Source organism: Salvelinus fontinalis, chromosome 23 (genome assembly GCF_029448725.1).
Source record: "Salvelinus fontinalis isolate EN_2023a chromosome 23, ASM2944872v1, whole genome shotgun sequence".
Classification (NCBI taxonomy): Eukaryota; Metazoa; Chordata; class Actinopteri; order Salmoniformes; family Salmonidae; genus Salvelinus; species Salvelinus fontinalis.
The window spans coordinates 15,959,316-16,191,142 of NC_074687.1; the positions used below are offsets into that span (position 1 = coordinate 15,959,316).

The 231,827-nt window shown below is 43.0% G+C and overlaps 6 protein-coding genes, 1 long non-coding RNA gene and 2 other non-coding genes across 19 annotated transcripts; 4 read left to right on the top strand and 5 right to left on the bottom strand.

Annotated features, from left to right (window-relative positions):
- The first annotated feature begins 9,694 nt into the window (after positions 1–9,694).
- LOC129820914 (5-hydroxytryptamine receptor 2A-like) lies at positions 9,695–44,875 on the top strand. Of its 2 annotated transcripts, none has more exons than XM_055878028.1 (3): positions 9,695–10,494; positions 28,511–28,711; positions 41,555–44,875. In XM_055878028.1, exons 1-3 carry the CDS (start codon positions 10,464–10,466, stop codon positions 42,394–42,396), a joined length of 1,074 nt encoding a protein of 357 aa, XP_055734003.1. In that variant the 5' UTR covers positions 9,695–10,463; the 3' UTR covers positions 42,397–44,875. The 2 variants fall into 2 exon arrangements, with proteins under 2 accessions (XP_055734003.1, XP_055734002.1); XM_055878027.1 differs by having other exon boundaries at positions 9,698–11,807; positions 41,555–44,873.
- An 18,147-nt stretch (positions 44,876–63,022) lies between these two features.
- On the top strand, positions 63,023–67,979 carry LOC129820915 (S-formylglutathione hydrolase-like). The gene is made up of 7 exons (XM_055878030.1): positions 63,023–65,838; positions 65,996–66,086; positions 66,364–66,485; positions 66,607–66,675; positions 66,754–66,838; positions 66,972–67,136; positions 67,272–67,979. The coding sequence occupies exons 2-7, from the start codon at positions 66,015–66,017 to the stop codon at positions 67,338–67,340; spliced, it is 582 nt and encodes a 193-aa protein (XP_055734005.1). The 5' UTR covers positions 63,023–65,838; positions 65,996–66,014; the 3' UTR covers positions 67,341–67,979.
- On the bottom strand, positions 67,716–170,355 carry LOC129820913 (leucine-rich repeat and calponin homology domain-containing protein 1-like). 7 transcript variants are annotated; one of them, XM_055878021.1, is made up of 21 exons: positions 170,020–170,355; positions 127,861–128,005; positions 113,221–113,347; positions 112,621–112,726; positions 103,313–103,449; positions 102,795–102,925; positions 101,789–101,876; positions 101,026–101,131; positions 98,403–98,521; positions 96,372–96,439; positions 95,085–95,165; positions 90,330–90,407; positions 90,149–90,191; positions 84,132–84,248; positions 82,583–82,652; positions 81,262–81,378; positions 75,196–75,305; positions 74,944–75,081; positions 74,752–74,829; positions 72,713–72,977; positions 70,788–70,875 (listed from the first exon to the last, which is right to left on the bottom strand). In XM_055878021.1, exons 1-21 carry the CDS (start codon positions 170,228–170,230, stop codon positions 70,871–70,873), a joined length of 2,340 nt encoding a protein of 779 aa, XP_055733996.1. In that variant the 5' UTR covers positions 170,231–170,355; the 3' UTR covers positions 70,788–70,870. The 7 variants fall into 7 exon arrangements, with proteins under 7 accessions (XP_055733999.1, XP_055734001.1, XP_055733996.1 ...); XM_055878024.1 differs by lacking the exon at positions 72,713–72,977 and having other exon boundaries at positions 67,716–70,875; positions 170,020–170,354; XM_055878020.1 differs by lacking the exon at positions 70,788–70,875 and having other exon boundaries at positions 71,225–72,977; positions 170,020–170,354.
- A 1,557-nt stretch (positions 170,356–171,912) lies between these two features.
- On the top strand, positions 171,913–180,278 carry rubcnl (rubicon like autophagy enhancer). 2 transcript variants are annotated; one of them, XM_055878031.1, is made up of 14 exons: positions 171,913–172,107; positions 172,341–172,448; positions 173,686–174,346; positions 174,489–174,568; positions 176,228–176,420; positions 176,747–176,801; positions 176,942–177,077; positions 177,340–177,479; positions 177,672–177,736; positions 178,331–178,569; positions 178,979–179,040; positions 179,391–179,544; positions 179,676–179,766; positions 179,869–180,278. In XM_055878031.1, exons 2-14 carry the CDS (start codon positions 172,425–172,427, stop codon positions 179,967–179,969), a joined length of 2,001 nt encoding a protein of 666 aa, XP_055734006.1. In that variant the 5' UTR covers positions 171,913–172,107; positions 172,341–172,424; the 3' UTR covers positions 179,970–180,278. The 2 variants fall into 2 exon arrangements, with proteins under 2 accessions (XP_055734006.1, XP_055734007.1); XM_055878032.1 differs by having other exon boundaries at positions 172,344–172,448.
- A 323-nt stretch (positions 180,279–180,601) lies between these two features.
- On the bottom strand, positions 180,602–180,712 carry trnal-caa (transfer RNA leucine (anticodon CAA)). Its single transcript has 2 exons — positions 180,675–180,712; positions 180,602–180,647 (listed from the first exon to the last, which is right to left on the bottom strand). It is a non-coding gene; the product is annotated as a tRNA-Leu (tRNA).
- Positions 180,713–181,225: 513 nt separating this feature from the next.
- Positions 181,226–181,334, bottom strand: trnal-caa (transfer RNA leucine (anticodon CAA)). Its single transcript has 2 exons — positions 181,297–181,334; positions 181,226–181,271 (listed from the first exon to the last, which is right to left on the bottom strand). It is a non-coding gene; the product is annotated as a tRNA-Leu (tRNA).
- Positions 181,335–181,603: 269 nt separating this feature from the next.
- On the top strand, positions 181,604–186,848 carry LOC129820918 (dehydrogenase/reductase SDR family member 12-like). Its single transcript, XM_055878035.1, has 10 exons — positions 181,604–181,764; positions 182,041–182,174; positions 182,547–182,629; positions 183,206–183,298; positions 183,509–183,590; positions 183,713–183,774; positions 183,973–184,077; positions 184,215–184,305; positions 184,454–184,591; positions 184,743–186,848. Exons 1-10 carry the CDS (start codon positions 181,709–181,711, stop codon positions 184,853–184,855), a joined length of 957 nt encoding a protein of 318 aa, XP_055734010.1. The 5' UTR covers positions 181,604–181,708; the 3' UTR covers positions 184,856–186,848.
- LOC129820919 (uncharacterized) lies at positions 186,718–188,738 on the bottom strand. 2 transcript variants are annotated; one of them, XR_008754254.1, is made up of 4 exons: positions 188,463–188,738; positions 187,991–188,088; positions 187,420–187,611; positions 186,718–187,252 (listed from the first exon to the last, which is right to left on the bottom strand). It is a non-coding gene; the product is annotated as an uncharacterized LOC129820919 (long non-coding RNA). The 2 variants fall into 2 exon arrangements; XR_008754255.1 differs by having other exon boundaries at positions 187,470–187,611; positions 188,463–188,737.
- Positions 188,739–193,004: 4,266 nt separating this feature from the next.
- LOC129820917 (WD repeat and FYVE domain-containing protein 2-like) lies at positions 193,005–225,084 on the bottom strand. 2 transcript variants are annotated; one of them, XM_055878033.1, is made up of 12 exons: positions 224,375–225,082; positions 215,946–216,013; positions 215,612–215,685; positions 214,874–214,928; positions 214,448–214,598; positions 208,756–208,868; positions 200,184–200,310; positions 199,750–199,855; positions 199,218–199,319; positions 198,862–198,992; positions 196,045–196,153; positions 193,005–195,910 (listed from the first exon to the last, which is right to left on the bottom strand). In XM_055878033.1, exons 1-12 carry the CDS (start codon positions 224,509–224,511, stop codon positions 195,881–195,883), a joined length of 1,203 nt encoding a protein of 400 aa, XP_055734008.1. In that variant the 5' UTR covers positions 224,512–225,082; the 3' UTR covers positions 193,005–195,880. The 2 variants fall into 2 exon arrangements, with proteins under 2 accessions (XP_055734008.1, XP_055734009.1); XM_055878034.1 differs by lacking the exons at positions 193,005–195,910; positions 196,045–196,153 and adding an exon at positions 196,160–196,931 and having other exon boundaries at positions 224,375–225,084.
- Between the last annotated feature and the right edge of the window lie 6,743 nt (positions 225,085–231,827).

Genomic DNA, 231,827 nt, shown 5'->3' on the forward strand with positions numbered 1-231,827 from the left:
AATTTTTATTTATTTTTTATTTCACCTTTATTTAACCAGGTAGGCTAGTTGAGAACAAGTTCTCATTTGCAACTGCGACCTGGCCAAGATAAAGCATAGCAGTGTGAACAGACAACAACACAGAGTTACACATGGAGTAAACAATAAACAAGTCAATAACATGGTAGAAAAAAGAGAATCGATATACAATGTGTGCAAAAGTTATGAGGAGGTAGGCAATAAATCGAATAATTACAATTTAGCAGATTAACACTGGAGTGATAAATCATCAGATGATCATGTGCAAGTAGAGATACTGGTGAGCAGAAAAGTAACTAAATAAAAGCAGTATGGGGGTGAGGTAGGTAAATTGGGTGGGCTATATACCAATGGACTATGTACAGCTGCAGCGATTGGTTAGCTGCTCAGATAGCAGATGTTTAAAGTCTTTGAGGGAGACAAAAGTCTCCAACTTCAGAGATTTTTGCAATTCGTTCCAGTCGCAGGCAGCAGAGAACTGGAAGGAAAGGAGGCCAAATGAGGTTTTGGCTTTAGGGATGATCAGTGAGATACACCTGCTGGAACGCGTGCTACGGGTGGGTGTAGCCATCGTGACCAGTGAACTGAGATAAGGCGGCACTTTACCTAGCATAGCCTTGTAGATGACCTGGAGCCAGTGGGTCTGACGACGAACATCTAGCGAGGGCCAGCCGACTAGGGCATACAGGTCGCAGTGGTGGGTCGTATAAGGTGCTTTAGTAACAAAACGGATGGCACTGTGATAAACTGCATCCAGTTTGCTGAGTAGAGTATTGGAAGCTATTTTGTAGATGACATCGCCGAAGTCGAGGATCGGTAGGATAGTCAGTTTTACTAGGGTAATTTTCGCGGCGTGAGTGAAGGAGGCTTTGTTGCGAAATAGAAAGCCGACTCTAGATTTGATTTTGGATTGGAGATGTTTGATATCTGGAAGGAGAGTTTGCAGTCTAGCCAGACACCTAGGTACTTATAGATGTCCACATATTCTAGGTCGGAACCGTCCAGGGTGGTGATGCTAGTCGGGCGTGCGGGTGCAGGCAGCGAACGGTTGAAAAGCATGCATTTGGTTTTACTAGCGTTTAAGAGCAGTTGGAGGCCACGGAAGGAGTGTTGTATGGCATTGAAGCTCGTTTGGAGGTTAGATAGCACAGTGTCCAAGGAAGGGCCAGAAGTATACAGAATGGTGTCGTCTGCGTAGAGGTGGATCAGGGAATCAACCCGCAGCAAGAGCAACATCATTGATATATACAGAGAAAAGAGTCGGCCCGAGAATTGAACCCTGTGGTACCCCCATAGAGACTGCCAGAGGACCGGACAACATGCCCTCCGATTTGACACACTGAACTCTGTCTGCAAAGTAGTTGGTGAACCAGGCAAGGCAGTCATTAGAAAAACCGAGGCTACTGAGTCTGCCGATAAGAATATGGTGATTGACAGAGTCAAAAGCCTTGGCCAGGTCGATGAAGACGGCTGCAGAGTACTGTCTTTTATCGATGGCGGTTATGATATTGTTTAGTACCTTGAGCGTGGCTGAGGTGCACCCGTGACCGGCTCGGAAACCGGATTGCACAGCGGAGAAGGTACGGTGGGATTCGAGATGGTCAGTGATCTGTTTGTTGACTTGGCTTTCGAAGACCTTAGATAGGCAGGGCAGGATGGATATAGGTCTGTAACAGTTTGGGTCCAGGGTGTCTCCCCCTTTGAAGAGGGGGATGACCGCGGCAGCTTTCCAATCCTTGGGGATCCCAGATGATACGAACGAGAGGTTGAACAGGCTGGTAATAGGGGGCGCGACAATGGCGGCGGACAGTTTCAGAAATAGGGGGTCCAGATTGTCAAGCCCAGCTGATTTGTATGGTTCCAGGTTTTGCAGTTCTTTCAGAACATCTGCTATCTGGATTTGGGTAAAGGAGAAGCTGGGGAGGCTTGGGCGAGTAGCAGCGGTGGGGGCGGAGCTGTTGGCCAAGGTTGGAGTCGCCAGGAGGAAGGCATGGCCAGCCGTTGAGAAATGCTTGTTGAAGTTTTCGATTATCACGGATTTATCGGTGGTGACCGTGTTACCTAGCGTCAGTGCAGTGGGCAGCTGGGAGGAGGTGCTCTTGTTCTCCATGGACTTTACAGTATCCCAGAACTTTTTGGAGTTAGAGCTACAGGATGCAAATTTCTGCTTGAAAAAGCTGGCCTTTGCTTTCCTGACTGACTGCGTATATTGGTTCCTGACTTCCCTGAACAGTTGCATATCGCGGGGATTCTTCGATGCTATTGCAGTTCGCCACAGGATGTTTTTGTGCTGGTCGAGGGCAGTCAGGTCTGGAGTGAACCAAGGGCTATATCTGTTCTTAGTTCTGCATTTTTTGAACGGAGCATGCTTGTATAATATGGTGAGGAAGTAACTTTTAAAGAATGACCAGGCATCCTCAACTGACGGGATGAGGTCAATATCCTTCCAGGGTACCCGGGCCAGGTCGATTAGAAAGGCCTGCTCGCAGAAGTGTTTTAGGGAGCGTTTGACAGTGATGAGGGGTGGTCGTTTGACCGCGGACCGTAGCGGATACAGGCAATGAGGCAGTGATCGCTGAGATCTTGATTGAAGACAGCAGAGGTGTATTTGGAGGGCAAGTTGGTCAGGATAATGTCTATTAGGGTGCCCATGTTTACGGATTTAGGGTTGTACCTGGTGGGTTCCTTGATGATTTGTGTGAGATTGAGGGCATCTAGCTTAGATTGTAGGACTTCCGGGGTGTTAAGCATATCCCAGTTTAGGTCACCTAACAGAACAAACTCTGAAGCTAGATGGGGGGCGATCAATTCACAGATGGTGTCCAGGGCACAGCTGGGAGCTGAGGGGGGTCGGTAGCAGGCGGCAACAGTGAGAGACTTATTTCTGGAGAGATTAATTTTTAAAATTAGAAGTTCGAACTGTTTGGGCATAGACCTGGAAAGTATGACAGAACTTTGCAGGCTATCTCTGCAGTAGATTGCAACTCCTCCCCCTTTGGCAGTTCTATCTTGACGGAAAGTGTTATAGTTGGGTATGGAAATCTCAGAATTTTTGGTGGCCTTCCTAAGCCAGGATTCAGACACGGCAAGGACATCAGGGTTGGCAGAGTTTGCTAAAGCGGTGAGTAAGACAAACTTAGGGAGGAGGCTTCTGATGTTGACATGCATGAGACCAAGGCTTTTTCGATCACAGAAGTCAACAAATGAGGGTGCCTGGGGACATGCAGGGCCTGGGTTAACCTTCACATCACCAGAGGAACAGAGGAGTAGTAGGATGAGGGTGCGGCTAAAGGCTATCAAAACTGGTCGCCTAGAGCGTTGGGGACAAGGAATAAAAGGAGCAGATTTATGGGCGTGGTAGAATAGATTCTGGGCATAATGTGCAGACAGGGGTATGGTGGGGCACGGGTACAGCGGAGGCAAGCCCAGGCACTGGGTGATGATAAGAGAGGTTGTATCTTTGGACATGCTGGTCTCAATGGGTGAGGTCACCGCATATGTGGGAGGTGGGACAAAGGAGGTATCAGAGGTACGGGGAGTGGAACTGCGGGCTCCATTGCAAACCAAAACAATGATAACTAGTCTGAACAACAGTATACAAGGCATATTGATATTTGAGAGAGACATACAGTAAGGCATAAAGTAATTGCAGGTCTTGATTGGGAGAGCTAGCTAAAACAACAGGTGAGATAACAGCAGCTAGTCAGCTAACACAGCAACAGCAGGTAAAATGGCGATGACTAGGCAGAGAGGGTCGGATTTTTTTTTTTTTTTTTTTTTTTTTTTTTTACCTTCATTTAACTAGGCAAGTCAGTTAAGAACAAATTCTTATTTTCAATGACGGCCTAGGAACAGTGGGTTAACTGCCAGTTCAGGGGCAGAACGACAGATTTGTACCTTGTCAGCTCGGGGATTTGAACTTGCAACCTTCCGGTTACTAGTCCAACGCTCTAACCACTAGGCTACCCTGCCAATTAACTACACACAGAGCCTGAGTTAAAACACAGAGCCGACAGATAAAACACAAATAAACAGAATGGAGTACCGTGAATTAATGGACAGTCCAGCAGGCATCAGCTATGTAGCCAAGTGATCATAGTGTCCGGGGGGCAGCCGTAGATGGAGCAGGGAGGCCGCCACTACGCTAGCACGCAGCGTTTAAAGTTAGTAGCCCGGGGGTGGTCTGCTCAGACGGAGGCCGGTTGAGGGCACAGCGGATGGGGTATTCGTCGGCAGACCAGACGTGGTGGTGCGGCGGGGCGTCGTGTCGACAGAGAATCCAAGCCAGATGGCGAAAGAGGTATTGTAGAATTTTGTTTGCTAACTGGTGCTAGCTTCGTGGCAGTGGCACTAGCTGCAAGCTAGCTGTGAGGATCAGAAGTAGTGGCTCAGGGATTACGGCAGGAATCCGGCGTTGTTGTGGAGAGACAATCCGATGCTGGTAAATTGGTGAGTAATATCCAGGCTAATAACAGGGCTGGTGTCTGTGCCGAAGGTAAAAGCTGCTAGCAGTGGCTAAAAATGACTAAATAGCTTGTAGCTGATTAGCTGGTTAGCTACTGGGGGTTCTTAAATGTGTTCCAAAGTTAAGAAAGGTAAAAAAATAATAGCAATTCCGTATCACATTGGGCGAGGTAGGTTACCGGAAGGTATAATCGAATTAAAAATCGAAAAGAGATAGGATTTTTTTTTTTTTTTATATATACAAAAAATACGAAAAATACAAAAGTACACGAGAGGACGAAACAAAACACGCCTACACTGCTACGCCATCTTGTTTTATAGTGGTTTATAGTATGATCTCTGTAATTGCAAACAAAGGTTTCTGTACCAAATATTAAGTTCTGCTTTTCTGATGTATCAAATACTTATGTCATGCAATAAAATGCAAATTAATTACTTACAAATCATACAATGTGATTTTCTGTATTTTTGTTTTAGATTCTGTCTCTCACAGTTGAAGTGTATCTATGATACAAATTACAGACCTCTACATGCTTTGTAAGTAGGAAAACCTGCAAAATCGGCAGTGTATCAAATACTTGTTCTCCCCACTGTACATATATACAGGGTCAGTGCCAAATGTAAAATGTGCAGGGATACTGGAGTAGTTGAGGTAGCTACTGTATATACATGTAGGCAGGGTTAGGAGAAAGTGACTGTTAACCGGATGAATAATAATAATAATAATAGTAAACAATATGGCAGCAGCATAAGTGGTGGGTAGGTGGGTGTGTGTATGGGAGTGTGAGGGTGTGAGTGTGTGTGTGAGCAAGAGTGTCAGTGTAGGCATGACAGGCAGATATACAGTACATGTAACCAGGGATGAAAAGTGACTGGTAGCAGGAATATATAAATACTTATTTAAAATACCATTAGTATATTACCATATGTAAATAGGATAAATAAATATATCTACTAATGGTAATGTCTATCAATAGTCAATGAACAGCAGCGTAATAGTGGTAATGAATCGAAACAATAATGATTTTAGCAACAGCGTAGGTCTGAGGGTGTGTGTGGGTGTAAGTGTGTAGGTCAATAATGATTGTCTTAGTGTGTGTAAGAGTGACAGTGAAGGTGTATGTGTCTGAATGAGTAGAGACCTGTGGATAAAAACGGGACAGGGAGGAAAAGTAATATAATAATACATTCCAATAAGAATCCTTCTTTTGTACATCATGACAAAGGATTCAATTATTCCACTTGATTACAGTAAATCTCCACAGATGCTTGGTTTTTTTGGCACTTTTATTAAGCGCTCCGGTCATAAATTAATGGACCTCCCTTGCCTGGGATGAATTATTTTGGCAGGAGGAGTGGAGGAATGAGAGAGGAGTGAGAGAAGAGCTAGGGGAGTGGAGGAATGAGAGAGGAGTGAGAGAAGAGCGAGAGGAGTGGAGGAATGAGAGAGGAGTGAGAGAAGAGCGAGAGAAGTGGGAGGAGTGAGAGAGCAGTGAGAGATGGGGGAGAGAGATCAGTGAGAGAGCAGTGCGAGAGATGAAAGATCAGTGAGATAGGAGTGAGAGATGAGGGAGAGAGATCAGTGAGAGAGGAGTGAGAGAGAAGTGAGAGAGCAGTGAGAGATCAATGAGAGGACAGGGAGAGAGGAGGGAGAGAGATGAAAGATCAGTGAGAGAGGAGTAAGAGGAGTGAGAGAGCAGTGAGAGAGCAGTGAAAGAAGAGTGAGAGAGCATTGAGAGAAGAGTGAGAGGGTAGTGAGAGAGGAGGGAGAGGAGTGAGAGAGGAGTGGACTGGGACGATATGAATTAGAGGGTTTGACTCAGCACAGCGGTAGCAGGGCCAAGCTATAGGAAATATGGGTTTGGGACCTGCAGGAAACTCTCAGCTATCAGCTCTATCAATAGGATTTGTGGAGTTTCAATAGTCCTTCTAGTTGATTCTGTAATGCACTGTACTGTAGCTGACATCTGCAATGTTTAAACTTTGGTTCTGTTGGAAAAGAACAGCAGCTGTGTATGATTTGTATGATTTATGCTCTCCCTGCAGAAGCATTCAATAGTCTTGTTATGTTAACAGTCTTTTGAGTGTGTCTGACTGTCAGAGTGGTAATATAATGTGTCTGTAACTGCCTCGTTTTATCACTACAGTGTGTTTTGCGTGTGTGGGGCTGTGTATGTTTGTGTCTGTGTGTGCCTGTGTGTGTGTTGTGTTGCGTGTGTGTATAAATGTAGGCAGCTATCTTTGCCAGGCAGCAGCCTCTGCTTATATCAGGGTTTTTTTCAGCTCTAATTAATGTTGACTTATTCAGTCAACACCACCACAGTGTAGCGCTTTGCTACACAAATTAGCATATAGCTAATTGAAAGGGCAAACAAACTAGCCGAGTCCTCTCTGTTATGTGGTTAGGGGGACCACATGCCCCAGATTGTGCGGGACAGTCCTGCACTTTTCCCTTTGTCCCGCAACCAAACAATACTGTCCAGCATTTTATCAACATATCCAAACAAATCAAATCAAATCAATATTTATTGGCCGCATACAGAGATTTTCAGATGTTATCGCAAGTGCAATGGAATGTTTGTGTTTCTAGCTCCAACAGTGCAGTAATACCTACAGTAGCAATACAAAACAATACACACATAATCCAAAAAACACCACTAATTTGTAAAAAAAGGCTGATTTGTCACATATTTCAGTCAGACATTCCAACATGTCTCTTGCAGTCATGTTGTGCTTAGATATATCATAAGGATGTGGTACTGATGATGTTAAACACGTCTCCAATCACTGTTGAGATCTAATATTCTGCACAGCGCAAGACGAGACCTAGGCCAATGTCATAGGCCAATTGTCACATTTCTCAAATCCTTTCGGGCTAAATTCCAGCTAAAAACTTGGAGAGGACCTTTAGGCCTAACTACTTACAAAAAGCGTGCTTCTGACAAAGAGCTACAAAAGTAAGTAAATAGCCATATTAGATTGAAAGATAAGGTTCTTTCGTCGAACTTGTGAGGCTCTCCGATGCTCATTAGTTGCTCATTCAACATATTTGCTGCTATGTGATCACCCTATATGTGGTGCCGGCTGTCACTATGTGGTGCCGGCTGTCACCATGAATATGGGCTCCTGAGTGGCACAGCGGTCTAAGGCACTGCATCTCAGTGCTTGAAGTGTCACTACAGACACCCTTGTTTGAATCCAGGCTGTATCACAACCGGCCGTGATTGGGAGTCCCATAGGGTGGTGCACAATGGTTTGGCCGGTGTAGGCCGTCATTGTAGATAAGAATTTGTCCTTAACTGGCTTGCCTGGTTAAACAAACTTTTTTTTAAATCTCTTTCATATAACTATACATAATTTATATTAATCCAATTTTATCCTTGTATTTCCGTTATCGCTCTCATGACTCAAGGTCATGCTGTTGGCTTCAGAGAAAGGTCTGAGTGGGGCTGTTATGTTCCTTGTACCTGTCTGCCTGCATGCAAACAGTACATCTATCCATGCTTGAGTATGTATCTAAATATAAACTAAGCAAAAAAAGAAATGTCACTGTTTCACTGTCAACTGCGTTTATTTTCAGCAAAATTAACATCTGTAAATATTTGTATGAACATAACAAGATTCACCAACTGAAACATAAACGGAACAAGTTCCACAGACATGTGACTAACATAAATGGAATAATGTGTCCCTGAACAAAGGGGTGGTCAAAATCAAAAGTAACAGTATCAGTATCTGGTGTGGCCACCAGCTGCATTAAGTACTGCAGTGCATCTCCTCCTCATGGACTGCACCAGATTTGCCAGTTCTTCATGTGAGATGTTACACCACTCTGTTACCCCATTCCCGGACATTTCTGGGGGGAACGGCCCTAGCCCTCACCCTCCGATCCAACAGGTCCCAGACCCTCAATGGGATTGAGATCCGGGCTCTTCGCTGGCCATGGCAGAACAATGACATTCCTGTCTTGCAGGAAATCACGCACAGAACGAGCAGTATGGCTGGTGGCATTGTCATGCTGGAGGGTCATGTCAGGATGAGCCTGCAGGAAGGGTATCACATGAGGGAAGATGATGTCTTCCCTGTAACGCACAGCGCTGAGATTGTCTGCAATGACAACAAGCTCGGTCTGATGATGCTGTGACACACCGCCCCAGACCATGACGGACCCCCCACCTCCAAATCGATCCCGCTCCAGAGTACAGGCCTCGGTGTAACGCTCATTCCTTCGACGATAAACACGAATCTGACCATCACCCCTGGTGAGACAAAATTGCGACTCATCAGTGATGAGCACTTTTTGCCAGTCCTGTCTGGTCCAGCGACAGTGGGTTTGTGCCCATAGGCGACGTTGTTTCCGGTGATGTCTTGTAGGCCTGCCTTACAACAGGCCTACAACCCCTCAGTCCAGCCTCTCTCAGCTAATTGCGGACAGTCTGAGCACTGATGGAGGGATTGTGCGTTCCTGTGGTAACTCGGGCAGTTGTTGTTGCCATCCTGTACCTGTCCCACAGGTGTGATGTTTGGATGTACCGAACATGTGCAGGTGTTGTTACACGTGGTCTGCCACTGCGAGGACGATCAGCTGTTCGTCTTGTCTCCCTGTAGTGCTGTCTTAGGCGACTCATAGTACAGACATTGCAATTCATTGCCCTGGCCACATCTGCAGTCCTCATGTCTCTTTGCAGCATGCCTAAGGCATGTTCACGCAGATGAGCAGTGACCCTGGGCATCTTTTGATGTTTTTCAGAGTGAGTAGAAAGGCCTCTTTAGTGTCCTAAGTTTTTATAACTGTGACCTTATTTGCCTACCGTCTGTAAGCTGTTAGTGTCTTAACGAGCGTTCCACAGGTGAATGTTCATTTATTGTTTATGGTTCATGGAACAAGCATGGAAAACAGTGTTTAAACCCTTTACAATGAAGATCTGCGAAGACATTTGGATTTTTACAAATTATCTTTGAAAGACAAGGTCCTGAAATGGGGACATTTCTTTTTTAGCTGAGTTTATGTGTGCTTGAGTATGTATCTAAATATGTAATGTGTGTGTGTGCTTGTACTTTATGTCTTCCTACATGTTTCTGTTTGAGCGAGTATGTGAGAGACCCCAGAGTGGGAGGAATGAGGTGGTCCTTCGGTGGGCACAACAGGGGGGTTCGTGCACAACAGGGTGTTCTCTTGCTCTGTGGTACTCGGCACAGACACTGCTCAGAAAGAACCCTGTATGCACACTACGCTGCCTGGATTCAACTGATTTCTCACTGCGAAGCAATACCTTTACGAGCTCTCACAGAACAACTCCTAAAGCTACTGTGTGTAAACTGAAGACCTACCCTGGAATGTGCCAGGAGGGAGAGCTGCCTGAAATACAGTACAGAAAGCCTGCCCTGTGTGAGAGTGACAGAGAGAAAGAGAGAAAGAGAGAAAGAGAGGGAGACAGAGAGAGAGTGAGTGAAACAGGAAGAGAGAGAGGTACGTGGAGAGGGGAGCAGAACAGAGAGGGAGTGAGGCAGGGAGAGCGAGAGGCAGGAAGAGAGAGAGAGTGAGGCAGGGAGAGCGCGAGGCAGGAAGAGACAGAGAGTGAGGCAGGGAGAGCGAGAGGCAGGAAGAGAGAGAGAGTGAGGCAGGGAGAGCGAACGAGAGAGAGAAAGAGGCAGGGAGAGCGAACGAGAGGCAGGGAGAGAGAGAGAGAGAGTGAGGGAGAGAAAGAGAGAGAGTGAGGCAGGGAGAGCGAACGAGAGAGAGAAAGAGGGAGAGAAAGAGAGAGAGTGAGGCAGGCAGAGAGAGCGCATGTGAGTGTGTGTGTGTGAGAGAGAAGAAACGGTACACAGTGGAGTAGTGCTCAGTGACTGGTGGCTGAGGTGAGATGTAGAGCTGTAGGGGACTTCCTAATAATCAGGGGACCTGAAGACCCTGTCTTTTGTCAAAGAGGAAACAAAACGATCTGGGCTCTGTAGAGGCTGGACTAAAGGGCTGAAGGAATATGGAAGAAAAAAAGGAGAAACGGAATAAAGGTAGAGGAATGTTTTCAGTGTGACTGTTTTTCCCAAACCACCATTTTCCATCCATCACATCCTTCGAAACTCACCATCTTCCCAGCACAGAGGGCGGACCTGGCTGGAAGTGTGTGTGTGTGACAGTAAGGAAGGGAGGAAGATTGTCTGTGACACCTGTCGTCACTCATTATGCTGTTGATCCATCTCCATAGCACTCACACACACAGGTGCAGTTCCTAGCGAGCGCAGCAGAGACACCTGAGGATTTCCTGACACACACACATACCTCCTGTCTCATCTTCTCCATTGAAATGACGACGTCAGGTTTAAACCGAGCGAACGCTGCCTTCTGACAGTGTGGATACCTTCTGTCCAAACTGGCACACTAGAGTTGAGCACATTCTTATCATTATACTTTCCTGATTTCAAATGGATTCAACCTCTTTGATCAACAGGTAATAATGTGGACCTGAGAAAAGGATTGAATGTGAGAAATCGTGCTTAGGGTAATTGTCCTCCGGTTTGGAATACTTGGAACAGAGCGAAAGTCATAGAGCTCTCTATTGTTCGGGGGAGTTTTGCCAAGTTATTGTTGCTCTCCGTTTCCGTCCGTCATTAGCTACGACTACTTCAAGAATTAACAGAGGTGAAGTCTGTACCCATGGATAGCCTCCTCTGACTTAATCCCACATGTAGTTTAACACTGACAGACATTATGAGGGTTGACTTTGAGCTCTGAGCATGTGGAGACTCTTAAGGACCAGACCTATCCCTCTCTGCTCCTCTCTCACCACGTAACAGACTTGTAAGAGTGAGTGTGTCATTGTAAGGCACGTGCTGGAGGTGTATGGCGGCTGACATAATGAACCTGCATGGGAACGTATCGGAGTTGATCTCTTCTGCCGTCAGAGCCATAACGCTTCCGTCCTTTGACCCCGACCCTGACCCTTGGCCTAATGGTCCAGAGGGACTTCTGGGAAATAAAAGCAGGATTTTTTCAAATGGGTGTAACGGGAATGATGGCGGCAATGTGCATGATTTTCCGCCAGGCAACTGGACGCATAGCGGCAGGGTTTACAGTGATGAAGCAAGGATTCTGGAATCATCGCAGTGTGTGAAGGGGATGACAGCAGTGGACAAGAACTGGGCTGCTTTGCTGATCCTGGCGGTCATCGCCGTTACAGTGACGGGTAACATCCTGGTCATCATCGCAGTGTCTCTGGAGAAGAAGCTCCAGAACGCCACCAACTACTTCTTGATGTCGCTGGCTGTCGCCGACATGCTGCTGGGCATCCTGGTCATGCCCATCTCCATGGTGACAATTCTCTATGGTGAGTTCCAGCTCAAGTTCAAAACTTTATTGTCTCATTGTTTGGTTAAACATTTACATTTGTCTTTGGCTTGCACACTTTGGTTTTTATTTGTAGAGGTAGTTTAACATGAAGATTGGTACAGTTTTATTTTTTGCTTATTGGATTTAAATGAAATGATACCAGATTACTTTAGAAAAACATTTGGGCGTTGACTGCTCAGATAAAAACGATGACATAAAGAGTCGTTGTGTTGAAACACCGTGCGATGTTTAAAACGATGAGAATCGCAGAATGGTGAACTTACTAAATGACTGAAGAGTTTGACTGTGTGATATTAGGTGGCTTCTTGTGTAAATATTTTCTGTCTGGATTTGAATGATTTCAGACACAGCACAGTAAAGATGTACAAAAAAACAGAAAACAGAGAATTACATGATAATACTTACAAAGTCTATAAACAAGAGTGTGTTTTGTATATTTGACATTTACATTACTGTTCTCAGATGTTGTATTCATAGATTTTAGATTTTTATGAAAATGTTTTTTTTGCAAAATGCTATATATCCATTGCTTAGCTGGAATGGAATGGTCGTATCCTGTATATTTGAGTGTACAGGATTTGGTTGTCTAACCTAGCTATCTGAAGAAGAATGCAGGTACTGTAAGTCACTCTGGATAAGAGCATCTGCTAGATGACTAAAATGTCAAATGTAAATGTTTTACATACATATCTCCTATTACTGTATTGAGTTATTATATATATTTTTAATTCAATATTGTAGTCACAAATGTATCATGTGTACAGTTCTTTATTAAAAATGTAATTATTTGTTACATTTGACTGTGTAAAACCTAGCAGTACTACTTATTTCTCTGAGTGAGGCATCTGAAATAAAACCATCAAGTGATAGATTTGAAATAAATAGGTCTGTCATTGAACAACCCCATACAATGATTAGATAGTGAAAAAAACACACCAATCTCTTTCATAATTTATTTAAACAATAAAAGCTCATTTACCTACATTTCTGAAAATGGATATATAGCGTTTTGGAATGAAACTCTTAATTTATTTTTTGTAGTATTTAGTATGTATTTCATAATTATTAGTAGCCCAAATTAGCTGCTGCCAAGGCAGACGCTTCTCTTTCTGGGGTCCAAACATGAAACAATGTCTGTGTGTCTCTTCACAGTCCCTGTTGTGCCATGAGGTGCTCTTTTATCTGGTTCTTGAATCTGGTTTTATTACTAGCTTGAGTTACCTGGGGTGGCAGAGAGTTCCATTTAGTCATGGCTCTATTTAATACTGTTTGCTTCCCAGCCTCTGTTCTGGACCTGGGGACTGTGAAGAGACTTCTGGTTGCACGTGTTGTTTGATACCGATGAGTGTCCGAACTGTGTGCCAACTGCTTGAACAGACACCTTCAACACATCAACACCTCGCACAAAGACCAACAGTGATGCAATCAATCTCTCCTCAACTTTGAAACAGGAGATTGAAATGCATGTCATTGACATTCACCTTCCGTGTACATCTAAATGCAATGCATGCTGCTCTCTTCTGGACAAACTGCAATTTGCTTATGTTTTTCTTGCCTAAAAAAAATGTTTGGTTGACTGAGATGTCAAGAAAGCAGACCTCTTTCCTATTTTAGTAACCATTGAGTCTATATGTTTTGACCATGATATCTTGCTATCTAGGGTAACAGCCAGCAATTTAGTCTCCTCAACTTGCTCAATCGCCACATTATTCAATAATAGATCCAGATGAGGTTTAGGTTTGAGTGAGTGATTTGTCACAAAAATAATGTTTTAGTTTTTGAGATATTTAGCAACAGCCTATTTCTAGTTACTCAATCTAAAACTGACTGGAGCTCTACGTTAAAGGTGTCAGTTATTTATTTTACTGTTGCAGCCGACGTGTATACTGTTCAGCATACATGGAAACACAGGCTTTATTCAAGGTCAGTGGAAGGTCATTAGTAAAAACAGAAAACAATAATGGGTCAAGCCAGCTGCCCTGTGGTACACCATACTCAAACGAATTTTCATTAGAGAGGCTTCCATGAAATAAAACCCTCTGTGTTCTATTGAATAGGTAACACTCAATCCATGATAAGGCAGAGGATGTTAACCCATAACACGTTTTTTCAGCAATATGTTATGATCAATGATATCGAAAGCTGCACTGAAGTCTAACAATCTCCCAAAATCGTATCATTATCAAAGTATGCTGGGGCTGACATTCTTCATTGTTGTGTTGTACAGAAATAGTTGGTTGTTTAACATTATTATTAAAATTGTTAGAATGATTAAGTCATGCGTGGAAACTCCAGCTATGTGGTTTTGCAATGTGTTGATATTTTGGTTATATTTATATGTTATATACACCGGTTAGTTTATTACCTACACCAACCTGTTCACAAAAATGTATCGCTCCTACAGGCAGTGAGTCACATCACTGTAAAGTAGACAGACAGGCATCTTGTTACTGTTCTATTGAACGTTAGCATGGCCATAACAAGTGACCTAAGCAACTTTGAGAGTGGTACAGTATGATCGCCGGTGCCAGGAGCACCGGATCCAGTATCTCAGAAACATCCGTCCTCCTGGGCTTTTCACGCACAACAGTCTCTAGTGTTTACCGAGAATGGTGCGACAAACAAAAAACATCCAGTTTTTTGGCAGTCCTGTGTGCGAAAATAGCTACTTGATGAGAAAGGTTGAAGAAGAATGGCAAGAATCTTCTAAGTTAACAGGCGGTCCATAAACAGAACAACAATGGTGTGCAGAAAGGCATCTCGGAACACCCAACTTGTTGATCCTTTTCACAGATTGGCTATATTGCACCCAACACAGGGTTCCACTCCTATCAGTTCAAAACAAGAAGAAGCGGCTCCAGTGGGCACGCGATCACCAACACTGGACAATTGAGGAGTGGAAAAACATTACCTGGAACATGACAGCGAGTTCAGTTTACTTGATTGGCCTGGACAGTCCCCAGACCTCAACCCAATAGAACATATTTGACATGAGATGGAACGGGCTGTTCACAGCATGAATGTTGAATTATTTTGTTCCCCTTTATTTAACTTGGCAAGTCAGTTAAGAACAAATTCTTATTTACAATGACCCTAACCCGGATGACGCTGGGACAATTGTGCACAGCCTTATGGGACTCCCAATCACAGCTGGTTGTGATACAGCCTGGAATTGATGCCTCTAGCACTGAGATACAGTGTCTTAGACCACCGCGCCACTCGGGAGCACCTATGTACCACTGTCCAATCTGCAGCAACTATGGAACGTTTCCGACATTGTGTAGAATGCTCCGAAGAATTCAGGCTACTTTGGAGGCTAGGCGGGGTCTGACCCTGTTCTAGACAGGTGTACCTAATAAACTGGTAGCATTGAACGTACCAATTACTGGGATTGTTACTGAATATGGGCTATATTGCGAGCATCCCTTAGAGAGAACTTTACTCTGGAAGCTGGATAGACATGTACAGTCATACTATGGAAGCTGTCAGATATTTGCCTATATGGCTTTGTATTTTGATTTATGGCCCCCTTAATAGAAGCCTCCACCCCCATCTGGTCTGGTGAACATACCACATACCCACAATGCTTTGTGCAAGTAATGAATGTCACCATCATTTTTTTCACCTGAAACATGGAGTGGAGAGGACTGAATAGAGTGCTGACTCTCTCTGAATAGATCTCTCTCTCTCTCTTTCCCAGCTTCTCCGGGGATTGGAGTTAGACAGTCTGTTGTTTCCTAAGTCCCTCTCCGTGCCTTTCTAAATGTGTAAATGTCACAAGTCTGATTCTATAAGGAGCTTTAAGCCCTAAGTAGGGGCCTCATTTGCATGAAAATTAGGAGTGTAGTAAATTAGTCTGAAGGAAGTGTGCTTCTGTGAAAAGTACGACCTCTGCTGCTTATTAGATGTTCCCCTTTAATAAGCAGACAAAGGAACCCATTAAATGTTGGGATGCCAACAGAAACTCGTCAGATACTTTGTCATTATTTTCTTGTGTTGCTACTTTGTCGCTAAATTGCCCACAGTGGATTGGATTCATCTGGCACATGAAAAGACTGAGCAAACAGAGAATCTTTTCATTACAGAGAGAACAACAACTGTATTACAGGCCTGTCTGTCCATTACATGCTGTTGGCGATTAGACGTCTTGATTTGTATGAATGCATATAAATTAGGTTTTACACTTTGAACAGTGTTCAGAGGCAACCAATACTTTATTAGCTTGCCATTGCCATAGATTATGTGAGGGTTTATTAATTGTCTGCCTTTTGGTGATGTGACACCAGATTACAGCACCACAGGGCTCCGATTCAAGGTAGGGTAGAAGATGAACATGAATAGTCTCACCTGACAGCCATTCTTAGAAGGCTTGCGAGATTAAAGCCTTCATGGTCCACTGAGTTATAATCAATCACTCTGTTTTATAGACACTTTTAACTGGGCTGAGTGGTCACCAAAGGCGACGTCTGGATGTTCATGAGAACAGAGTACTCTGTTATGGTCTAAATGGAGGTTAGCCAGACCCTCCAGTCCTGTCCTGTGGGACTTTTAGACAGGAAGACAGCACCTTTCTTCAGCCTCGCCACTCATTCAGCTCTACTGCCCTCTGGAAATAAGGAAATGATTTAATCTCTTTATTGATTTGTCTCTCTCTGTCAGGATCCTGATACCTGGTTTGTGTCTCCCACCTCCACCACTTTCATGGCTTTAATCGCTCTCCTTTCCTTTGCTTTGTTTTGCTTCCGCTCATGTACTGTTTCGCTCTTAGAGGGGTGCATGACAGAGAAAAACAGAGACCTCTTTTCAGAGTTTGTGTTTTTGAAGACAGAAGTTTTTGACGGGCAGGTATGCCATGTTCTGTTGCCGATGGAGTAAGTGTGCTCTAGTTTCTTGGCTAGATCATGACATAGAGAATTAATCATTGTCTTCCTACTGGGCACAGATATCAGTTCAATGTCTAGTTTTGATTGACTTTTAGTTGATTTTCATGTGAAATCAAAACGTTTCATTTAGGTAAAAGTTGTTTGAAAAAAGATGAAATACCCTTATGTTGATTATTTTTTGCAAATCCAATTAGTTTTCCATGTTGATTCAACGTCATCGCATAGATTTTCTGGGGAGGAAATTACGTGGAAACAATGTTGATTCAACCATTTTTTGCCCAGTGGGTTATGACTAATGCTTAACTAAGGGGAAATGTTTCATATAACCCCGTAAAATTCTTTGACCCTCGCTCTTTAGACTGTCTTTATAGAAGAAGATTACCCCCTTGGTAAAAATAGACCTAATCCCCTGGGTGATGGACTAGAGAGAGAGAGAAAGATGGAGAGAGAGAGAGAGAACAAGAGAGAGAGAGAGATGAGTGGTTCTGTGGTTAGGGAGAAAACTTGGTTTGTGCTCAGACGTTTAACCAGACATGGGGGAAATTTCAGGTCAAGCCTGCAGCAGCAAAACAAGATTCAAAAGAGCAGCCAGTATGAGAATTAGGCTGGCAGGTAGCCTAGCGGTTAAGATCGTTGGGCCAGTAACCGAAAGGTCACTGGTTTGAATCCCAAAGCTGACTAGGTGAAAAATCTGTTGAAGTGCCCTTTAGCAAGGCACTTAATTGCTCCTTTAAGTCGCTCTGGATAAGAGCGTCTGCTAAAGGACAAAAAAATGAAGGAACGACTGAGTCTCAGCAGCTTCTTCTCAGACACGACCAAACACAAAACAAAGCCTTGTCATTATCTGCTCTCAGAGAACCAGATGTGTTAGCAGGGCAAAAGAGGGGTATACACCAATGCAGGATCAAGGAGTTAGCCTGCTAACTTGCCTAAATATTCTGAAATTATTTATTTAAGATATAAACTTAAAATGGGCATGGTCTACTTAACAACCAAAAACACATACAATATGTACGTTTCTGGTTGTTTATCAAAGTTAGCTGGCTAACTCATCGATGCTGCTCCTGTAGTATACCCCTCAGGTAATTCACAGACGGAGAGATACAAGAGGAGGAAAATAAACAAATTGGTTTCTAGAGCGAAAGACAAGAGATGGGAATGATAGAGTTCCTGATGCTTCAATCAAGGGAGGGACTGGGAGAGAAACATCTGAACGAGAGAGAGAGACAGAGGGAAGAGAAGGACGAGACAGAAGCCCTGTTTATACCTGGTTTTAACTTGCATCCTTTGTCCTGATCTTGTCCACATTCTGATTGTGCCCACATTTTTAGAAAGGTGTAGACAATCAAAAGACATATTGTGATCTGATTGTGATCAGATCATCCTGCCCACCTCTGGAGATAGTCAGACACACATTGTGTCTGGATATCTTACAAGTGTCGACAGATTGGGATAGAGTAACTATTTAAATCATGATTATTTTGCCCTCAAAAATCATTGGCAGATGGTACCATTGACTGAGAACATCAATATGTGTCTTACAATATTTAAATAAATATTATTTTGAAAGAATAGCTGTGAAATAATTTGCATAAGGGACCAGGAAATCTGTTCACAGTGCAGACACAGTGGATGGATAACAGACACATTTTAATACCATGCGTAAACACATTTTGGGAAATGTGGGCAAAATTAGAATGTAGACAAGATCAGGACAAAGGACACATGTTAGCACCAGGTATAAACGGGACTAAAGAGGGACCAGAGAGAGAGAGCGAGAGAGAGAGAAAGGGAGAGAAAGAGAGAGACAGAGAGAAGAGGAGGCTGACTGAATGTATAGGTGTTTGATACGGGGGCAGTTTGAGAAAGAATTTAGAAAACAGACCGAGAAAGAGAAATGGAGAGATCAAGAGAGGTGAACATCTTTTCTTGCTTATCCTCCCACCGTTATTTGAGCTACATAACTACCCTCATTTGGGGTTCTTTGGTACATGATGTCATGGTCATGGATAATTGATAGTTTGTTTCTGATCCACTGTTTATGCGTCTGTATTATTGGTACAGGCCCCGTGTTTCAAATTCTACCTACTGGAGCCCACCAGCGCTTTACTGTGTAAATGCTGCAGTTAGAGGCAGAGGTAGTGGATTGGGGGATGTATTTATTTATATGGCTGTGTGTTTATTTTTGGAGTCTCTGACTGCTTCCAGTCCTCCTCTAACTAGTTATAAAACCCGATTACACCAACGTCAAGACCAGGAATGGGGGCATCAACCATGACAGATTGTACACATGCATGCACCGCACACACACACACACACACACACACACACACACACACACACACACACACACACACACACACACACACACACACACACACACACACACACACACACAGTCAGTATTGGCTTTTAAGAACCTGGTATCAAACAAAAAAATACTGCTATTGAACCCCAGAATAATACAGGATATCAGTAATGAACACTGTATCCACGGTGATAGACAATTTGGGAACACGTCAGACATAAATGCTGTTACCAGGGTGATGATGAACCCCAGTTTAAATCCAAATGACTGGTTGCCATGACTCTCATCCATTGACTCAAGCGTTGTAACTATTGGCCTCACTGTGTGAGGTGTGCAAGTGTGACACATACTGCATTGTACTCTCAGAGTCGTTGTTAAGAAATCTCAGTTATCCAAACTATGAACCTGTGGACCAGACAGCAATTACTGATGACTGAGAAATTGTCTTTGGTTGGGTGAAAATGAATGCAGAACACTTTATGACATAAATAGTATGGCACACAGTAGATGGACTGTACGTGTCAGCTTCATTCTCTGAATATTATGTGGAATTGTAGAATGTGTAAACAATGTAGAAAGACTGGTGTCTTCCCTTCTATTTTGACATTTCTCTGACGTGTGAGGGTATAGATTGTAACTACAGGTGTTGTGGGGAAGCTAATCTGATGTTTCCAAATGAACTGGGATTTAAGCTCAGTCAGAATACCCAAGATGACTACTGATGTCACCTGACACACCAAACTGCAGCAAAAGTCATAGGTCTCAGAGGAAATGAGTGAATTAGAGACAGAACGAGAGACAGAGCAATAGACACATTGAGAGACAGAGCGAGAGACAGACATGGACAGACGGAAAGAGACGACTACCTCCTTAAATGTCTGCTCCTATCCACTGTATTCTTTCCTAGATTTTCTCATTGGTTATCGTGTTTTGTTGCTTTGTGTTCGTGTCAAGGTCAGTGGCCACAGGGCTATGAAATTATGTATGTGACTCTCAGTCACTCTAGTACATTCTACAACATTCATATCACCCTATAACCAAGTTAGTTTTGTTTAAATCCAACAACAAAATTGTATCTTGCACTCATGCCAATAAAGCATTTGAAATTAAACAATTAAATCGAGAAAGACAACAAGAGAGACATAAACAGAATATACAGAAACAACTTACAAGAGCCTTAGTAGGATAATTGGTTTTCCAAACTTTTTCCTGAAGCGATTACCCAGCTCGCATATAACGTTCTGAGAACCATATGTTTCTTAGAGTTTGTTGAGAGCGTAGTTGTTCTATGGTTATTTTGCATACAACCTTCCCACAACTTTCTGGGAATGGTGCTTCACATTGGGTAAAAACGGTTTGTATCAATGTTGGTTACATGTCATTTCAACCCCCCAAAATCTTGAATGAATGTACAAAAGTGATTGGATTTGCAAAAAGTAATCAACTTAATGGTATTTTGGTTGAATTCACATTAGTTGAAAACTCAACGAAATATAAATTAAAATTAAACGTTGAACTTACGTGTGTGCCCAGCGTGTGCCCACATGCACACTGATTTAAAGCAACGGTATTCTAAGAATATGCTTGTTTAAAAATTCTGCAGCTGCAATTAAAAAAATAATAATCTTAACAATTAAAAAATAAATAGGTGACCCCGAAAGCCGATGGCACTAGCCATAATACTGAATCTGCAGAAGGGACGAGTGAAGACAGATGGACATGTGTAAATTAGACGTTCATTCATACTGCATATATTAGACCTATTATTACTGAACCCTATAGGCTATAATGCAGCAACTTTTTCACAAGAAAAAAGTTAACAGCTGATGATGAGATGATACAGTGCACTTGGAAGGTATTCAGACCCCTTGACTTCTTCCACATTTTCTTACGTTACAGCCTTATTCTAAAATTGTCCTTTTACCCTCATCAATCTACACACAATACCCCACAATGACAGAGCAAAAACAGGCTTTTTGAATTTTTTGCAAATGTATTACATATAAAAAACAGAAATATCACATTTCCATAAGTATTCAGACGTTTTACTCAGTACTTTTTTGAAGCACCTTTGGCAGCAATTACAGCCTCGAGTCTTCTTGGGCATGATGCTACAAGCTTGGCACACCTGTATTTAGGGAGTTTCTCTCATTCTTCTCTGCAGATCCGCTGCACAGCTATTTTCAAGGCTCTCCAGAGATGTTTGATCGGGTTCAAGTCCTGGCTTTGGCTGGGCCACTCAAGAACATTAAGAGACTTGTCCTGAAGCCACTCCTGCGTTGTCTTGGCTGTGTGCTTAGGGTCGATGTCGTGTTGGAATGTGAACATTAGCCCCAGAGTGCTCTGGAGCAGGTTTTCATCAAGGATCTCTCTGTATTTTTCTCCCTTCATCCTTCCCTCGATCCTGACTCGTCTCCCAGTCCCTGCCGCTGAAAAAGATCCCCCACAGCATGATTCTGCCATAACCATGCTTCACCGTAGGGATAGGTGCCAGGTTTCCGCCAGACGTGACGCTTGGCATTCAGGCCAAAAATGTCAGTCTTTGTTTCATCAGACCAGAGAATCTTGTTTCTCATGGTATTAGAGTCCTTTAGGTGCCTTTTGTCAAACCCCAAGAGGGCTGTCATGTGCCTTTTACTGAGGAGTGGCTTCCGTCTGGCCACTCTACCATAAAGGCCTGATTGGTGGAGTGTTTCAGAGATGGTTGTCCTTCTGGAAGGATTTTCCTATCTCCACAGAGGAACTCTGGAGCTCTGTCAGAGTGACCATCAAGTTCTTGGTCACCTCCCTGACCAAGGCCCTTCTCTTCTGATTGCTCAGTTTGGCCGAATGGCAAGCTCTAGGAAAAGTCTTGGTGGTTCCAAACTTCTTCCATTTAAGAATGATGGAGGCTACTGTGTTCTTGGGGACCTTCAATGCTGCATAAATGTTTTGGTACCCTTCCCCAGATCTGTGCCTCGACACAATCCTGTCTCTGAGCTCTACTGACAATTCTTTCGACCTCATTGCTTGGATTTTGCTCTGACATGCACTGTCAACTGCGTGACCTCAATTTAATTTACCACATGTGGACTCATGAAACTTCTCAAGGATGACCAATAGAAACAAGATGCACCTGAGCTCAATTTTGAGTCTCATAGCAAAGGATCTGAATACTTATGTAAATAAGATATTTCTGTTTTTTTTTTTTTATTTAAAAAAAAAAAAAAAAAAAAATTGTTTTTGCTTTGTCATTATTGGGTATTGTATGTACAGATTGATGAGGAGTTTTCTTTATATATATACATTTTAGAATAAGGCTGTAACGTAACAAAATGTTGAAAAGGTCAATGGTCTTAATACTTTCCGAATGTACTGCACATATACAATTACATAGATACAGACACATTACCGCAAGGCAATGTGGTATCGGGGGCGTCAAGTCTAGGTCTAAGAGGCTTTGAAACAGCTTCTACCCCCAAGCCGTACGACTCCTGAACATCTAATCAAATGGCTACCCAGACTATTTGCATTGCCACCCCTTTTACGCTGCTGCTACTCTCTGTTATTATCAAGGCAATGACACTTTCATAACTCTACCTACATGTACATATTACCTCAATTACCTCAACTAACCGGTGCCCCCGCACATCGACTCTGTGCCGGTAACCCCTCTATATAGCCACGCTATTGTTATTTTACTGCTGCTCTTTGTTACTTTTATTTCTTTTTCTGGGAGGGTGGTATTTTTCTGAAAACTGTGTTGTTGGTTAAGGGCTTGTAAGTAAGCATTTCACTTTAAGGTCTACTATACCTGTTGTATTTGGAGCATGTAACAAATACAATTTGATTTGATTACAGAGATAGAGACGAAAAATGCTCAACCTCCAGATGAGTATAAGGGGGAAGTTTAAGTACAATTCTTTCAAGCTTGTTTGGTTTGTTGCTTATTCTTTAGATGTGTGGGGCTGCTGGTGAACCATGATGTGCAGGCATAATCAAAATGACACTTGACTAGCTAGGTTTCCATCCTATTGGCGACAGATTTTCAAGCGAATATTCTTCATAAAAACAATATGCCATTTCAGAGTTTCCTTCAGGAAAATTTGGCACCAGACAACATGACAGGGAAGATTTTAATGCACCAGACATTTGATACATTTACCGGACACCCATATGCATTCAGATCCAGTCTGGTGCAGCCAGCACCATCAATAAACAAGGGATATTGGCCAAGTGAGCCACATTTACGTTACCTTAAAAACAGCCTATAACAAATTACAAAAGCAGTATTCCTTGTGTTTCGATGTGTAGCACTTGTATTGGTTTTTAGGCTACTTTCCTAAAACAATAATTGTCCACCTCATGGTTCAGTTGTCAGAGATTTGAGCACTAAATGTATCAAGGCATTGCATGCAAAGGCCTATAGGCTTATGTGTCTACTGTATGATATTAACATTTTAATAAATATACACTGCCGTTCAAAAGTTTGAGGCCACTTAGAAATGCCCTTGTGTTTGAAAGAAAAGCTCATTTTTTGTCCATTAAAATAACATCAAATTGATCAGAAATACAGTCTATACACTGTTAATGTTGTCAATGACTATTGTAGCTGGAAACGGCAGATTTTTTATGGAATATCTACATTGGCGTCCAGAGGCCCATTATCAGCAACCATCATTGATGTTCCAATGTCACATTGTGTTAGCTAATCCAAATGTATCATTTTAAAAGGCTAATTGATCATTAGAAAAACCTTTTGAAATTATGTTAGCAGAGTTGAAAATGGTTGTTCTGATTAAAGAAGCAATAAAACTGGCCTTCTTTAGACTAGTTGAGTATCTGGAGCATAAGCATTTGTGGGATCGATTACAGGCTCAAACTCGTCAGTCTATTCTTGTTCTGAGAAATGAAGGCTATTCCATGTGAGAAATTGCCAAGAAACTGAAGATCTCGTACAACGCTGTGTACTACTCCCTTCACAGAACAGCGCAAATTGTCTCTAACCAGAATAGAAAAAGGAGTGGGAGGCACCGGTGCACAACTGAGCAAGAGGACAAGTACATTAGATGGTCTAGTTTGAGAAACAGACGCCTCACAAGTCCTCAACTGGCAGCTTCATTAAATAGTACCGGCAAAACACCAGTCTCAACATCAACAGCGAAGAGGTGACTCCGGGATGTTGGCCTTCAATAAGAAAAAAAGCACAACCATCCCCAAAGCAAAAATATATATATAAAAATAAGTTTGACAACACTCCCCTGTTTTAGACCACCCCTGCCCCCAGTAAATTTTGACCCGTCCCTCAACTGGCCTGAATTGGTGAAGATCATAAGACATGTCTGTTACAGAGTGCAAGCGGGAAGAGATGGTTAGATTTTTCGCCCCATCAGATCTCATTTTCATCAAATCTGCAAGGTTACAGTGATTTGAATTGAATTTGAGTTTCCATGCATCATTTACAAAGGGTTTAAGTTACGCCCATGCATCTCAAGTTTGGATTCAGCCCACAGAAAATATAAGGTCGCATAGGATCTCATAAAAATGCAGCCAGACATCTGCGGGTTACCCTGCTGGTCAGTCACTCCCCCTGCTCTGCTCTTCACCTCTCTCCCCCATGTGACTTGTTTGTTTAGGCTGTACTGTTCAGCAAATTGATGATCAGCAAATTGCCTTCTACTCTCTTCCATCTCAGAGCTTTCCGTTTTCACCCTCTCATCTCCAATTATCTCCATCTCTTTTTCTAAATACACACCTGAAGATGAATAGAAGTGTTGCATTATTATTACAAACACATTTCCTGGCTGTTTCAACATCATACACACACTCACATGGTCTGATGGTGTGTTTCTAGGTTCTGAACAGAATGTAATAACTGTGAACGTAATCTTCTCAAAAGGAGCAGGCCTCCTGCTGTTCTGAATAAGAATCACAATCTTCCAGCTAATATACAGGATTGGTTTTGTCAGAACACAGACATTATGTTGGAATAACCTGTCATTGTGTCAAGATTTTTACCCCATTGTACTGGCCCTGGTGGAATAGAGTTCTGTGAGCTTTCATGTCAATTAGTTTATTTCACATGTTCGTGGAGAGATTTAGGGTTTATAAAGTCAGACTCATTCTGTATGGTAATGACTGTGACGAGCACCTTTTAGAATTTCTTTGATGTAGAGCGGTAGAGAGAGAGAGAAGAGGAGGAGGATAGAAAGGGAGAGAGAGAAAGAGAGATTATAGAGAAACACATTAGAAATACACTATTTACAATTCACCACTGACATACAGTATGGCAGCCTTGAGGAAGTAAATAAGACAGGGGTAGAGAGAAAAACCTTGTTCAGATTTCTCTATGCCGGTTGGGTCCACATAATTGAACAAATCCTTTAGCGGTCTCTGGAGCGACTCTTTATGTCTGAGTCGTTGATGAAAGACTTGGTGTATATACAGTTTGTGGTCATGCAGGTCTCTAGCTCTCCATCTCTTTGTTTTCTCTCCATCTATGCCCCTCTCCTCTCACTTTATCTTTTACTCGTCCTCTTTCCCCTTCTCTACCACTCTTCTCCCCCTCTCTCCCTCCACCCTGCTCTCTGTTTTGTAGGAAACACAAATCCAGCTTTGGTCAGGGGGAAGGAAAGCAAGCCTGAAGCTGTCAGCGAGTTTGAGGAGAAAAGCTCTTTCATTTATCTCCAGTGCCCAGATTGATGCCCCTGCCAATATCTGTATGAAAATATACAGCCTCCCTCTGTGGATAAAGGCTGCTTCCCTGGATTCCGTGCCTCTGGGCTCTCTTCTGCTTCCGTCAGTCAATATTGTTTTGTTTCCCGTTTTTACCCCACTGGGTACAGCAGGCGGACAAGCGAGAAAAAAATTATAACTTAACCCGACTTGTCCTCTTTCTTAGGGTGTACAGACGAGCGTGTGCACTTCTCTGCCGGAGCTGTGAAATGCTTCAGTGTCAAGTGCTTTTGAGTTTTTGAAAGGAGTGAAAATAGGTCCCTTTTCAGCAGACTTCTTTTCAAAAAGCGTTGAGGGGTAATTGACTGTGGCTGCTCTGCCTGGCCTTAGACCAGCATTATGGTTGCAGGTCAGAAAGACTCATTTAGGCTAAATCCTACAGGGTGGGATGGAGCCAAATCAGGCAGGATCTGCTGGTCATACACTACACGACTTCTAAAATCTTAACTTGCTCACATTTTCCCAAATCTTTCATTCTGTCCATCATCAAACCCCAGGATGCGTGTGCTCGCATCACACGATGATTCCCCAGTTGATCCTGCCTTGCGTTTCTCAGTTGGCGTAGGAAAAAACAGTAAGCTGCTGTATTAGTGTGCACATTGTTATGTGTAGAAACATCAAAAAAGAGACAGAGGTGCAGAATATAGACTTGTATAAAATAATAATGGGGCCATTTGCATGACCCTGTGCCTCTTGTGGGTCGAAATTTCACTTAAGGACCAACCAAATGGTCTAAATGAGCAAAATCCGGAGCACCGGATTTCTCTCCACAGCTGAACCAATCTGTCTTCCATCAACTCGGTCCACACAGTGCTTGTTGTTGTTGCTTTCCTCTTCGCTATCAGTGTTTTGGTCTCACATGCTGAGTGCTCATCGGCTATTGGCAGCAGTCCTTGCCAAATCACATTTTAGCACAAGATGTACAACCAACATATCAGGATATCCGACAGGGGTCTGGAGAACAGAACAGCCATCATCGGGTCGTCCTTGACCCGCTCAAACTACGCGAGTCCCAACGTACTGGTCCTAGCCAAAGTTCATAGGATTTCACCCCGATCATGAAAGTTCATGGCAAAATCGTGTAGGGAAGGTACTAGACTATACAGGCCACAGGAGGCACATCATCATCATTATAAGATCCTAATCTGCAAACATAGACTGGGTCCATTTTCCTCCCCCTTCCCTATATCTTCACTCTTACCTCTCTTTCTCTTCCCTCCATCCATTATGGCACTCAGATGGGCAGACCAAAATATCTTATACGATAGAGAAGTGCATGCTGGGACGGCTTGAGGTCTAATGACTTCCCACTTCAGAGAGGTGAGAGAGAGGTAAGAGATGGAGAGAGAGGTGAGAGAGAGAGTTGCTGATAAAAAGATGTAGAAAGAGGCATTAGCATTGCTGGAGGTCTAATCCTTTTCCACCTCCATCGGAGAGGAAAGAGAGAAGTGAGAAAGAGTGATGAAGTGTGATGACAGAGAGATAGAGAGGAAGGAAGAGAAAGAGAGAGACATAGGGCTGTCAGTCCGTGACAATCAGTCCAAATAAACAGGCTTTATGTAAGGCTCTCCTTCAGGAGAGAGGAGAGGAGCGGGGGAGTCTGTGACCTCCCAACAGAGAGAAATAGAAATAGAGGAGGATAAATGGGAGAATGGAGAAACAGTGTAACTACCACATCTGACTGTGCATGCCAACAGTGAGATTCCCTATCTCCAGCTTATTATCACATTCTACTGCCTGGTCTTTATTCTGCACTTTTACTGTGTACTCTTTTCATTTGGAGGTTGTATTTAGTTGTGTCTGTATGGGGGATGTAGCTACAGTTTCTCAAAAGATAGGGCACAGGGGCCTCTCTAAACTGCCTTGTACATTCTGAGAAAGGCTGCTTTGCGCTGTGTGTGTCATAGCTGTCGCTTTCCTCATCCTCGGATGAGGTGAGGAGAGAAGGATCTTCGGACCAAAATGCGGAGTCAGGGAAATATGCCATCTTTATTATAAATACGATGGTCACGTAACAAAACAAAACACTTTCAAAACTACAAAATAACAAAACGACGTACAACGGAACCTGAACATAAACTTACATAGACAAACGTAAACTCACGAACAGGAACGGACATCGAAACATACGAACAGCCAAACAGTCCCGTTTGTGAAAATATATCGAACAACACGAAACATCACAGGAGACAATCACCCACAAACAAACAGTGAGAATGCCCTACCTAAATATGACTCTTGATTAGAGGAAAATGCAAACCACCTGCCTCTAATCAAGAGCCATACCAGGCAAACCGAAACCAACATAGAAACAGATAACATAGACTGCCCACCCAAAACACATGCCCTGACCATAAACACATAAAAACTAACATAAATAGGTCAGGACTGTTACAGTGTGTGTGAACATCAGACTTACTTTATAACACACACACACAAACTATGTTTTAGAGGGTTTGGAGGTGTTCGAGGCATCTGAGTCATTCTATTTTATGTGTTTTGGTCACCTCATAAGAAGCTTTTTAGTTGCTATTACAACCCAACAACTCTTATAAAAACTTCACTGTCTCTGCAAATGCATTTAACAACCAACACTAATTCCATAAAAATAAATGTGGTAGGTGCTGAAAGTCTCACATATATCGTGTAACTGGTATTCCCAATACAAGACAGGCTTGCTGTAATTGGTATTTAATTTCCTCTGTAAAAAAAGTACATCCGCAAAAAAACTATTTCCCAGAGTTCATTGAGTTTTCACTGTGTCCCCCCCTACAGACCACTGGTGGCCCCTGCCCTCAGACCTGTGCCCTATCTGGATCTACCTGGATGTGCTGTTCTCCACAGCCTCCATCATGCACCTGTGTGCCATCTCTCTGGACCGCTACATCGCCATCAGAAACCCTCTCCACCACAGCCGCTTCAACTCCCGAACCAAAGCTCGCCTCAAGATCATGGCTGTCTGGACCATCTCTGTGGGTAAGAGACTGTAAGACAAGTCTGCACAAGTATATGATGCCCTCTTACTTTAGAGAGAGGGAAAGAGATAGAGAGAGTGAGGAAGAGAGAGAGGAAGAGAGAGCATGTGGGTCTTTCTATAAATAATGGGATCAACATTTCAAAATGGTTTGAAGCAAAAATAAAAAGGATTTTCGTGCAGTTCCACATGTGCACTTAGAGGAATAAGTGTGAATATATGCAAATTGAACCATAACTCCAGCTATACAACAACATAGGACTAGGATTATAATCCTTTAAGCAGGGTTCATTAAGACATTAGCAAGTAAAATTCAAGGACTTTCAGGGACTTTTCCAAGCACTTAATTGTTATTTTCACTGACCTCAATGTTATACAATTGTATAATTTACATAATTGTACATATAGCGCCTAATATATAACAACCCCATTACCACTTTAAGAATAATGCATTTAGGGCAAAAAGGCCAACAAGTAGGGAGGGCATTAGCACTAAGAATAATAAAAAATGTTGGTCTTGCCAATGCATTGATTTTCTAATTATTATTACATTCTAAAATATGTGAGAATAAATGGGACATTGCCTGACTAAATAAATTGGATGCATGCATGACGATTTTTCTGTAGCCTACATGGCCGACGCAGGCACCATGAATAGAGCCATGAATAGTGGTAGCATGAATCTCACCATCGCTGTTATAAAATGAGAAAGCGACCAAAAAACTGGTTCCTTTTGTAATGGAAGGATTTGTATGGAAAGCCAAGTTGAAGCCAACGTTGGATGTTGTCGTCATAATAACCTGGTTTTAACGCCACAGAGTTGCGCAACACCCTTCAATTGAAGCTGCGGAAACAAACAAAAGAGGCCAAATCTCTCATGAAAACGGATCAAAAATGTAATAACTTATAAATTGGCTACAATTTAGCATTTGAGTCAATTGGAGATGTACCTGTGGATGCATTTCAAGGCCTACCTTCAAACTCAGTGCCTCTTTGATTGACATTATGGGAAAATCAAAAGAAATCAGCCAAGACCTCAGAAAAAAATTGTAGACCTCCGCTGATTCATTCTTGGGAGCAATTTCCAAACGCCTGAAGGTACCACTTTCATCTGTACAAACAATAGTACGCAAGTATAAACACCATGGGACCACACAGCCTTCATACCGCTCAGGAAGGAGACGCGTTCTGTCTCCTAGAGATTAAAGTACTTTAGTGCGAAAAGTGAAAATCAATCCCAGAACAACAGCAAAGGACCTTGTGAAGATCCTGGAGGAAAAGGGTACAAAAGTATTTATATCCACAGTAAAACGAGTCCTATATTGACATAACCTGAAAGGCCTCCCAGCAAGGAAGAAGCCATTGCTCCAAAACCGCCATAAAAAAAGCCAGACTACGGTTTGCAACTGCACATGGGAACAATGTCCTCTGGTCTGATGTAACAAAAATTGAACTGTTTGGCCATAATGACCATCATTATGTTTGGAGAAAAAAGGGGAGGCTTGCAAGCCGAAGAACACCATCCCAACCGTGAAGCACGGGGGTGACAGCATCTTGTTGTGGTGGTGCTTTGCTGCAGGGGGGACTGGTGCTCTTCACAAAATAGATTGCATCATGAGAATCAAAATGATGTGGATATATTTAAGCAACATCTCATCAGTCAGGAAGTTAATGCTTGGTCGCAAATGGGTCTTCCAAATGGACAATGACCCCAAGTATACTACCAAAGTTGTGGCAAAATGGCTTAAGGACAACAAAGTCAAGGTATTGGAGTGGCCATCACAAAGCCCTGACCTCAATCTTATAGAACATTTGAGGGCAGAACTGTAAAAGCGTGTGCGAGCAAGGAGGCCTACAAACCTGACTCAGTTACACCAGCTCTGTCAGGAGGAATGGGCCAAAATTCACACAACTTATTGGGGAAAGCTTGTGGAAGGCTACCCGAAACGTTTGACCCAAGTTAAACAATTTAAAGGCAATGCTACAAAATACTAATTGAGTGTATGTTAACTTCTGACCCACTGGGAATGTGATGAAAGAATTCAAAGCTGAAATAAATCATTCTCTCTACTATTATTCTGACATTTCACATTCTTAAAATAAAGTGGTGATCCTAACTGACCTAAGACAGGGAATTTTTATTAGGATTAAATGTCAGGAATTGTGAAAAACTGAGTTTAAATGTATTTGGCTAAGGTGTATGTAAACTTCCAACTTCAACTGTACTTGCTCAACAATGCTGTAGGTCATGTAACTGTCTGTTAAATGCAATATGTGTCGTGGACTTAAACGGACAGAGGTTGCTATCTGGTTTTGTCTTAAAACAAAGGTGTGGTTGAATTTATTCTGCTACTGTCTTCTAATGTTTCGGCCTTTAGGCCTATCACGGTCACAAGGCATATGAATTAACAGCAAACAACGAAATTATCACAACACATAGAGTGTAGGTTGTAATGTTTTTGGGGGGGTTACCCAATCACCGCTACTGAAATCAAGACTACAACAGAAGATCAACTTCAATTTGCTTGGGATATTAGATCCATGTGGATCCAGGCTTCATTGGTGTAACGAATGATACAAAATATTCTGGACATTCCTCGCAAAACATGTTTTTTCCAGTGTGGTTGCATCGCATGCACTATCACAACAGCTGTTGTCATTTGACTATCAAATCCCGAAAATTCCTTCCTGGATCAGATTATGATGTGTGGTGAAGCACCACGGTGTAATTTAACAGCTCAACAACAAATGCACATCCAACAAGTATTATTCATAATTATTGAAGGACCATGTTAATGTCAGTATTGATTTAGGTTTTAAGTATCAAGGTATGGTGACTTTTTCGGGTAGAAGCATTCATATTTGTAATCGCATACATTATTTTAGATGTGTGTGCCCATGAAAACGTTTTTCTCTCCTTGCATAAGGAGACACAAAATGTTAAGTAGTTCAAATGAATTTCTGAGATCTCTATACAAAAAACTGTCAGACAGATAGATCCAGTATTCTTATAGGTTTCAAGTTTGTCTAATTTAAATGGTGGGGGGGTGCTAATTTAGAAACTGGTCTTTGTCAAACACCACCACATTGTACTGCTGGAGGAGGGAGGGAGGCAGTGAACGGGGGAAGGAAAGAAGGAGAATGACTGTAATTTAAGTTTCAAGGTCCAAATATTTTAATGTAAGTGTCAAGGCGACTGAACGATCAAGAATTTATAATGGCCTAGTTGATATCCAGCTGATCAAGTCAATGGCCTAGCATGAAAAGGAAATTATGAGCCACTAATGCAGCCTGATCCATCAAGGCGTTAGACTTAGCACAGAACAGGTATTTCCAAGTATTTCTGTCTCGAAGCTGAAGCTGCAGCTAAAATGAGACATGCCCTGCTGTAGTTTCATCAACCAACTTTTAGGGTCCAAATAACCAGATATAAATTTGTTTGACCAAAAATTATTGACATGAGAATAGTTGAGGGTCAATCAGATCTCATCATGACAACTGCCTGTCAAATAAAATTGTATTCACCACATGCTTCGTAAAACAAAAGGTGTGGACTAAATGTGAAATGCTTACTTACTGGCCTTTCCCAACAATGCAGAGAGAAAGAAATAGAGAAATAATAGAAAAGTAAAACACGTAACAATAAAAGTCTCTAAGAGCTTTCTACACCTGGATTGTGCAACGTTTGCCCATTATTCTTTCCACAATTCTTCAAGCTCTGTCAAATTGGTTGTTGATCATTGCTAGACAACCATTTTTAGGACTTGTCATAGACTTTAAAGCAGATTTAAGTCAAAACTGTAACTCGGCACCCAGAATCATTCGCTGTCTTGGTGGCAAGCAACTCCAGTGTAGATTTTGCCTTGTGTTTTAGGTTATTGTCCTGCTGAAATGTGAATTCATCTCCCAGTGTCTGGTGGGAAGCAGACTGAACTAGGTTTTCCTCTGGGATTTTGCCTGTGCTTAGCTCCATTCCATAAATGCTTTATCCTAAAAAACTCCCCAGTCTTTCATGATTACAAGCATACCCATAACATGATGCAGCCACCACTATGCTTGAAAATATGAAGAGTGGTACTTAGTAATATGTTGTATTGGATTTGCCCCAATTTGCAATGAGGACAAAAAGTTAATTGCTTTGACACATTTTTTCCAGAATTACTTTAGTGCCTTGTTTCAAACAGAATGCATGTTTTGGAATAATTTATTCTGTACAGGCTTCCTTCTTTTCACTAGTATTAGCATTAGTATTGTAGAGTAACTACAATGTTGATGATCCATCCTAAGTTTTCTCCTATCACAGCCATTAAACTCTGTAATGGTTTTAAAGTCATCGTTGGCCTCATGGTGAAATCCCTGAGCGGCAACTGAGTTATAAAAGTTGTTCTTCCTCTTTGTAGTGACTTGGTGTATTACTACACTTTGCAAAAATGTAATTAATAACTTCACCATGCTCAAAAGGGATATTCAATGTTTTTTTTTTACCTATCTACCAATAGGTGCCCTTCATTGCGGGGCATTGGAAAGTCTCCCTGGTCTTTGTGGTTGAATCTATGTTTGAAATTCCCTGCTCGACTGAGGGACCTTACAGATAATTGTATGTGTGGGGTACAGAGATAAGGTAGTCATTCAAAAATCATGTTAAACACTATTATTGCACACAGAGTGAGTCCATGCAACTTTTATGTGACTAGATTAGCAAATGTTGATTTATTTAGGCTTGCCATAACAAAGGGGTTGAGTACTTATTGACTTGAAAGATTTCAGCTTTTCATTTTTTATTTATTTGGAAAAAATGTATCATTATGCACGTAACGCTGGTGACAGGTGTGCGCCCTAACAAGCAGCCTGGTGACCTAGAGGCCGGAGAGGGAGCACACGTGACAGTACCCCCTCCTCGGCGCATTCGGCTCCAGCAGCAGGACGACAACCACAGGGACAATCCCGGGGATCTGGAGCGGACTGGTCGCCTCCGCTGAGGAGCAGAAACCAGACAAACCAGCTGAGGAATGAGAGCCTGATGAGCCGGCTGAGACCTCCCCAGTTGCCTCGGTTGAGGCACGGGAACCTGTTCACCCAGCTTAGGCATGGGAGCCTACAAACTGGCTGAGGCCTCCCAGGTAGATCTGGCTCCAACACCCGGACCCGACTTCACCCCAACACAAAAAAAAACACTCCCCAATGATTCCCTTTGTTGAGTCGTCATTCTGTAATGATGTACGCTGAGAGTCGGGAAGCAAGTTCAGGGAGTGAATACGTTTAATTAATAAATGAACAAAACAAGAAATAAAAACAGCGCACCGACATGAAACAGAAACAATGACGACTGGTGAAGAAACCAAAGGGAGTGACATATAAAGGGCAGGTAATCAAGGAGGTGATGGAGTCCAGGTGAGTGTCATTATGCACGTAACGCTGGTGACAGGTGTGTGCCCTAACGTGCAGCCTGGTGACCTTGAGGCCGGAGAGGGAGCACACGTTACAGGCTGTATAACAACAAAATGTGGAAAAAGTCATGGGGTGGGAATACTTTCTGAATGCACTGTATTTGATTAACTATTTAACTAACTATTTAGCAGTCTTAGGGCTTGGAGGTAGAAAATGTTCAGCGTCCTGTTGGTTACAGACTTGGTGCATCGGTATCACTTGCCGTGCAGTAGCAGAGAGAGCAGTCTATGACTTGGGTGGCTAGAGTCTGACCATTTTTAGGGCCTTCCTCTGACACCACCTGGTATAGAGGTCCTGGATGGCAGGTAGCTCCATCCCAGTGATGTTCTGGGCCATAGTCACTAGCCTCTGTAGTACCTTGCGGTTAGATGCCAAGCATTTGCCATACCAAGTGGTGATGCAGCCAGGCAATATGCTCGCAAAGGTGCAGGTGTAGAGCTTTTGAGGATCTAAGGGCCCATACCAAATATTTTCAGCCTGCTGAGGGGTAAGAGGCCTTGTCATGCCCTCTTCATGACTATTGGTGTGTTTGGAACATGATAGGTCCTTAGTGATGTAGAACACCCACTCCACTTCATCCCCGTCGATATGAGTGCTCGGCACTCTGTTTCCTGTTGTCCACGATCAGCTGCTTTTCTGAGGGAGAGGTTGTTGTCCTGGCACCACACTGCCAGATCTCTGACTTCCTCCCTGTGGATGAACAGGGAGTACAGGAGGGGACTAAGCACACACCCTTGAGGTGCCCCTGTTTTGAGGGTCAGCATGGGGGATGTGTTGTTGCCTAACCTCACCACATGTGGGTGTCTAGTCAGGAAGTCCAGGATCCAGTTGCAGAGGGAGGTGGTCAGTCCCAGGGTCCTTAGCTTAGTGATGCGCTTGGAGGGCACTATGGTGTTGAACGCTGAGTTGTAGTCAATGACTTGTGTGGCTCCTTTCCAATGGCTCAATACCACCACTAATGATCCAGTCTTGCTGTGTAGAGACCCAGGGAGGCAGGGAGGGACAATGTCACATAGAACCAGGGAAGCAGAGAGAGACAACACACAATGTAGGGAGAAATGAACTCCTGATATGACTCACCATTCCACAGGTTCCAGGTCCCAAGCGGAGCGCTAGAATATGATACGATGCCACCTGCAAATTAAATAAGATTATGTATGTCACTGCTGCTTATCTACATGTTAGGTCTCTTTTATCTGCACACGGCAGAGAGAGAGAGAGAGGCTGAGGTGTAGCTGATGTTACACAGAACTGAGATGATGTATGCTGTTTAACAAACCCTGGAACAGTGCTGCTACTGCCCAGCCTATTGCACAAGAATGCTACCATAGAGAGACATCCCTGAAGACCTTACAAAATCCCACACATACACAGAACACACATGTCTACACGTACACACACCTCATCCTGTACACACGCACACCCACCTCATCCTGCCGTGACCAAGGAATGTTCCTTGGCCATGACCAGGACGTTATTATTTGATTTGGTTTGATTAACAAGATAACTTTTGTAAGACTGCCAAGCTCAATTAAAGAATAATACTATTTGGTCTTTGAAACCGGCAGTTATTTTCTTTCCTGTTGAATCATTAAGGAGGTTCCTGTAGCTTCCTGTATCTCTGTCATGTATTGTGCCTCAATGTTGGTCTGACAGACAGAGACTGAAAGCATCCCTCTGGGCTATTTTTCTCCCTTCAGACACACTAAGCTATAGTTTCCTCGAACAAAAAAAACACGCAATAACCAAAGTCGTAACAATGTACGTGTTGGCATCAGCAGCTCCATGATAATGTAACTGCCACTGAAAGATTTTTTGCAAATATGGAGAAATAATTAGCTGAGCTGTGTTTATTGGAGTAGTAGTAAATTGCTCCTACAGAGCAGAGATACTGACCTAAGGTCAGTTTAACATTTTTTCTTCCTGGGGTCAAGCTCATGTTTTGTGTCAGTGTGGTCTCCAACCCGGAGCTCTTTGTGTCTGTGGTTCTGGTGTGGAGGTGTTAGTGGGGAACCATGGCAGAGATGGTTGAGATGTCTGGATCAGGTATGTGTTCTTTGGTCTGTCTCCAACTGCTGGGCCGGGTGTGCTGCTGCTCTGCTCTACAGAAACCACTGAAGACCCAGGGCAACGTGAAGCTAGTCCAAACAACCTGTAATACTAGGGTGGAATGGAGTAAAGACACATGATGGGGGTGGATAGTAACAGAGAATGAATATAAACAAAGGATTACATGATGAAATGTTGGACTTGAGTCATATGATTGATTCAGGGTTCCATGGCCATCTGGATAGCAGAAGATTGTCTTGACTATATGTCAACTGCTTCCACATCCCAACCCACACAAGAAGACATCTCTTGATGCGATTGCGTTTCTGCATTTCAAGTTTGTCTTGGTTCATCCTTTAAACATGCCCTGGATTTCAACAAAGCCAGCCAAAAATAATTGATTACAATCCCTCCCTGGTTAAGAAAAGATCAACTCGAAGGAAAAACTCCACCTTTCTTTCTCCTTTTAGTCTCAACCCCTTCCAAATAGTGCATTCGGAAAGTATTCAGACCCCTTCCCTTTTTCCACATTTTGTTACGTTACAGCCTTATTCTAAAATCGATTAAATATGTTTTTTTCCTCATCAATCTACACACAATAGCCCATAATGACAAAGCAAAAATAGGTTTTTAGAATCTTTCGCAAATGTATCATCCTGGAGATATTTCTACAACTTCCTTGGAGTCCACCTGTGGTAAATTCAATAGATTAGACATGATTTGGAAAGGCACACACCTGTTTATATAAGGTCCCACAGTTGACAATGCATGTCAGAGCAAAAACCAAGCCATTACTCAAAGGAATTGTCAGTAGAGCTCCAAGACAGGATTGTGTCGAGGCACAGATCTGGGAAAGGGTAGCAAAACATTTCTGCAGCATTCAAGGTCCCCAAGAACACAGTGGCCTCCATCATTCTTAGATGGAAGAAGTTTGGAACCTCCAAGACACTTCCTAGAGCTGGCCATCTGGCCAAACTGAGCAATCGGGGGAGAAGGGCCTTGGTCATGGAGGTGACCAAGAACCCGATGGTCACTCTGACAGAGCTCTCCAGAGTTCCTCTGTGGCGATGGGAGAGCCTTTCAGAAGGACAACCATCTCTGCAGCACTCCACCAATCAGACCTTTATGGTAGAGTGGCCAGACGTAAGCCACTCCTCAGTAAAAGGCACGACAGCCCACTTGGAGTTTGAGTGGCCTGCCAGAGCCTGAACTTGAACCCAATCGAACATCTCTGGAGAGACCTGAAAATAACTGTGCAGCGACGCTCCCCAACCAACCTGTCAGAACTTGAGGGGATCTGCAGGGAAGAATGGGAGAAACTCCCCAAGTGTGCCAAGCTTGTTGCGTCATACCTAAGAAGACTCTCGGCTGTAATTGTCAGAATGGTGGGTGTAGCTGGTGTATGCAGTCAGGTGCAGGAGAGCAGAGAATTGGGAGCAATGTAACTTTACTCAGAATAATGAATGGTGCAAGGTAAAACAATACACTTGCCCAAACACAAAACACACGAGCATCAACTTTTACGCACGGGCAAGAAACAGCACCCGTCGAAATAATCAGTCACCAACATACCGAACATGACATAAAACAATCCCGCACAACGCCATGGGGAAAACAGAGGGTTAAATACATGAACAATAATTAGGGGAATGAAAAACAGGTGTGTAGAAACAAAGACAAAACAAATGGAAAATGAAAAGTAGATCGGCGATGGCTAGTAGACCGGCGATGCCGACCGCCGAGCGCCGCCTGAACAAGGAGAAGAACCAATTTCGGCTGAAGTCGTGACAGTAATCACTGCCAAAGGTGCTTCAACAAAGTACTGAGTAAAGGGTCTGAATAGTTCTGAATCGTTATTTCTAACACATTTGCAAAAAACTGTTTCTGATTTGTCAATATGGGGTATTGTGTGTAGATTGATGAGGGCGAAAAACGATTGAATCCAGTTTAGAATAAGGCTTTAACCCTGTTTGGGATAGGGGGCAGCATTTTCACGTTCGGATGAAAAGCGTGCCCAGAGTAAACTTCCTGCTACTCAGGCCCAGAAGCTAATATATGCATATTATTAGTAGATTTGGATGAAAAACACTCTGACGTTTCTAAAACTGTTTGAATGATGTCTGTGAGTATAACAAAACTCATATGGCAGGCAAAAACCTGAGAAAAATCCAACTAGGAAGTGGGAAATCTGAGGTTTGTAGTTTTTCAACTCATTGCCTTTCTAATATACAGTGTAAATGGTGTCATATTGCACTTCCTAACGCTTCCACCAGATGTCAACAGTCTTTAGAACTTTGTTTGAGGCTTCTACTGTGAAGGGGGAGAGAATGAGAGCTGTTTCAACCAGGTGTCTGGCAGAATGCCATGAGCTGGTCACGCGCGTGGCCGTGAGAGCGACCTGCGTTCCTTTGCATTTCTAAAGACAAAGGAATTGTCTGGTTGAAACATTATTGAAGATTTATGTTAAAAAACATCCTAAATATTGATTCTATACATTGTTTGACATGTTTCTACAAACCGTAATATAACTTTTTGGACTTTTCGTCTGAACTTTCGCCTGGACTTGCCCGCGCCTCGTGAGTTTGGATTTGTGAACTAAACGGATTTGTGAACTAACAAAAAGGAGGTATTTGTACATAAATGGACTTTATTGAACAAAACAAACATTTATTGTGGAACTGGGATTCCTGGGAGTGCATTCTGATGAAGATCATCAAAGGTAAGTGAATATTTATAATGCTATTTCTGACTTCTGTTGACTCCACAACATGGCGGGTATCTGTATGGCTTGTTTTTGTGTTTGAGCGCCGTACTCAGATTATTGCATGGGGTGATTTTTCCGTAAAGCTTTTTTGAAATCTGACACAGCGGTTGCATTAAGGAGAAGTATATATTTAATTCTGTGCATAACACTTGTATCTTTTATCAAAGTTCATGATGAGTATTTCTGTAAATTGATGTGGTTCTCTGCAAATTCGCTGGATGTTTTCGAGGCACAACATTACTGAACATAACGCGCCAATGTAAACTGTAATGTAAAGATTTTTGGATATAAATATGAACTTTATCAAACAAAACACACATGTATTGTGTAACATAAAGTCCTATGAGTGCCATCTCATGAAGATCATCAAAGGTTAGTAATTCATTTTATCTCTATTTCTTCTTTTTGTGACTCCTCTCTTTGGCTGGAAAATGGCTGTATGTTTTCTTGTGACTAGGCTCTGACCTAACATAATCATATGGTGTGCTTTCCTGTAAAGCCTTTTTGAAATCGGACATGATGGGTAGATTAACAAGAAGTTAAGCTTTAATTTGGTGTATTGCACTTGTGAATGTATGAAAGTTAAATATTTCTCAAAAATAATTTTGAATTTCACTCTCTGCCTTTTCAGCGGATGTTGTCGAGGCAGAACCCCTAGCCTTAATTAACATAGCAGAATGTCGGCCTGAATACATTTCCAAATGCACTGTATATCTTTAGAGGGGGCCCACTGGGCACAGACGTCAATTCAACATCTATTCTTGTTGGTTCCAAGTAATTTCATTGAAATGACGTGGAAACAACATTGATTTAACCAGTGTGTGCCAAGTGGGAGGAGATCATCAGGGTGAAGAGAAACGCAGACAAAACGTACATTTGTATTTCCGAATTCTGGGTATACAAGCATGTTGATGGATTTTTGGCCTCCTAAATATGACAATAAAATGCTGACTGTAGCCTTGTCAGAAAATAAAATAAAATTGTATTTGTCACGTGCCGAATACAACGGTGGTAGACTTTACTCTGAAATGCTTGCTTACGAGCCCTTCCTAACGATGCAGAGTTTAAAAAGTATATAAATATTAAAAACAGTAACACAAGAGGAATAGAATACACAATAATAAAGCTAGAAACAAGGGAGTACCAGATCAATGTTCAAGTGTATGAGGTTTTTGAGGTAGATATGTACATAAAGGCAGGCTAAAGTGACTAGGCATCAGGATAGATAATAATAAGGTATTGGAGGTAGATATGTACATGAAGGCAGGGTAAAATGACTAGGCATCAGGATAGATAATAATAAGGTATTTGAGGTAGATATGTACATAAAGGCAGGGTAAAATGACTAGGCATCAGGATAGATAATAATAAGGTATTTGAGGTAGATATGTACATAAAGGCAGGGTAAAGTGACTAGGCATCAGGATAGATAATAATAAGGTATTTGAGGTAGATATGTACATAAAGGCAGGGTAAAATGAGTAGGCATCAGGATAGATAATAATAATAGTAAAATAAAGAACAAAGTAGCAGCAGCATATGATAGTGTGAGTGTGAAAGTGTTTGTGCGTATGTAGTGTATGTGAATGTGTGGGGTTTTTGTATGAGAGTATCAGTGTAGTGTGTGTGTGTATATAGTGTACAATAATAACCCAACACTTCCCCAACCTACCAGGAGAAGAGAGCTTTCATTGACCCAGAGAGGAAGAGCAAGGAAATAGTCATTTCAGAGCAGTCGTTTCGGATGTATAACCCACCCCAACCCCAAAAATGAGTTTAAGTCTCATCCTTCTTCCAAACAAAGTCATGAACGTGTAATAAAACGAGGGAGGATTTAATTTCTTTCGGATCAGGATGCGAAGGAATTAACTGGGCCAAACAAGTTTCACAATGACATGTCCAGGAGTGGAATGTTAACTTTCAATTGACTGATTTCCTCATATGAACTGTAACTCAGTCAAATCTTTGAAATGGTGGCATGTTGCGTTTATATTTCTGTTCAGTATACTTGCAAATGGGAGGTTATAAATCATTGAATATGTTACCCATGCTTAAAGTGATGGGATCTTAATTCCCTGTCTATTTTCCTGCTCTGAACCCCAAAATGTCAGTCAGTGTCAGGCCAGTTGCACCTCTTCCCTGAGGGTATTAGGGTCTCTGCATCTAACTGTGTTGCTGTGGGGATGAAAGCCATAGTGAATGGCTCCAGATGCATCTGTCCCTCTCTCTCCCAAATGCAGTTATTGGACGCTAATGATAATAGTGCTGACTGAATCTGTGAGGGGAAATTGCAGGGTTTATATGTCCTGGTGGGCAGACAGTGGCGATATGAGGGCTATTGCATTAATAATGCAAGAGGATCCTGCCCTGGTGGCTTGATTTACGGTTGGAATGAGCAACAGGTTGACTATGATTGTTGACTTTTTTTACTTTTTGATAATACTGGTACAATCTTGAAGCGCCACGTTGCTCTGGTTTAGGCAGAGACAAGCTGTAGAAAATTACTTTGAAATCTCAAGAAATGGAACACACACAAACACACAAACCACACACCAAAATAACTTCTCTCTGTGTCTCTCTGTAGGTATCTCCATGCCCATCCCTGTCCTAGGCCTGCAGGACCACAGAAAGGTATTTAAAGATGGCAGCTGCCTGCTGACAGATGACAGTTTCGTCCTGGTAGGCTCCTTCGTGGCCTTCTTCGTCCCCCTCACCATCATGGTGGTCACCTACTTCCTCACCATCAGCGCCCTGCAGAATGAGGCTACCCTCTGCCTGGACCAGCTGGTGCCCAGGCCCAAGTGGAGTGCCACCCTGACCCTGGGATTCTTCCCACAGTCCTCGCTCTCCTCAGAGAAGCTCTTCTTCAGGCGTTCGCTCAGCCGCGACACGAGAGGGGTGGGAGGAGGGGTTGGCGGGGCTGCGGTGGACCCGCAGTACGGGCGTCGTACCATGCAGTCAATTAGCAATGAGCAGAAGGCCACCAAGGTCCTGGGTGTGGTCTTCTTCTTGTTCGTGGTCATGTGGTGTCCCTTCTTCATCACCAATGTGCTGGCAGTGGTGTGCAACCCCATGAACTGTGACCCCTGGGTGATGGGGGGGCTGCTGAACGTGTTTGTGTGGGTGGGATACCTCTCCTCAGCCGTCAACCCTCTGGTATACACTCTGTTCAACAAAACGTACCGTGCAGCCTTCTCCCGCTACGTACGCTGCCAGTACAGCCCGGAGAGGAAGCCTCTACAGCTCATGTTGGTTAACACCATCCCTCCACTGGCCTACAACTCCACCCACCTGCCCATGGAGGAAATGGGATCCCTCAGGAATGGGGCCCACAGTGGTGGAGGACCAAATCAAACTCATAGAACGACAAGGCACCCAGAGACCAAGATGAGAGCATCAGCTGTGTGTGAGGCTGTGAGCCTGTGAGCACTGAATTGCCCATAATGCTAGTGAGATGTGCTGTGTTTTGATCACGATCTCACCTTGTTTTCGGAAGGAAACCTTGGGGACGGAGGGTCCTGTGCTGGAATGTGTTCAGTAGCTCTGTGGTGAGACTCATGCCAGAGAGGAATATGTGAAGCGAGAGGGTCCACTCCTGTCAAAATCTGTCCACGCGCGAATACAGTGATAAGCTGCAGGAAGTACAGAGAGAGGAAAAGACACAAACTGCCTCACAAACACTTAAACTAGTAACACCAGAAGAGAACAACTGAGCTAAAGCAAAATTATCAGCAATAGCCAGGGGCCACGAGGGGATACATTTCCCCAAAATGTTCATACACATAGCCAGGATACCAGACGGTTTAGCTAACATTCCACTCCTTGTGTGCCAAAGATGTGTCACAATGACACATCAAGGAGTGGATTATTAACTAAACAGACTAGTACCTAAGCTACAGTGGCTTGCGAAAGTATTCACCCCCTTGGTATTTTTCCTATTTTGTTACCTTACAACCTGGAATTTAAATAGATGTTTTGGGGGTTTGTATCATTTGATTTACACAACATGCCTACCACTTTGAAGATGCAAAATATTTTTTATTGTGAAACAAACAAGAAATAAGACAAAAAAAATGAAAACTTGAGCGTGCATAACTATTTTTCCCCCCAAAGTCAATACTTTGTAGAGCCACCTTTTGCAGCAATTACAGCTGCAAGTCTCTTGGGGTATGTCTCTATAAGCTTGGCACATCTAGCCACTGGGATTTTTGCCCATTGTTCAAGGAAAAACTGCTCCAGCTCCTTCAAGTTGGATGGGTTCCACTGGTGTACAGCAATCTTTAAGTCATACCACAGATTTTCAATTGGAATGAGGTCTGGGCTTTGACTAGGCCATTCCAAGACATTTAAATGTTTCCCTTAAATCAATCAAGTGTTGCTTTAGCAGTATGCTTAGGGTCATTATCCTGCTGGAAGGTGAACCTCCGTCCCAGTCTCAAATCTCTTGAAGATTGAAACAGGTTTCCCTCAAGAATTTCCCTGTATTTAGCGACATCCTTCAATTCTGACCAGTTTCCCAGTCCCTGCCGATGAAAAACATACCCACAGCATGATGCTGCCACCACCATGCTTCACTGTGGGGATGGTATCCTCGGGGTGATGAGAGGTGTTGGGTTTGTGCCAGACATAGCGTTTTCCTTGATGGCCAAAAAGCTCAATTTTAGTCTCATCTAAGCTGAGTACCTTCTTCCATATGTTTGGGGAGTCTCCCACATGGCGAACACCAAATGTGTTTGCTTATTTTTTTAAGCAAGGGCTTTTTTCTGGCCACACTTCCATAAAGCCCAGCTCTGTGGAGTGTACGGCTTAAAGTGGTCCTATGGACAGATACTCCAATCTCCGCTGTGGAGCTTTGCAGCTCCTTCAGGGACATCTTTGGTCTGTTTGTTGCCTCTCTGATTAATGCCCTCCTTGCCTGGTCCACGAGTGTTGGTGGGCGGCCCTCTCTTGGCAGGTTTGTTGTGGTGCCATATTCTTTCCATTTTTTAAATAATGGATTTAATGGTGCTCTGTGAGATGTTCAAAGTTTCGTATATTTTTTTATAACCTAACCCTGATCTGTAATTCTCCACAACTTTGTCCCTGACATGTTTAGAGAGCTCCTTGGTCTTCATGGTGCCGCTTGTGTAACGGCTCTCTTTCGGTGAGTGAGTTGACCAAGGCGCAGCGGGTTGTGAATACATAATGAACTTTATTTAACAAGACGAAAACTAAACACACGAAGAACACTTGAATAATTTTACAAAACAACAAAACGAACTAGACAGACCTAAACTATCAACTTACATGAAACGAGGAACACATAAACAGGAACGACCGAACGAACGAGATGAGACGAGACAGTACCGTGTGGTGCAACAAACACAGACACAGTGACAATCACCCACAAACAAACAGTGAGAACACCCTACCTTAATATGACTCTCAATTAGAGGAAAACGCAAAACACCTGCCTCTAATCAAGAGCCATACCAGGCAACCCAAAACCAACATAGAAACGGAAAACATAGACTGCCCACCCAAAACTCACGCCCTGACCATCACACACATAAAAAACACCAGAAAACAGGTCAGGAACGTGACAGAACCCCCCCCCCCCTCAAGGTGCGAACGCCGGGCGCACCAGCACAAAGTCCAGGGGAGGGTCTGGGTGGGCATCTGACCACGGTGGTGGCTCAGGCTCCGGACGCTGTCCCCACACCACCCTAGTCACTCCCCGCTTCTGTATCCCCCTCCCAATGACCACCCTCCAACTAAAACCACCTAAATGAAGGAGCAGCACCGGGATAAGGGGCAGCACCGGGATAAGGGGCAGCACCGGGATAAGGGGCAGGTCCTGGCTGAGGGACTCTGGCAGGTCCGGGCTGAGGGACTCTGGCAGGTCCGGGCTGAGGGACTCTGGCAGGTCCGGGCTGAGGGACTCTGGCAGGTCCGGGCTGAGGGACTCTGGCAGGTCCGGGCTGAGTGGCAGCTCCTGACTGAGTGGCAGCTCATGACTGTAGGGCAGCTCATGACTGTAGGGCAGCTCATGACTGTAGGGCAGCTCATGACTGTAGGGCAGCTCATGACTGTAGGGCAGCTCATGACCGGAGGGCAGCTCATGACTGTAGGGCAGCTCATGACTGTAGGGCAGCTCATGACTGTAGGGCAGCTCATGACCGGAGGGCAGCTCATGACCGGAGGGCAGCTCATGACCGGAGGGCAGCTCATGACCGGAGGGCAGCTCTGGCAGCTCCTGACTGGCTGGCGTCTCTGGCAGCTCCTGACTGGCTGGCGTCTCTGGCAGCTCCTGACTGGCTGGCGTCTCTGGCAGCTCCTGACTGGCTGGCGTCTCTGGCAGCTCCTGACTGGCTGGCGTCTCTGGCAGCTCCTGACTGGCTGGCGTCTCTGGCAGCTCCTGACTGGCTGGCGTCTCTGGCAGCTCCTGACTGGCTGGCGTCTCTGGCAGCTCCTGACTGGCTGGCGTCTCTGGCAGCTCCTGACTGGCTGGCGGCTCCTGACTGGCTGGCGGCTCTGGCAGCTCCTGACTGGCTGGCGGCTCTGGCAGCTCCTGACTGACGGACGGCTCTGGCGGCTCCTGACTGACGGACGGCTCTGGCGGCTCCTGACTGACGGACGGCTCTGGCGGCTCCTGACTGACGGACGGCTCTAGCGGCTCCTGACAGACGGGCGGCTCTAATGGCTCGGGACAGACGGGCGGCTCTAATGGCTCGTGGCAGACGGATGGCTCAGAAGGCGCTGGGCAGACAGATGGCTCAGAAGGCGCTGGGCAGACAGATGGCTCAGACGGCGCTGGGCAGACAGATGGCTCAGACGGCGCTGGGCAGACAGATGGCTCAGACGGCGCTGGGCAGACAGATGGCTCAGACGGCGCTGGGCAGACAGATGGCTCAGACGGCGCTGGGCAGACAGATGGCTCAGACGGCGCTGGGCAGACAGATGGCTCAGACGGCGCTGGGCAGACAGATGGCTCAGACGGCGCTGGGCAGACAGATGGCTCAGACGGCGCTGGGCAGACAGATGGCTCAGACGGCGCTGGGCAGACAGATGGCTCAGACGGCGCTGGGCAGACAGATGGCTCAGACGGCGCTGGGCAGACAGATGGCTCAGACGGAGCTGGGCAGACAGATGGCTCAGACGGAGCTGGGCAGACAGGCAGTGCAGAAGGCGTTGGGCAGACGGCCGACTCTGCCCTGCTGAGGCGCACAGTAGGCCTGGTGCGTGGTGCCGGAACTGGAGGTACTGGGATGACGGCACGCACTTCAAGGCTAGTGCGGGGAGCAGGGACAGGGCACACTGACCTCTCGAAGCGCACTATAGGCCTGGTGCGTGGTACCGGAACTGGAGGTACCGGGCTGAGGGCACGCACCTCAGGGCGAGTGCGGGGAGAAGGAACAGTGCGTACAGGGCTCTGGAGACGCACAGATGGCTTAGTGCGTGGTGCCGGAACTGGAGGCACTGGGCTGGAGACACGCACCATAGGGAGAGTGCGTGGAGGAGGAACAGGGCTCTTAAAACGCACTGGAAGCCTGTAGGCACTGGTGGTACTGGGCTGGGGCGAGGAGGTAGCGCCGGAAATACCGGACCTTGTAGGCGTACTGGCTCCCTTGAGCACTGAGCCTGCCCAACCTTACCTGGTTGCATGCTCCCCGTAGCCCGTCCAGTGCGGGGAGGTGGAATAACCCGCACTGGGCTGTGTTGGCGAACCGGGGACACCATGCGTATGGCTGGTGCCATGTAAGCCGGCCCAAGGAGACGTACTGGTGGCCAGATATGTAGGGCCGGCCTCATGACATTTGGCTCAATGCCCAATCTAGCCCTACCAGTGCGGGGAGGTGGAATAACCCGCACTGGGCTATGCACCCGTACAGGAGACACCGTGCGCTCTACTGCGTAACATGGTGTCTGCCCGTACTCCCGCTCTCCACGGTTAGCCTGGGAAGTGGGCGCAGGTCTCCTACCTGCCCTCGGCCCACTACCTCTTAGCCCCCCCCCCAAGAAATTTTTGGGTGGTACTCACGGGCTTTTCGGGCTGCCGTGCTAGACGTGTCCCCTCATAACTCCGGTTCCCTTCTCCGGTTGCCTCTGCTCTCCTCAGTGCCTCCAGCTGTTCCCATGGGAGGCGATCCCTTCCAGCCAGGATCTCCTCCCATGTGTAGCAACCTTTCCCGTCCAAAACATCCTCCCAAGTCCATTCCTCCTCCTTGCGCTGCTGCTGTCGTTGCTGTCCGTTAACCCGCTGCTTAATCTGGGTTTGGTGGGTGATTCTGTAATGGCTCTCTTTCGGTGAGTGAGTTGACCAAGGCGCAGCGGGTTGTGAATACATAATGAACTTTATTTAACAAGACGAAAACTAAACACACGAAGAACACTTGAATAATTTTACAAAACAACAAAACGAACTAGACAGACCTAAACTATCAACTTACATGAAACAGGAACACATAAACAGGAACGACCGAACGAACGAGACAAGACAGTACCGTGTGGTGCAACAAACACAGACACAGTGACAATCACCCACAAACAAACAGTGAGAACACCCTACCTTAATATGACTCTCAATTAGAGGAAAACGCAAAACACCTGCCTCTAATCAAGAGCCATACCAGGCAACCCAAAACCAACATAGAAACGGAAAACATAGACTGCCCACCCAAAACTCACGCCCTGACCATCACACACATAAAAAACACCAGAAAACAGGTCAGGAACGTGACAGCTTGCTTGGTGGTGCCCTTTGCCTAGTGGTGTTGCAGACTCTGGGGCCTTTCAGAACAGGTGTATGTATACTGAGATCATGTGACAGATCATGTGCCACTTAGATTGCACACAGGTGGACTTTATTTAACTAATTATGTGACTTCTGAAGGTAATTGGTTGCACCAGATCTTATTTACGGGTTTCAAAGCAAAGGGGGTGAATACTTATACACGCACCACTTTTCCGTTATTATTTTTTTATACAAGTAATTTTTTAAATTTCACTTCACCAATTTGGACTATTTTGTGAATGTCCATTACATGAAATCCAAATAGAAATCAATTTAAATTACAGGTTGTAATGCAACAAAATAGGAAAAATGTCAAGGGGGGTGAATACATTTGTAAGGCACTGTATCATACACCATATACAAATATATATTTGTGTAAATACATTGTGCCCATCCGTAAATAAATGTGTGTATTTTTGTTGTCGTTACCTGAAGATACAGAGCTAATTTTTGTGTTTTCTTGTGTTTTCTTCATGCAGTATAAAGATACAGAAATGTGTATTGGTGGGATGTAGGCTAATGAAGATGTACACTACCATTCAAAAGTTTGGGGTCACTTAGAAATGTCCTTGTTCTTGAAAAGAAAAGTTAACATTTTGTCCATTAAAATAACATCAAATTGATCAGAAATACAGTGTAGACATTGTTAATGTTGTAAATGACTATTGTAGCTGGAAACGGCTGATTCTTTATGGAATATCTACATAGGATCAGCAACCATCACGCCTGTGTTCCAATGACACGTTGTGTTAGCTAATCCAAGTCTATCATTTTAAAAGGCTATTATGTTAGCTCGGTTGAAAACTGTTGTTCTGTTTAAAGAAGCAATAAACCTGGCCTTCTTTAGACTAGTTGAGTATGTGTAGCATCAGCATTTGTGGGTTCGATTACAAGCTCAAAATGGGCAGAAACAAAGATCTTTCTTCTGAAACTCAGTCTATTCTTGTTCTGAGAAATGAAGGCTATTCCATGCGAGAAATTGCCAAGAAACTGAAGATCTCGTACAATGCTGTGTACTACTCCCTTCACAGAACAGCGCAAACTGACTCTAACCAGGATAGAAAGAGGAGTGGGAGGCCCTGGTGCACAACTAAGCAAGAGGACAAGTACATTAGAATGTGTAGTTTGAGAAACAGACGCCTCACATGTCCACAACTGGCAGCTTCATCAAATACTACCCGCAAAACACCAGTCTCAACGTCAACAGTGAAGAGGCGACTCCCGGATACTGGCCTTCTTGGCAGAGTTCCTCTGTCCAGTATCTGTGTTCTTATTGGCCAGTCTGAGATATGGCTTTTTCTTTGTAACTCTGCCTAGAAGGCCAGCATCCCGGAGTCGCCTATTCACTTTGTTTCTGGTCATTTTGAGCCTGTAATCGAACCCACAAATGCTGATGCTCCAGGTACCAAACTCGACTAAAGAAGGCCCGTTTTATTGCTTCTTTAATCAGAACAACCGTTTTCACCTGTGCTAACACAATTGCAAAAGGGTTTTCTAATGATCAATTAGCCTTTTAAAATGATAACTGGATTAGCAAACACAAAGTGTTGTTGGAACACAGGAGTGATGGTTGCTGATAATGGGCCTCTGTACGCCTATGTAGATATTCCATAAAAAATCTGCCGTTTCCAGCTACAATAGTCATTTACAACATTAACAATGTCTGCACTGTATTTCTGATCAATTATCAGTTATTTTAATGGACAAAAAATGTCATTTTTCTTTCAAAAACAAGGAAATTTCTAGGTGACACCAATCTTTTGAATGGTAGTGTATATGTGGACAGATTCCTACGCATAGCTCAGGGGGCTAAAGGACCTTCCTTTTAAAGGCGTGGGACTCATTTGCACTAAGTGTTGTTGTACCTATGGTTGATGTGATCTGTTATAACCCCTCCCTCTTTTTCATAGGGAACCCACCATCGCCACTCTACCACCAGTTCCTCTGATCTCAACCCTACTCAAGCATTGAACTGATGCTTCTTTTTGAAACATAGACAATGTTGATGTTGCCTGGGTAACCCCTTTAACTCCGACGGAGAAAGTTCTGTGTATTTGATGGAGTCTATTTTTCTTCTTGACACAAATGAGAATTTCTTTTTTCCGATCAAAGTAAAATAGAAATTGATTCCTTTATGAGTGTGTGGGGGTCCTTTTAGTGTGTATGTCTGACTGGTCAAAGCAGACCTGTTTTTTTAAACTGCAGACCAAGGAGAAGCAAAGTGTCTACGTGTGTGGGCAATGTTAATTTTCGTCACGTAAAAATGAACATCTCTTTTAGGAGTTTTATCCCCCAACTCTCAGGGGATAAAACTTGTTATTCGATAACACTTATGCACGCACACTCAAGCAGATGTGTACATACACACACACACACACACACACACACACACACACACACACACACACACACACACACACACACACACACACACACACACACACACACACACACACACACACACACACACACACACACACACACACACACACACACATCCCCACCCACCCCAATTGCTTGTCATGTTTGAGTGCTTGTTTGGGTGCATGTCTCATCAAGTATATGAGATAATGATGATGATAATCATTCATGTATGAGAATCATATCCATGAAGGTAGTGTGTGGGGATGTGAAATGCCAGTCCCCGATGGCTGCTATGTGTTAGAATTAGTAAAGCGCCACACACACATACACCATTCACTGTCATCATTACCCATCTCTAAACCCACCTGTCATGCTCCCCGATCCCTCTTTATTGAAATGACCCAACTTCCACTAAATGATTCACGAAGGCCATCAGCCCTGATCATTATAACTTCTTCACCATTTAAAACCATACTTGGGTGATCCATCAAAACACATAGAAATGGGTAATTAGCCAGGAAGAAAAAAGCACATGTCATGGGATCATGAGGATATTCTCACAGGGAAACAATAAAAAAGCCCAATTAAAACAAGTTGAAGCCTAACATAACTACATAACATATACATGAAAAACAACAAACGCAATTCCCAGCCTGGAGACTGGGGCCAGATGGTCCTCCCTGTCTTACATCACAACACGGCCACCTAAGGTAATGTTAAGAGGAGTAAAATAAGGGGGTACAGGGCTTTAATTTAGGTCTCATTAATTAAATGATTATTTGGGAATTCCTTCAGTAGCTGGGTGGGGAGAAGGATGGATTAATTAGAAATGTGATGAGAGAGTAGAAAGGGTATGGTAGGCTCCTATTCCAGTCTCCATGGTTTCCTTTTGGGACTGATTAAGAATGGGGAGAAAGGAGCATGAGAGACCTAGAGCAACTGAAAACGGGAAAACAAGACAGTCAGTGGGATGGAGGGAAGAATGAGAGAGAGAGAGTGAGAGATGCTGTCAGAGTGCTGGCTACTGTGACCCTAGTGTCAATCATAATGGTGGACAGGTGATGGGTTTTTAACAAGGCTGAGGTGTTTATTCTTTACTTCAATAAGCTTTGAAAATTTTCTCACAGATGAGAAATAATTACTGTTTCTATCAAGGGCTTTAATCTCTAATTCATCTCATTCAAGCTGTTCCTAAAAAAAAAAGTGTGTATTTGGCTTGGATTTTCACAGCAGCAGAGCAGTTTAATCGATTCCTTTTAATCTTTCGCCATAAACAAATGAAAAAGAAAAGCATATGAAGTGCTTGGAGTAGGTATTAATATCAGTATGGATTTTATGATGAAGAAATATCAATATGCATTTTAATACACCTCAATGAGCAATGTTCGATCTCAGCAATGAGATAAAACTGAAAAACAGAGTGGAATTTCAAACAGCTTAGAAAACCAAAACAATTCAGACCAAATTCGTAGTTGTGACATTTACAGTATTGGTAGGAATTTCAGTCACTTGTTACTCTCCATATCCACTTCGCGCACTCTACGCACGGCACATATCTTGAGTTCCACGGCTGTCATAATAAGAACAATTCCGACTTCACTCTCTGGCCTATGGCAGTCATCGACCGGCAGTCCTACATCATGAGGTGGAATGTGGTGGTATTTGATTATGAGGCACACGGTACATCTCAATGTGGCAACAACCAATGAAGTCATTGTTAGCAGTGGGCAGTTTGATTGTTTGGTTACATCTTCAAGGGAGTGCGTGCGAGTTAGCAGACACATATAACTCGGGACACACACACACGCACACATAAACCACAATCCATTTATTAGGTCATTTGTGTCTTTGTCAGGTAGGTAATTTAACACAAACCTTTAATCAGGCAAGTGTGTTTCACTCTGTCTTCAGTGCTCAACAGTTAGAAGAGGAGCATCACTTTGTCCACACATGGTTCAAAGAGAAGGAAAACAGTAAAGATTTACTCTCGGCCCATATTGGTCCATCAAAGGCTACACCAACTGAACCAAACAGACACCACAACCACTGAGTGGCGAGTCCTAATGTCATCTGCATACGAGGTTTGGTTTTCTCCTAGCAGAACTCAGCTAGGCAAAGTGAACATCTGTGCCTCGTATACTCCCTTAAAGACCTTTGCATGAAAAACTACAATAAAGAGGCAATAGTACTGTTTGTCCCTCTTGAGACGCCGAAGTCAGTATACACTTCCTCAAATTTGTCTGAAATCGAAGATAACTCAAGAAATTTGTAATTAATTTGGATGTTTTTTCAGAGCTCTTAAATCGCGCAAATTTACATTAACTATACTGAATAAAAATATAAACGCAACATGCAACAATTTCACAGATTTTACTGAGTTACAGTTCATATAAGGAAATCAGTCAATTTAAATAATACATTTAGGCCCTAATCTATGGATTTCACATGACTGGGAAAACAGAAATGCATCTGTTGGTCACAAAAAAAGGTAGGGCGTGGATCAGAAAAGCAGTCAGTATCACCATTTGACTCATGCAGTGTGACATCTCCTTCACATAGAATTTATCAGGCTGTTAATTGTGCCCTGTGGATTGTTGTCCCACTCCTCTTCAATGACTGTGCGAAGTTGCTGGATATTGGCGGGAACTGGAACATGCTGTCGTACATGTCATCCAGAGCATCTCAAACATTCTCAATGGGTGACATGGCTGGTGAGTATGCAGGCCATGGAAGAACTGGGACATTTCAGCTTCCAGGACTTGTGTACAGATCCTTGCGACATGGGGCCGTGCATTATCATGCTGAAACATGAGGTGATGGCGGCGGATGAATGGCACAACAATGGGCCTCAGGATCTCGTCATGAACTGTATCTCTGTGCATTCAAATTGTCATCAATAAAATGCAATTGGATTCGTTGTCCGTAGCTTATGTCTGCCCATAGCACAACCCCACCGCCACCATGGGGCACTCTGTTCACAACATTAACATCAGCTCACCACTTGCCCACACGACGCCATACACATTGTCTGCCATCTGCCTGGTACAGTTGAAACAGGTGTTCATCCGTTAGAACACACTTCTCCAGCATGCCAGTGGCCATCGAATGTGAGCATTTGCCAACTGAAGTTGGTTACGGCCCTGGTGAGGATGACGAGCACACAGATAATCTTCCCTGAGACGGTTTCTGACAGTTTGTGCAGCAATTCTTCGGTTGTGCAAACCCACAATTTCATCAGCTGTCCAGGCTCGGCTCAGACCACCAAACCGCCAAATTCTCAAAAACGACGTTGGATGCAGCTTATGGTAGAGAAATGAACATTCAAATCTAAGGCAACAACTCTGGTGGACATTCCTGCAGTCAGCATGCCAATTGCACACTCCCTCAAAGCATGAGACATCTGTGGCATTGTGTTGTGTGACTAAACTGCACATTTTAGAGTGGCCTTTTATTATCCCCAGCACAAGGTGTACCTGTGTAATGATCATGCTGTTTAATCAGCTTGTTGATATGCCACACCTGTCAGGTGGATGGATTGTCTTGGCAAATTAGAAATTCTCACTAAGAGGGATGTAAACAAATTTGTGAAAAAAAATGTTTAAAAAAAGTGTGTGCAAAGCTGTCATCGAAGCAAAGGGTGGCTACTTTGAAGAATCTCAAATATAAAATATATTTTGATTTGTTTAACACTTTTTTTGGTTACTACATGATTCCATATGTGTTATTTCATAGTTTTGATGTCTTCACTATTATTCTACAATGTAGAAAATAGTAAAAAGTAAAGAAAAACCCTTGAATGAGTAGGTGTGTCCAAACTTTTGACTGGTACTGCATTCGGAAAATGTCAGACCCCTTGACTTTTTCAACATTTTGTTATGTTACAGCCTTTTTCTAAAATGTATTAAATTGTTTTTTCCCCCTCATCAATCTACACACGATCCATAACGACAAAAAAAAACAGGTTTCTAGAAATGTTTGCAAAAGTATAAAAAACAACAGAAATTTCACATTTACGTAAGTATTCAGACCCTTTACTCAGTACTTTCAGACCCTTTACTCAGAACTTCTGTGAGTGTAATGCTTGCTGTTCATTTTATTGTTTATTTAACTTTTGCATATTATCTACTTCACTTGCTTTGGCAATATTAACATATGTTTCCCATGCCAATAAAGCCTCTTGAATTGAACTTTATTGAAGCACCTTTAGCAGCTATTACAGCCTCGAGTCTTCTTGGATATGACGCTACAAGCTTGGCACACCTGTATTTGGGGAGCTTCTCCCATTCTTCTCTGCAGATCCTCTCAAGCTCTTTCAGGTTGGATAGGGAGCATAGCTGCGCAGCTATTTTCAGGTCTCTCCAGAGATGTTCGATCGGGTTCAAGTCCAGCATTTGGCTGGGCCACTCAAGGACATTCAGAAACTTGTCCTGAAGCCACCCCTGCATTGTCTTGGCTGTGTGCTTAGTGTCGTTGTCCTGTTGGAAAGTAAACCTTCACCACAGTCTGAGGTCCTGAGTGCTCTAGAGCAGGTTTTCATGAAGGATCTCTCTGTACTTTGCTCCGTTCATCGTTCCCTTGATCCTGACTAGTCTCCCGGTCCCTGCTGCTGAAAAACATCCCCACAGCATGATGCTGCCACCACCATGCTTCACCGTAGGGTTGGTGTCAGGTTTCCCCCAGATGTGACGCTTGGCATTCAGGCCAAAGAGTTCAATCTTGGTTTCATCAGACCAGAGAATCTTGTTTCTCATGGTCTGACAGTCCTTTAGGTGCCTTTTGGCAAACTCCAAGTGGGCTGTCATGTTTCTTTTACTGAGGAGTGGCTTCTGTCTGGCAACTCTACCATGAAGGCCTGATTGGTGGAGTGCTCCAGCGATGGTTGTCTTTTTGGAAGGTTCTCCCACCTACAGAGGAACTCTGGAGCTCTGTCAGAGTGACCATCGGGTTCTTGGTCACCTCCCTGGTCAAGGTCCTTCTCCTCTTATTTCTCGGTTTGGCTGTGCGGCCAGCTCTAGGAAGAGTGTCGGTGGTTCCAAACTTCTTCCATTTAAGAATTATGGGGGCAACTGTGTTCTTGGCCACCTTCAATGCTGCTGACATTTTTTGGTACCCTTCCACAGATCTGTGCCTCGACACAATCCTGTCTTGGAGTTCTACAAACAATTCCTTTGACCTCATGGCTTGGCTTTCGCTCTGAATTGCACTGTCAGTTGTGGGACCTTATATAGAAAGGTGTGCGACTTTACAAATCATGTCTAAGCAATTGAATTTACCACAGGTGGACTCCAAGTTGTAGAAACATCTCAAGGATGATCAATGGAAACAGGATGGACCTGAGCTCAATTTCGAGTTTCATTGCAAAGGGTCTGAAAGGGTCTAAAAACCTGTTTTCACTTTGTCATTTATGGGGTATTGTTTGTAGATTGATGAGGGAAACAAATAATTTAGAATAAGACTTTAAATAACGTAACAAAATGTGGAAAAAGTCCAGGGGTCTGAATACTTTAACCGAATGCACTGTATAATTATCATATTTTTTTATTATATGGGGGATTGGAAATAACGCAGACAATTACATTGATGGAAACTACAATCTCTCTGCAATATTAAATCTGATCTACCCCCTAAAAAAGAGATCTGTTTCCCATATTTCGTTATAGGTTCTGAGATATCCGGTAGAGGTTAAATCAACCCTTGATGGAACTTGGCAATCAACTTCATTGGCGTTGCAGCTTCTTTCAGTATTTTTTCAACGCATTTGTGCGGCTCAGTAATACATTTTCAAATGAGGTAGTCCAAGACCTCCAGCTTTATAGGGTAAGTGTAAAACGTTCAATTTGATTCTTGAGGTCTTTCCATTCCAAATAAAGTTGGAGAGTAGGCCATTTATTTTCTTAAAGAAGTTGGATGGGATTGATAATGGTAAGGCTTAGAATCACACTTAGTAATATATTAATAAAAATATGTGTATTATCTTGACCCTACCTAACATAGAAATAGGGAGAGTTCTCCATCTCTGAACATCAGATTCAATCTTATCCATTAAAGGAAAGTCATTGATTTTATAGGCCTCCTCCAAATTGCATTGTATCAATACACCCAGGTACTTAACATGTCTTTGTCCATTTCCACTTAAATCTACTTTCGAAGCTTGAAAGGTCAATTAGAAATGGGCATTATTTCACATTGAATCCTGATACAGCACCATATGTGTCCAACAGTTGCAAAATAAATGACAGGCAATGTTCTGGTTCAGATAAATACAGTAAAATGTCATGATATTACATGTTGTTCTCCACCAATCTCTATTCCCCGGATTGAGCCTTATGTTTTGATTATTGATGCTAGGGGTTCTGTGGCTAAACCAAATCAATAACTGGACACAGGGAATCCCTGTCTTGTCCTTTTTGATAACTTAAATGGATCAGAGATTTGTCCAATTGTTCTTTCTTTCTTTTTAAGTAGGGCGATTGTAGCCAAACACAGTGATTGGGGAAGTTCATTTTTCACTAGAGCTGCTGTGAGCATAAGTAACATAGGCTTAGTCATTTGGGATGAAAGTGCCAGTAAAATTCCACTGGGAATCCATCATTACCAGGAAATTTCCCATTTTGTAGAATATTAAAGAAATTGTCTATATCTTTCTTTGAACTTTTGTTTCCGGATTGATACAGTTTTTGATCAAATGTTTTAAAGACTGAGCTAATTTCAGAAGAATCCATTGTTATGGTACTATCTGGGGGTTTTAATGCTATGGATAGTACTTTCCTCCTTTCTAAATTTGCCAAGCAAGCATTTTCCATCACTTTCACCTTGCTCAACATATTGTTGTTTGGATTTCAGAGCAGCAGTCTCTGCAGAGCAGGTGTTTATTATGCTATATTCAAGCTTCAAAGTGTTCAACTGTTGATGGATGTCAACATGTCTATCTAAGTCGTGGATCTTCTGTTCTATTATTTAAAACTCTTTTTGGTCTTCTTTTTCTTATGTGAAGAGTAAGAGATGATACAACCTCTCATATATGCTTTAAGAGCTTCCCACACAACAGTAGGGCATACTTCATTATCTACAATTATACTCACCAGCAAGTTTATTAGGTACACCACCCTGTTCACGAAAAGGTATCGATCCTACAGACAGTGAGTCATGTGGCCGTGGCTGCTATATAAAACAGGCAGACGGGCATCGAGGCATTCAGTAGAATGGGCAAAACGAGTGACCTAAGCGACTTTGAGCGTGGTATGATTGTCGGTGCCAGGTCTAAGAAGAATGTCAAGAATCGTGCAAGCTAACAGGCGGGCCACAAACAGAGAAAGAATGGCACAGTACAATAGTGGTGTGCACAACGGCATCTCGGAGCAGTCAACGCCTCGATCCTGTCACGGATGGGCTATTGCAGCAGATGACCAAACTGGGTTCCACTCCTATCAGCTAAAAATATTAACAAACGGCTCCAGTGGACACGCGATCACCAACACTGAACAATTGAGGAGTGGAAAAACATTGTCTGGAACATGACAGCAAGTTCAGTTTACTTGAGTGTCCTGCAGTCCCCAGACCTCAACCCAATAGAGAATCTTTGGGATGAGATGGAACGGGCTGTTCAAAGCATAAATGTACCGCCGTCCAATCTGCAGCAACTGTGTGATGCCATCGCGTCAGCATGGACCAAGATCCCTATGGAAAGTTTCCGACACCTTGTAAAATTCCCTGAATAATTCAGACTGTTCTGGAGGCAAAGGGGGGTCCGACCCAGTACCTAATAAACTGGCCGTTGAGCATATTTCCAAAAACATGTCTGTGTGTTGAGATATGAGGTAAACGCTTTATCTCCAAGTAACATCGTGTTGAATTGTGAAGTCTTTGATATTGGCATAGGAGGTTTAAGCATAAACGTGAAATACAATGGGCTATGGTCTGTAATTATTCTAAGGTATTACATTTAAAAAGACAGTCAATTTAAAAAAAGTTTACATTAAAAAAGTTCATTCTTTAATATGAGTTGTGGGCATGAGAGTAATAGGAGCATTGTTTTTCAGTTAGATGTTTATATCTCCACAGTTCACATAGACCCATCTCTTTGATGTTGTGGTTTAATACCCTAGACCACATGTGTCAAACTCATTCCACGGAGGGCAGAGTGTCTGCGGATTTTCGCTCCACCATTGTACTTGTTGGATTAATTAAGGTAATTAAGTATTAAGGAACTACCCTCACCTGGTTGCTTAGGTCTTAAATAAAAGGAAAAACCATAAACCCGCAGACACTCTGCCCTCTGAGTTTGACACTCCTGCCTTAGACATTTACATTTTTGTAATTTAGCAGACACCGTTATCCAGAGAAACTTACAGTGCATCCATTTGTCATACTGGTCCCATGTGGTAATAGAACACTGTTACGTACGCCTCTTGGAGGGAACGCGACAACCCGCTACATCTCAACTCCCCGTGGAGTGAAAAAGTATTTGAACATAGGTGCGGGGAAGGACGACACAGGCAGAGAAAAATACCATTTACAGGGAATTGATTTATTCCTTAACACGGGAAAGTGGGGAAAGGGGGCTGGATGGAACCAAAGCAAAGAAAGTAAAAGTTAAAGAGCTCCCTCTCCTACCTTACCTGCCTTCCCACTACTTACCTAACCTTTAGCACAACCTGGCGCGCTAACCAAAATACAGGGGGTGGTCCGCCCAGGTTTTACCTAGTGTGCATAGACAGATTAACTACTACGGGTTATGTATGCCCGCAGGACTCTTGCTTAAACACTACCAAGGTGCGTCCCCTTTCCTCCCCTGGGAACAAATGAAACAGAATAATTACTAATACTTTAAGTGAAACATTTCAATTACCAAAAAACACTAAGTCCTATTGGCATACACATACCTCAGAAGGAGCGGCTACAAAATAATATCCATAAAACCTTTACTGACCACCACAACAATCAACGCAGGACATAAAAAGAAGCTTTCTTCCCTGGGGAAGGAACACTGGCTCTTATCAAGCTGGAGAAGGAGTTGGTAATTGCAGAGACAGCTGTATCCCCTGCGATGGGGCCGACCAATCAGCTGCTTAGAATCCAGGAAGCCATTTCCTGAAATACACACACATACAAACCCACAACAACACAGAAACTGTGAAACACCCATCCCTGGTGTTCTAAGCGCCACCAGCTGAGCAACACAGGTCATGTTAGGAAAAGAGTATAGTTAAGTTGATGACTTGGCTAAAGTTGCATCCGACACACAGTTAAAATCCCCCGCCATATAATATTCCTGTAACATTGAGATCATTTTAGTATAAAGTCGTTAATTCATTTTGGGTCGTCTTCATTTGGGCAATAGCAAGTCAATAAAGTTACTTTTTCTTGTGACGGGTTTCCTTTATCATTTTAAAACGTCCATTTGGGTCAGTTGTAATTTATGTAGACTTAAATGGGACTCTTTTTATTAATGAGAATTGATACTCCTCTGAATCTTGAGGAGTCAGTGAAAGAGAACGCCAATCCATCTCAAGCTCACCCAAACCTTTCACTTTCTAATGCTGATAGATGAGTTTCTTGTAAAAAACGGATGTTTTCTCTTTAAAATAAGAACATACCTTAATTATTTTCTCTGGCTGCACAATTCCATTGACATTCCATGTCACACATGTTAATGTATTCATATCTTAAGTATTACCCATAATGCGTGATATTGAGATGGATATTTACATATTTTTTGTCTCATATTGACTCCATACATTATGTAAGATGTTGATACACTACATAAATGTGCCAATTGCACGCTCCCTCAAAACATGAGACATCTGTGGCATTGAGTTGTGTGACAAAACTGCACATTTTAGAGTGGTGTTTTATTGTCCCTAGCATAAGGTGCACCTGTGTAATGATCATGCTGTTTAATCAGCTTCTTGATATGCCACACCTGTCAGGTGGATGGATTATCTTGGCAAAGGAGAAATGTTCACTAATAGAGATGTAAACAAATTTCTGCACCAAATTTGAGAGAAATAAGCTTTTTGTGCATATGGAAAAATTCTGGGATCTTTTATTCAGCTCATGAAACATGGGACCAACACTTGCCCAACTATATATATATACTATATATATACATGTTTTATAATTATATGAATAATTTCTCATTAACATAAGTATTCATACCCCAGAGTCAATACTTTTTAGAAACACCTTTTGCAGCGATTACAGCTGTGAGTCTTTCTGGGTAAGTCTCTAAGAGCTTTCCACACCTGGATTGTGTAACATTTGCCCATTATTATTTTCAAAATTCTTCAAGCTCTGTCAAATAGGTTGTTGATCATTACTAAACAACCATTTTCAGGTTTTGCTATAGATTTTCAAGTAGATTTAAGTCAAAACTGTAACTCGGCCACTCAGGAACATTCACTGCCTTCTTGGTAAGAAACTCCAGTGTAGATTTGGCCTTGTGTTTTATAGTAGGTTATTGTCCTGTTGAAAGGTGAATTCTTCTCCAGTGTCTGGTGGGAAGCAAACTGAACCATGTTTTCCTCTGGGATTTTGCCTGTGCTTAGCTCCATTCTGTTTCCTTTTTTTATCCTGAAAAAAACTCTCCAGTCATTAACAATTACAAGTATACCAATAACATGATGCAGCCACCACTATTGCTTGAAAATATGGAGAGTGGTACTCAGTAATGTGTTGTATTAGATTTGAACACTTTGTATTCAGGACAAAAAATGTATTGCTTTACCACATTTTTGACAGTATTACATTAGTGCATTGTTAAAAACAGGATATATGTTTCTTTTCACTCAGTCAGTTAGGTTTGTATTGTGGAGTAAATAAAATGTTGTTGATCCATCCTCACTTTTCTCCTATCAAAGCCATTAAAATCTGTAATTGTTTTAAAGTCACCATTGGCCTCGTGGTGAAATCCCTGAGTGGTTTCTTTCCTCTCCGGCAACTGAGTTAGGACTGGGTGTATTGATACACCATCCATAGTGTAATTAATAACTTCACTATGCTCAAAGGGTTATTCAATGTCTGTTTATTTTTTGGCCCATCTACCAATAGGTGCCCTTCTGTGCGAGGCACTGCAAAACCTCCTTGGACATTGTCTTTGAATCTGTGTTTGAAATTCACTGTTAAACATTATTATTGCAGCTTATTATGTGACGTGTTAAGCAAACTCATGAACTTATTTATGCTTGCCATAACAAATGGCTTGAATACTTATTGACTAAAGACATTTCCGCTTTTCATTTTTAATTGATTTGTAAAATTTTCGAAAATATAATAATTTCACTTTGACCAAAAAATCTTCAATTTTATCAAATTTAAATTCAGGCTGTAACACAACAAAATGTGGAAAAAGTCAAGGGGTGTGAATACTTTCTGAAGTCACTGTAAAGTATTCATATACAAGCACATGCCCAGCAGCATAATCATAAAGAACCTTATTTGACAAGAGAAGGGCCCTCAATCCAAATGGCTACTTGACACTTTTACGCAGAATGCATGTCACCAACAAAAGTGCTGGCGAATGAGGATCATTCAACCATCCACAACAGCGAGATGGCTGATGGCTTCTTCAAACTAGACTGTAGCCGAGCAAGGTTTATTTTGAGCTGATGAGCATTTCCACTTTGATTATGCTGCAGCAACTTAAATGACCTCAGGTCTGTAAGACACATTATATTGGAGAGAGCTAATTATTCTGCTGATTAACGTCATCTCGCTCCAGCGAGCTTCTTGTTATTCCAAGGTTCCAATTTGTTTTTGGATGAGGCGTGTTAATATAGGTACTAATATAGCATATTACCGCCAGCCCTGATTGCATTCGGGGAGATGACCCACTGGGCACAGATGTCAGTTCCACATCTAGTTTTGATTTATATTTGATTGAGTTGTCAACTAATGTGAATTTAACTTGAAATCAACACAAAATGTCAACATGTCATTGGATTTAGGTTCAAAGTTGGGTGAAAAAGACTAAATTCCCTTACGTTGATGACTTTTGAAAATGTAATCAGTTTTCCACATTGATTCAATGGAATCACATGGAATATTTTTAGTTGAAATTAAGTAGAAACAATGTTGATTCAACCAGTTTTTGCCCAGTGGGGAGGCACTCATGTGGGCCTAGTCATAGCAGAAATGTAAGCATTGTTAATTCCAGGAAGCAATTGCTATCTGGTAGTACATGATTTTAGTTTAATGGTTTAATTACAGGAAGTGAATCAGACAAGTAAAACACATTTTACATCATATTTAAAAGAATAATACATAATAATTAGTAAGGCAGGCAGACAGACTCTGATGAACAGAGAATAGATCATGCTACTATTTGCTTCCTTTTTAAGTCATACATTTTTAAATAGTTATGTTTTTCAACAGGGAGACATAGCAATAGTGTTACAGTTTACTCAGGGCCCTCGCAACTTTTCTTAGACAACCACGCCACCCTTCGGTGGCTTGTCGTCATATACTTGTGGAATGGAGATGGAAGGGGATGCGTCCTCATGACGTCTTAGGTTAACCACACGCTGAACTCTGGAACCCAAACAGTGGGGAAGTAGCCAAAGTGAAGTTATTCCCTTCAGTCGTAATTTAAACAAGGTATGTCAGTGTACATCATATATCATTATTTTCAGTGTATCTAGCTATAATCACAAAGTACAAGTTACGGGAACATGCAAAATTGCAGCTTGCTTGTAGGATAGAAATGGCTAGAATAAGCCAGACAGCTATACATAAACCTATACAATGTTGCACGTTCTGTCTGTAATTTACAGTAGCTGCATGCTCATCCTCTTAAGACTTTTAGCCCCGTGAGTTTACCTAGTGCTTTTCAGATGCTGCATACGTTCAAGTTGGTGCTTTTTGCAGATGTTATTGTTCAAGTTGGCTACGTAGAGCGTTGACTGTATTGATCAGCGTATCGTCAGCAACGCTAAAAGAAAAGTACTTCCGGGTCAGGGAATTTCGGAAACATTCAAAATAAAAGTCGCCCACGTAACAGTAGAAACGTGTCAAAACTTGCATTTATAATTGTCTACACATTAACGTTGAATCAATTTGGGTTTTAAAACATGTTCCAAGGTCAAATAAATGGCCACAATGCAAATCACTGAATATGGAATCATATTGGCATATAGAGCAAAAACTATTAGTGCCATAGTAAAAGTATTGTAGGGAATACTCAGTAGGGTTTGTAGAATGTATATATTATGTCATGTCATGGGTTTCTGGACTTTTACTGTGGTCAAACAGCTTAAAGTGGGTTGCCTGGACACTATATATTACAAATATAGCACTGTACAGGGAAAACAATAGATTATGTGTCCATAAAACCAGGGTCCAGTCTACTCACTAGAATCCCTACAATACAAAACAGGTCATAGGAAGTTTTATGTTGACATTTGCACCATGGAAAGCTACACTTTGAGTTGTCACTGTCAGCCTATCTCCAAATACATGGCAAATATGTGACCCAAAAGCATATTCATGTGATGTAATATTTTAATAATTGCAAATAAACTGGGGTGGAAAATACTCAGTTGGGGTTTTACTAACCAAAATGTTCAGTCTCTTGTAATGTCTACATTTAATCATGCATGTTATATTAATTTCAAAACAATAAATACATTTACTGTTTTTCTGTTGAATATCAGTTGGAAACACAAAACACCTTAACAGTAAAAAAATGTTTTTAGCTACTGTGAAATAAAATGCCATTCCATACACGACTTTCATGCACTTGCCTTGCGCTAATGGAGGTGTCAAATACCGATTATTAACAGGTGATTAGTTAAGAAGCCAACTTCTTCAAAGACTGCAACAAAGATAGACTGTCATATCTACACGACTGTGACACATTTATACATTAGTGACATTAGTGCTAGTGACAACAAGGTGAAATTAAACAAAATGGTACAAACAGATCATGTAAATGAGGCTCAGGTTCTAAACCTATTGCCTGTGGAGAGTTTAAATGAGGAAATGTCAACTGCTCAGAGAAGACCCTCAGACTGCAAAACTTAATATGCAAAATGTATACACTTTTGAGGATAAAGAACCTGCTACATTCATCCTGATGTGGCCAAGAGTTCGTATGAGGAAGTGTCAGTGGTGCCGATGTAAAAGTGGTTGTTTTAATTCCCAAGACATTGGGAATGAAACTAGCACTTTGAGACAAAGTTGTGTTAGAGGTTCATCAGATGAGGAAATCGTAAACTCTGACAACTGAGCCAGATGAGCAGCATACACTGAAATAATCGAGGATACTTTGAAATAAGTGAGTGTGCACAAATGTGCTTTGTCAGATGAGGCAAACTTTGAAGTGGTAGGTATTTCAAAAAGTTTTCATGGGTAAGCCTATTTGCAGGAAAGATTAAAGAGTCCCATCCTTACTGGGTAGTACATTTTCGATATCAATTTTCAGTGGCTCAGAAAAGGATATAAAAAGACGTATCTTAAAATAAATGGATACTGTAGCCATTCTTCATGCAAGATAAAATGAGTTATTCTGGACACTGCGAATGCACTAGATTTCCATGTCTCATATTCAGGCGATATCATACATTCAGATGAAGATGATATAAAGACCATTTCGAGCTCCAGAGACTGACCAACTTGCATTGCTATTACATAATACTGCCGCATATAAGGTGCACAGGGAATTAATAGCCAATGCCGACCTCCGATGTTTGGCCGCTCAGAACAGAAGTGGCATTGGACTAGATACATCAGTGTTGAGAAACATAACATCTGAACGACGCACAAATAAATAACTTTTTGGATTCTGATTAAATCAATTCACTGCAATTACTGAAAGAAAATGAGAATGAAACATCGGCACAAATAATAGTTTCTCCTGTACATTTGTACATAGTGTCCAGTCACCCAATTTTAAGCTGTTTGACCACAGTAAAAGTCCTGCAACACTTCCTATTACTTAGCTTTTTGTTCAAACACATCTGATTTGTATTCTAGGGACCCTAGTGAGTAGGCTGGACCCTGGTTTTATAGACACAATCTTATATATCTTTCCTGTACAGTGCAATTTGTTTGTGCAATACAACAAAAATACAACAATACTTTTCTTAAACATTACATTGCAAAATTGCATCCTTGAACAATAGCACCAATAAATAAACAAGACTCATACAATCAATATAATGAATTGTATATTATGTTCTTGACATTCATTTACTTAAGCTCCAACCATTTCTCAATGTGATCCACCATAAAGGCTTTATTTATCTTACATAAAGTAGTTTATATTTAGTAGTTTAGTTTAGATTTTATCCATTGTATCTATAATTGTTCATTTAAAAAAATGTTTACAGAATTTTAACATGCATTGATTGCAAAGCTCAAAAAAATATTTATTTCGTATCATACGCATAGCGTTTTATCCCCAACCTTTATTTTGAAAGCAAAATCCGAAAACCGGAAGTCTTCATGTGGCTGATATATAGCTAGTGTTGTTTTGGGACCCTCTTCTTGGTTGGTCCCTTCTTGGTTGAGTCCTCTGCCCTGGCTGTCCAATGACATTAGAACAATTTTCTATTCTAATTTTGCATGCAGTTGTGGAATATGAGGCGCGACTTTCATTTTTAGCATGCATAACATTCTAGTAGTAGTTTAAAAAAAATGCAATGTTATATTTTAATCAAAACTTCTGCAGCAAGATTTTTGAAAGAATTCCAATAATGATAACTGAACTATGGCCCTCAAGTGGCTACCAGAAGGTAAATCTCGCGTGACTATAGCCACATTTGTAATACATCAATGCAGCACACTACATCGTTTTTGAATTAATGTAATTTTATATATTATATACCATTGATTTCGAATCCACCTTAGGTGGAAAACTATAAATGTAACATAATGCATCTCTTTGTCCAGCACTGAGCTCAAGTGTAAAATGAATTTTGCCATCTACCTGCCTCCCAAGGCTGAGAATGGGAAGTGTCTTCTGTCTTGTACTGGCTCTCAGGTGAGTTCTACAAACTAACATAATGTATGATGAACTTCCATCTCCAGATAAACACACAGTATCTCTATGGATTTGACTCTGAGAATGTTACTGTGTCTGTACTAACCAGGATTGACTTGCAAGGAACAGAACTTCATCACCAATGCTGTCAGTCAGCAGGCAGCTTCTGAGCATGGAATCATCGTCGTTGCACCAGACACCAGCCCACTTACGACCAACCGCGCACACACTTATCACTCCCACCCTCACTTGTTCCCTCTCTTTCTGTGGTGTTCAGGTGGTTGTAACATCGAGGGTAAAGATGAGAGCTGGGACTTTGGCACAGGGGCTGGTTTCTATGTCAACGCCACCCAGGAGCCCTGGAAGAGCAACTACCGCATGTACGCCTGCGTCACAGAGGTGTGTGGGTCACATGATAATAGCATTTACTATTGTGAATCCCCTGATACAACTCTCCCCCGGGCTCTTTGTTCTTTTTTTTTCTTCTCTCAATGCTAACTTCCCCACTGACCCAGAGAAGATGTCTATTTCTGGCCACTCCATGGGGGGGACACAGAGCCCTGAAAAACCCTGGAAAATACAAGACATGGCAAGTCAGTCTTACAACTCATGATATAGTCATTATGTAATATACACATGTGAATGAAGCCCCCACCCCTCTCTACAGTCTGTGTCTGTTGTTTGCCACCATCTGCAACCCCAGCCAGAAGGCCTTCAATGGGTACCTGGAAAAAGACAAGAAAGCCTGGGAGGTATAGTATGGGCCTGGGGGGGTGGGGTGGGTTGAACAAATCAAAGGGATCAATTCACACTAAACACCAACTAGAGATCCCTGCTGGCGGAATAGAATTCCAGACCAATAAATGGAATCATCCCGCTCTCCAGGTGTATGATGTCACGGTGCTGGCAGCATCCTACTCCGGACCTCAGCTGGACATCCTGATCGACCAGGGCAGTGATGACCAGTTCCTGTTGGCCAGTCATTTGCTTCCTGACAACATGATCGTCTCCTGCTCAGAGAAGATCCCTGTGGTGTTCAGGCTGCAGCCGGTCAGTGCTCCCACCCAGTGGCCAACTACAGCAACTGTTTGATATTTAACAATTTAATGTACTGTACTTTAGTTTGGAATTATTGTGTATTGTACCAGATGAACAGTGTTATTGTAATGTCCGTGTTGCCATCAGGGCTACGACCATAGCTACTTCTTCATCAACGACCACATTAAGCACCACGCCAAGTTCCTCAACGCTTAAGACCATGACTGCTGGACCAGAACCCAACCAGGCTTTCTCCTCTATGCCTTCTCCCAACTGTGCACCTGCTACTATTCACCTGTCCCATACAGAGAGACGTAGGTGCCTGGTGAACTGACATTAACCTGATACACCTGGTGAGCTGAAATGAACACACCTGCTGTGTTGAGTCAAGCTGAGAAAAAGACAATAGTGAGAGCAGGATGTTTGTTAAGAGGAGCTTGCTTGCCACCCACGTGGTCACGCCAACTGGATTTAAAAAAAAGTGTTACTCCTTTTGATTACATTTGTTTCCATCTTATGACCTTAGGCTCACACACTGACATCTGAGACCAATACAAAACACATGTAGACTAAAGACCAAACATAAGACTGTTTTCTTCAGATAGTCTTTACTCAAAGTGATGAAATATATACAGTATTCACAGCAGTTAGGGTGACGTTAAAGGGGTGTTTCATGCAATCAAATCCAAATTGCTGTACAACAAATACACCAATTTGACAAAAGGTACAAAATTGTATATGGTACATCAAAATGCAAAAAAAACATACAAAAAAACCATCACTTTAAAATCAATGTCCTCCCAATCATAAGTACAAAACTGAGTACAAGCTTTCAGGACTATGTACAGAGAAAGGTAGAAAACAACTGCTCAACACTCAGCAGTCAACAGTTACACTGTGGTAAAAACATTTCTCACAATGATATAGTTCAAATTAATTTCATATTATGCCGTACACACATTTCTAAATCAAAATGGAGCTCAAATTTGTTAGTTGCCAAAACAAAACTATAAATACTTATTTTTAAAGTGCAGATCATTTCAGGCCACGCAGCCACTCCCAAAGGCAGGTTGGCATTTATTGTCATGAATCTTGCTCTGCAGGCAGCTCTGCAGTGGTCACTAGCTGGCACAGCCACAAAGTCATAACATCAGATTTGAACCATAACCACACTGCTAATCCTAATGCCCATCCATACATTTAAAAAAACTATTTATTTTTTAATTACTTTTTTCAATAGACAACTTTGACTTTGCAGCTGGCACATCTAGCAGAAATCCTTAATTCTGTCTCCAGGGCAAGATTCATGACAATAAACATCAACCTCCCAAAAGGTCAAAGGGATTGACTGACTAATCAATGAATAGTAAAGTAATGATCTCTTTTCATGTAAAGTTCCCTCGTTAAGTTTCTAAAAAGGTTTGCAGCGCATGGCTCAAACTTCCATAATGACTAAGTGAAACAATAAACTACACAGCAACTTTCTCTTAACAAATATCCCTGTCACATTTCCCTTCAGTCTCCACATCTCTCTGGTCGATCATCAAAATATTGAAGGAAACGTTAGAACTGGGAGAAGGGGATACTGGTATTTTTACCCGTTAGTAGTTCTATTTAGCTAAGTGGAAAGGGAATTACTTTGAGTATTAAAGTAAGATTAATGTGCATATTTTATTTATTTTATTTATGCATTGTGAATTATATGAAATATAAGCTACATTATATACAGGTAATTGACAAAATAAAGGAAACACGTGAGTAAATGAGGGATACAAAGTATATTGAAAGCAGGTGCTGCTACACAGGTGTGATTCCTGAGTTAATTAAGCAATTAAAACATCTCATCCTGCTTAGGGTCATATAGAAAAATTCCCAGTTGCCCATCATTTTAAGTGTGCATGTGTGTCAGTCACCAGATCTCAACACAATTGAACACTAATGGGAGATCCTGGAGGCGACTGAGACAGCGTTTTCCACCACCATCAACAAAACACCAAATTGTGGAAGAATGGCGTTGCATCCCTCCAAGAGATCCAGCCAAGGTGCATTAAAGTGCATTGAAGCGGTTTTGGCAGTTAGCTGTACATAAATTGTAGTACTGTTGTAAATATTAGTACTTTGCATTATAGCTATGTTAACGAGATCACTCCAGATCCTGATTCTAAGAGATTGTTCACTTTGCCTGAGGAGTGTGGCTGATTTATGTATGGCAGCGACTGTTAGTTTAACTAAAATATCAAAAAAATACTATTAATAAAGTTAGAAATACTTTCTAAATTCAAAACCCACTTGCACAAACCTTCATCACATTACAGCTTCACATCACCACTTCTCATAAAAAAAGATATTACCATACTAAAGACATTAGATCATAAGTGGCTCTGAAAAAAAACTGTTTAGTTGTTTTGGCAACTGTCAAATCTATCCAGTGAAACATTGTTTGATTTTACTGCTAAGCTTAAGCTTTGGATACCAAGCTGTAGAAAATGCATTATATCTGTACAATAAAAAAAGACACCACCGCTCACTCACTCACACACACCTAGTATGCTTATATTGGAGTGTTCTGCTGTTTGTGTAGTAGTAGGATATTGGGCACTCAAGCACTACTCTTCAGATGCTGCCAACAGTGTCTCTAAATCAGTGAATGCATTTCAGTTACTTTGCTGGTCCTACATGACCACCTGACATGGTCAGCATCGCCAGACACTTCGAGGCTATTTAGCAGTATAGAATGTACTAGGACATACAAACCCGTTCCTTCGCTCTTTTTCATTCCATCTAACTCTTTTCTTCTGTCTCTCACGCATGCAGTCACACACACCACACGCAAGTAATACCATTGACAAATAAGCAGTCTACGGAATGGATCATAACAGTGTAGTAAGCCCACACCCTCCCCTGAGTTACATACCCACAGATTCCAACTCAAAAACACCAGGTTCCCACAATCATAGGACAACATTTCAACCTCTACAGACGAGGTGAGAGACAAATTCAAAGTAAAACATACAGTATACAGAACTATACCTAAAATATATTAGCTATTAGAGAAAAATATTTAGGGGATTCTTTTCAATGGATACAACTCTCAACCACTTGGCCATATTTATTATAAATATCTTTAAATAGGGAAGCTTTAGCAGAGAGACCGCTATGTTGGAGTGTTAGGTGTCTAGTCTGAAATTAGTGAGGGTGATAATACCTGGCTTTAGGAATAGAGGGGTGGAAACTGACAGCCCATGAAATGCATAGTCAATAATACACAGTGTAGCATGCTAGAAGTTGTTGTAGGCAGGGTTCAAGCTACAGGAGTGTCCAAGGGTACTGGAGGCTCCCATAACAAACCAGGGCACTCCTGTAAGAATTAATAACCATCAATGTGGACACCTCTGTCAGCTTTGAATATCCACATTAGTACAGCTCACTACTGTGTTTTAGGGCACCCCATGCATCACATTATAACTTCAAACCATGGTTGTAAGAATCACGAAAGGAAGACTGAGATATAGGCTACAGTCCCTTGGAAAAGGCTATTTCAGGAGGTACAATGGCAACTGTGTTCGTCACTTTGACAAAATGAACCACAGACTAAATGCTGTGTGTCTATATGTTGGTGTGTTGGTCTCCTTCCCTCTCACGTGAAGAGAGCCTGCTTGGTTGAGGTCTCATCCACCAGCGCCTGGACCGTCATGCTCACCTTGATCATACCCTTCTCCTCTAGTATGTGATGAGGCAGACACAGCTTATCCTGTCGAGGTTCCACACAGAGAAAGAGAGAGAGTAGGAGGGAGAGGAGATAGGGAGGAGGGAGCGAGAGTGGGGGAGGAGGGAGCGAGAGTCGTGGGAGGAGGGAGAGGAGATCGGGAGGAGGGAGTGAGAGTCGGGGGAGGAGGGAGAGGAGATAGCGAGTGGGACAGAAAGAGAGAGACAAGGAGGCAGAAAAAAACAGGTCAATCAAAAAGACACCTCAATGCAACTATGGTGATGAGTGAACATAGACAGTACAGGTGTATGTGGAAGTATGCTGAAGAGCCTATATGAAGAAACAGCACTGAATTCATCATCCTCCTTCAGAGAACAGCAACACAGAGACAGAATAACCCCAAACTGTACATTTATTACCTGTTCCATTCACACCATCCATACAAGTCAGAAAAAGCCTCAAGGTCCATCACTGACTAAGAGTTAAAACACACCCAACTAATAGTATACAGTAATGGCGAACCAATTGCACTCCAACATAGTCGCTGGCAAGGTTGACATGACAACAGTGAATAAGCTAACAGAGTTAAAAGGAAAATATGGATAGAAACGGATGGACAGTTTGGGGGCAATTTTGGACACTACATCCATGGCTTTTAAATTAAGTCAGAAAAGAAGGTTAACCCTCATTGCTTTAAATTCAACTTCAGACATACATACATCAATCAATGGACAGTAGCAGCACTGCTGGCCTCAAAGTATCAAAGTTCTCATTTAAATGAATGAGCTTCTAGTACAGTTCACATATTACTGAACACATATCATATTCACTAGCCCTTCAACATAAGACCTCCAGATTAGTCCGTTCTGTAATATTGCATGTGCAAATGGTTTGTATGTTTAGAAATGATGGATCTTTTCACACCTTTTATTCAGTCCAGGTGCTTGGGAATAAGAAAGTTGGGTAAAATAAAACTTCCATCCAATGTACCCTCTTGGGGTTTTAAAATAAGAAAATGAATATATGGCTTAACAGAATAGTACAACAGTTGAGCCAAAAGGTATACATACTGATAAATACACGATATTAGAATGAGAGTAACGTAGACTGGTAGAGAGGTGCAGTAGTGACGTGATTATTGAACTTTATTTAGTGACAGTGTGCTGTGTGACATTTTACAGTCTAGTCATAAGTGGTGTGTTTATTAGGTCCAAACCTATACACTGTTTGTTGTGTCTTTGTCTCGTGGATGGCATTACTATTGAGCGTTGCCATTTCCTTCAAACAGACGTACAGGTGTAAATACAGTTGTTATACTGTATCTAAGGAGTCTTGAAGAGACTGACCAATGCAACAAAAAAGCTCCAAAATTCAGCATGATGGAGGAGCTCTACTAGTGCTCTGTGCTTACCTGGACTGGACCCAAACTAGACAAGCTGTATGGAACCAAGAGACTGTATGACCACATGGGGAATCAGTGTGTATGACTACGTGTCTGACCCCGGAGGGCATTAATAAAATGAACAGTCCCACGACAGGCTTGACTTGACGCATTGGCCAAAGAGTTCAGGGAACTGTTGTGTATAAGCGCCAGGATTCTTTTCAACAGTTGGAATGTGCGTTATTGGTGGGGACAGTTTACGAATGCATGTGTGTGAGGTTGTGAGTCGGTATTTATTGGAGTTTAATGGTGCGCATCTGCAATCTGTGTATGAGACACTTGTGTGTGTGAATCAGACAGAGGAGAAGAGCACAGAAACAAGACGTTGAAGAAAAAGAGGAGGAGGATTGCGGAGGAGAAGTGTTGGGACATGCGGGGGGCAGGGCTGAGAGGAGGTCAGGCTTTGACAGGAGATTGACAGGTAGTGTTACGTCAGCTCACTCCAGCTATAGGCCACAAACAGCAGGAGAAGACAGAACATGTGTAACAGGCTCGAGCAAATCAGGTCCCACGGCTGCCATGCTGGAGGCGGAGCCTGGGCCAACTGTGTAGAAGCCTCGGGGGCAGGGCTTGGGTTTGGGACCTCTCCCTGTCTGTCTGAGTCTCGCCCCTCTGTGGGGGTCTCCATGGCGACCAGGGCGCACACGGTGACACGGATCGGCCGCAGGTGACACTGGATGATGTCATAAGCTGAGCAGAGGGAAGACTGAGGGCCCAAGGAGGAAGAGGAGGAAACATACAAGGTGAATGAAGATGAAAGGAGAAGAATGAAAAACGGGGGAAAGAATGATACAGATGGATGAAAGGGGTCACAGAGGAACATCGATGGATATTGCACACGAAGAAGAGAAATCCAGTTAGATAGAAGTGGAGGAGAACAATGAGAGGGGGAAGAACAGAGGACAGAAAATACCATTGGAAGAAGGAAGAAAATGGGAAGGGAGTGCCAGGAAAAGACAAATAAGGGGTAGAGATGCAGAGTAGAGGAAGAGAAGAAAGAGGGAGGGTGGTCCGGCAGGAAAATAGAACAGAGAGAAACAAGGCAGGATGTTAACCGGTGGGAACAGAGGTCAAGGTGTATTTATGTGCAGGGCTGCGCAGGCGTGGGTTACCAGGGCGACTTGCAGGGCTGCTTTTTGAGAGAGAGAGCGTGTGGGTGAGTGTGTGACTTACATTTATAAAACTGAACTCTGTCTCTTTCAGAAAGCAAGCCATGCTGGGGTGTGGAGCGTTAGGAGCAATGAGGATGCGGGTGGTGTTAGCCAGCTACGCATTCGCTAGCATTAGCTTTCAATCCAGCGCAAAGCACCTGTTTCAGTGAGGCAGTGACATTTCAGCCAACAAGCAGCAGTAGAATCAGCAGCAGGATCACAAGCTGGCTAGGGCCAGGTTATACAAGGAGAACCAGACTAGCCACAGCAAGCAAGCAGGAGGTCTAAGGAAGCAGCCAACAGTCTCACTGTTGGTATTGGTACTACTGTGCATTCTGCTGTACAGTCCCAGCAGGCTACTCAAACAGTGAACAAAAGGCAGCTTTTGTAGTGTGAGGTTTTGACACAGCAGGGCTTACTACATCATGGTAAGAGTCCCACTACCACTGTATGTGTAACCACTGAGTGACAGTAAGTGGTTATAATTACTGACTATTTACTAAAGGAGAAATCAACACAGTAATGAGTCAGCAGGGCCAATTTGATTCTCACACACAAGCACACATATATTATGTTTCCATCCCATGCACACAGGACATCTTTCAGTCAAGTCAATTCTATAACATTTCTGCCATGTTTTTCTGCAGGAATGACAGCACACCAGCTCCTGTTAAATGATTTTTTTTCTTTGGCATTAGCTGGGGTCAGAACCAATCAAGAGCCAAGTCAATACAAGTTCTAAAGTATAGAGGAAGCCCAAAGCAGTAGTGAGTAGCGATGATGAGAGCATAGTCCAGTGCAATGATGATGATGATGAAGCTTTAATGCTTGTGTCATCAATGCATCCCTCTCTCAGAGGAGGAGGAGTAGAGGAAGATGGGAAGGTGATTGGCTAGATGTGCCAGTTCTGGGATCAAACTCTGTGCTCTGACTGGGCAGATTGTTTTGAGGCGATGATTATAAAGTGGTTTGGTCCCGATGTCAAATACATATCCTAGAACGGTAATACTGTATAAAATAAATAAGTTGTAGACTTCTCAAATTCTCTAGTCTCATCCCAGCACTAGCACCCAGCCTTTCTGACCCGCAATACTAGTGTGTATAGTATCTGTGTTCTATACAGGCTGTGTGCTCACTGATCCCCAGTCAGCCCACCCACAACTTGATTCCAAACCCAATGATGCACTGTGGCTTTTATTCAAATTCTTAACAGATCGAAGATCAGTTTACCTCAGTTAAATCCTAACTTACAGTGAATCTGAAATACAGTGGCTGATTCAGGATCAATGAGGTGCCACTATCTAACAGAAAGGAGGGTGTGTGTCTCACCTCAGGAACGCCCATTTTCCTACAGGCATCCAGGAAGTTCTCTACGTTCCGCCGACACTTAGCCATGCTGAGTTTGGGCTGCGGGGTCACACAGAACGCAGAGCTCAACGGAGACTATAATTGTCTGTAACAAAAACAATCACCCATTTCCACTTATCCCTCTTTAACCCCTCATTGACCCCCAAGACGTACCACAGCAGGCGAGGGCACATGGATGCTGACCACGGAGCGTGGGCGAATGTGATTGGCCAGATGGCATAGCACCACCCCGTCCATGAGGGAGGAGCCTAGGTCTTCAGGAAGAGCCACCTTCAGTCTGCTCTCTATGCTCTGAGGAGAGACAAGAGGGGTAAGAGGGGTAACACACACACAAACTTAGGACATAATGCTAATACTGGGGAGTTAACTTCCAGAAGCGAGAGAGAAAGAGAGAGAAGCTCTCACGTCTCTGAGTTGTTCCATCAGCTCCAGCTCTTCTCTCAGCTGTTCCATCTTCCTCCTCATGGTGAACTGAGGGTCAACAGACTCCAGGCTGTTATGGGTTCTCAGGAATACTGCCCCCAACATGCAGGAGGAGAGAACAACAGCCGCCATCCATTAGACAGGAAGTCAGTAACTAACACCTACACATATTGTACTGCACATAGTCATTCACACCCACACTTCACACCCATACAACCACACATACTGTAGCCTACATAAATGCATACTGCAATATTCACTGACACGGAAAACACACTTTCACTTACAAGTGGATGCGTAGCTACTGTTACCGTACACTTGCATAACCCCTTATTCATATCCACTAATGCAGATGCACTCTATAGTGCTGGGCTCTGGGCTGCATTCATTGTCATGGAAACAGTCATCTGCACTGAGGAGTGAATGTGGAAGATTGGGTTTCCTAAAGGCGTTCCACTTAGTCAATCCTGCATACCAACAGATGGCATAGCAAGCCCTCAAGGAACCGATGGAACTGAAAGTTCTTATCTTATTGTACATTAAAAGCAGAAGTCTTCTCTCATTGGTATTCTATTCAAATCAGTGTTTTAAACTGGGTAAGCACAAAATATGGAAGTCAAAGCTGCAGAGAAATGTGTGTTTAAAAAAAAAACTGTGTGGGAGGAGGAAATGTATTCAGAGTGTGTGTGTGTGTGTGTGTGTGTGTGTGTGTGTGTGTGTGTGTGTGTGTGTGTGTGTGTGTGTGTGTGTGTGAAAAACAGGCATGGCCTATGATCACATTCTAAAACGTAGGAGTGAATCATTTACTAAAATCAGTCAGTGGCCTATATTCTAGTCATAAATCTCCCCTGCAACAGCCACCATATACAGCTTAGTGACACACCACATGTTTAGTAGCTCTGCTTTGTGATACACACTCAGACCACATGAGGGAGCCCAAGAGTCACTGGACACTTCAACCCACGCTTGGGGAAAAGGGAAGAACGCATTTCTGAAGTATTCACACTAGGCCTTAATAACATGGGCCTATCTGGTCATCTCTCACGGGGAAATGGCTCCTTGAGGGGCTATCCAAGGAAGTTAGAGATAAACACATACAGGCCTCATCCAGAAGCATGACTGGCTGATAACTATAAGAGTGGGTATAGGGGAACAGCGAGGGGCGATGGTCACCCTCCACTTTCGCCATAAAGAGAACAGGATGTTGATTATTAGAGGTTGTAAATGTGGTTAGCAAGGGGTAAGAGTAACATTTAACAATACAACAACAGAAAGAGACATGTAACTTTTCACATCACAACATTTGGATTTTAAATATTTTGGACATCAGAGCAACGTTGAGGAAATCTTATTTGAGTCATAAAAGGATGTTGCTATGATAGGGAAGATATACAAAACCTTGCAGAGCCCATATCCAACTGACAATCTCTTAGAAAAAAATAGGAACTATTGGAACCAAGACTTAAAAAGACCTGATGTTGACACAAGATGGAGGGAAAGTTGGAGCATAACTAATGAAATTACAGTTAACTAAAATGTATGCTTAATCTAGTGTATAATGTATGGAATGCATTATACAAGAGACAAAATTCTCTTATTCTACAGAACAACGGCAGAGTCATGTCTTAAGTTTAAAACTAATAATGACTCAATAATCCATGATTTCTATTAAATCCAAAAGTTATGGACAGAGAAAGAAAGTTGGCTGTCAGAAGTATTACAATGTGAACTTACTTTTAATCTGTGTGTCTGCATATTTCAAGACACAGCATATGGGGGTGTAGTGAGATACCAAATGGGCTGGACGATTCATTTGAAATCAATCAATTCGCTATCATTAATACAATGGAAAAATTGAATGATTTATTATTGAAATATAAAAATGGCATGGGTGACCGAAAAACTATTGGTGCAATTTATTTCCAGGGGGCAAACAATAATGCAGGCACTAGGGATGGGGGTGTGAGCATGGGGGTCTGGGCAGATGAGATGTAGTTGTATGTGTGTGTCTTTAAGTTGTTGTTTCTATGTATATGTTTGTATTTGGAGTAAAAAAAATATGAACACATTATGTATATATACACACAGTACCAGAAAAAGTATGGAAACACACTCATTCTAAGTTTTTCTTTATTTTTTTTTTTACTATTTTCTACATTGTAGAATAATAGTGAAGACATCAAAACTATGAAATAACACATATGGAATCATTTAGTAACCAAAAAAAGTGTTCAACAAATCAAAATATATTTTATGTTTGAGATTCTTCAAAGTAGCCACCCTTTGCCTTGATGACAGCTTTGCACACTGACATTCTCTCAACCAGCTTCATGAGGTAGTCACCTGGAATGCATATCAATTAACAGGTATGCCTTGTTAAAAGATAATTTGTGTAATTGTTTTCCTTCTTAATGTGTTTGAGCCAATTAGTTGTGTTGTGACAAGGTAGGGGTGGTATACAGAAGATAGCCCTATTTGGTAAAATACCAAGTCCATATTATGGCAAGAACAGCTCAAATAAGCAAAGAGAAACGACAGTCCATCATTACTTTAAGACATGAAGGTCAGTCAATACGGAACATTTCAAGTAAGGAATGGAAGACCCCGAGTTACGTCTGCTGCAGAGGGATGGGGGTGTGAGCCTGGTAACTCATTAGAGTTACCAGGCTCAGAATTTTCAGTCCAAATAAATGTTTCACAGAGTTCAAATAACAGACATCTCAACATCAACTGTTCAGAGGAGACTGCGTGAATCTGGCCTTCATAGCCGAATTGCTGCAAAGAAACCACTACTAAAGGACACCGATAAGAAGAGACTTTGCTTGGGCCAAGAAACTCGAGCAATGGACATAAGACTGGTGGAAACCTGTCCTTTGGTCTGATGAGTGCAAAAGTGAGAATTTTGGTTCCCAACCACCGTGTCTTTGTGAGATGCAGAGTAGGTGAACGGATGATCTCCGCATGTGTGGTTCCTACCGTGAAGCATGGAAGAGGAGGTGTGATGGTATAGGGTGCTTTGCTGGTGACACTGCCGTGATTTAAAATTCTAGGCACATTTAACCAGCATGGCTACCACAACATTCTGCAGCGATACGCCATCCCATCTGGTTTGTGCTTAGTGGGACTATCACTTGTTTTTCAACAGGACAATGACCCAAAACACACCTCCAGGCTGTGTACGGGCTATTTGACCAAGAGAGTGATGGAGCACTGCATCAGATGACATGGCCTCCACAATCACCAGAACTCAACCCATTTGAGATGGTTTGGGATGAGTTGGAACGCAGAGTGAAGGAAAAGCAGCTAAGTGCTCAGCATTTGAGCGAACTCCTTCGTGACTGATGGAAAAGCATTCCAGGTGAAGCTGGTTGAGAGCATGCCAAGAGTGTGCAAAGCTGTCATCAAGGCAAGAATCTCACATATAAAATATATTTTGATGTTACTACATGATTCCATATGTGGTATTTCATAGTTTTGATGGCTTCACTATTATTCTACAATGTAGAATAATAGTAAAAAATAAAGAAAAACCCTTGAATGAGTAGGTGTTCTAAAACTTTTGACCGGTAGTGTGTGTGTGTACACACATTGAAAGTCACAGGGCTCTTCAGTAAGGTCATTCTACTGCCATTGTTCGTCTATGGAGAGTGCATGGCTGTGTGCTCGATTTTATACACCTGTCAGCAACTGGTGTCCCTGAAATAGCTGAGTCCACTAATTTGAAGGGGTGTCCACATAGTTTTGTATATTTAGTGTATGTGTGTGTGTGTAATAGCAAAGCATTCATTTTTTCCAGAGTAAGACACAGATTGGGCCTCTGAGGGCACACACTGTGAGGGGGTCAGAGAAAGAGAGAAAGAGAGGAATATTGTGTGTGTCATGCTTTCAACAACAAACCCAATTTAACCCTGTCTAATGGCCGCCCAGTGGCGTTCTAGCCCAGAAGGAAATCCTGTATCAGAGAGGAAGTCTAAAATCCTGGTTCCTCTCTAGTCAGGGCTGCTACTGTGTGACATCACCGACCCACAGAGAATAAAACTGTCAACAGCTGGTGTTGTTTATGAGTTCAAAGGTCAATAAAAGCTACTGCACCATACGGTCATTCAGTATCAGTACAGTCATTCTGCTTCCTCGATCAGCCCTCAAGCATCCACACACAAACAGGTTGTGTAACTGTGCTACCAACGACTGGTGATGGTGTGACGCTAGACCAGGGCTCTCCAACCCTGTTCCTGGAGAGATACCCTCCTGTAGGTTTTCGCTCCAACTCCAGTTGTAACTAACCTGATTAATCTGATCAACCAGCTAATTATTAGAATCAGGTGTGCCAGATTCGGGTTTGTGTGAAAACCTACAGGACGGTAGCTCTCCAGGAACATGTTTGGAGAGACCTGCCCTAGACACACTTGAAGTTGGAATGGCGCCCTCAGACTGGGTTCTGGGAGCTCATTGGCTGTTAATGAGGTCAGCCACTTGTGATCTCACCTATTGGTTACTGGTGATGTCACCTCCCTGAGGCCTGACCCGTTTACTGGTGATTGGTTATATCTTCATTGAAAAACAAAGCTATCACCACTGTTCTCACTACTTGGGAATTCCATGACCGATTGTCCAACATTACTGCTCCTTGGAACACTCCTATTTTCTTTCTTCAGGACATTATTTTGGAATGTCTTTGTTATTATAATCTACCTATTGAACTATTATCATTAGCAACGGGAGAGTGATAAAAAGTTAATGTTGACTTTGAATCCATGCTGATATCATAAAAGCGCACACTTTGAACAATGTTGAACAATCATGTAACATGAGTCGCCCTGGGGGAAATGGCTGTCGGCAGATTTCTGTTTCCCTCCTTATGGAAGTGGGATATCCCCAGTGAGACCATTATCTAACAGTTAAAATATAAAACTATAAATACCATGAGCAATAGAAAGGAAGCCAGGGGAGAGGAACAGCAAGATACTCCGTTCGTACGTACGTACTGGGCTGAGTGAGTGAGTGAGTGAGTGAGTGAGTGAGTGAGTGAGTGAGTGAGTGCATGACATCAGATATCTCAGTACCCAATCTGCTTTCCCACCAATATCAGCCCTGGCATGAAAGATACTGTGTCTGTGTTTAATTCATTTTCCAAAGGCTATAATGCACTGTTAGGCAGAGCCCGTATCAAAGGGGACTTAATGGAGGGTGGCGTCTGTGTGTGTTGCCAGATCTGGACTGTGGTTGTACTGGGAGTGAACATACGGCTGATAATGACTGTAGGAGGAATGAACAATTTCTCTCTGTCAGACAGAATGTGGTAATGTCCAGAGCTAGACAAAATACATCTGTATGTATAAATGTGTATGTGCATCAGAGAGTATGTGTGTGTGTGTGTTGTTGGGTGGTCTTGGAACTAGCTTCTGTATAGCAGACCCCCTTCCAATGTCTTCAACCACATTGATGCAGTGGCGTACAGACACACGGTTTAACTTTTACCATGTGCCACCACCACCACAACACACATGCCAACATGAGAACAGATGGAGGGATGGAAAGATGAAGGAAGAGGAGGAGTGTGTGAAGTGTGGAGGCTCTCCTTTGATCCTCTGGGCCTCAGAGTTCTGCAGCGTCACACACACACACACACACACACACACACACACACACACACACACACACACACACACACACACACACACACACACACACACACACACACACACACACAGGGAACGGAGTAATCGAAAACACCCCAAACATGTGGTCCAAGGCACAGATGTGACTGCAAAAGTACAGTGCACACTTTCATCACACTCACCCATGGCTGGGAACAAGGGATAGAGAGAAGATGAGAGATCACAGAGTGTAATAGGTAGAAAGAGTTAGAGGTGGAAATATAGAAAAAGGAAACAGTGAGAGAAAGAGTTGAGAGAGAGCGAGAGAAGGAGAAAGAGAGAAACAGGAGGGAGTCACACAACGCAAATGGTTTGCAAACATCTGACTGTGTCTAGTTGTGTTTCGTTTCGAGGCATCCGATTGGCCAATTAGTTGGGAGGAGTGACCTACCACTGCTGTGCATGCCTCCATCGCCTGGTCTAGGGGGAGTGTCTCTATCGACGGACAGGGCCTGTGTGAGGAGGGGGCGGAGACAGAGCGGGGGCGAGCAGGGCAGTGAGGCGGGGGCTAGAGGAAGAGGGGCGGAGGGCAAGGTATAGGGGGAGAGGCCAAGTAGAACAAGACAGATCCATTCCAAAACCCAAAACCACACCCGAGACACCAGAGAAATTTCCGGGAAAAAAACAGTTTGAATTTTAAAAGACAAGGGAACGAAACAGGCAGCAGCAGTTGATAATCGCATGCAAAGGCAGGTTGGGTTAGATAAAGGGGTGTGATTGGAGTGAGAATTGGTGTAAGAGGTCATGCAGTAGTCGAAGGAGAGGAAACAAAGGAGATGTGAAAGAGATGCCATGAAGAAGAAAAAATACATAAAAAGAAAATAAATAAATATTAGTGCCATTTCACAATAGAGATTTCATGACATGCTGTTAATGGTAGCCTACAGCTAAATTTGACACACTACAGTAGTAGCCTACTGTACGTAGCAACTAGCTGGATGGATGCTAGCTCTATTTCTACAAGCAGCAAATATCAGATGCTAGAGTCGTTTCAGTGAACCTGCACCCAAAGCCATCTGACCCTGAGTAGTACCAAACAGGTACACAGGATTTGTAAATGTTTTTTTTTCTCAACTCAGAATCTGTGGACCTGTTCTGTTCCACGGGAGGTAGCTAACCAGTCCTCCAGTTAGTTAGCTAAAAGATGGATGACACCTTGTATGCGTCTTCCTCCATAGCCACTCTTTAGGATTGGGTGCAGAGTACTCACATCCACGCCTTCTAAGCAAACACACATCACTTTTTCCGTATTGTTCACACAGCATTACAGAAACATTGTGGGAGCATTGCATGTTAGCCAGGACAGGGCTGGTAGCCTCTACAGCACGGCCCAACTGCTGCTGCTGCTTTACGGGACTTGAGCACAGAGGGTGTTATGAGATACCGTGTGTCTCAGAAGTTCTAGTCTGAGGGGAACTAGTTGGGGGGGGCGACTGACTCTTGACCATTGGAGGAACTGCCCAGGTCTTTCTTACCTTGGGATAATCTTATAACCCCATAAAATTAGGATCGAGGTGTGGGAGAACTTGGGGAAGAAGCAGAGCGGATCAAGGGCATCCATGTCTTTATGTTGGAGTGAAAGGATGGATTTAGGGACAGTAGTATCATGTAATTATGGATTGTGGTAGGTATAGAGATGTACCCATCCCTTCACCCACCCATCCAGGCCTCTACCCACCCTCCATACTGTGCCATTCCCAGCCTGCACTCACCAGAGCGGGGCTTCAGCCCAAAGGCAGGGGTGGTAAACGTGGGACCGCTGCCTGGAACTCTGTCTTCTCCCTGATAGAGAGTCCATGGGAGTACAAACATAAAGGTTAGGGACCCTCTTATCCCGAGAGTACACTTGCATAATACATACACATTGTCCAGGTCTATATGGGCAATTGGGGACAAGACAGCTGGTATTGAATGTGTGTTTATTTGTGACCTCTGTGTGTGCACTGTGTATGTGTGTATGATGTACGTGTGTTCAGGATTTTGATTGGAGCTTGGCATCCTATACTATGAAACACTAAAGATGACCTCTGAGCTGGCTTAACTAGAGCACAACTCACCCTGTCCCTTTCTCTGACCCTCACCCAGATTGACTAGCATGGCCAGTTGTCCTCTAGCTTGGATTGGTCAATACATCTCATAGGTTGCACAGTATCTAGAGGTTTGGTAATATCAATATTGCTTCAACTCTAATTAGTTGATTGTGCTGAGGTAACTGTTGCTATGACCATGTAGCTCGTATTGGACAAGCTGTCGCTATGTGGTGACAGAGCTGGCTGTGTACACTGTTCCCAATAGTGGGCCCTGCCTCTCGCTGTGTGTGTGTGACAACGCTATGGCATTGTTGAAGATTTTTTTAAAGAATCGACATACAATGAAGTCTTGTTCTCCTTGTTATGTGTTATGCTGTTGTTCCTCCTCCCTTGGTGCTGGTCTATTTCAACTTCAGGGTTGTCAACTCTCCAGCTAGCGCTTCTTTAATGACATTAAACCAACTTTTAAGCTCAAAAGCATTTGTTTAGGTCTTTAAAGTGTGTGAGCCAATCCCAGTCTTGCTCTGAAGGATCGGAACAATCTGGGCAATATTTATTGTTATATATTGTATCTGGGCAACAGTTACCATGGTATTGAAGCAGACTGGGGCGGGGTCAAATCCTCATGTTTGTAAACTATTGGCCAACTTCACAAACTACTAACTATAGTGCCATGCTACATACAACACACAACTAAATCTCACACAGTCAACAAAAACACCAACACTACACACAAGCACCTGCCTCAAATAATTCCCTTCATCTACCTCTAGAAGCGTAAACAAAAAGGTAAGATCAAAGTTATAGACATTTAAAACAGCAGACCGACACACAGATCTAAAAGGTCATGAGGTGACTAGGTAACAGGATAGAGGTCACACCAGCAAACACAACTACTGGTCACGAGACTGAATCCTAACTTGAGATCCAAGTAAACAAACGTTCAAGCAATCTTGCACTGAAGTCAATGGCAGATTTTTGAGAAAACTCAAGTTACGCACAGATCTTGAGTTAGGATTTGCCCTCTAATGCCCTTAACCACATATCTAGGATCAGCTACCCCTACTATAGCCCTCGTCTGAACTATGTAATACGTCACACAAAAACTGACTTGGGACCAGTGGTTAAGAGCATGAAGTGACCACACACACAAAGATGAGGGAAGTCAGAGGCAGGGATTGGCTGGTAAGCCTGAGGGGAGTGGCCATCCATGGCTCATTACTAGGTTTACCTGGTTGGACATATGTGTCTCATATTGTTGGCATGCAAGCTGGGCCTCCAGCCTGGCCCTCTCTAGAATCAACTCTCGTTTCTTCTGGAACTCAAAGCCTCCTTCGGGAGTGTCCCACTAGATAGAACATACCAACCGGTGGAACTTATTTGTACATCTACTTAGTACACTATATATACACACAAAAGTATGTGGACACCCCTTCAAATTAGTGGATTCAGCTATTTCAGCCACACCTGTTGCTGACAGGTGTATAAAATCTAGCACACAGCCATTCAATCTCCATAGACAAACATTGGCAGTAGAATGGCCTTACTGAAGAGCTCAGTGACTTTCAAATGTGGCACAGTCATTTTTTTCCACCTTTATTTAACCAGGTAGGCAAGTTGAGAACAAGTTCTCATTTACAATTGCGCCCTGGCCAAGATAAAGCAAAGCAGTTCGACACATACAACAACACAGAGTATGGAGTAAAACAAACACAGTCAATAATACAGTAGAAAAATAAGTCTATATACAATGTGAGCAAGTGAGGTGAGATAAGGGAGGTGAAGGCAAAAACAAAAAAAAGGCCATGGTGGCAAAGTAAATACAATATAGCAAGTAAAACACTGGAATGGTTGATTTGCAGTGGAAGAATGTGCAAAGTAGAGATAGAAATAACGGGGTGCAAAGGAGCAAAATAAATAAATAAATACAGTAGGGAAAGAGGTAGTTGTTTGGGCTTAATTATAGATGGGCTATGTACAGGTGCAGTAATCTGTGAGCTGCTCATCGCCGAAGTCGAGGATTGGTAGGATGGTCAGTTTTACAAGGGTATGTACAAGGTGCTTAAAGCTAGTGAGGGAGACAAGTGTTTCCAGTTTCAGAGATTTTTGTAGTTCGTTCCAGTCATTGGCAGCAGAGAAATGGAAGGAGAGGCAGCCAAAGGAAGAATTGGTTTTTGGGTTAACCAGAGAGATATACCTGCTGGAGCGCGTGCTACAGGTGGGTGCTGCTATGGTGACCAGCGAGCTGAGATAAGGGGGGACTTTACCTAGCAGGGTCTTGTAGATGACCTGGAGCCAGTGGGTTTGACGACGAGTATGAAGCGAGCGCCAGTCAACGAGACCGTACAGGTCGCATTGGTGGGTAGTATATGGGGCTTTGGTGACAAAACGGATGGCACTGTGATAGACTGCATCCAATTTATTGAGTAGGGTATTGGAGGCTATTTTGTAAATTACATCGCCGAAGTCGAGGATTGGTAGGATGGCCAGTTTTACAAGGGTATGTTTGGCAGCATGAGTGAAGGATGCTTTGTTGCGGAATAGGAAGCCAATTCTAGATGTAACTTTGGATTGGAGATGTTTGATGTGAGTCTGGAAGGAGAGTTTACAGTCTGACCAGACACCTAGGTATTTGTAGTTGTCCACATATTCTAAGTCAGAGCCGTCCAGAATAGTGATGTTGGACAGGCGGGCAGGTGCAGGCAGCGATCGGTTGAAGAGCATGCATTTAGTTTGACTTGTATTTAAGAGCGATTGGAGGCCACGGAAGGAGAGTTGTATGGCATTGAAGCTCGCCTGGAGGGTTGTTAACACAGTGTCCAAAAAAGGGCCAGAAGTATACAGAATGGTGTCGTCTGCGTAGAGGTGGATCAGAGACTCACCAGCAGCAAGAGCGACATCATTGATGTATACAGAGAAGAGAGTCGGTCCAAGAATTGAACCCTGTGGCACCCCCATAGAGACTGCCAGAGGCCCGGACAACAGACCCTCCGATTTGACACACTGAACTTTATCAGAGAAGTAGTTGGTGAACCAGGCAAGACAATCATTTGAGAAACCAAGGCTGTCGAGTCTGCCGATGAGGATGTGGTGATTGACAGAGTCGAAAGCCATGGCCAGGTCAATGAATTCGGCTGCACAGTAATGTTTCTTATCGATGGCGGTGCACCCATGACCAGCTCTGAAACCAGATTGCATAGCGGAGAAGGTATGGTGGGATTCGAAATGGTCGGTAATCTGTTTGTTAACTTGGCTTTCGAAGACCTTAGAAAGGCAGGGTAGGATAGATATAGGTCTGTAGCAGTTTGGGTCAAGAGTGTCCACCCCTTTGAAGAGGGGGATGACCGCAGCTGCTTTCCAATCTTTGGGAATCTCAGATGACACGAAAGAGAGGTTGAACAGGCTAGTAATAGGGGTGGAAACAATTTCAGCAGATCATTTTAGAAAGGGTCCAGATTATCTAGCCCGGCTGATTTGTAGGGGTCCAGATTTTGCAGCTCTTTCAGAACATCAGCTGACTGGATTTGGGAGAAGGAGAAATGAGGAAGGCTTGGGCGGGTAGCTGTGGGGGGTGCAGTGCTGTTGACCGGGGTAGGGGTAGCCAGGTGGAAAGCATGGCCAGCCGTAGATAAATGCTTATTAAAATTCTCAATTATAGTGGATTTATCAGTGGTGACAGTGTTTCCTATCTTCAGTGCAGTGGGCAGCTGGGAGGAGGTGTTCTTATTCTCCATGGACTTTACAGTGTCCCAGAACTTTTTTGAGTTTGTGTTGCAGGAAGCAAATTTCTGCTTGATAAAGCTAGCCTTGGCTTTTCTAACTGCCGGTGTATATTGGTTTCTAGCTTCCCTGAAAAGTTGCATATCACGGGGGCTGCTTGATGCTAATGCAGAACGCCATAGGATGTTTTTGTGTTGGTTAAGGGCAGTCAGGTCTGGAGAAAACCAAGGGCTATATCTGTTCCTGGTTCTAAATTTCTTGAATGGGGCATGCTTATTTAAGATGGTGAGGAAGGCATTTAAAAAAATAAAAATAACCAGGCATCCTCTACTGATGGGATGAGATCAATATCCTTCCAGGATACTCAGGCCAGGTCGATTAGAAAGGCCTGCTCGCTGAAGTGTTTCAGGGAGCGTTTGACAGTGATGAGTGGAGGTCGTTTGACCGCTGACCCATTACGGATGCAGGCAATGAGGCAGTGATCGCTGAGATCTTGGTTGAAAACAGCAGAGGTGTATTTAGAGGGCAAGTTGGTTATGATGATATCTATGAGGGTGCACATGTTTACGGCTTTGGGGTGGTACCTGGTAGGTTCATTGATAATTTGTGTGAGATTGAGGGCATCAAGCTTAGATTGTAGGATGGCTAGGGTGTTAAGCATGTTCCAGTTTAGGTCGCCTAGCAGCACGAGCTCTGAAGATAGATGGGGGACAATCAGTTCACATATGGTGTCCAGAGCACAGCTGGGGGCAGAGGATGCCACCTTTCCAACAAATCAGTTCGTCAAATTTCTGCCCTGCTAGAGCTGCCCCGGTCATCAGTAACTGCTGTTATTGTGAAGTGGAAACGTCTAGAAGAAACAACGGCTCAGCCACAAAGTGTTAGGCCACACAAGCTCACAGAACGGGACCGTTAAGTGCTGAAGCGCATAAAAATCGTCTGTCCTAGGTTGCAACACTCACTACCGAAGATCCAATCTGCCTCTGGAAGCAACGTCGGCACAAGAACTGTTCGTCGGGAGCTTCATGAAATGGGTTTCCATGGCCAAGCAGCTGCAAGATTACCATGCACAATGCCAAGCATCGGCTGGAGTGGTTTAACGATTGCAGCCATTGGACTCTGGAGCAGTGGAAACGCGTTCTCTGGAGTGATGAATCGCGCTTCACCATCTAGCAGTCCGACAGACGAATCTGGGTTTGGCTGATGCCAGGAGAATGCTACCTGCCCGAATACATAGTGCCAACTGTAAAGTTTGGTGGAGAATGAATAATGGTCTGGGGCTGTTTTTCATGGTTTGGAATAGGCCCCTTTGTTCCAGTGAAGGGAAATCTTAACACTGCAGCATACAATTACATTCTAGATGATTCTGTGCTTCCAACTTTGTGGCAACAGGAAGGCCCTTTCCTGTTTCAGCATGACAATGCCCCCAATGTACAAAGTGAGGTCCATACAGAAATGGTTTTGTCGAGATCGGTGTGGAAGAACTTGACTGGCCTGCACAGAGCCCTGACCTCAACCCCATCGAACACCTTTGGGATGAATTGGAACGCCGACTGTGAGCCAGGCTTAATCGCCCAACATCAGTGCCCGACTTTGGAATAAGATGTTCGACAAGCAGGTGTCCACATACTTTTGGTCATGTAGTGTACATCTACCACAGCAATTCAAGCTTCACTTTACCACAGCTCAAATATGTTATACTACAAACAAGTCATCTTAAGAATATTCAAATACCAACGAGCAGCAGAGCTAAATAAAGGGAACACTTAAACAACACAATGTAACTCCAAGTCAATCACACTTCTGTGAAATCAAACTGTCCACTTAAGAAGCAACACTGATTGACAAATTTCACATGCTGTTGTGCAAATGGAATAGACAACAGGTGGAAATTATAGGCAATTAGCAAGACACCCCCAATAAAGGAGTGGTTCTGCAGGTGGTGACCACAGACCACTTCTCAATTCCTATGCTTCCTGGCTGATGTTTTGGTCACTTTTGAATGCTGGCGGTGCTTTCAGTCTAGTGGTAGCATGAGCAGCTCATCCAGGATGGCACATCAATGCGAGCTGTGGCAAGAAGGTTTGCTGTGTCTGTCAGCGTAGTGTCCAGAGCATGGAGGCGCTACCAGGAGACAGGCCAGTACATCAGGAGACGTGGAGGAGGCCAACAACCCAGCAGCAGGACCACTACCTCCGCCTTTGTGCAAGGAGGAGCAGGAGGAACACTGCCAGAGCCCTGCAAAAATGTGCATGTGTCTGCTCAAACGGTCAGAAACAGACTCCATGGGGGTGGTATGAGGGCCCGACGTCCACAGGTGGGGGTTATGCTTACAGCCCAACACCGTGCAGGACGTTTGGCATTTGCCAGAGAACACCAAGATTGGCAAATTCGCCACTGGTGCCCTGTGCTCTTCACAGATGAAAGCAGGTTCCCTCTGAGCACATGTGACAGACGTGACAGTCTGGAGACGCCGTGGAGAACATTCTGCTGCCTGCAACATCCTCCAGCATGACCGGTTTGGCGGTGGGTCAGTCATGGTGTGGGGTGGCATTTCTTTGGGGGGCCGCACAGCACTCCATGTGCTCGCCAGAGGTAGCCTGACTGCCATTAGGTACCGAGATGAGATCCTCAGACCCCTTGTGAGACCATATGCTGGTGCGGTTGGCCCTGGGTTCCTCCTAATGCAAGACAATGCTAGACCTCATGTGGCTGGAGTGTCAGCAGTTCCTGCAAGAGGAAGGCATTGATGCTATGGACTGGCCCGCCCGTTCCCCAGACCTGAATCCAATTGAGCACATCTGGGACATTATGTCTTGCTCCATCCACCAACGCCACGTTGCACCACAGACTGTCCAGGAGTTGGCGGATGCTTTAGTCCAGGTCTGGGAGGAGATCCCTCAGGAGACCATCCGCCACCTCATCAGGAGCATGCCCAGGCATTGTAGGGAGGTCATACAGGCACGTGGAGGCCACACACACTACTGAGCCTCATTTTGACTTGTTTTAAGGACATTACATCAAAGTTGGATCAGCCTGTAGTGTCGTTTTCCACTTTAAGTTTGAGTGTGACTCCAAATCCAGACCTCCATGGGTTGATACATTTAATTTCCATTGATCATTTTTGTGTGATTTTGTTGTCAGCACATTGAACTATGTAAAGAAAAAAGTTTTAATAAGAATATTACATTCATTCAGATCTAGGATGTGTTATTTTAGTGTTCCCTTTATTGTTTTGAGCAGTGTATATTACAGTAGACAGGAAATTACATCAGAGGAGGAGGAAGGGCAGGGCTGCTTGCTCAGGGAGGGAAACTAAACACACACTAACCCAGGAGAGGGGTCTTAAGTCTAACACAGATGCTACTGATGTATTTTACAGTTTGACACCGTCACACACACCCTTTCAATGCACATAAAGATGATACACATACCCACACAATGGTCATAGTCCATGCAATATAGGTGCTTGTAGGTGTGTGCATTATGCAGTAAAACCATGTGATTCTCATAGGAAAGAGGTCTCACCTTGGGTGTGGTTTGTCCTTCACTGCCATCACTGTCTTGGCCACTGTAGTGAGAGAAGAGTGAGTGAGTAAGACACACACACACACACACACACACACCACACACACCACACACACCACACACACCACACACACCACACACACCACACACACCACACACACCACACACACCACAGCCTTACTTGAAAGTGTCTTCCACCATGACCATCTCAACAGGGTAGAGCTGAATTCCAGACAGGACCTCTGTTTCCATATTCACTCTGAGAGCAGAGAGAGAGAAAGAGAGAGTAGCGTCAAGCAACTACACAGATCCCCACAAGTTTTACCGCTCAATGCCCAATGAGTCTCTTTCACCTCCACTGAGACAGCCTCAGAGTTATCCAGTCCCTGTACTGAACTAGATGTTCACAGAACCAACAGTCAAATGTGCCATTTCTGCTACCATATACATGTTAGAGAGCAGGAGGGAGCAGCATGCAGCACAGTGTGTGTGCCAATGACTGGGCTTTGAAAGAATTAAACAAATACAGAATAGTAGCTACAAAGACAACATTCTGATATGGCCAAGTGGGATTTTTCAATAACAACATTGACCTGAAATATGATTAGATGACACAAGGTGGATAATATATTTTACAGACTGAGCATTGGGCTGTGTATGGGTGATTTTGACTGCCTATCTGCATATGATAATGAGCCATCTGTTGGGTTGGGAGATGTACTTGTTATTGTCATAAATGTAACCTCTGATTCAGTAGGGATAACGGTACTCCAAAGTTTTCAATGCAATGTTCCAACGGTACTTCATATAGAAGACAACAAATTATTATGATAATCATGTATAGGGCTGTCCCGGTGACTTTATTACCACTACACCAGCAGTCACGAGTCACCCCCACAGTCCCTGTGACTGTTGGTCACGGTAATCCCATCCAAAACTGCACAATGGAGCTGATAGGTAGCCTACCAAACTAGCTAACGGCAGTTGCAATTTATTAAGCAGTCGCAATTTATTTTTATTTTTCTATGGTGCACAAGACACCTGTCTGATTCCCGCCTGTCTGCACATTTGTGGCCTGCTGGAGGTCATTTTGCAGGGCTCTGGCAGTGCTCCTCCTTGCACAAAGGCGGAGGTAGCGGTCCTGCTGCTGGGTTGTTGCCCTCCTACGGCCTCCTCCACGTCTCCTGATGTACTGGCCTGTCTCCTGGTAGCGCCTCCATGCTCTGGACACTACGCTGACAGACACAGCAAACCTTCTTGCCACAGCTCGCATTGATGTGCCATCCTGGATGAGCTGCACTATCTGAGCCACTTGTGTGGCTCATGCTACCACTAGACTGAAAGCACCGCCAGCATTCAAAAGTGACCAAAACATCAGCCAGGAAGCATAGGAACTGAGAAGTGGTCTGTGGTCACCACCTGCAGAATCACTCCTTTATTGGGGGTGTCTTGCTAATTGCCTATAATTTCCACCTTTTGTCTATTCCATTTGCACAACAGCATGTGAAATTTATTGTCAATCAGTGTTGCTTCCTAAGTGGACAGTTTGATTTCACAGAAGTGTGATTGACTTGGAGTTACATTGTGTTGTTTAAGTGTTCCCTTTATTTTTTTGAGCAGTGTATATTATATTATTTTCCATTACAACAGCCTCTCTGGTACACATATTTAGTGTTGTCTAAACTGTACCAAATGGCCAGAAACAAAATACTATTGTAATCCAAGAGCAACATAACTCACAACACTTACTGCTATACCCTCCTTTATCTTGATCTTCAATAGTTTCTACAACTAAGTAAAATGTCTTCCATAGATCTGACTTCACCTTTCCCTCCTGAGCAACCAGTAAACATTCACCCGTTCCAAGTTGCTTTCATGTCCTCCGCATCCATTTTGCCGCATCCATTTTGCTGTCACTGTGTTTGGAGTTTGTTATAACCAATTTATTGATGTGATTATGATAGGCTATAGGTCAGGTCCTATTGGTCACATGCATGCAACTCTTAACTGTTTCACATAAAGAGAGCAAGGGTTGAGTGAATAGGGATTGTATTTCATAAACAAATTAGGGATTTGGGTAACAGAACTTGTCAGTCAGAAACAAGTAAGAAACTAAATGGCTACACTGGCTTCCTGTTAAGGCTAGGGTTGATTTCAAGGTTTTACTGCTAACCTACAAAGCATTACACGGACTTGCTCCTACCAATCTCTTCGATTTGGTCCTGCCGTACATACCTACACGTACGCTACGGGTCACAAGACGCAGGCCTCCTTATTGTCCCTAGAATTTCTAAGCAAACAGCTGGAGGCAGGGCTTTCTCCTTCCATGTGTGAGAGACGCAGATTTTGTCTCAACCTTTAAGTCTTTATTGAAGACTCATCTCTTCAGTAGGTCCTATGATTGAGTGTAGTCTGGCCCAGGGGTGCGAAGGTGAACGGCAAGGCGAACCGCCCTTGCCGTCTCTGCCTGGCCGGCTCCCCTCTCTCCATTGAGAGAGGGGTCACTTGAGGGGGTTGAGTCACTGACGTGATCTTCCTGTCTGGATTTGCTCCCCCTCAGGCTTGTGCTGTGGAGGGGATCTTTGTGGGCTATACTCAGCCTTGTCTCAGGGTAGTAAGTTGGTGGTCTGTTGATATCCCTCTAGTGGTGTGGGGGCTGTGCTTTGGCAAAGTGGGTGGGGTTATAGCCTACCTGGTAGACCCTATCCGGGGGTATTGTCGGACAGGGCCAGTGTCCACCGACCCCCCCCCCCCCCCCCCCCCGTCTCAGTCTCCACTATCCATTTTTATTTAACCTTTATTTAACTAGGCAAGTCAGTTAAGAACACATTCTTATTTTACAACGATGGCCTACCACGGCCAAACCCTCCCCTAACCCGGACGACACTGGGCCAATTGTGAGCCTACCTATGGGACTCCCGATCAAGGCCGGTGATGATATAGCCTGGGATCGAACCCGGGTCTGTAGTGACACCTCTAGCACTGAGAGGTAGACCGCTGTGCCACTCGAGAGCCTGCATCTATGCTGCAATAGTCTATGTGCCGGGGGGTTAGGGTCAGTCGGTTATATCTGGTGTAATTCTCCTGTCTTATCTGATGTCCTGTGTGAATTTAAGTATGCTCCCTCTAATTATATATTCCTCCCCTCCCGGAAGACCTGAGCCCTAGGGCCATGCCTCAGGACTACCTAGCCTGATGACTCCTGGCTGTCCCCAGTCCACCTAGTCGTTCTGCTGCTCCAGTTTCAACTATTCTGCCTGCGGCAATGGAACCCTGACCTGTTTACCGGACGTGCTTCCTTGTCCCAGACCTGCTGTTTTTCTCTCTTGCTCTTTCTATCGCACCTGCTGTCTCGACTTCTGTATGCTCGGCTATGAAAGGCAAACCGACATTTACTTCTGAGGTACTGACCTGTTGCACCCGCTAAAACCACTGTGATTATTGTTTGACCGTGCTGGTCATCTATCTATCTTGAAGAACAATCTGGCCTTAATGGCCGTGTACTCTTATAATCTCCACCCGGCACAGCCAGAAGAGGACTGGCCACCCCTTAGAGCCTGGTTCCTCTCTAGGTTCCTTCCTAGGTTCCTGCCTTTCTAGGGAGTTTTTCTTATCCACCATGCTTCTACATCGCTTGCCGTTTGGGGTTTAGGCTGGGTTTCTATATAAGCACTTGTGACGTCTGCTGATGTAAAAAGGGCTTTAAAAATAAATTTGATTGATGTTGAAGCTTCAGCACAGAGAGCGCAATTAACACTTGCTGTGCTGTGGTGCCTTTTCTCTGCAGTAGGGAGGAGAGCGAGACAACGTGCGCCAATCACAAAGGCACTCGCTGTCATTTTTTTTTTTACACTGACCATCAGCTCTTTCTTGAGTCATTTGTGAGTCTTAATTATTTAATCAAATAGTATGCTTAAAGCATCAGACAAGCTCAGTGCATATGTAGTTAATTTTATTCAAACATATAGGGTGTGTCTGTCTATATGTGGAAAAAATATGTTAAGATGGAAGTTAGAGGTCCTGTTCCGAAATAGACACGGAGAAGTCCAGGACCCAAGATGCATAATCACATTTTTAAAACCTGTTCCGAAAGAACAACCAGAACCATTCCCTTATGGACCCGGTCTGATCCGAGTGAGAGAAGCAGCAGAAAAGCCAATTGTTTTGCTCCTTTATTAAACCGGAGCCATGGAGAAAAGGGAGAGAGGGAGAGGCACAGAGCAAGCAGCTGTAGGCTATAGGGAGCGGAGGCCGTACAGTGTGTGTGTGAATGTGTGTGTAAGACACCGGAGCAGGCACAGAGGGAGAGACCGCAACCGCTGTTAACTCCCACTAGACTAACTTCTTGCTAGTTATTTATCATCCCATCCGATTACATAGTACCTGTCTTGACTGCATCAAATCAAGAGGAAGCAGCTAACTAGACTAACCATAACGTCACTGCGCTTCTCACCGTCCTACAGTTAGCCTACACATAACAACAACTCCATTTAGATTATAGCCTAAATATCAGTTTACCTGTAGGCTTTAGGACTTTCTCATTTCAGTTTTAATTCTGCCATTTTAATTCCATCTCCCATTGATTAGATATACCCTAACTTGCTTGTTACACAAGATGAGCAGCGATATAATTGTCTCTCTCTGGAAGCGCAAGGATCAGGGCGCATGCCTTTTTTTGCAACTTTTTCCATATCATCAATATAGAGCCGCATCATGCAGCCCATGTTTTGACTTCTAAGACATTCCCAAGTTTATAAGCCTATCACAACTAAATAAATAACAGTTGTACTGTGATAGTGTAGCCTACGGTATATTAAATGGATTTTTCCATTTTAAAAAAAAGAAAATGTTCCAAATGGCATCAACAGCTTGTATGCATGTAAGCCTGGAGGTGCTTAACATGTTTATGTTAATTAAGTATCATAATGGTGCCCACCTGTTAGGGTCTTGTAGTAGCTCCACAGCCTCCTTCAGCTGGTTGATCATGGCAATGTGTGTTCCTTCTGTGACCTTTGACCTATGGGCCAGGAAACAGGAAGTGAATCATCTTGTTTACAATTCAGAACCACGTTTCACCAATACATAATATTTTTTGAATATGACAACATTCATATGAAGAATATTTTAAACGCTAACCTAATGTTGCCCTGGTATAGATTTCAAAGACACAACCAAAATACATCATGTGGTTTGTAGCAGAACACACATAGCTTTGCTGTGGCAAGAAAATAGTATGGTGATGGTCTGTTAAAATAAAGAGCATTTTCCCAAGCCTCTTTTTGGGCCACATTCGACAGCGTGGGTCTATCTTTCATCTAAGAAAACAGCGACCACAATATAGAAGAGCCAAGAACAACTTGGGAGGAGCATAGCTTCTCAAAAGTCGCCAAAGACGTTTCTACTTTAGCCTACAGTAAAGTGCTGACAGTGTACATCAATCAACGTGAATACAGATGGACAAAGAGTACTACTGCCTATGGATGCATAAAGACAAAAATAACACCTTATACTGTAGCCCAGAGAGAGAAAGCAAGAGAGAGAGAAAGAGAGAAAGAGAGCAGATAGCGAGAAAGAGAGCGAGAGCGAGAAAGAGAGCGAGAAAGAGAGCGAGAGAGAGAGCAAGAGAGAGAGAGAGAGCGAGAGAGCGAGAGAGAAAGAGAGCGAGAGAGAGAGAGCGAGAGAGAGAGAGAGAGCGAGAGAGAGAGCGAGAGAGAAAGAGAGCGAGAGAGAGCGAGAGAGAAAGAGAGCGAGAGAGAAAGAGAGCGAGAGCGAGAGAGAGCGAGAGAGAGAGAGAGCGAGAGAGAAAGAGAGCGAGAGAGAAAGAGAGCGAGAGAGAAAGAGAGCGAGAGAGAAAGAGAGCGAGAGAGAAAGAGAGCGAGAGAGAAAGAGAGCGAGAGAGAAAGAGAGCGAGAGAGAAAGAGAGCGAGAGAGAAAGAGAGCGAGAGAGAAAGAGAGCGAGATAGAGAGAAAGAGAGCGAGATAGAGAGAAAGAGAGCGAGATAGAGAGCGAGAGAGAGAGAAAGAGAGCGAGAGAGAGAGAAAGAGAGCGAGAGAGAGAGAAAGAGAGCGAGAGAGAGAAAGAGAGCGAGAGAGAGAGAGAAAGAAAGGACAGAAACAGCCTGACACAGAGACACACCCACTACAGTGAACAGAGAGAGGGAGGCAAAAAGGAGAGAACTGGATGGATGACGAGATAGAAGACGGATGGATGAGGGATACTCACGTCTGTTCAGAGGCCCAGTGTGTTTCTTCTTCTATCCTGAGGGGCTCGTCGTAGTCTGCCGCCCGTCCCTGCACGAGCAGGAACACACACACACACACACCGAGTTACACACACGCGACATCAGCTGCAGTCAGGTCACATGATCCAGAGGACCAGCCAGCGATTGGTTGCGGTTCAACATTACCGTCACTAGACTTTTTCATAGTGTGAGAGAGGGAGTGAATAAGCAGCCCAGTATGCCACCCCTCACACTCCCCTTCCCTCGTTCAAAGATCTGCTGACACAATCCACATGGGGTTGAAGATGAGACCACCCTATCAATTCAATTCAATTCAATTCATGGGCTCTATTGGCATGGGAAACATGTTTATATTGCCAAAGCAAGTGAAATGGATAAACAATAGTGGAATAAACCAAAAATGAACAGTAAACATTATACTCACAAGTTTCAAAGGAATAGACATTTAAAATGTCTATGTACAGTGTTTATATCTTGCTGTCACACACCCATGTGACAGCAGGGGAGGGAGGTGAGAGATAGAAAATAAAAGACGGAGAATGGTGGGAATAGTAATCAAGAGTACCAGGAGTTTTTCCTGACCCTAATCTGAAGATATCATCCATACTGGCCTATTGAGATGACTGAGATGTCATCCATACTGGCCTATTGAGATGACTGAGATGTCATCCATACTGGCCTATTGAGATGACTGAGATGTCATCCATACTGGCCTATTGAGATGACTGAGATGTCATCCATACTGGCCTATTGAGATGACTGAGATGTCATCCATACTGGCCTATTGAGATGACAGATGTCATCCATACTGGCCTATTGAGATGACTGAGATGTCATCCATACTGGCCTATTGAGATGACTGAGATGTCATCCATACTGGCCTATTGAGATGACTGAGATGTCATCCATACTGGCCTATTGAGATGACTGAGATGTCATCCATACTGGCCTATTGAGATGACTGAGATGTCATCCATACTGGCCTATTGAGATGACTGAGATGTCATCCATACTGGCCTATTGAGATGACTGAGATGTCATCCATACTGGCCTATTGAGATGACTGAGATGTCATCCATACTGGCCTATTGAGATGACTGAGATGTCATCCATACTGGCCTATTGAGATGACTGAGATGTCATCCATACTGGCCTATTGAGATGACTGAGATGTCATCCATACTGGCCTATTGAGATGACTGAGATGTCATCCATACTGGCCTATTGAGATGACTGAGATGTCATCCATACTGGCCTATTGAGATGACTGAGATGTCATCCATACTGGCCTATTGAGATGACTGAGATGTCATCCATACTGGCCTATTGAGATGACTGAGATGTCATCCATACTGGCCTATTGAGATGACTGAGATGTCATCCATACTGGCCTATTGAGATGACTGAGATATCATCCATACTGGCCTATTGAGATGACTGAGATATCAATATATCATTATCTAAATTGCAATCTTAATGATTACTGAAGATTCATATTCCATCCATATGCATTAACGTTACAGTATCATTAAGGGCAATTAATCAAGCCTAACGGCCATCCAAAGGTCTTCACCAAGAGTTGATGGATGAAAGTGTGATCGGATAAACAGTACTGGGTCATAGAGAACGAATGTAATATACATGAGACTGGAAGTCTGAACACATCAGCTACACTTTTCATTCTGTTAAAAACACCAATACTTATTTACAGCACGGCCATTTCCCCATGAATCTTTGACAATACAGACAGCCTTAATGGAAGTGGAGGTGCAGATCTGCACATTATCATCCTTAGTAACAGCTCCAGAGTCAGTCTAGACATCTAGCTCATAATGGATGATGCTGAGACCCAGGTAGAAAAAGTTTATCCAAAATCACCTATTAAAGGGGTAGTTCACCCCAAATGTCAAAATGTATGAATTCAGCAAGTTGCTCACCTAATTAACTTTAAATCAAATCTTTCAGGGAGTGAGTGAGTGCGAGAGAGAGAGAGAGAGAGAGAATGGCCTTGCCTTGATGTAGCTGACAAAGCAGTTGCTGAGAGCAGAAGAATCTCTGTAGCCAAACTGTTCCTTCAGGGCCTCAGTGGGGCTCTCCTCTATCAGTCGCACCCCGTCCCCGTGGGGGTCCGCTACAGGGGGCAGAGATCGAGGTCAGAGATCAATGGAAAGAATGTCACAGTTCAAAGGCTGTACTGTATGGAGATACTGTCCCTTATATATATATAATATATATGTTGAAAATATAGTGTTTGATCGCTTGTTTATGAGATTTGGGTGGATAGTGAAACAACATTACCCTCCCCTCCGTATATATTTGGACAATGAAGATTTATGTTTTTATGTGTCTCTATACGTCAGCATTGGATTTGTATTCAAATGTACAGAAGGTGACAGTACAGTATTTGAGGGTATTTTCATGCATATCTGTTTAACCATTCATAAATCTCTCTTCTTTTTTTTTTAAATAAACAATGCATTTAAATAAACAATGCATGTTCGTTAATTAAGGTGTGCAGAGTGAATACGTGGTCTGTGCAGGGTGAATATGTGGTCTGTGCAGGGGGAATATGTGGTCTGTTGTACGGTAATTTGGTAAAAAGCCAATTTGACAATGCTCAGGACATTGTTTTCGCTGACGAAATGTACGAGTCTGCTGTTAAGGCAAAGCTCGCTCTCTCGCATCCATCCGAGCTCTGCTAATATAACAGCCCAGATAGTCTGAAGCAGCTGTATTGTCCTCTCTGCTACACTTTTCCAAAGGATTGATGAGTCCACCATGTTGTACCAGGCCACATTCTTCCAATAAATTAGAGGGCTTAGTGACTAAAAGGTGACGGCCCTCATCTCATCTGAGTCAGTCTGATCAAGCCTGCCATTAAACACAAACTCAGCAAAAAAAGAAACGTCCTCTCACTGTCAACTGCGTTTATTTTCAGCAAACTTAACATGTTTAAATATTTGTATGAACATAACAAGATTCAACAACTGAGACAAACTGAACAAGTTCCACAGACATGTTACTAACAGAAATGGAATAATGTGTCCCTGAACAAATGGGGGGGGGGGGGGGGATCAAAATCAAAAGTAATAGTCAGTATCTGGTGTGGCCACCAGCTGCATTAAGTACTGCAGTGTATCTCCTCCTCATGGACTGCACCAGATTTGCCAGTTCTTGCTGTGAGATGTTAACACACTCTTTCCAGGACATTTCTGAGGGGGAATGGCCCTAGCCCTCACCCTCCGATCCAACAGGTCCCAGATGTGCTCAATGGGATTGAGATCCGGGCTCTTCGCTGGCCATGGCAGAACACTGACATTCCTGTCTTGCAGGAAATCACGCACAGAACGAGCAGTATGGCTGGTGGCATTGTCATGCTGGAGGGTCATGTCAGGATGAGCCTGCAGGAAGGGTACCACATGAGGGAGGAGCATGTCTTCCCTGTAACGCACAGCGTTGAGATTGCCTGCAATGACAACAAGCTAGGTCCGATGATGCTGTGACACACCGCCCCAGACCATGACTGACCCTCCACCTCCAAATCGATCCCGCTCCAGAGTACAGGCCTCGGTGTAATGCTCATTCCTTTGACGATAAATGCCTCCTTGCAGCATGCCTAAGGCACATTCACGCAGATGAGCACGGACCCTTGGCAACTTTCTTTTGGTGTTTTTCAGTCAGTAGAAATGCCTCTTTAGTGTGCTAAGTTTTCATAACTGTGTCCTTAATTGCCTACCGCCTGTAAGCTGTTAGTACCTTAACGACCGTTCCACAGGTGAATGTTCATTAATTGTTTATGGTTCTTTGAACAAGCATGGGAAACAGTGTTTAAACCCTTTACAATGAATATCTGTGAAGTTATTTGGATTTTTACGAATTATCTTTGAAAGACAGGGTCCTGAAAAAGGGACGTTTCTTTTTTTGCTGAGTTTACGTGTTGCACATACACTTCATTAGTACTGTTACACTCTCACACCACCTTCACTTTCAACACCATTCCCACCCAGTCTGAGGACTGCCAGCCTATCAGTGACCCCCTCCCAGACTACTCCCTGTGTGTGCTGACATAGCCTTCCTGGTGTATATCTTTACTTCCTGTCCCCAACTCTCTCTCTCTCACACACACACACACACACACACACACACACACACACACACACACAACACACACACACGAGAGAGAGAGAGAGAGTTTAGCCAGTGTCAACACTGCCCCAGACCTCCCTCTGTCTTACTCAAAAACAACAATCTGGAAGAACTTCCACTGAGCCACACAGAGACACCATGAAGGCTCCGGAATCATCTCTTCATCCCACGTCCTCTCTTTAGAGCAACAGAAAGTGACAATGTTTCTATTCTGTTTCCTCTTGTGGCAGATAGGGGAGTAACAAAAACCAGAGGCCTCTCTACAGTGTCTATCTGGGCAGTGTTACCGTGTTATCCTAATCTGAGGATGTAACACACAGCCCTGCTGGCTGTTCTCTTCTCCCATTCAGGAGGGCTGGTATCGGGGATGGGTGGCTACTCATTGACAGGGTCGGTGGGTGGAGTGGGGTGGAGATATCCTTACTGAGAGTGTCAGAGACGTGTGGCGTTGTGTGTGTGTGTGTGCGCGCATCTGTGTGTGTATGCTACCTGTGAGAGCGCTGATGTGTTCGCTGGAGTCGTCTTTGCTTAGCCCCTCCTCCTCTGTGATGTGGGACATGGGGACATTGAGACTCAAGCTGTCCTCGTCTGAGGGCTGAAACAACCACACAGCTCAGTTACCAAAAACACTAGCAAACATTTATGTTACCAACAGAAATCTAAGCACTTCAGCTGGTACAACTCAACAGTATTTCAGTCAGAATCAGCCAAATGTTTCAGCTGCCACAATACAACCAGATACTCTGTCAAATGCATCATTCCAGAGAACTGTCGTTTCATACCTGACAATATCTTCTTCACTACTTCTATCTGATCATCACAAAATACACTGAGGTCATAGATGAATGTATACGGGTAGAAAAGTAAGAATGAACAAAACATTTAAAAAAGAACAAACTCCCCAAAAAAGAAAGGGAAGAAGACAAAGAAAAGAAAAGACAGAAAGAAAAGAAAGAAAAAAGACAGAAAGATAGTCTGCTACCCTCAGACTATGTGCTCAACCGGCACAGTACAGCCTAGAACAGCTCTGAGGAGATGGTGACTATTCAACATCACTAGGTAGATGTGCTATTTCTTGCATAATTTTATTATATACATTTCTAAACATTCTGAAGTCATGGCGCAGAAAATGAAGGGAACGTTCAATGGCAATGTATAATGTCAGACACATACTGTGTAATCAATGCAAATGTTACATACAAATGCATGCAGGCGTGCGCACACAACAAACAAACACACACACTCATTCTACCTCGGTGGCAGACAATCTCTTGTCCCCGTTGTCACTGCCAACTCCTGAGTCAGTGTCCTGTTTCTTATTCTGGTCAATGTCCTCCGTGCTGAGAGGAGAGGGGTGAGAGGATTATGGGACGGCCAGGGTCAGGAGGTAAAAACGCACGCGGAGGAGGAAAGAGGAGAGAAAGTGTAATCGCTCCGATCACAGAGGAGAAGCACGGCTCTGTCACGCTCTCTCTTGCTCTGTCTCTCACACACATGAAAGCTAGGTTTAAGGGAAGTTATGCACAAACAGTCTCCAGACAACTGAACCGAGATTCTCCCACACACACACACACACACACACACACACACACACACACACACACACACACACACCTTGCCGTTTCTAGGCCACCTACATTTGCATCCCAAGGGAGCATGTTCACTGATCAGAGTGAAGCATATGGCATTCTGTCCTTATCTTCATTCACATAAACACGCTAAATCCAATTCTGGCCTCACACCTACTTAATCATTATTGCCATTCAATATATAAACTTTATGAGAATCCATGTGAATACAGTTCTACTGAAACATTGGGCCAGGGTGTTGGATCCTTCTACTATGGCTCTATGGCTGAATTATAAATAGCTCTGCTGTTCTTTTCCTCCACTGCCAGGAGTGTGTGTGTGAGAGTGGGATGTGAGTGTGAGTCTCTAAGCTCTCCAGGACAAAAGGAACATTTGTCCTGCCCACGCTTTGCAGTGGGGAGGGTTATAGGGGTGGGGGCGGACATTACAGGGCACATTACAGAACATAACATCCTCCCTCCCTGTAAAACACTTCTCTCATACACACTGTGAGAGGAAGGCTCAGCAGCAGCAATATAACAACAGGTAGAAATTGAGAATCTGGCAACACTCCGTGGTAAATAAATCAGAGGTTGCCAATACTGGTCCTAGAGAGCCAAAGTGTGTGCAGGCTTTTGTGCCAGCCCAGCACTAACAGTTGCCTCCATTAGGGTTGCCATAGCAACTCACCTGCCAGTGGTGGGACGTGATAGGCTGAGGCGCTCCATGACAGGCAGGTAGAGAGAGTCAGGCATCTTGTCACTCCGACACGCCTCGATGCTCAGGTACTTAAATACGTGAACTTTTCCCTTTATGCAGATCTAGAAAACAGATCATCAAATGGACGAATTTGAGCAACTAGATGATGATAGAAAAGTAGAAGGTACACAAATAATTCCACTATATGGAAAGCTAAAACAAAATAAACACAGTGACATGGTCAATAGAATGCCCTATGATGAATGCTACATTCCATTGCAGCGTATGTCATGCCAAGCTGTGGAGAAAGCAATAGCCCCATGCAGACCCAGACTAGGGACGGCCATTTGAAATATTTTCACTATTCAAATAATATCAGACAAAGCCATTTCATTGTTAAAATAGGGCTATAAATTTTTACTTTTATGAATAGGCCTACTTGCAAGTAATCGAATACTAACGTCGTTCGGATATTTGATTATCTGTGCCCATCCCTAACCCAGACTGACCTGTGCAGGTGGGCTCTGCAGGGGGTTGTTCTCCAGCTGTAGTGACTGGAGCTGGGACATTTTCCTGTAGCACACTGGGATGGTGGACACCTTGTTACAGGAGAAATCAAACTTCACCAGGGGAAGCTCCGCCAAGTCTGAGGGCGAACACACAATTCCTAGAGTTAGAGGAGTAATTGTATGTGTGTCAACAGCTCTGGGACATGACTCCAGTGGTCTCCTGAGGGTCATCACTGACAGGGAGCAACATGGAGCTCCATCCACCTATCAGGTGAGAGCTTACAGCCCTGTGGACGTCATCCTGAGGAAGAGGGAATGTCCACAAGAACAACATCTACCTAGCCCACATCAACAACCCAGTATAAACACCCAGACAACCTCTGAGCAACATCCACAGAATCCAGAGTGTGTGGGTTGACAAGGTCATGACTAGGATCATCAGACAGAACTTTCCCCTCTAGAATCCCCCACAGCCCAGCAGGAGCAGCCCTGATACTTCAAGGGTCCCTAACTGCCAAAGTTCCACTAACATGGACCATGCCAAAAGTTTAAAATAAACTGGAGGAACGTATCTTAGGCACTAACCTCGGCACAAACCCCTATGTCCCTGTCCATGTGGGAGGAGACATAGCTAGGGAACAGAAGAAAACCACAGACAGAGAGGCTGACTATCACAACATTGGAAAATACTGATAAACTAAATAGCAGCTATTAGGCTGGGTGTTACTGGTGTACTGTTGTCGTATCATATGCATTTAAATGGGTAACATTGGATAAAGTAGTCCTTAAAATCAGACAGAGAAAACAGACAGTGAAAGATCAATGACAGAGGGAGAAATATAGTAAATATATTAACAGCCCAAGTTTTATTAATGTTCTGAGAACGGTGATTATAGGTTATTGGAAGGTCATTAAATAACTTGAGAACATGTTTCAATAAGACTTTTTATAACACCTTTAGCTTAGTTTGGGTTAAATGTTTTCAACTCCAAGCACAGAAATTATGAGAACATGACTCTAAATAGAACAATGAGGAAACCTGTAAAAAGCATAAGTACTGAAATTCCCACAGAAGAATGTTGTTTCTTAAAGTTCTCTGAACGTTCTGAGAACATGACTTTAAATAGAACCATGAGGAAACCTTATGCTGAAGTACAGAAATTCTCAGCTAAGAAACATATGGTTCTCAGAACGTTATGAGCTAGCTGGGTATCCTGTACTATTCCCATAAGTTTGTGGAAGGGTTGTATGCAAAATAATCCCAGGACAAGCAAACTCTCACAAAGCTCTAACAAAACACATGCTTCTCAGAACGTTACGTGCTAGCTAGGAGAGAAAGAGTAACAGACAGAGCTAGAGAGTCTCAGAGATTCTGTGCCAGCAAAACATTCCTGAAAAGGTCGAAATTCAAGCGAAACAATGACGACTATATCTCTCTGACAACCTTTTATAATTAAAATCGCTGAGATGACAAAGATAAATCTTGGCTTGGAGGACATGAGGGTGAGCTCCAAATATAATTTTTTTAACCAACCAGTATTCTACTTTTCTTAATTAGCTGAAATGAGAAAGTCTGTCACATCCTCTTCCCTCAAGGTCACCCCTTAAAATAACTTATGAGGGACTTCTACTATCGTTCAGTCTAAAAAGGAGATATCTCATTCTGAACAGCACAGTAAATCAATTCCAGCTTTCAAGAACTTTACCAGCATTTTCTACAACAGGATTTCAACCTCCAGACAATATTTTCAGAATCTATATCACCTACTGCAGGTATTCCCAAACTGGGGTACACGCAATGCCGTCGGGGGTACCCCAAATAAAAATGTGATTCACATTCTTTTAAATTTGTGGCTTTTTCAAGAATCTCAAATATAAAATACATTTTGATTTGTTTAACAGTTTTCAGTTACTACATGATTCCATATGTGGTATTTCATAGTTTTGATGGCATCACTATTACTCTACAATGTAGAATAATAGTAAAAATAAAGAAAAACCCTTGAATGAGTAGGTGGTCTAAAACTTTTGACTGGTAGCGTATGTGAGAGTGGACCCTCACTAGTATGAAAACTAAATCCAGGCACAGACTGTGTGTGGGAAATGATTTAAGACTGAGACTCCAATACAACCCAACATTGCAGAGTTATGTGCATCCTTTCAAGCACACCCTTCTCATTAACCTGTGGTGAGTAATTCACAATTTCGATGAACAAATAAGGTTTTAATAATAATATATTTTTTTATTTACCCCCTTTTCCTCCCCAATTTCATGGTATCAAATTGGTAGCTACAGTCTTGTCTCATCGCTGCAACTTCCGTACGGACTTGGTAGAGGCGAAGGTCGAGAGCCGTGCGTTCTCCGAAACCCAACCAAGCCGCACTGCTTCTTGACACAATGCCCACTTAACCCGGAAGCCAGCCGCACCAATGTGTCAGAGGAAACACCGTACACCTGGCGACCGTGTCAGCCTGCACTGCGCCCGGCCCGCCACTAGTGCGCGATGGGACAAGGACATCCCTGCCGGCCAGACCCTCCCCTAATCCGGACAACACTGGGCCAATTGTGCGCCACCCCATGGGTCTCCCGGTCACGGCCAGCTGCGACAGAGCCTGGACTCGAACCCAGAATCTCTAGCGGCACAGCTAGCACTGCGAGCTGCGACTGCACAACTCAGGAGGCCCCAAATAAGGTTTTATATGTAAGATGGTTAAATAATGAGCAAAATAATTGATTATTATTATTTGTGCCCTGGTCCTATAAGAGCTCTTTGTCACTTCCCACGAGCTGGGTTGTGACAAAAACTCACACTCATTCTTATGTTTAATAAATGTATCGTATAGTGTGTGTGTGTGTGTGTGTGTGTGGCAGGCGTAGAATGATGGCAAAAAACTACATTTGAGAGTGCGCTGACCCTGGTGCTAGAGGGGGTATGCAGCTGGAGGTTGAATGAAGGGGTACGGGACTATAAAAAGTTTGGAAACCACTGACCTACTGAATCAGTAACCATAGGAATTTCCAAAAACCAACAAAGAAACACTTTCCTTCAGTAAACCTCTAAGGCAAGACGACTAAAATACTTCAGTGCCTTGGTGGTCCAGTAAGGAGGTCTCAACAAAAAGACATTTGAGGAGGGACGCCCCAAAAGTTCAACAACCATTCATCTAAAACCCGATTTCCCAACATCCCCTCCTCCCCAGGGCTCTCATCCAATCCACTATCTCCTCTCCTGTCCTCCACTAACGGAGTCGAGCCTCCTGGCCAGATTAAGGCTCATCAATCAAACCCAGAGAGGATGGAGCATCTGCAGCGGGATCATAAAGCACTTTCTGTAAATCTGCAACAGAGACGCACACGAGGAAAATATGTAGTAAGACTGGTCGTAAAAATACTCTCGTCCATCATTCAGACAACAAGAGGTTCTGACAGATGGTGGGTGGCGTCTCTGGGACTTAAAGAGCTGTCCTGTCACAGACGTCTTTTACTCTACTAGACCTCTCAAACCACAAAGACCACTGCTACAATACCCCTAGGCCCTAAGACATACCAGGAGACTGGATCATAGACATCATATATATGTCTGAGACAGACATGGTGATAGCAAAGTAAGATAAGTAAACATTAACGTGGCATTATTTAAAGTGACTAGTGATCCATTTATTAAAGTGGCCAATATTTCGAGTCTGTATGTAGGCAGCTGCCTCTCTGTGTTAGTGATGGCTGTTTAACTGTCTGATGGCCTTGACATAGAAGCTGTCTTTCAGTCTCTCTGTCCCAGCTTTGTCCCAGCACCTGTACTGACCTCGCCTTCTGGATGGCCTTCCTGTGACATCGGGTGCTGTAGATGTCCTGGAGGGCAGGTAGTTTGTCCCCGGTGATGCGTTGTGCAGACCTCACCACCCTCTGGAAAGCCTTGTGGTTGAGGGAGGTGCAGTTGCCGTAGCAGGCGGTGAAACAGCCCGACAGGTTGCTCTCAATTGTGCGTGTGTAAAAAGTTTGAAGGATTTAGGTGACAAAACCTCAGGAGCCTGAAGAAATGTGAAGAGGTGTTGTGCCTTCTTCACCACACTGTCTGTGTGGGTGGACCATTTCAGTTTGTCCGTGATGTGTACGCCAAAGAACTTAAAACTTTCCACTTTCTCCACTGCTGTCCCATCGATGTGGATAGGCGGATGCTCCCTCTGCTTTTTCCTGGGACAAAGCTGGGACAGAGAGACTGAAAGACAGCTTCTATGTCAAGGCCATCAGACAGTTAAACAGCCATCACTAACACAGAGAGGCAGCTGCCTACATACAGACTCGAAATATTGGCCACTTTAATAAATGAGTATTTTATACCATCTATTGCATCTTGCCTATGCTGCTTGGTCATCGCTCATCCATATATTTATATGTACATTTTCTTATTCTTTCCCTTTAGATTTGTGTGTATTAGGTGGTTGTTGTGGAATTGTTAGATTACTTGTTAGATATTACTGCACTGTCGGAACTAGAAGCACAAGAATTTAGCTACACTCGCATTAACATCTGCTAACCATGTGTTTGTGACCAATAAAATTGGTTTTGACTTGATTAGGGATGGTGCCATGTTTCCTCCAGACGTCAGGCCAAATAGTTCAATCAGAACAGACAATCTTGTTTCTCATAGTCTTTAGGTGACTTTTGGCAAACTCCAAGTGGGCTGTCATGTGCGTTTTACTGAAGAGTGGCTTCCGTCTGGCCATTCTACCATATAGGCCTGGTTGCAGAGATGATTGTCCTTCTGGAAGGTTTTCCCATCTCCACAGAGGAACTCTAGAGCTCTGTCAGAGTGACCATCAGGTTCTTGGTCACTTCCCCGAGGTCCAAGGTCCTTCTCCCCCGATTGCTCAGTTTGGCTGGGTGGCCAGCTCTTGGAAGAGTCTTGGTGGTTCCCAACATTTTCCATTTAAGAATAATGAGGCCACTGTGTTCTTGAGGACCTTCAATGCTGCAGAAATGTTTTGGTACCGTTCCCCAGATCTGTGCCTCGGCACAATCCTGTCTGGGATCTCTACGGACAATTCCGAAAATAAAGATGTACAGTGTATTCGGAAAGTATTCAGACCCCTGCCTTTTTCCACATTTTGTTACATTACAGCCTTATTCTAAAATTTATTAAATACATAAAAATCTTAATTAATCTAAACACAATGACCCAGAATAACAAAGTGAAAACAGGTTTTTTGAAATATTTACAAACGTATTAAAAATTTTAAAAACTGAAATACCTTATTTACTTAAGTTTTCAGACCCGGAGCAAACTTGCTGCAGAGCGCTCACAACCTCAGACTGGGGCAAAGGTTCACCTTCCAACAGGACAACGACCCTAAGCACACAGCCGAGACAAAGCAGGAGTGGCTTTGGAACAAGTCTCAATGTCCTTGAGTGGCCCAGCCAGAGCCCGAACTTGAATCCGATTGAACATCTCTGGAGAGACCTGAAAATAGCAGTGCAGTGACGCTCCCCATCCAACCTGACAGAGCTTGAGAGGATCTACAGAGAAGAATGGGAGAAACTCCCCAAATACAGGTGTGCCAAGCTTGTAGCATCATACATAAGAAGACTCGATGCTGTAATCTCTGTCAAAAGTGCTTCAACAAAGTACTGAGTAAAAGTCTGAGTACTTTATATAAATGTGATATTTCCTTTATTTTATTTTATAAATTATCAAAAAAATCTAAAACCTGTTTTTGCTTTGTCATTATGAGGTATTGTGTGTAGATTGATGGGGAAAAACGATTTAATCAATTTTAGAATAAGGCTGTAACGTAACAAAATGTGGAAAATGTCAAGGGGTCTGAATAGTCTCCAAAGGCACTGTACAATGGCATTCTAGGCGATTCTGTGCTTCCAACATTGTGGCAACAGTTCGGCGAAGGCCCTTTCCTGTTCCAGCATGACAATGCCCCCGTGCACAAAACGAGGTCCATACAGAAATGGTTTGTCAAGATCGGTATGGAAGAACTTGACTGGCCTGCACAGAGCCCTGACCTCAATCCCATCGAACACCTTTGGGATGAATTGGAACCCCAACTGCGGGCCTAATCGCCCAACATCAGTGCTCGTGGATGAATGGAAGCAAGTCCCCGCAGCAATGTTCCAACATCTAGAGGAAAGCCTTCCCAGAAGAGTGGAGGTTGTTATAGCAGCAAAGGGGGAACCATCTCCGTATTAATGTCCATGATTTTGAAATTTGACAAGCAGGTGTCGACATACTTTTGGTCATGTAGTGCAACTACACTTGCATATACTATAGCCTACTTTATTTAATTGAGACCAACACACCTGATCTCTAATGTATGGCTACTGAACTTGAACTTGGAGCAGCAAGAATGATGACAGCTACAATTGCTACTTTTTCATATAGGATATAGCCTACCTTTTTAGGAGGATGATTTGCCAGCAGAGACAAATACATGAGTAATCAATACTTATTGAAAATGAAAAGGGCACAATGCTCGCTCACCATAGCAGCCTAACCGATGAGCGCGTCGTGTCTTTTCCTTTTAAATGTTACATGTTTTGATTGCACCTCGACTCATGTTGGTTGAGCAGCCTCCACTTCTTTTCATTATCAATATTTATTTAGACACTGTAGTAAATTACAATCATATTTATGTTACTTTCATATTTAAGTTAACTGCCACGCGATTCTCCACCCATGTAGGCAGCGTACTCTATAATGAGACCACACATACTAGGTGCACTTGGACTCACACCCAACTAGGAGAGGAGAGGTGGGCTACTGAAGTTGAAGCAGCAAATTCTGTGTGTGAATAATGCTGAATGTGTTTTAATACAATAAGCGTCAGGCTGATGCATACAAAGCAGAAAAATTAGTTGCCAAATAATCCACGGGACAACAAAAATATTTTAAATCGCAAAGTCATCTGTCTGACTGCCTGCTCCCGCCGCCCGCAGCATGAAAAATGCAGATAGCGCCACAATTATCTCTGTCGGGACACGCAGGTCCCGCGGGACGCCCTAACTGTAACCTCAAATTCCAAGACCATAAATCCTGTGGCGGTTCGCAACTCAAAACTACCTCTAGAGTGGGTGTGTCCAAACATTTGACTGGTACTGTATATATCCACACACACATCTTTTAACAATATATTTTCCTTTATTACTATTTTGCGCTAACCCTACCACCCCTCCCATAATTGAAGTAAACTAATGGACAACACTTAGGCTTCTACTTCCAGATTATACACACACTATATACAGTCGTATGAACAAGTTTGGGCACCCCTGACAATTTCCATTTATAAATAATTGGGTGTTAGGATCAGCAATTTCATTTTGATCTATCAAATAACTGATGGACACAGTAATATTTCAGTAGTGAAATTAGGTTTATTGGATTAACAGAAAATGTGCAATATGCATCAAAACAAAATTAGACAGGTGCATAAATTTGGGCACCCCAATAGAAAAATCACATCAATATTTAGTAGAGCCTCCTTTTGCTAAAATAACAGCCTCTAGACGCTTCCCATAGCCTCTAATGAGTGTCTGGATTCTGGATGAAGGTATTTTGGACCATTCCTCCTTACAAAGTATCTCCAGTTCAGTTAGGTTTGATGGTTGCCGAGCATGGACAGCCTGCTTCAAATCATCCCACAGATTCTCAATGATATTCAGGTCTGGGGACTGGGATGGCCATTCCAGAACATTGTACTTGTTCCTCTGCATAAATGCCCGGGTAGATTTTGAGCAGTGTTTTGGGTCGTTGTCTTCTTGAAACATCCAGCGCCGGCGTAACTTCAACTTTGTGACTGATTCTTCAACATTATTCTGTTGATATTGAGTGGAATCCATGCGACCCTCAACTTTAACAATATTCCCAGTACCGGCACTGGCCACACAGCCCCACAGCATGATGGAACCCCCACCAAATTTTTACTGTGGGTAGCAAGTGTTTTTCTTGGAACGCTGTGTTCTTTTGCCGCCATGCATAACATCCCTTGTTATGACCAAATAACTCAATCTTTGTTTCATCAGTCCACAGCACCTTATTCCAAAATGAAGCTGGCTTGTCCAAATGTGCGTTTGCATACCTCAAGCGACTGTTTGTGGCGTGTGTGCAGAAAAGGCTTCTTCCGCATCACTCTCCCATACAGCTTCTCCTTGTGCAAAGTGCGCTGAATTGTTGAACGATGCACAGTGACACCATCTGCAGCAAGATGATGTTGTAGGTCTTTGGAGGTGGTCTGTGGGCTGTTATTGACCGTCCTCACCATCCTTCGCCTCTCCGATATTTTACTTGGCCTGCCACTTCTGGCCTTAACAAGAACTGTGCCTGTGGTCTTCCATTTCCTCACTATGTTCCTCACAGTGGACACTGACAGCTTAAATCTCTGCGATAGCTTTTTGTAGCCTTCCTCTAAACTATAATGTTGAACAATCTTTGTTTTCAGGTCATTTGAGAGTTGTTTTGAGGCCCCCATGTTGCCACTCTTCAGAGGAGAGTCAAAGAGAACAACAACTTGCAATTGGCCACCTTAAATACCTTTTCTCATGATTGGATGCACTTGTCTATGAAGTTCAAGGCTTAATGAGCTCACCAAACCAATTGTGTGTTCCAATTATTCAGTGCTAAGTAGTTACAGGTATTCAAATCAACAGAATGACAAGGGTGCCCACATTTTTGCACAGCCTATTTTTCACATCTGATTTAACTTAATATTGCTACACTTAATATTGCTACACTAAAAATCTTTGTCTGGACAATACCCCAGTACTCAGCTTATATTAGAAAATGAATGGCATGCCACTGTGATCATTTTCTGTGACAACAGAGTAAATTATTATGCAGCCTCAGAGGGGTGCCCAAACTTTTTCATACGACTGTACATTTTAAGGACACAATCTATTTTACAATAGTTATATTTTGTTTGTTTTTTGGCTTGTCCTTCCTCTACCCTCACCCTCTCCCATCTATTTATGATGTCCATCCAGTTTGATTTCGATTTGCCATATATTTTTCAACTGTGTTGCTTTACAAAAGTTCTGAACCTTTCTATTCTCATAGTTTCCACAGATTGTAATTCAAAGACAAACATAGAATTCCTCTTTAGGTAACTGGTTCCCTAAATATTCTGTGATCCACCAAAATCAGCTAAATAAACAAACGATTGTTTCCAAACACAACCCGGACATGACCCAGCTGCGACAAAACATCCGAGTCTCTTCGTGACCCATCTGGAAAACACTTCCTTAGGTATCAAAACTCACTTACAGGAAAGACATGGCATGTAATATGGTTTAATGGGTCTAAACTCACCTTCAGGTAGGACACAGAGCAGGTTCCTCCGGACGTTGAGTTCTCTGAGGGCCTTGAGTCGGCCGATGTGACGGGGCAGAGCAGTGATCTCATTACAGCTCACATCCTGTAGGGGGCACAACACACTGAGTTAACTCACACACAACTAACGCTTTACTGGTGAGTGTGCAGGATTTTGTTCCAGCCCTGTTCAAACACACCTGATTTATCTAATCATGGTCCTGATGATTTGCAGATAAGAGAATCAGTTGTGTTAGAGAAGGGCTGGTCTGCTCACCCAGTAACTCTCCAGGAGGATGGTTAGTCGCACCTTGTGTGCAAGAGCTACGTTAAGGACTAGGGGTTTGTATGGCTCATAACACATCCATATGAAATGCTCCCTATCCCACTGTTCTTCCCTGTCTCCTCACATGGAGTCAGACAATTTCTCCCCTCTCCTCTCCTTCCCTGCTCTAGCTGCATGAGTGCCGGTTCCATTCATTTCACCCCTCAGTGGAGAACAGAACAGTTACATAAGGCCTGGCTAGGAGCTCACACAGGAAACTAAGAGCTGAGTCTGGCACACACACAAGAGAGAGAGAAAGAAAGATAATCTCTTACCAGCTCCATGAGGCTCCTGAGCTGTCCGATGGCCTCAGGTATACACACCAGTTTGTTGTTGCTGGCAATGAGGACTCGTAGGGGTAACCCACACAGGGAGGCTGGCAGAGCACACAGCTGGTTCCGACTGTGGACACAAACACACAGAGGTATTATATTACACACCAGCAGAGAGATGCAGATAAAAGAGCGATACATAGGATGTCCAGAGTGTCTACAATCTAGACCTGACGACGATCCACTTGGATGGAAACTTCAATTTAAAAAAGTGTCAGATGTGTGATGGACCTTGTGTCATGTACTCTAATATACATGAATACGACCCCATACCAATTGAACCCATTTCCTTAAAAGGGGAATATCACCATGGCTCTGCCACGGCCTATAGTCATTACTATATTAACAACATTACGTTTTTATCATAAACATTACAATTATCCAAACCACAAGCTAGAACATTTTCATTTCACTGGTAGAATCAGGAAGTGCATAAGGAAAGTATTCAGAAATCTAGATTTATTTTCCACATTGTTACTTTACAGCCTTATTGTAAAATGGATTCAATTGTTTTTCCCCCATCAATCTACACACAATATCCCATGACAACAAAGCAAAAACAGGTTTTTAGATTGTTTTTTAATAGATTTGCAAAAATAATGAGATATCACATTTACATAAGTATTCAGACCCTTTCCTCAGTACTTTGTTGAAGTACCTTTGACAGCGATTACAGCCTTGAGTCTTCTTGGGTATGATCCTGATTCAGATGACCATCCTACCCATGCTAGATTACGGACAATTTATAGATCGGCAGGTAAGGGTGCTCTCGAGCGGCTAGATGTTCTTTACCATTCGGCCATCAGATTTGCCACCAATGCTCCTTATAAGACACATCACTGCACTCTATACTCCTCTGTATACTGGTTCTCTCTGTATACCCGTCGCAAGACCCACTGGTTGATGCTTATTTATAAAACCCTCTCCAGGTCTCTCCAGAGATGTTCGGTTGGGTTCAAGTCCGGGCTCTGGCTGGGCCACTCAAGGACATCCAGAGACTTGTTCCGAAGCCACTCCTGCATTGTCTTGGCTGTGTGCTTAGAGTCGTTGTCCTGTTGGAAAGTGAACCTTCGCCCCAGTCGGAGGTCCTGAGAACTCTGGAGCAGGTTTTCATCAAGGATCTCTGTACTTTGCTCTGTTAATCTGTCCCTCAATCCTGACAATTCTCCCAGTCCCTGCTGCTGAAAACATCCCCCACAGCATGATGCCGCCACCACCATGCTTCACCGTAGGGATGGTGCCAGGTTTCCTCCAGACGTGACGCTTGGCATTCAGGCTAAATAGTTCAATCTTGGTTCATCAGACTAGTGAACCTTGTTTCTCATGGTCAGAGTCCTTTAGGCAAACTCCAAGTGGGCTGTCATGTGCCTTTTACTGAGGAGTGGCTTCTGTCTGGCCACTCTATCATAAAGGCCTAATTAGTAGAGTGCTGCAGAGATGGTTGTCTTTCTGGAAGGTTCTCCCATCTCCACAGAGGAACTCTGGAGCTCTGTCAGAGTGACCATCAGGTTCTTGGTCACCTCCTGACCAAGGCCCTTCTTCCCCGACTGCTCGGTTAGGCTGGGCGGCCAGCTCTAGGAAGAGTCTTGATGGTTCCAAACTTCTTCCATTTAAGAACGATTGAGCCCACTGTGTTCTTGGCTCCCTTCAATGCTGCAGAAAGGTTTTGGTACCCTTACCCAAATCTGTGCCGATACAATCTTGTCTCAGAGCTCTACGGACAATTCTTTAGACCCCGTGGCTTGGTTTTTGCACTGACATGCACGGTCAAATGTGGGACCTTATATAGACAGGTGTGTGTCTTTCCAAATCATGTCAAAATAAATGAGTTTACCACAGGTGGACTCCAATCAAGTTGTAGAAACATCTCAATGATGATCAATGGAAACAGGATGCATCTGAGCTCAATTCCGAGTCTCATAGCAAAGGATCTGAATACTTATGTGAAAATATTTGTATTTTATTTCTAATACGTTTGCAAAAAAATCTAAAAACATGTTTTTGCTTTGTCATTATGGGGTATTGTGTGTTGATTAAATTTGGATTTTATATTTATTTAATCAATTTTAGAATAAGGCTTTATCGGAACAAAATGTGGATAAAGTTATGGGGTGTCAATAATTTCCGAATGCACTATACATGGTTATACCCAACAGGGGAAAGACCTTGTCTATATTCTTATGTAAACATAAGCTTTTTGAATAATTTTAAATCAATTAAGGTTAAGAGTGTAAAGGCAAAGCGCACTATCTGCATTCTAAGAATGTAATGACATATTCCAGGGATGGGGGGGGGGGGGGGCTCAGTCAGGGTTTCAACTTACTGTTGAGAGTTAGAATAACAGAATACACAAGTGCAATTTTGAAATTTGTCAGCAAACATTTTTAGATTGGTAAGTTAGCTGCTTGACTATGTATCAAAACGTGTAGTAAACATGGTCAAATTAATTGATAACCAGTTATCAACATAAAAACTGCAAACATCCACCCTATTGCAACATTTGTAGAATAGCAGGATATTAGCTGTAAAAGTTTTTTTGTCTTTGCTGTTACAAGGGGGGGCCGCTAAAATGTTTAACTCAATGTTTAAGGTGGGGGGGGGGGGGGGGGGGGGGTCAGGATGTGGGTACGCAGACCCACGAGCCACTGCAGCCACTCATGGGGAGTTTTTTGTGGCTCCCACCCCCATCAAAGTTGCCCATCCCTGACATATTCATATTAACAGTAGATGTAAATGACTCAGTGTGTGTAATTGCTTGTGTGTAATGTGCTGTAGTGTTTTCATGATTCCAGAAATGTTTAGGTACAAGGTATAGTATCACGATACTCAATACCAAGACAATAATAAAAATAAAGCATATTAGCCAGTCACAGAGTGACATTTGATCCAGACAGAAACTCAGCTACTACTCTGTTAAATCGTTGGGCATCTTATGAGTTCAATATCATTCCATTAGACATGTTTTACATCAACATCCATGTTGCATTAATGAATCAATTCTACAATCAATTTGACTCTGTTTTTACCTCTGTTTTTAGCGTTCTAACTGCATCTCAGTGCTGGAGGAGTCACTACTAGGGTTGCAAAAGGAAGGATACTTTCCGGTAAATTTTCCATGGGAAGTTAAGCCCGGGAATTTGGGGAATTTTGCTTAAATTCATCAAAAAGTTAGCTCATAACAGTGAACCTTTTTTTGTGGGATACACAAGGCAATTCTAGGTCTTGTGGCATATTTTGGTTAAACTACCCCCAATTCAATGGAATTGCAACCCTCTGCATGCACAGCGCACTCTTCCATCACATGTACAGTTGATTGAATATATTTTATATGATATACATGATTTTTTGTTAACTAGTAAATAGTAGCATACAGCAAAGTGTGATTAAATAATTTCTAAATTGTTAACAATTTCTGCCATGTGGGTTTTAAAATGTTAGTTTTTGCTACCATGTGGGTTTTAACTTGCTTGAGCCTGCTAACTGAGTGTTAAATCACCTGTATTTTAAAACATTTATCATACAAAGGAGTTGTTTAATCTAACTGCTTAACTATTGATCTGTACATGGAAGTGTATTTGTTTGTTTAGTTTACACATTTTACTTACAACAAGCAACCTCTGACAATAGTCCCTCTACTTCTAATCGAGGTGAAAATGATGAGTCAGACACCTTATCAATAGCAACAGCTCATGGTCCTCCTGGAATCAGAAGTTTTTTTTGACTCAATGGAGGAACGTAGTCAAAGAAATGCTGACGAGTGTCTTGCTCGAGCTGTGTACGCAACTGGTTCACCTCTGATGCTCACAGGCAATGTGTATTGGAAGAGATTTCTGAATGTTCTTCGCACAGAATAATTAACTAAATCATCTCCACCCCTAAACCAGTATTCTGCAATATCAGACAAGGGACAACAGACACACCGGCCTCTACATTGCAGATGAGCTGAAGGCAGTCATCAATGACCTTGGAGCACAGAAGTTATTTGCACTGGTGACAGACGATGCTGCAAACATGAAGGCTGCTTGGTCTAAAGTGGAAGAGTCCTACCCTCACATCACACCCATTGGCTGTGCTGCTCATACACTGAATCTGCTCCTCAAGGACATCATGGCACTGAAAACAATGGATACACTCTACAAGAGAACCAAGGAAATGTTTAGGTATGTGAAGGGTCATCAAGTTATAGCAGCAATCTACCTCACCAAGCAAAGTGAGAAGAATAAGAGCACCACATTGAAGCTGCCCAGCAACACACGTTGGGGTGGTGTTGTCATTATGTTTGACAGTCTCCTGGAGGGAAAGGAGTCTCTCCAAGAAATGGCCATATCACAGTCTGCCGATATGAACAGCCCCATCAAGAGGATCCTCCTGGATGATGTATTTTTGGGAGAGAGTGGTAACTTTATAACCTATAGCAGTAGCCATTGCATGGATTGAGGGAGACAATGCTATCCTGTCTGATGTTCAGACTCTGCTTGCAAATGTAAGAGAAGAAATCCATACTGCCCTGCCCACTTCACTGTTGCTCCAAGCAGAGGTAACTGCAGTTCTGAAATACATCAAAAAGTGTGAAGACTTCTGGCTGAAGCCCATACATGCCGCAGCGTACATGTTGGACCCCAAGTATGCTGGCAAGAGCATCCTGTCTGGTGCAGAGCTCAACAAGGCCTATGGTGTCATCACTACCGTATCTCACCACCTTGGCCTGGATGAGGGCAAGGTTCTTGGCAGTCTGGCAAAGTACACTTCCAAGCAAGGGATTTGGGATGGAGATGCAATATGGCAGTCATGCCAACAGATCTCATCAGCCACCTGGTGGAAGGGCCTTTGTGGATCTGAGGCTCTTTCCCCTGTTGCCTCCATCATCCTCCAAATCCCATCAACATCAGCCGCCTCAGAGCGCAACTGGTCCTTGTTTGGGAACACACACACACACCAAAGCACGCAACAGTCTGACCAATACAAGTTTCCAAAATTTGGTGGCCATCCAGGCAAATTTTGGGCATTTTGAGCCAGACTTACTATCCTCAACAAGGTTGGAAAGTGACAGTGAAGATGAGGCCTCAGAGTCTGATGTTCAAGAGGTGGCATTGAGGAGGTCCAGGGAGAAGACATGGAAGCCTGAGAGGAAAACCAAAGCTTTAGTTTCTAGACTATCATTTTACAGATGTATGTTGAAAACGTTTTTGGAAGATGCGATGGATCATTGGGGATCATTCAATATTCCCTTTCTTTTGTTGTTCAGTGAAATCATCCCATGTGAAGCGTCAACTCATTTAATTAAAGTTCAATTCGTAACTAAAACGTTTTTTTCTATTGGAAAGATTTAATAATTTGCAATTTGTCTATGATAAGGTAAAAGGTTTATGTTTCTGTTTCCATATGATATGATAATTATATCCAATGCAAAAAACATCTACATTTAAATGGTATTAATATTACTTAGCATATATTTCAATTATTTCCCATATATTCCTGTTAATTCCCACAGAAAGTTTCCACCTCTGAATGTTCCCCAAAATGTGCAACCCTAGTCACTACAGACCCTTGTTTGATTCCAGGCTGTATCACAACCGGCCGTGATTGGGAGTCCCATAGAGCGGCGCACAATTGGACCAGCGTCGTCCGGGTTTGGCCGGATTAGGCCGTCATTATAAATAAGAATTTTTTCATAACTGTCTTGCCTAGTTGAAAAAAAAATAGATATTTAAACTACATAACACAATGGTAATAATTTATTTGAATGGTAAATCTATCAATAAACTGGGTAAATCAAGATGTAGCGTAGGCCTATTCACAATATACAGGTGAATGCATATGCAATAGGAGTTTTTGCTTGCATCAAGTTATTGTGCTTGTTTTGGCTGATTTCACGGGGTTACAAATTACAAACAAACAATCTGTTTCCCTTCCATTTGGGACTTGACGTCATTCACGAGGCAAGAGGGGTGGGGCCCGTCGGAGCCCTATTCACACTTTCACTGAGGCAATAGATCATGAGAGAGAGAGATCATATGAGAGAGAGATCATATGAGAGAGAGATCATATGAGAGAGAGATCATATGAGAGAGAGATCATATGAGAGAGAGATCATATGAGAGAGAGATCATATGAGAGAGAGATCATATGAGAGAGAATTTATAAAGTTTTGGTGGCAATCAGCTTTGAAATCAGCATATTGTGATTTGATTTACATATTATCAAAAACAAAGTACTAGGGTAGTGAATTGATGTTAGCTTCAGCTGTAAGTAAGCAAGGAAGGTTAGTCTACAAAGCTGGAAGATACCGGTATCTTCTTGCATTGTAAAGTGTTCTAGCCTGTTTTGCGAACAGTAATGAACTGTTTTAACATGTCTACATGCCATGTTGCATTATTGAAGTGTGTTAACTTCTGTGTGGCATGTGTGGGGACATAACATGATGCAGCCCGGTCTCCCAGTGCAAGCTAAGCGGAACAGGCACATGCGCTATAAAGGGGACATCAGCTTTATCTGATACAGACTTGATCTGTGAGACACATTTGAGGGAAGTACCGAAAGTAACAGAAATTCTGGTACCGAACTGTTTTTCATGTTCTAGCATCGAAAAAAGTACAGAAGTTTCAGTATACCGTGCAAAACTACTGTACTGTAAAAAACTACTCATTAGCTTTCCCATAAACACTTTCGTACTTCTGCAAAAGATAAAACACACAGTCCCAATCTAATTCAGTTCGGTCCAGCACGACAGCCCAAAACCCCTCATAAAAACAGGATGTTGGTGTTCCCTCCCTGGTTTACACGAGCAGTTAAACATGCTGGGAAACAATCCACAGCCTTTCCAACACAGATCAGAACTCCTCCAAAACAGTTTGAACCTCATTAAAACAGACTTCTGGTGTTGTCTCCGGCTTACAGCTGCAGTTAGCCAGCACGCAGCAGGATGTCTGTGGCAGAGCAAGAAAGAGGCCTTAATATGTAGACAGAGAGACGAACAGAGGCCTTTAACATAGACAGAGAGAACTTAGAGATATTTAACAGACAGAGAGGTTGGTAGAGAGGCTGCCAGCATGAGCAGAGCCGATTACAGTTGACCCAGAGAAAACAAGCTCTCCACAGCAATAACAAAATGCAAAACAATATCCTGGAAATGACCCATTGGTACACACACATGCACACACACACACACACACGGGACGGCCTCTTGTTCTGGAGTGTGTGCAAAGACTGATTACACTTCCCTGAGTTATTGGTAATTTGTGCTGGAGAACATTGAGAGTGGTGAGGACTTATAGTATGGGAACTTTCTGGAAAACTGGATGCTTTCACACCCCTCAGCGGTGTTTGCTGTGTGTACGTGTGAGCGTGCGTGCCTGCATGCTTACGAGTTGGCGTGCGTGCGTTGCATCAGATCGAGCCATATCACTGTGCAGTCCAGAGGCGCCACAGAGCCAGAGTTGTCAAACACGGTCTCTGTCTCCGACCCAAGAGATTAAAGACGGCATGAGTTCCTCTCTGGGATCCACTCTCTATTGAATCTATTGAATCCTCCCACAAGAGCCGCTTAGATCCACTCCATATGACGAGGGAGAAGGTATAGACATAAGATGCTGACTGGCTGAATGAAAAATTCTAACAACCGCCCATCCAATAATTCCATCTACCTGTGTACGCAGAATGGAATCCCCAGTGAAGCAGTAACATAACAACACACAGGCCAAGAGAGGAGCTATCAGCTAGGACCACAAAAAAAGACAAATCCTTATACAAAAACTGCACCTCTTCTGTTTCTCTCTATACTCCCTTCTATATCACTTAGTTTTTTGTCTCTCACCACTTATATACTCTCTCTCTCCCTCTCTGTATTGACCCCCTCCCCCTCTCTGTATTGACCCCCTCCCCCTTTCTCCTTCTCCTTACTGACCTTCTTTCTCACTCTCCCTCTCCCGATTGACCCTCTCCCTCTCCCGATTGACCCTCTCCCTCTCCCGATTGACCCTCTCCCTCTCCCGGTTGACCCTCTCCCTCTCCCGGTTGACCCTCTCCCTCTCCCGATTGACCCTCTCCCTCTCCCGATTGACCCTCTCCCTCTCCCGATTGACCCTCTCCCTCTCCCGATTGACCCTCTCCCTCTCCCGATTGACCCTCTCCCTCTCCCGATTGACCCTCTCCCGATTGACCCTCTCCCTCTCCCGATTGACCCTCTCCCTCTCCCGATTGACCCTCTCCCTCTCCCGATTGACCCTCTCCCGATTGACCCTCTCCCGATTGACCCCCTCCCTCTCCCGATTGACCCTCTCCCTCTCCCGATTGACCCCCTCCCTCTCGATTGACCCCCTCCCTCTCGATTGACCCCCTCCCTCTCGATTGACCCCCTCCCTCTCGATTGACCCCCTCCCTCTCGATTGACCCCCTCCCTCTCGATTGACCCCCTCCCTCTCGATTGACCCCCTCCCTCTCGATTGACCCCCTCCCTCTCGATTGACCCCCTCCCTCTCGATTGACCCCCTCCCTCTCGATTGACCCCCTCCCTCTCGATTGACCCCCTCCCTCTCGATTGACCCCCTCCCTCTCTCGATTGACCCCCTCCCTCTCCCGATTGACCCCCTCCCTCTCCCGATTGACCCCCTCCCTCTCCCGATTGACCCCCTCCCTCTCCCGATTGACCCCCTCCCTCTCCCGATTGACCCCCTCCCTCTCCCGATTGACCCCCTCCCTCTCCCGATTGACCCCCTCCCTCTCCCGATTGACCCCCTCCCTCTCCCGATTGACCCCCTCCCTCTCCCGATTGACCCCCGCACTGGTCCTCTCTCTCTCTCTCCATATAGACCCCCTCTCTCTTTATAGACCCGCTCTCTCTCCCCCTCTCCTTATAGACCCGCTCTCTCTCCCCCTCTCCTTATAGACCCGCTCTCTCTCCCCCTCTCCTTATAGACCCGCTCTCTCTCCCCCTCTCCTTATAGACCCGCTCTCTCTCCCCCTCTCCTTATAGACCCGCTCTCTCTCCCCCTCTCCTTATAGACCCGCTCTCTCTCCCCCTCTCCTTATAGACCCGCTCTCTCTCCCCCTCTCCTTATAGACCCGCTCTCTCTCCCCCTCTCCTTATAGACCCGCTCTCTCTCCCCCTCTCCTTATAGACCCGCTCTCTCTCCCCCTCTCCTTATAGACCCGCTCTCTCTCCCCCTCTCCTTATAGACCCGCTCTCTCTCCCCCTCTCCTTATAGACCCGCTCTCTCTCCCCCTCTCCTTATAGACCCGCTCTCTCTCCCCCTCTCCTTACTGACACTCACTCAAATCAAACTTTATTTGTCACATGCGCTGAACACAACAACTGTAGACCTTACCGTGAAATGCTTATTTACAAGACCATTACAGTGCAGTTCAAGAATATTTCAGAAAATATTGACCAAATAAATTAAAGTAATAAAGAATAAAAAGTAACAAAATAACAATAACGAGGCTATATACAGTTGAAGTCAGCGGAGGACAGCGGAGTCAGCGGAGTCAATCACCACCTTCCGGAGACACCTGAAACCCCACCTCTTTAAGGAAACCTAGGATAGGATAAAGTAATCCTTCTGACCCCCCCCCCCCCCCCCCTTAAAAGATTTAGATGCACTATTGTAACGTGGCTGTTCCACTGGATATCTTAAGGTGAATGCACCAATTTGTAAGTCGCTCTGGATAAGAGCGTCTGCTAAATGACTTAAATGTAATGTAAATGTAAGTCGGAAGTTTACATGCCAAAACTATAGTTTGTTAAGTGTAAGTCGGTTAGGACATCTACTTTGTGCATGACACATTTTTCCAACAAATGTTTACAGACTTATAATTCACTGTATCATAATTCCAGTGGGTCAGAAGTTTACATACACAAAGTTGACTGTGCCTTTAACTTCGAAAATTCCAGAAAATGATGCCATGGCTTTAGAAGCTTCTGATAGGCTAATTGACATCATTTGAGTCAATTGGAGGTGTACCTGTGGATGTATTTCAAGGCCTACCTTCAAACTCAGTGCCTCTTTGCTTGACATCATGGGATAATCAAAAGATATCTGCCAAGACTTCAGAAAAAAAATTGTAGACCTCCACAAGTCTGGTTCATCCTTGGGAGCAATTTCCAAACGCCTGAAGGTACCACGTTCATCTGTACAAACAATAGCACGCAAGTATAAACACCCTGGGATCACGCAGCCGTCATACCGCTCAGGAAGGAGACGCGTTCTGTCTCCTAGAAATTAATGTAGTTTGGTGTGAAACGTGCAAATCAATCCCAGAACAACAGCAAAGGACCTTGTGAAGATGCTGGAGGAAACAGGTAGAAAGTATCTATATACACAGTAAAACGAGTCCTATATCAACATAACCTGAAAAGCCGCTCAGCAAGGAAGAAGCCACTGCTCCAAAAATGCCATACAAAAGCCAGACTGCGGTTTGCAACTGCACATGGGGACAAAGATCGTACTTCTTGAAGAAATGTCTTCTGATCTGATGAAACAAAAATAGAACTGTTTGGCCATAATGACCATCGTTATGTTTGGAGGAAAAAGGGGGAGGCTTGCAAGCCAAAGAACACCATCCCAACCGTGAAGAACGGGGAGCAGCATCACTTTATGGGGGTGCTTTGCTGCAGGAGGGACTGGTGCTCTTCACAAAATAGATCGCATCATGAGGCAGGAAAATTATGTGGATATATTGAAGTAACATCTCAAAACATCAGTCAGGAAGTTAAAGCTTGGATGCAAATGGGTCTTCCAAATGGACAATGACCCCAAGCATACTTCCAAAGTTGTGGCAAAATGGCTTAGGGACAACAAAGGCAAGGTACTGGAGTAGCCATCACAAAGCCATGACCTCAATCTTATAGAAAATCTGTGGGCAGAACTGAAGAAGCGTATGCGAGCAATGAGACCTACAAACCTGACTCAGTTACACCAGCTCTGTCAGGAGGAATGGGCCAAAATTCACCCAACTTAGGGTTAGGGTTAAGCTTAGGGAAGACTATCCAAAACGTTTGACCCAAGTTAAACAATGTAAAGGCAATGCTACCAAATACTAATTGAGTGTATGTTAACTTCTGACCCACTGGGAATGTGATGAAAGAAATAAAAGCTGAAATAAATCATTCTCTCTACTATTATTCTGACATTTCACATTCTTAAAATAAAGTGGTGATCCTAACTGACATAAGACTAGGATTAAATGACAGGAATTGTGAAAAACTGAGTTGAAATGTATTTGGCTAAGGTGTATGTAAACTTCTGACTTCAACTGTACAGGGGGTACCGGTACTGAGTCAGTGTGCGGGGGGTACAGGTTAGTTGAGTGTGCAGGGGTACAGGTTAGTTGAGTGTGCGGGGGTTAGTTGAGTGTGCAGGGGTACAGGTTAGTTGAGGTAATTTGTACATGTACAGTAGGTAGGGATGAAGTGACTATGCATAGATAATAAACAGCGAGCAGCAGCAGTGTACAAAACAAATGGGGGGGTCAATGTAAATAGTCCAGTGGCCATTTGATTAACTGTTCAGGAGTCTTATGGCTTGGGGGTAGAAGCTGTTAAGGAGCCTTTTAGTCCTAGACTTGGTACTCCAGTACCGCTTGCCGTGTGGCAGCAGAGAAAACAGTCTATGACTTGGGTGACTGGAGTCTGACAATTTTATGGGCTTTCCAATGACACTGCCTATTATATAGGTCCTGGATGGCAGGAAGCTTGGCCCCAGGAATGTACTGGGCCGTTCACACTACCCTCTGTAGCGCCTTATGGTCAGATGCCTAGCAGTTGCCATACCAGGCGGTGATGCAACCAGTCAGAATGCTCACGATGGTGCAGCTGTAGAACTTTGAGGATCTGGGGACCCATGCCAAATCTCTCCTGAGGGTGAAAAGGTTTTGTCGTGCCCTCTTCACGTCTGTCTTGGTGTGTCTGGACCATGATAGTACGTTGGTGATGTGGACACCAAGGAACTTGAAAAACTCTCAACCCGCTCCACTACAGCCGCGTTGATGTTAAATGGGGGCCTGTTCGGCCGCCTTTTCCTGTAGTTCACGATCAGCAAGTCTTGCTCACATTGAGGGAGAGGTTGTTGTCCTGGCACCACACTGCCAGGTCTCTGACCTCCTCCCTATAGGCGCTCTCATCGTTGTCGGTGATCAGGCCTACCACTGTTGTGTCGTCAGCAAACTTAAATGATGGTGTTGGAGTTGTTTGGCCACGCAGTCGTGGGTGAATAGGGAGTACAGGACTAAGTACACACCCCTGAGGGACTTCAGTGTTGAGGATCAGCGTGGCAGACGTGTTGTTGCCCACCCTTACCACCTGGGGGCAGCCCGTCAGGAAGTCCGGGATCCAGTTGCAGAGGGAGGCGCCATCCCAGGGTCCTTAGCTCAGTGATGAGTTTCGTAGGCACTATGGTGTTGCACGCTGAGCTGTAGTCAATGAACAGCATTCTTACATCTGTGGATCTGCATCCACAGGGTGTCTGGGATGATGCTGTGAGCCCTGACCAGCCTTTCAAAACACTTCATGGCTACCGACGTGAGTGCTACGGGGCGGTAATCATTTAGGGAGGTTACCTTCGCTTCCTTGTGCACAGGGACTATGGTGGTCTGCTTGAAACATGTAGGTATTACAGACTGGGTCAGGGAGAGGTTGAAGATGTCAGTGTAGACCCCCGTCAGCTGGTCCGCGTATGCTTTAAGTACGCTTCCTGGTAATCCGTCTCACGCTCCTTATTGAACCTCTCTCTCTCCTTTTCTGTTTTCTTATCGTCTTTCTCTGTGTTTAATCTTTCCATATACCAGGGAGGGCAGGCCTTTCTCTCTGCTATGGAAACGACCTTTCAGCTCCAGATACACAACAGGACCATAGTAGGTAGAAGGCATTCATGACCTTGGCTCCTGACTCCCTCCCTCCCTGAAACAATGTGTTGTCTGGTATATGTTAGCTGTTATTGTTCTGTGAACACTCATATTAAGCATAGCTTTTTACAATCCCTCATGAAGAGTCATGTGATATGTTTTATGGCTATTATATTTCAAGTGGCTCGTGTGTCGATCTGAAAACCCCTACACTGCACTGCAGCTTGCGCAGCAGCACAAGCTAACACAATAGAGTAACAAGCGAGCAGGTCAACAGTCACAGTAAAAGCTTCCTGCCTAAATAAAAGCTAACAGAACAAAGGCAGCAAAACAAAATCAGCAAACTCAATGACAACAGCTGACAGCTCTAAACAGCCTCCATCCCATCAACTTCAAAATAAGACATTTTATTCCACAACTGCCAAAGTTCTATCTAGACAACAAAGAGCCTTTATCCTCTTTCCACCATGATGCAGGCCAGGAACAGAACGATCCTAAAAATAATGCCTTCCTTTTCATGTGTTCCTGGTGCAGACATGGAGAACATTGTCTATTTCCTGTTTTGACAGCAATATGAAAAGCCACAAATTCAAATGAGATTATCTGCCAGTGTCTCCATGGCGTCTGATAACATTCCTGTCTAGTGGTGTAAAACACATACCCTGGTGCGGTTACTGTGGTGCTCACATCACATTATGCTCAGACACACGCCACGGACTCACGTTAACCTACATCAGCTACCCTCCACCGAGGGTATTTTACATCCTCCCCGTTCAGATGTAGCATTTATATAACTGATTCAATGAATCACTTATTAACTCAGCGTAAATTCAATGAATCCCATATTAACTCAGCATAAATTCAATGAATCAACTTATTAACTCAGCTTAAATTCAATTAATCAACTTATTAACTCAGCTTAAATGATATGGCCGCAACACCACATGCATGCGTGTGGGTTTGGTCTTCTTTGTGTGTCAGAGATATGACTAATGAATCTCCCTCAGTTGCACGCTGGTGTGAGCACAGAGGAAGAGATTAGAGACAGAGAGTACCGAGTCGGTCTCAGGTTGATGATGCGTACAGCAGGCAGTAAAGAACCAGGCTAGCACTGATATGATGACCTTCTCCCCATCTCTCTCGGTCTCTCTTTCGCGCTCTCCCTCTCCTCTCTCATCTTCCTCCCCCATCTCTCTCTTTGTCTCTCTCCCTCTCCTCTCTCATCTTCCTCCCCCTTCTTTCTCTATGTCTCTCTCTGTCTCTCGATAGCTAGATAGAGCGGGAGTGGAGAGAGATAAAATGAAACAAGTAGTGTCATGCATCATTCCAATAATGTGATCTGAACGCATTACACAAACACAGAGACAAGATATGCTATTGCTCTGTGGTCCTGCCATGAGGTTGGAAGCGGTAACATCAGCCCATTGAGAGGCGTCTGTGATGTGTGAAGCCTAATAAGCGTGTCTGCCTTGGGATCAAACACCTGAGTCTAAACAAGCCCTGGTCCAACCAGACTACTGCCAACCTTCTGTGCTGCTTAGCAAATTTCAACTAATATCTAATATATTTAACATTTCACTGAACCAATACTGCCGCCTTTATAGGGATAACTGTGCAAACAACTTTAAGGATAAACCACTGATATTCAGCAACTCTTAGAAACGCCTACATTTTCTTTCTGTCATTGAAAACAAATGTGCTTCTCACTCAACACAGTCACCTGTTAACTGTAGGTTCAAGTCTTACCTGAGGTTTAAGGAGGTGAGTGACTGTAGGCTGATGATGGTGTCAGGAATGGTCTTGATACAGTTGTGATAGAGGTTCAGCGTTTCCAAGGCAACCAGGTGACACACCTCTAAGGGGACCTCCGCCAAACGATTCTTCGACAGGTCTGAGAGGGAGAGAGAGAATAGGAAGAGACAGATATCACCTGTAGTTATATACTAGTGCCACTAGGTGTCTCTCCCTGGCCCAGGACCTCCCCTCCACACAACCCAGTCCAGCCAAGCTATCCAAAGCCTACAGGCTAACACAAGAATTCCTGTACTGGCTCCCAGCAGCAAATAACAACATTGATATCAGCTGAGGCCATAATAACAATTAGCCACTGTGTTCAGATTAGCACTCCTGTCTACTGTTCCAAAGTGATTTAGTGAATTCAACTGGGATGACCTAGAGCACTCAGTCAATATAGAAGCCTGTGTTACATTATGGACACCACAGGGGAAGGAAGTTCTGTTAAAAACACTCAGAGACAAAAGGCTACTCATAGTTGATCTTCCGCTCTAGCAAAACAGCTTCAGTGTGACTCAAAGCCCTGCTAGCACTAGTAGCGCAGACTGGAAATAATGACTCTGGACTGAAAATAACATCACGATGTGTGTGTGTGTGCATGTACTATGTATTTAGAAAGACCAAATACCCACAGTGAATGGTGTTAGTGTCATGTGGCATCACTATGACCCCCATCCTACTATGCTTCAAATCTAATGGGACAGCTCCTGTTACACTACAACATGACAGACCGATTAAGGCTCAAACTGAGACATTAGGGGGTGGGGACGTGTGCATGTATGTGTCTATGTGTTTGCATGGCGGCAGTGTAGGCTATACAACAGGTCATGTGATGTGACACTGATGATGACATGGCCTAGGGCAGGGTAGGGTCAGGTCAACCCCCCCCCCCCCCCCTCCCACACACACACATACTGTAACGCGCTCCAACAACCTGGTAAATTAGAGCATTCCCGTAGTAACCACCCCCCACAAACCAGACACAGGAGCCTTGATGTTCTTCATGACACACATGAACACACCTGCATAAATGTGTGCATGCGTGACATTTCATGCAAGGAGACAACCATGTGACTGTGACAAAGATAAGACCAGCATATCCTGCATCTCGCTGCAATTCACTCTGGGTAGTTTATCGTCAGATTAGGCTAGTTCAGATAGTCTGAGTTGTCATGGAAGCTGTCTGGAGGATGAAGACCTCTACTATTAGGGGTAGTGTCCTCCTCCTGTCACACACATCATCTTCTCTCTGTGCTACTCTTCTAAAGCTGTGTCCATTCCCCTGCACTGACCCCAGCCAGACTGAAGTGTTGATCCAGAAAGCAAAAAAGTTTACAGCCCTCTTAACCCCCCCCCCCTTTCCCTCCCTCGCTCTTTTACAGCCCTCTTAAACCCCTCCCCCCCTTCCCTCCCTCGCTCTTTTACAGCCCTCTAAGTGCCTCATATTTCCACTGTACAGCAGCTGAACCACATCTCCCTCAGAAGTGGAGGAGAACTAATAATCCCTCCTCCCTCTCCCTCGCTTTCCCAACAGAGTTAGCCATCAACTCGCAGGAGCACTCACTCAGCACGTAGACTAAATACATAGACACAGCTAGAGGTCTAGTTAGTTTAGAGTCATACCTATATACTTACGTGCACCCACAAACATCTGAGAAACCTATTCATACAAGCATGCACACACACAGAAACACACAGAGGGCCATCAGTCAATGCAGAGCATGCTGGGAAGGGAACTTCACCAGACCCAGTACAGGAAGTGAAGGGAACAACAATCCCCTTGGGACAGATTCAACCTTAACAGGAAAGGTTCACCCATTTTCTATTGGATTTTTGATGTTCTACTTTTTGTTGACGAAATTCATGCTAATGTTGGGTTTTTGAGCTAGCGCCCAATAGATTCCCATTCACTCCTTGAAGGAGAGTGCTCCTTGTTCCAGAAATCGCCCAGAAGGCACTGTGTGGTCCATTGACATAGCATGGGCAATGTTTCCCGTCTCCTCAAAAGTATATATTTGCCATTGCGAATGTTAGACTCTACTCTGTAAGGCACATCGACCTGCAGGTTGAACATGGTGAGATTGTAGACTCCTAAATAATCCTTGATAATGCCATTTATTTAGGGGATTTTACAGCTAACTATCTACGGTACATGCTGATATTGTCTTTGGTATTATTGTGTGTAGCCATGTTTGCTAGTCATCCAGCCCATAGAACGAGCATTGCATAATGGATTTTGTAATAGTCTTGAACTGCAACAGATTTCCACAACGATTTTCCATGTCGCTACCAACCTTATTATAAACGCAAACATTTTGTTCACAAAAAATATTGTTCTTACATAGTGTTAATTGACACTGTAAATGAAAAGGCATGAGGGGATTTTTCCTTCAACACCAGTGTGATGTACAACCACATGGGGAAACATGTAGCCTCCATAGACCAGCCAGACAAGTATCCCGGTTAGGCTCTGAGAGGCTTAGAACTATGCAACTCTAGAAAATGTGATTGAGAGGAAGCAGCGTGTGTGTGTGTGTGTGTGTGTGTGTGTGTGTGTGTGTAGGCAGTAAACAGTGTTATCAGAACTATGAGTTACCAGAGAGCAGACCTCTTTTACTGAGGGTCTAACGTCTCCCTACAGAGAGCACTCAGGACCATATGTTGATTTGCATCATTTCCCCTCTATGTGAAGAGAGAGAAAGAAGCGATCGAAAGAGCATGTGTGTGTACTGTTATCCAGCACTCCTAGGCATGGAACACGTGTGTGTGTGTGTGTGTGTGTGTGTGTGTGTGTGTGTGTGTGTGTGTGTGTGTGTGTGTGTGTGTGTGTGTGTGTGTAGCTTATGGTTGAATAGGAGGAAAGGAGCACAGATGAGACGGATAGGTGGAGGAGTGAATCACTGACTGAGCAGCAAGGTGGTCTCCTAGTCTGACCACTTGTGACCCATACACACAAAGCCTTTAGCACCCTCCCAACCTGACACACTATGGATTTGTATGTATGTATGTATGTGTGTGTGTATATATATATATATATATATATATATATATATATATATATATATATATATATATATATATATATATATATATATTACACTGCTCAAAAAAATAAAGGGAACACTAAAATAACACATCCTAGATCTGAATGAATGAAATATTCTTATTAAATACTTTTTTCTTTACATAGTTGAATGTGCTGACAACAAAATCACACAAAAATGATCATTGGAAATCAAATTTATCAACCCATGGAGGTCTGGATTTGGAGTCACACTCAAAATTAAAAGTGGAAAACCACACTACAGGCTGATCCAACTTTGATGTAATGTCCTTAAAACATGTCAAAATGAGGCTCAGTAGTGTGCGTGGCCTCCACGTGCCTGTATGACCTCCCTACAATGCCTGGGCATGCTCCTGATGAGGTGGCGGATGGTCTCCTAAGGGATCTCCTCCCAGACCTGGACTAAAGCATCCGCCAACTCCTGGACAGTCTGTGGTGCAACGTGGCGTTGGTGGATGGAGCAGGACATGATGTCCCAGATGTGCTCAATTGGATTCAGGTCTGGGGAACGGGCGGGCCAGTCCATAGCATCAATGCCTTCCTCTTGCAGGAACTGCTGACACACTCCAGCCACATGAGGTCTAGCATTGTCTTGCATTAGGAGGAACCCAGGGCCAACCGCACTAGCATATGGTCTCACAAGGGGTCTGAGGATCTCATCTCGGTACCTATTGGCAGTCAGGCTACCTCTGGCGAGCACATGGAGGGCTGTGCGGCCCCCAAAGAAATGCCACTCCACACCATGACTGACCCATCGCCAAATCGGTCATGCTGGAGGATGTTGCAGGCAGCAGAACGTTCTCCACGGCGTCTCCAGACTCTGTCACGTCTGTCACGTGCTCAGTGTGAACCTGCTTTCATCTGTGAAGAGCACAGGGCGCCAGTGGCGAATTTGCCAATCTTGGTGTTCTCTGGCAAATGCCAAACGTCCTGCACGGTGTTGGGCTGTAAGCACAACCCCCACCTGTGGACGTCGGGCCCTCATACCACCCTCATGGAGTCTGTTTCTGACCGTTTGAGCAGACACATGCACATTTGTGGCCTGCTGGAGGTCATTTTGCAGGGCTCTGGCAATGCTCCACCTGCTCCTCCTTGCACAAAGGCGGAGGTAGCGGTCCTGCTGCTGGGTTGTTGCCCTCCTACGGCCTCCTCCACGTCTCCTGATGTACTGGCCTGTCTCCTGGTAGCGCCTCCATGCTCTGGACACTACGCTGACAGACACAGCAAACCTTTTTGCCACAGCTCGCATTGATGTGCCATCCTGGATGAACTACACTACCTGAGCCACTTGTGTGGGTTGTAGACTCCGTCTCATGCTACCACTAGAGTGAGAGCACCGCCAGCATTCAAAAGTGACCAAAACATCAGCCAGGAAGCATAGGAACTGAGAAGTGGTCTGTGGTCACCACCTGCAGAATCACTCCTTTTTTGGGGGTGTCTTGCTAATTGTCTATAATTTCCACCTTTTGTCTATTCCATTTGCACAACAGCATGTGACATTTATTGTCAATCAGTGTTGCTTCCTAAGTGGACAGTTTGATTTCACAGAAGTGTGATTGACTTGGAGTTACATTGTGTTGTTTAAGTGTTCCCTTTATTTTTTTGAGCAGTATATATATATATATATATATATATATATATATATATATATATATATATATGAGTACCATATGCCATTGCCAAACCAAAAAACATTCCCCTTCACACACACACTGCACATGCTCAAGGCCCAAGGGTGAGATGTGTCAGTATTCTACCCCACTACCCTTTACATGACCCTATAGTGCTGGGAACCACACACAAATGCTAGGGGTGTGAACGTTTCAATTAAATTGGAATCCTTAACGTTAAGGAGATCCCCAACCAAAAATAATTTTCCCCCCACATAAAATTAAAAGGGATATTTCTAAAATGTTCAACTTCATATTCATAATTTCCAGCACCACCCACACACGAGCATGTGAAAATAGTGCGTTTCTATGTTTTGTAGTCAAAAAGATAACGAGGAAGATAAGTGTTTCCAGTGACATCAACCAATCATTAGACAATTAGTCGGCATTATTGGTTAAAATCACGATGCACACTGATGATGTCATTGGAAACACTTCTCTTCCTCTATCTTTTTTTCAACAAAGCATAGAAATGCACCATTTACATACAGTATGTTGATGTTGGGCTGGAGATGACGAATATGAAGCTGAAATTTTTTTAACATTTCCCTTTAAAAATCACAATGCAGTCATCACAAAACATTATTTCCCATGAAATAGCCTAACTAGAAGATACATTTAAATAAAACCAGAGAGGACGAGGTAAACTTTAGGATACTTTGGTGAATTTGCGAGGGATACAAGACAAGACATGGCGAGATACAGCATTCCATTGTGAGATACAGCATTCCATTGTGAGATACAGCATTCCATTGTGAGATACAGCATTCCATTGTGAGATACAGCATTCCATTGTGAGATACAGCATTCCATTGTGAGATACAGCATTCCATTGTGAGATACAGCATTCCATTGTGAGATACAGCATTCCATTGTGAGATACAGCATTCCATTGTGAGATACAGCATTCCATTGAGAGATACAGCTTTTTATTGCCGATAGATAGGCCTAGTACACGGCTTGGACTCGGTCTGCCTGGTGGCTGACCTACTTATACTGTGCTCTTCCCCTCTCTCTCCCCGTCCTTCGCTAGGGCGCTATGAAAGATGTTAGTGTTTGTGTTCTCGGAAGTACGGCAACTAATCAGTCTCCTCCATTCTAAAAATACTGAATTTTAGAAGTCGATTCCTAAGGGAATTGAATTATGACACTCTGAAATGGAAGTCGACGTGCAGTCGAGGAATCAGTTATATTGTTAACTCTCCACCACTAAGTCATCGTCGTTAACAGCTGGAAAAATGGCACTGAAAGGCAAGCGACAGCAGACAAGTCCTGTATAGCAGTACTTTAGAAGTTAAATGAGAAGGAAATGCAAATTTTGCTAGATGGAGTTGAGGTACAGTAATGGTAGTACAGCAGCAATGCTTCACCATCTGAAAGGAACAAACTGAGACCCAAACCGTTGCTGGCAGCTGCTTTGTGAATTCCCATGGAATTGTATGAATTTTTCTTATTGTAAAAAAAAATAGCACAATAATTCCACACACACAGGGTTGAGTCTGCAGGGCCATTTTAGCTGATTCTAACAGGCTGTATCCAGATCAGAGTGATGAAGACAATGTACAGTTGATATAAAGTAAAAAGTAACCAAAAAAATGAAAAACAAGGTAGACAAAAACCCAAGTGAAGGTTACGAGAATGAAATATGACCAAAAGTTTGAGAAACTGCTAGTGTCATGTTTTCAGCTTTGGTGCCAACCTTCCAGAGGTGCAAACACTTAGTCAAAGCTGACTCCTATAGCCTCTTACCATTGTAAAGGAAGCAGTAGTAAGTCAAGTGCAGTGAGGAGGGTAAGTTCATACAGTACCTCCTGAATACTTTTCAGAACAGGACTAGTAAATCACCTAAATGGCTTTGATGTTCACCCGAGTCCTGTATAGTTCTTGACAACAGCTTAGAATAGATATCAACAGCAACACCAAGAACACCAGAATAATTGTGGGTTACGCAGCAATGTTTATAATGCTTACAAAGCGTGAGGAAAAAAACAACCTCTCTGACTCACACTCATGTGACTGGAGAAGCACGCCTTGAACGTGCACACACCTCATCCTCTTAAGGCTGCCCGATGCTGAAGGTGCTATGAGAGCCAATTCTATCCCTAACCTCTTCAGACAATCCAGTGTCACACTTGAGATTTACTGGAAAGGAGGTTCAACTCACACACAGTCCCTATCCCACCAAAGCAGGAACTCTTCCTTACCCAAATAAGCTTAGCAAACTCAAGGCGTTTTGAATAAATTTTTAACAAATATGAGAACTAGGGTGTGTGTAGGCCTAGCGGATGTCATGTTTTCAATAGCAATCAACACTGAAGAGCTGAGCATTGAATACAGGTCATTTCCATGTAAAAAGGAACCAAGAGCATCAACATGTAAAGTTCATAGGATGATGTCAAATGAAAGATAAGTATTTTTATTATTTTTTTTATTTATTATTAAGGCATATATACATTTTTACACCATTACCACCCCCCCCAAAAAAAAAACAAGCAAAGGCTTTGATTTCTGGTCAAACAGATGGAAAAGGGGTCTTAGAAAACATCTAGCAGAAAGTCTTAAAAAAGGTATTTGAAAAACATGTTGAGTAATATGAACACATATTTAGTTTGAGTCATTTTTTCTGCTGAAATTCCATTACCGAAAACCCACATATCCTTAAGAAAGTTTCTAATTTCTCTATCTCACGAGGAGGAAGTATAATGGAATTCACAGAAGTAATAAGTAAAGGTAGACCTATCAATTAGTTCGTGTTTTTTCTAGTGATGCACCAATGTGACATTTTTGGCCGATACCGATATCCGATATTTTCCTTGACAAAAAACCTGATACCTATACTTAACATTTTAACAGCCCTTTAAGCATTCTAGTACAGTTAAATAGTTAACACACACACAGACGCAGCAGTCTAAGGCACTGCATCTCAGTGCAAGAGATGTCACTACATTCCTTGGTTCGAATCCAGGCTGTATCACATCCGGACGTGATTGGGAGTCCCATAGGGCAGCGCACAATTGGCCCAGCGTCGTCCGGGTTTGGCCGGGGTAGGCCGTCATTGTAAAAAAGAATTTGTTCTTAACGGACTTGCTTAGCTAAATAAAAAGTTACACACAAAACATTTACATATGTCCCCATTACCATGTAAAACATAATCCAAAACATAAACCTATTTCTTTCACTTACTTGCCATGTTGTTTCGTTGTTCATTTGTTCAGTCAATTCATTCTCAACCAGGATTTCTATGGAACGCCGCTTTGGTCTTTGCGTGTCAAAAAATATTTAACCCTATTTGACGTGTCAAATAAGTTTGTTGACCAATCGGGACCTGAATATGACTGCACGTCACAAAATAATTTTACGCGTTCATTATTTTTTTACGTAGTTATTACACATCGATTACACTGTAACTCGTATTTCATATGTCACAACGATTCATCGATACGTATGCTATGATCCTGGTAAAGTTGTCTTGTGCACTTACAGTGCTGGTCATTAAAAAAAGTTAGCTAGCTCGCTCATGGATGCAAACCATGTTCAATGTTCAAACAATTTATAAGACAGTTCTTATTTGATTTAATGGTGGTTGGACCCATCTATGTAAAGCTAGCCAGAATAAGGATTAGCCACAATAGTGGTTTGTGGTTAAAAGTGTGGCATAATACTATGATTTGTATTCATTTGCATCACTGTCAATTACATTTTATTTTGAAGGCAAACCCCAAACTCCACTATTGTGCCTAATCCTTATTGTGGCTAGCTTCACAACACATAACCCGGTCCAGTTGAGCATCACTAGCCAGATGAAGCCAACTGGCTGCTTATAACGTTAGCTTTGGGCAACAGGGTTAAGTAGTTGGCTAGCTATTTATTTTCATGAACTGAAGTTCAATTTCAATAGGTGAACAACAAGTGGCAACCTAGTTAATACTTACAAGGATTCCTAAAATCATTGCTAAGAATAATGAAAAAGACTGCAGTTTCTACTGGTCTTTGTTTTCAGGCCGGTTATATTTGTATTGGTGCTAGCTAGGTACCAACCTAAGGCTAGCTACCCCAGAAGTTGCGGTCGAACAAATTATGCTTTATAAGCAATGCGGTATTGTAAACACATTGTTCGTGGCCGGTGTTTGCTGACTTTTTTGTACAGCTTTGACAGTGCTACGGTACCTTTGACACGCAAAGACCCAAACGGTGTTCCATAGCATGTATGTCGTGAAGCTAATAGCAGTGATGCTGTGGCGAAATCCTGCACGGAGCCTTCACCGTGCGCTGCCAATTTAAGAGCGCATGAGCAGTAAGGAAGGAGGAAATAAAGATAGCTCGTTCAGCTCTTTGAGGAGGAGCTCTTGGGTGGCGAGACAGTTTGATTGTGTGTGCGATGCTGCAGAAGTTGTTTGTTTTCAGCGTATGTAGTTTATAAAGTATTTAACTCAATCGTCGGTGTGATCGCTCTACGGCGTGGTTGTTTTCGTTTGGGACCGCGACGGTTATGGATCGCATGGATTAGTAGCAACATTGTTGCGAAGCTTTAACATACAAACCATCAAACCATAGGACGGTCAGACAGTACACCGGCACGCCTGAAGACCACAGCTAAGATCTCTCTTGTTCCCTTTCTCTTCCCTCTATCATTCCAGTGCTTTACCCTGCAACAGACTCTATTTTCCTAATGCACTTCCCATTGAAGTTCATTGGAGCTGGACTATTATTGGCCTGCCAGAAGTATTTGGGTTGACATTTTAGTTAAAAGTGAGGTTGCTTGCAAGTTGGGATTTGTTATTTGAACTGTCTTGAGGTGGGATGGACTAATGACATGTGGCTGAGAAGATTGTGTACATTTTTAAGGCCTTTGTTGTGTTTATGAACACCCCACACATTCATACCCTCTGTACTCCTCCACAGGAAGATAATACAGATTATTGCCAATCCTCTGTTGATGACTGGGTTCTTTCTTGTATGAAGTTGCTGTTAATTTGCTCTGCCATTATTATTATTATTATTGTATGAGGTATTCTTGGTGGGATTACCCCTGGGCTGTGATGTGGGTTTTATAGGGTGTGTATTCTCTTTTCTCTCCACTGGCTATCTGGTAAACAGGCTACACTCTAGGCAGTCTCTTCTGCTGATGTGTGTGGGTCTGGTAGTGGCACTCTCTCTATTCTACTCTTTTCCTTTCGGCATGGTTAATACCTGCCTGGCGCCCGAACAAAATCTTTCTTTACCCCTCTCTAATAAATACCGCTCCAACGCTATTACTGTGTAACTCCGGTGGAGCAACATCGGAAAAATAGCACACTTGGTAGTTTTAACCGGTGCTCGACCAGTCGATAAAAGCCAACATCACCCAAGACAGAGAACGGTTGATTGTCAAGGGCAATGAATTCCATTATCTTGGCTTTAATGGATTTGGCTTTTTGAGTTGTCTCGCTGAAATTTTGTTACTCTTTCAAATGACTGCTTGACTTGTTGACTGCTCGATCCACACAGTAGACATTGTGGGCTAGATTAGGAATGCTGTGTTGCACGTGTAGCGCAAAATTTTACGTAGCGTCATTACGTCATGTACCTTCGTTATATAGGTATGCACATCAGCTTTGACATCGGTTTTGAACATCGGGCGTTTAACGAGACACTAGCCGTTACCGATGTTGGCATTTTTAGCTAATATCGGCCGATTCCCATATGTTCACTGATATATCATGCATCCCTAGTTTTTACTGAAATGTCAATAATGGGATATTATATTAGTCACAAACCACAGTTGGGTTCACAAGTTTGGACAGCACAGTGCAGTACAGCACAATAAATAAAAAAGGAGTATAGTTCAGTACAGAACATTAAAGACAAGTAGAGTACACTATACTGCCCTAAAAGGCAAAACACAGTAACTTCATATTTAGTTTTTTGCTGCAAAATCTGACTTAGGTATTTTTCTGTCTTGACAGACAGCAATTTCTGATACTCAATTATATATTCCGTTCAACTGGCTTGTTCTCGTGTCAGGAAACTAAAAACCACATTAATCAGATCATTTATCTGGTCATTACAACAGATGAAAGATTATTTTGAATTATACATTTTTTACCCCCTTTTTCGTGATATCCGATAGCGATCTTGTCTCATCGCTGCAACCCCCCAATGGGCTCGGGAGAGGCGAAGGTCGAGTCATGCGTCCTCCGAAACATGACCCGCCAAACCGGGTTTCTTAACACCCGCCCTCTGAACCCGGAAGCCAGCCGCATCAGTTGGACGACTGAAGTCAGCCTGCAGGCGCCTGGCCTGCCACAAGGAGTCGCTAGAGCGGATTGAGCCAAGTAAAGCCCCCCCCGGCCAAACCCCCCCTAACCCAGACAACCCTGGGCCAATTGTGCACCACCCTATGGGACTACCGGTCACGGCCGGTTGTGACACAGCCAGGGATTGAACCTCGGTCTGTAGTGACGCCTCAAGCACTGCCTTAGACCGCTGCGCCACTAGGGAGGCACCCAGATGAAAGATTTGACCAAATTCGTAGTTATTGCGTTTTGCCTTTGTATGGCAGTATACATGTCCTGTACTGAAATCTACTGAACTGTACTCCACTGTGCTTTCCAAACCTGTGAAACAGACATCTATATGATTGATCCGGACCAAATCTGAACCAACCAAATATGGTCTTGTTTGGGGGCAGAGCTCATTAAAATAATAGCCAGTGTGTAGAATAATATGCAAATCTGCAAAGGAGGATATTGAATATTTATACCTTTGTGTCCCTAAGTACTGTAGGATGCATCACCATGAAGAGAACGACATTCATATCCATAATTATGCATTTCTGTGTAGTACAGATCAGGGACCCATGATGAAATTCCTTTACTGCAATTCCGTTACCAGGTGTAAATCCTCTTCACTTACTGTAGTTCAATAACTAAGAGAGATTTTCAAGGTGTGATGTCATAGCTGACACCTATTCTTTCTGCAGACATTGTTAAATGTTAATTCGGGAGATATTTTGTTTTGTAAAACATGGACACAAAAAAAACGGAGGGAGATTTGACTGAAATTCTGTTACCAAACTTTGCATCTGCACAGTTCTTTCAGTAAATGTGTTTTGTAAAATGTTTTGTGTAAAAAGTGGTCCTTGTACATATTAGGAATGCTGTGTTGCACGTATGGTTTGTTAAAACGTTGAAATCAATGGTTTTTGTTTGGCATACATTTAAGTGGCTCAGCACAATTCCGTTACTGCGGAATTGCCCTACAGCTCAGATACTCTTAGTGATAGCTATGTTATGGACAAGAACATTCTTGTTATAAGTTCCTTATCTTTCCCCCCTTTTCATTCACGCTTTTGCAGCTAGTTTTACTTTCTCTCTTTATATATGAGCACTTGACATATCTCTTCCCTTTATCCAGACGCCATGGGCTGAACGGTACAACTGACAGCCAACAGATACAGACAATAGCGTTGCTCATTAGAGTCCGGCTCTTTGTTGGATAGATACAGTGGCGCACACACAAACGTACACGCATGCACAAGCACACGGCACCACCACAATAGATAAAGGTTGTCCAGATGGCTTGGCTTATCATTCTAGACCACGGCACACAACATACTGACAAAGCTGCGACTGCTGCTGCTACTACTACTAGGGCACGGGATTGGGGTGTGTATGTGTGTGTGTGTTTCTGATAAAAGGGCTAGACACAAGGGAATTTCTCACTGTATGGTGCAAGACCCTGTCATTAGGACCTTGTTTACACCCCCGTCCCTGACGTATGACTACCCGCCCAACAATCATTGGGACACAACCATATATTAGGTGACTCGTCACAGGGGGGAACCTGAATTACATGTTTTTCAGACAAAATTGCAGCTCTGTATAAGTTTCTCCTGCACATGACCTCTGTGGAATAAACAATATGACAAACAGTATGAAAAGGGGAGCACATATGAAGTCACTGTACTCCGTATGTGTCAACCAACCTCAATCCTAAGCATGGCATTCCACCTACACTACATCAAATATTCTCCAAACTCCTCAACACTACTACGACCTACTAACATTCGAACTGCAGCCTGAGGGCCTACCTTCCAACAGTGTGACAAGCCTCAACCACTTACACACAATACCTTAGGGCTGGGAATTGCCAAGACACCAATATTATCACGATACACAAGATTCTACATATATGCATTGCGATTCGATACTGTGATTTTATTGCGATTTGATGTTCCAAATATATTGCTCACCATGTGTGTATTGCAGAAAAAAACAAGAGGGAGCCATGAGAAAACAAGTTTTGATCCGTCATGGAAATAAGTGCTGAAAACAAAATTGCCTCCTTATTTAAAAGGCTGGAGAACAAGCTATGAACTAAAAAGTTTGGTGCAGGTACAGCCAACTAGGGCAAACATAATATCCTGATATGTAACTGTATGGATTTTTCCCATCACTACTGTGTCTCCCAGCTCCAGACTTCTCCAGAAGGTCTCAAAACATATGTTAACACTCTCGTAGAAGGCTTAGGACTGAGTCATGGTCCCCCTACTCTACTGAAAATGTAAACCTCACATCAGTTCCACCACTTTCTGTTACCGACACCGCCACAAAAATGGCCACAACAGGCACATCAACCAACGTCTAGAGCCTAGATGCCTTAAATAGGCCTGTCAGCTGGCTCCAGTGTCTTCAGAGTCAGAGAAAGTGAGTTTCTGTTCTGCTCCGCCGTTCATGTGGTGCCAGTCCACTGGACTAGTGGTGGCACAGGGGTATAGGTTAGCTCATAACTCACTGGACTAGTGGTGGCACAGGGGTACAGGTTAGCTCATAACTCACTGGTAAACAAAGGTAGCATTGAGCTGGTTGTCATAGCAGCAGAAATGGCTGAGGCCAGTGCTGTTTATGATTCCTGATAAACATTCTCAGGAATACCACATACCAAAAACTGATGTGGGAGAGTGTTAAGAAGATTTACAGAGGAGTTCTTAGAAGTTACAGATAGGACAGGGCCTTCCTCCTACTCTCTGACTTGGCTGTGTATCCATAGAGGGCTACGTGTTCATTATCAGTTCCAGTATGCTCTCAGGACATCCCTCAGAGGCAGGGTTCACTACAGACAGGAACAGACAGGAACGAAAGACATAAACAAGACATGGTGTGACCTTGGCCCTCGCTAGCTCCCTCTCACACTGTCTCGGTTTCACTCTGTTCTCCCCCTCTTTCACTTGGTCTTTATCTCACTCACTCTTCATATGACTGTGTGGGTCCAACACCCTACCCTGACATGGGCCTCCTCCTACAGTGTATCAGACCTCCCAGGATTTTCCCATCCTGAGGCCAGCTTCCAAGGAATCCCTCCAAATGAACACTACCACTGAATCAAAACCACAGTGGAATTTAAGAGAATGAGCATGAGAGAAAACCTGCTGACACTCTCTCTCACACACACCACACCCACCCACCCCTGTATCCACATCAACGCTCCCCCACATGACATGAGTCTGACCTCACAGACCAATCACCTGATAGAGTGTGTGACTAAAACAGGAAGACACAGGACATGTCCATCCATCAGTGTCAAATTCATTCTTTCCCTGTTGCTGTGTAGAAGTATCATTGTCAATCAGATGATATCCAGCATCTTAAGGGAGTTAGGGTCTATATCAAGCCTAACAGATTCCACAGTACTCTAAATAACTGCTGATCTCAATTCCCTCTGCTGGAGGGCCCACTCACTTACACAGACTGTTTCTCTCCCTCTCCTCTCTCTTTGAGTCCCACTCCAGTCTGGTAGAGGAACAGGCTGGTCATTGAAATCAGCTGAAAGTCTAACATTATCTCAACTGTGGGCACACTATAGCCCTCACTGGACTCACTGAGGAATCTGGAGAATCAGGAGCACATGGGTTTTTCTATAAATAAAATGGGGCAAATTGTGTGACATTGGGATAAACATTTCAAAATGATTTGAAACAAAAATATCAAGGATTTTCATGTAGTTCAACATGTGTACTTAAGAGGAATAAATGTGTCAATTTGCATATATTCACATAACTCCACCTACAATATAGGCCTTTCCCCCGTTAAGCAGGGTTCATTGAGACATTGGCAAGTCCAGTTTAAGGACTTAAGGACTTTTTCAAGGACCTTAATGTTACACAATTGTATAATTTAAATAATTGTACATAGGGCCTAATATAAATACCCCCCCCTCAAAGAAAACATGCAAAAAGTGTCCAAAATTAAGGCCATTACCATTCAGAATAATTACATTTTGGGGGGCCTTGCCAATGCATTGCTATTAGGGAGGCACAATATATATCAGTGAACATATCGGAATCGGACAATATTAGCTAAAAAAAGCCAACATCGGTATCGGCCAACGTCGAATTTAACGCTGATGTGAAACACTGATGTCAAAGCTGACGTGCATACCTATACAACGTAGGTACATGCTGTAATGACGCCACGTTACATTTTTGTCTGCTGCAATGTCTGCTGTGTGGATTGAGCAGTCAACAAGTCGAGCAGTCATTTGAAAGAGTATGACAATTCAAAAGGCGAAATCCATTAAAGCCAAGATAATGGAATTCAATGCCCTTGACAATCAACCGTTTTCCGTCTTGGGTGATGTTGGCTTTCGCCGACTGGTCGAGCACCAGTACACGCTACCAAGTGCGCTATTTTTCAAATGTTGCCCTAATGGAGTTACACAGTAATAGCGTCACTGCTATTAGCTTCACGACAAACATACTATTGTACGCCATTTGGGTCTTTGCGTGTCAAAGAAGATACAGTAGCACTGTCAAATCTGTACAAAAAAGTCTGCAAACAAGGAAACACTGGCCACGAACGATGTGTTTACAATACCGCGTTGGTAATAAAGCATAATTTGTTCGACCGCAACTTCTGGGATAGCTAGCTTTAGCTTGGTACCTAGATGGCACCAATTCAACCAGCCTGAAAACAATGACCAGAAGAAACTGCAGTCATTTTCATTATTCTTAGCAATGATTTAGGAATCCTTGTAAGTATTAGCTAGGTTAGCTATTAAGTTGTTGTTCGCCTATTGAAATTGAACTTCAGTTCATGAAAATAAAATCGCAGCCAGCTACTTAACCCTGTTTCCCAAAGCTAACGTTATAAGCAGCCAGTTGGCTTCCTCTGGCTAGTGATGCTCGACCGGACCGGGTTAGGTGTTGTGAAGCTAGCCACAATAAGGATTAGGCACAATAGTGGAATTTGCAGTTCGCCTTCAAAATAAAAAAGGTTGTCATTGACAGTGCTGCAAATGAATACAAATAGAAGTATGCCACACTTTTATTTTGAAGGCTAACTGAAAGTCCACTATTGTGGCTAATCCTTATTGTGGCTAGCTTCACATAGATGGGTCCGACCACCACTAAATCAAATAATAACTGTCTGATAAATTAGGGTTATGGTAGATGATGACACCTAGTAATATAGTTAGCTAGCTAACTATAGCTACTGAAACAGATTGTCGCTTTGCTATGTTTTTGGGGAGGAACATTGTTTGCGTCCATGAGCAAGCTAGTTTTTTTATGACCAGCACTGTAAGTGCACGAGACAACTTTACCAGCACCATAGCATACGTATCGATGAATCGTTGTGACATGAAGTACAAGTGATAGCTATTACACATTGATTACACTATGTAAAACGTTTATGAACGCGTTAAATTATTATGTGACGTGCAGTCATATTCAGGTCCTGATTGGTCAACAAGCTTATTTGACACATCAAATAGTGTTCTCCTGGTCATTGTTTTCTTTTTGACACGCAAAGACCCAAACGGCGTTCCGTAGCAAAGACCCAAACGGCGTTCCGTAGCAAAGACCCAAACGGCGTTCCGTAGCAAAGACCCAAACGGCGTTCCGTAGCAAAGACCCAAACGGCGTTCCGTAGCAAAGACCCAAACGGCGTTCCGTAGCAAAGACCCAAACGGCGTTCCGTAGCAAAGACCCAAACGGCGTTCCGTAGCAAAGACCCAAACGGCGTTCCGTAGCAAAGACCCAAACGGCGTTCCGTAGCAAAGACCCAAACGGCGTTCCGTAGCAAAGACCCAAACGGCGTTCCATAGCAAAGACCCAAACGGCGTTCCATAGCAAAGACCCAAACGGCGTTCCATAGAAATCCTGTTTGAGAATGAAACGACTGAACAAATGAACAACGAAACAGTACAGCAAGTAAGTGAAAGAAATAGGTTTTGATTATGTTTTACTGGTAATTGGGACATACGTAAATGTCAACAAAATAACTTGTATATATTTAACTAGGCAAGTCAGTTTTTAAGAACAAATTCTTATTTGCAATGACGGCCTACCCCGGCCAAATCCAGACGACGATGGGCCAATTGTGCGCCGCCTTATGGGACTCCCAATCACAGCCGGATGTGATACAGCCTGGATTCGAACCAGGAACTGTAGTGACGCCTCTTGCACTGAGATGCCGTGCCTTAGACCGCTGCGTCCATGTGTGTGTTAACTATTTAACTGTACTAGAATGCTTAAAAAGCCTCAAATTTTAAGTATCAGTATTGGGGGGGTTTTTGCCAAGGAAAATATCAGATATCAGTATCTGCCAAAAATGTCACATCGGTGCATCACCAATTGATATTCAAATTATTATTACATTCTAAAATATGTGGGAACAATATGGACATTGCCTGACTAAATAGATTGGATGTTTGCATGATGATTTTTCTGTAGCCCATGTGGCCGACACAGGGACACATAATAAAGCCAAGAATAATAGCGGTAGCATGAATCTTACCATTTTAATCTCAACATCGTTGTTCTGATAATGAGAAAGTTACAAAAGACCAGGTTCCTTTTTATTGGAAGGATTTGTATGGAAAACAAAGTCAAAGCCAGAATGATGTTGTCGACCTCAACAACTGCATGTGGTTTTACCACAAGAGTAGCGCAACACCCTTCAAATGAAACGGCGGAAAACAAACCAGTGGCCACATCCCTCACAAAAACGGATAAAAAATGAAATCACAGATAATTATAAGGGAGCAGGAAAACTGATAAATTGGCTACAATAATTACAAAGACTTTTGAAGCACCAAATTGAGGAAATGTCTGATTTTCAAGGTAGGCTTATTCCAGTACTTGAATTTCTCAGCTCCACATTCAAATTCAAGTAGGCCAGCTCAAGCCCCTTGTATTGCTTAAAATTGCTGGTGTAACATGATAAATACGTGTTCCCATGTTATTTCATTACCAGATCATACTGTCAATAAGCCCACAAGGCTATGTAATTTGTTGTCACCATATCCAGAATAATTATTAGGAATAGCGTTGTGTAGGCTAGACTATTGCGCAACACCCAACTGCACACAGTAGACAACTGAAAACATGAACACATTACTTGATGCTTTTCTGTTATATCTAACGAGACCTTGCTGTAAATCAACAGACGATCAACATCAATTCGCTAGGGATATTAGATCGAACGTGGATCCAGGCACAACGGTCTTCACCAGCATAACAAATGACACCAAAATATTCTGGACATCCCTCGCGAACACCCTTTTTCTAGCACTTTGTGCATGCGATGCAACTGCCCATCACAAATGCTGTTCGTCACTTGACTGTCATTCAGAAAATTCCTTCCTGGATCAGATGATGATGTGTGAAACTATCAAGGCGTAATTAATCAGCTGGACACCAAATGCACATCCAACAATTATTATGCATAATTATTGAAGAACCATGTTAATGACAGTATCGATTTAGGTTAAGTATCAAGGTAAGGTGACTTTTTCGGTTAAAAGCATTCGATTTTGCAATCACATTTATTATTTTGGATTTGTGTGCACATGAACACTGTTTTCACCCTGTAACATAAGACACAAAATGTTACAGAGTTAAACTGCATTTCTGAGATCTCTATACAAAAAAAGAAACCGTCCAACAGTTGCTAGATCCAGGATTCTTACAGGGTTTAAGTTTAAATGTCTAATTTAACTGATTAATGCTTAATATATGATATAACGATAACATACACTGCCATACATGCAAGGACAGAACTAAATATTTTATGTTACAAGATTTTGGACAAATCCATGGAGACACCAACCATGATAAAGGGTTAAACATGAATTGTATAGAATATAGCTATGATCTTATTAGCTTATAGCTATGACCCACCTTATCTTAATGTAAGACATGAAACAAATTGGTAGATTATTATCAATGACTTAACAGCTGTAACAAGTTATCCAGCGTAGGAAATCCTCACCTGTATCCTAGTTTATAGAAAAGACCCACATACACACAGTGGCACACACAAAACTCTGCATCTCACTGATAATATTTGTTCACACAGTTTCTTTGATATAGACTAATACACCTATTGTTTATAGTATGCACCATGTGTATGAGTTGTCCCAACAGGGCAGTCCCATGGGACCCAACTCACATGGCTGAGTAGAGAACTAAAACTCCCTGTACTGCTGTTCTGTTTAACTGCGCTGTTCCAGCTGCATCCTCAGGCCCTGCAGGAAGAGGCCTCTCCCTCTAGCTCTAATGACAGGGTCTGTGTCACACACACACACTTTAGGTCCACAAACATGTGCACACACACCGCAGTGATATAAAAAGCCTATCCTGAGAACCAGTAGAGCCACACAGTACACTGCTGCAGATGAACAACAATGTAGTTGGGCTGAGGGAGCCATCTCATTCTCACAATACTCCCAGAAAAACAGTCCGAGGTCTGCATCACTGAACAACAGCTAAGTTCAAGAAGCATTAGCCAAGCTCCACAGCCCCTAGCAATCACACATCAAAACCAGTGGACCCACCAACATCTCGTCGTCAATAAAAACACAACACCAGGGTCTAGCGTTGGCTGACTGGTTGGTTGTTCAGATTGTGACAGATCTACAGGAATGATACAAGGTCAAGAAGAAGAGAAAATATACAGTTGTTATCTAGAACATTAAAAAAAGAGTTATTCGGTTGTCCTCATAGGAGGACCCTGAAGAATCCTATTTGGTTCCAGGTAGAACCCTAAGAGAGTTCCTCAGGGTTATCCAATGAGGACAGCCTTTTGGAACCATTTTTTCTAAGAGTGTAGCCTACAGTGGCTTGCGAAAGTATTCACCCTCCTTGGCATTTTTCCTATTTTCTTGCCTTACAACCTGGAATTAAAATGGATCATTTGATTTACACAACATGCCGACCACTTTGAAGATGCAAAATATTTATTGTGAAACAAGAAATTAGATTTTAAAAAACGGAAAACTTGAGCGTGCATAACTATTCACCCCCCAAAGTCAATATTTTGTAGAGCCACCTTTTGCAGCTGCAAGTCTCTTATAAGCTTGGCACATCTAGCCACTGGGATTTTTGCCCATTGTTCAATGCAAAACCGCTCCAGCTCCTTCAAGTTGGATGGGTTCCGCTGGTGTACAGCAGTCTTTAAGTCATACCACAGATATTCTCAATTGGATTGAGGTCTGGGCTTTGACTAGGCCATTCCAAGACATTTAAATGTTTCCCCTGAAACCACTTGAGTGTTGCTTTAGCAGTATGCTTAGGGTATGCATTGTCCTGTTGGAAGGTGAACCTCCGTCCCAGTCTCAAATCTCTTGAAGACTGAAACAGGTTTCCCTCAAGGATTTCCCTGTATTTAGCGACATCCATCATTCCTTCAATTCTGACCAGTTTCCCAGTCCCTGCCGATGAAAAACATACCCACAGCATGATAAAGCCACCACCATGCTTCACTGTGGGGATGGTTCTCTCAGGGTGATGAGAGGTGTTGGGTTTGCGCAAAACATAGCATTTTCATTGATGGCCAAAGTGCCTTCTTCCATATGTTTGGGGAGTCTCCTACGTGCCTTTTGGCAAACACCAAACGCATTTGCCTATTTTTTTTCTTTAAGCAATGTTGTTTTTTTGGTTAAGGTGTATGTAAACTTCCGACTTCAACTGTATAACTAGGGTTGCAAAGGGTCGGACATTTTCCATGGGAAGTTAAGCCCGGGAATTTTGCTTAAATTCATCAAAAAAAGTTAGCTTATGACATCGAACCTCTTTTGAGGATACACATAAGGCAATTCTAGTTCTTGTGGCATATTTTGGTTAAACTATCCCCAATTCAATGGAATTGAAACCCTCTGCATGCACAGTGCATTCTTCCATCACATGTACAGCTGATTCTCAAGATCTTGCACACTAATGAGATGCTATTTGACCCACAATACTACACTGTCTGAGCCAAGGACTACATGCTTCCTGGTAAGTTTTAATTACAATACTGGGGGGGGGGTGAATATTTTATATGACATACATGATTTTTTGGGATAACTAGTAAATACTAGCATACAGCAAACTTGTTAACCATTTCTCCTAGTTAGTTTTTGCTACCATGTGGGTTTTAGCTTGCTTGAGCCTGCGAACTGAGTGTTAATTCACATGTTTCCATACATGTTTTATTTTTAAACAACTCCTTTGTAAGATAGATAAAACATTTAACTGCTTAATTAACTATTTCTTTGTACATGGAATTGGATTTGTTGTATTTTTACTATTTTTTCTAATATTTACAGGAAAATACCACACATATGATATGTGGAGACATTTTACTGCAGCTAATGTAGAAGGAAAAGCTGTGTACATTTGCAAATAATGTGCCAAATCATATGTGAAGAATGCAACAAAGACGCAGAATCATCTGGCCAAGTGCTTAAAGTTCCCTCATCGCTCACAATAAGCAACCTCTAACAAAAGTCCCTCTACTTCTATTCGAGGTGAAAATGATGAATCAGACACCTTATCGATAACAATAGCTCATGGTCCTCCTGGAATCAGAAGTTATTTTGACTCAATGGAGGAACGTTGTCAAAGAAATGCTGATGAATGTCTTGCTCGAGCTGTGTATGCAACTGGTTCACCTCTGATGCTCACAGGCAATGTGTATTGGAAGAGATTTCTGAATGTTCTTCGCCCAGCATACACCCCTCCAACCAGACATGATTTATCTACTCATTTGCTGGATGCAGAGTTCAACAGAGGTCAAGTGAAGGTCAAGCAAATCCTATAGAAAGCAGACTGTGTTGCAATCATCTCTGATGGGTGGTTGAGTGTTTGTGGGAAAGGAATAATTAACAAAATCATCTCCACCCCTAAACCAGTATTCTGCAAGATCAGACACAAGGGACAACAGACACACCGGCCTCTACATTGCAGATGAGCTGAAGGCAGTCATCAATGACCTTGGACCACAGAAGGTATTTGCACTGGTGACAGACAATGCTGCAAACATGAAGGCTGCTTGGTCTAAAGTGGAAGAGTCCTACCCTCACATCACACCCATTGGCTGTGCTGCTCATACACTGAATCTGCTCCTCAAGGACATCATGGCACTAAAAACAATGGATACACTCTACAAGAGAACCAAGGAAATGTTTAGGTATGTGAAGGGTCATCAAGTTATAGCAGAAATCTACCTCACCAAGCAAAGTGAGAAGAATAAGAGCACCACATTGAAGCTGCCCAGCAACACACGTTGGGGTGGTGTTGTCATTATGTTTGACAGTCTCCTGGAGGGGAAGGAGTCTCTCAAAAAAATGGCCATATCACAGTCTGCCGATATGGACAGCCCCATCAAGAGGATCATCCTGGATGATGTATTTTTGGGAGAGAGTGGTAACTGTATAACCTATTGCAGTAGCCATTGCATGGATTGAAGGAGACAATGCCATTATGTCTGATGTTCAGACTTAGCTTGCAGGTGTAAGAGAAGAAAAGTGTGAAGACTTCTGCCTGAAGCCCATACATGCCGCAGCATACATGTTGGACCCCAAGTATGCTGGCAAGAGCATCCTGTCTGGTGCAGAGCTCAACAAGGCCTATGGTGTCATCACTACCGTATCTCACTACCTTGGCATGGATGAGGGCAAGCTTCTTGGCAGTCTGGCAAAGTACACTTCCAAGCAAGGGATTTGGGATGGAGATGCAATATGGCAGTCGTGCCAACATATCAACCACCTGGTGGAAGGGCCTTTGTGGATCTGAGGCTCTTTCCCCTGTTGCCTCCATCATCCTCCAAATCCCATCAACATCAGCCGCCTCAGAGCGCAACTGGTCCTTTTTTGGGAACACACACACACACCAAAGCACACAACAGGCTGACCAATACAAGGGTTAAAAAATTGGTGGCCATCTGGGCAAATTTGAGGCTTTTTGAGCCTGACAACGAGCCATCCTCAACAAGGTTGTTAAGTGACAGTGAAGATGAGGCCTCAGAGTCTGATGTTCAAGAGGTGGACATTGAGGAAGTCCAGGAAGAAGAGATGGAAGCCTGAGAGGAAGAAAACCAAAGCTTTAGTTTCTAGACTATCATTTTACAGATGTATGTTGAAAACGTTTTTGGAAGATGCGATGGATCATTGGGGATTATTCAATATTCCCTTTTGTTGTTGTTCAGTGAACTCATCCCATGTGAAGAGTTAAATCATTTAATTAAAGTTCAATTTGTAACAAAAAAAAATGTTTCTATTGGAAGGATTTAATCATTTGCAATTATGTCTACTTATCATAAGGTTTATGTTTCTGTCTCCATATGATATGGTAAATATAGCCAATGAAATAAAACCATCTACATTTAAATGGTATTAATATTAATTCACATATATTCCCGTTAATTCCCATGGAAAGTTCCACCTCCGAATATTCCCCAAAATGTGCAACCCTAGCTGTAACCCATAGCGGATGACCAGTGTGAGTCGTACTTCCACAAGAATTCTGAATGACCTGATTGCCAGTCACTGTCCATCTGCTGTCTCTCTTCTAAAAACAGTATACTGTAGCTCTCTCCCTCACACAATCACTCCCTCTGTACCACTACAATAGCAGCACACTAGGAGATGACCATGTTATGTAACAGAGCAATGTTAAACACCCACAAACACGCTCTCTCGTACTGTTGGGCATTTCACTCTACAACACAGATCACATTAACCTTCTGTTTCAGTCTGAATTACAGTATGTGACAACCTCATCAGTCTTCAGCTCACCTAAAAACTCCTATAGATAAGAGCTGAATCCTAACTTGAGATATCAAATGTGGAACTCAGACTTTCACGTCAATCCTACATTGACATAAATAAGAGATTTGTATGACAACGTCAATTCCGTGCAGATTTTGATTGAATAGTAAACACAGCTTGGACTATGGTGTCGCTGACCCGTCTAAACACACATCACACGTGGTGCTCTATTAAGTCATCCACTCATAGTGTCCTGGTGCTTCTATCCCAGTTGAGTAAACTAGGGCAGAAACCAGAAATAACATGTGACTCCAGTCTCTTCATCAGAGACAATCACGTAGGCCAGCTCCCTACAGGTAGGGTAGTTCAGGCCACCCAGCCTCACAGCTGATTCACTACAGACCAGGAGGGTGTGTATCTGGGTCAGCCTCACAGCTGATTCACTACAGACCAGGAGGGTGTGTATCTGGGTCAGCCTCACAGCTGATTCACTACAGACCAGGAGGGTGTGTATCTGGGTCAGCCTCACAGCTGATTCACTACAGACCAGGAGGGTGTGTATCTGGGTCAGCCTCACAGCTGATTCACTACAGACCAGGAGGGTGTGTATCTGGGTCAGCCTCACAGCTGATTCACTACAGACCAGGAGGGTGTGTATCTGGGTCAGCCTCACAGCTGATTCACTACAGACCAGGAGGGTGTGTATCTGGGTCAGCCTCACAGCTGATTCACTACAGACCAGGAGGGTGTGTATCTGGGTCAGCCTCACAGCTGATTCACTACAGACCAGGAGGGTGTGTATCTGGGCTACAGTATCTGGGTCAAGCTCACATACACACTAATCTGGACATAGCTGTTTTTACCCAAACATTGATTACTATTGGGTTCTAAAGTTACTGCAATGTTATTAATACGTGTGTGTGTCAGGTAGGGTGCAGGGTAGAGGTCGGCCGATTAATTAGGGCCGATTTCAAGTTTTCATAACAATCGGTAATCAGCCTTTTTGGATGCTGATTATGGCCATTGCAAGGAAGCTGCGTGGCAGGCTGACCACCTGTTACGCGAGTGCAGCGTCAAAAGGACCTTGTGGCTGCAAGGAACCAAGGTAAGTTGCTAGCTAGCATTAAACTTATCTTATAAAAAACAATCAGTCTTCACATAATCACTAGTTAACTACACATGGTTGATGATATTACTAGGTTAACTAGCTTGTCCTGCCTTGCATATAATCATATCGGTGCCTGTTAATTTATCATCGAATCACAGCCTACTTCATCTTTGCCAAATGGGTGATGATTTAACAAAAGCGCATTCGCGAAAAAAGCACATTCGCTGCACAAATGTACCTAACCATCAACATCAATGCCTTTCTTAAAATCAGTACACAGAAGTATGTTTTTTTTTTTAAACCTGCATATTTATTTAAAATAACTGCATGTTAGCAGGCAATAGTAACTAGGGAAATTGTGTCACTTCTCTTGCGTTCAGTGCAAGCAGAGTCAGGGTATTTGCAACAGTTTGGGCTGCCTGGCTCATTGCAAACTGTGTTACTTCCTAACAAAGACCGTAATTAAATTTGCCAGAATTGTACATAATTATGACATAACACTTAAGGTTGTGCAACGTAACAGCAATATTTAGACTTAGGGTTGCCACCCGTTCAACAAAATACGGAATGGTTCTGTATTTCACTGAAAGAATAAACGTTTTGTTTTCGAAATGATAGTTTCCGGATTTTACCATATTAATAACCAAAGGCTCGTATTTCTGTGTGTTTATTATATTTAAGTCAATGATTTGATAGAGCAGTATGGCTGAGCGATGGTAGACAGCAGTAGGCTCGTAAGCTTTATTCAAACAGCACTTTACTGCATTTGCCAGCAGCTCTAAGCAATGCTTGAAGTACAGCGCTGTTTATGACTTAAAGCCTATCAACTCCCGAGATAAAGCTGGCAATACTAAAGTGCCTATAAGAACATCCAATAGTCAAAGGTATTTGAAATACAAATGGTATAGAGATAAATAGTCGAAGCGTCATAATTCCTATAATAACTACAACTTCTTACCTGGGAATATTGAACCACCAGCTTTCATATGTTCTCATGTTCTGAGCAAGGAACTTAACAATTAGCATTTTTTTTAACATGGCACATATTGCACTTTTACTTTCTTCTCCAACACTGTGTTTTTGCATTATTTAAACCAAATTTAACATGTTTCATTATTTATTTGAGACTAAATAGATTTTATTTATGCATTATATTAAGTTAAAATAAAAGAGTTCATTGTTCAGTCAGTATTGTTGCAATAGTCATTATTACAAATATATTTAAAAAATATATATCTATATATACACACAGTGGGGAGAACAAGTATTTGATACACTGCCGATTTTGCAGATTTTCCTACTTACAACGCATGTAGAGGTCTGTAAGTTTTTTTTATCATAGGTACACTTCAACTGTGAGAGAAGGAATCTAAAACAAAAATCCAGAAAATGCTTGGCAATGTGTCAAATACTTGTTCTCCCCACTGTATATAGCTTATATACACTGCTCAAAAAAATAAAGGGAACACGTAAACAACACAATGTAACTCCAAGTCAATCACACTTCTGTGAAATCAAACTGTCCACTTAGGAAGCAACAAAGATTGACAAGAAATTTCACATGCTGTTGTGCAAATGAAATAGACAAAAGGTGGAAATTATAGGCAATTAGCAAGACACCCCCAATAAAGGAGTGGTTCTGCAGGTGGTGACCACAGACCACTTCTCAGTTCCTATGCTTCCTAACAAACCTTCTTGCCACAACTCGCATTGATGTGCCATCCTGGATGAGCTGCACTACCTGAGCCACTTGTGTGGGTTGTAGACTCCGTCTCATGCTACCACTAGAGTGAAAGCACCGCCAGCATTCAAAAGTGACCAAAACATCAGCCAGGAAGCATAGGAACTGAGAAGTGGTCTGTGGTCACCACCTGCAGAACCACTCCTTTATTGGGGGTGTCTTGCTAATTGCCTATAATTTCCACCTTTTGTCTATTCCATTTGCACAACAGCATGTGAAATTTATTGTCAATCAGTGTTGCTTCCTAAGTGGACAGTTTGATTTCACAGAAGTGTGATTGACTTGGAGTTACATTGTGTTGTATAAGTGTTCCCTTTATTTTTTTGAGCAATATATATATATACACACACACACAGCTATATCAGCTTTTTTTTTGGTCCTCCAATAAATCAGTATCGGCGTTGAAAAATCCTAATCGGTCGACCTCTAGTGCAGAGCTGACGTGAAGGTCATAAGTGACATTCCAGGATAGTAATACCAGCAGGTAAGACGTAAAGAATGTAGTGAGGAGAGCCTCCCATTGTGTGCGTGCGTGCGAGATACTGAGCTATTCTTGTGTCTCTCTTTGTATACTGGACCTTATAGCTGTGATTGCATGAGTTTGTCCCCATCTGTCTCTAGACCTTTTCCATATAACATAGAAACTAAAATCACACCCACCTCAAACAGCACAGCCGAAGTAGAATTCAATGTTTTTAATTATGTTTTAATCTGTAGATGTTTTAATCTGTACCTATCAAATGAATGCCCAGGCTTACTGCCCTCCTCTCTGCCTATCTATTCCATGCAGCCACTGATGCTGTCGAGTGATGAGGTCACCACATTTGGGGCCCAGCTGAGGCAGCTGCTACCTTTAGACACATGACAGCCTCAGAGCAGCAGGGAAAACACCCATCACACATTTTCACCTGGCTCCAACACGCACACACAGCTCCGCTCTTACTGCTCTGCTCTCTACTGGTCAGTACGGGTCTGGTACATGGTGTTGCTGTCTGTGTGACGTTTTGTATCTGAGGGCTGTGAGGCTGAGGCAGGTCTGTACTGTAACAGAGGCAGGAAGCCATCCTAGTCCCACCCCGCCTGGCTCATTGTTTGGAAGGGCAGCAGCTAAGGCCATTTCCTGGCTGGGAAATGCTGAGGCACCGCATACCCCCCCGTACACCAAACCTTATATCACACCATCCTACCATCCTCCCTGCCCCTACTGCAATGTCGGCCATCCCTTGCTACCCCGACTCAAGAGAACAAGTGAATCTGAGAACACTGGGAGACAGTACTGTCATTGACCCTTTAGAAGGGGATTTCTGGTGACACCTCACACCAATACGCCAAGGGTGTTAATGACACACACAGAAACCCCCTAGAGAGAGAGATCAGGAATCGTGTAGAAACTCCAGTTCCTGTCATCTTTATCTGAGTGCACCACTTCCCCAGAACCGATACCATTTAACTAGACTGGGTTTACCAGGCTAAAATAACTATTTTATACAGGTCCTATCTGCTGACTTGGGGAATAGTTACAGGGGAGAGGAGAGGGGGTGAATGAGACAATTATAAATTGGGGATGATATAGGTGACCGTGATGGTATGAGGGTTAGAATGGGAATTTAGCCAGGACACCGGGGTAAACACCCCATCTCTTACAATAAGTGCCATGGGCTCTTTAGTGATCACAGAGAGAGTCAGGACACCGGTTTAAAGTCCCATCCGAAAGACGGCACCCTACACAGGGCAATGTCCCAATTACTGCCCTGGGGAATTGGGGATATTTATTTCTGGAGCAGAGGAAAGAGTGCATCCTACTGGCCCTCCAACACCACTTCCAGCAGCATCTGGTCTCCCATCCAGGGACCAGGACCAACCCTGCTTAGCTTCAGAAGCAAGCCAGCAGTGGGATGCAGGGCAGTATGCTGCTCCCCTCATGCCTCCACAGAGCAGAGCTTTGAACCCAGCCTGTGGAGCGTGAAACAAACACAGACGCTCATATCCGCCAGACAAGAACCTCTCCCTCTTAGCAACCAAACATGCCTGAAGAGTTGTATTAGAACAGCTCTGACCAACAACCAATGTTACCAGTGTTGTTATGGCGTTGCAGCATGGTTTTGGGTCATCTGCTGGCTTGAGACAATATCCAGGATGACCAAAATAACTTGTGTTTTCCTATAATCAATGATATTTAGCAAGGCCATTCAAATACCCCACGCACATTTACAAACCCTCACCATAACAGAGTTCTATAAAGCAACAAAAATGTTATTGAGCCTCCAAAAAGCCCTAAACTTTATTCTAATGTAACAGTATAACTTTAGACCGTCCCCTCGCCCCGACACGGGCGCGAACCAGGGACCCTCTGCACACATCAACAACTGACACCCACGAAGCGTCGTTACCCATCGCTCCACAAAAGCCGCGGCCCTTGCAAAGCAAGGGGCAACACTACTTAAGTCTCAGAGCAAGTGACGTAACTGATTGAAATGCTACTAGCGCGTACCCGCTAACTAGCTAGCCATTTCACATCCGTTACACTCACCCCCCTTTCAACCTCCTCCTTTTCCGCAGCAACCAGTGATCCGGGTCAACAGCATCAATGTAACAGTATAACTTTAGACCGTCCCCTCGCCCCGACACGGGCGCGAACCAGGGACCCTCTGCACACATCAACGACGGTCGCCCACGAAGCATCGTTACCCATCGCTCCACAAAGGCCACGGCCCTTGCAAAGCAAGGGGCAACACTACATCTAGGTTTCAGAGCAAGTGACGTAACTGATTGAAATGCTACTAGCGCGTACCCGCTAACTAGCTAGCCATTTCACATCCGTTACACTAACATTCATAGTGCTAAATGGACCGAAGATAGTATTTGGCACTTGCTCAAGGCTGTGGGTGGGTGTATGATGTGAAGACATAAGCTCCTTTAAAAATAAAAAATGTAATCCTCCAAAATATAAGCCCTTCTCATCCACCCCCACATACTAGAACCTCACCACCCCTTCCCCAACATCACCCAAATTCTGCCCCTGGCATCATAATTGCACCCCTCCCCCACTGACCTACCCACCCACCCTATGAGTGTGTTCTGCAGGGCACCATGCCATCCTGTCACACTGTGTCTGTGTGAAGGGGAGGTGAAGAGGCAGAGGGGGGTACATTACTGTGTCAACATCCCCCTACAGCACATCCGCTTACAGCACATCCCAGCCAGTGGCAGAGAGAGAGAAGAGAGAGCAGGGAATGTTTACTTCACTTTTGTATATTATCTACCTCACTTGCTTTGGCAATGTTAACATATGTTTCCCATGCCAATATAGCCCAGTGAATTGAATTGGATAGATAGAGAGCGAGAGGAGGGCACTTAATACAGAGGCAGGGGAGAGACTGGTAAGACACGGGTCAGTGGTTGTAGGAGTGGGGAGGAGGGAGGAGTGTGTAGTGGCGTGGAGTGTTTGTGAGGGTATTTTGTGTGTGTGTGTGTGTGTGTGTATGTGTGTATATATGTGTGTGTATATGTGTGTGTGTAAAATACAGTTGAGCCGTGACAGTGCAGTGTCGGGGGTTGCCAGCGAAACGTCACAGCCAGAGGCAATTAACCCTCTAATCGAGTTAATACCATCTGCATGCCCTCGTCTATTCCGCTATACCTCCAGAGTTTGCACATTTCTCTGGAGAGTTCATTAAAGAACACCTAAATGTACCAACTACAAAAAAAACACATTAACACCATCCTCAGCCCCACACACACACACTTAAACCCAGCCAGTCAGACACACAGACAATGTCAAAGTGTGTCTGTAAAGCTATAGGTGTAGGTCTGATGGTACCAGTACAGTCCTACCAGGGACTGACAGGTCAAAGGCGGAGGGAGGGATTACAACCAGCCCATATAATCCCTAGTCCTAATCCCTGATTGTCTGCCACTCACTGGGTCACAGCAAACGGTTTCTAGAGCAGCGTGTGTATTCCGTGCTCCATGGTGACGCTCCAGATTTTTTTAAATACATTTTTAAAAACACACCCCCCTCACACACGGAGGTAACGAACTTGATTAAAAACACAATAACAGAAGATTGAGGATCTATACAGCTGTACCAACAAAGCAAGAGAAAGGGTAGAGGCATCTAAATTCCATTATTTTGATTCAATTAACTTTACTGACCTAATAAATCAATAGTGATAATTCAGTAATAAATTGCCAAAGCAACATAGTCTATCATTGCCATCCATTCCACTACTACTGCATCTGTCCACATTCCATAGGTTAGGCCCTGTGGAGTTTCTGCCCTGCATCTCACCACAGTAAACCTTTATTTCACTAGTTATACAGTAGTGCAGGTGTAGGCCACTAGATTCAGCCTGAGGTTTTGCTCAGTGCCACTTTGGGGACCAAATAAATAAATAAATATATAAATATAATATTTTTTTTAATCACTCACTGACAGTTTTGGCCCGTAGGCCACCTGTTGCCGACCCCTGCTATACTGAAACCCAATCTTTTGCTGTTCCAGCCCGTCTCTAGTCTGGTCTCTGGGGCATCACCTCCTCTGAACAGCTCCATTAACAAAGCATTAGCTCATTATTCTCCTATCCCCAGACTATACTCCACCATAGCACCCGCCGCAACCTGTTTATCCCATCACCACGGTTACCATCACGGCGCCTAGCCCACAGTGTTGTGTCTAAGATCTAGACCTGGTGATATAGGGATGTGTGTGAGTGAATGAGCGATACTAAGGCTACAGGATACACAATTAACTTTTGAAACTAGTTTACTAGCTGGAGGCGATGAGGTCTGTCTAAGACTCATATTATCCTCCCCATGCTAAAACTTAACATGTGTGTAAGGGAGATATAATTGGAGAGAGAAAAGGAGCGGTAGACACTAGTGAGATAGGCAGTAAATGAGTGAGAGAGAGCGAGAGGGGGATAGTAGATGTGTGAGTCTGTTTTTAAAACTCAGCTGTGCTTTATGACAGTTCTCAGGTGTGTTCCGTATACAGAACAGACAAACTCTACCCTCCAACACCCTAACACCCTATCCCTGGTTGCATTCCTGGGAATTCACAGCTTCCTGTTGGAGAGAGACGTACGTACGTGCGTGCACGTCTGACAGGACATCCCAGGGAGGGGACAGAGAAATTAAAGCAGGTGTCTGTGTGTTTACAGGGCACCAGAGTGTATCCTGGCAGCCAGTCCAGTGGTGAAGGAAGAGTGCTGGGGCTGGACTGGAACTGAGGGTCGTAATACAGGATCACACACATACACACACACACACACAGCACCTGGGGAGGTGGCTCTTTAGGAACCAGGCTAAGGGCTGGCACACATGGCACCGAATGTGGATTTGCGTTCGTTGGTGTGCCGATCGTTCAGTGTGTGGTGTTTAAGGGAGCAACTGCCTAGACTTTTCATGCGATTCTACATGTAATCATTGTGCAGTCGGTGCATTGAGGTAGTAAGTACTCTCAGCCAGCAAACGCTATTGGTGTGTCTGAGCCCTAACACATCTCACATCACAACACACAGAGAGAAAGAGAGAGACTCAGGCTGTAGCTCTAGAAAGTGAGTGAACGGCGTGAAACAATGCCAGAAATGCCTTTTGTCATGGGAGGCTGTTTCCTTTCCTGACATATTCCTCAGAACAGGCCAATAAAATCTCTACAACTGACTATTACACTCAAACATAAATAACCAGAGAACAATGCTACAATCAGATACATAACGTCACCACAACATTCAGAGAACTTTCGCCACCAGTTGAAGTGGACGCCTTTCTTACATTTCTGCTTGGTTCCCATTTCCTCAAAAACCTCCCCTGGGAATCATTATGAAATCAATCAGGCTCTTTCTGGAGACAACCAAAAAAGGTCTCGCTCTAGTCTGGGTGAGTTGAGTTCTGCGGTCAGGAAGGCAGAATGGTAATGTTGCCGGAGTGTCCTCCTCCTCCTTTCTAATCCTACCAGCAATCTGATTAGACCAACAGGACCTTGTAAAGCTAAACACCTTTAGGATCATCATAACATCAAAGTGTAAGACAGAGCTTCATCTGTGTACATAACTCAGGTTTTTTTTAAATTGATGGCGACCACTAATTTGAGATGAACTATATTTTTATAATCCAAATATAGTACCCTCCGTCATCCCAGTGCAAATTCACAATGGTGATATACCCAGCAATGGTGATATACCCAGCAATGGTGATATACCCAGCAATGGTGATATACCCAGCAATGGTGATATACCCAGCAATGGTGATATACCCAGCAATGGTGATATACCCAGCAATGTTTACTTTACCATCTGATCTATAAAGAACAGAGTGGCCAAACCGACCACTATGAGGAGGCCTGTTCCAATGTTCGCTCAATTCAACTGTCATCGTTTTGTGTGGCACAGTGTCTGTATGTGTTAACTATGAGTGATGTCTATAGTGAGTGGACACAGTAGTAGGAGTGTGCGCGCATCAGGTAGGGTGCAGAGCAGATGAAGGTCAGAAGTGACATTCCAGGATATTAATAACAACAGGTATGTGTGTAACTGGGAGGAATGTTATCAGTGTGTAAACCCAGTCAGACAGTAGTAGGGTAATTATCACCGCTAGTAATATCTAGCGATCCCCTGGCCACCTTGCTGCCGACCTGGGCCACGGCTCAATCTCAGTCATTGAGCTCCACTGACAGGGAAATAGGGGCAGTGGGGAGGGGGTTAAAAGGGCACCAACATCAGATTCAGGCCACATACATAGCAGTGTCAGTCTGCACATAGGTCCTAACATGTAGGTACCAGGTAGAAGTAAGCTTTTAGTTTTAGGCAGATGAGCAAATATGAAACTGTGTTTGGGATTTTCCTTAGCCGAGTAAGAATGTGTGTGTGTGAGAACGTGTGTATACTTTTGATAACCGTCTCACTGCAAAAGCAGAAGTGGCACAGACAGTGCTATCCTGTAGTGACAAATCAAATCAAAGTTTATGTCACATACACTGAATACAACAGGTGTAGACCTTACAGTGAAATGCTAACCAATAGTGCAAAAAATGTATTAGGTGAACAATAGGTAAGTAAAGAAATAAAAACAACAGTAAAAAGACAGTGAAAAACAGTAGCAAGGCTATATACAGACACAGGTTAGTCAGGCTGATTGAGGTAGTATGTACGTGACTATGCATATATGACGAACTGAGAGTAGCAGTAGCGTAAAGAGGGGTTGGCGGGTGGCGGGACACAATGCAGATAGCCCGGTTAGCCAATGTTCAGGAGCACTGGTTGGTCGGGCCAATTGAGGTAGTATGTACATGAATGTATAGTTAAAGTGAATGTGCATATATGATAAACAGAGTAGCAGCAGCGTAAAAGAGGGGTTGGGGGTGGGGGCACACAATGCAAATAGTTCGGGTAGCCATTTGATTACCTGTTCAGGAGTCTTATGGCTTGGGGGTAAAAACTGTTGAGAAGCCTTTTTGTCCTAGACTTGGCACTCCGGTACCGCTTGCCATGCGGTAGTAGAGAGAACAGTATATGACTTGGGTGGCTGGGGTCTGACAATTTTTAGGGCCTTCCTCTGACACCGCCTGGTGTAGAGGTCCTGGATGGCAGGCAGCTTAGCCCCAGTGATATACTGGGCTGGACTGTGGAGTGCAATAGAGATTGCATCATCTGTGGATCTGTGGATCTGTTTGGGCGGTATGCAAATTGGAGTGGGTCTAGGGTTTCGGGGATAATGGTGTTGATGTGAGCCATTACCAGCCTTTCAAAGCATTTCATGGCTACGGACGTGAGTGCTACGGGTCTGTAGTCATTTAGGCAGGTTGCCTTAGTGTTCTTGGGCATAGGGACTATGGTGGTCTGCTTGAAACATGTTGGTATTACAGACTTGGACATGTTGAAAATGTCAGTGAAGACGCCTACCAGTTGGTCAGCACATGCCCGGAGCACACATCCTGGTAATCCGTCTGGCCATGCAGCCTTGTGTATGTTGATCTGTTTAAAGGTCTTACTCACATTGGCTACGGAGAGTGTGATCACACAGTCATCCGGAACAGCTGATGCTCTCATGCATGCCTCAGTGTTGCTTGCCTCGAAGCAAGCATAGAAGTGATTTAGCTCGTCTGGTAGGCTCGTGTCACTGGGCAGCTTGTGGCTGTGCTTCCCTTTGTAGTCTGTTATAGTTTGCAAGCTCTGCCACATAAGACGAGCGTCGGAGCCGGTGTAGTGTGATTCAATTTTAACCCTGTATTGACGCTTTGCCTGTGATGGTTCGTCGCAGGGCATAGCAGGATTCCTTGTAAGCGTCCAGGTTAGAGTCCCGCACCTTGAAAGCGGCAGCTCTGCCCTTTAGCTCAGTGCGAATGTTGCCTGTAATCCATGGCTTCTGGTTGGGGTAGGTACATACAGTCACTGTGGGGATGACGTCCTCGATGCACTTATTGATAAAGCCAGTGACTGATGTGGTGTATTCCTCAATGCCATTTAGTTTAGCATCTGCTTCATCTGACCACTTTTTTATAGACCGAGTCCCTGGTGCTTCCTGCTTTAATTTTTGCTTGGAAGCAGGAGGATAGAGTTGTGGTCAGATTTACCAAATGGAGGGCGAGGGAGAGCTTTGTACGCGTCTCTGTTTGTGGAGTACAGATGATCTAGAATTTTTTTCCCTCTGGTTGCACATTTAACATGTTGATAGAAATTTGGTAGAACTGATTTAAGTTTCCCTGCATTAAAGTCTCCGGCCACTAGGAGCGCCGCCTCTGGGTGAGTGGTTTCCTGTTTGCTTATTTCCTTATACAGCTGACTGAGTGCGGTCTTAGTGCCAGCATCTGTCTGTGGAGGTAAATAAACAGCCACGAAAAGTATAGCTGAACTCTCTCTAGGCAAATAGTGTGGCCTGCCCAATATATCACAATATACTCTACTTCAGGCGAGCAAAATCTAGAGACTTCCTCAGATTTCATGTACCAGCTGTTGTTTACAAATATGCACAGACCACCCAACCCCCCCCCCCCCCCCCGGTCTCTTACCGGAGTGTGCTGTTCTATCTTGCCGGTGCAGCGTATATCCCGCTAGCTGAATATCCATGTCGTCATTCAGCCACGATTCCATGAAACACAGGATATTACAGTTTTTGATGTTCCCTTGATAGGATATTCGTGATCGTACCTCGTCTAATTTATTGTCCAATGATTGCACGTTGGCGAGTAATATCAATGGTAACGGCAGCTTTCCCACTCGCCTTCTGCGGGCCCTCACGAGGCATCCCGCTCTGTGTCCCCTGTACCTGCATTTCTTCCTCTTGCAAATAACGGGGATGTTGGCCCTGTCGGGTGTTTGGAGAATGTCCTGTGAGTCTTGCTTGTTGAAGAAAAAAATCTTTGTCTAATCCGACGTGAGTGAGCGCTGTCCTGATATCCAGAAGCTCTTTTCTGCCATAAGATAAGGTTGCAGAAACATTATGTACAAAATAAGTTACAAATCACCCCACATAATAGCACAATTGGTTGGGTGCCCGTAAAACTGCTGCCATTTCTTCCGGCGCCATTTTAAGTGATCTTAGGTACAGTATTACAGCCTATTCATGTTATCATTACAGTTAGTGGTGCTGGTCCTATCTCTATGCCATATGTCATTTCATTAACAGTGGGATAAGGGGGTACTTCAACTGCCATCAATGGATTTCTCATGCAGCATAACCAAGCACACTTTGATTTGACCCTTCCTCGATCCCACTCTCGAATCATACACTGTGTAGTGCTTATTACACACATTCCCTCATCAGTCATCAGTATAGCCTGTCAGGTAGACTAATCCCTTCCTCAGGTTGGGTTATAGTGGTACTGTGTGCCTGTAAAGACACACTCCCTCTGACAGACTGACAGCCGATGACAGAAGAGTAGCTAAAGGCCTGTTTGTAGCCTCTAGTGCATGTGTGTGTGTGTGTGTGTGTGTGTACACATGTTTAACTATGCTTGTGGGGACCGGAGGTCCCCAAAAGAATAGTAAACAAACAAAAATTGGACCAACTGGGGACATTTTGTTAGTCCCCACAAGGTCAAATGCTATTTCTAGGGGGTTTAGGATAAAGTGTAGAATTAGTGTTAGATTTAGGAGCTAGGGTTAGTTTTACTCTTAAGGTTAGGTTTTGGGGTTAAGGTTAGGGACAATAGGATTTTGAATGGGACTGAATTATATGTCCCCACAAAGTTAGCTATACAAGAATGCGTGTGTGTCCAGGCCGTTAATGTGACACTGGAATAACAGTGACTCGACCACTGAATGCTTGGCTATGAAAAGCCAATTAACATTTACGCCTGAGGTGCTGACCTGTTGCACCCTCTACAACCACTGTGATTATTATTTGATCCTGCTGGTCATCTCAAATAAAATGTTATTGGTCACATATACATGTTTAGCTGATGTTATTGCGGGTGTAGCGAAATGCTTGTGTTTCCAGCTTCAACAGTGCAGTAATATCTAACAAGTAACATCTAAATTTCACAACAATACATACATTTAAAGTGAAGGAATAGAATTAAGAATATATAAATATTTGGACGAGCAATGTCGGAGCGGCATAGACTAAAAATACAGCAGAATAGAATATATACATTTAAGATGAGTAATGCAAAATATGTAAACATTAAAGTGACTAGTGTTCCAATTATTAAAGTGACCAGTTATCTCAAGTCTATGTACAGTGGGGAGAACAAGTATTTGATACACTGCCGATTTTGCAGGTTTTCCTACTTACAAAGCATGTAGAGGTCTGTAATTTTTTTATCATAGGTACAAGAGACGGAATCTAAAACAAAAATCCAGAAAATCACATTGTATGACTTTTAAGGAATTAATTTGCATTTAATTGCATGACATAAGTATTTGATACATCAGAAAAGCAGAACTTAATATTTGGTACAGAAACCTTCGTTTGCAATTACAGAGATCATACGTTTCCTGTAGTTCTTGACCAGGTTTGCACACTGCAGCAGGGATTTTGGCCCACTCCTCCATACAGACCTTCTCCAGATCCTTCAGGTTTTGGGGCTGTCGCTGGGCAATACGGACTTTCAGCTCCCTCCAAAGATTTTCTATTGGGTTCAGGTCTGGAGACTGGCTATGCCACTCCAGGACCTTGAGATGCTTCTTACGGAGCCACTCCTTAGTTGCCCTGGCTGTGTGTTTCGGGTCGTTGTCATGCTGGAAGACCCAGCCACGACCCATCTTCAATGCTCTTACTGAGGGAAGGAGGTTGTTGGCCAAGATCTTGCGATACATGGCCCCATCCATCCTCCCCTCAATACGGTGCAGTCGTCCTGTCCCCTTTGCGGAAAAGCATCCCCAAAGAATGATGTTTCCACCTCCATGCTTCACGGTTGGGATGGTGTTCTTGGAGTTGTACTCATCCTTCTTCTTCCTCCAAACCAAACTTCAGACGGGCCTGGACATGCGCTGGCTTGAGCAGGGGGACCTTGCGTGCGCTGCAGGATTTTAATCCATGACGGCGTAGTGTGTTACTAATGGTTTTCTTTGAGACTGTGGTCCCAGCTCTCTTCAGGTCATTGACCAGGTCCTGCCGTATAGTTCTGGACTGATCCCTCACCTTCCTCATGATCATTGATACCCCACGAGGTGAGATCTTGCATGGAGCCCCAGACCGAGGGTGATTGACCGTCATCTTGAACTTCTTCCATTTTCTAATAATTGCGCCAACAGTTGTTGCCTTCTCACCAAGCTGCTTGCCTATTGTCCTGTAGCCCATCCCAGCCTTGTGCAGGTCTACAATTTTAGCCCTGATGTCCTTCCACAGCTCTCTGGTCTTGGCCATTGTGGAGAGGTTGGAGTCTGTTTGATTGAGTGTGTGGACAGGTGTCTTTTATACAGGTAACGAGTTCAAACAGGTGCAGTTAATACAGGTAATGAGTGGAGAACAGGAGGGCTTCTTAAAGAAAAACTAACATGTCTGTGAGAGCCGGAATTCTTACTGGTTAGTAGGTGATCAAATACTTATGTCATGCAATAAAATGCAAATTAATTACTTCAAAATCATACAATGTGATTTTCTGGATTTTTGTTTTAGATTCCGTCTCTCACAGTTGAAGTGTACCGATGATTAAAAAAAATGATAGACCTCTACATGCTATGTAAGTAGAAAAACCTGCAAAATCGGCAGTGTATCAAATACTTGTTCTCCCCACTGTATATAGGGAAGCAGCCTCTAAGGTGCTAGTGATGGCTATTTAACAGTCTGATGGCCTTGAGATTGAAGCTGTTTTTCAGTCTCTCGGTTCCAGCTTTGATGCACCTGTACTGATCTCGCCTTCTGGATGATAGCGGTGTGAACAGGCAGTGGCTCAGGTGGTTGTTGTCCTTGATGATCTTTGTAGGTGTCCTGGAGGGCAGGTAGTTTGCCCCTGGTGATTCATTGTGCAGACCACAAAACCCTCTGGAGTGCCCTGCGGTTGCGAGTGGTGCCGTTGCAGTACCAGGTGGTAATACAGCCCGACAGGATGCTCTCAATTGTGCATCTGTAAAAGTTTGTGAGGGTTTTAGGTGCCAAGCCAAATTTCTTCAGCCTCCTGAGGTTGAAGAGGCTGTTGTGCCTTCTTCACCACACTGTGTGTGGGTGGACAATTTCAGTTTGTCAGTGATGTGTACGCCAAGGAACTTGAAGCTATCCACCTTCTCCACTGCGGTCCCGTCGATGTGGATAGTGGGGTGCTCCCTCTGCTGTTTCCTTAAGTCCACGATCAGCTCCTTTGTTTTGTTGACGTTGAGTGAGAGGTTATTTTCTTGGCACCACACTCCCAGGGCCCTCACCTCCTCCCTGTAGGCTGTCTCGTCATTGTTGCTAATAAGGCCTACTACTGTTGTGTCGTCTGCAAACTTGATGATTGATTTGGAGACATGCGTGGCCACGCAGTCATGGGTGAACAGGGAGTACAGGAGGGGGCTGAGCATGCACCCTTGTGGGGCCCCTGTGTTGAGGATCAGCGAAGTGGAGGTGTTGTTTCCTACCTTTACCACCTGGGGGCAGCCCGTCAGGAAGTTCAGGACCCAGTTGCACAGGGTGGGGTTCAGAACCAGGGCCCCAAGCTTAATGATGAGTTTGGAGGGAACTATGGCGTTAAGGGCTGAGTTATAGTCAATGAACAGCATTCTTACATAGGCATTCCTCTTGTCCAGATGGGCAAGGGCAGTGTGATGGCATCGTCTGTGGATCTATTGGGCCTGTAAGCAAATTGAAGTGTGTCTCGGGTGTCAGGTAAGATAGAGGTGATATGATCCTTGACTAGTCTCTCAAAGCACTTCATGATGACAGAAGTGAGTGCTACGGGGCGATAGTCATTTAGTTCAGTTACCTATTCTTTCTTGGGTACAGGAACAATGGTGGACATCTTGAAGAACGATCTGGCCTTAATGGCCATATACTCTTATAATCCCCACCCAGCACAGCCAGAAGAAGACTGGCCACCCCTCAGAGCCTGGATCCTCTCTAGGTTTCTGCTTTTCTAGGGAGTTTTTCCTAGCCACTGTGTCTCTACATCTACATTGCTTGCTGTTTGGAGTTTTAGGCTGGGTTTCTGTATAAGCACTTTGTGACATCTGCTGATGTAAAAAGGTTTTTATAAATACATTTGATTTACATGAGTACAATATGCTCTAATTACTTTTCTGCAACGTTATGCCAATGCTCATGACATTACCTCATGATAACAAGGCTGATGGAATGTTGCCAACTGTAATTTAGTATCAGATTGCGTATGATGGACTGGAACTCCCCTGCTACTACGTCCAAACGCATGAGAATAATGCAATGATCTATTTTCTACTCCAGGTTATGAGGATGGATTATGGTCGCTCTGTTATAATGTAAACTATAAACTAGAGCCAATAAGTTGACTCCTCACTGAAATGGTCAAGGACACAACTAAACACACATGAATCATGTATGATGCGTTGTGCTATCCTTAACACATGCACATAAGGGGTAAACACAAAGACTAGAATTTACTGTCAAACCCATTGACAGCCCTTACTTATTAAGCTTGCCTGAAAACCCAACATTGAATTGCATTGAATTCTACATCAGGCAGAAATTAGCATTTGAATCAGGAAACTTTCTTCTCGGGACATCGCATGCTTCGGGTGATAGAAATCTGAATGCACTACCAGGGCTTTGAAAAGTTGATGGAATAATAGTTTCCTGTGGATATTGTCTCACATTACTACCGCCAAAAGGCCCAACCACATGAACAACCGGTAAAGTAAATTCAAATATACTTGTATTCAACATTCTGGCATGTAGAGGTCGTGAGAGGAAACTTTCCTGATTCAAATGCTCATTTCTTCCCGACATAGAATTCAATGCAATTCAACTTCGGGTTTCCAGGCAATTACTAAGATAAATCCATTGATCTGTCAGTAGGTTAATTGCTGCAGTGCACAGTCATGCATGGCCCAGCCCATCTATACTGAACAAAAATATAAACAAAGTGTTGGTCCCATGTTTCATGAGCTGAATTAAAAGATAACAGACATTTTCCATTTGTGCACACATTTCTTTATGTCCCTGTTAGTGAGCATTTCTCATTTGCCAAGATAATCCATGCACCTGACAGGTGTGACATATCAAGAAGATAATTAAACAGCATGATCATTACACACCTTGTGCTGTGGACAATAAAGGGCAGTCATGGGGGGGGGGGGGGGGGGGGGGGGGTGTATTGTGCTGGTATACGCTACAGACAACGAACATAATTGCTTTTTATCTATGGCAATTTGAATGATCCGTTTTAAAGGACACACAGGTGCATATCTGTATTCCCAGTCATGTGAAATTCATAGATTATGGCCTAATTAATTAATTAAAATTTACTGATTTCCTCATATGAACTGTAACTCAGTAAAATCTTTTACATTCGTGCATGTTACGTTTCTATTTTTCTTCAGTATAAAATACTGGAGTTAATAGCGTGACTGCTCGTTGTATGACAGCCTACCATATAAACTTTGTCCGTGATTGGCTGCGGTGAGTGTGACACCGAAAAGGGAATAGTACGGTTCTGGGAAATAATATGGGGATTTCCACGACATCTTCCGGACAAAATTCAAAGGAAAGGGCAGCGTGCTGTTCCGTCATTGTTTGACATAAACATACAGACCGGGGGCATTTATAGTAGTAGCCTTGTTGGAGCATTATGGCCATGCTATCTATAATGGCCCACATTTCGTTGCCTACGCACAATACTGAACATCTGTCCCAAAGCTGATTCTCCGCATCGAGAAAAGCTTAGTCGTGCGCTAGACACGGCATGTCCATAAAATTCTCCATCATTGTCATGTTCATGTGTCTGGAATTGAAACTTCTTAATTCAAACAAACTCCACACATCAAGTTATCGCTTACACAGAATACAAAACCCTTCCGTCTCCAATAGACTACCTGAATTCCAAAAATCCATGCGTTTTGTCGGGACTGCTGGGCGCAGGAGCGGAAGAGATTCAGAAGAATTATACGGCATTGTCTATTCTTACCTGCTTCCACCGTATCTGATAAATCGTAGTTAGATGCTGTCCTGGGGTATTCTTTGAGTTTCCTGGCGCTGAGGTTCAAAAACCCGGAGTTCGCTCCTTCTTCCAACGCTCTTTCCAAGCCGCGGTTGGGAGGCAGGTTATTGCCACTGATGTTACTTTGTATCGAGGCAGAAGCGAGCTGGGGACGAGGGTCTGGTCCCAACGTCGCCATATTAGCCCCTGCTTTATTTAAAATAAATTCTCTGCAACGACTGTATCCAAGCACAAACTATGGGAGAGACTCCAACGGTTTGCGATTTCCTCTTCGACTGCCTCCGCTCCCACTGCGACTGCGCTATTTACAGTACTACATTGAACTCTAGCCAGACCAACGGCATACTGGTAAATTTGGATTTTGCGACCCCTGCTGACGAAACATAAAACTTCCATAATTTATCTTCAAGACCTACTATGACATGACTATCTGTACCCTAGCCTACCTATGTAGTTCATATAAACTGAGTGATACAGAACAATAACACATCTTAGGGATTCAGTCACAGTGAGTATGGGTTTTGAATGATTGAAAGGCCTGCACAATAACTTTACAGAATTACAATTACAGAAAAACTTTTCATACCATTCATTTCATGTTATATCTTGGATGAGGATTCCTGGAGTTCGTTGAGTCTGATAGAGAGAGAAACAGAGAGAGAGGGAAACACACACAGAGAGACAGAGAGAGAGGGAAACACACACAGAGAGAGCGAGAGAGAGGGAAACACACACAGAGAGACAGAGAGAGAGAGGCCTCACTGCCAATGAGAGTGCTGAGTCAAGCGCTTGAATAACCTGCTTGCATCAGCAGATATACTAATCACCATGGGGGCTACACAATAAACACACATACACACTGACACAAACACACATAAAGTGAGAGAGACAAACAGAGAGGCAGAGATATATGCCTTCAGATACAGAACCGAAAGAAGACAGTGAGTGAGAGTGGTGGAGTGACAGACTCGTCTCTGTTTTGTCATACCTCACTTCTCATCCTGTCATCTTTCAGTCTGGTTACATCTGGAGTTAGTAAAGGCTTCTGGAATTCTATTCCAGACTAATCCTGCTTAAGAGAAATAGCCTATAGTTCTACTATTCCCAATATTCATGACAGTGTGACTATTTATTTTCAGGGCCTGAAAAGCCAGTCCACATCTTCATGTCACTTCCCACTGGGCACACACTGGTTGAATCAACGTTGTTTCCAAGTCATTTCAATGAAATTACATTGAACCAATGTGGAATAGACATTGAACTGACGTCTGTGCCCAGTGGGTTATTTGTCACTTTCATCCCCTTACTTCATCTTCTATTATTATCAAATAAGTACAATGCAAATAAATGGATACTCCTGATAGTTCCTCTTTTCTGTTCAAGCTGCATTCTGCAGTGACACAGGGTTCGATAGGCTTAAGGCTGATTTCTGCAACATTTTCATGCTGAACAAAGCATTACTTGCCGCTGCAGGGAACCTATCAGGACTACAAAGCAGAATTCACTACTCTTGACCCAAACATTAATAAGGAAGACTATTACATATGGATTAGGTTCAATCTATTTCTTTGTGCATGAAAACTCAATTCGCACCAGAGATGTGTGAGTGGTTGGAATTAATGTGTATAAGATTTAGTAGGCCTACTTGTCAAGTCAAACATATAATAATGTGTAGTTCTGAGACACTTCTTGGAGTTTGAGCCTTTGACCTTTGATAAAGCATTTATTACACAAAGACATAGCTCACTCGCTATTTGAACTTTTGGAGTTTGGAATTTCAAAGCTTATTTAAAAATAGCTTATTTATCTAAAGTTATCATTCACTTCATAATTTGTTGAGGAACACCCACAGAGAGGCTTCTTGCGTCTGGTTTGAAAAGGGCATTCATTTACCACAGAAATTTCAACCCAACATTAAATACAGGAAGTAAAGATATCCTCCAACCCACTCCTTGCTCAACAAGTTGACCGTTTTACAGCTGTGTTATTTCAGATGTCATACGACAAAAAGACTCAGGTTCAACCATGTCCTTCATTTTGGAATCATACAAAATGGTGAGTACTTTATAGTTTGACAGAGTATGAAATAGTTTCAGAGATTCTAAAGGGGATCACATCTGTGATTGTTCTGATGGTTTCAATACTACTTGTAGGTGTATCTTAACTTCAGTATAAATATAGGTTTGATGTCCCCATTGATATATTGTTCATTTGTAATATTCTAATGACAGTAAAAAAAATCTAAATATCCAAGTGATTATTATTAGAATAATTCTGTATAATTTCAGAAGCTCTACAAAGTCAATGTCCTTCATGTCCATCCGTCAGTCAAACAGTGAGCTCTGACCTGCACTTGATTGTCCAACTCTAATATGGACTCACAGGATATCAAAAAGGTTGGTGTTCATGTGGAAATATCCCCCTTCACAATAGAGATATGGTTGTAATATTAATATATTTTACAACTTTTTATTGTATCTGCCTTAATGGGAAAGTGTCATATGAAGTCAAATCATCTGTCAAATGAACTTGTAATGTTGGAGATGAGAATATATTCTGTGAATACTAACTCAAACAATGCCACCATGCAAGTCTTATACATTTCAAGTTGGTCTGAATATATATTTTCTGCTGGTAGTTTCCATTCAGGAAGTACACTGCTCAAAAAAATAAAGGGAACACTTAAACAACACAATGTAACTCCAAGTCAATCACACTTCTGTGAAATCAAACTGTCCACTTAGGAAGCAACACTGATTGACAATAAATGTCACATGCTGTTGTGCAAATGGAATAGACAAAAGGTGGAAATTATAGGCAATTAGCAAGACACCCCCAAAAAAGGAGTGATTCTGCAGGTGGTGACCACAGACCACTTCTCAGTTCCTATGCTTCCTGGCTGATGTTTTGGTCACTTTTGAATGCCAATAGGTACCCGAGATGAGATCCTCAGACCCCTTGTGAGACCATATGCTGACACATGCACATTTGTGGCCTGCTGGAGGTCATTTTGCAGGGCGCTGGCAGTGCACCTCCTTGCACAAAGGCGGAAGTAGCGGTCCTGCTGCTGGGTTGTTGCCCTCCTACGGCCTCCTCCACGTCTCCGGATGTACTGGCCTGTCTCCTGGTAGCGCCTCCATGCTCTGGACACTACGCTGACAGACACAGCAAACCTTTTTGCCACAGCTCGCATTGATGTGCCATCCTGGATGAACTACACTACCTGAGCCACTTGTGTGGGTTGTAGACTCCGTCTCATGCTACCACTAGAGTGAGAGCACCGCCAGCATTCAAAAGTGACCAAAACATCAGCCAGGAAGCATAGGAACTGAGAAGTGGTCTGTGGTCACCACCTGCAGAATCACTCCTTTTTTGGGGGTGTCTTGCTAATTGTCTATAATTTCCACCTTTTGTCTATTCCATTTGCACAACAGCATGTGACATTTATTGTCAATCAGTGTTGCTTCCTAAGTGGACAGTTTGATTTCACAGAAGTGTGATTGACTTGGAGTTACATTGTGTTGTTTAAGTGTTCCCTTTATTTTTTTGAGCAGTGTATAACAAGAGCAGTTGTCTTGAAGGAAATTGAGGTATAACTGCGTTCATAGAAAATCTCTCTCTCTCTGTGTGAAGGTGGTCAGTCGAGGCACTGCCTCTCCTCTACGGAAGTCAAACTATGTGAGCTGGTATGTGGACACTGTCCCCGCATCCCCCTATCTAAGTCCACCACACGGACACTGCACCGACACAGAAAGCAGCGGGGAAGAAAAGAGCACAGAGCAGTCCTCTCATGATGATGATGATGATGAAGGACACTTTAAGAGTAATGAAGCACCAGGGAGTTACTCAAACAGGAAGGACCCCTCTCTGCTGACCCCAGGTGATGACCAATATCACCTGCCCAGAAGTAGCCCCGTTATCTCCCGCAGGAGGAAGTCCTTAACATGGCATGGAGATACAGGGCTGTCTCTGTCTGCATTGCCCCCTACTACTGTGACCCCTCTGGGTCTTAGTAGTGACCCCCCATCAACATCTGACCGATATCATCTTCATCTTACTGAGCCCCCACTGGCAGCAGAGAGGTCAATTGGTACTGTAAAGGCAGAGTCTACCCCCTGTCCCTGTCCTGCTATATCTCAGTCAGATAAGCCACGCTGTGTCTCCATCTCTGCCAACCTGAACCGCCTGCTTACCAGCGGGCTCCATCTGCCCTTCAGGGGCTCCCAGGGGCCAGGGCTGGACCAGGAGGAGGGTCCCCGACTACGCTCCACCTCTGATGCCCATCCACAAATAGGTAACCTTTTCAGCTGTCCTGATATGGTAGACTTTACAGGTCTTTACAGGTGCAGAGGGAAAATAAGAAAGTGAGAACTCAAGGTTCCTTATGTCTAGTTCACTGATTGATATGTTTTTGTCATTGTGCTTTGACATTAAAGTGCCTATTAAGGATAAAAGATCAAGTGATATTACACACTGCTCTGCAGACATTATCAAGACTGGCTGTGACCTGGACAAGGTAAAGTACCCTCTGAAACATATTTGATTATTTATATTTGCTTATTTATATTTTCTTTATTTTTGAAGCATCTACAGTGCCTTCGGAAAGTATTCAGACCCCTTGACTTTTTCAACATTTTGTTAAATTACAGCCTTATTCCAAAATGGATAAAATCTTTTTTTCCCTCAGCAATCTACACACAATACCCCAAAATGACAACACGAAAACCGTTTTTTCGAAAATTTTTCTAATTTATTGAAAATAAAAAACAGAAATACCTTATTTACATAAGTATTCAGCCCTTTGCTATGACACTCGAAATTGAGCTCAGGTGCATCCTGTTTCCATTGATCATCCTTGAGGTGTTTATACAACTTGATTGGAGTCCACCTGTGGTAAATTCAATTGATTGGACATGATTTGGAAAGGCACACACCTGTCTATATGAGGTCCCACAGTTGACAATGTATGTCAGAGCAAAAACTAAACCATGAGGTTGAAGAATTGTCCGTAGAGCTCTGAGACAGGATTGTGTCGAGGCACAGATCTGGGGAAGGGTACCAAAACATTTCTGGAACATTGAAGGTCCCCAAGAACACATTGACCTCCATCATTCTTAAATGGAATAAGTTTGGAACCACCAAAACTCTTCTTAGAGCTGGGCACCTGGCCAAACTGAGCAATCGGGGGAGAAGGATGGTCACTTTGACAGAGCTCTAAAATTCCTCTGTGGAGATGTGAGAACCTTCCAGAAGGACAACTAACTCTGCAGCACTCCACAATCAGGCCTTTATTGTAGAGTGGCCAGATGGAAGTCACTCCTCAGTAAAAAGCACATGACAGCCTGCTTGGAGTTTGCCAAAAGGCAGCTAAAGTCTCTCAGACCATGAGAAACAAGATTATATGGTCTGATGAAACCAAGATTGGACTGTTTGGACTGAATGCCAAGCGTCACATCTGGAGGAAACCTGGCACCATCCCTATGGTGAAGCATGGTGGTGGCAGCATCATGCTGTGGGGATGTTTTTCAGCGGCCGGGACTGGGAGACTATTCAGGATCGAGGCAAAGATGAATGGAACAAAGTAAAGAGAGATCCTTGATGAAAACCTGCTCCAGAGCGCTCAGGACCTCAGACTGGGACGAAGGTTCACCTTCCAACAAGACAACAACCTAAGCACACAGCCAAGACAATGCAGGAGTGGCTTCGGGATAAGTCTCTGAATTTCCTTGAGTGACCCAGCCAGAGCCCGGACTTGAACCCGATCGAACATCTCTGGAGAGACTTGAAAATGGCTGCGCAGCAATGCTCCTCATCTAACCTGACAGAGCTTGAGAGGATCTGCAGAGAAGAATGGGAGAAACTCCCCAAATACAGGTGTGCCAAGCTTGTAGCATCATACCCAAGAAGACTCAAGGCTGAAATCGTTGCCGAAGGTGTTTCAACAAAGTACTGAGTAAAGGGTCTGAATACTTATGTAAATGTGATATTTCATAATTTTAGTTTTTATATATACATTTGCAAAAATGTCTAAACCTGTTTTTGCTTTGTCATTTTGGGGGTTACATCCTTAGAATAAGGCTGTAACATAACAAAATGTGGAAAAGGTCAAGGGGTCTGAATACTTTCCAAATGTACAATATGAACTCTGACATTATGCTTTATGCCTGGTGTGTAGGAGAATGCTCATTTCATAGTGGTAGACATGGTGCTGGAGGCCTTGGAGGGGGTGAAGTGGGCTGTGAGTCTGAGTCAGAAGAGCTGTGGTGCTATGGGGAACCATACAGAGGCCTCAGAGGACTCAGGGGCCCAAATCTGCATCCACCCCTCAAAGACACACTCTCTTGTTTCCACTGACAGCGGATATGAAGGTAGGGAGCAAGAGGATGTAGTAATGGAAGAGGGCTTTAAAATAGTAATGAATTGTCATGAAATTGTCATTAACATTTTGGACAAGATCATCTCGAATGCTTTCCTTTCATTGCCAACCAATGTTCTTGGTGTGTAGAGAATTTATATAAACACAACCAACCCACCTGGTCATATCAGATGCGTGGTCATAGAGGATTTAGATAGAAAGCCATTTAGGGGTGTGGGAGACATGGTCCTGACAGAGAAGGATGTGTCAGTGGGACCATGTGAGAGAAGAGTGTTCTCTGAGTTAATGTTTTTCATACCACCTCTGTTTGCATTGTAGGTTGCGGCGCAAACAATAGACCAATAACCAGAGGCGCTAATATGTCCTTTAAAAGGTAGAAACAAACAAACAGCTACAACCATCGCACCTCTGATTAACTGTGATAGTATTCATCATAGTCTTCATACAACAGCCTACAAAATCATTCCTATTCATCTTGAGTCTTGTTCTTACCCCCATTATGTCCATACTCAGTTCCCTGGGTTTTCCCATAATGCGCTGCTCTGCTGAGGGCCTAGCCCAGCAGCTGGTGTGTGACTTCAGGAAGCAGTGGTTTCCCACACAGGAGCTGAAACGTGGCCGTCAGAGCATCAGAACCTCGCTGCAGGAAGTGAGAATCACTGTGGTTACAAAATGTGCCCCTGCAGTCAAACACACAAATAAAAAAGCACATTTTAACAGGCATACTTTTTGTTGACAGTTCTATTCCGGCTAACTGGAAAATTGCAATAGAGTAGATTTAAGAAATATCGTCACTGACAAGAGGAATGACTGTGAAATGGAAATGACTTCAATAGGATGTTTACACCAGACAGGAAGAGTGTTTACCAATCATGGTAGCAATTTGACTGATTGTCCTACTCAATCCCCAGCTTCCTGGTGGGGTTTGTATGATGAGTGATGTCCGTCTTAGTCTGAGTGAGGAGATCAGACAGAGAACCAGGATGAGGGGAACTCTGAACTGGGCCCCGCCCCGGTTCCAGATCATCTTCAGCGTCCACCCCACCCAGAGGTCAGTATAGTGTCACACTGACTTCACTGATGATGACTATTCCTACAGGGGATGGGCGTGTGCAAAAGTTTAACATTATTCTCATTGTGTCATGGTATTACTCCCTTTCACTCTCTGTACAATACATTTGTTCTCTTCATTTGTATGTGAATCAATCTGCAATAAAAAGCAATAATTCTGTCTCCTGCCCAGGCGCAGTGAGGTTGTTGCCTCCCAGCACTTCCTCTGTGCAGGCTGTGGAACTGAAATAGAACCCAGTAAGTACTACTCTAGTCCAGAGAGCTGGACACTCTGGGTGATCCACCTGGAGCCACAGCAAGCCCTTTAATGTCAAAACTGAGGCAGAGCTCTGTACATATTTCCTTTGCTGTGTGGCGCTCTGAGTTTTCATATTTCTGGGTGGTTGTGGAGGAATTCTCTGACGTGTGTGACTGGATGATTTACGGAGCTCACCTGCTGTATATTACCTGTGAGAGGAACACACACACACTTCATACAGTCTCACTCTTTCTCTCTCTCACACACACACACACACACACACACACACACACACACACACACACACACACACACACACACACACACACACACACACACACACACACACACACTGCAGGGCTTTCACTGACAGAGGCCTGCTGGTCTGCTAGGAGATTATGTTGTTGTTATGGTTGAAGATCCAAGTTTAACTGTAGCCTTTTTACTCCACCTCGTGAATTAATTTCTGAACTAAACAAAAATCATACAGTGTTGCAGTTATCAAAGCCTTAGTATGATCTATCCTGTTGCTTTCTATATTATACATTATATGAATATCAGTCCATCTAGATAGCATTGCTCTCATACCTCAGGATACATCAAGAAGCTGCGCTACTGTGAATACCTGAGCAAGTACTTCTGTGACTGTTGCCATGGCGGTGCTGAGTCTGTGATCCCAGGCCGGGTGCTGACCCAGTGGGACTTTGGAAGGTACCCAGTCAGTGATTTTTCCAAGCAGCTGCTGTACTCTGTGTGGCACCAGCCTCTCTTCGACCTGACCTGTGTTGGCAAGACCCTTTACAGCAGGGTGAGAGAACTGGACAGGTTCAGGGTAAGTAGACTCCTATAGGAGCTAAGATGCTGTATACATGGTTTCAACTAGTCTGGGGTCAGTTCTTATTATTGTGCTTGAGTGCGGTGTGACTGTTGACTGAGAATATAAACTGGGCAGGTCAGTGGTTTAGGTTCAAGCTAATAGCTGCAGGTTTATAGACAATGAGAGATATGGTCTGGGATCAGTTTTACAGCAGTGGTGAATCCTCTTCTTCAGCAGTGTCTGTGGTGCTCATGTCTGTACGAAGAGGAAACTCAGAATAGGGATCTCGGAGTCACGGGGAGAATGTGGATTAGTCTGTGTCTTTGATTAGTTCTCTAATGTTCAGTGGTGACATGCAGGGAATGTTGCCAAGGCAAATCCTCACACACATATTGATTACATTAACACTCTTTCCCCTCCCTAGGACCTGCAGGAGCAACTACTAGGCATTAAGAGACTGCTGAAAGCATGCAGATTATCTGAGGGGTAAAGACATCCACCTAATGATTCTCCCTTCACCACTCTCTCTCACACTCTACTTTCTCATGCCAACCTCTTCACCACACATGTCACTTTTCACCTTATTTAGAGATAAACTGCATCAATCTGTTGGCTGTTGGTTGCAGATGGCAACCTTCCAAGTATTAATCAATTGAGCCATAACCCGCTGTACAGATGAAGTTAAGAACGTTTTTATCTGTACAGATAAAAGGTTATGATCTAGCCTGGGTATTGATTTAGATTTATTATGAATAGCCATAATAGTCTTGGTGCTTGACAAAGTTCTTCACCCCCCCCCCCCCCCCTCCCCCTTGTGCTGTTGTTATCATGCTCAGGGTCCTGAAGGAGTTTGAGCAGCTTCCTGATCACCTGACACAAGAGCCACACCTGTTCTCCATGGATGACCTCCTGAGAGTTAAACGGGGTCAGCTGGTGCCGCTGGCCAGGGCTGTGCTCCGGGTGGCCATCGCCCATGTGGAGAGCTGTCAGGTATATCCACCAGTTGCAAAATCACAGATGGACAAATAAAGTTATATTCTAATATCTTGACTTCACCTATAACCTCAGTAGTTATGCAGTGTTCAATTGCTGAGACTAAGATCTGTTGCGTTTTACCCCAGGTCTGCCTGGCTAGAGGCTTCATCTGTGAGTTCTGCAAGCAGAAGGATGTGTTATTTCCCTTCCAGAGTGAGACCTGCACACGCTGTCAAGGCAAGTGTTTTTCTGATATGACAGAGACAACCCGCTCTTCACCTTTACTTTTTTTTTTTTTATCCATATAAATCTGATAACGGTGCATCTCTCTTGTTTTAGTGTGCAAGGCCTGTTTCCACAAAGACTGCTTCAGAGATGAGGAGTGCCCTAAATGTGCACGGATCCAATGTCGAAAAAAGCAGAACAGGACCTGCCTCTAGAGTACATGTTGGAAGTGTGGGAAAATATCCTCACATTGTTACATGTGTTTGTCTTTTGAATCTGAATACAGAGTATTCCAAATAATAAAATGCTGTGCATTAAAATGTAACTGTATAATGTATATTTGAATTGACTAAGCATGTCACATGAAAGGAGCAGGTACTGAGTCAGATACGGACCCTCCCCATTTTACCAAGAAGAGAAGATGCTGCTTAGACCGAATATCAGAATGGGTTTTATGATTCTGAGTGGGATTGTGTTTATCTATCATTTTCGGGAATTACAGTACTGTACCTTCTGCTCAGTATTACAACAAAAAATGTGGAACATAGCGACATCTGTTGGACATTTGAGTGAATCACCTCACATTCTAATGGCCATAAACAATGCCATGCACTGATGTCAGTGATATAATTTCTACCTCTATTCACTCATTATGCCGTATCCCAGGACTGTTGTAACATTTGTATTGGGTGAAATAGCTTAAAGCACTCTGCTGAATAACCCCAGTTGACATGCCCTGATATCAAGCTAAGAAATATCATCCACTTTACAATTGACATTGTCTTGTAACTATCACAATAAGACATGTCACCTATTGTATATTGAAGGATGAAAGGTCCAAAATTATTGTCAGAAGTGGGATTCGAACCCACGCCTCCATGCAGAGACCAGAATGCCCCTTTACCAGGAAGGATTTTCACCTTGAGTCTGGCGCCTTAGACCGCTCGGCCATCCTGACAACTCTGAGAAATGAGAGAAAACAGAGCATCTATTCATTCAATGATCAGGGATTATCGAGATAATTTCTTAAAGATAATAATTTTCATGGTAGCTACAGTACATTTTCACAGCCAAAAAACGTGAACATTACGATATTGCTAGCTAACCATTTCCTTTTTGTTAGCAAATCTAGCTAGTTAGTTAGCATTTTGTTTGGAAAAAGCTACCGTTAGCTAGATAACGTACTACTAGTGATATTGCAAACATACATATAACATATTGTAATGAAACAGCTTTTATGATCTAGTCAGGTCATTACAATATACACTGGAAATGAAGAAATAATATATTATAATAACTTAAGCTGTAGAATAACATTTTATTTGGTATGATGTATGCATTGTCAGTGGTTGAGCTTAGTTTAAAATCAATATTATTCAAGATATGTCACTTCATCGCCTTTGCTCTTAAGGGTTGATAAATTGTCGTTGGTTGCTGTTTTTTACTATTTTTGTCCCCGAAAAAAAATTATTGTCAGAAGTGGGATTTGAACCCACGCCTCCATTCGGAGACCAGAAACCCCATTACTATGGAAGGTTGAACCTTGAGTCTGGCGCCTTAGACCACTCGGCCATCCTGACAACTGAATTTTTAAGAGAGCAATATTACTTATAAACATAAACATAGCAGCAGCCATTTTAGATCTTAGGTAATAATTAGATTTGTTCGGGTTCTAGGTTCGCTACACAGTTTACTGTTCATTAAACACGTACCCGTATTTACACATTTGTTATTTTAGCTGTTTTACACATTTGTTATTTTAGCTGTATTTAACTAAAAACAGAGGTTTGCGTTACCCCATGTGACTGTGTTTTCCCCACCCGCATTGGACGACGAGTCATTCTTATGAAACGTAAAAAGAGGCGTGTTTTGTCTAGTGTTGTTATGCAACGTTACAGTAGCTATATAACTCTACTTAAAATAATGATCCAGCTAACTAGCTAGCTACCTAAAGATGTCATTTTACAGAAGCGCCGTTTGGTTCGTTAAAGGACTTCAAGAATACACAAAGTGAGTATCGGTTTTTGCTTGCTAGTGTTGCACAAAAATAGAAGGTTGGAATTTTAGAGGTTTGAGTGACTAACAGGCACACATGCCTTCAAAGTACATATTGATGTTACCAAAGAATCCATGTATTTGTTAGTTAGTAGTCATACAATTACTATGCTGACAACCTCAATATAACTGCCTTTACTTTGCCTTTTTAAACATGTGTTTGCTTTATTTGATCTCAGTTCCTTAATCACCATTAATCTTATGTTGAGATATTTTTATTTTGTTCAACAGAAGCGGATATGAAGCAGCAGCTAAGCAGTTTAATACTGGGGACCTGGACGTGAACCTGAGTGGCAGGTCTTTTGTAATCACTGGGGCCAACAGCGGCATTGGAAAAGCTACAGCCCATGAAATAGCCAAAAGAGGTAAGGCAAAGGCAATGCCCTATGAGTGTTTAAAACAACAATGAATATGGTTTTCACCTTGAAATGTACGCCACTAATCTGTAATATAACTGTTGCCCATTGTTTGTACACATTTTTAGATTCCATTACAGTGAGTGAAAGGCTAGTTGATGATTAACAGTAGATTTATGAGTGAGTGCTAGTAGGTGTGCCAGATGGCAACTAACCTCAAGGTGAAGTCTCAGAGGTTTATATAGACAGACTCACAGACCAATCATGAGGACAATATGGTGTTCAACTCCTCAGGTGGCTGATCATTAGTTGTGAGAAGGGGTTCTTTGAGGTCACTATAGTTTACCCAGTGTTTGATATAGGGTTGTGGTTTTATTGCAGGAGGGATTGTCCACCTGGTGTGTCGTAACAAGGAACGGGCACAGGAGGCGAAAGAGGAGATAGTGGAACATAGTAAAAACCAGGTAACGAGGACTGAATGACACAAAGAAAGAATCAGTATAGAAAGAAACCCCCACACACGTTTATTCATGCCCAGCAACTGTCTGGTGAGGGATGAAGAGCAAGCCATTGAGTAAATTGTGAATAGCTTTGTTCATGGGGTCACAATGTGGCATATTCATGGAGTCATCATGAGTTAGGTACTGCACAGATTAGCTAGGCTAATCTAACAATGATAAGGATCTTTTATGCTCAGTTGGGTGGAAGTTGAGGGGATTTACAGATTAGATGATCTGATTCCTGCCTTGCTTAGACTGATTAATGTGGCCAAGCACTTAGTCAAACAGAAACAGAGGATGGTTTGATAGTTCCTGCACAGTCATGTCTGGGGGTTGTTACGCCTCTGGTTTGGTAGAAAAGTAACACTGCTGTGTCTATACTCAAGTCCCCGGCTCACACTCCCAAAATTCCATGTTTGGCTTCTTTGTGAGCAAATTTGAATACTGTAATCAATCTTTCCAACTGCCAGCGTAATAGTTCAGAATCAGACTTAATGTGGTTCTGTTTCTTTTTCTTTGACATTTTCTTTGTCTCTGCAGAATGTCCATGTTCACATCGTTGACATGTCCAGTGCAAGACAAGTGTGGGAGTTTGCTGAGAGCTTCTCAAAAAGCAACAGCATTCATGTACTGGTAAGGTATCTGTTAGGTGGGTGAATCATCTCCAAGCCCCACACATGGGTTAGTCCATTGAATAGATTAAAGGGTTGATGGGCTGCTAGTTTGAATAGGATGATATATGAATGATTCAATATGAGCGATTGGGTATGATTCAACATGAGTGATTAGATTCATTGAATTAATTCAATACAAGTGTATTAATTATGATTCTTTCTCCCCCAGATCAACAATGCAGGGTGTATGGTAAACCAGAAAGAGCTGACAGAGGAAGGTGTAGAGAAGAACTTTGCTACTAACACTCTCGGTAAGTAAGATCAACCCAAGGGCATTAGTCACGTCTCATTGGAAACAATGCACACCACTTACTTATATAGGTTGATATGTTCTCACAATGTTCTTCCTCATCACTACTGTTCACTTGGTTAGGTACCTTCATCCTAACCACAGCGTTGATACCAGCCCTGAAACAGGCACAGGACCCACGAGTGGTGAGTAATGTCCTCCATTAGTTCTGTTTGTGTTTGTGCTTGTATTAATGTCTAATTGACCAGCAGAGGGCCTTGTGTGTCTGAACAAATGCATCAAAGGAATCTATTACATATTACAAAAACAACAAAAGGTCATGTTCCATCTGTCTAGCAGTCTAACAGCCCATATCGTCATGATGATAATCACCCCTCCTCCAGATCACAGTGTCTTCAGGGGGCATGCTGGTCCAGAAGATGAATGTAGATGACCTGCAGTCTGAGAAGGGGACGTTCGACGGCACTATGGCCTACGCTCAGAATAAAGTTAGGACATGGTGCATCTCTACTTACCCCTGAGCAAATGCATTATCTAGCCTATGACTGCAAAATAAATCTGTAAAAAATTATGTTACAGTTCTGTTATATTCTCTGTGAAAGTGATGTGTGTGTTGTGGTGACAGAGACAACAGGTGATACTGACCGAGAGATGGGCGTCCCAGCATAAAGAGATCCACTTCTCATCAATGCACCCTGGCTGGGCTGATACTCCAGGTACTAACACTTATCTAAAGTAAGAAATCTAGACAAATATTCATCAGTATAAGCCTTCATGCATTTCTAAATGATTGTTCTGTGTTGAGAAAACTCCCTGCATCTGTGTTGACTTGCTAATGTATCTGTGTCTCTGTATTCCCTGTAGCTGTCCAGTTGTCCATGCCTGACTTCCATGCTAAGATGAAGAACAAGCTGCGTACGGAGTCCATGGGGGCCGACACGGTGGTGTGGCTGGCCATCTCAGCAGTGGCCTCCAACCAGCCAAGTGGACTCTTCTTCCAGGGTGAGACACAGGGATGGAGAGGGTTGAGGGTGGAACAGGAAGGGGAGGGAGTATTTTTGCTTAGAAATGCCTCCTTGATAGCAGGACGATATCTGAACAGCTATCTATCTCTTACATCTGCTCCTCTATTTCCTTTCCCATAATGCCCCAGACCGAATGGCGGTGCCCACACACCTTCCGCTGGCTTTATCCAGGTCCTCTCCAGCCGATGAGGAGAAGCTGCAGGCAATACTGGAGCAGCTCGCACACAAGTTCAAACCTTGACCTCTCCTACAGCGGTCAAAAGGTTATGAACAGACAGACCCTCCAGCCCACGTGTCCGTTGACAAACACTCCTCATTATAGATATGCACTGTATATAGCGGTAATATTTTTACAACCATTTTCTATTTATGATGATAATGATCTGTAAATGGATTGCTTGCTATTGCTAAGATCAAAGTGTAGCCACACAGAACATTTTAATGGCTCATGTTTGGGGTAGCGGCCTTCACTGGTCATTCTGAAATGGACCTGCGGCTTTCCCATCCAGACCTGATATGCATAAATTTCTCCAAAAAAAATAGAGGCCCGTTCCCGAAAGGACCCGTGGACAACTAGACCCGTTCCGTATAGACCCGGAGCTGATAAAAAGGGGAGGTAGAGAGAGGTGACGCTCTAGCAGGGGCCGTGCTGTGTGTGTGAGCGAATGACATGAGGAGGAAGGAGAGAAACTGCAACCAACCAGTTGTATTAGTACTGTACAAAGTTAGAGGTGCGCTATTTGATAGATTTCCCTGCTCCCCCTACCTCGGGCTTCCAGTGGGGATACCTGAGTCAACCTACCCCCGCCCCCTCCCCATCTTGTACTTCTGAGTGTGAAACCTTCCCAGGCAGTTGCCTGCCTAGCTCACAAACTAGAATCAGGGCGCCCACTCCCACACGGTGACATGATATCATTGACGTGACGTGCAAATGAGCGATAGAAAACCGTTCGCGCAAATGTCACCATTCGGACTATTATTATTCAAATTAAATTGTGCGGCCGCCCCCGCAAGATGCTGGCCATATCGCCTATGCCTAAATCCGCCACTGAACACATGGTTTCCAGGTGTTTGATGCCATCCCATGCTCTGTTCCGGCCATTATTATGAGCCGTTCTCACCCTAAGCAGCCTCCACTGCTCCATTCGGAATATAAAGTAGCAGCCTACCTGTGGGCTCTTTGTCGTTGTAGCCTATCCTTCTCCTTTTAACTTAATTCCACTTTAATTCAATCTTCTTTTGATTGAACAAGCTACACGCGCCTCTCTCGTGAAGAGCAGCTGCATACATTATACCATTTCTCTCTACTGCAGCAGTCGCGTTCAGATCTCTATGGGTCATTCTGGACAAGTCAGTTAACATTACACATACCCGAGACCAGTGACAATCAGATCCAACCCAGACCCGTGACATTATTTAGAATTCTGGATCTGGACCCGTTCAGGTCCTGGATCGGGTATCAGGAATTCGGGTACAGGGGGATCTGTGAAGACCTCTAGTTTGGTGTCATCTGATGCTTCATAACTTTTTACACCATACTACTTCCCTCTAAAATTCTTCTACAAAGGCTTCTCCATTAGCTTGAATCTTGCATACTATGTACAGTTCAGTACTAATACAGTACATAGTGATTACGTCAGAACTTCTATGGAAACTGGACCTTCCGTTTCAGAATGTGCTGTAGCCAGGCTTAGGTTGATGGATGAATAAATCATGTTTTACTCAGATTTAGCAGTGTATACTGTCCACAGCATTTTTACAAAATCAAATGTTATTGGTCATATACACAAAGGTTTTCATCAGGGTTTAACAAGGGCTGATGTTCAAAGGTGCTTCTGGCTGTTGTCAGCAGTAATAGTGCCATTACTGTTTTGTATTCTGTTTATTATTAGTTTACTGTAAAGCCAGAACAAACAGTCAGTCTTTATTTGACTTGTCCAGAGAATCGTTGAGATACTGTTCTTAAAGCTACATGTTGTTTGTCTTGTTTTACGCAGTTTAGTACTTTGACATACTTTCTTTAAAATTATTTTATCCTTGTTAATCAAACCAGGACCTGTGAGCAGAAATGTGTTTTATTAAGAGCACAAATAAAGCCGAGGCTATTATTACACTTTTTATTAACATACCACTGTACACACTCTAGTGTAGAATGTCCGGTGCATTAAAAACAGTTAATCAACTTCAAGTAAATAATAAAAGGCACCAATAAATATTTCAATCTTATATTTTCAGCATGCCTTCTAAAAGCTTGATTTGTGTCATGATTTGTCATGCAAATTACTTATAAAACATAGGTGTATATATTTTTTGTGGGGGGGTTCTTTAAGCTAACATGAAATTAAACCTTAAATGTAGTGCTTAATTTAAAGTAAGTAAGTCAATCATTAACTTCAATAAATGTTGATTAAATCAATCTCAAGAACCTTCATCAGAACAACTTTGACAGCCAATTTAAAGCCATTCCTCCTACTTTGGGAATTATTCCCTGGAGAACCAACATAGCGCCATCCAGAGCCTTGCTCATAAATGAAGGCCTATTCTCTCCCTCTTGTGCATTTGCTTCCTTAAGAGCATCTATCTCTCTTTGCATTTGTGCTCGGTCATCAAACCCTTGCTGGAAAGGGTCATTCTGCTCCTGAAATGACAAACACAATGTCACAAAAACACTCTATATATACAGTAAATCACATACACGCCACAAACAGTATACGCCTGACAAATACAGTGTACACATCACAGACAGACACAGTTGATCTTACTTCTACAGTTACTATAGTTTTAAAGTGTTCTCAAAGCTTTTACCTTGAGTCTGGCCTGCAGAACTCTGTCATGCTATGCTATGGCATTTCTACCTTCTCTGTCCTTCCTCTCCATCAGCTGGTTCATATTCTCCTCATAAATCCTCTGTTGGTCCACTCTCAACTTCTCCTGGACTACCAGCTACTCCTCCATGGCTTGACTCCCGCTCAGAAGCCTCCCTTTTTGTTTGCGCCGCTGCAGAGAGAGAGAGAGAGCAAAAGAGAGTTAAGACTGGTGGTCATTACAATGTTGTTGTCAAATCATCAAATTTTATTGGTCACATGTGCCGAATACAACAGGTGTGGACTTTACAGTGAAATGCTTACTTAGAGGCCCATTCCCAACAATGCAGTGTTTAAAAAGACAAATATTTGCTTACTAAAAAAGGAAATAGTAACACAATAAAAACAATAACGAGGCGATATACAAGGAGTACCAGAACCGAGTCAGTGTGCAGTGGGTACGCGGTAATTGAGGTAATACAGTATGTACATGTGGGTGGGGGTAAATGTGTATTGTCATTTGGATTTTAGCACACTGATTTGGCAGATTTGAGTTATATCTATTAGATCACCTTATGCTCTCAGCTTCAGTGAGGGACTGGTCTGCTTACAGGATGGCTTGGCCAATTCTGGCCTTCCTTTCCAGGTATTCCTTCAGTGCATCTTCAGTCTGGAACCACAACACACTGTATGTTTAACTTTCAACATCACATCAGTTCAACATATTTCACGTTTCTAATTTTGACAGAAAGTTGTTTTCATTTCATGTTAATAGTTTTAGCTAGTTAACGTTACGTGTATGATCTTATTATTCGTATCTCAGAGCCATTTGCGTTGCTAGTTATAGCCTAATGTTAGCTAGCTAACATTGAACCTGGTTGGTTAGCTACCTGCCGATTTATGCAGGGTAGTAACATCATGAGTTGGGATTATGGTTCATTGTTTACCTAGCTAGCTAGCTACATGTCTTAACAAAAAAAAGACTCCACTATGCAAGTAACTATTTCAATAGAATGTCATTTCGACAACTGTTGATATACATACCTGGTAAATTCGCTCTGGCTATCTACTCCGATTTCAGAGCACCCTCGTCTGTGTGTGCCAGAGCGCAGAATATCTGACGAATTTACACTCGAATTTACGCTCAACACCCTACGGGCGGTGTCAGTAAACGTTGGAAAAAAGCGTAAATTGTTGCCCTGGATGACAAACACAGCCTAACCAGCTCTGCTAGGGCAAGTAAAACAGTCAGTGGGCTGTTCTCTCGTTTGTGTCTGGGAGTAGCTAGCAAGGTAGCCAACGTAAGCCAGTTAGCTTATTCTTGTTTATTGTCTTCTTTTTTTTTACACTTAAAGATAATTTCAAAGTACTATTTAAATTATCTCCCCCGCCCACTTTATTTTATGGATAAAGAATCTGCAATGAAAACGAAACAAATGAACAATGAAAGTTAAATCGCCCATATCATTTGGATCTAAATAAAACATCTAAATAAAACATCATATCAGTCTTTCAAATTAACATTAATAGTGGTTTCTTTTCAAATACTATCTTCTCACTCCAAAATCTTCTGACATAAGAACAGTCCCAACATAAATGGTCGAGTCTCTGGGTCACAACCACAAAATACACATTTGTTATCGATAGCTATTTTGAATCTGTCTATAATAAAGGTCTTTACAGGTTAGATTCTATGAATGAGTTTGTATGATACTTCTTTCATCTTATTAGATATGCAATATTTGCCAGACAACAACGATACTTTGTTCCAGTTTACTTGTCATAGGGCTGTATTCCAGTATATTCTAGCAGAGGGAATAGTAATATCTTGATAGAGTTCTCTTACATACATGTTATTACATTTATAGTTTAAAATGTCAACGCCTTCTAGCTGTATTGAGGCTACAAAATCCTCAACAGTTGCACTTGGAGTACTGTTATATTCTCCTAAAAGAAGAAATGCACCTTTAGGGACAGCTCTAACAACAATTTAAAACTCCCCAGGAGTGAATGTAACATTGTGTGTTCTCATGATTTCTGGTTAATCATATAGTTGTCCATCGTTATTCAATAATGTTTTAACCCAGATAATACTGTTATCAAACCTGTTCTAGAAAAATAGACTTGTTGTATATCTATGTGGGGGAAATTATTGTTGTACATGAGGTTCCAAGTTAGAAGTACTTGTTTATGAAAGTTAGCAAGTTTAATAGGGATCTTACCCACATCAAAGTTGCATTTGAGTAAGAATTCTAGACCACCAATCTGTTTTGAAAATTAAATGAGGGATTATATTCCAAATGCAATCCTTATTTCCTAAATAGTTTTGTGCGAAATTGTCATCAGTAACGTAACTTTTGGATTACCCAAACTCAGTAACGTAATCTGACTACATTCAGTTACTTTTAGTTTACTTTCCCCTTAGGAGGAATTAGAAGAATACAAAAATGTCTCATTGATTCGAGTTGAAAAATAAACGCTGTGCTCTTGGAATGGCATGCTTTGAGCACTACTGAAAGTGCTATTTCCATGTGAAAAATGAATGCCATATGCTGCATTTGCTATAGGCCTATTGTTTACCTTTTTGTTGGTGACACTTTGATATCTTGATAATATGCAGCTGTTTAAAGGGCAAATCCACAAATGAAACAATAACAAAATGAACGTCCGCCTCTGTTTTGCTGAGGGATGGGCCTGGAGAAATGTAACCACTCTCAAATTAATAGACAGCTATGGATGCAAGGACTGAACATCCATGATATAAAAAGTATTGTTTTAATCATTTTGAGGCTATACAGTGTTTGTTTACATTTACAATGTTTACAACCATTGGAATAAAAAACGCTTATATTTTGGGTTCTCATGGAGTGTGACAGTTGAACTAAGCTCATAAGTTATATTATTTAAGAATCAATGGATATATATATATATGTAGGATGTAGCAACTACATATTGCCCCTTCAAGTCTATCAAAAGTGCGCAAGTTTGAGCATGTGTCCAACCACAATTCGTAAGGTGCAAATAGCTAAATGAGAGAGCAGCAGTGTGACACATTAATGCGCTATGGAGATATCAATAATACGTGATATCCGTATCGCCGTAGACTACACCACTGCTGTCATCTTTACCTCCAAGCGTTAATTCAAGTTGGATAATCTTTGGATGCCGACAGCAGTCGCACCATTGGAAGACATAGCTTGGACTTTAGCCTACATTAAGCTAGTCCTGCTCTTTTCCAGCGATCCATCATGTGTCATCATAGGGGTCTCTGACTTGTGGTCAGACTCGCTCAGGTGGAACAAACTTAAATTTGCGCTTTTTTTAAATGCAGATTTTAATGTCATTGAGAAAACAGAAGTTTCAAATATTTTTTTTCGCAAACATCCTTAATGAATTACAAAGTAATCCTCGAAGTAATCTAGTTTTTCCAAAGTATCTGTAATCTAAATTCAATATTACATGTAATCCGTTACTCCCCAACCCTGTTCCTCCATATGAAGTTAAATAGTAAACCAGTTAGCTTTGGTGCTTGACTACTGTTGTTAGGACAGAACGCTCGGATCAACCGTTAAAGACATGCGTGAGGCTAAAGCTTTAAGATGGTGTGAACGATGCTGAATGGGTGTAGACAAAGAGCTCTCCTATATATATATTTTGTATTCATTTATTTTTTTTATCCCAGCCCCGTCCCCGCTGGAGGCCTTTTGTCTTTTGCTAGGCCATCATTGTAAAAAAATATTTGTTCTTAATTAACTGACTTGCCTAGTTAAATAAAGGTTCAATATTTTTATTTATTTTTATTGAAGTACCAAAACATTCAAGGCCATTTTCTCAAAAGTGAAGTTACAAGTTTATCAACTTTCAAAGCAGAATTACTTTCCCATTGTTCCTCAAATGCAGCTGTGTGTGTGTGTCTGCTTTTATCCAATGAAAAAAAAAAAAAAAAACGTTTAAAAATTTGCTACATAAGACCGAATCAAGGCGGTCGGTCACATATACTAAACAAAAATATTAAACGCAACACAAAGTGTTGGTCCCATGTTTCATGAGCTGAAATAAAATGTTTCTAAATACTTCTACATCAATGTGGATGCTACCATGATTACGGGTAATCCTGAATGAGTCATGAATAATGATGAGTGAGAAAGTTAAATGCACAATACTCCCATGACATGCTAACCTCTCACCACTACAATTACAGGGGAGGTTGCATTTTTTCTCACTCATCATTATTCACGATTCATTTAAATTATCCGTAATCATGGTAGCATCCACATGAATGTAGAAGTTTAGAAACATACTCAATTCTTATTTACAATAAGTGACTCAAAATGACACACAATTACATTCTATTGGACAGAAAATAATCTGAAACACAATCATAAAAAAACTACAAATGTGTTGGATACATTTGTTGAGTCACAAGCTTAATGTAGTCAGACATGCTGTCTTTCCTAAATATTTTTGGTCCCCTAAAATGGGGGAACTATGTAAAAAAAAGTGCTGTAATTTACCCTCAAATAATATCTCCATCTGCACTTTAACCTCATAGTCACTGTATCATTTAAAATACAAAGTGCTGGAGTAGAGAGCCAAAACAACAACAAATGTGTCACTGTACCAATACTTTTGGAGCTCACTATAATTAGAAAATATTTGACCAATCTCTTAAATTGAATGTAAAATGCATATCAGTTTATGAATAAATTGTTTTGAATACACTTTTAATCTGTTTGTGTTTATGTAATTAAGTAGTAGTAGTCTGTAATTGACTCACATCTGGAAACCTAATTCATGCCTTTGTGGCTTGACGTTCTTCTTACTATAATCACAGATAACGTTCCACAATTTGGTGTTCAAATAGTTCAGACTAATAATCAATCAGTTTGCACTCGAGAAATAGCCATTGGCTACTGTATTTTCTGACAAAGAGGAGCAAGAGTGGCCTGGCTGAGCAGAAGTGAAGGTGGAGGCAGAGAAACAGCAACAATTAGAGAAACTGATCCAGGAGAGGGAGAGAAGTCATCAGGAGGGCATCCGTCATCTTGAGGTATGGATGGACACTGGAAACCTATAGTATACCATGTCTCCGAAAATAATATTTTATTTATTTAATTAATTAATTCTAGGCTGAGATGGTCCAGGAGGCGAAGGAGAAGCAACATAAGTTGGAGACAGTGATAGCCAACAGCTTCTCCTGCTCCTGGAGATTGCTATCTAAGGGCTTCACAGAGAAAGAGCACAGGGTATTGTAGAGGGTGTAAGCAATGGCTTTGATCACTACTTCAACTATAGGAAAGCCTGTGAGGAACTCAAGGCGCTTGTGTTAAAGTCGCAGGTCAGATCCTCTACTCCCAAACTCAAAACAGGAGCAGTTGTCAATGGCATTACCCCTGGCTCAGACAAACGGGTGTTACTGGCCCTTCCACCGCCCCAAACACTTTGAATTTGCACAGTTGAAAACCTCCAATTGATGCTCCCCATTGTCATTGCTAAGAAATATCCACAACAATATAAACATCAAACTTGTTGACCTATCATACTGTTGCAGCTACTGAACCAATCATTGATGAGGTACACTGGGGCTAAATTAAAAGCCTCACTTCATTTGAGAATGTTCTTCAGTTTATAGACATACATTTTTCATACAGATTTTTAAAAAGAAACTGGCTCAAAGCGTGACTGGACAAAGCGTGATTGATTGACAGATTGAACAATGGAGAGAGCTGATGAGCTGAACAGCTTGTTTTAAATGAAGACTTCAGCTGAATCTCTACATGAATACTAGGCATTCACATGAAGAGACATCCTGTCTTTCAGTCACCTCATATACATTTTATGAATACAAATATGAGTACATCAGCAGCAATACAACAAGGGGAAATAAAATTATGGAATGATATGAGCACACATCTCTACTCAAATTACTTGTACCCAGATCAGCTTTAGGACTAGGATGAGACATGGAGGAATTATATTCTTAAAGACTAGAAAATTTCCAATAATCTGCTGCTTGGACAAACTGCACATTAAGACCGGAGGGAAATGGCACAGAGCAGGATCAAGGAGTTAACTACCTTGCTTTGATACAGATATACTGTAGCTCTTGATTTTCTGATTCCAGATCCTGCTTTGTGATAAACCCTCCTGGGTTACATACACACAGTACAGCACCAACCTGTGAGAATCATACTGCATCACATTAAACCGGTATGCCTAGGTGACAGACTGACAGTTCATCCATTTAACAATACTAGTATCAGTGTTGCCAATGACAACATGCTGATGAAAGCAGAGAAAGAGACTGGTATCCAGGCTACATAACATAACACGATAAACTTATTTCAAATCATATCAGCAGTCATTCAGATATTGTAAATCAGTCTTGGTTTATGAATCAACATGGAACTCATACCTTTTTGCCTCCCAACAATGATAACTGTACAGAGGTCATTAAATGAGGAAACGGATAGGAATAGTATAGATCTCAAGTCAGTGACTACAGTAAATAGCATTAGAGCCCCATACAGCCATTCTCCACCAGTAGATATGTATTAGCTTAGGCCCAAGATATGTGTGACGGATTAATCAACATGCTAGTATTCATGACAAATTACCATGGCTAATCATGGTTGTATAACACACATATTAACATGCAGACAGGTTGTTGTGGTTATGGTTTTACAATAGTGGCTCTGCCTAGACAAATCCAGTGCATGAACTTAACTTGAACAACTGTAGTTATATCCAGGATATGACACCTATCATAACCATCAATACACTTTGAGAATGTTAAAGCATAAAAAACAGTATGTATCACACAAAAGTCCTGATTCATAGCCACACTATCAGTCAATGATAATGACCTTGATGACATGTGTGTGTATTACATGAGAGATGTCTATCTTGGAGGCTACAGTAACACACACACAGCAATAAATAAACTCATCATAACACAAATACATTTGACACACACATCCACTAACAACTGATCACCAGTCTGGTATATCCCTCACCTCAATGGAAAATACATATTTGTAGCCTGTAGACAACATATGTAAGTGTATGTATTGGACAATAAAAAGTGCTTTGTTATGATTTTGTTCTCTGAGAAACTGAACCGTAACAACTGAAGTGCAAATAATCTAGAAGAGACTACAAGTGGTGAATCATGTTTAAGTAAGGCTGCAACATTTCGGGAACTTTCAATAAATTCCCTGGTTTTCCCGAAATTCCGATTGGAAGATTCCCGGAATAGGCAGGAAATCCGGTATCCAACAACCAACCACTATTTCTGGAAAACCAGAGAATTTATTAAATGTTTCTGGAATTTTGCCACCCTAAGTCCACTACCGAAGTCAAAAGTGTAGTAAGTGACATTTCAATAACTCTAGAATAAAGTAAAGTAATGAACAGGTTCTTTATGATTTACAATTTCAATTGGCAAGCCTAAACTAGAACTTCAGTTTGTAATACAGTATTCATAAAAAATAAACAAATGAAAAACATTTATTTCTCCAAGTCCCCCACATCTGTGGCGGTCAACCATTACCTGACAGTGAGATACCACATGTAGACTTGTTCACCAGCTGTGTGTGTATGTGTGATGACTTTCAGAGAGCCTAGAAGCTATACAGTAGTACCCTCAAATTCACCTCTGGACCTCATTGCTCCCCTATAATCAGGGACTGATTTAGACCTGGGACACCAGGTGGGTGCAATTAATTATCAGGTACAACAGGAAACCAGCAGGCTTCGTACCTCGTAGGGTAAGAGCTTAATTCCCCTACATTAGGCTATGACCCTCCTGACACCAACTGAAACATGGTCCACCTAGAAACAGTGGTGTTTTGCCCTCTGCAGACTGCAACAATGTTACAGCAGCTTAAAAGCAAAGAGTCAATCCAATGAGCCTTATAAGGTCAACTTTTGGACCTTCTGGAGTTTCATGAATATATTAGAGTACTCCATCTTGCTGCTGTACATACAAGTTACATATCTAACTGGTATTCACAACCCAGGTACATTTCGTGCTTCAATTTGTTGAACTATTGGTTCATTCTTTCTGTTTACCGGAGGGAAAGCTATAAGAAGATAAGAGGAAGGCACTTCAATATAAGCTTTATATTTGCCCACCTAGCTGTATTTGATGTTCAGTAGGTAAAATGAGTTCCCTTTACTACAAAACTATTGTTATAAATATAATAAACCAAAGAATATATGGAATTATTTATGCAGCCAGTGTAAAGCTTTTCACGTTTAGTCACCAAGAGGGACGAGGACAGGCAAGAAAGGCCTGGTGTTTCTAGGTTCTGTGGATGTTGCTCTGCTGTTGTAAGTTGTTTAGCTGTTGTTGTTCTTGTTGACATTCCCTCTTCCTCTCAGGATGACAGCCACCAGGCTGTAAGCTCTACCCTGATAGGTGGATGGAGCTCCATGTTGCTCCCTGTCAACGATGACCCTCAGGAGACCACTGGAGTCATGTCCCAGAGCTGTTGACACACACAAACATAAGCTGTATAAAAAAAACAGACTCCTTCATACACATATACGCACCCAAGAAAATACTTTGTATCTAATACAGGAGGATACATTTATACAAAGTGTCTGGTCGTGTCCGTCTCACCTTGACGACTTTGTCGGCCCCAGAGGTCAGCAGCCAGCCTGTGGTGGGCTCGTAGTGCATGTAAACTATGCTGTGCTTGCTGTCATGGAATGTCGCCGTGGGCGCCCGGCTGTAAGACGAGGGGAAACAGTTATCACCAAACGTATAGGATTTTTTTTTTGGAATACCTTAAATGACATTTTAGGCAAAAAGGCAAACTCTGCTCCATCCTTCATTGAATCAAATGGCTAATTCATCACAAAACCCTCTGATACTGCCTACTACTTGAATAACTTTATCTGTTACGAATCCCTTTGGCCCGGCAGTCTAGGGGGTGGGATGGTAACGAGACCCGTAACATACCTCATGCAAAGTATAATAGTGACAAAGTATCAGTGAGAACGAAATACCACAGACAACTTAAGTACCGTCAAACACTCAGGGTTTATTTGAAAACACACGGTAAAGGGGGGCAGGAAAAGGGGCTGAGCTGGACCCAAGGAAAAACAAATATCCAAAAACACCCCTAAGCTAGACTAGCCTACTACTATACAGCTAACTAACCAAAAATACAGTGGGTGGTCCGCCCAGTTCTACCTAGTGTTCTTAGACAAAGTAGTCCTACAGGTAGTGTATGCCCATGGGCAACTTGTCTTGGTTCCCCCTTTTCCCAACATCAAACCTCATAACAAAATAACAATACTCACAGGTGGGGACAAAGTGACATGTAGTAGCGAAAACTAAACCAGAGAACTACCGAGAGATTGACAGAGAGATGGAGCTCCAGAGAACACAACTGACAGGGTTTTTAAACCAAGGGAAAGGGGAATGGTTGGGTAAGTGAAACAGGAGGTGTGTCTTCTGATTAGCGACTGATTGATGACTGATTGGGGAATGATGATTGCCACCTGTGTGAAGGGGAGAAGGAGAGAAAAGAAACACACACAGGATACACACAGAATACTTGTATCCGTAACATTATCATTACCCAAATTAGCAAACTTACATGCTGACCACACCGCTCGCGTTGCAAAATAAATGTACACATACATGTTATTCAATCATTGCACCCACACTGCTCGCAGGCGTCAGCAAACATCTACGTGGCCAGGCGCTAAAATAGAAATTGGTTTTATTTTATAATGTTTAACGCGTTGCAAGTCCGGCCTCTCCCATCTCCTCATTGTTTTTTAGGAGCATATACCCACGTGGGTGATTGAAAGATGAACTTAGGTCCACACTCTGGTAGGTTGTAGTAATGATGTAAAGTTGGCTGCCAACCGCAATAGAAAGTCCAAAGAAGAAAAATAAGCCTTAAGGAAGGAGGAAAGATGACGAGAAACTAATTTGGTTGACAGTTTTATCTGTGGATTAACTGTCGGAGTTGAGGACCATGTGCATTTCAGGTAAAATAACAACCCAATGTTTACATACCAGGATAAACTAACTAGCAACAGCAAGCTAGCTAGCTAAATTGCAATAAATGTTTAATGCTTTTTCACCTGTCCCCAAATTAATATAATTGGTTCAGAGTTTGTTTTGATATTTCAACTTGCGTGTCCTGATCGCTTCTGGTGTGAGTGAACAAAATCAACGTGCGCACAATGGCCGGTTTGGTCAGCATGTTAGGCATGACATGCCAACAACAAACTCAGTCTTCTTATTCATGCAGAACTGACCTGATAATGAAAGACAAGCATTGTAATTTTGAATTCTGTAAAGTGAGTGTGGAAAAGGTGTGTGACCTCAGACCTGGAGAGAAGCAAAATTCATTCAGCTACCCAAGAATAGCAAAGCACCCTTTACCCGGTTCAAACACCCGACCAATTTGCCTACTACCGGCTCTTAGTAAACTTTTGGAAAAAATGGTGTTTGACCAGATACAATTTTATTTCACTGTAAATTGATTAACAGCAGCATGCTTTATGGGGAAGGTCGCTTAACATGTAGAGCACTGACACACCGACACAAAAGACCGATGATTGGATGAAAGAAATGAATAATAAGATTGTGGGGGCTGTATTGTTAAGACTTCAGCTTTTGATATTATCGATCATAATCTGTTTGCTGAAAAAAAGTAGGTGTTATGGCTTTACATACTCTGCTATATTGTGGATAGAGAGCTACCTATCTAAATAAGTATTTTGTTTTAAAATATACTTAAGCATCAAAAGTAAACGTAATTGCTCAAATATACATAAGTATCAAAAGTAAAAGAATTAATCATTTCAAATTCCTCATAGTAAGCAAACCAGACTGCACTAATTATTTTTTATATTTTTTATTTAAGAATAGTCAGGGGATACATTCCAACACTCAGACATAATCTTAACGCTACAGTATTCAATGACATTCTAGATGATTCTGTGCTTCCAACTTAGTGGCAACAATTTGGGGTAAGGCCCTTTCCTGTTTCAGCATGACAATGCCCCGTGCACAAAGCGAGGTCCATAAAGAAATGGTTTGTCGAGATCGGTGTGGAAGAACTTGACTGGCCTGTACAGAGCCCTGACCTCAACCCCATCGAACACCTTTGGTATGAATTGGAACGCTGACTACGAGCCATGGGGTAATCACCAAACATCAGTGCCCAACCTCACTAATGCTCTTGTGGTTGAATGGATGCTCCAATATCTAGTGGAAAGCCTTCCCCGAAGAGTGGAGGCTGTTATAGCAGCAAAGGGGGACCAACTCCATATTAATACCCATGATTTTGAAATTAGATGTTCGACAAGCAGGTGTCCATATACTTTTGGCAATGTCATGTATTTTTACTCAAGTACTTTACACCACTGATGTTATTAGCTTTTTTTGTGCACAGTTTTGTGTGTTACTTACTCCTCGTCTGTGATGGACTCATGGCAGCTGTCACACACCCGCACCTCGAACTCGAAGCCCATGAGAGGGATGGTGGAGCGCTTGGCAGAGCACTTTCCACACACAGCCTGCCCACACTTCCTGCAGTGGTGCTGGGGGAGAGGAGATAGGAGACACTGAGGCTTGGGTTGGGCCTACTCGGCTGGCAGATAACGACAATGTGCATATATCTCACTCATGTAGACTCACAAACAGGTGAGGCCCCACCAGGGCTATTTTTCTGTATTTCACCATGCCATAGGAAGAACATAAAATAAGGACTTCTCCTGCCCTTTTGTGAACTACACCCCAGAGTGACAGTATGGAGCCCACTGTACCTGGCGCAGGCCGATCTTCTTACTGTCCCACATCTGTTTGAAGTTCCAGAAGAATGGTTGCTCACACTTCTGACACGAGTCACTGTCCAGCCACTCTGGGGTCTGTGGGAACACACAGATAGACAGGTTGCAAACAAACCTTAAATACAGTAATTCTCAGAAATCAGCTTTCCCTTTCTCAATCCTACCTTTAACCATTTGAGTTAATAAAGGGAACTGACCCATAATCAGTGCTTAGGTATAACCTAAGTGAGAGATGGTTAGAGCCAAACAAAGCCATAGGTAGTCTACACAGATTCAGCAAACTATCTGCCATGTTGGCACTGAACACTTCATTTGCATTCAGTACATGGACATTCAAATTTTCATTCAGAGTTTGTCATTCTCTCTGTCTGTGCATCTATGGCTGTGGTTTAAAGCCACTCGGTCTGTTTCAGGTCTCTCTCTCACCCCCCCCGCCATCCCTCATGGCCTTGAGGTTTCTCTTCCTCCCTCCTTCTGCTCCATCCCTATCAGTCCATCCCTCCCTCACCTCCTGTCTGGTCACGTCCATGTTCCAGATGACGATGCCTCCATCTGAGCTGCAGGAAATCAGTTGACGTGTGTGTGGCGCATAGCACAGGCCCTGGACCTTATCACTGCATAGTTAACACACACACACACACGGATGCAGTATATAAAGCTTGATTTGATGATTACATTTCATACATTCTATCCACAAGTGCTCTCGGTTTTCCATTTTGCGGACTCAGACACCTTCTCCAACTGCATGACTGTACATGTATCAGCCTAAAGTTATGGATCATTACTTAACAGAAACACCCCTTAGGAGACTACTAGAGGCATTTCAACAGTTTCTAAGACTGTATCATCCAGATGAATACATTGGGGTTTTAATACTACATTGGGATTACATTTGAAGACTATATTGGACGATCATGTTGACGTTCAGTGTGCAAGTCTTACTTGTGTCCCTGTAGTTCTATGGCGGTGCCTTTGCGTCCCCCGATGTCCCACATGATGATGGAGTGATCGGAGCTGCCAGAGAACAACACTCTCTGGGCCGGGTCCCAACACAGTGCCGTCACGTTGCCTAGAGACAGCAGAACACTTAACACACATTCTTTAGATCGTACTGGAGATAACAAACAATCCCAGTCACTGGATCTTTAACTTGACCTGGTCAAGGCTGCACCAAGTGGAACAAACTAAAGAAACAAACTAAAACGGCTCACTGAGTTTCTACTTCTTGGTAAGACAGCAAATGCACATCCACCCCCCACCCCCCCATAACAGAAGGACAACTTGATTATTTACTTATTTTAAAATATGCTGCAAATTCATCACGTCAAATATAAGCCAGTACACCAGGCGTAAGCCAGTACACCAGGCACCAAATATTATCTATTGTCCTCTTAACACCCACTCCCGTCCTGTAGCTCTTCCACCATCCCATGTACATACAACTGTTTATTATTGTGAAGTTAAATTACCACCAAAAAGTAAGAAAGAGCAGAAAAGTAGGGTCAAAATAAAAAAGTGGAGAAAGAGAAAAATGATTTAAAGAAAATAGGGAGAAGTCAAAACAGGACAAAACAAGAGAGGACCAGACAGGACAAGACGGGACAGGAGGGGAAAACAAAGGACCAGACTAGTGGATAAGTTGCCAGTTAGAAGAGATATAATAATTAGGTAGGAAGTGCCATATTTGGGGTTGCCTGGGGGCAGTGTTGGATATAAATGGTTCATAGATTGTGTAAAAGTCCTTCAGTTTGTTATTTAGTTTGAAGATGGATATCTCCAGGGAGGCTAGGTCAGACCATAAACTAAGCCAGTGTATGGTTGAAACATTGGATCTGCTTTTCGAGTTGAACAGTATCCCTTTTTTTCAGATTGTTAATGAGATCAAAATAGTCATTAGAAGAAACACAGGGGTCGTCATCATCAAAATAGTGTAGTATACAGAGTGAAGGGGATGAAAACATAGTAATATGGAGGATGACAGACAATGCTGAGAACTTGTTTCCAGTAATTCTCAATGATGGGACAAAGCCAGAACGCAGTCTTTTCTTTTTGGCAGAAAAGACACACAAGCGAATCAACAAGCCCCATCAGCCACCAAGTTCCATAGATATTGTGGAATTTATGTAGGACTTCATACTGCATAAGTTTAATTTTCTTATTACATGAGATGCTGTGGGCGGTGATAAATACTTTTTTCTGGGCTTCCCTGTTAAGGGAGATGTCCAAATTGCTGGTTCCATTTCTCTAGGGAGGATAGAGCATCACCTACTCCTGTCAGTTTTTTAAACATTTTGGAAGTAATATTTATTGAACTCCGGTTGGCTAAGAGCAATCGGCTTAGCTCTGAGATACGTTTTTGCTTCGGATTGAATTGCAATTTATATTTAAGTAGCTGTTTAATCTGTAGGTACTGAACACTTGAGGAGCTATTCAAATGATTCATTTTCTGTATCTATACTGAACAAAAATATAAAACGCAGCAATGTCAACATTTTTACTGAGTTATAGTTCATAGAAGGAAATGAGTCAATTTAAATAAATAAATGAGGCCCTAATCAATAGATGTCATGACTGGGCAGGGGCGCAGCCATGGGGAGCCAGGCCCACCCTATCAGAATGAGTTTTTCCCCACAAAAGGGCTTTATTAGAGACAGAAATAGTCCTCCGTTTTATCAGCTGACCGGGTGGATGGTTTCAGACGATCCTGCATGTGAAGAAGCCGAATGTGGGGGTCCTGGGCTGGTTACATGAGGTCTGCGGTTATGAGGCCAGTTGGACATACTGCAAAATTCTCTAAAACGGTGTTGGAGGTGCGATACGGTAGAGAAATTAACATAAAATTCTATAACAACAGCTCTGGTGGACATTCCTGAAGTCAGCATGCCAATTGCATGCTCCCTCAAAACCTGGAGACATCTGTGGCATTGTGTTGTGTGACAAAACTTCACATTTTAGTGGCCTTTTATTGTCCCCAGTACAAGGTACACCTGTGTAACAATCATGCTGTTTAATCATCTTATTGATATGCCACACCGGTCAGGTGGATGGATTATCTTGGCAAAGGAGAAATGCTCACTAACAGGGATGTAAACAAATTTGGGCACACAATGAGAGAAATTAGCTTTTTGTGAGTATGGAAAACTTCTCGGATCTTTAATTTCAGTTCATGAAACATGGGACCAACACTTTACATGTTGCGTTTATATTTTACTTCAGTACTTAAATTAAATGTCCTTTATCAAGTAACTGGTGGATGCTTGTCCATGCTTCCAGTGTATTTAATGTGAAGGGATTGTCTTCTATATCAATCCAGGAAGGTGAGTTTACACTTATATAATTGAGCCATTTGGCTATGTTATTAATTTCAAATGCCAAATAATAATTTAGAAAGTCTGGTGCTGCTAGTCTGCCTTTGGGTTTACAGTATTGTAATATAGTAAGTTTAATTCTGGCCTTTCTCTGTCTCCAATAAAATCTTGAGATTTTATGAATGGTTAAGGGTATCAAACCATTTCTGTGGGGGGACACTGGAATCATTTTAAATGTATTAATTCGACCGGCAAGAGACAAAGGAAGAGGTCCATCTTTCGAGATCTTCTTTGACCAATTTCAATAGTTGAGGGAAATTCAAACAATTTATCTAGCCTGTGTGGTACTTCATTTAATTAAGTTGGAGTCTGGCCTGTAATAGTCGCTTAGGAATATCATTGGTTTGAATGGATGCAAGGAGGGTATCAAGAGCATTGACATTTTTCTCAAGTTCCTATTTTATTTTCCTTCTTTGCTGAGCAGAATGATATTTTTTACTCTAAGTACAACTTTAGCAGTTTCCCAGATTAGCATTGGAAATTTGGGACATCAAAGATGCATTACCGATGGAAAGGTCTATACGGGAATACGTTTTATGATGAGGTGAGAAATAGGTATACTCTCTCTTGTCTGGATTGAAGAGAAGCCAAATATCCACCATACCTTGTTCTATCATGTATCCTTTAATGGTCCTGTGGCGCTTGTTGAATGCATGTGCCATGGGACCTGTCAACTAGTGGGTCAAGAACAGTGTTAAAGTCCCCAATTTAGAATTCTTGTAAATGCTTGAAGATTAAATACAAAAATTGAGGACAGCCAGTATTGGGACCATATAAATTCAGTATGGTGTATGATTGATTGTACCATGAATTAAGATGAAGCGCCCTTCAGTCTTTAAAAAAAATACATGAGTTTAAATAGTGTTTATTTTTTGAGGATGGCAACCCCTCTGCTCTTGGGAGTTAAAGGAAGAATAGTAAAATTGGCCTACATTTTTACATTTACATTTTAGTCATTTAGCAGACGCTCTTATCCAGAGCGACTTACAGTAGAGTGCATACATTTTATTACATTTTTTTTTTTACATACTGAGACAAGGATTTCCCTACCGGCCAAACCCTCCCTAACCCAGACGACGCTATGCCAATTGTGCGTCGCCCCACGGACCTCCCGGTTGCGACAGAGCCTGGGCGCGAACCCAGCCCAGCCTGGGCGCGAACCCAGAGACTCTGGTGGCGCAGCTAGCAATGCGATGCAGTGCCCTAGACCACTGCGCCACCCGGGAGGCCCCGGGAGGCCTATTCACCTTGTGTGTAATTTTTCATGTTCAAAGTCAGTTAGATGTGTTTCTTGTAATAAACATATCTGACTTGAACTGCCTGAGAGGGGAGAGGATTCTCAACCATTTTTTGGGGGGGTGAATTTAGTCCTCTAAAGTTCCAAGAGGATGCAGTTAGAGTTGCATCACTCAGTTTAGGTTGGCATTCAAATATATGTGGTATTAATACAGTATTATACATGTCTATGATCGTCAATGTAAATGTTGCTGAGAATATGGCATACCAGGGATCCCATTAATCTAACAGGCAGTTTGATCAGGCAGCAGCTAGAGAGTAAGACAAAAAGGATCGACCTTCGAAACATATAACACACAACTAATGACATACACATTCAGTAAGCAGGACAACAGAAAACAAATACAATGATGCATTGAATGAATGTTGAAAAAACTTAAAGTGAATTGCCTCAGGCCACTGGGGGTTTACGCTCATGTAAATGTAACGGATGTGAAATGGCTAGCTAGTTAGCGGGTACGCGCTAATAGCGTTTCAATCAGTTACGTCACTTGCTCTGAAACCTAGAAGTGGTGGTTCCCCTTGCTCTGCAAGGGCCACGGCCTTTGTGGAGCGATGGGTAACGATGCTTCGTGGGCGACCATTGTTGATGTGTGCAGAGGGTCCCTGGTTCGCGCCCGAGGTCGGGGCGAGGGGACGGTTTAAAGTTATACTGTTACATTGATGCTGTTGACCCGGATCACTGGTTGCTGCGGAAAAGGAGGAGGTTGAAAGGGGGGTGAGTGTAACGGATGTGAAATGGCTAGCTAGTTAGCGCGTACGCGCTACTAGCGTTTCAATCCGTTACGTCACTTACTCTGAAACCTAGAAGTAGTGGTTCCCCTTGCTCTGCAAGGGCCGCGGCTTTTGTGGAGCGATGGTTAACGACGTTCTGCTGCCTGCAACATCCTCCAGCATGACCGGTTTGGCGGTGGGTCAGTCATGGTGTGGGGTGGCATTTCTTTGGGGGGCCGCACAGCCCTCCATGTGCTCGCCAGAGGTAGCCTGACTGCCATTAGGTACCGAGATGAGATCCTCAGACCCCTTGTGAGACCATATGCTGGTGCGGTTGGCCCTGGGTTCCTCCTAATGCAAGACAATGCTAGACCTCATGTGGCTGGAGTGTGTCAGCAGTTCCTGCAAGAGGAAGGCATTGATGCTATGGACTGGCCTGCCCGTTCCCCAGACCTGAATCCAATTGAGCATATCTGGGACATCATGTCTCGCTCCATCCACCAAAGCCACGTTGCACCACAGACTGTCCAGGAGTTGGCGGATGCTTTAGTCAAGGTCTGGGAGGAGATCCCTCAGGAGACCATCCGCCACCTCATCAGGAGCATGCCCAGGCGTTGTAGGGAGGTCATACAGGCACGTGGAGGCCACCCACACTACTGAGCCTCATTTTTACTTGTTTTAAGGACATTACATCAAAGTTGGATCAGCCTGTAGTGTGGTTTTCCACTTTAATTTTGAGTGTGACTCCAAATCCAGACCTCCATGGGTTGATACATTTGGTTTCCATTGATACTTTTTGTGTGATTTTGTTGTCAGCACATTCAACTATGTAAAGAAAAAAGTATTTAATAAGAATATTTCATTCATTCAGATCTAGGATGTGTTATTTTAGTGTTCCCTTTATTTTTTTGAGCAGTTGTATTACGTTAAAATAAGTGTTCATTCAGTATTGTTGTCATTATTATATATATATAAAATACATTTAAAAGAAATCGGACGATTATTCGGTATCGGCTTTTTTTGGTCCTCCAATAAATCGGTATCGGCGTTGCAAAATCATAAATCGGTCGACCTCTACCCTATACAGTGCTTTTAAAAGTATTTTAGACCCCTTTACTTTTTCCACATTTTGTTATGTTATTCTAAAATGTATTAAATTATTTTTTTCCTCCTCAATCTACACACAAAAACCCATAATGATAAAGTAAAAACAAAGGAATTGTCCGTAGACTTCCAAGACAGGATTGTGTCGAGGCACAGATGTGGGGAAGGGCACAGAAACATGTATGCAGTATTGAAGGTCCCCAAGAACACAGTGGCCTCATCATTCTTAACTGGAAGAAGTTTGGAACCACCAAGACTCTGTCCTAGAGCTGGCCGCCCGGGCCAAACTGAGCAATCGGGGGAGAAGGACCTTGGTCAGGGAGGTGACCAAGAACCCGATGGTCACTCTGAAAGAGCTCTAGATTCCCTCTGTGGAGATGGGAGAACATTCCAGAAGAACAACCATCTCTGCAGCACTCCACCAATTAGAACTGTATGATAGAGTGGCTAAACAGAAGCCACTCCTCAGTAAAAGGCACATGACAGCCCACTTGGAGTTTGCCAAAAGTCACCTAAAAACTCTCAGACCATGAGAAACAAGATTTTCTGTTTTGATGAAACCAAGATTGAACTCTTTGGCCTGGATGCCAAGCGTCACGTCTGGAGGAAACCTGGCACCATCTCTACGGTGAAGCATGGTTGTAGCAGCATCATGCTGTGGGGATGTTTTTCAGCGGCAGGGATTGGGAGACTAGTCAGGATCAAGGCAAAGATGAACGGAGCAAATTACAGCGAGATCCTTGATGGAAACATGCACCAGAGTGCTCAGGACCTCAGACTGGGGCGAAGGTTCACCTTCCAAAAGGTGAACAACACTAAGCACACAGCCAAGACAACGCAAGAGTGACTTCGGAACATCTCTGAATGTCCTTGAGTGGCCCAGCCAGAGACTGGAACCTAATTGAACATCTCTGGAGAGACCTGAAAATAGCTGTGCAGAGCTTGAGAGGATCTGCAGAGAAGAATGGGAGAAACTCCCAAAATACAGGTGGTCCAAGCTTGTAGCGTCATACCCAAGAAGACACGAGGCTGTAATCGCTGCCAAAATGTGCTTTAACAAAGTACTGAGTAAAGCGTCTGAATACTTATGTAAATGTGATCAGTTTAAAAAAGTACATAAATTAGCAAAAATTGCAATTTTTATTTTTTTTTTTGCTTTGTCATTATGGGGTATTGTGTGTAGATTGATGAGGGGGAAAACGAGTTAATTCATTTTAGAATAAGGCTGTAACCTAACAAAATCTGGAAAAAGTCCAGGGGTTTGAATACTTTCAGAAGGCACTGTATCCTAGCCTACTCTTTCAGGTAATAAATTCAATGTATTAGCCTTATGTTGAGCTAATTAACAATGGGTTATGCATTATAAGCTTCTAACTTTTAGCCTCTGTCTCTTGCGCAATACGCAAGCACCTGTGCTGTCACGCCCTGACCTTAGAGATCCTTTTTATGTCTCTATTTTGGTTTGGTCAGGGTGTGAGTTGGGGTGGGTATTCTATGTTCTATTGTTTGTATTTCTATGTTTTGGCCGGGTAGGGTTCTCAATCAGGGACAGCTGTCTATCGTTGTCTCTGATTGAGAACCATACTTAGGTAACCCTTTTTCCCACCTGTCTTTGTGGGAAGTTGACTTTGTTTATGGCACATAGCCTTTAGCTTCACGGTTTGTTTTGTAGTGTTCATTGCTTTGTTCGGCGTCTTTTCTCATAAAAGGAAAATGTACGCTTACTACGCTGCACCTTGGTCCAGTTCTTACGACGGCCGTGTCATGTGCTCCGCTGGCCTCTCCTTAAAAAACACTCCTTAACTCTTGGAGTCCCATGCAGGAACAGCTACACTAGAATAGCTTGATGGACATCATTTTTTTAGCATTTCTTATACCAATAGACTATTCGAGGAGAGATGCAAGCTGTTTTTTGCTGAATGTTAAATACAGCAGCCAATAGAACTCATGGGTAGTTTGAAAGAAGAGTGAATGCACGATGGCGGTAGGCTATAGCAGTTATTTATTCAGACCCATAACCATTCAATCTTTGTGAAGAGAAGTGAATGCCTTCTGCATCTAATACTAGTCCTATATTATTCAAAGACCCCATTAGAATGATGAAGATAAGGACAACGAAATGTATTTCATTTAAATGTTGAAAGGAAGGAATGAAGCAACAGAGAGAGAAAGGTAGGCTAATAACATTAGAGGAAATATTATGAAAGGTATAAATGAGTCAGCCTGTTATACAAATAGGCCTTATTATATTTCAAAATTAAAATCAAATTCACTAGCGTATACTTGTAAATTTGTTGGCAGCGTGTTCTCTTCTACTTTATCATGGTTTGAACAATGTGCGTAATTTCAATCCATATAATTCAGCATGTTAATGTAGGGCTCATAAAATGTATTTAGATACTGGATCATCAGACTCAGGTAGCATCAGGTTTGAATTTATGCTGATCAAAGCCCTAATAAAACCCAGACATATTTATATGCTTCATAATGCTTTTGAATGACACTTCCGGTTTTGTTGGGAAATACTTGGTTACCCAGGAGAAAAGTGATTTATTCTCAAGATGGAACATTGGTAAAATACAGGGAAAATATTCAACCCTAATGTGTAACTCTACTGATAAGAGACAGGCCTGGAATAGTGGTGCTGTCAGCAGTTGTCAGTCACACGCTCTTCTGTCAATATAGGAAGTAGGAGATATGACTATGCTACAACAGCTGACCCCAGATCAGAACATAGGGTTTGTAAATAGCTGTGAGGGCTCATTAGCTCTGTCACTGCTAGCAGGGGATTGAGTGGTCGGAGGGACAGTCAGTAGGTAACAGATCTACATGATTTTTCCAGACCTGGGTTTAAAATAGTATTTGTGTTTTCTTTCAAATATTTAGGGTCACTTTATTTGGTTTCCACTGCGTAATGAACAAATGGAGTAGTCCAAAAAGGGCAACCCCCCCAGCTGGAGTCTTAAGGCTGGTGGAGGATGGGATAGTAGAGGACGAGTGTTGTGTTCCAACGTGGGATGTAGTAGTAGTACCTGTGTGTCCTTTGAAGGTGGTGACCAGACTACAGCTGTCCTGCTCCAGCTTCAGGATGGTCACCTGACCAGAGTGGTCACCCACAAAGGCGTGCCTTGTCTCCACATCAAATCTGGGAGAGGTTGTGTCAAGGACGGTCTCCAGCAAAAACATGACAGTGGCAATGACTGATTTAAAGAGGCAATCTGCAGTTGCTACATTCATTTTTTCCTATATAAATGAATGATATGTACCCATAGATTATTGAAGAATATAACGTATAAATGCCTCATGACCTTAGTTCAACTATCGTACCACATCAGAACTGAAAATAATGAGCTTGTTTGACTCCAATGTTAGTAAATAAAGTAAATGTATTTGTTTTTTAAAGAACATGGTTAAAACTATAATTGTGATATCATGAATGGTCAGTCCTTGCATCCATAGCTCTGTCTATGAATTTGAGAGTAGTTACATTTCTAATCTTTTTACCTAAACATGGGCGGGAAAATACTTTATTGTTTAACAACAGATTGCTACTTTAACTGAACAATTTGCATCTGCAAACTTCACACACATTTACTATATTCTCAAAGTGTTACCTTGTTGAAACCTACTGGATCTGATCTGAATGTGGTTCATTCTAGTCAGAGAAAGGTTGACTGCATATCCAACAAAAACTAAACATCCCATTTCAGTAAACTTACCACAACAATCAACTGTTCATTAGCTACAAAATCATATATACTTAGTCTCTGAGCTCAAGAGAGTCCTTTCAGTGACCTTCTGAGGGTGCAGCCAGGAACACAGTTCTCCCTGTGACCTGGATACAAGAGGCCAGAACAATTAGTCAGAGAGGAAAAAAAGACAAATCTTCACTTAGCATAATGTAATTTCTCCTTCTTCTGAAAAAGGTTGCTGTACTAATCTGACCCTAGGCCAACTCAGAACTGTGGCTGTTATGGAGAATTAGCTGGATGACATACTAAAGAAAATACACGTTCCAAGTCGATTTCTTTAAATTTCAACAATTTTGGACAGTGCTTCCTTTAGGTTTGTAATAAGGCAAACAAAGCAAAAAAAATGTCTGCCATATGTATGATGTCAGCTGAAATCCAATGTCGTTTTGCTGTATTTAACATGGGAAGTGTTTATCCCTGGCTTTGAAGAAGCAGTCAGTCTTATGACCTCACAGAGCTGGTTGGTATTGAGTGCCCTCCACAGTGGAGTTGACTCAAACCTTTCCTCTCGCCATTACAGAAAACTCTCTGGACCATTGCCTTGGTGACCGCATGACTGAAGGCTGTTGTTAGCATCCCCCAATAAGAAAAACTACTTGGACGCTAATCTGGCTCCCTCTCTGGTCTACCCCACAGCGCTTCGTTGTTATAAAAACATACACTTGTTTGAGGTGAAGGAGACAGTCAAAAGCCATTACCACTTGAAATATATTTTGTGGCTTTACATTTCACTTAAGTATCTGTTAAGATAAAGTGCCTTCAGAAAGTATTCATACCCCATGACTTATTCCACATTGAGGTGTTATAGCCTGAATTCAAAATGGATTAAATGCATTTATTTTTTCCTCATCCATCTACACACAATACCCCATCAGTTCCAATTGGCTCATTCACCCCCCTCCTCTCCCCTGTAACTATTCCCCAGGTTGTCAACTTACTGGGTAAAATTTTTAGGGTTAAATAAACAGGTGCAAACATGTTTTGACATTTTTGAATAAGGTACTGAAAATGAAATACAGAAATATCTCATTCACATAAGTATTCACACCCGAGTCAATACATGTTAGTCTGCGTAAGTCTCTAGGAGCTTTGTACAGCTGGGTAGAAAGATATTTGCCCATTCTATTCCAAATACTTCAAGCTCTGTCAAATTGGTTGTTGATCATTGCTAGACATTAGACAACCATTGAAGTCTTGCCATCGATTTTAAAGCAGATGTACAGTACCAGTCAAAAGTTTGGACACACCTACTCATTCAAGAGTTTTATTTTAACTATATATTTTTTTTTACCTTGTAGAATAATAGTGGATATCAAAAATATGAAATAACATATGGAGTCATGTAGTACCCCAAAGAAGTGTTAAACAAATCAAAATATATTTTATATTTGAGATTCTTCAAAGTAGCCACCCTTTGCCTTGATGACAGCTTTGCACACTCTTGGCATTCTCTCAACCAGCTTCACCTAGAATGCTTTTCCAACATTCTTGAAGGAGTTCCCACATATGCTGAGCACTTGATGGCTGCTTTTCCTTCACTCTGCGGTCCAACGCATCCCAAACCATCTCAATTGGGTTGAGGTCGGGTGATTGTGGAGGACAGGTCATCTGATGCAGCACTCCATCACTCTCCTTCTTGGTCAAATATCCCTTACACAGCCTGGAGGTGTGTTGGGTCATTGTCCTTTTGAAAACCAAATGATAGTCCCACTAATCGCAAACCAGATGGGATGAGGTATCGCTGCAGAATGCTGTGGTAGCCATGCTGGTTAAGTGTGCTTTGAATTCGAAATAAAATCCCTGACAGTGTCACCAGCAAAGCACCCCCACACCATGATTCAGGGTGGGAAACACATATGCAGAGATCATCCGTTCACCTACTCTGCGTCTCACAAACACACGGCGGTTGGAACCAAAAATCGCAAATTTGGACTCAGACAAAAGGACAGATTTCCACCGGTTTAATGTCCATTGCTCGTGTTTCTTGCCCCAAGCAAGTCTCAGCTTCTTATTTGGGGTCCTTTAGTAGTGGTTTCTTTGCACCAATTCGACCATGAAGGCCTGATTCACGCAGTCTCCTCTGAACAGTTGATGTTGAGATGTGTTTGTTACTTGAACACTGTGAAGCATTTATTTGGGCTGCAATTTCTGAGGCTGGTAACTCTAATGAACTTATTGTCTGCAGCAGGGGTCTTCCTTTCCTGTGGCGGTCCTCATGAGAAACCGTTTCATCATAGCGCTTGATGGTTTTTGCGACTGCACTTGAAGAAACGTTAAAAGTTCTTGACATTTTCCGCATTGACTGACCTTCATGTCTTAAAGTAATGACGGACTGTCGTTTCTCTTAGCGTATTTGAGCTGTTCTTGCCACAATATGGCCACGGTATTTTACCAAATAGGGCTAACTTCTGTATACCACCCCTACCTTGTCACAACACAACTGATTGGCTCAAACACATTAAGGAAAGAAAGAAATTCCACAACGTACTTTTAACAAAGGCACACCTGTTAATTGAAATGCTTTCCAGGTGACTACCTCATGAATCTGGTGGAGAGAATGCCAAGAGTGTGTAATGCTGTCAAGGCAACGGGTGACTCGGCCACTCAGGAACATTCACTGTCTTCTTGGTAAGCAAATCGTGTAGATTTGGCTTTGTGTTTTAAGTTATTGTCCTGCTGAAAGGTGAATTAATCTTCCAGTGTCTGGTGGAAAGCAGACTAAACCAGGTTTTCCTCTAGGATTTTGCCTGTGCTTAGCGCCATTTCTTCTCCCCAGTCTTTAACAATTACAAACATAACCATAACATGATGCAGCCACCACTATGCTTGACAATATGGAGAGTGGTACTCAGTCATGTGTTGGATTTCCCCCAACACAACACTTTGTATTCAGGACAAAAAGCTTTATGCTTTGCCACATTTTTTTCAATATTACATTAGTGACTTGTTGCAAACAGGATGCATGTTTTGGAATAATTACAGATAATTGTATGTGTGGGGTACAGATGAGATAGTAATTCAAAAGTCATGTTAAAAACTATTATTGCACACAGGAGTGAGTCCATGCAATTTGTGAGATATTGTTAAGCACATTTTTACTCCTGTACATATTTAGCGCTTGCCATAACAAAGGGGTTGAATACTTATTGACTCAAGACATTTCAGCTTTTAATTTTTAATTTATTTCTAAACATTTAAAAAAACATTATTGCACTGACATTATAGGGTATTGTGTAGGCAGGGATTTTTATTTTATTTAATACATTTTAAATTCAGGCTGTAACAACAAAATGTGGAAAAAGTAAAGGGGTGTGAATACTTTGAAGGCATTGTACAGTCGTGGCCAAAAGTTTTGAGAATGACACAAATATTAATTTCCACAACGTTTGCTGCTTCAGTGTCTTCAGAAATTTTAGCCAGATGTTACAATGGAATACTGAAGTATAATTACAAGCATTTCGTAAGTGTCAAAGGCTTTTATTGACAATTACATGAAGTTGTTGCAAAGAGTCAATATTTGCAGTGTTGACCCTTCTTTTTCAAGACCTCTGCAATCTGCCCTGGCATGCTGCCAATTAACTTCTGGGCCACATCCTGACTGACGGCAGCCCATTCTTGCATAATCAATGCTTGGAGTTTGTCAGAATTTGTGGGTTTTTGTTTGTCCACCCGCCTCTTGAGGATTGACCACAAGTTCTCAATGGAATTAAGGTCAGGGGAGTATCCTGGCCATGGACTCCAAAAAAATCGATGTTTTGTTCCCCGAGCCACTTAGTTATCACTTTTGCATTATGGCAAGGTGCTCCATCATGCTGGAAAAGGCATTGTTCGTCGCCAAACTGTTCCTGGATGGTTGGGAGAAGTTGCTCTCGGAGGATGTGTTGGTACCATTCTTTATTCATGGCTGTGTTCTTAGGCAAAATTGTGAGTGAGACCACTCCCTCGGCTGAGAAGCAACTCCACACATGAATGGTCTCAGGATGCTTTACTGTTGGCATGACACAGGACTGATGGTTGCGCTCACCTTGTCTTCTCCAGACAAGCTTTTTTCCAGATGCCCCAAACAATCAGAAAGGGGATTCATCAGAGAAAATGACTTTACTCCAGTCCTCAGCAGTCCAATCCCTGCACCTTTTGCAGAATACCAGTCTGTCCCTAATGTTTTTCCTGGAGATAAGTGGCTTCTTTGCTGCCCTTCTTGACACCAGTCCATCCTCCAAAAGTCTTCGCCTAATTGTGCGTGCAGATGCACTCACACCTGCCTGCTGCCATTCCTGAGCAAGCTCTGTACTGGTGGTGCCCTGATCCCGCAGCTGAATCAACTTTAGGAGACGGTCCTGGCGCTTGCTGGACTTTCTTGGGCACCCTGAAGCCTTCACAACAATTGAACCGCTCTCCTTGAAGTTCTTGATGATCCGATAAATGGTTGATTTAGGTTCAATCTTACTGGCAGCAATATCCTTGCCTGTGAAGCCCTTTTTGTGCAAAGCAATGATGACGGCACGTGTTTCCTTGCAGGTAACCATGTTTGACAGAGGAAGAACAATGATTCCAAGCACCACCCTCCTTTTGAAGCTTCCAGTCTGTTATTTGAACTCAATCAGCATGACAGAGTGGGTCGCCAGCCTTGTCCTCGTCAACACTCACACCTGTGTTAACGAGAGAATCCCTGACATGATGTCAGCTGTTCCTTTTGTGGCAGGGCTGAAATGCAGTGGAAATGTTTTGGGGGGATTCAGTTCATTTGCATGGCAAAGAGAGACTTTGCAATTAATTGCAATTCATCTGATCACTCTTCATAACATTCTGGAGTATATGCAAATTGCCATTATACAAACTGAGGCAGCAGACTTTGAAAATTAATATTTTTGTAATTCTCAAAACTTCTGGCCACAACTGTATGTGGCATAGCAACATCATGTGAATAGCATAGAAAGAGTAGAATAGGTTGTTTCTAAGTGATGAAGGATACTGTAGTCCAGAGACCCAGGCTATGGTGCGGTATAACCCCAGCTGTGTTCCACTCTCAGAGCAGTGCCAGGTGAGGTTCTTGTCCTGTCCTGTACTAAGGACCCACTCCATCTCCAACACAAACAGAACCACTGTCACTTTGCCCTGGTGGGCTAAAAAACACACACACATGAAACACGTCATGATAATAAAACCGTTTTAAAAATACAGGTAAATATGACCAAACATAGTATACAGTAAATGGACTGGTTCTTTGCATCTTCAATCTTAGCTTATTGCTTTTAGAGGTCTTGCAGATAAAACCAAGCAAAGTGCCATGAAGAGAAAAAAATCCATTATTTTTACTGGTTTAATCCCTTCCTGCCATTGACCGGAGTCAGCTGAGTCACACAGAGAACACAGCCTGTGTCTACACTTCCCTTCTCACCCTCATAGGTTCTTTCCGGGGTCATCTTGTTGTAGTCTTCAGACAGGATGAACTCCTGAAACACAGGAAGTATGTCACTCACTGGTTTTACCAATAAGTAGCGCAATATTTATTTCATATGGGACATACTTTTGGGACAAAATTGCCCAGAGCTTAAAATAACCTTACGATGAGCCCTAAGCAAAAAGTGCTTAGCTTTAAAATGATATCCATGTTATTTTTAGACAGGCAATGTATTCTGCAAATAAATCCCATAATCTACACATAATGACAAAGGTTTTACAGCACCCCAGGCCTACACATCCAATGAGATCACCAATTACAAAAATGTGAGGGCAATTATTCTATAACTCGCTTCAATTTCCCAGTGAAACTGCCTGGGTGACCAAGCCATTCCTGAAGATGAAAGCATATTTACTATCCCAGTGTTGATTGATCCACCTAACTGCTTAGCCAATCATGCAAGAGATTACTCAGAGATGCAAACCCTCTGGGAGTATCGATCAGTGCTGGGTGTCTGGAGAAGCAAAGACTCGGTGAAAGATTAACACACAGTAGCTACTCAGTGACCCGCTGATGTGAAACCATGACAACCAGCCCTCAATCTGACCCTGGCACTGGGGTACAAGCTTTGGTAGCCATATGCGTGTCAGGATTGAGGCTGGATGCTAAGTAGAAAAGTATGTATCTAACGCCCATTCTTGAGTGTATGTTAAAACTACAGAAAATGTAACTTACAGAGATGGTTCCATTCTCCATTCCCACAGACAGCCTCCTGGTCTCTGGGTTAAAGGACATACAGGAGCATGAAGCTACAAAAAGAAAGAAATGACAAGTCTAAGAAAGTTGGTGTGTATATAAGTGTGTGGAGGCAAAAAGGCACCCAGCGGGGCGTTACAATGAAATATATCCTAACCGGTTGTGTACTTTATTAAAACGAACAGATGCTAAAACAGATTCCATACAGACAGAATAGCTAACGACAGCTCACAAAATGAGGCCAATAGAGTTGCTAGGCCTAGATGCTTAACTCCATGCATGCATAAGTAGCTAATGAGAGATTAGTACTAACCTGGCATAGTGTGATAGATGCTGGGCCAGTACTGGCCACTGTCTCTCTTCAACCATATCCGGATCGTCCTGCGGGTCAGATGCAAACTTTGGTAACGGTATTACGGTAAAATCTCCCTTAGGTTTTTATGCGACCACGTTTCCCAAAAACGCTTAAATATCTGCTCCGAATTAATATCAAAAGATGTCTGCAGAAAGAAATTGGGTGTCAGCTATAACATGGCACCTTGAGTTTGGAAAAAAAAAAACAGCAATTTTGTTGAAGTGGATTTAGACCCGGTAACGAAATTGCATCATGGGTCCCTGATCTGTACTACACAGAAATTCATAATTACAGATCATCACCGATCCGCCACCAAATTTCACAGTGGGTGCGAGACACTGTGGCTTGTAGGTCTCTCCAGGTCTCGCACCCACTGTGAAATTTGGTGGAGGATCGGTGATGATCTGGGGGTGCTTCAGCAAGGCTGGAATCGGGCAGATTTGTCTTTGTGAAGGACACATGAATCAAGCCACGTACAAGGTTGTCCTAGAAGAAAACATGCTTCTTTCTGCTTTGACAATGTTTCCAACTCTGAGGATTGGTTTTTCCAGCAGGACAATGCTCCATGCCACACAGCCAGGTCAATCAAGGTGTGGATGGAGGACCACCATATCAAGACCCTGTCATGGCCAGCCCAATTTCCAGACCTGAACCCCATTGAAAACCTCTGGAATGTGATCAAGAGGAAGGTGGATGGTCACAAGCCATTAGACATAGCCGAGCTTCTTGAATTATTGCACCAGGAGTGGCATAAAGTCACCCAACATCAATGAGAAAAACTGGTGGAGAGCATGCCAAGACACATGAAAGCTGTGATTGAAAATCAGGGTTATTCAACCAAATTTTAATTTCTGAACTCTTCCTAAGTTAAAACATTAGTATTGCGTTTGAAAATTAATATAAACTTATTTTCTTTGCATTATTCGAGGTCTGACAACACCATATTTTTGTTATTTTGACCAGTTGTCATTTTCTGCAAATAAATGTTCTAAATGACAATATTTATTTGGAATTTGGGAGAAATGTTGTCAGTAGTTTACCCAAACACATACCTATAAATAGAAAAACCAGAGAAACTGATAATTTTGCAGTGGTCTCTTAATTTTTTCCAGAGCTGTATGTGAAAATGGAGCGTTTTCTATGTTTTGTGGAAGAAATGAGGGGAATATAAGTGTTAACAATTTCATCATGTTATTTTAACCAATTAGAGTAGGCATTGCCTACTAAATTGGTTGATTCTGTCATTGGAAACACTTATCTTCCTCTATCTTTTTTAATACCAAACATAGAAATGTGCAATTTTCACATACTGTATAATGTTGGGCTGGTGAGATGATGAATATGAAGTTGAACATTTTTGAAATTTCCCTTTAATAATTCATAAAGAAAATGAACACGAGTAAAATCACAATAACTAATTGATAGGTCTATCATTACTTGTTACTTATGTGACCTTTGAATGACTGGAATGAGCATGAGGTTGAAAATGTGGGAATTTTATTACACACTAGAAAAAGATGACCAGTGGGCTTTCATGTCAGCTGACTGACAAGGTTGTTTTTATGCAACGTCTGCATGACAGTATATCAGTGGTCGATAAACAGACATACATTGTAGAAGTCAGGTTTCTGATAAGATATATCTCTCTCTCTGCCTCTCTCAGCGGGGTGACATTGGTACACATCAAGACCAATGTGTACAAGTCTAACGGAGCAAAGACACTAGGTGACCATGACCAGCCAGAAAGAGCCATGACGACATGCTGCAAATAAAATAAGCTCAAGCTGACTAAACTCCATGGTGTAGGAAGTTTCTGATAACCTCAACCAACGGAATTGAGCAGAGACCAGGCTTTGTGGAATTCAGCTTTGGATACAGCGATTTCACCCAAGGTCAATCCTTTTTTTAAATTATTATGAAATGCTTGTGCCTATTTTTTTGTCTTCTGTAGTTGCATGCCTTTGTTTGCTGAAATCCATACTTTTTCAATAAATGCTACTCAAATATAGCATCTTGGGAAAAAGATATTTGCCCTTTCAGATTCTGCATATTTTTTATACTGAATGTAACCAGATCTTCAACCAAAACCTAATATTAGATAAAGTGAACCTGAGTTTACAAATAACAGAAAAAAAACACTTATTTTATTTATTTAACAAATTTCTGCAACACCCAATTTCCCTGTGTGAAAAAGTAGTTGCCTCCTTACACTCTCAATAACTGGCTGTTCCACCTTTAGCTGCAATGACTGCAACCAAATGCTTCCTGTAGTTGTTGATCAGTCTTTCACATCACTGTGGAGGAATTTTGGCCCACTCTTGCATGCAGAACTGCTTTAACTAATTTTTGGATTTTCAAGCATGAACTGCTCATTTCAAGTCCTGCCACAACAACTCAATTGGTATTAGGTCTGGACTTTGACTAGGCCATTCCAAAACGTTACATTTGTTGCTTTTTAGACATTTACATGTAGACTTGATTGTGTGTTTTGGATCATTGTCTTGCTGAATGACCCAGCTGCGCCTCAACTTCAGCTCACAGACAGACGGCCTCACATTCTCCTGTAGAATTCTCTGATACAGAGCAGAATTCATGGTTCCTTCTATTAAAGAAAGTCGTCCAGGTCCTGAGGCAGCAAAGCATCCACAAACCATCACACTACTACCACCATGCTTGACCATTGGTATGAGGTTCTTACTGTAGAATGCTGTGTTTAGTTTTTGCCAGGCATAATGGGACCCATGTCATCCAAAAAGTTTACTCAAGTTTGCAAAAAAAAAAAAAAAGCACCTGGACTCTTGGAAGAATGTTCTATGGACAGATGACTCAAAAGTATAACTTTTTGGACGATATGGGTTTTGTGGAAAAATATACAGCAATTGATACTGCATTGATTCCATGTGTTATTTCAAATAGTACAAATAAAGAAAAACCCTTGAATGAAGTAAGTGTCCAAACTTTTGACTGGTACCGTGTGTGTGCTATATATACACTGCTCAAAAAAATAAAGGGAACACTTAAACAACACAATGTAACTCCAAGTCAATCACACTTCTGTGAAATCAAACTTTCCACTTAGGAAGCAACACTGATTGACAATAAATTTCACATGCTGTTGTGCAAATGGAATAGACAAAAGGTGGAAATTATAGGCAATTAGCAAGACACCCCCAAAAAAGGAGTGATTCTGCAGGTGGTGACCACAGACCACTTCTCAGTTCCTATGCTTCCTGGCTGATGTTTTGGTCACTTTTGAATGCTGGCGGTGCTCTCACTCTAGTGGTAGCATGAGACGGAGTCTACAACCCACACAAGTGGCTCAGGTAGTGCAGTTCATCCAGGATGGCACATCAATGCGAGCTGTGGCAAAAAGGTTTGCTGTGTCTGTCAGCGTAGTGTCCAGAGCATGGAGGCGCTACCAGGAGACAGGCCAGTACATCAGGAGACGTGGAGGAGGCCGTAGGAGGGCAACAACCCAGCAGCAGGACCGCTACCTCCGCCTTTGTGCAAGGAGGTGCACTGCCAGAGCCCTGCAAAAGGACCTCCAGCAGGCCACAAATGTGCATGTGTCAGCATATGGTCTCACAAGGGGTCTGAGGATCTCATCTCGGTACCTATTGGCAGTCAGGCTACTTCTGGCGAGCACATGGAGGGCTGTGCGGCCCCACAAAGAAATGCCACCCCACGCCTGACCCATGACTGACCCATCGCCAAACCGGTCATGCTGGAGGATGTTGCAGGCAGCAGAACGTTCTCCACGGCGTCTCCAGACTCTGTCACGTCTGTCACATGTGCTCAGTGTGAACCAGCTTTCATCTGTGAAGAGCACAGGGCGCCAGTGGCGGATTTGCCAATCTTGGTGTTCTCTGACAAATGCCAAACGTCCTGCACGGTGTTGGGCTGTAAGCACAACCCCCACCTGTGGACGTCGGGCACTCATACCACCCTCATGGAGTCTGTTTCTGACCGTTTGAGCAGACGCATGCACATTTGTGGCCTGCTGGAGGTCATTTTGAAAGGCTCTGGCAGTGCACCTCCTTGCACAAAGGCGGAGGTAGCGGTCCTGCTGCTGGGTTGTTGCCCTCCTACGGCCTCCTCCACGTCTCCTGATGTACTGGCCTGTCTCCTGGTAGCGCCTCCATGCTTTGGACACTCCGCTGACAGACACAGCAAACCTTTTTGCCACAGCTCGCATTGATGTGCCATCCTGGATGAGCTGCACTACCTGAGCCACTTGTGTGGGTTGTAGACTCCGTCTCATGCTACCACTAGACTGAAAGCACCGCCAGCATTCAAAAGTGACCAAAACATCAGCCAGGAAGCATAGGAACTGAGAAGTGGTCTGTGGTCACCACCTGCAGAATCACTCCTTTTTTGGGGGTGTCTTGCTAATTGCCTATAATTTCCACCTTTTGTCTATTCCATTTGCACAACAGCATGTGAAATTTATTGTCAATCAGTGTTGCTTCCTAAGTGGACAGTTTGATTTCACAGAAGTGTGATTGACTTGGAGTTACATTGTGTTGTTTAAGTGTTCCCTTTATTTTTTTGAGCAGTGTATTATATAAAACATACACAGTTGAAGTAGGAAGTTTACACACACCTTAGCCAAATACATTTAAACTCAGTTTTCACAATTCCTGACATTTAATCCTGGTAAAAATTCCCTGTATAAAGCCAGTTAGGATCACCACTTTATTTTAAGAATGTGAAATATCAGAATAATAGTAGAGAGAATGATTTTTCAGCTTTTATTAATTTCATCACAATCTCAGTGGGTCAGAAATTTACATACACTCAATTAGTATTTGGTAGCATTGCCTTTAAATTGTTTAACTTGGGTCAAACTTTTCGGGTAGCCTTCCACAAGCTTCCCACAATGTTGGGTGAATTTTGACCCATTCCTCCTGACAGAGCTGGTGTAACCGAGTCAGGTTTGTAGGCCTCCTTGCTCGCACACGCTTTTTCAATTTTGCCCACAAATTTTCTATGGAATTGAGGTCAGGGCTTTGTGATGGCCACTTCAATACCTTGACTTTGTTGTCCTTAAGCCATTTTGCCACAACTTCGGAAGTATGCTTGGGGTCATTGTCCATTTGGAAGACCCATTTGCGACCAAGCTTTAACTTCCTGACTCATGTCTTGAGATGTTGCTTCAATATATCCACATAATTTTCCTCCCTCATGATGCCATCTATTTTGTTTAGCGCACCAGTCCCTCCTGCAGCAAAGCACCCCCACAACATGATGCTACCACCCTCGTGCTTCACAGTTGGGAGGATGGCTTCTTCCCTCGTGGCTTCTTCCTTGCAGAGCGGCCTTTCAGGTTATGTCGATATAGGACTCGTTTTACTGTTGATATAGACACTTTTGTATCCGTTTCCTCCAGCATCTTCACAAGGTCCTTTGCAGTTGTTCTGGGATTGATTTGCACTTTCCGCAACAAAATACGTTCATCTCTAGGAGACAGAACGCGTCTCCTTCCTGAGCGGTATGACAGCTGCGTGGTCCCATGGTGTTTATACTTGCATACTACTGTTTGTACAGATGAACGTGGTACATTCAGGCGTTTGGAAATTGCTCCCAAGGATGAACCAGACTTGTGGAGGTCTACAATTTATTTCAGAGGTCTTGGCTGATTTCTTTTGATTTTCCCATGATGTCAAGCAAAGAGGCACTGAGTCTGAAGGTAGGCCTTGAAATACATCCACAGGTACAACTCCAATTGAGTCAAATTATGTCAATTAGCCTATCAGAAGCTTCTAAAGCCATGACATCATTTTCTGGAATTTTCCAATCTGTTTAAAGGCACAGTCAACTTAGTGTATGTAAACTTCTGACCTACTGGAATTGTGATATAGTGAATTATAAGTGAAATAGTCTGTCTGTAAACAGTTGTTGGAAAAATTACTTGTCATGCGCAAAGTAGATGTCCTAACCGACGTTCCAAAACTATAGTTGGTTAACAAGAAATTTGTGGAGTGGTTGAAAAACGAGTTTTTATATGACTCCAACCTAAGTGTATGTAAACTTCCGACTTCAACTGTATACACACACACACACACACTAGTCTAAGTGAGGGAGGGGTAAACGGTGGGACAGATGTGAATGATCATTATGCTCAGAGCTTAAATTTATCAATCTACACATTGGTTGTTGTATGACAGTACAGATGCTCATTCTACTTTGTTTGATATTCTCCCCATTGTTATTGATTACTGCATTGTTGGGTTTATAGACTGCAAGAAAGGCATTGCACCGTACTTGTGGACGTGACATTCAAACTTGAAACATGTTTAACAGATATCTTGCTTGTCTGGATGGCCTCTTCTACTCCTCTTCTGACCAATTAGTCTGTAAATAATGTTTAATGTTGTGTGAAAAGCACAGATGCTCATTCTGTTTTAGTTTGATATTAATAGGCATATTTTTTTGCCACTTAAGATATGCACCTACTGTAATGACACCTGCTTGTATGAAATATTATACCTTCGCTGCTAAAACAAAAATTGGGCCAACCAAGAATATTTTGGGGAAGTGGTTTGTTGTGCACACATTTATGAACACCCGCAATCTCACCTTTGCTAGAGTAGCTCGGGAAGGTTAGCCGCCACCACACACTTTGTGTACCCTAAGGGAGGGGTAAATCTAGTGAGTCTAGCATAGAAGGTGTGGGAGGAGCTGCGAATGGAAATTTCCCCATTGAAAGTCTATGGCCTTTGGAATGCATTAAATTGTAGGTGTAACAGTATAACTTTACGGCGTCCCCTCGCCCCGAACCGGGCGCGAACCAGGGACCCTCTGCACACATTAACAACTGACACCCACGAAGCGTCGTTACCCATCGCTCAACAAAAGCCGCAGCCTTTGCAGAGCAAGGGGCAACACTACATCTAGGTTTCAGAGCAAGTGACGTAACTGATTGAAACGCTACTAGCGCGTACCCGCTAACTAGCTAGCCATTTCACATCCGTTACATATGCATATTTTGCTATGGTTTAAAAAGTAGAAATAGTATCAAAAATATTTTGTCAGATAATCTAGTCTGAAGTAGTCAGTAATGTTAGCTTGGTGTCTCTAGCTCAAAGTTTTTTGAGCAGGGGTGGGCAAAAGAAAAATAATATGAGTATGTTGACTCAAATTACATAAGAGTTGCTGTTATAAACACACTAAAACCCTAAAAGTATTACCTCTGGTTAGTTCAGTAGCATATGTGTGTGATTAATTGCATTAGGTCAAAACAAATAACTTGAATGTCAATGATTTGTGTACAACATGAAATGTGCATAAATTAACAGCTAATTTGCATATTAAATGACAATGTGCACATTTAATTTATTTATCCTTTATTTAACCAGGCAGGTCAGTTAAGAACAAATTCGTATGTACAGTGACAGCCTACCCAAGCCAAACCCAGATAACGCTGGGCCAATTGTGCACCGCCCTATGGGACTCTCAATCACGGCCGGATGTGATACAGCCTGGATTCGAACCAGGTACCAGGTCTTGCAATGAGATGCAGTGCCTTAGACCACTGCACCATTTGGGAGCCCAAATGCATACATATGTATTTAATCCCAATTAATTTTAAAATGCACATTGTATAACCCTGAATGTCATTTTGATAGGAAATTCATATCCTGAAATGTTTGTTAGTTAATCCTGTGTCATTTTTGTTAAACACTTTCTCTAGCGACCTTTGACCCAGAATTCAGACACACAAATTGTATTATCACAGCAATGGTAAGATTTTCTTCAACTATATTATTGACTGTATCTTTTGTTTATTCCATGTGTAACTGTGTTGTTGTATGTGTCGAACTGCTTTGCTTTATTCTTGGCCAGGTAGCAGTTGTAAATGAAAACTTGTTCTCAACTTGCCTACCTGGCTAAATAAAGGTGAAATAAATTACATGCATAAGGCAAAGTGTACTATGCTTCTGAGATTCTGTTATATCATTGGGTATGCTCAGTTCAAGCGATGTTCATTTAACCCCCCCCCCCCCAACAGAGGACAAACATAAGAACAAGGTAAGCGTTATATATATATATATATATATAAAGTATTAACCTTTACCGAATCGATGTCGTCGAAACTGAATTACACAAAGCCTGGTCTCTGCTCAGCTCCGTTTGTGGAGTTAATAAGAAATGTTATTCACCATGGAGTTGAGTTTAGTCAGCTAACGTCACATAAATAAACTAGAGCAATGACCGAGCGGTCTGTTCAGAGGGAAAACCCACTGAGCGATAGGGATCTTATAGCATCAGTAGCGACATGTTTGCATAGAAATTGTGCAAAATGCATGTAACATTGTAAGGTTAGCTAGTCACATATTTGAAAACATGGCCTCATAAAAGGGTATAGTAAAGCAGTATCATCCTACCTGTCATCAGACACGCTGATCACCCCGTCCTCCTTTGGAATTATAACCGCCGTGTTCACAACATCTTGGGAAGCCTCGATTTTATTGAGCAGAACAGGCGTCCGAGTCTGCGGTTTGGGTTGTATTTCTGCCGCCATGCTGGAGGTATAGCTCCTTCGCCAGTTTTGGCTCTCCGTAACATAACACCCTAGTCGAGACGCATAGGTATTCTAGGTTGTAGTAGCTAGAAACTGTTTGAACACAGCGACCCGTGTGTTACAACAGCCAAAGATGCTGCTAGTCAGCTGACAAGACATTCACCTACTACGACGCCCATGTTCGATTCATAGACGTGCGCGAAAAAACTAGAACGCAAGGCTACCGGAAGTTGCAATATTATTAATGTTTTACTTGTTACTGTATATACAAATGATTAAAACAAAATAGAAATGAGCACATACCGATGAAATCACATCAGTTATGTGATATTCATCATTGTTACTATGTAAACAGTTCTGCAAAAAAAATGCTAAATAGAGAGCAATATTAATGGCGTATTTTTGTAGGCACTAACGGAGGCAGGCTAACATTTACAATGGCTCATAGGTCAAAGCAATGACGTTTCAAAGCCTGTGGGGAAATGCAAAGCCGGAGGTATTTAGCTCCTTCGTAACATAACACCCTAGTAGAGCCGCATAGGTGTTCGAGGTTGTAGTTGCTAGCAAGCTAGAAACTGTTTGAACACAGCGACTCGTGTGTTGTAACAGCCAAAGATGCTGCTAGTCAGCTGACAGGACATTGAACAACGACGCCCATGTTCGAGCCATAGATATCGATTGGAAAGGCTACCGGAAAATCAATATTATAAAAGTTTTACTTGTTACTGTATTTGCAAATAGTACAAATTATTAAAATGATCACATACTGATGAAATCACATCAGTTATGTGATATTCAGCATCCCTACTATGTAAACAGTTCTGCAAAAAAAAAAAAGCTAAATAGAGAGCAAGATTATTGGCGTATTTTTGTAGGCACTAACGGAGGTAGGCTAACTCCGTCCGCCATGGTCAAAGCAATGACATATGACATTTCAAAGCCTATGGGGAAATGAATGGGGGTTTTGTAGGGTTTTTGGATAAACGCCGAAAATAATGTCAGTGTTAAACACAGGTTTAGGAGATCTTATACGTTTTGATCTATGAGATAATCCTCATCAGCTAACATCACTTTTTGTGAATTTTGAAGCATTTATGTAATCAAAACAAGCACAAAGGATTCATAAAGGTCACGTTAACTGAATGCTATTGTCTCATATAGAACAAAACGTATAAAATCTCCTAAACCCGCAGTTAACCTCAAACCTAATTTCTGGTGATTATCCCAAAACTCCATTATTTTCCCATTAATTTCACCTATAGGAATGTTCAACGAACCAGAGGTGGAAAATGCTAACTAATTTCCGTTTTTCAGGACTCCGAGCTGGCAAGGTCTATTGATTGGCTTGAATAAAACATTTCTGAATAAATTAGGCTAAGCAGCTGCAGTATTATTATCCCATTGAAATAACAAAAAATATGAAATTTGAAAATGATGCACAAACGAGAACATCACAATCGTATGGTAATGAGGAAACCTTCAAAATAAAATCTAGCATTTCATCACATTGCAATACTGATATGGTATTTTAATCAATGGCCACTTTTTTAAGACCAGTAATGAAAGTTACAATGTTGAGACTGGTATGTTGATAATATTGGGCTGTAGAGGAAACATCTGTCTTAGCTAAAGTGGGGTGGAAATTATTCAGTATGGTCTCTAGTTCTAACCAAATATGTTTTTAAAATTATATACGTGTATATTTATTTTTTTACAAAGACATATGTTGTTGTTTTTTGGTGGGACTGTGTGGCAAGGCCTGCTGCGGCTTTATACTCCGCCCCCTCCATTGCCCCAATGTAATACTGTATATGGAAAACATATTGGGCTGTAGAGAAAAAACCTTACTACCTATCCCAGCTAAAGTGTGGGTCTCTACTAACCAAATATGTTTTGTTTTTGAGGGGGACCGTGAAATGTGTCATACATATCCAGCAGTACTCCGTACTCTGCTCCCTCCATTGCCCCCAATGCAATACACATATGGAATAGGCTACATGGATTGTAGAGAAAAAACGTTACTAACTATAGCTAGGTTTCCATCCAATTGGCGACAGATTTCCATGTAAATATTCTAAAATCTACATAAAAAAGTGCACTTTCTCACCAGAAACGACGTTTCCATCCAGTTTTTATGTGGGTAGTCATACCCTATATAAAGAAAATAATGACAGCTGTGATGAACAGGTAGTTTTGGTACAATAAATGCAGACAGATAATTTTTTAATTCCAAGGTAAACAAGGTGACTTTTCTCAGAGTACACCGACTTGGAGCTCGGAGGGGTTCCAGACCTATCATCTCAAAATTTGAACACTACCAACAAAAGGAGCTAAAAGGGACCAAATTCGGTCTCAATTACCAATTTCCACAGGAGATAAACGAACGTCGCAAGAGACTGTATCCTGTACAGAGGCAACAGAGGGAGAGGGGTAAGCGTGCCTGCCTCATTGTGGACAAACTCTTTATAAATGGACAGCTATTCTGAGACAGCTCCATAACACCATGGCTGTACTAAATTCTACAGTGACTTCAGGTTACGAAAAAAAAAAGAATGTGAACTGTAAAAATGTGAACACTATGAAGTTGATATGAACACACACGCACTCAATTACATGCTCGCTTACACATACGGACTTATACATACACATACACACCTGATCTCTCTCTCTTTCTCTCTTCTCTCCCTCTCTCCCCTCTCTCTATCACTGAGAAGTTTTCTATAATTTAATGTTTTTTATTTGTCTATCTTTTCTATGTTTTTGTCTACATGTTTATCTATCTTTACAACAAGCCAGGGGAAGATATCAGAATGGGGAAGATATCAGAACAGGAACGTTGTGGAATAATAACATATTGTACAGGATACATTTGTACTGTAGTGAAGCCGTCTCTATAGTAATGCAAGGTCTCTTTCATGATCATGTAAAACATCAATTGCTATGGCAATGCTGGGATGTGTTTTTCTATGAAAATGATGTTAAAGGTAATTATGATGCAACTATGATGGTGATATGATATGGATTACAATTATCACCCTATAGGCTATACTCACTTCATGTTACACACATAGACACTCAACCATGCAAATTGTCTGGGTTACTATTTATTTGGACATCACACATTATAGTCTTACTCTAATCCAGACATCATACACACTCTCACTAAATCACATCCAATGTCATACACATCAACCTACTCAGATTTACTACACACATAATATCTTGACCCAATTGTCCAACATATGTGGCATTGGCTCACAGGCAAACAGGCAACGGAATAAAACAAATATTGCTAGAACCTGTTTCTTGAATTCTAAATATCAGACATTTGAAATCTCAAATTTTGACCGTCATAATACCTCTTATGGCAGTAACTTTACAAGCACTAATTATGGTAAATTTAGACTGAGAATAGTATCTAGTTATGGTAAGAGGTGAAATAAGTATAGCCAGTGATAATTGTAACAGTTTAGCAGATTATTAAAAAAAGAAGATCGGTCTTTATGTGGCTAAAAGAAAAGGAATATAACATATACTGTTTACAGGAAAATTGCTCTACAACCTTAGATGAAGTTGCGTAGAAAAGGGAATGAGGTGGTGAAATAATTTTCTGTCATGGACAAAGGAACTCAAAAGGTGTGATGACATTAACAAAAATGTTGATCTGAATGTGCAAATAGTCAAGAATGATTCACAAGGAAGGTGGATCTTTCTGAATATGAAAGTGGATGAAAAAGAGATTTGGCTCATTAATTTATATGGTCCAAATCGGGATGATCCATACTTCTTCGAAAACATTTATACCAATTTATTGAATTTACAAATCAAATCATTATGGTGGGAGATTATAACACAGTGTTTAAGTACCTCAATGGACCGAAAAGGAAATCACTCTACAAACTATCATCACCGTGCCCTTAAGGAAATCACAAATATTATGGACACATTAGAAATAGTGGATATTTGGAGACTATAAAAACCCGACCTAGTGAGATATACATGGAGGAGACTTAATCAAGCTAGTCGTCTTGACTACTTTGTCTCTTTCTCTCTTGCATCATAGGTTAAAAAAGTTTTAATAGGAGACAGAATGCGATCGGATCATCTAATTGGCCTTCACATAACTCTTATAGAGTTTCCACGTGGATGGGGATATTGGAAATGTAATCAACGTTTACTGGAGGACAATTTATTTTTAACAAAGACATAATAATTTATAACTGAATTCTTCCAGTATAATATAGGTTCAGCAAATCCCCTTATTGTTTTGGATACCTCTGAATTGAATGACCTCTGAAGGTACACTTTATGTCCATCAATAATAAAACAGTGTCACGATCGTGTACTGGAGAGACGGACCAAGATGCAGCGGAATAATGATACATCTTCTCTTTTTATTTAAAGAAGATGAACGAACACGACACACTTTAACAAACTATACAGAACAACAAACGACCGTGAAGCTAAATAACGTTGTGCACATACACATACAGGCTACAAACGTTCTACATAGACAATTACCCACATCACATGAAAGCCTATGGCTACCCTAAATATGGCTCCCAATCAGAGACAACAGAAATCAGCTGTCTCTAATTGGGAACTCATTCAGGCAACCATAGACTCTCCTAAACAACTAAACCAACATAGACAACGCTAGACACATGCACTACACACAAACCCATACAATACACCCAACACCCCCTTTACCATATAATCACCCAAAACCGACAAAACACAAACATTCCCCATGTCACACCCTGACCTAACTAAAATAATAAAGAAAACAAAGAATACTAAGGCCAGGGCGTGACATAACCCCCCCCTTAAGGTGCGAACTCCGGGCGCACCATTACACAGTCTAGGGGAGGGTCTGGGTGGGCTTCCATCCACGGTGGCGGCTCCGGCTCTGGTTGTGGTCCCCACGTCACCATAGTCCCTAACCACCTCCTTAGCTTCCTCCAAATGACCCCCCTCCACATTAACCCCATAGCATTAAGGGGCAGTTCCGGACTAAGGGGCAGTTCCGGACTAAGGGGCAGCTCCGGACTAAGGGGCAGTACCAGGGTAAGGGGCAGTACCAGGGTCAGGGGCAGTACCAGGGTAAGGGGCAGTACCAGGGTAAGGGGCAGTACCAGGGTAAGGGGCAGCACCAGGATAAGGGGCAGCTCCGGACTGAGGAATGGCAGCTCCGGACTGAGGAATGGCAGCTCCGGACTGAGGGACTGCAGCTCCGGACTGAGGGACGGCCCATGACTGGCTGACAGATCTGGCTGCTCATGGCTAACTGACGGATCTGGCTGCTCATGGCTGGCTGACGGATCTGGCTGCTCATGGCTGGCTGACGGATCTGGCTGCTCATGGCTGGCTGACGGATCTGGCTGCTCATGGCTAGCTGACGGATCTGGCTGCTCATGGCTGGCTGACGGATCTGGCTGCTCATGGCTGGCTGACGGATCTGGCTGCTCATGGCTGGCTGACGGATCTGGCTGCTCATGGCTGGCTGACGGATCTGGCTGCTCATGGCTGGCTGACGGATCTGGCTGCTCATGGCTGGCTGACGGATCTGGCTGCTCATGGCTGGCTGACGGATCTGGCTGCTCATGGCTAGCTGACGGATCTGGCTGCTCATGGCTAGCTGACGGATCTGGCTGCTCATGGCTAGCTGACGGATCTGGCTGCTCATGGCTAGCTGACGGATCTGGCTGCTCATGGCTAGCTGACGGATCTGGCTGCTCAAGGCTAGCTGACGGATCTGGCTGCTCATGGCTGGCTGACGGATCTGGCTGCTCATGGCTGGCTGACTGATCTGGCAGATCCTGTCTGATTGGCGGCTCTGGCAGATCCTGTCTGGTTGGCGGCTCTGGCAGATCCTGTCTGGTTGGCGGCTCTGGCAGATCCTGTCTGGTTGGCGGCTCTGGCAGATCCTGTCTGGTTGGCGGCTCTGGCAGATCCTGTCTGGTTGGCGGCTCTGGCAAATCCTGTCTGACGGACGGCTCTAGCGGCTCCTGTCTGGCTGGCGGCTCTAGCGGCTCCTGTCTGGCGGACGGCTCAGTAGGCTCATAGCAGACGGGCGGCTTTGCAGGCTCATGGCAGACGGGCGGCTTTGCAGGCTCATGGCAGACGGATGGCTCAGATGGCGCTGGGGAGACGGATGGCTCAGATGGCGCTGGGGAGACGGATGGCTCAGATGGCGCTGGGGAGACGGATGGCTCAGATGGCGCTTGGCAGACGGGCAGTTCAGGCATCGCTGTGCAGACGGCAGACTCCTGCCGGCTGAGGCGCACTGTAGGCCTGGTCCGTGGTGCCGGGACTGGTGGCACCGGGCTGGGGACACGCATCTCAGGGCTAGTGCGGGGAGAAGGAACAGGGCATACTGGACCCTGGAGACGCACATTAGGCCTAGTGCGTGGTGCCGGCACTGGTGGTATCGGGCTGGGAACACGCTTCTCAGGGCTAGTGCGGGGAGAAGGAACAGGGCATACTGGACTCTCAAGGCGTACTATAGGCCTTGTGCGTGGTACCGGTACTGGTGGTACCGGGCTGAGGACCCGCACATCAGGACGAGTACGGGGAGAAGGAACAGTGCGTACAGGACTCTGGAGACACACAGAAGGCTTGGTGCGTGGTGTAGGCACTGGTGGTAATGTGCTGGAGACACGCACCACAGGGCTAGTACGTGGAGGAACAGTAACAGGACGCACAGGACTCTGGAGACACACAGGAGGCTTTGTGCGTGCTGTAGGCACTGTCTTAACCAGACGGCTAGCACGCACCTCAGGACGAGTATGGAGAGCTGTTCCCGGTGACATTAACTCACCAACACGCTCATTCGGACGGATGCCGTGCCTCATGCACCAAACCAGTACATCCCTCATAACTCTCTCCTCCAATTTCTCCATTAATTCCTTTACTGTCTCTGCGTCGCTCACTTCCAAATCCGCCCTCACCGGCTCCTTACGGTAAGCAGGAGGAGTTGGCTCACGTCTCCCGACTGACCCAACTAAACTACCCGAGAGCCCTCCCCCAAGAAATTTTTGGGTTTGACTTACGGGGTTCCAGCCTTGTTTCCGTGCTGCCTCCTCATATCGCCGCCTCTCTGCTTTCGCTGCCTCCAGCTCAGCTTTGGGACGGCGATATTCTCCCGGCTGTGCCCATGGATCTTCTCCGTCCAATATTTCCTCCCAACTCCAATAATCCTGTGTAGCAGGCCACTGCTCCAATTCACGCTGCTTGATCCTTTGGTGGGTAATTCTGTCACGATCGTGTACTGGAGAGACGGACCAAGATGCAGCGGAATAATGATACATCTTCTC

Coding starts and splice junctions, on each gene's coding strand:
- LOC129820913 (XM_055878020.1), bottom strand. CDS start 170,230: ATGGCGACGTTGGGACCAGACCCTCGTCCCCAGCTCGCTTCTGCCTCG. Junction 90,192..90,329: donor ATGGTGGAAGACACTTTCAA/GTAAGGCTGTGG, acceptor CTCTCACTACAG/TGGCCAAGACAGTGATGGCA. Junction 81,379..82,582: donor TGGGCTGAAGCCCCGCTCTG/GTGAGTGCAGGC, acceptor CTCTTCCTCTAG/CCCCCGCCTCACTGCCCTGC.
- LOC129820914 (XM_055878027.1), top strand. CDS start 11,324: ATGGCGGCTGACATAATGAACCTGCATGGGAACGTATCGGAGTTGATC. Junction 11,808..28,510: donor CATGGTGACAATTCTCTATG/GTGAGTTCCAGC, acceptor CCCCCCCTACAG/ACCACTGGTGGCCCCTGCCC. Junction 28,712..41,554: donor TGTCTGGACCATCTCTGTGG/GTAAGAGACTGT, acceptor GTCTCTCTGTAG/GTATCTCCATGCCCATCCCT.
- LOC129820917 (XM_055878033.1), bottom strand. CDS start 224,511: ATGGCGGCAGAAATACAACCCAAACCGCAGACTCGGACGCCTGTTCTG. Junction 216,014..224,374: donor ATCAGCGTGTCTGATGACAG/GTAGGATGATAC, acceptor TCTGACCCGCAG/GACGATCCGGATATGGTTGA. Junction 214,599..214,873: donor CCCGGAAAGAACCTATGAGG/GTGAGAAGGGAA, acceptor TGTGTTTTTTAG/CCCACCAGGGCAAAGTGACA.
- rubcnl (XM_055878031.1), top strand. CDS start 172,425: ATGGACTCACAGGATATCAAAAAG. Junction 177,737..178,330: donor TGGAACTGAAATAGAACCCA/GTAAGTACTACT, acceptor CTCATACCTCAG/GATACATCAAGAAGCTGCGC. Junction 179,041..179,390: donor GCATGCAGATTATCTGAGGG/GTAAAGACATCC, acceptor TATCATGCTCAG/GGTCCTGAAGGAGTTTGAGC.
- LOC129820918 (XM_055878035.1), top strand. CDS start 181,709: ATGTCATTTTACAGAAGCGCCGTTTGGTTCGTTAAAGGACTTCAAGAA. Junction 182,630..183,205: donor TGGAACATAGTAAAAACCAG/GTAACGAGGACT, acceptor TTGTCTCTGCAG/AATGTCCATGTTCACATCGT. Junction 183,591..183,712: donor CTTTGCTACTAACACTCTCG/GTAAGTAAGATC, acceptor TCACTTGGTTAG/GTACCTTCATCCTAACCACA.
- LOC129820915 (XM_055878030.1), top strand. CDS start 66,015: ATGAATTTTGCCATCTACCTGCCTCCCAAGGCTGAGAATGGGAAGTGT. Junction 66,087..66,363: donor TGTCTTGTACTGGCTCTCAG/GTGAGTTCTACA, acceptor TGTGGTGTTCAG/GTGGTTGTAACATCGAGGGT. Junction 66,676..66,753: donor CCTGGAAAATACAAGACATG/GCAAGTCAGTCT, acceptor CCCTCTCTACAG/TCTGTGTCTGTTGTTTGCCA.